This window comes from Diuraphis noxia, unplaced genomic scaffold, assembly GCF_037042655.1.
Source record: "Diuraphis noxia isolate RWA-SAM2 unplaced genomic scaffold, SU_Dnox_SAM2 contig0001, whole genome shotgun sequence".
In the NCBI taxonomy this organism is placed as follows: Eukaryota; Metazoa; Arthropoda; class Insecta; order Hemiptera; family Aphididae; genus Diuraphis; species Diuraphis noxia.
In genome coordinates, this window is record NW_028301711.1 from 62607564 (window position 1) to 62878854 (window position 271291).

General features: G+C 28.3%; 12 protein-coding genes, 3 long non-coding RNA genes and 11 pseudogenes across 17 annotated transcripts; 13 read left to right on the top strand and 13 right to left on the bottom strand.

Moving 5' to 3' along the window:
- Window positions 1-13124: 13124 nt before the first annotated feature.
- Window positions 13125-16129, bottom strand: LOC149061191 (uncharacterized). The gene is made up of 3 exons (XR_016189668.1): window positions 15472-16129; window positions 14461-14621; window positions 13125-13280 (listed from the first exon to the last, which is right to left on the bottom strand). It is a non-coding gene; the product is annotated as an uncharacterized LOC149061191 (long non-coding RNA).
- Window positions 16130-16253: 124 nt separating this feature from the next.
- On the top strand, window positions 16254-21057 carry LOC149061192 (dynein light chain roadblock-type 2-like). The gene is made up of 4 exons (XM_089217057.1): window positions 16254-16425; window positions 16571-16660; window positions 16764-16931; window positions 19832-21057. Exons 2-4 carry the CDS (start codon window positions 16579-16581, stop codon window positions 19882-19884), a joined length of 303 nt encoding a protein of 100 aa, XP_089073183.1. The 5' UTR covers window positions 16254-16425; window positions 16571-16578; the 3' UTR covers window positions 19885-21057.
- Window positions 21058-22638: 1581 nt separating this feature from the next.
- Window positions 22639-23327, bottom strand: LOC149061193 (uncharacterized). The gene is made up of 3 exons (XR_016192482.1): window positions 23313-23327; window positions 23026-23188; window positions 22639-22942 (listed from the first exon to the last, which is right to left on the bottom strand). It is a non-coding gene; the product is annotated as an uncharacterized LOC149061193 (long non-coding RNA).
- Window positions 23328-23796: 469 nt separating this feature from the next.
- Window positions 23797-26037, top strand: LOC107169309 (dynein light chain roadblock-type 2-like). Its single transcript, XM_015519022.2, has 3 exons — window positions 23797-23887; window positions 24314-24481; window positions 25961-26037. Exons 1-3 carry the CDS (start codon window positions 23797-23799, stop codon window positions 26035-26037), a joined length of 336 nt encoding a protein of 111 aa, XP_015374508.1.
- Window positions 26038-30967: 4930 nt separating this feature from the next.
- On the top strand, window positions 30968-97048 carry LOC107169312 (uncharacterized). The gene is made up of 5 exons (XM_015519025.2): window positions 30968-31584; window positions 66849-67059; window positions 88356-88980; window positions 89852-90474; window positions 94987-97048. Exons 1-5 carry the CDS (start codon window positions 31275-31277, stop codon window positions 95372-95374), a joined length of 2157 nt encoding a protein of 718 aa, XP_015374511.1. The 5' UTR covers window positions 30968-31274; the 3' UTR covers window positions 95375-97048.
- LOC149061194 (uncharacterized) lies at window positions 71235-85872 on the top strand (annotated as a pseudogene).
- LOC149061195 (uncharacterized) lies at window positions 82010-82674 on the bottom strand (annotated as a pseudogene).
- Window positions 96800-98890, top strand: LOC149061196 (zinc finger MYM-type protein 1-like). The gene is made up of 2 exons (XM_089230873.1): window positions 96800-96873; window positions 98272-98890. Exons 1-2 carry the CDS (start codon window positions 96800-96802, stop codon window positions 98888-98890), a joined length of 693 nt encoding a protein of 230 aa, XP_089086999.1.
- Window positions 98891-101903: 3013 nt separating this feature from the next.
- LOC149061197 (uncharacterized) lies at window positions 101904-103174 on the top strand. The gene is made up of 2 exons (XM_089219685.1): window positions 101904-102135; window positions 103056-103174. The coding sequence occupies exons 1-2, from the start codon at window positions 101904-101906 to the stop codon at window positions 103172-103174; spliced, it is 351 nt and encodes a 116-aa protein (XP_089075811.1).
- Window positions 103175-107060: 3886 nt separating this feature from the next.
- On the bottom strand, window positions 107061-135171 carry LOC107169310 (uncharacterized; annotated as a pseudogene).
- Window positions 111345-113647, top strand: LOC149061198 (uncharacterized; annotated as a pseudogene).
- Window positions 135172-141737: 6566 nt separating the features above from the next.
- LOC149061199 (uncharacterized) lies at window positions 141738-154748 on the top strand (annotated as a pseudogene). Its single transcript, XR_016189498.1, has 9 exons — window positions 141738-142120; window positions 152282-152475; window positions 152620-152775; window positions 152908-152979; window positions 153128-153320; window positions 153438-153610; window positions 153677-153936; window positions 154005-154164; window positions 154520-154748. The product of XR_016189498.1 is annotated as an uncharacterized LOC149061199 (transcript).
- LOC149061200 (uncharacterized) lies at window positions 143434-146311 on the bottom strand (annotated as a pseudogene).
- A 3223-nt stretch (window positions 154749-157971) lies between the features above and the next one.
- Window positions 157972-163919, bottom strand: LOC149061201 (putative inhibitor of apoptosis). Its single transcript, XM_089217417.1, has 7 exons — window positions 163694-163919; window positions 163032-163271; window positions 162261-162497; window positions 159692-159919; window positions 159425-159618; window positions 159280-159356; window positions 157972-158443 (listed from the first exon to the last, which is right to left on the bottom strand). The coding sequence occupies exons 1-7, from the start codon at window positions 163917-163919 to the stop codon at window positions 157972-157974; spliced, it is 1674 nt and encodes a 557-aa protein (XP_089073543.1).
- A 2682-nt stretch (window positions 163920-166601) lies between these two features.
- Window positions 166602-167112, bottom strand: LOC149061202 (uncharacterized; annotated as a pseudogene).
- An 11025-nt stretch (window positions 167113-178137) lies between these two features.
- Window positions 178138-181202, bottom strand: LOC149061203 (uncharacterized). The gene is made up of 6 exons (XM_089216204.1): window positions 180886-181202; window positions 180472-180814; window positions 180200-180400; window positions 179931-180127; window positions 179700-179839; window positions 178138-178693 (listed from the first exon to the last, which is right to left on the bottom strand). Exons 1-6 carry the CDS (start codon window positions 181050-181052, stop codon window positions 178200-178202), a joined length of 1542 nt encoding a protein of 513 aa, XP_089072330.1. The 5' UTR covers window positions 181053-181202; the 3' UTR covers window positions 178138-178199.
- Window positions 181203-185585: 4383 nt separating this feature from the next.
- LOC149061204 (zinc finger MYM-type protein 1-like) lies at window positions 185586-187701 on the top strand. Its single transcript, XM_089230874.1, has 2 exons — window positions 185586-186038; window positions 187687-187701. Exons 1-2 carry the CDS (start codon window positions 185586-185588, stop codon window positions 187699-187701), a joined length of 468 nt encoding a protein of 155 aa, XP_089087000.1.
- A 2857-nt stretch (window positions 187702-190558) lies between these two features.
- LOC149061205 (zinc finger MYM-type protein 1-like) lies at window positions 190559-195186 on the top strand. Its single transcript, XM_089230875.1, has 7 exons — window positions 190559-190718; window positions 191128-191267; window positions 191362-191449; window positions 191551-191652; window positions 192465-193835; window positions 193956-194674; window positions 195022-195186. Exons 1-7 carry the CDS (start codon window positions 190559-190561, stop codon window positions 195184-195186), a joined length of 2745 nt encoding a protein of 914 aa, XP_089087001.1.
- Window positions 195187-205491: 10305 nt separating this feature from the next.
- Window positions 205492-215123, bottom strand: LOC149061206 (uncharacterized; annotated as a pseudogene).
- On the top strand, window positions 208584-210771 carry LOC149061207 (uncharacterized; annotated as a pseudogene). The gene is made up of 7 exons (XR_016189751.1): window positions 208584-209380; window positions 209465-209626; window positions 209701-209772; window positions 209859-209900; window positions 209954-210025; window positions 210106-210180; window positions 210267-210771. The product of XR_016189751.1 is annotated as an uncharacterized LOC149061207 (transcript).
- On the bottom strand, window positions 213011-213497 carry LOC149061208 (uncharacterized). The gene is made up of 2 exons (XR_016189752.1): window positions 213385-213497; window positions 213011-213242 (listed from the first exon to the last, which is right to left on the bottom strand). It is a non-coding gene; the product is annotated as an uncharacterized LOC149061208 (long non-coding RNA).
- Window positions 215124-217351: 2228 nt separating the features above from the next.
- Window positions 217352-217807, bottom strand: LOC149061209 (uncharacterized; annotated as a pseudogene).
- An 18756-nt stretch (window positions 217808-236563) lies between these two features.
- LOC149061210 (zinc finger MYM-type protein 1-like) lies at window positions 236564-238737 on the bottom strand. Its single transcript, XM_089230876.1, has 4 exons — window positions 238335-238737; window positions 237086-238269; window positions 236809-236992; window positions 236564-236757 (listed from the first exon to the last, which is right to left on the bottom strand). The coding sequence occupies exons 1-4, from the start codon at window positions 238735-238737 to the stop codon at window positions 236564-236566; spliced, it is 1965 nt and encodes a 654-aa protein (XP_089087002.1).
- A 15857-nt stretch (window positions 238738-254594) lies between these two features.
- LOC149061211 (uncharacterized) lies at window positions 254595-256764 on the top strand. The gene is given in 7 exon segments (XM_089230877.1): window positions 254595-255048; window positions 255182-255352; window positions 255466-255507; window positions 255682-255782; window positions 255785-255964; window positions 256325-256484; window positions 256655-256764. Coding segments are annotated over 7 exon segments (1218 nt in total).
- A 2866-nt stretch (window positions 256765-259630) lies between these two features.
- Window positions 259631-263219, bottom strand: LOC107168138 (zinc finger MYM-type protein 1-like). The gene is made up of 5 exons (XM_089230878.1): window positions 263060-263219; window positions 262258-262389; window positions 262033-262164; window positions 261240-261887; window positions 259631-261120 (listed from the first exon to the last, which is right to left on the bottom strand). Exons 1-5 carry the CDS (start codon window positions 263217-263219, stop codon window positions 259631-259633), a joined length of 2562 nt encoding a protein of 853 aa, XP_089087004.1.
- Window positions 263220-268182: 4963 nt separating this feature from the next.
- LOC149061212 (uncharacterized) lies at window positions 268183-269821 on the top strand (annotated as a pseudogene).
- The last annotated feature ends 1470 nt before the right edge of the window (window positions 269822-271291 follow it).

Consider the following 271291-nt stretch of genomic DNA (forward strand, 5'->3'; position numbering starts at 1 on the left):
TCTATAAGATAACGAATAAAATATTCGCAGACTCTTTATATTGTAATTGTAGTTCATCGGGCTTATTGTTAAATGATTGTTCATTGGATTTTGTAATTCATTGAAGTCTGTTAAGGGTATAAATCTGAAAAAAATATAAACTAATAAGTATTTAGGAATGAAACATGAAAAAACAACAAAGAAAATAATATGTGATCATGCTATGACTTGCACACAACTAATTTTTCATGTTAATTAACAAAATGGAAAATACAATGCGTTTAATATAAATTGAAACTTAATTCATTATTTGTTTTTTGATATTATAGGATATTTATTAATGAACAGGAACATATTGTACATTCTATAGATTTTATGTTTTAATGTAATATTTGAAAGGTATAACATAGAACATAGTGTAATTTTAATGATCTATTATTGGCTCCGATATAATATAGAAATGTATTTACATGTAATATTTGTTGATTCCTACATAACGATTGAATGTATGCACGTATCATGAACATTTGTAAGCAATGCATACAAAAGAGAGAAATATACATAACAAATTTCATAAAGTCATCCCTTACAATTATGAAAAGATATGCAGACAATCAAAACCTTAAAATGTAAATCGACTCCTACAAATAAATCATTTAGGAAATACAGAGACAAATATGATTTAGAAATTTAAGTTTTTGAAAAATTTCTTGAGATAAACACATTTAGAATTAAAAAAAAATATTGTTTTAAACAACATGGAACTAAATTATACAACACGTTACAAGTATTAATGAAATAATTTATTACCTATATACCTTTCCAAATTGTATAATACCAAAAAGTCATCTATAAGATAACGAATAAAATATTCGCAGACTCTTTATATTCTAATTGAAGTTCATCGGGCTTAATGTTAAATGATTGTTCATTGGATTTTGTAATTCATTGAAGTCTGTTAAGGGTATAAATCTGAAAAAAATATAAACTAATAAGTATTTAGGAATGAAACATGAAAAAACAACAAAGAAAATAATATGTGATCATGCTATGACTTGCACACAACTAATTTTTCATGTTAATTAACAAAATGGAAAATACAATGCGTTTAATATAAATTGAAACTTAATTCATTATTTGTTTTTTGATATTATAGGATATTTATTAATGAACAGGAACATATTGTACATTCTATAGATTTTATGTTTTAATGTAATATTTGAAAGGTATAACATAGAACATAGTGTAATTTTAATGATCTATTATTGGCTCCGATATAATATAGAAATGTATTTACATGTAATATTTGTTGATTCCTACATAACGATTGAATGTATGCACGTATCATGAACATTTGTAAGCAATGCATACAAAAGAGAGAAATATACATAACAAATTTCATAAAGTCATCCCTTACAATTATGAAAAGATATGCAGACAATCAAAACCTTAAAATGTAAATCGACTCCTACAAATAAATCATTTAGGAAATACAGAGACAAATATGATTTAGAAATTTAAGTTTTTGAAAAATTTCTTGAGATAAACACATTTAGAATTAAAAAAAAATATTGTTTTAAACAACATGGAACTAAATTATACAACACGTTACAAGTATTAATGAATTAATTTATTACCTATATACCTTTCCAAATTGTATAATACCAAAAAGTCATCTATAAGATAACAAATAAAATATTCGCAGACTCTTTATATTCTAATTGAAGTTCATCGGGCTTAATGTTAAATGATTGTTCATTGGATTTTGTAATTCATTGAAGTCTGTTAAGGGTATAAATCTGAAAAAAATATAAACTAATAAGTATTTAGGAATGAAACATGAAAAAACAACAAAGAAAATAATATGTGATCATGCTATGACTTGCACACAACTAATTTTTCATGTTAATTAACAAAATGGAAAATACAATGCGTTTAATATAAATTGAAACCTAATTCATTATTTGTTTTTTGATATTATAGGATATTTATTAATGAACAGGAACATATTGTACATTCTATAGATTTTATGTTTTAATGTAATATTTGAAAGGTATAACATAGAACATAGTGTAATTTTAATGATCTATTATTGGCTCCGATATAATATAGAAATGTATTTACATGTAATATTTGTTGATTCCTACATAACGATTGAATGTATGCACGTATCATGAACATTTGTAAGCAATGCATACAAAAGAGAGAAATATACATAACAAATTTCATAAAGTCATCCCTTACAATTATGAAAAGATATGCAGACAATCAAAACCTTAAAATGTAAATCGACTCCTACAAATAAATCATTTAGGAAATACAGAGACAAATATGATTTAGAAATTTAAGTTTTTGAAAAATTTCTTGAGATAAACACATTTAGAATTAAAAAAAAATATTGTTTTAAACAACATGGAACTAAATTATACAACACGTTACAAGTATTAATGAAATAATTTATTACCTATATACCTTTCCAAATTGTATAATACCAAAAAGTCATCTATAAGATAACGAATAAAATATTCGCAGACTCTTTATATTCTAATTGAAGTTCATCGGGCTTAATGTTAAATGATTGTTCATTGGATTTTGTAATTCATTGAAGTCTGTTAAGGGTATAAATCTGAAAAAAATATAAACTAATAAGTATTTAGGAATGAAACATGAAAAAACAACAAAGAAAATAATATGTGATCATGCTATGACTTGCACACAACTAATTTTTCATGTTAATTAACAAAATGGAAAATACAATGCGTTTAATATAAATTGAAACTTAATTCATTATTTGTTTTTTGATATTATAGGATATTTATTAATGAACAGGAACATATTGTACATTCTATAGATTTTATGTTTTAATGTAATATTTGAAAGGTATAACATAGAACATAGTGTAATTTTAATGATCTATTATTGGCTCCGATATAATATAGAAATGTATTTACATGTAATATTTGTTGATTCCTACATAACGATTGAATGTATGCACGTATCATGAACATTTGTAAGCAATGCATACAAAAGAGAGAAATATACATAACAAATTTCATAAAGTCATCCCTTACAATTATGAAAAGATATGCAGACAATCAAAACCTTAAAATGTAAATCGACTCCTACAAATAAATCATTTAGGAAATACAGAGACAAATATGATTTAGAAATTTAAGTTTTTGAAAAATTTCTTGAGATAAACACATTTAGAATTAAAAAAAAATATTGTTTTAAACAACATGGAACTAAATTATACAACACGTTACAAGTATTAATGAAATAATTTATTACCTATATACCTTTCCAAATTGTATAATACCAAAAAGTCATCTATAAGATAACGAATAAAATATTCGCAGACTCTTTATATTGTAATTGTAGTTCATCGGGCTTATTGTTAAATGATTGTTCATTGGATTTTGTAATTCATTGAAGTCTGTTAAGGGTATAAATCTGAAAAAAATATAAACTAATAAGTATTTAGGAATGAAACATGAAAAAACAACAAAGAAAATAATATGTGATCATGCTATGACTTGCACACAACTAATTTTTCATGTTAATTAACAAAATGGAAAATACAATGCGTTTAATATAAATTGAAACTTAATTCATTATTTGTTTTTTGATATTATAGGATATTTATTAATGAACAGGAACATATTGTACATTCTATAGATTTTATGTTTTAATGTAATATTTGAAAGGTATAACATAGAACATAGTGTAATTTTAATGATCTATTATTGGCTCCGATATAATATAGAAATGTATTTACATGTAATATTTGTTGATTCCTACATAACGATTGAATGTATGCACGTATCATGAACATTTGTAAGCAATGCATACAAAAGAGAGAAATATACATAACAAATTTCATAAAGTCATCCCTTACAATTATGAAAAGATATGCAGACAATCAAAACCTTAAAATGTAAATCGACTCCTACAAATAAATCATTTAGGAAATACAGAGACAAATATGATTTAGAAATTTAAGTTTTTGAAAAATTTCTTGAGATAAACACATTTAGAATTAAAAAAAAATATTGTTTTAAACAACATGGAACTAAATTATACAACACGTTACAAGTATTAATGAAATAATTTATTACCTATATACCTTTCCAAATTGTATAATACCAAAAAGTCATCTATAAGATAACGAATAAAATATTCGCAGACTCTTTATATTGTAATTGTAGTTCATCGGGCTTATTGTTAAATGATTGTTCATTGGATTTTGTAATTCATTGAAGTCTGTTAAGGGTATAAATCTGAAAAAAATATAAACTAATAAGTATTTAGGAATGAAACATGAAAAAACAACAAAGAAAATAATATGTGATCATGCTATGACTTGCACACAACTAATTTTTCATGTTAATTAACAAAATGGAAAATACAATGCGTTTAATATAAATTGAAACTTAATTCATTATTTGTTTTTTGATATTATAGGATATTTATTAATGAACAGGAACATATTGTACATTCTATAGATTTTATGTTTTAATGTAATATTTGAAAGGTATAACATAGAACATAGTGTAATTTTAATGATCTATTATTGGCTCCGATATAATATAGAAATGTATTTACATGTAATATTTGTTGATTCCTACATAACGATTGAATGTATGCACGTATCATGAACATTTGTAAGCAATGCATACAAAAGAGAGAAATATACATAACAAATTTCATAAAGTCATCCCTTACAATTATGAAAAGATATGCAGACAATCAAAACCTTAAAATGTAAATCGACTCCTACAAATAAATCATTTAGGAAATACAGAGACAAATATGATTTAGAAATTTAAGTTTTTGAAAAATTTCTTGAGATAAACACATTTAGAATTAAAAAAAAATATTGTTTTAAACAACATGGAACTAAATTATACAACACGTTACAAGTATTAATGAAATAATTTATTACCTATATACCTTTCCAAATTGTATAATACCAAAAAGTCATCTATAAGATAACGAATGAAATATTCGCAGACTCTTTATATTCTAATTGAAGTTCATCGGGCTTAATGTTAAATGATTGTTCATTGGATTTTGTAATTCATTGAAGTCTGTTAAGGGTATAAATCTGAAAAAAATATAAACTAATAAGTATTTAGGAATGAAACATGAAAAAACAACAAAGAAAATAATATGTGATCATGCTATGACTTGCCCACAACTAATTTTTCATGTTAATTAACAAAATGGAAAATACAATGCGTTTAATATAAATTGAAACTTAATTCATTATTTGTTTTTTGATATTATAGGATATTTATTAATGAACAGGAACATATTGTACATTCTATAGATTTTATGTTTTAATGTAATATTTGAAAGGTATAACATAGAACATAGTGTAATTTTAATGATCTATTATTGGCTCCGATATAATATAGAAATGTATTTACATGTAATATTTGTTGATTCCTACATAACGATTGAATGTATGCACGTATCATGAACATTTGTAAGCAATGCATACAAAAGAGAGAAATATACATAACAAATTTCATAAAGTCATCCCTTACAATTATGAAAAGATATGCAGACAATCAAAACCTTAAAATGTAAATCGACTCCTACAAATAAATCATTTAGGAAATACAGAGACAAATATGATTTAGAAATTTAAGTTTTTGAAAAATTTCTTGAGATAAACACATTTAGAATTAAAAAAAAATATTGTTTTAAACAACATGGAACTAAATTATACAACACGTTACAAGTATTAATGAAATAATTTATTACCTATATACCTTTCCAAATTGTATAATACCAAAAAGTCATCTATAAGATAACGAATAAAATATTCGCAGACTCTTTATATTGTAATTGTAGTTCATCGGGCTTATTGTTAAATGATTGTTCATTGGATTTTGTAATTCATTGAAGTCTGTTAAGGGTATAAATCTGAAAAAAATATAAACTAATAAGTATTTAGGAATGAAACATGAAAAAACAACAAAGAAAATAATATGTGATCATGCTATGACTTGCACACAACTAATTTTTCATGTTAATTAACAAAATGGAAAATACAATGCGTTTAATATAAATTGAAACTTAATTCATTATTTGTTTTTTGATATTATAGGATATTTATTAATGAACAGGAACATATTGTACATTCTATAGATTTTATGTTTTAATGTAATATTTGAAAGGTATAACATAGAACATAGTGTAATTTTAATGATCTATTATTGGCTCCGATATAATATAGAAATGTATTTACATGTAATATTTGTTGATTCCTACATAACGATTGAATGTATGCACGTATCATGAACATTTGTAAGCAATGCATACAAAAGAGAGAAATATACATAACAAATTTCATAAAGTCATCCCTTACAATTATTAAAAGATATGCAGACAATCAAAACCTTAAAATGTAAATCGACTCCTACAAATAAATCATTTAGGAAATACAGAGACAAATATGATTTAGAAATTTAAGTTTTTGAAAAATTTCTTGAGATAAACACATTTAGAATTAAAAAAAAATATTGTTTTAAACAACATGGAACTAAATTATACAACACGTTACAAGTATTAATGAAATAATTTATTACCTATATACCTTTCCAAATTGTATAATACCAAAAAGTCATCTATAAGATAACGAATAAAATATTCGCAGACTCTTTATATTGTAATTGTAGTTCATCGGGCTTATTGTTAAATGATTGTTCATTGGATTTTGTAATTCATTGAAGTCTGTTAAGGGTATAAATCTGAAAAAAATATAAACTAATAAGTATTTAGGAATGAAACATGAAAAAACAACAAAGAAAATAATATGTGATCATGCTATGACTTGCACACAACTAATTTTTCATGTTAATTAACAAAATGGAAAATACAATGCGTTTAATATAAATTGAAACTTAATTCATTATTTGTTTTTTGATATTATAGGATATTTATTAATGAACAGGAACATATTGTACATTCTATAGATTTTATGTTTTAATGTAATATTTGAAAGGTATAACATAGAACATAGTGTAATTTTAATGATCTATTATTGGCTCCGATATAATATAGAAATGTATTTACATGTAATATTTGTTGATTCCTACATAACGATTGAATGTATGCACGTATCATGAACATTTGTAAGCAATGCATACAAAAGAGAGAAATATACATAACAAATTTCATAAAGTCATCCCTTACAATTATGAAAAGATATGCAGACAATCAAAACCTTAAAATGTAAATCGACTCCTACAAATAAATCATTTAGGAAATACAGAGACAAATATGATTTAGAAATTTAAGTTTTTGAAAAATTTCTTGAGATAAACACATTTAGAATTAAAAAAAAATATTGTTTTAAACAACATGGAACTAAATTATACAACACGTTACAAGTATTAATGAAATAATTTATTACCTATATACCTTTCCAAATTGTATAATACCAAAAAGTCATCTATAAGATAACGAATAAAATATTCGCAGACTCTTTATATTGTAATTGTAGTTCATCGGGCTTATTGTTAAATGATTGTTCATTGGATTTTGTAATTCATTGAAGTCTGTTAAGGGTATAAATCTGAAAAAAATATAAACTAATAAGTATTTAGGAATGAAACATGAAAAAACAACAAAGAAAATAATATGTGATCATGCTATGACTTGCACACAACTAATTTTTCATGTTAATTAACAAAATGGAAAATACAATGCGTTTAATATAAATTGAAACTTAATTCATTATTTGTTTTTTGATATTATAGGATATTTATTAATGAACAGGAACATATTGTACATTCTATAGATTTTATGTTTTAATGTAATATTTGAAAGGTATAACATAGAACATAGTGTAATTTTAATGATCTATTATTGGCTCCGATATAATATAGAAATGTATTTACATGTAATATTTGTTGATTCCTACATAACGATTGAATGTATGCACGTATCATGAACATTTGTAAGCAATGCATACAAAAGAGAGAAATATACATAACAAATTTCATAAAGTCATCCCTTACAATTATGAAAAGATATGCAGACAATCAAAACCTTAAAATGTAAATCGACTCCTACAAATAAATCATTTAGGAAATACAGAGACAAATATGATTTAGAAATTTAAGTTTTTGAAAAATTTCTTGAGATAAACACATTTAGAATTTAAAAAAAATATTGTTTTAAACAACATGGAACTAAATTATACAACACGTTACAAGTATTAATGAAATAATTTATTACCTATATACCTTTCCAAATTGTATAATACCAAAAAGTCATCTATAAGATAACGAATAAAATATTCGCAGACTCTTTATATTGTAATTGTAGTTCATCGGGCTTATTGTTAAATGATTGTTCATTGGATTTTGTAATTCATTGAAGTCTGTTAAGGGTATAAATCTGAAAAAAATATAAACTAATAAGTATTTAGGAATGAAACATGAAAAAACAACAAAGAAAATAATATGTGATCATGCTATGACTTGCACACAACTAATTTTTCATGTTAATTAACAAAATGGAAAATACAATGCGTTTAATATAAATTGAAACTTAATTCATTATTTGTTTTTTGATATTATAGGATATTTATTAATGAACAGGAACATATTGTACATTCTATAGATTTTATGTTTTAATGTAATATTTGAAAGGTATAACATAGAACATAGTGTAATTTTAATGATCTATTATTGGCTCCGATATAATATAGAAATGTATTTACATGTAATATTTGTTGATTCCTACATAACGATTGAATGTATGCACGTATCATGAACATTTGTAAGCAATGCATACAAAAGAGAGAAATATACATAACAAATTTCATAAAGTCATCCCTTACAATTATGAAAAGATATGCAGACAATCAAAACCTTAAAATGTAAATCGACTCCTACAAATAAATCATTTAGGAAATACAGAGACAAATATGATTTAGAAATTTAAGTTTTTGAAAAATTTCTTGAGATAAACACATTTAGAATTTAAAAAAAATATTGTTTTAAACAACATGGAACTAAATTATACAACACGTTACAAGTATTAATGAAATAATTTATTACCTATATACCTTTCCAAATTGTATAATACCAAAAAGTCATCTATAAGATAACAAATAAAATATTCGCAGACTCTTTATATTGTAATTGTAGTTCATCGGGCTTATTGTTAAATGATTGTTCATTGGATTTTGTAATTCATTGAAGTCTGTTAAGGGTATAAATCTGAAAAAAATATAAACTAATAAGTATTTAGGAATGAAACATGAAAAAACAACAAAGAAAATAATATGTGATCATGCTATGACTTGCACACAACTAATTTTTCATGTTAATTAACAAAATGGAAAATACAATGCGTTTAATATAAATTGAAACTTAATTCATTATTTGTTTTTTGATATTATAGGATATTTATTAATGAACAGGAACATATTGTACATTCTATAGATTTTATGTTTTAATGTAATATTTGAAAGGTATAACATAGAACATAGTGTAATTTTAATGATCTATTATTGGCTCCGATATAATATAGAAATGTATTTACATGTAATATTTGTTGATTCCTACATAACGATTGAATATATGCACGTATCATGAACATTTGTAAGCAATGCATACAAAAGAGAGAAATATACATAACAAATTTCATAAAGTCATCCCTTACAATTATGAAAAGATATGCAGACAATCAAAACCTTAAAATGTAAATCGACTCCTACAAATAAATCATTTAGGAAATACAGAGACAAATATGATTTAGAAATTTAAGTTTTTGAAAAATTTCTTGAGATAAACACATTTAGAATTAAAAAAAAATATTGTTTTAAACAACATGGAACTAAATTATACAACACGTTACAAGTATTAATGAAATAATTTATTACCTATATACCTTTCCAAATTGTATAATACCAAAAAGTCATCTATAAGATAACAAATAAAATATTCGCAGACTCTTTATATTCTAATTGAAGTTCATCGGGCTTAATGTTAAATGATTGTTCATTGGATTTTGTAATTCATTGAAGTCTGTTAAGGGTATAAATCTGAAAAAAATATAAACTAATAAGTATTTAGGAATGAAACATGAAAAAACAACAAAGAAAATAATATGTGATCATGCTATGACTTGCACACAACTAATTTTTCATGTTAATTAACAAAATGGAAAATACAATGCGTTTAATATAAATTGAAACCTAATTCATTATTTGTTTTTTGATATTATAGGATATTTATTAATGAACAGGAACATATTGTACATTCTATAGATTTTATGTTTTAATGTAATATTTGAAAGGTATAACATAGAACATAGTGTAATTTTAATGATCTATTATTGGCTCCGATATAATATAGAAATGTATTTACATGTAATATTTGTTGATTCCTACATAACGATTGAATGTATGCACGTATCATGAACATTTGTAAGCAATGCATACAAAAGAGAGAAATATACATAAAAAATTTCATAAAGTCATCCCTTACGACAATCAAAACCTTAAAATGTAAATTAACTCCTACAAATAAATCATTTAGGAAATACAGAGACAAATATGATTTAGAAATTTAAGTTTTTGAAAAATTTCTTGAGATAAACACATTTAGAATTAAAAAAAAATATTGTTTTAAACAACATGGAACTAAATTATACAACACGTTACAAGTATTAATGAAATAATTTATTACCTATATACCTTTCCAAATTGTATAATACCAAAAAGTCATCTATAAGATAACAAATAAAATATTCGCAGACTCTTTATATTCTAATTGAAGTTCATCGGGCTTAATGTTAAATGATTGTTCATTGGATTTTGTAATTCATTGAAGTCTGTTAAGGGTATAAATCTGAAAAAAATATAAACTAATAAGTATTTAGGAATGAAACATGAAAAAACAACAAAGAAAATAATATGTGATCATGCTATGACTTGCACACAACTAATTTTTCATGTTAATTAACAAAATGGAAAATACAATGCGTTTAATATAAATTGAAACCTAATTCATTATTTGTTTTTTGATATTATAGGATATTTATTAATGAACAGGAACATATTGTACATTCTATAGATTTTATGTTTTAATGTAATATTTGAAAGGTATAACATAGAACATAGTGTAATTTTAATGATCTATTATTGGCTCCGATATAATATAGAAATGTATTTACATGTAATATTTGTTGATTCCTACATAACGATTGAATGTATGCACGTATCATGAACATTTGTAAGCAATGCATACAAAAGAGAGAAATATACATAAAAAATTTCATAAAGTCATCCCTTACGACAATCAAAACCTTAAAATGTAAATTAACTCCTACAAATAAATCATTTAGGAAATACAGAGACAAATATGATTTAGAAATTTAAGTTTTTGAAAAATTTCTTGAGATAAACACATTTAGAATTAAAAAAAAATATTGTTTTAAACAACATGGAACTAAATTATACAACACGTTACAAGTATTAATGAAATAATTTATTACCTATATACCTTTCCAAATTGTATAATACCAAAAAGTCATCTATAAGATAACAAATAAAATATTCGCAGACTCTTTATATTCTAATTGAAGTTCATCGGGCTTAATGTTAAATGATTGTTCATTGGATTTTGTAATTCATTGAAGTCTGTTAAGGGTATAAATCTGAAAAAAATATAAACTAATAAGTATTTAGGAATGAAACATGAAAAAACAACAAAGAAAATAATATGTGATCATGCTATGACTTGCACACAACTAATTTTTCATGTTAATTAACAAAATGGAAAATACAATGTGTTTAATATAAATTGAAACTTAATTCATTATTTGTTTTTTGATATTATAGGATATTTATTAATGAACAGGAACATATTGTACATTCTATAGATTTTATGTTTTAATGTAATATTTGAAAGGTATAACATAGAACATAGTGTAATTTTAATGTTCTATTATTGGCTCCGATATAATATAGAAATGTATTTACATGTAATATTAGTTGATTCCTACATAACGATTGAATGTATGCACGTATCATGAACATTTGTAAGCAATGCATACAAAAGAGAGAAATATACATAAAAAATTTCATAAAGTCATCCCTTACGACAATCAAAACCTTAAAATGTAAATTAACTCCTACAAATAAATCATTTAGGAAATACAGAGACAAATATGATTTAGAAATTTAAGTTTTTGAAAAATTTCTTGAGATAAACACATTTAGAATTAAAAAAAAATATTGTTTTAAACAACATGGAACTAAATTATACAACACGTTACAAGTATTAATGAAATAATTTATTACCTATATACCTTTCCAAATTGTATAATACCAAAAAGTCATCTATAAGATAACAAATAAAATATTCGCAGACTCTTTATATTCTAATTGAAGTTCATCGGGCTTAATGTTAAATGATTGTTCATTGGATTTTGTAATTCATTGAAGTCTGTTAAGGGTATAAATCTGAAAAAAATATAAACTAATAAGTATTTAGGAATGAAACATGAAAAAACAACAAAGAAAATAATATGTGATCATGCTATGACTTGCACACAACTAATTTTTCATGTTAATTAACAAAATGGAAAATACAATGCGTTTAATATAAATTGAAACCTAATTCATTATTTGTTTTTTGATATTATAGGATATTTATTAATGAACAGGAACATATTGTACATTCTATAGATTTTATGTTTTAATGTAATATTTGAAAGGTATAACATAGAACATAGTGTAATTTTAATGATCTATTATTGGCTCCGATATAATATAGAAATGTATTTACATGTAATATTTGTTGATTCCTACATAACGATTGAATGTATGCACGTATCATGAACATTTGTAAGCAATGCATACAAAAGAGAGAAATATACATAAAAAATTTCATAAAGTCATCCCTTACGACAATCAAAACCTTAAAATGTAAATTAACTCCTACAAATAAATCATTTAGGAAATACAGAGACAAATATGATTTAGAAATTTAAGTTTTTGAAAAATTTCTTGAGATAAACACATTTAGAATTAAAAAAAAATATTGTTTTAAACAACATGGAACTAAATTATACAACACGTTACAAGTATTAATGAAATAATTTATTACCTATATACCTTTCCAAATTGTATAATACCAAAAAGTCATCTATAAGATAACAAATAAAATATTCGCAGACTCTTTATATTCTAATTGAAGTTCATCGGGCTTAATGTTAAATGATTGTTCATTGGATTTTGTAATTCATTGAAGTCTGTTAAGGGTATAAATCTGAAAAAAATATTAACTAATAAGTATTTAGGAATGAAACATGAAAAAACAACAAAGAAAATAATATGTGATCATGCTATGACTTGCACACAACTAATTTTTCATGTTAATTAACAAAATGGAAAATACAATGTGTTTAATATAAATTGAAACTTAATTCATTATTTGTTTTTTGATATTATAGGATATTTATTAATGAACAGGAACATATTGTACATTCTATAGATTTTATGTTTTAATGTAATATTTGAAAGGTATAACATAGAACATAGTGTAATTTTAATGTTCTATTATTGGCTCCGATATAATATAGAAATGTATTTACATGTAATATTAGTTGATTCCTACATAACGATTGAATGTATGCACGTATCATGAACATTTGTAAGCAATGCATACAAAAGAGAGAAATATACATAAAAAATTTCATAAAGTCATCCCTTACAATTATGAAAAGATATGCAGACAATCAAAACCTTAAAATGTAAATCAACTCCTACAAATAAATCATTTAGGAAATACAGAGACAAATATGATTTAGAAATTTATGTTTTTGAAAAATTTCTTGAGATAAACACATTTAGAATTAAAAAAAAATATTGTTTTAAACAACATGGAACTAAATTATACAACACGTTACAAGTATTAATGAAATAATTTATTAACTATATACCTTTCCAAATTGTATAATACCAAAAAGTCATCTATAAGATAACAAATAAAATATTCGCAGACTCTTTATATTCTAATTGAAGTTCATCGGGCTTAATGTTAAATGATTGTTCATTGGATTTTGTAATTCTTTGAAGTCTGTTAAGGGTATAAATCTGAAAAAAATATAAACTAATAAGTATTTAGGAATGAAACATGAAAAAACAACAAAGAAAATAATATGAGATCATGCTATGACTTGCACACAACTAATTTTTTCAGGTTAAATAACAAAATGGAAAACATAGAACATAATATACTTTTTATAATCTATTATTGGCTTCAATATAATATAGAAATGCATTTACATGTAATAATTATGTTGATTTAGAAATGTAAGTTATGAGCTTAAAAAAATTTCTCGAGTGAAAAAAATGTTGAATGTAAAAAAAATATTTTTTTAAAGCATATGGAACTAAATTTTATATTGTGTTACAAGTTTTAATTAAATAATTTACTAAATTTATACCTTTGTAAATTGTATGAATCCAAATAGTTATCCATAAGATAAAAATAAAGTATTTGCAGACTGTTTATGTTCTAATTGAAGGCCATGGGGCTTAAAGTTACATGATTGTTCATTGGACTTTCTAATTCTTCGAAGTCTATGAATGTATGAATGGTATAAATCTGAAAAATTAAAAACTAATAAGTATTTGGGAATGAAACATCAAAAAACAACAAATTTAATTTAGAAAGTTATGTTATGAGCTTATAAAAATTTCTTGAGTTAAACACTTTTAGCATGTAAATAAAATATTTTTTTAAAGAACATGGTTCTAACCGTAATGCGTTGTAGCATTACAAGTTGTAATAAAAATAATTTACCAACTTTTTACCTTTCCAAATTATATGAAATTAAATAGTCAGCTATTAAGTAAGATGTATATTTTACAGCTTTTAAGTTTTATGTTAATATTAGAAACAAATAACATAATATACTTATTAAGACTACAATTTTCATAAGTTTTTGATTAATATGGAATGCATTTATATGTTATTTTAATGTTTAATCCTGTATTTTGATTGATGGTATGCTAATGCCCTTTAAGCATAGTTTATAATGCTAACAAAAGAGATGAATATTCTTATGTATTATTTTAATTTGCATAATGATAAATGTTACTTTTTGCAATCAAAATCTAAATATCCATTTGTATATGATTGATAGAAAGTTTTATAAATATGAAAAATATTTCACGATCGGTCATTGATATGTTTATAAATGTTTGTACAGCTCTTAATTGAACATCATCAGATATTTGTCACAGTAAATGATACACTTTTATTGTTCTATTATCAGCATTAGGTAAAATGTTGTACTGCATTTACACTTTACATTAAGAATTAAATATATATTATTTTTGACAATGTGCATTGTATCAAATATTAGTTTTATTCTAAAAAGGTTGTAGGTACTGTTTTTTTGTTCAATACGTTAAACTCTTAAAATATTTCTTGTATTTCATACGTAACTAACCCATTTCTGTAATTTTTTTAGAAATAAAATATTGTTATCCTCATCACTTTCCTTTGGAAGGAAGAAAGTATGATATCTTGACTCTCTGTGTTGATGAGAAACTAGTAACTATGACTTGTGTCTTGCCTACAAAGTCTCGAGTATCCATTTTAACATTTAAAACTTATTTTAAAATTCTAAATAAAAAAGTTGCACTTTAACGATAATTACTAGATAGTGGTGATAACAATCAAATCACTTTTCTCTTGCAATCAATATTTGCATTTGTCTAGACAGGGTGTCTCCAAACTATGGGCAGCAAACAAATTTTAATTGGGATGCCAGCAGGCTGACTGTGAATTAAATAAAAATATGTAATTCCCAAAATCTTTATCGTTCACACTCACAATCTTCAGCTTTTTTCATTCATTTTGGCCCACTAAGAAATGTTCTTGGTTCAAATAGCCCTCGAATAAAAAAGTTTGGAGACTCCTGGTCTAGAAGATAAACTAGTGGCCTCAACGCTACTATAAAAACAAACGATCCTAAGTGTAAACAGAGTATAGATTAAAAGTAAAGAAAAAGTTTCTGGTGACGATTGCATCACTTGTATTATAGTTCAACTACAGCAGTTGTTTTTAAATTTTTAAAATTTAAACTTCACCAAAATTTCTGGTTATCTTTGTTATCAAATCATAAGCTAATATGAACCATAGACTGATAATCAAAGATATCCACCTTGATATCTTGATATCCACGTACATTCAGATTTGATAACGACGTATGGTTTATTATCCATATCATATCAGTATTCAGGTTTTTGTAAATTGTGTGACTGCCACTAATTATTTTGACATTATAAAAATTCCATTTATAAATAAAACATATTGTTATATTTCTTATACATTTTTACTTGGCGTTTTGGCGTTCCACCGTTTTATTACATAGTAGTATACACACTGGAATACCTATTTTGTACGTCCAGAGTACTACATTTTTATTAATTGTTTTAATGGATTATCTATTCGCAATTGTTAATATTATTTTAATCTAGACTTTTACTGTTAACTCTTTTACCGATTCTTTGTTATTTTATCAATCCAAAACAAATTTGTTTCAGAAATAAAAATGGCTAGTGAAGTTGAAGATACTTTAAAACGTATCCAATCTCACCGTGGTGTCATCGGTACAATTGTTGTAAATAACGAAGGTTTGTTTTCAGCTACGAATTATATGCCTATCATAAGATTATTATTGTAATATGTTATTTATATTTCTTTGGGTCATTTAATCAGTAGCATAATTTCTTCCAGGCATTCCTATTAAGTCGACTTTAGACAATTCAACTTCGGTTCAATATGCAGGATTGATCCAGCAATTAGCTGATAAAGCTAGAAGCGTTGTGAGAGATTTGGATCCGTCCAACGATTTGATGTTCTTGAGGATGCGTACTAAAAAACATGAGATAATGGTGGCACCAGGTAAATTTTATTAAATCAATAATTTAATATATCATATTTATTTTGTGTATCTTTAATTCAATGTTTTATTAAACAATCAAAGGCTTTAATATATTTATTTTAAAATATTATACAGTTCGCATTTTTTGTCTTATTAATGACTTTTCAATAGATTAACTATCATCAATAAAATAATGTTAGGCATAAAAATGAGAAGATCTCATATCTTAATATCTTAATTAATATCATAATATTTTTTATACCTGATATGATAAAGAAATTTCCTATGAATGGATTGTAAATATGTACATACTTTTAATCCTAACAGTATTTAGATTAGATACACTTACTATGGAATTTTATTATGTAATAAATTATCTTCTATATTATTTAAAGTATAATGTTCCTTAAACCTTAAGTAATTAATCTCATTATTGTTATGGTAATATAATAGGAAAAAGAGTTATGAAATGTTATACAATCATACACTTAAAAAAATTAATACTATTTTCAATGACTTAATATGTTGACTGCCATGAGTTCATTTAGTATTAGGATAAATATTTGCTATATTAATTTGCTAATATTAACTATGGACTATTGTTAATACCTGCATTTATTTATTAATGTAATATTTTCTGTGAATATAATGTGTTCTGATGTGGGGAATGGATAATTTTTTAAAATAAATTTCATGTTACACTTACTATGATTTTGTTTTATATAGAAATACATCACTATGCACAGTAAAATAATTTATTTTGAACATTTTGAAAACATTATTTAACAACACATTCTTTTAGTTTATATTATATATGCATATAAAAACCATATATCATACATAATACATAATATATATACTTGAAATTCTAAATTTAAACTGTTTATTTTTTGGTTTCATTATGAATTATTTATAAGAAACCTTGTTTTAAATTTTCAAATTGTAGCTATAAAAATTGAACATTTCATATATTTTTAACTAAGAATAACTTCCTACCTACAAAATAATTTTTAAATTTTCTAGATTTTGAATCATTTTGTTAAAGTTTTAATATAAAAGATTTATAAAAAAAATCTGTGCTAGTACATCTGTAATATATTTTAACTGCTCACATGACAACTTATAAGGAACCTTGTAATTAATTTCCTAGTTTTATTACCCAAAGAAAATATTTTTATCATTATTTATAGAGAAAAACTATGAAATATTAAAAATTTTGAATGTCTTTAATTAGCTTAAATATTTAAAAAAAACTATATCATGTAGGTATAATAATTAACAAAATACACTATTGATTAACATTTAAATTACGTGCGATTATTAGTTTATCGGTACCTACCTACATTTTTTTTTTTAAATAAAAGCAATATTATTAATATGGTATAAAAATATAAAATATCCTAGATTGACAAACCATCTCCTTTTGTTTACAATAATTTTATATCATTGAATTCAAATTTAATACCATCCATTACAATAACCCACTTGTAACACTACAGAAGTGACATCCACTTACCTTCTTTTTTAAATTTAAAACCTTTTTATAATTTATTCTTGTATAGTAGCATTGCTACTGAAGCTTAAATTGTAATAAAACATAATAATAAAAACTATTGGTTTCTTCCTTCAATTCATATTATATTTAACAAATATCTATTTCATATTTTATTCAATCCTTCATCTAATAAAAATTATTATTAAAAAAGGCTGTCTTGTTGTATGCGCTTACATTGTAATCAATATTTTTATGACGATATGCATTCTTTCTAGTATCAGTAAAAAAAATGTTCTATTCATTTTTATATTATATTTCTATTTTTAACTATTATTTTATTGCTTATGTTTAAAATACCTACATAATGATAAAATTACAACTAAAATATAAATTAAATTAAGAATAGTAATAATGTGTATAAATAATTGTTATAAATAAAAAAATTTAAACAAAGAGCTGTCTCCACTAAAAATAATTTTAGTTTTAAAAACTTGAAGTATCCCTTTATATTGGTATTGGAAAAATTGAATGTAATTATTATAGTATGAAGACAAGGATTATTAGAAATATTATTATAGAATAAGCTTATCTTATCTCAAATAAACAAAACTATCAATGGATTTAACAATATAGGGCCTTAGCCTGCTGGTAGATTGCAATCTGCGGTAAAGCACATACAACAAAACTTATATATTACTTAAAGAAGTCTTTGTTGAGTTATAGTGCAACAATAATTTTACATTAGTAATTAAGTATTTTAGTATGTATGTAAGTTAATAACATATATATTATTTATTTATACATATATGTATATTGAAAAAATATTTATATCATTTAACACAATTTAATAGTAACTGCTGTTATTTGTAATCCTCACTCATGACTCTCTTAAGCTTGAAAGGGTTCAGCTTAAATTTATGAGGTATGTTAGTTTTAGATTGAATATCCCTTGTGAATCCCATAACTATGGACCAGTTGCTTCTCAACTTGGGTTGGCGTTGACGGATTTTGGGTTATTTATTTACTGAATAGTTTGGTATAAGGTAATATTGACGATCCCGTCTTGCTTCCCTTAATTCATTTTAGAATTCTTCAATGTCATTCCCGATCTGTAGCTCATTTTTATATTTCTTTTGCCTCCACTATTTACTTTAAAAATTAACCTATTACACATATTATGTCAAATGTCAATGTTGACCCTTTGTTTCTTCTATGCCTATAATTTACTGTCTAGCTATTAATTTTATTATTATATCATAAATTGTATAATTAATGTGTAATTATATATGTATAATGTGTAAATATGTTCCAAAGATTTATCCCGTATATTTAATAAAATAAAATAGTGTCTTACTGTCTTAGATGTATAATTTATTATATTATTAGTTGAATTGATACTAAAAGATTTTTAACTATTTTTTTCAGATAAAGATTTCATAATGATTGTTATTCAAAATCCAACAGAAGCTCAGTCATAAGAAAACAATTTTTAAATAATATAGCAAATCATAAAATGCACTTAAATTCAATTCTAAATAACATCCAAAAATAAAAATGTGTAAATAATTATAAGTTAATTACAAACATTTTGTACATATGAAATATTGATTTTTATAATTCTATATAACTCATACTACAAACTTTAAATTTTATTTTTCTTCTACAACTGTTTTTTTTATATATATACATATATAAATCGAGATTTATAATTGTTTCTCTTCTTCTTGGTTCAACATTATCTATGCCTGCAGATAGTTTTTTTTACAATATTTTAATATTTAAACATGAAATTATAAGTATTGTAAATTATGGTAATTTAAAAATTTCTAAAAGTTCCTATCTCAGTTAAAGATTTAAATTTGAAACAGATAATATTCTTGCTCTAAAGTTTATTAGTTTAGGTTATCCTCACTGACAACACAAGATTGGTTCTACTAACCAAAAATGTTTTATATTTTTTGCAATATTATGCCCTCTTATCATTGGGCAGTAGGACACAATGACACTGTATGATGAAGTTTCTTTTTTTATTTTATGTATTATTAAGAGAATGTTATAACCGCATGTATTGTATATTTGTATCTGTCCTAGAAGTGTGTAACGTAACAAATTTTATGCTCAGCAGATCACGTTTAGCTCCATAAGTTTAAAAATTATAGTGAAATGATCTCTTATAAAATGTTAAGGTAAAAATATTATTTAGACAACCTCATGAGTTTTTTTTATTAATTTTTATTTATAAAGCAAATTATAAGTGTTTTAAGATGTACAAACAATTTACAATTTTAAAATATTTTTAACTTACTTTAAAATTAAAAAATAATTTAAGAACTTATGAAGTCATCTATATAATATTCTTAAATTAAATTTTTATAAGAGGTCCATTCACTCTAGTTTATAAACTAACAAAGCTAAACTAGATCTGCTGAATGTAAAATTTAATATTTTATCTACTTGTAAGACGGAGACCACTCATGCGGTTGTAATGTCTTCTAAAAAATGTTCTTTAATATTGTGGATATTTTATTAGTACTTAAGCTTAGCTATAGTTAGCAGTTGTTGCATTTATATAGATTCTAGACCATTAAATACATTAAATGAAATAATATGCAAAATATAATTACAATAAGAGCATTAAATAAAACCAAAAACTAAGTGTTATTTTATTTTGTCATTAAAACAGTCATTTTTGGGTTTTATGTAATAGTTAGTCCAGAGTGTAATACTTGGGGTCATGCTATTGCGTCAATTTTAATAAAAAGACTTAGTCTTGACAAAAACTAGTTTGTTTACAATGTCCAATTTTATTCTGAAAAAAAAAAAAATTGAATTTGACTCAATAGATCCTACAGAATACGTTGTAAAAATTAAATCTTATATCATTGTGAACTGTTATTGAAAACTTGAAAATATGAATTTTTTTAAAGTTACAGATGGAAACAGAAAATATTTCATACAGATCTACAGACATTTTTCTGCTGAATTCGAATATTTTTTCAGAACCAAAATCTAAAAACCTTAACTAACCTTAATTTTGTCAAAACAATAAGTAAATTGTTCCGAAATTTGTATAGTGAATTGTATACTAATATTGAGTTATTGATATGTGCATGCGCGTACTAGAGTGGTACTCGCATTGAATTTCACTCATTAATAATCATTTACAACTACTAACGCATAGATCCCGGGTGCTAAAACGAAATTAAAAATTAGATAAATAAAAGCTATAACTAGACCCCTCAATACACTAATTATTACTAGTAAGTATTTTACATACAAACAGTTTTTGTAACTACATATAACATATTGTAATTTGTAGTCCAACTCTTCAAGTAATAATAATAAATAACATACTACAACATGCATAAAAACAAGACTAAGAAGGATTTGCTTGTAAATTAATTTAGTATTTTTATTAAATTTCATCCTCTAGTTATAATCTATTTTAATCACGAATTAAGATATGGATGACTGTTAATTGATTTACCAATACAGTTTTGGGGTAACTTGGTGAATTTTCCCTCTATTTGCAGCTTTAGCATTCCTATTATAACGACATAACTCATTTAGATGTAGCTTTACATAGAGCTTGTGCTGTACAATTATTGAAAAACCACCTGTAACTTTGCCACAGTACTTTTAGGGAAACATTATCTATCTTCGTGTCTAGTCTATTATAGACTGTCTATAGGTATCTTAGTTCATGGTTTTAAGTAAAAATAAGATAAGACTAGCTGCCCAGTAAACATGTGAATGTCTATTAGATGTCTATTATATACAATTTTTTAGATCAAAATATCTATTTTTGATGTATAATAAATGTCCTTTTTATGTTCTAAAATAAGTCTAAATGAGACAAATATTTAAAGTCTAAGTGAATATTGTTAATAAACGTATTTAAGACTGTCTTTTATTGGTATACAAACTAGCACTTTAGATGTAAATAAACTTTCTATTATTTGTATAGGATATGAGATACATGACTAATTAATATAATTTAATTTAATATAGTCTTTAGTCTTAAACTATAATTTTTAAGTTAACCATTATTGACTAATAAGTCCACTTATTTATTATTATAAATTTAGAGGTAAATGTAAATATTTACAGTTGGATAGGCATTAAATGTATAAATAGATAATAATTAATAATTAGAAAAGTGCACACTTCCATAAAATACAATATATAATATGTAAATGATATTATAATAAAACATAACAATTAAACACGTTAAGTCAAAATTAAATTGTTGTAATGAAAGCTTCTAAGCTTTTTTTAATGATGTTTACAATAACATTTAATAAAATTGACATATATGGGTATACTTGGTCAAATTTAAAAAAAACCGTTATAAATTAAAATACACTATAATACTACATTATACTCTACCTACCAACCACAATGCCATTTAATATTATTATTTATTGTTTTTATATTTGTCCTGGGTTGGTGGCGTTGGTGCTAAGCGTAACTAGTTTTTTATTCTGCATCTAATCACATCTTCGGATCCTGTTGGATGTTTCATCATAGTTACATCTTAAAAGGTTAAAATAATAGTATAATTAATTTGATAACTTTAATTTGAGTAAGTAACACTTTTTAGTTTAAAATAGTCTTACCAAGTACAATACTAAACATTATCAAATAATTGAAAACATGTATTCCAGAGTTTCGACCTTCAAAGTTGTGGTTAGTTGCGCAATGGTCTGTTAATAATGTTCTTAGTATCAATGTAGTAGTGTCATTTTGCGATCTTCCCCCACATTGCTGTAATCTACTGATCTAAAATTAAAATTAAATTTGAATTACTGTTTTATTATGGTAGTTTTTAATAATTGGGTGAGTAAATTAATTAATACCATTAGTTGTTGTGAAGCAGACAATTGCAATTTAACATGTCAAATACCCTAACCAGGTACATCATCAAGGAGACTTGGTTCAAAAAGTCAGTGACTCCGATCTAACCCCCTTGATTTTATTTTAAAATATTTTAAATGTGGCGTTTAATGATCCTGACTCGTATATGTTATAAGTACTTTGTGTTACTAACAACGGTAAATTGTAGGTAATTAAATTCCAAGACTTTATTTTATAAATAATCGTCATCTGAAAATTTAAGGTGACAAAATAAAACGTCTAATAATAGATTGAAAATTTGAAAACACTACCTATTTAAAATGATGCTACACCCGCGTGTGTATAATTGTCTATTGATTTGTAATCAATGGTATATTATAGTATTATGTAATCATGGAAACGGCTTGTATAATTGCACTAATTTTTTCAATCTATTCAATTAGTATAGAATAGATTGAATAGATTACACGTCTCGTGTGACAATAATTATTTATTAAATTGCATTGTAGCCTCTTTTTAAAGTTCGATAGACAATGAATAATGTTCAACACGAATTCGAAGAAACTTTGAAACGGATCCAATCTCAAAACGGTGTTATTGGTGTTATTGTGGTAAACAATAATGGTGTGTATTCGAAGAGTATCTTATTATATAGTTGTTATAATAGGTAAGTAGACAGGTAGTATATAAGTACCTAATAGTTGTGATCACTGACTTATTAACTTCGTAGTTCTTATTCGTAATTCCTTGTTATAGCTAGCCAGTCAGGTAGTAATAATACTCAATCTTTCGTCCTTAACTCGTGCACTGTATTTATTACCTACATAGGCATAAATAGTGTTTGAAATCTGGGGGGGGGGCTAAAGCTGTAGCTCTGATCAGGACACTGAATACTCTTATGATGCTTTTAACTTAAATAACGTGTATCATGTAGTAAAATCATTTGTTGGGGGGGGGCAGAGCCCCCCCTAGCCCCTCTATTTGCGCCTATGGTTACCTACCTATCGTTTATCATATTATTATGTTTAATACAGGCAATAATTTTTATAGGTGATCTCATAACATCAACATTAGACAATAGATCGTCTGTTAATCATGCTGAAATGATAATGAAACTGGCTGACAACGCGAAGGGTTTTGTTAGAAATTTGGATCCGTCTAACGAGTTAACGGTTTTACGAATGGGTTCTAAAAGACGTGAGGTACTAGTGGCACCTGGTAAATTTAATTTTTAAATATTTTTCTAGCTAAATCATATTTTTAATTGCATACATGCGTATCTGCCTACTTATATCATATTTAAACTAAACATCAAATTTTTTCTATCTGTTACAAAATGTTATATTTTTTTTCTCATAAAACATTTTTTGTTTAGGAAAAAAATACATTGCGTTACACACTCAAGATATCTATCTTTTTAAAGCGCCAGCTTATATATTGAAGACATAATATACATACTATCAGGCGTTAATAAAGCAGTTATAGTTTTAAACTTTATGGCATTATTAGAAAGTCCTCCCCTGCAGTTCACAGATTAACAAACTGTATTTAACATATTATTGTAGGTACTTACCTACTTATATATTATTCTAGTGTTATCTTTATCATAAATCGTCACCATAACTTTAAAGATTATTTACATTTGATAAATAGAATACAATTTGTAATTTGATTATAACTCGTATCGTCGTATGGTTACATAATAGTTGTTTAAAAAATCGATTCTGGATGAGGTGAAATAATATTTTAATATCGTCTGATGTGTGTAGATTATTATTATTAAATTATGTCTGTACCTTTACTGTATAATATAATATATTATATCAATGTCAATGTCACCTTCTAAATGTTTATAAAGATATAACTCAAAAAATAATTACTAACCAACCTAAAGACCGGTCCGGACCAAGAAAAATTTGTCGGAAATGTGTGTTTTTGCCATTGTCGTCGACAATATTTCTGATTTCCTGTAAGAAGCGGTAACATTGATATTTTGTCGACGATGCATTTTTCTTTCGCTCATCCTTAATAATTATAAAACAAATTTGGATGTTGATAATTAATTAATATTCAAAATTGTATTTACTTATTAGGTAGTTATACTTATATAAACTCTATAGCAGTGGTTCTCAACGGATGTGCCGTGAAATATATCTGATATTTGTAATTATTATGCTGGTAAAAGATATTGAAAACAGTACTTTATTCGTTACATTTATGTTGAGTCTTTAGTGTGCCGTGAAAACTTGTGATGTATAATATAGTGTGAAAAAAGCTTGAGAACCACTGCTCCATAGTCTATACTATAGAGCAGGGATGGCAAACAAATGGTAGGTACACGTGCCAAATGTGGCACGTTTGTGAAATTGCAATGGCTGCACTTGAAAAATTATATGTTATCCTTAAAATTTTTCTTGTAAAAAATCCTAACAAATAAATAATAAACATTTTAAGTTATAATATTCCTGTACATAAAATTGATTATGTTGCTATATTATCACTATATTTATTATGTTCTATTTAGTGTTTACAAACTGTTGGTACATGAAAAATTACCAAACCCTTAATTGCAAAAATTTGGCACTAGAACCAAAAAAGATTTGCCACCCCTGGTACAGAGTGTAGACTATAGTAAAATAAAATGTATTAATTACCAATAAGATAAATTAAATTGTATGATAAAATAATTTTTTTCAGGTAAAGATTTCATAATTATCGTTCTTCAAAAACAAAATCATAAATCTATTATGAAAATTATAGCAAACTCTTTATAATTCATTTATATACCACTTCGAATAAAACAAAAATTACATTTAATACATCATATATTAGTTACTTATATTATATCTACTTGGCTATACTATACGGTCTATACGTAATAATATTATTAAGTATTATTTTTTTATGATACTATGCCAAATGTTTAAAGGTTGGCTAATAACTTATTTATTACATCGTTTTCTTTTCTATTTATCTTAGTGACAAATCTTTTTTTTCATTCTTTATTCTTATACCTAAAACTAGTTTATAATATATCATTTTCCCATTAGTACCAAACACTCTTCCACTTTTGAGTATGTATAATAGGTAGGTTATATATACCTTATAATCTGGCCTACTTAGTTACTTTGTTTATGCATATTTGCATTGCGTGTGTTTTGTGGCATGGCTTACTTATATAGGTACACACGAGATGCCGACAAAAATCTAAATACAAAATATTACTGCAGTCGAACTACATACTCGTCAATGGATAATATAGTAGATATGTGTATGCATATTATATTATATGTACTGCGATACTGCGTTGTGCCATTGCTTTTGGATGTTTATCATTATTTATTTTTGAATAGTAGGAACCTATATGACCCAAACAGTTATACAAATTGCAGTTTGATTTACAAATACACATCACCTTAGGTTATAATAATGACGTGCACGATAATATTATTTATATAGAGAACATAATACTATGGACCTACCGGCTACCTTAATCTAATAATGATATGTAGTTATAGAAAGTAACAGCACAGGCCACAGATTATAATATGAATAATAATAATTGCATTTAAATTAAGAACGAACATTTATTATAATACTTGTACCTATAGTGTATATAGTGTATTCATTTTCATTGCATAAATATAGTGTATAGTTTGTGTAAATATTTTAAAATACAAATTAATGTACTATTCATTTGAGACAAATATGATGTTACAGCAAAAAAGCACTTTTGAAGTATTTGTAGTCTTCAATGTTTCCATTTCCACCACTGTTTATTTTTCCACAAAAAAAAAAACGTAATAATGGTAATTAAGTGTAATATATTATGTAATATATAACAAAATTGTATTATTATTTATTGTTATGTTTATTTCATAGGCGTGTCTAGACCTTTGACGCAGAGGGTGCAACTTGGTGCGTACTCAAGGGCTAATGGGCCCTACCCCCCTTTTTTAAACTATTTTTCTTAATTCATGGTGTCACTTAAAATCGCAAAGGGTGCAGGTGCATACCCTGCACCCTCCCTAGACACGCCTATGGTTTATTTATAAATAAATCAAAACCAACATATTCGATAGTCGATCATCATGCTATTTTTTCGTAACTTAAACTATACTACGCATAATGGACATAGCAGAATGGAGATTAGCAGTACTCAGATCTCTTCGACATGCGCTTAAAGATAACAACTGACACAATAATGTCACAAATCGGACGAGTAACTGACAAAATTAGGAACAGATCTACGCACTAAATGTTATCTACACTATTATATAAAAAATCTTACTTCGTTTTAAACCAGAGCACTTCATAAATAAATGAGGATTTTCAATGAATGTTCTTAATTAAAGTTGAAAAGTATTTTTCATATTAATAAAAATTTTTTCGAACGTATTTGTTGTGTTTATGGAGCGTCACCGTTCTTCTTTAAGCTGCCTTCCTAGCAAATTAGTGGTACCACAGAGGCACAGACACATCTATTCGTTAAAAACCCGTGGGATCTAACTTTGTACTTTGTAGAGTGTAGATAAATATTATTACGATTATATAGATAACATATATCAGACGATAAATAATATTTTGTAGATAGCATACGACACTAGTATTTAGTGCGTAGATAGCATACGACACCGATACCCAGAAAAATAATTATAAACTTATTCGTCAACACAATTATTATTTCCGTCGTAACATGGCTTAAAAATAGATTTCTTCAATCGATTGAATCATTTTTTTTTTCTACCGAAAATGTTTAATGAAAGATAAATTAATGTTAATAATACATTATTTTGGCATGCTATATTTACATATTGCATTAGCTGATTGGTCTACGAGTAACATTCAGAAGTTGAACATGATAAATGTTAATTCACCAAGCATGATCATTTCCTTTTTCATTCAATAATGAAGTTATTCAAAATCTAATTTTTGGAATTTTTAAATGTACTTAAAGACCGTATCTTTAAATTCTTAAGAAATTTTTCAATTTCAATTTCTTAATTTCTTAATTATTTGTAAAAAATAGCCCAAATATAATAAGTAGTAGTTACAATTTTACGTTATTTTTGTAAAAACTACTCATTCGAATTTTGAACTAAGTACATCAAATTTTCAAAAAAAAAAAATTATCTATTAAATAATTTACAGTAAAATGGGGGTATTCATTTGATGACGTGAATAGCAAAACAAAAATTCAAGAATTTGAAAAATTTGGTGTTAGTATATATTAAAAATTTAATTATTGAAGGCAAAAAATGGGAGTTAGCATACTTGATAAATCACTTTGTGTATTGCCAGTATTAGATAGGACACAAGAAAAATTGAATAAACATCTTCTTAAGTCACATGTAATGTAGGTACCTATCATAATACAATTCTCAAAATTATTTTTGCTATACCATATTTCAAGTTTTTTTAGTCAGTGCTCTGAAACTTGCTAATTCAGTCTCGGCTGTTTTAAATTTTTTTATACAAACCATGAAACCATGATCTGTGTTACTTCTAGTTTTAAGTCAATCATATTTTTAAAAAATTATTTTTATTTTATTTAGTCTAATGACAGACCAATGTAAACCTATATTTCTGTATGGACTTTTAATCATTACTCAATCTGTATTATGAATATCAATTATTATTTTGTGTTAAGTATGTTTTTCTACATTAACTGTCATGCATACCACTGTAGACCCGTTGAGTTATGAATAAATAAATAACAATATAATAATATACATTTTAATGAATATTATAATATTTTATTTAAATATCAAATGTTAGTCTATGCCGCAGTGTTTCCTAACCTTTTTGGATTGTGGAATCCACAAATTTAATTTTCTTGGTAGGCACTAGGCGACCTTCTACCAAAAATCAAAAAAATAAAGTATAATATGCTATAATATAGTAATATTAATAATAATTTTTATTATAATCAATTTTATCATTTCGTTTTAATAATATAATGCAATAATATTGAAGAACTAATACTTAATTCTGTTGAATACAAAGATTATTTTAAAATTCAAATATTTTTTTTAGTTTACGACAGGTCGACAGCGACTCATCACAAATAATTTGTAACTCAATTTAGGGTCGCAATACATTGGTTGGAAAAAAAGTATCCTTGTTAATATGTTATTATGTTAATATGTTATGGTGTGCGGGAGTTCGGGGAGTTAATATTCCTGAGAGGTCATTGACGGGGTTCATGCCGATAAATGACGGCATTATTGGAGCTCCAAACTGAAGTAGTGACTGTGTCTTGGTGTTGCAATATATTTTCCAATATTTCAAAATTTAAATAGGAACACAATATAATAATATATACGTATAACGTTTCGGCCATTAATTTCTAACGAAAAGACGAAAAAGATACGGTTATGACGAATAAGCAAAAGCCATAATATACGTATTATCGTCCGTTATTTGTTGGTATATATTATTATAATAAGATAAATTATTATATTATAAAGCCCGGATTTATATGCATGTGCATGTTTGTACTATGTGTATGCACGTCTATCGGAGTTTAAAATGTCCATGGTTCATATCATACTGAATTCAAAAACCAAATTGTATATTGCATATATTGAGGGCTATTGCATATTTGTTCATAAATGCATATAACATGCATATTTAATGACTTTTAACTATTAACAAACTTACACTTGCGTCCCGGTATGATTTATATTTATCATTTTATAAATAATCACATCGTGTATTCACGTATCGTTATATTATAAAATTATAAATCTTATTTGAGTTATTGTTTTGAATCACCGGTGATAATAGCCACCATACCCGGCACGGTGGCAATTAATTAAATACGTCAAGCCCGTTTGAAAATTATATAAAGAACCTATTTTAATATTTTAATTTTAAGTGATGTTCCGACAAGTTTTAAAATTTATATTATTGATGTTTAAAACATTTATAGTTTCAAAAATGTTGTTTTAAAAGATTCGTATTTTTTTTTAAGTTTTCCATTAGTTTTAGTTTGATTTAAATGATTTGAATTATATAGCAGTGGATATTATCATTTTTTTTTTTTTGTTTTTATAAAATATTTAGATTTTTCTCTGGTGTAAAAGTGTGGTTTTAAAAACACATTTTATAAAGTGTATCATAATTCATAATGCATATACTTGCATATTTAGCCACTTTTTCTTTGCATATTTGCATCATATTTGACACTTTTTAAATGTATATAAATCCAGGCTCTAATTATAATATTGATGGGTACCTATACCTAATTTACCTGTATTATATAAGCGTACTATATTTGTACGTAAATATATATTTATGGCTAATGCGATAATAATCGAAATGAAATAATTTGTTTCCTATGATTTTCGATTCACAGCAACGGGGTTTTATTAGGTCATTCGCTCGCGTTTCCCGCGGTCCAGCGACGAGGTTTTGACGCAGTTGTTAAATTATTATTATTATTTTTTGTTTGTGCGAAGCTAATACGCGTCCATTATCATCGTCAACGATCATTGTAATAACTAGTGACAGTAGCAAATAAATATTTATAATATTGAACGTGAATAATAATAATAATCGTCGCAGAGAAAATACGGCGGCGGCGGTGGTGGCGGCGGCGGCGGCGGCCAGCGGTTCTTCTCTCCCGCTCTCGACTTTCGGAACCACGTGCCCGCGGACCGTAGTAGGCCGCACTCTTGACTCTTCCGACGCGTCAGTCTTATTCGGCTATCCGCGGCACCGACGTCGCGACCTCTACACCCCGCGCGCAAATCGCACCACGAATTGAGCCCATCGCGTCGCTTCGAAACATTCACGGGGCACCGCTCTACGTCTAGAATTTGAATTCCGCGCGTGAAAACTGTGTGCACTGTGCACAACATAATAATAATAATATTATCGTCGTGAAACAGATAATAATTAATAATAATATTTACGACTAGTGATTATTTAATATACAGACGCGAGTCTGCTCTTGTCGCATCTCGACACCCGCCACCGAGCTGCTGCCGCCACGGCTGTTATTGTCATGCACCCGCAACCGCGGCGACTCGCCCCTCTGTCGGTGGCGCTGTCGCTGGTCGCGGCGATGTTGGCCGGTCGCGCCAGCCCGGCCACGTCGCTCAAGTGCGACGGTGGCGGCGAAGTCAACTTCGAACTGCTCACCGGGTACGCGGCCAGTCCGGCGGCTAAGCACGCGATGCGCGAGCAGTTGGCCCTGTTCACATTGCCGCAGTGCATAGACGCCTGCAAGTCTGATGACCAATGCGCCGCCGTCACGTACGAGACCGGCGCCTGCGTGTCGTACGCCGACGTGCCACAGAAGAACGCCAACGCGGGTACGTGGGATACCTAATATTATTATTGTAGTTTTGTTGTAGTAGGTTATAGGTTTATAATATCCGGGTATGTACAATGTACCAGGTAAAAGATTAAGAATCAACACGTGTTTTTCATTTATTATTTGAAAAAATAATCATTGATTACAATGACACAAGAAGCATCACAATATTATGTGCACACAACTAAGTCACAATGTCTGAACATTTTTAAAATCACTCGCTTCTCGTATAATATACATTGATTGGTAAATATCAAATAGCTTTTACGCATTACCTAAGTAACGTATGTTTTTATCGGAAAAATTGTGGGTGAATAATTATTACTTGGAGGTAATAAAAGTAAGATAAAAAAATAATAAATTTTATAATAACTAGGTACCTGCAGTATTATTAGTTTATTACCTACATAGGTACATGGTATATTATACTACCATAGTAACACCGTGATGTACAGTGTATAGTTGTATACATAGCAATTGAATTATTTTCGATTGAAAATAGTTGATTATGAAAAACAATTCTGAGTGGAAGCTGAATCTATATTTCTAAGGACATTTTTTATATAGGTATTTGATATTTATACTTTTAGTTATGAGATTATATTATGCTATTAGATTATAGTTTATTTTTTTTTTTTTTTACAATAGTAACACGATATCAGGTTGAAATTTTTTTTAAGCATGTAGGTTATAATAAATAATAATAATAATAATAATAATAATTGCATCCCTATATCTTATAATAAGTATTATCATATTTTAATTTCATATTATATTACTAGCCAGGGGGATTTCAGGTGTTTAAACCAATTCCTATTTTGAGTATTTTGGTCATCTACTCGTATATTTTATTATATTTTTTCAATCATTCGATAATTCGATACTCTTGATAGGTAACTCGATTTCTTGGAAATTTTAGATCAATTTGAAGAAAAATACATTTTTTATATAAGATGTACATTAAGTAATTCGAAGTAAAATTTAGAATGAACCAGCTATCAAAACTTAGAAGTTCCTACACTTAACTCATGGAAATTAGATATCATTTCCTCCGATTGAGCAGTCGCAGTGTTCCTATTTTCTTATAGCTATAAATAATTAACTATTATAAACTTAGCTTCGTTTTTAAAACATACAGATTTTAAAAAAATTGATTGTTTTCCGTATTATAATATCATTTAGTATCACGTTATTATTATTACTATACATTTGACATACATGGGTGTTAAGGTGTAGGTAATTATGAATTTAAAATTTTTTATTTGTTTTTTTTTTTTATAACATATTAATATTTCGAAATTCTTCGAATTAAGAAAGAATTTAGAATAAGTAAATCGAAGATTTTATAAATCCGACCAACTTTGAATTATCGAGAGTCAGTATATTGTATTATTGTAACATAGTAAACCTATGGTATACTTATGAGTTATAATACTTATTTATTTATGTATTAGCAATGTCGATGCCATAATAATATGCTACGAAAAATAATGATCCTTCAAATATTTTTCTTCCAATTTTGTATTATCATTTAAAATTTAATAGATTTTATAAAATTAAGTATTTATTTGAACCGACAATATACTCAACACGTTTACAATTAAACAATACTTGACTTTTTTAAGCAAACATAACACTTATTACCTATGGCATTTTAATTTGAAAGTGCATTAAAAAAAAAAAACATTTCTTGTATTGTGGTATTATAAAATAATGTGAAAAAATAAATAAATTAAATAATCCAACTTTGATCTGCTCAGAATTGTTGTTTAAATAAAATATTTCAATTATTCATATTGAACAATCGCCAATTTTGTTTAAAAACAATCGGATATTTTATTGGAAAAAATTATAACGCTAAGGAGGTCAATTAAATACACAATATAACATAATAGGTAGGTACATATATAATTCAACTGTACCTACATTATACAGCAGTAACATTTATTTCTCAAAAAAAAAAAAAAAAACATATAGATTAACCTCTCGGAAAAAAAAGCTCAAAAATATACCTTAGGACCGGTAATTAGATCCTATATAGTCACGATTTTCCATCAGGCGAGGTTCAACTTGTTCACCCCGTTTAATGGATTTTATATAGTTATTATTAATTTCCAAGTCGTTAAGACTAGTTGTGCTCCCATATAAAACCTGCGAGAACTAATGATACAAATACTTTGTATTTTAATTGATAAGAATACCTGCTGCACGGTCGTACTAAGTGTTGGCTATCAGTAACAATATTCAGGAACAACCCAAGTAGAAAAAAACCTCACGTAACCCAACTTAATGGTAATAAATAAATGCATCCAAAAATGAATTTCATGTTAAAAATTGTTTTTAACTACATAAGTGTACATATAATATTGTGAATATTTGAAGTGAATACCTTCATTATAATAGTTATAATATTCCTTAAGAGGACGCTACACCCGCATATGTTGTCTCCGTCTTACAAGTGCGTAACATAGCAAATTTTATGCTCAGCAGATCACGTTTAGCTCCGTTAGTTTAAAATTTAGAGTAAATTGACCTCTTACAAAAATTAAAAGTGACATTATTATCGAGGGCATGACGTAGGCTTTTTATTATATTTTAATTTTAAAGTGAGTTATGTGTATTTTAAAATTTAAAATTGTTTGTATATCTTAAAATACACATAACTCACTTTAAAAGTAAAATATAATAAAAAGCCTACGGTCATGCCCTCGATAATAATGTTACCTTTAATTTTTGTAAGAGGTCAATTTACTCTAAATTTGGGGTAGTAGCGTCCTCTTAAATGATTAAAACTATGTCTGTACGACAGTTGTTTTAAATTTAATTTAATTTCTCGAGTATTTATTTAATGCTAGAAAAAGTTCATTTATTTGATATTTTATAGCAAGTTAATAATGATTAATAATTATAAATAAAATTTCGCGAATCGTCCACGATGATGAACCAATGTTATTTATTTATTAAATTTCAAAATAATTTCGGTCAAGAAACGGAATATTATTGCCCATTTATATTTGACCGTTTATCTTGACAATTGAAAATTATCACGATTTCAATTACCTAATCATTTACATTATATTATAATATAATATAAAGGTGTATAAGAATTAAATAGGTTGGTACTATGAAACACGTATTAAGAACATGTTTTTTGTTTTTAAGTATGATTATTATGTGTTTTCCTCGTTATATTATATTTGTGAATTTCATTTGGGATTAGGTTTTCTGACATTAATGTTACAAGAATTTACACGCTAGTAAATAAAAGGTTTTTTATTCTTTTATAGTCGTACAAATTATTATTTGAATTACTCATCGTGCGTATAGAATGTGACTGAGCCCAATTTCAGAAACTACGACACAATATAAACTTTTACACATCGCTTAGTCCTGTCTTTCTTGTTGCTAATGAGTCCTCTGTAGCAGTTAACCTTAACCGCACTGGTATAAAGTTTTCCGTAATAATAATTGCCGTCGAACCAGCTGCAGTCTACTCATACATTATTGCTATGATGGTAATATTATAATAGTATAATATACAAGACGCGATTTTGTATTATTTACTTAATCAATTTAATGTACCCGGATTTTATGCAAATTCGTTTAACGATTTCGAACTGCAAGTAAACCATCCTGCCATTAGTGTCATTATTAAGGTTAAAACAACATAATATATACCTACATGATTATTACTACGTATATTATACCTATGCGCTACTGCTGCAGTTGTGACATTGTCTCGTACACGTTTCTGACGGCTCCCTATTGAAACGACGACATACCTATAAAATAATTATAATATTATAATATATTATGTGGCTGTGGCGGCACCAATACCTATACGTAAACGTAATACAAACATTAATAACTGGACAGTGGACACCCGTTACGGTAAGTATATAACTGGGCGTAAATAATAAACTTAAGAGTATTGCCGACCTCCGTTATTATATACCTACTTAGAATTATTATTATTAATTATTTTATAGAATCTATCTATAAACCCGTTTTTCTGAAAAAAACGACATCCACGTCCGGGCGTTATGCATGTTAGTTTGGTACTTACGTATATATATATTATATATATACCTATATATATTAGTCATTCCGTTTTTGTTATTCGTCCCTAATTTCTTGTAATAATAATAAAAATAATATTAATATAACGGAACGTAAAAATAATAATCATTATGGACGCGACAATTGTCAGTGACCGAATTTCAGTGACCAGATCAACATCACACCGGAGACCGGACGCCGAAAATCTGCAACGATTATTTTAAACTAGCTGAACCCGTGCACTTCGTAGCCCGTTAAAAATCCTATCTCTTTTATGGTTACATAATGATAGATAGTGGTTAAAATATATTATAATCTTACAACGATATTCAATTTCGTATATCATTATGTAATTTTCTTCGTTTTTTCAATATAATGTTGACCATTTAAATATTCAATGATATTTAGGCATAACACTTTCTAACTTAGCATATCTTCTGCCCATATGTCTAATACAATTATGTACCAAATTTTGTCGCAATCGGTCCAGCTGTTTAAGAATGTATATAGGACTAACAGATAAATATATATAACCATCACTAATAACACAGAACAATAATTACCGTCACTAAAGCAACCATTTATAAATAAACAAAAATGTCCATCCTAAACATAAGTCCAGCTGCTCTCGAGAGCACTTGTTTGTTTAAATGGTTGCCTTTGATTACCAAAAAATATATTATTTATTTTATTTTTTATTGTGCAGATGGCGCCACTTTAATTTCATCACACCCTCATCATATTTCTCTAACCCGATATAACTTTCTCAAATTTTTCATCCGTAAGAACCTTCTCCTGGCAATTACGACCCAAACAAAAAAAGAGTGAGCGAATCGGTTCAGCTGTTCTCAATTGATGAATTGTTATACATTTTTTTCTCCATTTTTATATGTATAGATTTACAGTAGATGTTCAGGTTATACATAAGTTGTTTATTTTTATATAAGAAAACACAGCAGACCTTATGGTGCATAATTTATCATTTGAGCCGTATTTAGAAAGAATGGAGCAGCCAGGGTTAGCACATTATCTCCGCTATTCGCAAACTTAGTTAGGATTTTAAGAAATTTGATGTATATTTTTAAAATTTAAGAGACTAAATATGATAATAATTATTGACAAATATTTCAGTGGGTAAAAAAAAAAATGCTAAATTTATATTTAGATAGTTACGCTTAAAAGTATTTGATTTTTTATCTTAAAATAGTTTTTATTAATTGTTTCTTATTTTCTCCCCCAAAAAAGTCTACCACTTAAACATCATAGAACAATCAAAGTTTGTCCTGATTTAACTTCTGAACTTAATTTCATTTTGATGTAGTTGGGGTATTTGGTATTGTACTTACTACTTAAACACAATTAAAAATTATAGAAATGGACGATTCATATGAAATTACTTAATAAATATATAAATACTTTACACACCCGTAGGCTATATGCCTATATTCATAGTAAATAATAATAATAAAATAATATAGCATTAATTTAGTAATAAATAATAATGATAACATCAGTATTATACATTTTTAGTACTATTAAATATACAACGCTTTATGTCTGTATCAGTGTATCAATTTCATCTATATAAAATATTAAATAAAAATCATAAAAAGGTTCAATTAAGTTAGGCATTATCTAATCGTCAACCGGTCAACCTACTTTTAAAATTACCATCTTTCCAACATTTCCTCCTAATTATACCACTAAAATACTATAATAAATACTTACATTTATAGTATAGCTCGAAATACTAAATCAAACAGTATGGGAGGTATAATATATTCGATGATGACGTTTATAACGCTGCAGGTCGGTTTTAATGGAGAAAATAAAAACGTTTGACTCGAAATTTCTAACAAACGCTCGTTGGTACTACAAGACCTCATAAGCACAACTAGGATTGGCTAGAGGATAAGCCCCCCAAACACATTCAATGTACCCCGCCGTCCAAAAAAATAATATTCATGCATATTATATGTAAAATAATTATTTAATTCATATAAATTTAATAATAAAAAAAATTTTGACCTCGCTCAGCCATCTTATCACAACTATGTACTTAAAGGTGGTAGATATTTTTGTCATTTATGCTTTTTAATATAAGGAAAAAAATATTCCGTGACTATCTTAAAGCTCGATTTCTATAGTAAATCGTACCAGTCCTATTTTACCTTTTCTATGATACACTTTTTATTGTTCGCGTTATTCAAATATGCATTAATTATGTGTGTTCAGTTTGAAATATAATAGATTCACAGTTACAGCTATAGGTTTTATAAAAAATCGTAAACATATTTATTTTTTGTATTTTATATTCAAATCACGCATTCTAATTGAATTATTGTAAAAATATAAGATAAATGCGTATCACGGTTTTTTGTATTGGCTATCGAATATCGATGTAAAACAAAAGAACAATCTAAATCTGTATATTTATATCTATGTGACTATGTCTGCTCTAAACAGTAAAGACGAATGATCTTTCCGCTTCGTGTTATTGTCTAACAAAAATCGTGTGCACTATACGAAAACGGAAAAAGTACATACGTATTTTAACCTCTGACCACAACTACCACATTTTATACTAATATATATACCTATATATATTTATACTATTGTCTGTTGACACTTCTATAATAAATGATTTTGATGTTTTTAATAAACGTTTTACGTTGGAAAAATTAAATTTTATACAATTGATGTAATAATACCAAATCGCAGAAAAACTACCTCTTGTAAGTTTGTGAATTAATTTATTCATTTTTCGTTATTCAACTATAAATTATAATCTAATGTAAAGGTGGTTACTCTTTGTTCAAACCAGTCAACATGTCAAGGCGTAAATTAATAGTTCGGTAATAAAAAGTATATTCACTATGTTTAGGCTCTATTGGCATACATTTTGTTTATATAAGTAGGCATCCGACAATATAACAAAATATTATATCATAATTCAATTTATTATATATGCGGCACTTGCATCGAATTGTTTCCGTGATGGTCATTTTTCCGACTACTTGCAATAATATATATAAAATAAATAATGTACCGCTTGTCGCAGTGGTCACGTTATGGTCGGACTTAAATGGCTTGGCTGCTTCAGTAGGTACCCTGCATGGATCAGCGTCGAATATTACAAATCTTTAATATTATTAAATACGATGAGAAAATGACTTTCATTCATCACGCGTACGGCGTACATAAATGTTATAGTTAATAGTTATGCACCTAATATACCTACACAGGTATGTCTTTAATCAGGCCAATGACTACATTTTCTACAATCGTCTCACGTTTATAACTGTCGTCTTATGTTATTATTATCGCTGTACGTATTCATCCCCGAACAATAGAACGGACGGACATTCGTCTGTACATAGATATCATGAGTCACGAGGTCTGCATAGCTTCATGATTTCTTTATTAAATTATCATTTACGATTCCGTTGGACATAGCCCACCTGCATTCTATCTAACTACCTATATATAGGTAACTACAGGTTATGGATAAGGTCCAAAAACGGGTAATGTAAACATTTACAGTGATAATATGCTTGGTCCATACAGGACAAGAAAAGAAAAGAAAACGTAAACTCGAATTTTTACAATATAGGCGGGACAATATGTTTTAATAACAGAAACAAAACAGAAACGAAACTGTGTGGACCTGGCATAATGTAACTATAGGTACGCATTATACATTAGCCGATTACTTTATACATTATAAGTTGACGTGCAATGTGTGCTATGGATTGCTTGTTCATAATATCTTATTGCTATAATCGTAAATTCGTAAGCTGATAATATCGTTACAATACGATCATCGAACCAAACACTTAAAATGGTTCAATTATATACAGTGTAAAATAATTACAGTATAGCGAAAACCAAATCATACAAATTCGAAATGAGGATTATTTATCAGGATAATAATTTGAGTTTGGGTGATATCTAAAACATCAAAATATTTCCCCGGCTTTATACCTGTTTACACATTCACAATATCGCACAGATTTTTTGGGAGCTAAAATTTCGAAAATATATATACTGCTGTGATTCATCAAAAATAATTATCTACAATCGTTATTTTAACTTATAGGTGTTATGTAAAAACGTGAATAATGTATAAATTACTCAAAATCATCGACGTTGTATAAATAATATTTTTACTTTATCCAGGTATAGGTATATACGTATAGTGTTCATCTTACCGGAAGTCCGGAATAATGTATACATACTCGTCTTTCGTATTTTACCAGTTACATTGTAAACAATATAGGCAGTCCTTCTGTGATTTATACAAATTGTGTCATGAGTAGTTCAGTAGTCCAACTTATATGTAGTAGTCGCTACTGCGCTAGGAGGATTACATAAAAGCCACGTCAATATATTTTAGAAATTTTTATATTAAATTTTTGTTTTTAGTAACTAATGTCGAAACATATTTTTTTCCCTGAGGTAAAACTGATAAAGTGATAACCATAATTTTTCAATATTAGACAGATTTTCTTAAAAATACCTAAACGGCTAAACATTGTTGTTACTTGTTGCCCTGCATGCTAACAAAAATTGAAAGCCGCTTGGGTGATAGAGGTGATATTGAAAGATCGGTTTCAAGTATATTTTGGTTCATGGAAAAATTAGTTGTATAAATTAAAGCAATCAAATATATGCGCATGAGTGGGTGTATCATATACACCTAATATATTAATATGTTTAACTAATAAATACCTTATACCCAATAGGTAATATTATAACGCATATAACACATACAAATCAGTGTTTGATGAATAGTGTACCGTGACTACCGTCATAAAAATATAAGCTACATATTACTATTTTAGGACACCTTAATATAATTATTAGATAGCTACCCACCTACTACAAATTTAAATAGTAAAATAATGACTTTAAAAACTAATTACATCTAAATCAAATTCACCTTTATTGCAATAGATAATAATTAAGTGAACCCAGTGTAATGTATGTTAAAAAAAAAGCCTCATAAAGTATTTTTTCAATAGTATTTTAGTGCGTATTTCTTAGATACATTTAATACACTAACAACATGTACAATTTAATTATATTATTATAATTTCCATTGAATACACTATAAATAGATTGATTTGTATCATATTATTATGTTATTCGCCTAAAAGCATAAAAAAGAAACTGTAATCGTTATTCATTATTAGTATAATTATATTTTAGTTTTTATCTATAAATGTGGATAAAATATTTTCGCTCGGTCAAAAAGCTTGAAAATTGAATATGTGGTTCCTTGTAAGTCAGAGCACTTCGCTAACATTTTATACAAGAGAAATATAGGTATAGACGAGAGCATGAGACCAACTTTTCACTCTCAATACTTTTTATGAGTGTCTAATAAAGGATACATTATTAATGTATTAATTTTAATTTTTTAATTTTAATTTTAATTAATTATTAATTAATTTATTAATTAACGATACATTTTGAAAAAATTTGATATTCAAGCATAAAATGATGATTTCTTAATAAATGGTTTTAGTTTTTTTTTTATGTAATAGATACAACGAGTAGGTACTTATACAATTCGTGGAAACTCGAAATATTCTACTGTTACTTAAATCATAATTTCCTATAGGTAAGTTAATACTCAATTAAATTTTCGAATTACATGAACTAGTTTTAATTTTTGATATTTTAGTATTACGTGATTATAATATTATCTTTCCTTGAGTCATTAATCATATCTTGCGGAGTTTCATCAAAAAATTAACTAACTATTACCTACTTAAGTTTTATACTTCCACATTATACACTTCATTCGGTATGTTCTGTCTTATTCGAAACTAATTAATTCGAATCTTTGTATTGTTGTTCATCAATATAAATTTCATCACTTCATCAGTTTTTTTCCAGTTGCACAAAATTGTTTCAAAAGAATGATGGTTATGACTTGTGACACTTTTTAGGATGCCATTATATATTATACCTAGATAGGTACATGTTTTCCTCCTCACGGAAAACGCCACTGCATGTGTAATGCACTAATGCACCATAAACATAATTAAATTATGTTTCTGGATAATTTATAAACTACGTATCCCTTATTTGATTATATTGTGAAGTACAACACAATCCTATAGTGTGCAGTACGAATTTAAAAACTATAGATAGATAAGGATATAGTTGAAGACGAGTTCAAATTTCTTAAAAATAAGATGTTTTATAACTCGCCATAACACATTTTACTGATATATAATAATATAGAAAAAGTTGCAATACGGTCCTTGTTTAAGTTCAGGAATTTACCTGACTGTTATGTCTAGGCCTCTAGGGCAGGGCAGAGGACTTATAGCTCTAAAAAGCTTTAAATATGCGAACACTTATGCACTTAAATTTTTTTTTTAACATGAAGGTATATTCCACAGAACTGACTGATACTAAATACTAAAATATTGATTATTGTCATGTCTAGAAACGTTTTATAAATAAATCCTAATGGAATAAAAGCTCGCGTGGTGCGCACAAGCTGTGGTGGTGATGTCATAGGTATAGTGTATTAGCTTACGACGCGCGACGTTAGATCTTTATCGATTCTAAGAAAAATGTGTGCCCGTGGACAGTCAAAAACAATATTATACGACAAAAATTAAAAATAAATACATTTTTATCCAAACATTTTGACTGTATTGTTTGAAATAAAAATGTCACAGTGGAAAAAATCGATTTAAGTTAAATAATCTCAAAAAGTATAAAATATGGATTTATATGCACAATAAAATTTCAAAACTAGCTTTGTGAAAGCATGAAATGTATTTGTATCGTACTCTGCTATTTTTGTGACTGTGCAAAACAAGTATGCAAATGCTTCAAGTCCTCTGCCCTAGTTATGTCATAATGGCACTTAAAAAGTACGTAACATTTAGTCGTATTTTCATTTCACCATCTAATATGACTTTATTTTTTTGAAATCACAAAAAAAATATATTATTTATGTAGAAAACTAGTTAATTTGTTAAAAAATTAAAATTGTTGTTATACCAACATTGAAAAAATTTAAAATGATAGTGCACTGTCGACGTTCTCCTCTTTTCAAAACGAAATTTGATTATCGATTAAATATATATTGTATAAGTTATATAGACATAATATAGTTGCTTTTTGTTTTCCGTGTGAAACCTTTTTCTACATAATTATGTAATAGCTGAAAAACGACAAATTTATTTGCTGCAGACGATGATTTCGTGAGGTTTAAATAAATTTAAATAAATTTGGATTTTGTTGGCATTTTTCTTAAAAGCTAATAAAATTGCCTACATCAAACTCCTAAAATAAACGGGCGTGTCTTCACCAATGATAAATGATTGATATTATTATACCCACTTTTGAAGACTATACACAATATGTTACCATGACGCCATTTTACATACTTTTTTTTATCACTATACATTTTTATAGTGAGTATATTTAGGTATAGTGTTGGCATATCTAAATAAGCGCCTGTTCTCAATATAGTATACAGATCAAATATTTTCCTTTGCATTTCTTCTAAACTATTGTATTTAAAAATCATTGCACCGCAATAACTGATTGTTGATTGTTCACTGTTAATCAACTTGTAGAGATGTATAAAAACAAGCTTGCATGATAAAAATTAAGCGCATCAAACAAATAATCTAGCGTAGCCGCGTAGGTACCTAATATATTTTTTAATATACACACTTTAGACGGTTGGACCGGGGTAGGACTGGTAGGAGACATATACCTCTATTATAGAGGCTCTATATATTATTATAGTAAATTCGAACTGTAACTAATCACTAATCAATAAACATAATATTGTTTCACTTTTTCTGCGGCATGTACTTAATAAATGGAAACATACTAAATTTGCGGCGTGTAGACGAAAAAGCAAACGCGGTTCTTCCTCATCAACGAACGACGATGATGACGGAGTAGTGAAGTGCATTAATAATTTCATTCCGGACTACAGGTTTCTGGGTAAACATTCTATTATATTATTATTATTATAACAAAAGCGACGTGTGCACATGTGTCACGCACCGAACGACGGTAGTATACAATGAAAAAAAAAAAAATATGTAAATAATAAACGGTCGGTAAATGTCCACCAACAAATCGAAATATCACGTTATTCCGTTATTGGGCCAAATCATGCGCTGCATTTTTTCCTTCGAATTATCCTACATAGATCCATACTCTACAGGTACTATATATATATATATATATATACTAGCTTAACCCGTGCACTTCGTAGCCCGTTAAAAATCCTATCTCTTTTATGGTCCATAGTTCATATTGTGTGTTAAATTCATTTCACATAATTATAAATAGTGGTTAAAATATATTATAATCTTACAACGATATTCAATTTCGTATATCATTATGTAATTTTCTTCGTTTTTTCAATATAATGTTGACAATTTAAATATTCAATTCAATGATATTTATGCATAACACTTTCTAACTTAGCATATCTTCTGCCCATATGTCTAATAAAATTCTGTACAAAATTTTGTCGCAATCGGTCCAACTGTTTAAGAATGTATATATAGGACTAACAGATAAATATATATAACCATCACTAATAACGCAGAACAATAATAACCGCTAATAATAACCGTCACTAAAGCAACCATTTATTAATAAACAAAAATGTCCATCCTAAACATAAGTCCAGCTGCTCTCGAGAGCACTTGTTTGTTTAAATGGTTGCCTTTGACTACCAAAAAATATATTATTTATTTTATTTTTTATTGGGCAGATGGCGCCACTTTAATTTCATCACACCCTTATCATATTTCTCTAACCCGATATAACTTTCTCAAATTTTTCATCCGTAAGAACCTTCTCCTGGCAATTACGACCCAAACAAAAAAAAGAGTGAGCGAATCGGTTCAGCCGTTCTCAATTGATGAATTGTTATACATTTTTGTCTCATTTTTATATATATAGAAATTAACGTAGGTTGTTGGTGGTATTCGTATATACTATATAATATATAGTGTCAGGACTCACGATGCGCCCATAATACATAAAATGTACTTACTTCATTTAACACGGTGACCGTTCCGTACAAAATTGTAAATGTATCTCTCATTACTACCTATATGTGTGTAGCTATTTGCAATTATTTTTAAGTATAAAATTTACATTACCGCGACGGAATAACACACATACATAATATTATATATTTCTAAACGTTTTCACGCACTATTGATGCTATAACTATTGTTTATTATATATTTATATAGGAACCAAATATAAACACTTACTTATACAAAAACAACTATAGGTGCGTACTTTTCTCTTGAAATTTGGTCTACATTACTATGAATAATGACTTTATCGTCGTTTTAAAAATATCATAAACAATTCCCATCAATTGTTTAAAATTTTACCAGGATTCAAAAACAGGTTATCTTGTAAAAAAAATCCATACATATTATTATATATGGCTATTTTAAATTTTTTACTATTGGAATGGTAAAACACTAAAAACTTCATCATTGTTTTGGATGATTGAAACCGAAGCAAAAAGGTATTATCCATAATATTACAAGTTTTTCCCAAACTTTTTTATTCCCCCTTTGTAGATTTTTTGATTTTAATAAGTAAAATTAAAGTTGGCCCAGCGGAAAAGTGTTTAGAAATACGCATTAGCCTGCAGCCATTATCAATTGTTTGTTTTTCACCCGTTTATGTAACTAATTAAAAATGATTTTTATTCCATAATAACTGCAGCTCGTACCCCACTAAGAATATATTCAAGTCTCTTCATGGGGGCGTGCCCCCTGGGTTGGAAATCTGTGTAGGTCCTAAACAAATACTATAGTCGTGCGCAAAGAATAGTAGTCAAGTTATAGGCAGTTACTATATGTGAACTTTTGTATTGTTGGTGTACAAACATATAAGTGAAATTAATACTCAATAAATCGTTAAAGGTGAATTCGAAAAAAATATATGTCAGCTATAAATTAAAATATATCTTCGCAGGTAAATATAAATGAGAGTGTGACCAGTGATTATTACACATTTACTAGTTACGTAGTAGATACCTACCATAAAATTGTACACTTGTAAATTATATTGTTTTAAACATTTATTTAATTTTATAGGTATCGTATGTGATTGATAGTAAAGCTAATAAAATAGTTAGTTATGGTTAAACAGATGTTACCCTTTATCTTATTCCAAACAGTTTTTGGAACAGAACACAAGTATAATTCGAATACTTATTTGTTGCTCATGACTTATATCCCGCCAATAATGTATGCTTTTGCTAAAAGTAGCTCCTACAACTAATGATATATTGATAAGTTATTTTATTATAGGCATAGGTACCAATACATTTTATAGTGTTGATTACAGTTATTATTCTAACTTCCGGAATCTCGTAAATAGAATATTCAGTTTTTTACGAAATTCTGTACGTGATACTGATCAATTGATCTTCACTCGTTATTTTTATGCATCAATTATGAAAATAATCTTATAAATGGAGCGGAAAATCCATTTATTCGGTTCGATTAAAATTTAAAACAGCTTAGCGGACCTGAGCGATAAATAAACAATTCATATCCATCATGAAAAAAATATAAATATAAAAAATATATAATATTTACGTCGCGCTAATCGTATTTTTCTTCGTAATAATCCTTTTAAAATATTTATTTAGATGAATATACTTGTATATGTATATGTATATTGTATATACATATATATATATTATTTTTATTTAAATGAGATTTATGAATTATAATATTTGTCACACTTCGACAAATCTTATCGGAGTCTTCTTTTCTCGCATAATATTTTGATCTCGCTAAAGTTAATCGCTTACTTAAAAAACCCTACGTATAAATTTATTATTGTTATTACGGTTTGATTATCCAATAAGAGTGGAGTATTAATAGACCTCTGCGAATCGGGTCAATTAATCTCACTCGAACTCCATTAGCCGACTCGCGTATGCGTCATATAATAATAATATATTAATATCAAGATTAAAATCATAATTATAAATTATTATAATATAACAAATTAACCGTGGAAAAAAACCGTACTTCGAGTTTTCAACCATAGACCACTATTGAAAAAAATCTATGCATTTTATTTATTTACTACACGCTTTACGTTGATATTAATATGATGTTATGATATGTGGACTGTAGCTCTAGTCGGGTGTAAAATAGCTGCAAAACGATCGTTTTACAGTCGTAGGTATAGGTAAACCATAAACGTGTTATACAACAATAATATGCATTATTAATAAAAAGTGGGTTATGATTCAAACCTTTTTTGGACGGGAGCGTGATAAAATGACTAAAAATTAATTATTACTTAAATTGTTATGTTCTTATATATTGTTCCGCAGTATTTTTTAAACGATGTGATCTATACCAGTGTTTCTCAACCTGGGGGTCGTCAACTTATTATTAAGGGTCACAATCAAATGTTTTAAATTAATGCGAAAATTAAAAGCTTAAATTATAAAAAAATAAAATATTATTACCTATATTACATACTTACCTATTACGAGTATAGATTATTTATATTAAAATGGAAAACACACTATTATCATTTTTAAAGCGATATTACTCTATTACGTCTATTAAAGAATCTATAATAAACGTCGAATTAGATTATCAAGAATAACCTAAGATAAGGCCAACGCCGCAGTGCACATATTATATTATTATAATAAGTTGCATTTTTACATTGTTTTTAACATTTTTATACACTTAATCATTATTTGACTTTATTTATAATTATTAAATATTTCTAATATGAGTAAACAGTCGCTAAAGTAATAGTAAATGACGAACTTTTTCAAAAAGCCTCACAATTCATCAACTTCAGATAATCAAAACTCAAATATTACAAAAAAACATAATTTGGATACTACTCAAAATGTTGATGAACCACCATTCAAAAAGGTAAAAATATTAAAATATAAAGATAGTTACATTGAATATGGCTTTACATACTTAAACGAGAATTGAAAGGATGTTCCTCAATGTGTTATTTGTGGTATGACATTAGCAAATGCATCACTAAAACCAAATAAGCTCATTAGGCACATGGAAACTAGTCATGCTCAGTATAAAAATAATACAAGAGACTTTTTTTTAGAAAATTCAAAGAATTCAAAAAAATAATAAAAAAATAATGAATAATTATTTTTTTTTTTTTGAGATTTTCAGAAGCAACAAAAAATATAGGTAAATTTTGGATAAGGTTCAAAATGAATATCCTATAGTTTGGCTGAAGAAGCATTAACATTACTTATTCCATTTTCTACTACATATTTGTGTGAAAATAGATTTTTCACATTAACAACAATAAAAATAAAACTAGAAACCGTCTGGAAATTTCATCGGCCATAGGAATAAGCTTGACAAAGTCAATTAAACCAAGAATCGACGAAATAATATTACATCAACAGCAACAACAAAGTTATTAAAAACCTTAATTTAAAAATATATTTATGGAATAAAATGAAATGAAATTTTAAAAATATTCAATAGGTAATAAGAATAACCATTTCGTAGGGTTAGTACATCTATGTACAATATGATAGATTTGAAATCGGTTTAATTTCGGAGGAATGCAACTTATATTTTCAAGAATACAGCTAGCATAATAATATTGTTTAGTTTGAATGGTTTTCACGCTTTGATAATTAATGCTAATCCAATTATTAATACAAAGAACGCACCATTCGTTGAAATTGTATATTTTGTACTATTTTTTATTTGTTTTTATAATATTGTATTTACCATGTAATATGTCCACAGGTCAAATTATGTAGACTAATAATTGATAATATAGGTATTCAAGCGGTACACGAAAAAAAAAGTTTGAGAATCGCTGATCTAAATAGCCAATATATAGGTAGTACATTTGGATTAACAATAGTGTTAAAACCAAAAGTTCTATCTACATAATAAAATAAATTTGTGACAACCAAAAAGTACCACGTCATGTTCATTGTATCAACCACGATGGTACAATATTATAAATTATGATAAGTATATCTATAAATAATTTATAAATTATAAATTTAGTAGGCATGTCCGTAGATACTTAGAATACATTTTAAGGAAAGGAGTGGGGGATGAAAATAAAAACCATATAACTTTAATATTTAATTTTTTTTAGGGGTATCTGCCTTTAAGACCAGCCTTCCAAGTATATCAATCTCCATCTATTCCTATCCTCCGCTGCTTCTCTCCATTACAGGCCGGCTTCTATTCTTTCGAATTTTTTAATAATATAATCTTCCCATCTTAGGCGAGGTCTACCTAAGGGTCGTTTTCCTGCTGGGTTGTTTTCGATGTTATTCTGACTTATGAAGTCTTATTTATAATATTTTAATTAAGGACCATGTTTTCAAATACGTAGATTTTTTCATAACATTTGAGGAATCTCCTGCAGTCTAACATAATTCATTATTTCAAATAAGAATCGCCTTTTCCCCTGCGAAATTCAAATTAAACGAAAACCGTTTAAAAATGTTGATTCAATCAAACCGAAATTCAAAATAATACTCTTTGAGACATTCAAATTTTTGTACTAAGGATCATAATAATAAGTTTACGATAATAGCAAATAGGTGTAAGATTATACAATTTTAAAACTATATGGTAATATTACGTTATCCAACCATTAGCATTATAATTAATTATTTAAGAAAAATGGGAGTGAACATGCTCGGTCATGTTTTGATATAATGCGCATTGCATATATAATATCATGATATATATAGGTTATGCACGACATGTTAGAGCTGAGTCTACACCTATATCTTTGTGTTCGTTTATGACCGAACTGTACATTGATATGAGTATACGATATACAATATACACGAAAATGATCATCTGCAGACGTGCGGTGATTTTTGATATTTTTTGACGTGCTACGGCAAGCACATTATATTGTTGGTGCGTGTGTCATACATAGTTCATTGTCTGTGTGTAATATGAGTAGAAAATTCCATCAAAACTGTGTCGCCCGAAAATTGTTTTTTAAACCTTGTGCGGCCGCGATGACGATTCGAAATCACGTTTTGAATAGAAATATGATGCACATTCTTCTGTGGTGAACTGCGTGATTACTGATGAAGTGATGAGGTATATAGAAGTAAAGCAATACTATATATATAAAATTAATAGTTGGTAAAAGAAAAAAAAATGTTACGCCGTCACAATTGACGTATATTCGCAAGACAGTGTTGTAAAAACAATAAAGTGTGCCTAAGATGATTATGAGTAAAATATACATATAGGTACCTAACTAATAAACAGTCGGATCGAGACTAACAAACTTGTAGCAATAGCACTATTATCGTTATTTCTCAAGAAGACTCATTTTTTACATATATTACTGCACTGCAGGAAACTAATTATTAGCCAAGACCTAATTAAATGAGTTTTTTGACAAACAAAACGTGGACTGTTAACTGCATTATTAGATCGAAACATGATTTATCGATTCGAGAAAAATATTTGAACAAAACCAGACTGTTTTTGTTATATAGATAATAAAGATATACATAGGTATAGGGAACTATAGTAATACATTATTGTTATTATTATTATTATTTTTTTTTTTTTAATTAGAATCGTCACGTAAACTATAATTATTTTAATCATATCGAAATACTTGGCGTGTTTTTTTAAAATAATATTCCCACATCAAAAGGTGTATAACAGTAATTATTCAGGTCATATTCAAAACTCAATTTGAAAAAAATCTCCGGACATATATATATTTTATCGGTAATCTTTACTCACTGATTATACAGTACGTATATATAATAGACTCGGGAAAGTTAATAATATAAAATGATAGAGCTTAAACACTGGTGTATTAATATATATTATTACATTATACCTAATACGTTTAAACGGACGTTTAGCGTAATATCATGACCACAAGCTGCAGAACGGTTTAAGAGATCGTATTGTTAAATAAACGTGTGTGTACTATTTGGTCTGTTTGTGGGTGTGTGTTTGGATGAAATGAAGTTAATAATAATTATACTTCAACAATACTAGCTATTATATTATAGCTGGCACGTGTCTCGCAGCTCCTGTCAACGTCGGAATAGCGTGCGCGGTCGATTTTATCCTACAAGAATTTGCGTTTGCGTTTGCGTGTCGTGTACCGTTTGTGCAATAAAAGTATATTGTAAGGTATCAAGAAAGTCTTCGGATGCGTACCGCCTATATACAAGTAAGAATAATTATAATTTGTACAGCGTGTCCTGCTGCGGTTTTACTCATCTGTAAATTTTATTTGTAAATCTTATTCTTGAAAATTATAACAAATATAATAATATAATAAGTTGCAGTGTAGAGTGCATGGCATCACATTTATTTTATTTTTTCTTAAATTTTGAAATTTTAGATCACTTAAATATTATATGCTTAGGCCTAAAAATATTTTATATTGCTATCGTATAATGTTATTGTTAATGATTTTGAGTCAATACCTTACCGAAAAACAGTGTAAAAAGTTCACGCACGGTACACATATAAGTAATAGCTTCAAATTTAAAATTAATTAAAATTTTTAATAAATATTATTGTACAATGAAGTAAAATTTCTAATTTTATACATCCCCACAAATGTTTTGGAATGACAACGAAATAATACTAACATTGTTAAATTCCGTTTAAATATTTGATTTCATCTAAATTTCAACTTAAAATTTCTATAGCGAAAAACAGTTTTAATATATATTTTTTTTAGATTTTTTGGTTGCAATACGAACTACTTATTCTTTATATTTTTAACTACAATAATACTGCAAATATTTGTGATTTTGATAGATTTTTATCATAGTTTAAACTTTAACGCTAATAAAATATCATGCTTGCGTAGGTATACTCAATACTTTTAGACTACAATTAAAATAACTCACGACAACCTTTTATTACATGTTTAAGCAGTTTTGCACGGCAAAAACTTTGTATTGATATTCCAAAAAATTATAATATTTCCAATTTCTATAATTAGTTCAAAAAAAGTAAAAATATTTTTAAAATCATAGAAAAAAAACTTATATAAATATTTGGTGAAAATTTCAAGAATCTACGGTTATTCAATTTTAAACTTCGACAAAATAAGAAAATTGTGATGAATATAATATCTAGTGTTGAAAAAGCTCATAAAAATGTATTTGGCTTAATACTTTATTTAAAATTTTAGATATAATAATAAGAACATTTTTATAAAGTTAAACATTTAAAACAGGACATTTTTAATTTTGGCTTTTGGTTTTTAGAGATCCCCTAGAGCTAGCGATCTGAAATCTGAATACATACTGTAATAGTAACGACCGCATTTCTTTTGTTTACCTATTCATATCCCGTGCGTGCGTATATAGATTAAGTTAACCGAGTATTAAAGTAAGGTATATATTATAATATGTTTATCACTGCGTAGTGTATCTAATGCCTATAATATACTTATATATATATATACCTATATATAGGCTAACGAATAGGTACACGGTACACCACCTAATATGAAGAAAAACCAATGATAAAATATGTATAAAAGGAAGGAATAGTTCAGTTGACAGTTAAAAAACTGATGATAAAAAATATTTCTCCCAAATAATATATTTAGTTAAATTTCTAAGCTTTATTACTGAGCAAACAATTTTCATTGGTATATTTATTCCTTAACACTTCAGTTAATCAGTAGATATACCTTGAAATACAGAATGGTTCATCTTTTAGATCATTAACTTTCACTTTGTACGTGATTTTTTTACAATAACTCATTTTTAAGCGAGTTATGATCATTTTTAATTTATGATAAATTATAAACGCAAAACTTGATAAAAAAATTGAACTATTGTAAAAAAAAAACACCATAATAACATAGATAACGTTCTTACCATCATGTTTTATAAAATAGGTCGATTTAATCTAATTTTTAAGGTAACGAAGCTACACGTGATCAGCTGGGAGTAAATTTGCTATGTTTCGCACTCATAAGACGGAGACAACAAACGCCAGTGTTACATCCTCTTAAAACGGTTTTAAATCCACGTATATGGATCGTTATTTTACTGATTAATTAGGAATTTAAAGGTATAAATACAATTACCTGCTCGACAAACAAATTTATTATTTAAAATAATATGTAATTTAGTCTATCGTTATTTATCATTAATAAAAATTATATAAATTTATCGTCATGACTTAAAAATATTATTAGCAAAAGCTCAAATAAAGCTTTTCAACTTTTATACTAACTAATAAAACCTAGATTTACCTATATAATTATCGTGCTTTGTCAGTAGTACAGTTATATTATATAGATACACCTATAGGTACGTGATGGTGTATCTACATTTTCAATATTTTATCCTCATTATTATATCTGTATAGTATATTATAAAGTGATATAAATATATAATCGATCTGACTATATAAATCTTTATCATATCTATGTGCAGAATGCACATACAGAAATTTTTTTTAAGTAAAATTAATCAAATTACAATAATGGTGATAACGGTAAACCAATTATTCCGTTCTAGGATTACAGAAATAATATATTTTATATACCTAAATATAGGTACACACATATATATATATATATATAATGTGTTGCATATAACTTAGACGTTTCATGTTTGGTTGTGTGCTTTAAATTTCGAATATCTGATGAATTATTCATGCTAGCTTGTGAAAACTTGCACGTATTTTTCGTTAAGGTGTAGATACCTACCTATATTATGTGGGAAAAACATGTTATGTGTACTCTGCCAAACAGTGTTATTATGTTCAGAATATTAAAATCATTCATACGTATTATTATTTCCAGCGTGATTAGTTTGTTTTTATTTTATGTCCAGCAGTTGGTGCAATGTTATTCATAAGTATACATATGAGTATACGACATAATACGTGTGTATATTTTGTACGTGCAACTGTGTAAGTCCTGCAGGATTGCAATATGTCTCTCGCCGCGTTTGTCCTGCACCGTTCACGCTCGACCACCCATGCCTTCTAAAATATATTATTGTTACCAACTCATAATATATTATATGCCGATACCGCCTCCTGTCTAAACCTATCATATCACTATACTATTTTAATAAGCATTAATTACAAAATAGAAGTCAATAAATACAATTTATACAATATTTACATGAATTAGTATTGGTCACAGTTATCCACTATTACTCTATGTAAATAGGTAGCCGCGGTATTGATTTTTATAGATTTGAAAAAAAAAACTAAGATATTAAACATTTTGATCTTGTGTACCTACGGTTAAGCCGACAGCAAATACGGTAAATAATTTATTGTGTCTTGTTCAAATATCACATAAATCATAAATAATCCAAAATCGTATTAAGAAATATTAATAAAAAATGATATTGATGAGAATAAACAAACAAGACTGTGAGACGTGCCCGCGAACGTATAATTTCATTATTTTAATACTTCTAATCACTATAAATTATTTTCCGTTATTTTCTACTCTACAGCAAGCAATAAGTAGGTGTATAGGAAATGCAGATCTATATCTTTATTGTCTATAATTAGATTCCCTTGGATCAGATTGACGGAGTGACTTACAGAATTTCACAGTTTAATAGAAATAATGTCCAGTTCAGATCATAAGGATATTACAGGTGCGTGCAGAGAAATCCGACCGTGCATATAAATTATAAACAGCTATAGTGGTGTGGCGTGCTATTCGCATCCGTGTCCAAAAAACATATTATATAGTATAGGTACCTAATACCTATAGTATGTGTTACCGTAAATGCCCGATCAGTAGATAAACCTAGGTTTTACTAATTGATGCTAAGTTTTACTGTTTGTACTCAGTAAATGCTGAAATTTTTTATGTTATTCGGGCTTTTACTAAACACGTTGTGTAAATCCTAGGATATACAAATTGACTTAGTAAAAGTTGATCAATACACGATACGCAACATTTAAGCGATAAGGTGCGTAAAAATTATAATTACATATTATAAAACAAACTACTGGCAATTATTTAAATTTTTATACAAAATAAAAATGCATTTATAACATATACATATATGTGGAAATAATCCTATACATTTCAACAGCCGAGGTTAATTGTTTAAATCTTTAACATTAGGTAAGTATACTTTTATTAATAATGATAATAATATTAGTCCAATTATTTGCCAAATTTTTGAAAAGCTACTAACAATTTTGGAGAAAAAAAAATACCTCTCCAAAGTGCCAAGCTGATGCGATATTTAAATCTAAAGAAAGGTATATAGATGTATTTTTTGGTATATGTGTATTACCAGAAAATATGAACACAGAATAAAAAAAAAATATATATATAAAATATAAATATCACTGTAGCTTGTAGGTAAAACCAATAGATCCATCCAATCAGAATCTAATTAAAGTTTAATGTGTGAAATTTAAAATATGTATTTTTTTTTTTTGACGAGTGGCTTCGGTCTCAAAAATAAGTTTTTGAGGGACTAAGTTCCTGCAAGTCTCTTCTGATCATCACCCGCATGTATCTGTACATCCATTACGGCATGATAATAATTAGTTGCCTGGTCTAATGACGCGACGAAAACGTGCAGAGAATCGCGAGTTGACTCTAAGACAAACGCACGAGAAACCATTGACCATCGCGTTAACGGTGTTTAACGCGCGTGTCTTCTGAAATATATTCTTATGGTAGAAAGGGCGTTAACGTCCGTTCTATATATAATTATATACAATATATTTTTAAGACGTAAACGTCGCGCGGGGCCTGTTAAAATATATTATTATAAGTTATAACAATATAGTCCACTGCTGCTGCTGCAGGTACGGTCACTATATATAGGTAAACACGAATCTATATTATTATAAATAAAAAAACTCAAACAAATAGAGAGAGGCAAAAAAGAGAAGAAAAAACCATCATTGCATACGGTGTGTTATTCAAATAAGATCCGATTCAGTTAAAATGTTTAAAAAAACACAACAACGTGACAGATGTTACCGTCAAAAGTAGGTCACGATGATGGTCGATGGACATGGCGCGCGGCGGCGAGATTTGTTATATATATATATATACATACATTATTGAGACGGAATATTGTGTATAGGAACTGTGGAAAATCGTGATTGTATCATTACCGCAGCCGCGTGCAACCGTCAATGAATTCGTAATTTTTTTCCACGACGCGTAAACTGCAGTGGTGGTCCGCGCACTGCACCTGCAGCAGCATTTTATTATAGCAATAACAGCAGCAGCGTACAATATTATTAATATTAATATTATGCACATTTATACTTAAAGGGAATTTGTTTTAAATCCAAGCTCATTATTTCGTAAAACTTAAACTATTATTTAAACTTTATTTCTCACGTATAATATAAACTAATAAGTAATAAATGGTGAGCCCTATTTGTTTTTCAGTCTTTCAAGTAACTAGACAAGCCAATGAATATCAGTTTAAGACGTTAAGTACAACTAGATACTAGCCAATAGGTACTAAAGATGAGTGGAGTGCTCAAATTTTTTGAAAGGATATGAATTTTTGACAATTTACGCACTATTTTATATGTTATAGCTAATTAAAAAAATTAATACATATTATATCCTAGCGTTTACCTATAGATACTACTTGATACCAAATACTCTTTATCCACAGGTGAGTAGGTGTATATTTGAATTCTTTTTAAATAGCTATATCACATTAAATGATTTCAAAAAGAAATAATTTCATGGTAGTTAAGGGTGAAATAAAGGGTTAACCGTCACCAGCCGAAATAGCAAACACTCTAGCCACGGGGTCTGCTGGTTAAAAATATGAATAACTATATACCGATGACTCATTGCAGCTTTTCATGCATATCTCTCCAATATAACATAATATTTTTATTTTTCATTGAAAATTAAATATAAGTTATACCTTAATAAAACTACAATATACCTAATATTTAGTAACATTAATAAATTATACTTTTGTAATAATAATAATAAGGTATTAAGGTATACTACTTCAAGGAAATATAAACCGGGAGAGTGACAGTGGCGTACCTGTGGGAGGGGGGGGGGACAGGGGCATTTGCCTTCCCCCCAGAAGATTTTTGATGTCATAATGGCATAATGCAAATTCATTGTCCAGCTTAAATAATGTAAATAATAAAAAATTTTAATTTTCATTGCAGATTATAATCGTGTTTGATATCAAAAGTTTTTGATATCACTTATTATCAATGTAATATATGATTCATGTTTTAAGTATTTAACAATAATTTATAACACAGTTTCAGATTGTGCAATTAATTAATGCCCTCCCCCCCCCCAAAAAAAAAAAAATGTTTCACAGGTACGTCACTTGATAGGGATGACGAGAGTAAAAAATCTCTCTGACAATATACTGCAGCACATATACTATTTTTTACAAGTGATGAAGCAATTCATATTAACGCAAAAAAGTGAGGGGGTCGCGGTATCCCCCTGTGGGGGCGCCCATGAACCACATTGCATAATGCCTATAATGCCGAATTATCAACAAAAAATTAAATACATCGCAGCCTATCAATTTTCTATACGAGACTATCGTATACAACAATATATGCGCGGTATACATTACAAACCATACATAATAACGCGTTCTTGTGCATATGTGCCATGTTCGTAGACCACTAATTATGATTATGGCTGGTATTATATTGAGGCATAAACAATAATTTATATAATAATAATATTAATATAATAGTGAGTACCGGCGGGAACGGACATATAATATTGTCATCTCTCAGCTAAATGCGACGTCGCGGTCGTCGAAGTCGATGAGAATTTTCCATTATTCAGCACAAAAAAAAAGTGAAATTTATAACGTGCCAGTTTTCTATCATATACATATATATTATATTATATATAGGTACGTACACATCGCTTGTCATATAAATCGCAAGTTTAATAAATACATATACGATAAAGTCTAACATTTGAATATTACAGGTGCCTACGCACGGTCTCATATCATATAGTCACTATTATACTCGCTATCGGTTGTCAAGTGATGTTTTGTATGACTGGTTACAGGTACAGGTACCTATATACCATACATACTCTGTTAGCACGCGATCGAACACGTTTTCTATACCAATATAAATAATATAATTATATATTGATACGAGCATTAAAATGTATTATTGCGTTATACATACGCTGTATATATAGTCACTACCGGGTAGGTTCAATAAATTATCATAATCATGCGGTCGATAAATTATTACTATATGCGTACAATAAAATATGATAAATCGCGAAAATCTGAGAGGATGTAGATTTATGGGTTAGTAGCTATATACTGCGGGTAATTTTATAGAGTTAAATAAAAACCAATATCTGTATAAATAACAGACATATTATTGATAATTACCGCTCGACGATACCAGCGAATAAGGAACGCAATATGTTAATCTATTAAATCAATGCTTCTCAACCTTTTCTGTTATTTAATGTAAAATTGTCAAGGTTCCCCCGCCCTAACAATTTGATTATTATTTAATAACAACAGTAATCTAACATTGGACTTAATCGAAAATGATTAATCATAATATGGTCGGTTATAAATTATAATTTAACTAATTAACCGAAAATATTTTAAATTAAATAAATATTTCAAGAACCTTCAGTCATATAGTCACGTCCTCCGGGTTGAGAGCACTGTATTCTATGGTTACATTATATTTTGTGCAGCGAGCAATATCGCAGCTGGCTTCCGAGTGCAAATAACGGCGAATTTCGTCAGCTATCCTACTTTTATATGTGGCCATCCTTGGTTACTCTTTAACTTTATTAATTAATTAACAATAATAATAAAATATTATTAATTATTATATATTTATATCTAATCATGTAGGTACCTCAACAATAATGCAATAAAATCGTTTAACTGAAATGTAATAACAATTACCAACACAATAGTAATAATAATAATAATAATAGAATTATAGTAATAATAATTACCAGCACAATAGTTTTATATTTTATAATAATAAATATTACCCGTTGATTTATAACCGTTTATGAACTTTTTATTGAATCTCTCAGTTTTTATTTGAGTTGATTAAATTGGAATGTTGTTAAAAGTTTTAACTTAAAACTATATTAGTCTAATAAATACAGTAAATTGCAGATTATAAATATAAATCAATACCAGATACCTATATAACATTATCAATAATGTCTATGTCAATTCCAAAACAATTTATGAAATTATCTAAGTAGGTATGTAATTACAAATTATGCAAGTAAGTATTATTTTTATATTTCTCCATACTTTTCTGCTCCCTCTATAATATAGTTTAACATTTTTCGGTATGAAAAAAAGTATATCTAACTTGAGTTTCCTAAACTTAGGACTTTTAGTTGGCCAAATAAAGATGGGTTAATTACATAACTTCGTTCAGTTATTAGTGGCAGAATCGATGTACTTTTATCTCTAGTAAAAAAAATATTAAGACATTTTACACTCCGGACAAAACTAGTTTGACATCCAACCTCACTTAAATTTCATGGTTATCATTCAAATTAAGGATTGAAAGTCCTTCGAACTCAAAATTTCCTTTATATCCTCAAATAGTTTTTAAAATACGACGTTATTTTATATATAAGTATAGATAAATAATTTTAATCAAAAGTTTATGGAAACTTTACAACGATACAGAAGCACAAAAATATTTTATTATTAATTTGAGACGACCACCTTATACATTTACCGCCTCCGACAATTGGTTGTCCGTGGCGTTTGTTCTCGCTCTAAATGTGGCCATCACATCATGATGTGGCGCATAAATATCACGTGGATGAAAAAATGCTATAATTTAACGACTAATGAAATTCTATGGAAAAAATAAAAACAAGAAACTGTCCTTTTAATAGGTTCCAAGACCAATACGAAAGTCCGATTTAAATATAATGGTGGGTACACATATATTATAATAAACGATATTGATCTACGGTAATATATAAAGAAGAAAAAAATGCCGCACTTGTAGCATGTTTATACATGTACGTGATTACGGTGTATCCGTATGCAAATTACATGCGTCGGATTTCAGAGTAGCAGAAATTATTATCAAAATAACGCGGTATCTACTATCTACCATGCAGTTAACGAGGTTTCTATGGTAACCTGCAAACGTATTTATACATTTTAAGACGTTTTATGTTGCTCCGGTCTCTGCGGCAGTGGGTTTTATTGTAATAATAAAAATACCTAATAGTAAATAAAAAAATAAAATAATGTTAACATCCCGACGGAGTATGTTGAACGCATGTAATGTTATATAGGCATCGCATACAGATTATTATGGACACGGACGATAGTACAATATAGGTAGCAATAAATAGCTATTTGCATAACACATTCTGGCTTCTAAATGTAGAAAGTTTTTTTTTATTATTGTTCATTAATGGAAATATTGTGAAGAAAAATAATCAATTACTATTTATTACCAACTTCTTAGCTACCTATCTCATTAAAATATTTAATGAAAATACAGATAAATTATGATAGAGATATGTAATATTATTATGTATGCAGTAATATAATACTGAAGTAAATAGGTACCTGACATTGAGTTATATAATGCAATTTAGTATAAATACCTAGATGATACGATTTTACATTAAGTAGGTTAATGGAAATTTATATAAATAGGTATATAAGTTATACCTACATGTGATGATTATTGATCAGAATAGGTATGCGGATTTTTAATCTGTACATGATTTAAGTGAAAAAAAACACACATTCGATTACTTTATGAGCTGATTATGAATTATAGTAGCTATATGTAATTAAAAACATAAAATGTATACAACTATAATTTTACAGGGTGTAACAGTAGGTACTATTTGACAAATATAGTAATATTTGTGATGGAAATTTATCAAATAGTCCTGTTACACCTTATATATAGCAGCTCTTATAATAGTAAAAAAAAATTATAGATATGCCAAATTTACTTGAACAATAATATAGAATTTTTACTAAATGATACGAGAGTTCTACGCGTAGATATACTCTGTTTTACTTTTACGAGAGACCAGTTTATCATCCAAGTGACCAAAACTAGAGCTGAATTATTATTAATATTTATTATTTCATTAATACTTATTATTATTATTGTACAGTTGATGGTAGAAATATATTCTATAAAATATTCTTTAAATTATATAGATTACTGAATACTTTTGTATAAATAAATAAGAAAAAGTGTACACTGCTTACCTTTTTGTAAATAAATACACTATGTAAAAATGGTATTGCTTCTTTTAAAATATCATAGATTATATAATAAAAAAAAAAAAAAAAAATATGTGTCCAAAAAGTTTTTAGATGTTCATTACTTATGTAAATAATATACTTAATATAGACTACATTTTATATGTATATTTATATTTAAGTTATTTATTACTGTTGTGTAAAAACATATATATCGTAAACAATGTTTGAGTTGAATATTTAACATAGTTATGACGTATAAAAGTTGTATTTTAAAAGGTAAAAGATAAAAAGATGATGTTATTATTATATTGTTAAAAAAAAGTTCTCTTTCATCATGTTTTATTTTATAATTACCACTGTCTACAAACCCGAGACGTCTAAAAATTATTCGACTACACATATTAACATATTATCTGATTAAGAAATTGCTCCTCATTTTCAAAAACTCACGTATATCCATATGCACTAAGAACATAATATAATAATCACACTATTCGCGAGCTGTTGAAACAGGTACAAAACTAAAATGGTGAAATTAAAAAAGTGACGCGCATAAATGAACGTGTCCTGAATAAGTAATATAAGACGAGACAAGTTGATATGATGTAACGAAAGACCTGTGTAAAGATGGTATATCGTTTACGCCATTTACGAGTATATTTTATCGACACAAAAACGTATAATTCACCCTGTATATATGCTACCTACTCACCACCGTTAGGTATAATATATATAATATTGGCTTTGGAGTTTTGACACTATATCATATTATAATAATGTCAGTATAAATCTCGTACGAACTCTATATGCACTAATGAAATGACATGTTCGTACATTTGGAGAATAGATCACAAAAACAAAAATAGTGTAATAAAAGTCAGTAAATTGCAGTGCTTGACTACAACACATGTATTTAAACTTAACTATAACATTAGAACAAAATACATTATAAGTATTTACAATTAAGGAAGTATAATAATATTAAAATTAAATAAAAAGTCGTACGGACACCCACGCTTGAGTCGTTGTACATAATGTAGTTCATAGAGTATTTATTTATATATTATTCTATAATTTATTTATAATTAATAAACATTACACTAAAATCAGCTACAACAACTCAATTCTGTATGTAAACATTGAATACTATACTTTTATATACATGCACTATGCAGGTACCTATAATATCCAAAATAATACAAATAAAATTATTTGTATCGTGATTGCATAGATAACACAAATAAAACAGACTTATTCCAGTTATTTTGACAGGTATTAAATAAATAAATGTTTGAATGTTTAAAGAAAATAAATATTAGTCGTTAGTGTGGAAAAAGTGTGGGTGAACACAAATATCTGATATTGATGACAGGTATGAAATATCTTTTGTTCATCTCTTTGTTGACAGTTTTTTTTTTAAATTTAAAATTGGTTATTTAATATCTATTTTTAAAATTAGATTTTTCAGGAAAATGGTAGTGATTACGTTTTTATGAATAAAAAGTCGATAAAAATATTATAGTGGTAGGTATGGCAAATATAGCCGTATGCCTATTTAATATTTTTATGTATCTTAATAATTGTCTGCTTAATCAAAGTTACAATAGACTATCGAATGTTATAGTGCTATATTGATATAGCGCTTACAGGTACTGAATATTAAATTATCTATGTAACATTTAAGTTAATTTACAATTGAAAGACATGTTGATTTCAGCTATAATTGCTAATATATAAATGTAAAATGTCAGATATAATTTGATAAGCGCATACATATTATAATTTATAAAATTTAATAATGTATGATTTTAATATTCGTCGAAAAATAGTTATATTGTATATTTTAGTTGTTATAGTTTAAAGAAACGTGTGTAGAAAAATGTAAAACACCTTTTTTTTCATTTTTTCTGTTGACTAAAATAAATAGTGGTTGAAAACCGTATCTCGTTTTATTAGATAATGGTCCCACCCATTGGATCATGTATTTTGTTAATATGTTGTATTTTATTCCGAGATTGTTTCAATATTGTATATGTCAGAAAATTTTTAATTACAAAAATAATAATTAAAAAATAAGACCAATATTTTAATTTAAAAAAAAAATATATATATATAGCAAATATAGAAAATATACAATAGGAGTAGTGTACCTACCGTTTTTGATGTTTTTTTAATCAATTAACCATATACGGTATTTTTATGCGTATTATGCGTGTCCTATGTAGCTCTATATCTATTATATAGTATGTATAACACGCGTACAACGTTAGACCGTATTGTCATAATATACTATACATATTCATAATGTTACACAGTGACTTGACACTTGACAGGCGATAGGCAATAATATAAGTCATTTTTAACGTAATTTGGGTTATGCGCTTGTAGGTATCTCATCATAAATTGAGTTTTACACGTGTAGTATTACGATATTATATTCCACATATTATAGAAGTAAAAACGAATTAAAAAGTGATATAAGAAATATTTATAAAAATATAGAGCACGAAATTACAGCGTTTTAATTTCTTAACATAATTATTATTATATATATATATATGTGTATGTATATATCATTGAATTGTACCTATAAACAAACAGTTATTGGATCAATTTGCTACGGTTAACAGTTAAGTGGCATGAATTATAAGCACTTAAACTTCTTTTCAAGTGGTAGGTATATAATATAGTGCATCAGTGGTGACTGTCTAATTAATTAATGGATTCGGTATAGGTCGGTTCTATTAATTTGTCGTCTGTGATGCACACCGCGAAATGCATTATCCGTGTAAATGTAGAACAATAAAATACCGTAAAGCGTTGTTTTGTTTCCATCCAGTTCATTGTTTCAATACAGGATTTTAAAATTTGGCCAGACAATTTAACTGGTCAAACGTGTGGATCGTTTTCACATCGTAGCTGTTACCTATATAAATTATAAACATTTTTCGTAGGTATTTCAATTGTTTCACTAAGAATTATTTGTGGAACACATTGACCAATGTATGATATTTTCACAATTGATCCTTTATAAATGTTTTCATTTTTTTTCTTCGTATACTTTTGGTAATCAGCATAGCCACCCTTCACGTTCAGGGGTGCGAATATTTTTGTTCCCCTCTTTTCAAAAAAAAAAAAAAAAAAATAGAATAAAAAATGAATACTATACTTTATTACATTCATAATATTACATCACAATAATACTTATATACAATGCCAAATCTCAATATCATACGACGTTTGAACTCCATACTAAATTGTCTGTGCGTTTATAGGGTGTGCCACCGCATACCCTGCATGTCTGCACACCCCCTGGCTCCGCCTATGGTAATCAGTATAAGCATAAAAATACCATTTCTATCGAATTTATTTTACAAATTAGTTTATTTATTGAAGCTAATATATGTTAGATATATTTCTAGATTCTTATGCAATAAGTGCAGTAAAAACTTGAATGGAATTATTATCAAAATAATAATATAAGTTAATGAGAGAGAAAAGAATATTCAATCGATATAACGAGTGTATACATATATATTTTATCTAGCAATTGAGAATATTTTAACAATAGTGACAAAATATCCATTATGTATACAATTAGTATCGTATTATAATTTTACATAAGCCAATTTTTCGCATTATTTAATAACCTAACTTTTAATATCACTGTGATTGACTTTATGTCTAACTATATATACAAAAGAACTTGCCCTGATTGACTGATTCATGATCGCCTAGTCGGAACCGCCGAAACAATGCGTATGAAATTCGGCAAGTAGTTTTATTTTATGAATATCCACTAAGAAAAAATCGCCAAAAATTCACATTTTAAAGTGGCTTTCAAACAAAAGTTTTGAGATTCAAGGTTAAAATTGAAAATTTGTTTTTTGCTAAATGGTTGGCATTAATTACAAATTACAATAGTAAATATGAACTTAAATTTATAAATTAGTATATATTTATTTAGTATATAAATAAAAAATGGTTAGTTTATTATTGGTTACTCAGGCAGATCAGGTACAATCAAGTATTAAATGATCGCATTTATATGGCCTCTATTAAAAAACTATATCATAAAACCAAATGTATGTTTGTAGCTCAAAAACTAATTGATTGATTTTGACGAAGACATCAGAGATTATTTTTAGAGATATTGAAAAAGTTTAGAGAGCAAGTAGTTTAAAGCCACGTTAAAAATATTTATTAAGTGGTAAATCCAATCCATGACTTGCGGTTGCCCATCTAGGTTGAATTATTTCACAAAGCTAGACATATACTGAAGCCGATTTTTTCGTGAATTAAGGTACACTAAATTTGAGATACACTAAAACTGGGATACACCTATATAGGCCATATAGGATTTGTCGTAAAAAAAAAACCGGCACAAGTGCGAAACTTGGCTATTCAGCTATAATACTCGTACTTATCTATATATCTATTGATATTATATTTTATACTGTAGCTCGGTTTAATTGAATCAGTTAAATATAATATTTTAAAAAGTATTCAGAAAAAAAAATATATACAAGTAGTCATTTCATAGAAATATTGAAAATATTGTATTTATTTTATAAATTTAATTAGGATGTATATTTTACATTCTAAAACATTATCAATTTGCGGAAAATGATACGTTGATATTATGTAACATGAATATATTTAAGAACTATTGTCTAATGTGTATTTTATCAATAGGCGTAGTATATATTACCAAGACTTAGAGAATATTTTGAGACATACTATAAATTATAGTTATAAATAGTTATAATAAAGTAATGAAACGTAGACGATGTTATGCCATGGTTATTAGTTAGTATAGGTACTTATTGTAAATGAGAATCAAACGTTTGAGCGTGTTTAGATATAGGTAAGACTGTTGGTCACGTGAGCGCAATTATTATATATATTATATATCGAGTACGCTAGATTTTATTCAGGTAGATAAGTTCCACTGCTCGAATGAGCTCGATTATAAAATTTTCGGATGAGTTAATATTCAAAGCCTCTTATTTCCAGTAACTATGATGTTAATCGCTTATTACCATAGGTATCATTTATAAATTGCACAACGATGTGTGAACGTGCATTTAATTTGCTCATCTTAAATTGTCATCGTTGAAGTTTTTTTTGTTCGCGATGAAGGTGCATATTGCATAAAGTATAATAACTGACAAAGTGTTTAATTAATGATAAGTACCTACCTAAATGTATCGACTAGGTTAGAATTATTTAATAAATTAAAATAATAATACCTTTTTTTGACAACACTTTTATAATATATTAAAATTTATGTTGATAAAAACCTATTACCTATATATTATTATTTTCTTTACAAAAAATTCCTCATTTATATTATAATCATTTAAAACTCACGCTCATAAACATTATAAAAATCGAGTTCAAGTCATCATAGATAATATATTATATTATATAATAGTAGTTCTAAGGTAAAAAAGATACCCATACTGCAGGCCGTTTTCAAATGAGCTAAAAAAACATAACCAAGCTTAAACAGGTGTAAAATTCAAAAACCACACGCTTTAGTTAAAATATAGCACACAACCGCAAACTTTTTTATGAGGCTATCGTATCCAAAAACCAAAAAATTACCTACGATTGTATATACGTTTTAATGCAAATTATATAATTTAAATAAAAAAATTAAAATTAATTTACGTCAGTTAAATAGGTACTCATCACAATAATTAGGTATTATTAGAATTCTGTATGTTTTCAAATGATGTTCAAACAAAAACAAAAAACAGCAGGATATTTTTGACAAAAATCATTGTCTATCATTACTACAGACGTTGTCATTGTCTAACTATAACTTATGATGCAGAACATAAATTTGATTTTATTGACGAAAATGTAAAAAAAAACTGATTGAAAATCCTAATTTAATATTTACATTTCAGATTTTCCGTTGAAACGATCGCATTACCCAACGCACACTTCGACGGTTGCTCGTAAAATATGTGTCCGAACACCGAAGTCGTGTAACCAACGGTCGTGGAGTTTTGATACAATTCACGGGGAACTGAAAGTCACATCCAAACTACATTTCAAATCTATTTCACGGTCTGGTTGTATGGACAAGTGTTTGAATGAGAAGAGCTTTCAATGCAGGCAAGTCTAACTTATAATAATGTATGAGAATTTCTGTAACGTGCGTTCTCGTGATTTAATATTTAAATCTTATCCATATAATATTTTCTTTTCTATAAAATATCATAGAATATTATTAAAAATAAGCGTATGAGTTTTTTTTAAATAATGAAAAATGTACAATGCATACATAAAACATTTTTTATTTTAAGCCAATTAATATAATTTATTCAAATTAGAAATTGCTTTGTTCCTAAAACCACTAGTACAAGAATGAAAATGTAATACTAATAAACAATCGAGTATGAATATAATATAAAATAATATTAATAACGTAAAATTAATTTAAATTACGAGGTTAAACTTTTTTTTATTTTCATAATTTGAAATAATGCATAGTTTAGTACATAGACATTACCTACATTGAGAAATAAGGATTATCATATTTAAGTCTTAAATTCTTAGTTCTTACCAAAATAAATGTACAAATGTACTACTATAGTAGGTACAACTGTAGTAAGTAGGTACTTATATATCATATTATGTAGTTTATTTGCATATCCACGATTATATAATATATTATGGTCGTTTAAGAACATCGCGCTACAGTGCTGGTAGAGCAATTTCTTACATTTTATAAACCTACATTATGTATGTATGAATATGTATTATGACGTAAACCGTATAATAACATAAATCTACGGTACATTGTTCGGTTATGAATAAAATAAAAGAATATCTCGTGTGAACAAGGATCTGTGAAAAGATGAACGGTTTGATGGGAATAATCGATTTTTAGAAATAATGTATGAAACATATATTTTCGTCAATATATCAGACAGACGTCGCGGTCGGCACATCAAATATAATATAGGTATCTGTGTTATATACGGTCGTAAACGGTTTCATACCTACACTTATTTAGTTATATCTTATACCACTTATTCACTTACAACGTTATTTTTGTACAGTGAACCTCAGGAAATATTTATATTTTTTTCTTAGAAACTTTTAAGATGTTTAACTGCAATAGGTAGTGACTATGTTATTTATTTTGAGTGTCAGTAGCCAAAATTCAAAATTGAGAGCGAATATTTTTAAGCAATTTTTTGGTAATGTCATATACCTCAATTTATAAATATATATAACTGCAAAAACACGGATTTATTTATTTTCATTTATTTGATACAAAAACAATTTTTTTCAAAGTTTAGAATTCATAATTTTATGAAGTAAATAATTATATTGAAAAATACTGTTTTGAAATTAGTTGACTTAATTGAATTGAATGATAATAATTCATTGTTTAAAAATATATCAAAGTGACTATTGTTTTATAGTTTAGGGACACAGTTTTCGTGATAGATATAATAGTTGTCACTCGTCATATAGAAATATAGAATAAAGATTTTACCATTTTAGGTCGCTAATACAAATTCATTAACGAACAATAAACGCTAGGTACTCGTTTTGGTGTTTTTTTGTAATATTTTATATTTTATATTTTAAACTTAATTGTATTATTTATTAAATTAATAAAGTGAAATAAAACTATAAATTATTAAGTGATTTAAACACATTAACTTGCCTGCGTAGCCGCATTATGACGAATATAATCTTAAAACGATTATAGGTGAACAACAGACATTATATTAATAATCTATTGATACTAATTAATAATCTCACCAGAGTATAATCTGGTACATTTTTATTTTTTAAGTGTCTTAAGGCTAACTATAATTTAAACATGACTTAAGCTAGGTATCATATTTAAATATTTCTTCAAATAAAACATCGTTTGACTGATTCTCCAGTGTAATTTAAATATAGTTTTACAATTAATTTGGGTTCAAAACGGTGGTCATTTTGTGCAATTATAAAAAGAAATATAAAATATTACAAATAGTGTACTTATTATTGGATTTTCACTAGCCATCTAGCCATCTATTAAAAAGTATGAAAACTATAAAATCTTAAAATTGTCTGTACTTTTAAAATTTTGAATTGCTATCATTCATTCGAAATTCGACCGATTTTAAAACTGTAATACTTATATTCTGAACAGTGTGCTGAATGTATTTTTTTCGCAATGATATATGCATATGCCATGTAGCAAATGGAATTTAGATTGTTGTTATACTGGGGGTTGTTAATAGAAATTTCCCAGCAATTATTTAAAATAATAGGAAAAGAACAAAAGTTGTTTGAAGTAGGTAAAAGTAGCATCAACTACAAATTCGGTTTTAATATTTTATTGTATCTACTTCAAAACAGATATTCATATGAAGACTTGACATGTTTTCGAAATATTCATATTAGAATTTTCTAGATATTAATAAGATATTTAAAAATATTTTATCTCTCTTGACTATTGAGCGTCATAAGACATCTGAATTTTTTTCAGTTTTGAATTGACTTGTGCATGGATGTATGATCCAATTTTTATTTATAAATAAAAAAAGTGAATACATAGTTCTTCGCACAAGTTATTATTACAGCAATTAAAAAATATCGAAAATACGCTTCAAAAGAGTTCGAAAAAAATTGTAGTTGTTTCCTCGCTAATTATGAAAATAAATTAGTGCCGCACAATATTTGACGAAGAAATTATGTGCATTTTTTAGTATTATTTTTGAAGGTAATAGGTATGATAACTTAACTAATAAAGATATAAAATTAAGTTCGTGTATTACTAACATTGAATATACTTAGGTACTATATAATCCTATAGTTGGATATAATAATAATATATCCACTTAAGTTAAATATAGTCATAACTCATGAGTAGTGCTACAACTTTCTATACCGGTATACCGCGTGTATATAAAATAAAGGTTAGGTAGGTACGCTTTTTTACAAGCTAGTGGTACATAAATACACATTTTCAGATAGACTTCAAATTGTTAACCCTCTCGGTACCCTCATGTGCAACGCAACTTATTTATTTTTTTAATAGCAACTGGTATTTTTGATATCTGCAAATTCAGATAGACTGAATTTTTGACTGTCATTTTGATCAATTAATCATGTCTTTAAAACCAAAATTGACTGAATGAGAGCCATTAAAATGTTGATAAATAATACATTAATTTTTACTATTCATTATAAAATGCATAAAACCATTTATAATTATTTATTATTAGTTACTTTTTGAATATTTTTATGAATACAGTTGTAATCAATTTTAATTCAATAATTTTATGTCCATATTATGTTAATCTTATTTATAACACGTGTAAAAAAAAAATACGTAAAAATATTCAAAAAGTAACTAATAATAAATAATTATAGATGGTTTTAAGCATTTTATAATGAATTGTAAAAATGCATTATTTATTAAAATTTGAATGGCTCACATTCAGTAAATTTTGGTTTTAGAGGTATGGTTAATTGGCCAAAATGATTTACATCCATATTTCTAGATCATTTGGTATACATTTTAACAGAGCTCTAGCAGTCTGGCCTCCGGGCACCAATGTTCTGCAACTATGGAGACGACTATACAAATGTAAGTATTGGAAATCCCGTTTACGAATCGATATGGTTCAGTGAGCTAAATAAATAAGAAAACAAGGGGATAATGTAGTAAAAATAATTATGTTTATTTTATGTTCCGTGCTTATTATTGGTTAAGAATAGGTAGCGTTAAAACATGCAATTACATATTGTAGGTAATAGATAATATAGGAACAGTTAAGTGCGTCGAATACCTATCCTATGGGATAATCTCGGTTAAAATCAACATCATTCAGTGTTATAATATTATAATTATGTAACATACGTATACGACATACTTGCGTATATAATATCCCGATATCCGACACGAAACAATGTAAGCTTGACGGTCGATCGGTGTGATACGTATAACGGCAAGTAGTTATATGCCCGCCCGGTTACCTATACCTACACCTAATATATACAATGGTACCAGTTTAAAATCATTAGAGCACGGTCATTATAATATACATACGTACCATTTTGCATGTTTAGACAAGTATGCCTGTATATGCACGTGTGGCGTATATAGTTACTTTGTCAAAAGAACCTAAGGTCGTTCGCGGTCAACATTTGTGTCGTATAATATAGGTAATATAGACGTGCCTAGGTTGAATCACTATCGTTATAGAATTTTGGTGGAAAACTCCGTTTGAGGGCACGATCTTGAAGGGATAATAATTAGAAGTGGTCTAAAAAATATGGCTTTGGACAGAACTCGAACAGATATTTTCGTATGTCGAACTAAACTTTTACATTTTAACCGTATGTCGAACCGAACACCAACCTCACATTCAGTGTTGATATTGAACTCAAACCGAACATTTCATTTCACGTCGAATTTGGAAAGTCAAAATAGTCAAAAAGTCAGTACCTAAATCTATATGTTATAAAATATAAATAATCCAATAACATGCAAAATATTGCTATTGAACAGAAATTATTTAACTTTTATTAAAAATTAGATTAAACATTCAACTTTTCATCAAAAAATAACAAACAAGCAGCATATAAGGTGTACGTGTGTTTTTGTATTTTCGTTGATAAAGTAAACAATAAACAGAAAATAAATTAAAAAATATTAATGCAGGAAACATTTGTTGTTCGCAACGTGTGACACGTTCGATTTTTTTTGCACTGTTTTACTTATTTCTTTAGAACTTAAATTATTTCAGAGTTTGAATTAATTATTGCATTTGAACTTTTTGATCGAATTCGATTTGGTTGGATTTCGTTTGAAACTAGATTCGATTTTCAAACTTTGAACAGTTTGACCATTTTCTAATAATAATATTTTGGGAATGGATTCCTATATATAATATATGTATATACAAATGCTGCTTATAAAAAATCATTTGGTAAATAATAGGTTTGATATAGTTGTAACACGTAAATTGATTAATATTATGAGAGGTCGTAAAAACATATAATCGTCAAAAATCCTGTCTAAAATTTAATGTCATCACCTTCAGGATTTTTATAAAATATGCACAGGTTGACGTAGAACGCTTTAGATATTTCAATAATATTATAAGACCAAACTGAAGACACATCAAATTTGAGTATTTATAAAGTATAACTGTAATTTTCCACTGTTGCCAAGAATTAGATCTAAAATTAATAAAATTATTTTCCATGTATTTTGAGGTTTTTACCGCATATATGTATTTTATGAGTTCAACTTGAATATTAATATACACATTTTATATAAAATTCCGTTTTTATGGTATGTTACTATTACAAATTACTAACTAATGCTTCCGAAAAATATGTTTATCGCACGATAGCGCCATTGCGTCCCAATATAAAAATAGCTTTTATGATTTTATATTACATTTAAGATGCAGGTCAATAATCGTATAAAGTCGTCGTTAAAAAAGCTTAGCATTACTGCTAGCGAACTGAATCATTGCACTTAAAGTTCCCAAAAAGATTTTTTTTGTTAATTTTAATTCTTCTTAATTATAATTATGATTTAAATTTAACATATTTTATTTTATGTAGAAACAATTTATTTATTTTTTAGTTAGTTCTTTATGTTCCCATTAAAGTATATTATATATGTGTACGCATTTTTATCAAGTAACATTTCAGATTTGCCAACTTAATATTTGTTATATATTTTTTAGAATGCTATTTATTTTTTTTTATTTAATTTTAATTAATAAAAGCTTAAAATGTTTGAAATAAACAAACTTGGTAAAATTAAAAGTATAATATATAGGTAATAAGTATCAAGTAGTACAAAATACAAATAAAAAAAGAAAATTGTTTTATATTATTACTTTTAAATAGTAGATTTATAGATTCTAAGGAGTTTAAATTATAATACCATATATTATGCTCTAAAATAATTTTGAAATTTCATCCGGAAAAATATACTCAAAACATACGCATTTATATACATTTTTTTTTGGATCAATTCGTTCTTTTACGTAGTAATTATATAAATTAAATATATAGTTAGCTAGGTATGAGTTCTATGTATTATCCTTGGATTGAACTTGGTTTCAACATTAGGTTGTTGATGTGAATGATATAATTGAACTATTCCCATTATAGTTCTAAAAGACCAGAGTGATCAAGATTACCAAAGTAATAATTATCTACTGTATATACTGACTAGGTATTGTCAGATAAATGAACATTCATATAAAAACTGTGTGACGGAGAGAGGACTTGTAGGCGTTCCCTGCTGGCTTTAAAATGATCTACTGCAAGTAAATCATTTTAAATCTCAATATTAAAAAAAAAGTTATCGAATAATTTCATTATTTTTTTTCGTAACACAATTTTTTTTCTGTGCCAAAAAAATCTCGACTTGTGAATTTAATAATCATGATTTTTTTTTTGATAGTACTACAGTAATGTATCTAAAGTATGAAAAATAAGCGAATATTTACACCTAATCAATAATAAATATAATGTGTAAAAACCTAAATATCATCCACTAACTATCATCAAGATATATTATTATAATTGTATATGATACTAATTATTATTGTTAATATTAAAATAAATACAATATATGTAGGTACCTAGCTACCTACACTAATTAACTAATAGTAAATATTGTAATATTTTTTCGACCATAACCACCGGTGGTTTACAACAATACAATAATATAACTTCGTTCTTACACGATACTTATATAAATATATTATTATTGATATGCATATTTCCTATAACCCGGCCGGGTCGGGCGCACACGCCACCCAGTGCCCACACACTGCACGAACAATTTACTCAGAAATATATATTCCGTGGATGTAAACAAATCCGAAACCCAATGAGCTGTAATGGCTACGACGACGATGATAAAAAATAAATAAATAATAATAACTACCTATGCAGTTTATGCGGCCTTACACGGGACAGTCCGCGGCTACAGCATCCTGCCCGCCACAACCGAGCCCGACGATCCGTGACGTCTCGACTTCTCTTGGGTATACACTCTGATTGACATGTCAGTCAATAACCCGCCGTACTTATGATGTATATGTATATGTACACAATGCACACTTTGCGGTCTACGGTGAAGAATCGTAGGAAGCGCATTCAATGACAATTGACAGGCCAGACCGCCACTCGACGGACGAAATATTTGGGCGTTAAAGATTCTATTATGTGTACCTACCCTATGCGTATATATAGATATAGTAACGTTCAGGACGGATGTATACGACGAATGATTATGCGAGTATAATGATCACATTTATACAGACAGCTGAACCGGATAATTTGTCAAGTCATCGTTCTTATGGAGAACAATAATTGAACTATGTATATAATAATCTGTAAATAATACACTCCTTAGCAAACGCGCACCATCATAATATTATTATGAATTATGATATATATAGTAATTACAATTTATAGATTTACCTATCTGCAGATACCTATACTTATATTGTTTATATATTATTATATTAAAATAACTGTTATTATAGTAAATTTGCAATTAAAACTCATATTATTATATAGAAAATCGTATAGATAAGCGCACATATCTAGATAGCTAGTTCGAAAGCGCATTTGCTTGTAAGTAAATAAGATTTTAAATATTCGTCCATCAAATAAGTCAGAAAATACGTTTTTACTCGACAAGGTAGGAATTACCTATCGCATTACGTAAATATTGTTGTAGAATGATGTCTCTGAACAGCCAGCAAACAGCAACCGCCTCGTGTTGAAGTCACTAATCGTTGTATTCGCACGGCTGTGTATAATATTAATAAATAATAGGTATATAAAATGTTTCTAATATGTATAAGAACTAAGAAGCATCATAAATAATTCGTAATTGAGTGTAGGTTTATGGCACAGAAGTTCTAAATATCCTTTATTTTTGTTATATAAAGAATTATGAATTTTAATACGTATATATGTTGTTAGCATTAATGTATGAAATTCCGTAATTCTATATAGAATAACTAGTTATTTTATAGAATTACGGGTACTTCCAGTTAATGTATTGAATGAATCCATAAATATATACTTCAACTAGTTATTCTACATACCAACTAGATATTTTATAAACTAATAATAAGGGTTTAGTTAATGTATTTACAACTATTATTGAATAAAAGTTATAATTAAATTACAAATTACAAAAAAAATCAAATGTTATAGTATTAAGTCAAACAAGCCTTACAATGTTATATAAAATATTAATATTAATTTATTTCACATCAATTTATTAGAATAATTATTAAAATCTTAATCAATTTACAAATTAAAAAATCAAATGTTAGTTTAAGTGAAACACACCTTACATTATTGTATAAAATATTAATATTAATTTTTTTTCACGTCAATGTATTTGTAGAAATTTTTTTTTTAAATTTAGGTACAATTTATTTATTAGTACAGGAACTTTTTGGGTGGTATTTAGAATTTCAAAGTAAATTATTTTTTAAACATATGCACCGTTTTGTGGTGCACTTTAGTTGGCATGTATATTTAAAAAACCCTTGTCCATTACCAATTGATTGGGATTAGGATGCTTTTCGAAGGAAAATATCTACATCTGGAACGTCATTAAGCGTAATAAACTTTTCTGTGCATAAATTAAATTGCGGTACACTGTCACACGAATAAGTCTAGTCTATGCCAAATGGTGCGGTTCAATACTATCTTATCTTATTATTTTTATTAATAAAACAACAACGGTAACAAATTTTGTATGTTATCTAATCCAGTCCCGGTTAGGTTAGCTTACATAAATTTAATTTTGTGTATTTTTTGAAAAAAAAAACAAAAATGCATATCAGTCCGCGGACCCGCGGATAATCATCTACGGACCCCCTAGGGGTCCATGGACCACCGGTGAAGAACCCCTTCTATAGTACCATATACAAGTTCCTGTTCAAAGGATATTAAATTATATTCAAAATTCACAGCATTAGAACGTTTACATTATGAGTGTAGAACTATGGGCTTTACAATAAGTAAAAGTTATTAATAATCCAGTTTTGTATTTTAAACACTAAGGGCAACTGGACAAGATGATTTTGCAACAAATTTAGGAAAAGATAATTTTTGTATTTGGAAAGGTCAAAATCTGTGTTGATGAGACCCATGTTCTAAACAACAGTTACAGTTTAATAACAAAGTATAATATTAAAACTAATTATAAACAAAGTTGTCATATTTTAAACAACTTATTTAATCTTTAAACATATTTAAAAAAAAATGTCTTTAATCGAAGTGAATATTGTCTATAGTAATTGTCAGATTGTGTTATCGTTTTACCTAGAATTATATTATATTAGCTGCAGAAAAGGGGCCAAATATAGGCAGTATTATATACGTACACAACAATTTTTTCCAAGGAAGATTCATTCATAAAACATTTCTTATAATCACTTGTAATAACTACAGATAAGAGCCTGTTGTGAGTTTCGATTAGGGCTGAATTGGCGAGTTTTTCAGCCCGAAAATATATGGATTAAACCTGCCCATGCACTACAAATGTAACTCCCCCTTAAATAATACCATCATAGGTATATTTTTTATTTTATTTTATGCTTAATTTACAAAAATATTATTTTTTTAAAATTATATATAATAAGTTTAATGGCCTTCACAAGAATTGGCTCATCGGGAAGATTCCCGATTTCTCGATAGTCCAATCCTCTACCCTCTACCCCTCGCTTCGATACTGTAAATGCCAACGATTCATTAAGTACCTACTATACCTACGATGAACATTAAACGCCTTTTCGAATACTGATTTCGCCATATTATGTCTTACTTATATTCGCAATAATTCATGATACATATTATGCACGTCACATAGACACACTCACATCAGCCGAGAGCAACATAATTCCAGATAAAAATTATTCAAAAGCAACATGTGATTTAACTTCAATTGTTGGCCGAAGCTATCAAATTTGACGTGACATGATAATCGACTGTCACGCGATAATAATAGTAATCGCGATGTGAGTCGTCTCACCACACGTGCCAATACGCCATTTTCGATTTAACATAATATTATTGTAATTTTCTAATTTTATGTTTATCGTGACGTAAATTATACTTGACGTAATAATGATTGACTTGTTATACATATAGTAATAATTATGATTCGTGGCGTATTAACAGTACATGTTTCTGTGGTGCATTATCTACCGTTTTCTTAGGATTCATAACGTTGAAAAAATCTAAAGGAAATTGTTTATTTGTGTTTTCCGATACTTAACAGTTAACAATAATATTATGTGCATACATAAATTCGTGTTATTGTTACACATTTATACTATACATAAATGTATTATGAGTTGCTACTGATTGACTATTATACATAGAGTACCTACTCTGCGATACGATGAAAAAATATTACAGTTTATTGAATATTTTTCGGAATAAATGCTCAAATATACCTATTTACAGTATTAACATAATACGTACATAGGTAATGTAAGAATATTAAGCATTCTTGTAGAACTGTAATTGTCCGTTAATAATGCCAAATCTATATGATTCAAACTTTGTTTAATTCGGTATAATGGTGTTCAAAATTTAAAATTTTTATCGGGCATCTTGAATCTCAAAACACTTGTGCAAGCATTAAATTAAAATGCAAATTTCAGAAAATAATTTCTTTGTGCACACTTATATGGTGGTAAGAACGTTGACATAAATAAGGAGGTTGATTTGGGACCTTATCGCCCCCTAATTCAAAATTAGAACCCTAAGAATAAGCCATTAATCAAAAAAAACCTGAAGTTTTAACACTCACTTGTTCAAATTTCTAGTTGCACCGATAGGTAAAAAGGAACTACCTATCATTGTTTAGGTTCTACATTGATCAACGAGTCAGTCAGGACACGTGTCGATTATGGAATCTAGGAATTTTTTAACTTTTTAAATGTATACATACTTTTAAATCGTATAATAATAATATTTATCTATATGTAACTATGTAACACTTCTTTAACATATATTCGTATCTATAACCACAATTAATATTATATTATAAAATACTAGTTTAATATTTTGTATATACTTTTAGGTCATAATAATATTTTTAATAAACTGTTAAAACATTAATATTAACAATTGTTTTTCATTAATTTTTGTGTTATTATGTGTCATCTATGTTTGCGCCGCAAACAAGTGTAATGTACTAATGTGGTGTTGTTGGTATCATTTTCATGTGTATGTATCGGTGCGTTCCACAGTTGCAGCCTTGTCGGCGGAGCCTTATCAGGCTTCCGTGTGCGACCGGCCAGCTGTGGAATCATTATCAATGTTTTCTATAATATCGGTTATGTTCAAAAACTTATAGTTTTTTCATTTAGTCATGCTTTCAGTGTCTCAAAGTTCCTAGTTTCGATTGTTTAGTGTGGTGACACTGAAAGACCGTTAATTTTGAGTTTTTACGTAGGTTCCGTCCGTTACATGTAAAAGTCAAGTCATTACTTACTTTTTGTCCGCTGTGCAGTCAGCTTGTGTTTTACCATTTTTTCATGTTCTGGTTGCAGTCGTCCCAAAGCACGTTGTTGTGAATTTGTGAATTCATCGCCTGATAATTATCGTTCTCAGCAATTTTTATTGCTACCATTAATTGGGGACAAACACAGTTTTAGGGTGGCCAAAATTACCAGCGATTTGTATAGTGATTCAACGTGTTTTGGTGTATCTCGTTGCTCGTGGGGACAGTAGTCTGGACTTGAGATCCTGTCCCGGCTGCATCCAGTGTTTTATCGTTGTGAAGTCGTCGTGAACAGTTGTAGGCACACATTCGCACGTACGCAGGGTCAATTTGTTTTTATTGTAAACTATTTGATATACCTAGAGGCCCTGGTGTGGTAGCGTGGGTGTAAAACCAGGTGTGTGTCCCAACTGTTATGTGAGTATTGGTCGACCAAAAGTTTTGTGTTTGCATGAAAGACGGGTCGTGGATTATTATATAGTTATTGTTACATTTTTTATAAAGGTAGTCTGAGGAACTACATATCAATAATGCTATTATTATTACTATTATTGTTACATTTGTATAACACATATCTTTTTATATTAGGTATTTTGGTAGCCACATTGGGCATACTGTTGTACCTTATACTATTTTGATAGCCATATTAGGCGTATTATTTGTATTACATTTTTGTTGTTATCTGCCAAACAGGCACTGTATCAGTTAATTGCATTGTTTCATATTATTTTGTAATAAAATACCTGCCACAAACTATTATACTACACTGTATTATTATTATTATTTGAAAGCGCTGAGGTAGTGCTACATGCCTACATGTTATGTTGCCTACCTCACAGTCGTAAAGGCACAACTTAATATGTTGTTATGGTTATATTATTAAGCGCTGAATGCGGCAACAATCTAATTTATTATACTAAATATTTAATAAACTATAGATATAAATATACATTTGAAATATAAGAAATTAAAGTATATAAGTAATAAAAGTAATTTACATTTGACTTTATCTTAAAAATTGTGAAGGTTATTATATTTTATTGTAGACTCTACCTAACTGAAAACTGGTTTTGGTATCTTAGTATCTACAAAGCTCCATGTCCCCGGCCTATCCCCCCCCCACACTTTGGAATTTCGAAACAAAATTAACTCCATTTGCTTTTGCTGGTTTGTGCTTTTAATCCCGTCGTTTTTTGCTCATTCCTTCCAAAGTTATTCAACTTAAAAAGTCGGGGGCTGGAGACATGCTTAGCCCCCCACTTTGGAATTTCGAAAAAAATAATAAATCCATTCGTTTGTGTTGGTTTGTGTTTCTAACCCCATCGTTTGTGCTCAACCCCTTCCTTATTTGTCCAACTTTGAAAGTTGGGGCTGAAATGTAATCCCAGTTACTTTCATTTGTAAAACAAAAATTATTTTGTCATGTGAATCTTATCACAACTTAACCAAATCATTGTTACCTATATTGTCTTTAGTCGTAAAATATTTAGTTTGCCAGAAAAACCATACACTTGTGAATTAGAAAAACGTTTTTTAATATAAGTGCATGATTTTCGAACGTTAAAAAAAATTATTTCTATTCAATCTACGAAACTTAAGTATAATCAATATCTATATAATATTTTTATAATAATTATATTCTATACCCAGTTTAATACCAGATAAAGACATTTCTAGCTAATTGTTGTACCTGTTTTGTGTCAATTGCAGTGCACAGCAGAACGACATTCACTTACCCACTTTTTTAGTATTTTTTTTTGTTTTATAAACGAAATTTTTTTTTATAACCTTTTACAAACTGCTTGCAAATTTACAGTTATGTTTTGATGCACATTTTTGAAATTTGAGGAGAGGACTGGAGATATTTAGTCTGTTAGTTCTAAACAAGAAAATACTTTTTAAAAACATTAAATATTTTATTTATTCTTGATAAAATTTATTTTTTAGCATATTTACACACATATACACACACACACACACACACACACACACACACACACACACACACACACACACACACACACACACACACACACACACACACACACACACACACACACACACACACACACACACACACACACACACACACAAAGGTTGATTCAAAAGTCTGCATCTGATTACGAACTGATATAGTTCGGCAACAGTTTTTCATTGAAACTTTTCATTGAACATGATCACGTACACGAGGCAAATGAAAATATGCTTTCTGCAATAAAAATTCAAAAAATTATGAAGGCAAAAGCCAAAATAACCAACGATGCACCTAGTCAAATATTTCAAGTGCAATATTAAATGTTCCGGATTGTGTATTAGCCGAATTGTTAAGGGAAGATTATTTAAAAAGAACTATTCGAAATCATAGAGGATATAAAAATCCACCAAAACCATGATGTCTGTCAGAAATAAATTGTTGAAGGTAAATGAAAATTTTTAAAACTATTTTTTAAGCCATCGTATAATTTGGCTTAATTTTTAAGCAAGATATTATATGAGTATTTTTGAATTTCAATATCTTACATACCTACTCACATCTCGCTTAAAAATAGAAATATTATAAAAGTCAATGCAACTGGCAACTCTAATAGATTATTAAAATAAAGCTTGATTTTTAAAACATATAGGTACTTAATTTAATTTAAAATTTAATAAGTGAATATAAAGAATATGGTCCAGATAGATTTTTGCTATACAATAACGGCCCAACCACCTGCAGTTAAAGGATTGTTATGTTTGCCACTGATAAAGTAATGTCTTTACTAGCTGAGTCGGATACATGGTTTAACGATGGACACTTTGGTTTTGCTCCTGAATTTTTTAAACAATTATATGTCATACGTGTACAAAAAAAATCAGTATTTTTGTTACAGCTGTTTATTGTATTCTTGAGCGCAAACCTCAAGTTACATACGAGGAAATGTTTAATTTTATAATAAATGAATGTAAAACCCGCGATATGTACCCAGCTCCGAGATACTTACACTTGGATTTTGAATTAGCTGTAATAAATGCCGCTAAAAATATTTTAGGAAACCACATTACGATAAATGGGTGTTTTTATCATTTGTGACAGTCGACTCATAGAAAATTACAAAAACTTGGTTTGGCAACCATTTACAAAGAAGAAAATTACTTTAGAAAGTATTGTTAGTATGATCAATAGCTTAGCTTTTCTGCTTCTGGATAAAGTGATAGATGGAGTGTCGTGCTTGAAAGAAAATATACCACCCCATGCAGAAGACCTTTTGTTTTATTTTTATTTTTATTATGTAAATGGTACATATAGGCGAATAGGAAATGAACAGGAACAAATGGACGCGGCCATTTGGAAGCAGCCATTTGGACGCGAGGTCATTTAGACGCGGCCGTTTGAGCGCGGGTACATTTGGACGCGAAAAAAAACATAAATTATAATATATTTATTTTATTCGTAATTTTATATTAGGGTATACATATAATACAATTAAAAATCTAAAACAGATATTAAAAAATACAAATTACAATACAATTAAAAATGTGATAATTACTAAGTTACTGTACAGAAATATTTTGGGCTATCCCTCTCAAAAATGACAAAATTCCACTCTGTTCATAATTTTGAACGATTTTTAAAATCTTCCTATCAACATCAATATATTTTTTAAAATTTTTTAGGTGGACTATTTCCAGCTTCTAATTGACTATAATAAAAGTCTCTACATGACTGTACTTTTTGAAGACACGTTATAAAAGACCACAAACATGGATGGTTAACGCACATCTCCATGTTTAGTCTTCGATTAGCAGCTTCGGCGTGATTGTTGGTTCTGTTTTTTCCATTCAAAACTCTGTTATACATGTTCCAAATATTAGATGGAAATAAGGGTAATCGACGACCTCTTCGATTTCTATTAATTCGTCTTACATAATTGTCTTCAAACTAATCTAGTAAGGGTTGTAATTCGTCTGGTAAGTATCCTGCCAAAGATTCGATTGCCAAATCAATATCATTAATTGGAATAAATGTCAATGCTACAACCATTTTAACCAATATTGAAAAATCAGAATTATTTCGATAATTTGACACAATTCCTATGCCACACAACTTTTTATAAACATTTTTGGGAAAATTCATTTTTTATTGATTTTAGAATTGCTTGCTCAAAATCACAAGATATTGAAGTCGGGTTTAATCCAGGCTTTAATTGGTTTAACATTTTAAATAAATGAGTGTATGTTTTTTCTTGTTTGTTTGGCAATAAAGCGTATATTAGTGGGTGTACACCTCCCAAAGCTTCAGCAAGTATGACAAAAACTTGAGAAAAAATAACTGGAGCTATTTTAAACATTCCATCACAGTACCAAACTTTTGAATTGTATAAAATGTCTAAACTACGGTTTCTTCCAAAAATTAAAATACGATCGATACCCGGTCCACTATCGTCTAGTAAAAATGGTTCAGTCATACCTGCTGATGGTGAGTACACTTTAAAGGAGTCAGAAATATATCTTGTGGTGCATTTGGTGGGACTAGGACGGTAAGCCGACGGCCGTTAAACCGGCGTCCGTTGAGCCGACGGCTGTTGACCCGACGATAGGTATTATTATTATTAAGATTAAGATATTAATGATATTATATTATTATCCAAATAATAATAATAGCGATGTTTATCAAAGCAAATATTTGAGATACGAAAGATATTTCGTAAGATATTGAACCAATATTATACATTTGTGTTATGCTCTAATGTTATATTGAATCAGTGATGTTTGTGCCATCGTCGTATTTGTTTTATAATAATGGAGTGTGTTTTTTCGAACAACAAACTTTTTATAAATGGCTATGTTATGGTCAAAAATAAAGTGCGTGAAAATCGGTACAACTGGGAATGTGAAAAAAGAGTCCATAGGAAAAATGCCGAAACAACTGAAAATTGTAGTGCCAGGGCTACGACTGATTGTGTCAATGGTGTACATACACTTTGTGGAACGCCTACAGATCACAATCATGCACCCGAAGCACATAGGGCTACAGTTATAGATTTTCGAACTAATATAAAAAAACGAGCGCATTCGACACGTGATAAACCTTCGCAAATTTTGCAAGAAGTAATTAGTAATATACCTTTAAGTATTCAACCATATTTACCTCGTCCTGAAGCTGTACGGAAAATTATCAAACGTAAAAGAAGAAAATGTTTACCAGCTGAACTAACAAATTTAGAAGAAATTAATATTCCTATAAGCCTACGAAATACTTTTGCCGGAGAGTTATTTCTATTACGTGAGTCAAAAATAGAAAATGATAAAATATTGATTTTTTCAACTAAATTTGAAATTGAAAAACTTGTACGAGCTAAATTTTGGATTATGGATGGGACTTTCAAGACAGTCCCAAATATATTTTTACAAATGTATACTATTCACGCACCAATTGGAGGAATTAACTCGAGAATTCTTCCACTAGTTTATGTATTAATGTCAAGTAAAAATCAAAAATGTTATGAACAATTATTTCAAGATCTGATTGAGATAGGTAATAACTTCGGTTATGAACTTAATCCAGCATGTATAATAACCGATTTTGAGAAAGCAACAATAAATGCAATACACAGTTCATAATATTTATTTAATTTATAACTAATAATTAAATCTAGTATTTTAGGTCAAATTGAATTAATATTGTCGGGTGAACCAAAGCTTCGACAACATCCAAAATATGCTGCTCGTAAGAAAAGATTAAATAATATTATTGATGATAAATGTAATAGGACCATCATCGATTTTTTGAAAGGTATAGCTTATAATATAAAACTATAAATGCAATTATTATTACTTATTTTAATTTCAAATTATTAAAACGAATATTATTTTATTTTATTTTTTTAATTTTGTATTATTAAAACGAATATTTTTAGACGATTTATATTGATTATATGAAATATGAATAACAAATTGTAATTTAGTAATACATTTTTATTTTATATTAATATATAACCTAATTTAGATAATCTGTCGGCCTGATATCTTGTCGGCCAAAGGTCCGTCGGCCTAATATCTTGTCGGCCTACTGGTTGTCGGCTCAACGTCGTGATCCCGCATTTGGTGATGCTTTAATTTAATTTCGTTTCCGTCGTACTACTTTTTTCAATGCTAGTCTTGATGAAATTGCACCCTAAATTAAAATGAATGAAATTAATAACTACATTTTTTTTTACTACTTTATGTATATAATTAATAACAAAATAGTATTACCTTAGCTGCTTCTGATAATCCAGATGTACATTCGTTGATTACACTTCAAGTTGGTTCCATGGTTTCAGCCGCTCTATTTTTCAAACGATTAATGGAAACCACCATCCCGACTTTTGCAGCCCCCGAATCATGAGTGTGTTCATTGATACGTTTCAGTTCTTCTAAACTATAAATTCCCGTATGAACGCGTGCCTTACACTCACGTTTGTATTTACACCGCCAAATTTTTTTAAGCGAATCAGAAGTTAGTTTGTCAAATAAATATATAAAATCATTTTCAGTAAAATTGCATTCATTACGATTTGACTTCATTAATGCCATAGCTACTTCAAATATTATATATTGTGTTTAAATAAATCGCTGTTATATTATAAAAGTAACGTAAATCTAAACACTGCTTTCGGTCAACTAAAGTTTTCGTTGGTGTGCGAGTGGATTTTATCGACTACGTAATTTAGCGATAACGTTTTTCGATAACGTCGGATAATCCCTAATATCGTGATAAAAGTATAATGTGGTGAATAGATTTGGATGACACGATCTAATTATTTCATATTTTATTATTATTATTATTTTGTTTGTCGTGACATACTTTGCCGATAAAATATTTCTGAAAATAACTCTTAAATTTGAATAGGCGTTTGATATATACGAGTATAAAAAAAAAACACATAAAAGAATTCCATAACATCAATTATGTTATGGTATAGTTTCCCTATACCTGGAAAATAAATATTATTATAATTTATGTTTTTTTCGCGTCCAAATGTACCCGCGCACATACGGCCGCGTCCATTTGTCTTAGATCGAATAGGAACTGCTTCGTCCTTGCGATTGCGTGAAATAACTCCCATATTTCCACCGTTTACGTGGAATGTACATTAATTAACATTAAAAGGTTGTTGGAATAACCTCTTTTCAAAGCTCTGTGCTCATAAGCATCCTACAACTTGGAATTTAATAAAAAAAAATGAAAATGGAAGTTGCTGCAAACCAAGCAAAATTGGCGTTAAGTAATGTAAGAGAGTATACAGGTACAAAACAATTAATTGAAAACCGCTTAAAGAATGTATGTGTGCAAATTAAAAATAATGAGATAGGTTTCCATATTAGATTTTTTAATGGTTGTTAGCCACAAAATTAGAAAGCAAAGCTATTAAATTATTTTAAATTTGAACACAGTTACATTTTAAAATTATTTTGTAAATAAATTATGTAAAATGAAGATTGCAGCTATACTTGTATATTTTATAACAAAACGTGTTAAGGAATGTTATTTAACTATTTATTATATATATTTTATAACAATTGTTAGTAATAATGCTTTAACAGTTTATTAAATATTATTATGAAATAAAAGTATGTATAAATTTAAAAAGTTAAAAAATTAAAAAAAAAACGTTACATAATAATGTTGAAATATAGGTATATTGTTTAAAAATTTCAAATTATAAAATTTACACTATAATGAAAAACGTGTTATGTATTTAGTTGGTACGGGGCTTTTTTTCCGAATACCCGATTATGTTTAGCAATCCTGCACGGAGTTGCCCGTGAGTTTCGCTTATGATTATGGGAGAAGTATATTACCTACCAGGTAGGGAATCCACCTGCGGTTTTTGAATCAATGGCATTATACAAATTGCAGTGAAATATCTTACATCACAGATATTATTTAAATAATAGTTAGCATTATTTAAATGAATATAGCTTAAGAGACTTAGCACAATATTTTATTATAAATAATACTAATACTTAAAAAATGAATCATCTAGTCTTGTAAAGCTATAATTTAGTTACCCATATAAAATTAGTAATCACATATATAAAATATTAAGTAATAATGTTAAAACGGTTTAAAAACATGATAACTGATAAGCGATCAAAATAAATCAAATCTGAATTAAAATACTAAATAGCAAAATATCCAAATGTATAATAAATGCATATTTGCATTATATTATTTAAAGTCTGAGACTAAGACCCATATAAAATTTCCTAATTTGATAATAAACATTTTTATTAAAATATATTTAAGTTAATAACGCGTAGTATTTTGTCAAATCAGTAAAAAGTAAAAATCAATATTTCTTACACTTCATATTTTTACAGACCTATTATATGTATAACTTGGTATATAATAGTGGTGTTGCGAGTTTAAAAATAAAATCGAACATAATTTTCTGGTTTCCGGTTTGGGATACTTTGTACCTCGTGATTAGTTGATTATACCTAGTGTAAAATACTATACGCCGACACAACAAGAGTCAGATAAATGAAATAACCTAGATTCGGTATAATGTTTATGAGGTTACAATATTAAGTTTATTATAATTATTGTATTCTAAATTACTTCTTTTTATCACATTTTGATGTATCATTTGTACCACTTTGGTGGTTGTTTTGAGTGGCCATAAGAATAATGTATTTAAATATACATCTCTAAAAAATATTAACTATGAAAAATGTATATACTATTTGTTCAACAGTTATAATTTAAATTGCCGTGAAATATAAACAATTATGTGATGCTCTTAAAAAAGCAATTTGTAAATAATTATAGCTTATTAACTAGGTATATGATATCGTAAATATAATATTTCAAAGCCATATTATTATAAATAATTAAATGTTGATACTAAATAGTAGACTTGTAAAGGAATAATTTAGTTTTATGAAAAATATATACTTATGTAAAATTTGTATGTAGTATAGATTAAAGTAAGCATTGAGGTTAAAATATTTTAAAAATTCAGTGACAAATAAAATATAAATTAAGATACACAATTTCTAAATGTGTAATAAATTCATATTAATTACATTGTAGTGCATTCTGAACCAAAAATACATATCGACCCCACAAATGGAGGAGGGTCAAATCAATCAGAAAGTTTGTATTGCTTACTATATTTTAAATTGTACTACAAATTATTATCTGAGTACGATTTAAATGATAATAATTAAAATGGATTCAAATACTGAAAAACTATAAAGCTGCTAAACACAAAATTTGGATAAAAATAAACATAATTAGTTACTATGTTTATTTTTATCTACATTTTTTATTATAATAAAAATTATAAAAATATCTGGGGTGTGGGGGGGGGGCTGAACCCCTAAATCCCCCCCTTGGATATGGGCCTGGTTTATTTTGTACATCAATTTATATTTTTGTTTTAAATTAAATATTTTAAATTTTGTTTCAATCATTCCAATACCTTTTAAATATCTACTGTTTTATAAGTATTTTTACCTATACAAATAGCCAATAAGGTGTACTGTGAACCGTGCAAAACTTAAGTCTGTCGAACCGCGTTAGTTGTACCTACCTATATTTAAGTTTTCTTATAATTTAGGAGGACTAATTATTTACATTGAATCTAATTATTACGGTGTATTTTAAATATTTTCACTACGTACACAGAAAACGTTGAGAATGCGCTATTTCCATTTAAGTATTCAGTGTATGCCTAACTACCTAATAATTAAAATATCTTACTCTACAAATATACTGAATTAGAATAGTAAATAATGCCTATGTATATAATACAAATCTTATACAACCTATGTTATAATAAATACATATGTCATTGTATAAACGAACGTGGACTGACGTCTTATGTTTATTCGGACGTGCTCGCAGGTCTGTCAACTTCAACAAGGAGACTGGTGATTGCTACATGAACGACGTAGACCGATTCACCGTATCCGGGCGTCCTCCAATCAGCAATCGATCGGCTGACTTCGTGGACTACATGGAGTCGAACTGCGTGGTCGAGCAACCAAAGATGTGTGATTTCGTGGAAGTTGGAGGCAAGCTCCTGAGAACTGTGGACGCTATCTACGAGAACGTGGCCACCGCAGATCGGTGCAAGGAGATATGCTTGGCGTCCAAGGAATTCCAATGCCGTTCATTCGACTACAACGAGACGGGCGTTAACGTGTGCCGCGTCTCGCACCACAGCACGTCCAGCCTGTCGCAACAGCAGCTGGACCACCGCCCTTACATGACAGTGGCCGGTGCCACCACTTATCAAATGTCGTCATGCTTCAGCGTGAAGATAGATTGTCGCGGCGCAGACATGGTCGCATCCGTACATACTAACCGGCTGTTTGATGGCAAAGTGTACGCCAAGAATCGGCCGAGTTCTTGCGTTAATGACGTGAAGAGCACACTGGATTTTGACCTCCGGTTAGACTACCACAGCCCGAACTGCGACGTTCGTCAGGATCAACCAGGAAAGTTTTTCACTGAAATAATTATCCAGGTAAGGATATCATACTTATTATGTAGTAATGGTCGACTGTAGTCGGTTATTATACTGCAGGTTACTCTGAAACAACGAGGTAGAGTATTACCTACACTCGAAATCTACTAGACAGCAGATCAATTTCTCAATTTTGGTTTAATAGTTGTTTAACCAGTCCAATAAACCTGAAAACGTATAGGAACTTTTTTGTCAAAATTTTAAGAATTTCTGGTTTTGAGCTTTCTCAGAATTTGTTGAGCAATTCCTCAGTTATTGTTGATCGTAGATAAATTAAATTAAGCGTATTTGCTTGACATTTTTTATCTGATTTTAATTACCTATTATTATACGAAATGTGTCAATGCCATAAGTGCCTATATATTTGGATTTTTTGGATTTTCCATTATACATTTAAATCCTAGCCTTAATGCATTTTATTAGTTTTTTTTATAAACGCCGTTTACGATCATATAATACATTATCATTGAGTTGCTATTATTAATTATATTTGTAATGTACATTTGTATCGGCATCGTTCAAAATTGTCTCTAACTTATTACAGTAATTTGTATTAAGTTTTAAAGAATTCAATTTTTTTTTCATTAACTATGTCATCTTTAAAATTTCCCGTACATATTCCGCTTTAAAAATCACGCATGCACGTTCAGATTTGCAGTGGTTCATTTATAGAGAGAGGGGTTGATTAAAGTGAATTTTTGGGTGTCAATATTTCTTTCGGTGAGCCAACTTATTGATTTTGAATGTATCTCGTTATTGCGTTGTAAGTCACTGCAGTAAAACCTGTATGGATGTGTTATTGTGTTGAATTTAAATTTAACGATATTTTACTAGACTTGCATTACTAACTGTTACATTAATAATGTCGCAGCACCACGACCAGATCGTCACGGGTCAGGATATCGGACTTTCAGTGCGATGCTCGTATGACCTGCAGAATCGAAGCGTGGGCCAGGGCATCGAGCTGGCGATTGCACCGGCCACAGAACCTGGTGACGACGTGGTCGAATCGGACGCGCCCGATAAAAACGGTGGTGGTGGATTTGAGGGCAACGGTGTGGAGGAGACGGCGTTCGTAATTTCACCCACAGTGATGATGAGGATTACGAACAGGGCGGGCGGTGACATACACGCCGCGCAGGTGGGTGATCCGCTTAGTCTCCGATTCCATATACTCGACGACCGTTCGCCGTATGAGATATTCGTCCGAGAACTGATTGCCCTGGATGGTGTGGACACTAGCGAGATACTCCTTATCGATGGCGATGGTTGTCCCACGGACCCGACCATTATGGGACCAATATCGGCAGTGGACACAGGTGGCGGTGGCACCGTCAAAATTCTGGAGGCACCATTTGACGCGTTCAAGTTCCCCACCTCTGATATCGTACAGTTCAAAGCACTGGTTACGCCCTGTTTGCCAAAGTGTGAGCCCATCAATTGTAATGTGGTTGGCCACAATGGTGCGGTTCGTCGGGCCGACTCTTTTGGAAGGTATACCTATATATATAGATAAAAAAATGTAAATATTAAATGATAATGAAAATCTGCAGGATATTTAATATTAAATCACTAAAAAAAAAAAAATGTAATAATAATAAAATAAATGCTTAAATTAAATTATTTTTATGCTTTTAAAACGTAAAAAGCGGGTAAGTCGTAAATGTCGCTCTGTTGTACCTACCTACAGTAAGTTACTGTAATGGATGGAATTAAATTTGAATCCAATGATATTATATCATTGTATACGAAAAACGATTCTGAACTGAGATGATTTATCTGTCTAGGATATATTATAAATTAATAACAATTTTCAAATCTTAGATTTAAAAATACATTTTTTTATGAATTTCTAGTTTAAAATAATTTGCGAATTTCATAATTTTTACGTAGATGTGTTGTCGAAATTCAAACTTTGAATGCTTATAAAAAAATTTGTGACTAAATATTTTTTTTGATTTTTCAACTGCTTTGTAAAAATATGTTAGGAGCCGCTTGTATTAATTTCTCAAATCTTAGATTTAAAAAGAACATTTTTTATGAATTTCTAGCTTTTCGAATTTTCGTGATTTTTACGTTTTTTGTAATTCAAACTTTGAATGTTAAGAAAAAAAATTGTGACTATGAATTTATTTACTTTTGACCCCCCCCCCCCCACGTACCAACTAGATTCACTTTCTAATCGAACGAGGTACTGAAGTCGAAAATCGAAGCACTTTTACTGCCCCAAAACGTGATGACAGACACAAAATAAAAACACACATCATGTTGAAATCAATAAATTCATCGCTCCACTCAAAAACAAAAATATATGCACACTAACATTTTATTTAAAGTTTACCAACTATTATTTTTAATTTAATAACACCAATAATAATTATATCAATGTTACATTTTGTATAGTTTATAGTAAGTGTTTATACCTAATCTGACTTAGATATATAATATAGATAATTGGACATGAACAATTTTTAGCGGGGGGATTAGGTGGCCGAGCGGTCTAACGCGTCGGCTGTGGCTCAGCCGGACTGGGTTCAATCCTCGACCATCGGATGACATTTTTCTCCGGGCAAGTCACGATGTCCGGAGAACAAGTACCGCCATCCCCCCCTCCGGGACATGGCAGGAACCTACGGGTGTCCCAATAGAAATTCTGCCAAAACTCTCAGCCACGTGTAACCAACCTACCGTTCCATAAAACCTACAACTACCCCTTTTCCAATGGCCTCAGTTGCTGCGGGATAATTAGAAAAAAAAATTTTAAGCTAGAAAACTAACATAACTAACATATGTAAATATAAGATAGCTAGATATTAAATTTTTTAAAATGATTTTGACTCGTATATATCAATTTAAAACTTGGAAAATATGCAAATTAAGCATACAAATAGTAAAATATAACCAATTATATAAAAATGTTCCAGATAAATTTTCTGCTAGCACTTTCGATATACTTTGTACTTTTGGATGTGAAAAGGAGATATTTTTTAGTACTTTTAAAAATAACCTGGAAAAACTAAAAATAATAATGGGAATATTTAATATTTATGCAATACTGATTTCCAAAAAAATAGTTTTGTTTTATTGCTACAATTCAATAATGAATTAATACATTAACACTTTAGATACATACAATTATCAAAAAAATGTTTATAGTTTTATACTTATATGTAAATATTTTAGACACTTTTGAGTTGCCTATATATTTATGCATTTGAAAATTTTCAATTCTATTTTATTTGACTTGTGACAACATTTTTATTTGTGGATTAAAAGCTTAAAAATGTAATAAAAGTTTCTTCACAATGCTCGCACTGCAATTGAAAAATATTGAAAACATTATATAATTCTATATTCAAGATTTTCATAAGCAAATGTTTGAATTTTAAATATTAATTAAGGGTATCCGTCAAAATGACGAACTATTTTGTACTTGGTCATATATTTAGTATGCCTAGGCATAAAATTAACAGATCCTTTCCACTTAGAATCGCTTCTCATCGTTTAGGTACAATGATTTATCATTAAAATACTAAATTTGAAGATTTCTATTTTAGTGATATACTAAACAATGAGGCCTCTTCGCCTACTAAATACAGCAGAATGACAATAACTTATCTGGTTTTATACACTGTGATAAATGCTTATTAAATAAAGTGTTATTATATGAGCATTATTATGTATTACTGTTTTCCGGCCTATTCCGTGGCCCTATTAAGTTTATTTCACTGCCATTTCTCCGACGAATATTGTGAATATTCCTAGGTGTGGGGGGGGTCGGTTTTCCGGTACATCGTAGACACTAGACACAAGTAAAACAAAATGCAGTAGGTACAGTTATTGAATTTAAATAATGAAAATAAATAATCTCACGCTGATATTTGAAGACACCTTCGACCTATACTGTTATTTTATTGACATAATTATTAAACATAATAATATGATATTATTTTCTATGTTATAGTACTTGACAAACGATCTCTAATATTATGTACAATACAGTTGACAATTGTAAGTATTATTTACTACTTTAATAGTTAGATCAAATTACGTAGATTTTGTACTTATTTACCATAAAGGCGCTATTACCGTGTTCATCTACCGTCCACTTTTACCGTGTTATCGTAATTATTGTGTGAAACGATATTCTCAGATTGGCCAATTAATGCGTTATAGGCCAGCTGATACCACAGAACACAGGTTACCGATAACTTTAAAATATATTACAATTCGGCCGAAGTGTGTTTACTTCATCTTTATCGCTTCATGTAAAACAACCGAATCCAATATCAAACCCAAATAACCAAAATCAAGAAACACAATAGTTCTTATACGAACTTAGATCATATTATAATGTCCATCAAGTTGGCAGCGACACTAAAAGCTACAACTTCATACCAATATTTTGATTTGTCATTTTTAGAATTCGCTATTAGCTTGTTATAGAATATAGGTACTTGCCGGAAACAAACATAGTCCCAGTGATATCTTGACTTATAATATTCATATTTGGAATGTGCGACAAACGTCCTTATTGGCACGACGAAGTTGCAATAACATAATTTAAGTACATAGTGGGTAGGTACCACAGTGACCTAGGTACTACGATTATAACCGTATTTATTCGTAACGAATTTTTTTGGTTTTGAAAAATTTATAAATTTTAAATATTATAATATCTTAAATAAATAAATATTAAAAAAGGACTTAATTCTTTACTTCGAACTACAAATTTATTAAAATACGTGAATTCGTCTACATAAAAACAAAAACATTCTCATTATTCGATGAAATCACGGTTCACTTGTCAGATGCTTTTTTCTAAAATATCAGCTTTATACTTACATAGTTAGTTATAATCTGTTATGACTTAGGTATACCAAGCTCTAATAAAATATGACTGTATAGTAATGCTATAATAACAAGTTGAACAAGTATTAATAATAATAATATTATAATAATTAAATTCTTATAATATGTAATTTTTATAGCATTAACTATTAAGAGGACGTTATACTCACATGTCTTACAAGTGCGTAACATACCAAGTTTTACGTTCAGCAGATCATTTTTAGCTTCGTGAGTTAAATATTTAGGGTGAATTGACCTTGTTATGTACGTCTACACGACAAATTAAATAAAGTACGCTTGGCGAAATAACCGACTATATCTTTTATTAAACAATTTAAAACAATTTAATTAACACGAGTTCGAGAAGTTCGGACAGATATTCTGCTGGGATACGACTGATTCTCCTTGGGGATGACCGCAAACGACCGGCCCGCTGTGGCTACCAAAACTGTCCACGCAGCGGAATGTCATATTATGCTGCCGCCGTGCTCGTTTCCACGGGTACTTGGATACATATATATAATAATAATAATAACAAGAAATGCTTATTCAATCCTTAAAAAATAAATGGTTCATAACATACTCTTATAAAAATTTAAAGTAACATTATTATCGAGGGCTTCTCGTTAGGTTTTTTATTATATTCTTATTTCAAATCAAGTTATGAGCATTTTAAGATATACAAACAATTTACAATTTTCAAATACTACTCATAACTCGATTTAAAATTAAAATATAATAAAAATCCTATGAGAAGCCCTCCATACTAATGTTACCTTAAATTTTTATAAGAGATCAATTCATTCTAAATATTAAATATTACATTTTTTATTTAATCCCCGCATATAGTGTAGTATTGTTTTATACAACAGACATTTGTATTAGGTACATATATGATTTAATTATTTACCGTGAGTCTTTGATTTTAAATAATTATTATCAAATATGTAGACTTACTCACTATAGATGCAACCACGTAACTAGATGATGGCTATGAGGGTGATTTGCACCCAAAAATATAATTAAGTATATGACCTTTTTTTTTAGTCAACCACATAAAACAGTGGCAAAGGACTCACGTAATTTGCTGTACCCTGTTTCAAGTCCTTGTTTTTTCTCTGGATTTATAACTGAACACGCTCTTTCTTTTGACAGACGGCGCCGGAGACGTAGCGTTGGCGGTGGCAACCAAACCGACGAAGTGGTCTTCCAGGAGATCCGCATCGAGGATAAATTTAAATTCGAAGCCCAACGGGGTGAGCCTGGCCACGAGATCAACTTCTCGGGCAACAGCGGCGGCACATTCACATCAACCACTAGTACGGGCGACCAGAATACCTTATACTGGAACACGTACGCGTTTGCACTGGTGCTGGTCGCGTTTGTCGTGGTCCAGCTGTTCGTCATATTCGCATGTTGGCTGTGCGCCACGTACAGGTCGCGGAGCAACCGTGAGGCCGCCTCTATATACGAATCGGCCGTCAGCGAGTATGCTTCCACCATTCGTACACCAATATCTTGGGACAACAGTTATTATAAATGATTATCGGGAGATATCAATCACCGATTAAAGAATACTACAATGTATAATTTATTATAACCTAGATACCTATTGTGTACACATTGAGGCTGTCTGTGACCGAAAACCCATTCACATAATGTAGGTTACGTAATATTATTATAATATATCGATGTAAATTAAATTAAACTGAAATCGCAGAACAATAACGATGTAGTATTGGGTAGTATATAGTGTCGGTGATAGGGTCGTATGGAGGTTACGATCTATACCGCACGGAAATGGCTAAGTTTGTCGCCTTTATAAAATATTTGGCATATTACATATTATAATATATTATAAGAGGTTCCGTGGTTAAAATATTTAGGAATTTTATCGGTGGTTGATCTGATACCGATAGGTACTTAATTTATATTAAATTACTTATTAGGTAATACATTGTATGATATTTTTGAATTATTTTATGGGGGTGATTAATGTATTTATCCTACCTATTTAATTTTCTTGAATATACCAACAAGAACGCCACAAGTCCATTAATTGTTTGTTAAAAATATTTAGTTTAAAGTCCTACTTAAAAACTCATAAAAAGACTAGATTTTTGGCAGTGCAAACCTTATTTTTACGTTTTGAAACTTAAACAACCTTTTTATCGTTTATGTGAAAAAATAATAATCCAATTGCTCAGTCAAAGTTTTCCTCTTTAGGTTATTTTTATCTTACTATTTAGAACTATAATCTAAAATGACTATTTAATATTTAAAATATTACGTCATTGCAATATCTACAATAATGCTATAAATTCTAAGCATTTTCATGATAGGTACATTACATACTGTATTAAGCGTGCTTGATATTATAATTCATTATTAAAAAAAAGTTTAGATAAATATTTTTGTAATATCTACTACCAATAAAATCGAGTTCAAGAAAATCACATTAATATACTTTCATTAAACTTTAATATGCTTACTTAATATTTAGGTATTATTTTAACCCACCACTTTAAATGTTATGAAATAAAGCCACAATCAACAGTTATGTATAATCCCTAAACTACAACTGTTGGTAGGTTAAGGTTTAGTTTATATGTATATGTATATATATTATAATTACTTATACCTAAAATGTATTTAAACCTTAAATGTATTCGATCTCGAAACAGTATACCATTGAAGACAAAATTGTGTAATTTTAGATACTTAAATACGGAATTGTAATACTTTGTTTTAGAGATACTAAGACAATAATTGATAAATTGTTCATACAAATCTTTTAATAGATCTTATAAGATTTTTAATATATTTTTTTATTGTAATCAACTATTTTTTTTATTTTATAAATATATTTTTTTGAAATATCATTTACGTTTGATATTTAAATTTAATTTATTTCTCTTTTATAGTTTTACGAAACCTTATATTATAAAACTCCGGTTTTAACGGAGTAATGCCTTTGTCATTAAAATTACAACCTACTACTACAAAACTCAATTTTAAGGTGTATTACATGTATAATTTCCCGTGAGCCATACCACCTGAGATAATAAATATATCATAAATCTGTTTTTTTTTTTGTTAGATTCACATAGACAAGGGCTACATATATTTTATATTTTAATTTGATAAAATTTTTTGCTAAAAAGTTAAAGAAATAGTTTTTAATTTTTTAATTTAAAAAATAAAATAATAATACCTATTTTATAGAGTTTATTCCGTTGAAAATTTTAACCTTTCAACATTTTATTTTCATTAAGAGGATTCCACACAGCTGTGATTTTTACTAAAATATACCTTTATTTTGACAATCGTACAGACTGATAATCGGAAACATATTCTGGAGACATATTTGAATTCGTCATGAAGTTTACTTGAAAACGATTTTTCAACTTTTTTGAATTTGATCACTTGAACCTTTTAAATTTTGAATTTTAAGAATTTTAAATTAATAGTTATGTTGAGCTAAAAAAAAATGTATTTAAACATTTGAGAAAGTCGTTTTCAAGTAAACTTTATGACGAATTCAAATATGTTTTCATAATATGTGTCCTATTACTACAACAGTTTGTACGATTGGAAAAAGATTGATACTTTTAGAAAAAAAAAAAATAGTAACTAATGTTTGTCGAGCGTGCGACGGTGCGTATTTGACATGTGACTGCGTGTGCGAAAGTATCCCGTTTTTCTGATTGAACTTGTTTTAAGTCCATCGCCCCAGTAAACTTATTTAATAATAGCTCCTGCGCGGCGACATCACAGCGGCAATAAAAATAAAAATATGCAATAGATGTTATCGCAGTATCGCTGCACAGTAGTCGACAGTACACATAGTACTTATTAGCTGCTGGGTAGGTACGTATAATGTATATATAATATCTTCTACCGTAATTGTCAGCTGCCTACTATTTTGCCTTTTAAATTATAATAATACGTAAACGTTTTACGTTATTATATTGTGATAATGGAAAACGTTTTACAAATAAAAAAACGACGAAGAAAATAGGTATTTATCCAAAAAACAGAAAGGAAATGTTGATAAACTGAAAAGATGGCGAGAAAATCTTAAAACTTACAGTGACACTGTAAGCCAAAATAATTTATAGCTTACATAGGTATACAATTGTATTATTTGTATGTAATTTTAATTTTGAAAGTATGATTATAATATAGGAAGAAAATAAGAAATACATAATCAGTGGCGCACGCAGGGGGGGGGGGGTGGTTAAGGGGTTGTAACCCCCCTCCCGAAATTAGGTTAAAATTTACAAATTTTACAAGTTTTTAATATCGAGTTATGTGGTACATGTGCGCCGTGTCACCACAGTTATATAATAGTCTATTCTATTATCAATGCAGTAGATACATGAATAATAATTATGTCATTATCATTTATCTTCATTATTAATAATATGGCAATTTTAGACACTTATTGAGATTTAGAGTCGACGCTGGTGACAAAGATCTTGAAAATCATTTGATGACATGTGCTAAAGATGGTATGTACACAAGCTGGCGCATACAAAATGAAATATTAATGACTTGTAATATTCTTATTCTACAACACCTTGTAAAAAACATCAACGCTGCAAAATCATTCACAATATTAGCTGATGAAACAAGTGATATATCTAAGAAGGAACAATTAACTTTATGTATCAGATATGTTAATTCTGGTGAAAAAAAATTGAGGGAAGATTTTTTACAGTTTGTTGAAGTAAAAAATATGAGTGGGAAGGCATTAGCTGATACAATATTACAAAACCTTCAATCTTTAGGAATAGAAATAAAATATATAGCTGGACAAGGATATGATGGTGCAGTGGCCATGTCTGGAATGTTTAATGGTACCCAATCTCATATAAGAAAAAAATATCCAATGACGTTATATATTCACTGTAGTTCCCATTGCTTAAATTTAGCTGTGTATTTTGCTTGCCAAATTTATGAAATAAGAAATTGTATGGGTACTATGCAGACAATTTCTAATTTCTTTGGATATCCTAAAAGATTAAATATTCTCCAGTCTACTGCTATGTACTGACGTCCCGCTGAGACATCTAAACACGCATATACACGTAGATATGTATAAGTGACCCTGGGGCGTATGATTTCGCCAACCAATTATATTGTGTAGGACCTCAATAGTTATATCGAAGGCCAAACTTCTAGCCTTTCCAAAATATTACCATAATTGGAATTAAATATACGAAATATTAAATATGAAATCGTAGTCTTGGCAGGCGTATCTAGAGAATTAATGTCGTCGGGTTATGGAGATTACGTATCGCGAATAACCAGGATGTGGCCGACCGGTCGCATGGGCGTGGGAAGCTGCGATATTAAAATAATACACGCGTACGCTTTTGCACGACTCGGCCATGGACACATACGTGTCTTATCGATAGGAGAGGAAATGCAGAGATTAGGACTATCTGGACTATATAGGAGAGCCCCGATTAGACCCAATTCAGACGTGAGCCACCAGAGTCAGAACAAGCACCTTCACGCCAGACACCAGTCCAATTTAATTATTCGGACTTAGAATATTTTACAACCAAATCATTTTGTGCAGTAAAAGTGTTTTATTTACATAGTAATCAAATAAATATCTAATAAATTAATCACAAATTAAGTTGTTATACTTATTACACCCAATCCATCTACCTCAACACCAGTCGTTTGTCCTCCTGTATGCTGGGACGCTACACTACAATAACAAAGATATTTCCAGGTGAAAAATCACAAAAGTTAAAATCATTTTGCCCCACCAGATGGGTAGAGCGCCATAATGATGTCATGCTATTTTATGAATTACAGCCTGCAATTATATCTTCTCTAGAAGAAATTTCTTCTTGGACAGATGTTGATACATCATCAACAGCTAATCAACTTTTAGCTTCAATAACACAATCTAAGTTCCAAGTATCACTCATGATTTTAGTTAAACTATTTTCAATATCTGTGCCACTGAGTAGACTTCTACAAACTGAAAGTTTAGATTTAAAACAAGCTCTTTCTTTTGCTAATGTTACTCAAAACACATTAAAAGATATTCGTGTGAATGCTATTGAAGAGTTTAGTAAAATATTTAAGTCTGTTGAAACATATTGTAATAAAATTGGAATTGATATTTGCATTCCCAGAATATCAAGTCGTCAAGCACATAGAAGTAATATAGCCACAAACAATCCAGAAAGTTATTGTATTACAATATTTATCCCTTTCTTGGATAATTTTATAGATCAACTGCATGATAGATTTTTATCACACAAGAATATATTAAGCACCTTTACTTGTTTATTTCCTAATTCTGACTTTAAAATTAGCAATGATATCGAAGAAAGTTCTAAATTACTTTCAGAAATGTATAAAGATATAATATATGAAAATAATTTGAGTGATATAAGTGAATATTCGAGAAATGCTGAATTACAATTATGGCAAAATAGTTTTAAGTACCAGTCAGATATTATTCATACAAAAAAAAACTGTTACAGACCTGTACTTTCAGTGTGATCCTCAAATATACCCAATCATTTCAAAATTGCTGCAAATATTTATTACTTTACCAGTAACCACAGCTACTGGAGAACGATCCGTTTTCAACACTACGATGCCTTAAGACCTACTTAAGAAATACAATGGGACAAAATAGGCTTAATAGTCTAGCTTTATTAAATATTCATAGGGATATAGAAGTTAATACAAATGATATAATTAATGAGATGAGTAAATCATCAAATAAAAGATTAAAGTTAAATTTGTAAATTCTTAATTTTTTAATTAAATATATTTAATACTTAAGTAAATTATTAAGTAAATATTTTGTTATTTGTAAAATGTGTTATATTTTTACCTCGACCCCCCCCCCCCCCCCCCGGAAAAAAATCCTGTGTGCGCCACTGTACATAATGTTTGGAAATCGAAGAACCCTCCTCATACTAACGATGATACTATTAAGGTGGGTATCGATTACGCATGGCAAACCCTCGAACATTGGCTCGCGCGGCAGCCGCGACAAATGGGTACCACGTTGTCGCGCGAGCCAAATGTCGTTGGTATTTAGCACGTTAAGTGCCATGTGACCGCCGGCGGCCTTACTTAATGGTATTTTTAAAACGTTATTGGGGTTTTTATGTTGTCATTCGTGAAATGCTATCAGCATTATCTCGGGAAGTATTTGGTATAAAAATATGATTCCAACATAGGATTATTCAGTTTATCATGCATGTTATTAATAAAGTTTAAAATAAATAAGACCGCCGGCGGCCTATCGGTGCTATGGTAATATTCGTTATCGCCATACACCATTTTGCAGTCGGCTGCCGTAATAGAATGTTAATGTTTAGTACGACCGCGATTTGTGTCAGCCATAAATTACATTTTAATTTTAAAAAAAAAGGGTAACCACTCTTTGTACCCAGTGCGAAGTTTATACATGCTCTAATTGTTTTTTCAAATATCATTCCAAGTAAAAAGGAAGCGAAAGCTGAAGGTAAAAGTATACCGAGTACGAATGGTATGATAAAAACAATGTATATTGTAAAAGTATGATATTTTTTTTTATTTTTTATATGTTTGATAATCAAAATAATAATTTTAAGTAATTTTCATTTTCATTTTTATAAACATTTTTTGAAATTTTTAAAATATTTTGATTAAACAATAAGAATGTATTGTAAATAGGTAAGAAAAATAAATATTATGTTTAAATTATCGTTACAGTGTAAATAATATAACTAACCTATTGCAAATTTTGTCCTCTATGCCCTAGTGCTATTTTCAAAACCATTACTACAGCGCCAAACATATAAAACAGGTAGGCAAATACATTGGTTTTGAGGCAGCCCGCGGCCATATGGCCTCCTAGGAATGATGTGGTGCGGCAGCCGGCGGCCTAAAAATCACACAAACATCCATAATATGATTTTGAGGCAGCCGGCGGCCTCATGGCACTTAACGTGTTAGACACGCGGCAAAGGAATTGCTCACGAGCAGTTGGGACGGTTTTGTCATTTTGTCGTTTGACGGTTTTAAAATTCATTCGCGATATCATGGACAATGAAAAGTGTCTTGTTTTAATACGTCTGTACGGTGCTAAAGATTTTTTGTGGAATAGTAAATCTCCACATTACCACAATAAAACTTTAAAGGAAGATGCATGGAATGAAATAAGTTCACTAATGAACTTACTTGTAGCTGAATTAAAGAAGAAAATGACCACCCTTCAAGCATCCTACAGAAGAGAAAAATCCAAAGTAGCTAAAAGCCTCATTACTGGTTCTGGTAAGTATTGCATATTAATATACTTTAATTTATTTTAGAAAACAATAAACTTTAAAAATATTTACTTACTATAAAAATAGTCATACTACTATAGCTACTATACAATAGGTACTGATGTATTGTGTATACATAAATACAAATTTACAAGTTTTTACTAAATACCAAATAATATGATATTTTAAGAACTGTTGGTAGGAGCAATTTTGATACTGGTAGTGTGTGTGGTGGGGGGGTTTGACCTCCGAATGTCTGCAACTATTTGGCAATTTTCAGAATTCTAGTATCCTCTTGTATCCTTTAAAAATAGCAATCGGTAAATACAACTATATAAGTGATATAACCCTATATAGTTTACTCGTAATAAATACATGATTTTCGGCAGTCAGATAATCAATGATAAGTTACCCATATTAGTATACTGTGTTCATGTAAATTGTTTTCACATATATAAATGTCTAAAAATAGAAATGGAAAATACCGATGACATGGTCGGTATGCAACATTTCGTTGTTCGCAGCAGTTATTTCCAATATTCCAATATTCCCTAAAATGTTATATTTATATCATTATATGCATTTTATACAATATGTTCTTATGGGTTGAGATTTTGTTAAATTTTGTCAAAATTTAAACCTTAAATGCTTATAAAAAAAAATGTGCCTATTTATTTTTTCATATTTTTCAGCTACTATTGTAAAAATATATCAGGAGCTTTATATGAAATATTCACACTTTTTGACCCAACAAATAAAATATTATTGACATTTATAAAAAAACAAAATATACCAAATGAATAAGTAATTTATTTTAAGAAATGTTTGTAACAGTCAACACGTTAATAGTATTTTTAATTTTAACATAATTAATTAAACAACTTATTATAACTTTTCACACTTATATGAATTATTAATTATATTTAGGTACACATCAAGTTTACGTATCAAAGTGGTTTGCTTTTGACGACTTTAATTTTATGAAAGATATATACGTGCCTAATGAAACATCAGACACGATGCTGTACCTGGAAGATGTAAGTTAAAATTTTAATATAATAATATAATTAAAATAATAATTTAATAATATGATATAATATACTGGTGCGTTTTTGAGTCAGCCTGCCCAAAACTACTACCGTCATAGTAGTTTTTTCGATTTTTGATTTACAAGCGGCTGCCGTGCACTTCTTACCATCTAGTGTTAGTACGTAAGTTTATTTTAAATTTTATCGGCACAACGGTTACACCGACTGTGCTATCTCGTCGTCCTATTATCTTAATTACTTTGTCGATAAGGTCCGTGCTGCGTCGCACACGGTATACATCGCGGTTAAATTGATTGACACTTCCCGGTCTTATATACACTGTGTGCCAAGTAGTCATTTTTATTCAGTATGGGTCCTATTGAACTAAAAATAACTTATCGATTTGTACACTTAATCGGAATTTATTCCATGTCTCATATGTACATAAATATATTGCTCTGAATTCTGAAAGGTGCTTATAATAAATACTTTTTATTTTTTTTTATTGGGGGGGGGGTATAAGTAAAATGTTAAAATATTGTATCCCCCCCCCCCTCCACAAACATGGCTAAATTACGCCACTGGTCAACAACATGGGTATACAAAATTTCTGTGTTACATTTGTGAGTGGGATAGTCGAGCGCGTGACAAACATTGGACTCAAAGACAGTGGCCTTTAAGAAATAATCTTATTGTAGTTGATAAAAAAATATTACGAAGTAATTTAGTCGACCCCAAAAATATTTTATTACCACCGTTACACATAAAACTGGGTATAATGAAACAATTTGTAAAAGCATTAGATAAAAATTGAAATTGTTTTTAATATTTATGCAAAAAATTTCCACAACTTTCCGAAGCTAAGCTCAAAGAGGGTATTTTTGTAGACCCACAAATAAGAACATTATGCAAAGACAATGCATTTTTAAATTCGATGACAACTATTGAAATAATGATTGGATTTCATTTAAGGAAGTAATTAACAATTTTTTTGGAAATATTAAAAGTGAAAATTACAAAACCAAAGTAAATTCTATGTTAGAAAACTATGGTATCTTGGGCTGTAACATGAGTATCAAAATGCATTTTCTTTATTCATATTTGGACAAATTCCCGGAAAATTTGGGAAACGTTAGCGAGGAACAAGGCGAAAGATTTTACCAGGATATAAAAGAAATGGAGAGACGCTACCAAGGGTGTTGGAGTGTTACTTTGATGGTTGACTATTGTTGGATGTTGCAACGTGAAACTCACTATGTATGTATATAAAAGAAAATCGAATAAACGAAGTTTTTTTTCAAAGAGGCAAAGATATTCTTCAAATACGAAGTAATATTAATGTAAAAATTGTATTAGTTGTTTAAAATAGTTATGTAAATAGGTAATCTTTATTATTTTCAGTTAAAATTTTTTTTTGTTAATATGCTACATTTCATTCATAAATTGTAAAAAACTGTGACGTGGTATGACCAAATAGTTAATATATTTAAATTTGGTATACATATTTTAAATAAAACCAGTGATTAGAAACAGGCAGCTTTTGAAAATATTTTTTTGTAGACCTGTGTTATTCAATGCTAGAAATTCACTTAAAATTTTCCTTTTATATCTAAGAATTTAAAATTGTATATAAGGCTTCTAACATATTTTCAAAATAGCAGGTGAAACATAAAAGAAATATATTGGCACAATTTTTTTTTTTACAAGTATTGAAAGTTTGAATTTTGACAACATATGTAAAAATCACGAAAATCACGAAAATTCGCAAATTATTTTAAACTGGAAATTCATAAATTTTTTTTCTTTTTAAATCTAAGATTTGTATATATCCTAGACAGATAAACCGTCTTCGTTCAGAATCGTTTTTCTTATACAATGATATAATATCATTGGATTCAAATTTAATTCCATCCATTACAGTAACCCACTTGTAACCCACTGTACAGCAGAGCGACATCCACGACTTACCCGCCTTTATTTTTATTATTTATTATTTATTTTATTTATGTTATAAAATAAAATATAAATAATTATTTTATTAATATTAAATATCAATCGTTAAAATATACACATTATTATTTTATAACTTTACAACATATAATACAATTTATGTATGCTAACCTATCTATAAATGCTCTAGAACCAAAAACATTATTGTATAATGTAAAATTTAATAAAATGTATTAATATATTCATGTATTAAAAATGTATAGAAGTATGAAAGACGACCCAGATACAAATGTACAATTTGTACAAACCGTACAAATGTTTCCTTGTTTGTATGATCATACAACAAAGGAATATTCAAATAGAAATGCACAAGATAAGGCTTGGGGTGAAATTGGAAAGACATTTGACATTTTGTCCAACCTGGAAGCCCATCTATAACCATAAACCATCGCCTAAGTGTTCTTGGATGGGGCAAGACATTCGAAAACTATTTTCTTACATACATGTAAGCTTTTGATGAATAATATTGTAGGATTAATGTAAATTGTTTTATTTCAGGATTACATTTTTTATTTTTTTTCAATTCACCACTAACAATATTTTTCAGTATAACAGAATTTAATGCCTGAAAATAAATATTAAATATACATGATTTGACTAGCACTAGGTACTTCAACAAATAAAAAATGAATTGTCACGTGTTAAAAGGACAGATCACTTATATGTGTTATGATATTGATATTAGAATGAATTGATCTAGTATAAAACTTAAAGATAAGATGATATTCTCTATGGACTTTTTCATAGACTTTTATTTATATTATATTATTATATTTAAGTTATGGCCTTTTTGAAGTTGTATAGTGTATATTTTAAAATTATCATAGCTTACCTACTTAAAATAATAATTTCAAGAAAACCCTACATTGTGGCATTGTGCCCTAAATAATCTTATATTTTATAAAAACGTAAATTCACTCCAATATCAAAATTAACAGCAAACTATTGAAACCTTAGATAATTATTATCTAAGATTGAAACTAATAAATGAAAATGATATAAGTAATCTATGGATAGAACCCTGTTTTGATTATTTATGTATATGCTGTGTATAAACAGAGATCCTTTTATAATATACAAAAATAAAAACATGTTGTTTTGTAACAACTTGACATTATGTTAAAAGTATTTCAAAACTGTGAATTGTTTATAAAATAATGAGTGATTCATGATAAAAGCCTCACTCAGTATACCTAGATTGTTAGACACATATACTACATTTAATACACAAAATCTACAATTTCTTACTTTTAAATGTTTAACTGTATTTTCAGACACTAACATTTTTTTTCTAGATCATTTACAATATTTTCTAATGTACAAACTCTCTTTTCTAGTCTGGAATTTTTTCGTTTTAATATTTTATTTTTTCTTCTAAGTATTTTTACATATTTTTTTATTAGATTAATATTATCTCAAGTTCTTCTAGGGGTGGAAAATTTACTGGGACTCAAATCATCAATGTACCTCCCTTGTCTTAAAATGCTGATCTTTTTTGAAACCGTACCTAACATGGCATTACTATGAACAATAATAGTACATATTAATATGAAATTTAAAATTTAAAAGAATATATTAAGTTATACAACCAGTTTACAAATGTTGGAGTGACTTTAATATTTGTTGATAAATCAATTCTGGTGTATCACTTGTTGGAGTAACAGTAACAGCAGAAAGACAAGGAATATCATAATTCAACTAGGTTTCACTATGAATATAAAATATATAAATGTATTAGTTTTAAATATAACAATAGATAATGGCATAATGTTAAATTATACAACCATTTTAAAAATGTTGGAGTGACTTTAATATTATTTGATATCATTTAGTGTAGTAGGGTCCACTGTCCACTGTGTCTACAGTATTAGATGAGCAGGGAATATCATCACATTCAACATTTTTTGAATAACATTTGCCTAGGGCATAATGTTGGAGTGACCTGGACATCTAAATTTGATGGACAATCATCACGAACCAACTTCCTAAATAATGAAACAAAAATTATCTTATATAAATTTTTATAAAATAAAAAATAATAACAAAGTATAATACTTCCTTAATAGAATTGAAACTGCATTTTTGTTAAGGGTAGTATACTTATTTATTCGTTTTAAACTACTGGGATCAAAATTATCAGAACAAACTCTATGCCAATTAGCAATGTTTTCTAATTTCAAGAACTTCTGTAGATAAACGATTTCGGCTTTTAGTTTTATTTAAATTTATAGCACTGAATATACGTTCAGTTACTGCACTGCTGTGAGGTAATTTAATGAGGTTGGGAAACATTTCTTCATCATTACCCTTCTTCAGTAATTTTACTGCCCTCCAAAACTCAACGACATCATCACTTTTATTAATTTCTATACTGTGTGTCTAAGCGTTCTCCATTCAGGGTCTAAATCATTTAAATCAAGACCTATTAGACCTAATATAATTTGAAAGTCTGAAGCCGCAGGTGAAATGGATATTTATATCATCCATATTTTTTGGATCAAGAAAATCCAAATTTTTTAAGCTTGAAAGGGAAACGTTTATAAAATGTATGACAACATTCAACCAAAAAGTTCAACCTATTAGTTAAAAAAATGTCCTTGTCTGTTTTTGATAGAAAATTTTTTGATAATTCAGCCATAAGTGAGCTCCAAGATACAATTTATCAAGTGGTAAAAAATTTGATGGATTTCTATATTGAATAAGAGGTATGTCAGTATTTTTTACATAGTCATATTTCATGTAGCACTCTAAAATAGTTTTATATGTTCTTTCCATATTGGAATAGATACAATGGATGTTTGGTTTTTGGGATTGGAATTCAATGCTCAGATTTGTTAAAATTGGTAATATGAAGTTTAAAAAATGTAAATATAGTTCATTAATTGGATTAGAAAGTTTTTGATGGATAGTTGTTGCCTTATTATCAAGTAGATGATCAGCTTGGAAATATAATTTAATTGATTTATACAAGACAATCATTCTTTTAACACAAGCATGAAGTGCGAACCAACGGGTTTGTGATGGCTGTAATAACTTATATGGTTTCATATCTAAGAACTCCTGAAATTCTTGAAATTGTTTTAGCCGTTTGAAACTAAATTTCGTATAATTATACACTTAGTGTACAAGATTTTCAACATCGTTCGGCAGTTTTTTACACGCGTACGAATGGCATAGACATTTAATAACGAAGAAATAAGGAACATCTTGTTCTAATAAGGTCTTAACAGAATGTTTGTTACCAAACATAACGTTTGCCCCGTCGCGTCAGATGCAAAACCAGCCAAGTTATGTTTGTAAGGGATATCATGTGTAATAAAAAAATGTATTATAGAATAATATACGCCTATAGCACTTGCATCTGAAACTTCAATCAATTTTACAAATTCGTCTTTAACTTCAAAGTTTGAACTTTGAACCATACGGGATACTAAGCCAAATGTTTTGTACTGGATTTGTCAGTTGACTCATCGATCATTATTGAGAATGATTGTGTTTTCATTTGCTCTATAAGATTTTCAAATTCATACATACCAATGACATTATTTGTAATATCAGTTGCTTTAGAAAGGTTACATGTAAGATTTTTTACAACATTAGATTCGGGACAGATGGATTTAAAGAGGGATACAAGATGATCTGATGTTCGTAAAGCGATATTGTGCTCTGAAATGAACATGGCAAGGCGTATCGCGGATATTTTGGTGTCTTTATTTAAATTAGTAGCATTTTTATATGCGGCGATATTATTTATTTTAGTATTATTTTTAATGGACTTTTCAGTGATTTTATGTTTTTCAGAGAAAAAATGTTTCGGTACTGCGGATATCCCTCCCAAATAGACATTTTTGCATAATTTTCAATTGAAGTATTCATAACCTTTTTTACTAGAACTAAGCCAAGGAAAATAATCTGGATTTGATAACCATTCCGTTCGAAATTTGTGTACATATTTTTTTTTCGAAGACTTCAATTTTTTGTTGATCTAGCTTCTTCGGAGCTACTTAAGTCATCCGACATTATAAAAATTAAACGATTTAAACTTAAAACTCAAACCTCAAACTCCGACACTGGAGAGTTATTCGATTTTAAATCATATTCATCGAAAATCCATTTAGAAAAGTATTCTTATCTATGTCGATGTGGTGATATGCACGCTATCACCAGTCGATTCTAAACTCTGATACCATAGTCCGTGTTTATATCAGCAATTTACCAAGATTTTAGATAATAGATATTAGTGTAGATATCTGATATCTGCAATTGTGCTAAGTGTTGGTGAATATCATAAATCATGATTACGTAACTGATACTCTTAAAAATTAGAATTCTAGTCTTCATGCTGATACTATACAGCTATTACTAATAGATGGGCATCTACTGAGTTATTTCTCGGAACATTGTGAAAAGCGCTCCCGGTGACCGATGTAAAGAACTACGGCGACGCGCGTCGCGTCCGGGTCCAAAAAATATTCCATCGAGCGTTTTTTTATAATCGTATCGCTCTATTCCACATTATTTGATACGTATAATATATTATGTATTTGTAGTAGCAAGTACTAGATATTATGTTTACATTAGACTTTTATTTGTGATGGACGGTTCATGTTTGCAAAGCACTGTGCGTTGTACAATAATATACTCTATACTAGTGCTTCTCATTTTTTTTAGTACCGCAACCCAAATTTAATCCGACAAATTTTTCACGACCCACATTGTTTCACTTTTCAAAAAGTAAGTAATAAAAATAAAATTTGTATAAATATGTATTCATTTTTAAAGGGTATTTAGTATTTTATAGGTTTATAATTAATATATTTTTACAAATGTACTTTGAATAATGATGTGTATACGAAAAGTGTGAATGTTTTTTATCATGGTTAATAACACCATTGACATTGACGTCAATTTTAGTTATTTTCAAACGAAAGGAGTTCGATAACTTTAGCTTGTTTCGATGTTTGTTTTTGATGCCCACCATTGCCGAAATCCAACTTCGCACATGTGTGAATATGAGAATAGTAGTAGTAGTATTACAGCTTCAGCAGAAAGAACTGGAAATATTTGTTGAGACGACAGCCAAAACTGAATTACATTATTGCGGCTAAATTGAAGCTTTAAAGATGAATTTTTAGGATATCTATGAGTTTTTTGTCGGCTTTTATCGATATCCAAGTGGATATCTGAAACGAAATTCACAACCCAGCTATTTTGATCATATTTTTTAATTTCTTCAAGAAAGTTAAAATTAAAATTATCTTTGAACGAAATTAAATGCTAACAGACATGGCAAATTATGTCATCAGCTACTTTTATATCATTTTCAATTATAAAAATTTGAAATGTTTCAAAACAATCATAATTTTACTTTGCCATAAAGTAAGTTTTTTCATAAAACCTTTAATTTTGTCATGAACCGCAAATAGATCGGCTACTTGTGTGCTTTGTTATATACATTTTGTTCGTTATGTTTCGAAAATATATCAGCTAAATACGTGAGTTTCAGAATACATTTTTCATTGTACAAAGATTGTGCCAAATCAGTTTTTTCTTTTAGAAAAAATTCAACTTCTTTACGGAGTTCCTCAAGTTGTGTTAATACTTTACTTTTTGACAGCCAACGTACTTCAGTATGTAAAAAAAGTGATGTATGAGAATTTCCCATCTCTTCGCACAACTTTTCAAACAAGCGTGATTGCAATCGCTTTGTCTTAATGAAGTTGACTATTTTCACGAAAGTTTTCAAAACGTTTTTTAAGTAATCTGGCTTGTGTTTTGATACTAAAAACTTCTCTGTGAATATTGCAGTGAGTACTATTATTTTTACCACACATAGCTCTAGCACCGTCTGTGCATAATCCGACACATTCCACCCAATCAAGACCTTTTTTTATTGATATAAGAATCTAGGGTGTTGAAGATTTCTTCACTAGTACCTCGAATAATTGGTTCCCAAAAAACGAAGAATCTTCATGAGGTCCGTTGTTCCATTTTCCATATCCATATATAACGTATGAATACAAGCAGCTGGCATAAACCATGAACATCAGTAGATTTATCTAGTTGTAGTGAGAAAAATCTACTTTTACGAACTCTTTGAATTAACTCATCTTCTGTCCATTGAGACATTTCATTAATTCTACGTTCAACTGTATCATTTGATAGTGGTATCATTTTAATGTCTTTTGAACTCTTGTCACCAAACATTACTCCAACTGCATCTTTTATCACTGGTAGCACTAAATTCTCTTCGATTGGGTGCAGTTTACCAGCTTTTGCAATTCATAAACTTATCAGGTATGAAGCGTGCATAGCTTTTACATTGACTTTGGTAAACTACTTAATTTTTGTCTTGGACGTTTTTGGTTTTTTAGCTTTGTTTCAAAATAAGAGAGTGGCTGATCTGTTAGATCAGGATGCTTGGTCTCAATATTTCGACGTAATTTATTAGGACGCATACTATCGTTTGCAAGTATATGGTCATAATGGTTTGAGCTGTTTTTGAAAAGACATAGTGAAATAACCAAACGAAATACCGAAATTATATCGAAAGCTCGTGGCTGCAGTCACTGAAGAAAAGATAAGGGAATGGTTTTGTGAGGTCCAAAAGTTTATAACTGAACAAAATTGTACGGATATATTTGATGACCCTGCTAGAATTATCAATTGTGGCGAAACAGGCATGCAAACATGTCCTGTTAGTGGTAAACTTCTCTGTCCTAAAAAAATGCCAGATTTTTACGAAATATGTAGAGGTTCAGAAAAAGAATGTATAACAGTATTATGCACTTTTTCCGCAGATGGCTATAAATTTCCACCCATGATAATGTTCCCCTATAAAAGGATACCAAAATTAATTGCAAGTGCATTACCCGAAATGTATGTCATAGGTCGTTCTGATAGCGGTTGGATGGTTTCACCTGCATTTTTCGAATATATTGCTAATTCTCTCTATCATAATCTGGTTCAAAGACAAGTTAAATTTCCTGTGTTACTTTTTCTTGACGGGCATAAAAGTCACCTTAGTCTAGAACTATCTGAGTATTGTGTTAAAAAAAACACACATTTTTTGTCTACCACCAAATGCCACACACATTCTTCAACCATGTGATGTATCCAACCACTGTGACTCAAGCCATTAAAATCATTTTGGAAAAATGTTGTTCGTGAAAACAAAAAAGATAATGATGAAAAACGCTTTAATAGACACGCGAAAATTATAACTACATCTGATTTCGGAACACTATTTAAAAAAGCATTTGATAATATTACTATTGAATCTATTATAAATGATTTTCGTGTTTGTGGTCTATACCCATTCAATCCTGATGCCGTAAATTACAACAAATGCATTTCTAATCGTTTTAAAGAGGTCTGCAGTAATAATAGTGAACACGATAGCTTAAATAGCAATGAACAACCAGTAGCATCTTCATCTTGGGTACCAACAAAGTCCGATTTTATCACCACAAAAAAAACTTCACTCTATTTATTAGAAGCAAACATGGGTAAAAATAATTGTGAAAAAGAGCTAAATTATTTAGAACAACTTTTAAATATATGTGATGAAAGAATAGGAATGATTGAATGTAATACAGAGCCAGTGGAACAACTAATCGAGAATACGCTATCAAATTCCGATATTTCGTTATCAAACTTAAACATTTTAGACATTCCAATTGAAATTGATGGTATATTATACGACACTAGCAATATTGATCCATTGAATATAACCCCAGAAACACAAGTTACATATTCAACCGACAAAAATGTGACAAATGAACTAGATATACAGGAAACCGATGGAAATTGCTATACGGAGGTTAGTACTAGTTTAGATGACTTATGGCTAAAACATATGCCGTGGCCAACAAGTGCTGAAATGATCAATCCTAACAAAAAAAATAGTACACCTCCTGTACCTTATGCCATAACTTCTGAACAGTGGAGAAACATTCAAGAAGAAAAAGAAACCGAGAAAAAAGAAAAGGAAGAAGCAATTAAAAAAAAGACGAGAAACAAGAATACAAAAACAAAAACTTGTCGAAGCAAAACAAATTGCAGCAAATGAAAAGGAAAGTAATGATAACGATTCTACATCTGACTCTGAATCTGAACCTGTAGTTCCGCCAAAAAAATTTAAGAAAAATACAAACTATATTTTATGTGATTATAAAGTCGGAGACTATGTTATTATTGAGTATGAAAAAGAATATTTTCCCGGTATAATTAGAAAAGTAAAAAAAAAAAAAAATACAAATGTATGAAATAAGTGCAATGGTTATGGTTGAAGCAGAGTGGAAGTGGCCAGAAATCAAAGATGTGTTGTGGTACCCTACAAGTTCAATTATACAGAAAATCGATCAGCCTTCTTTAGTAAACGCGGAAGAAAAAATATTCTGTGTACCTGAAATAACAGAGTTGAGAAAAACAAAATAGTTACCAAAGCAGTTACCTAGTTACTAAAGATATAATCTAACTACCCAGGACAGTACCAGTTATTACCATAGTTATTTAATTTTAAGTTTGTGATACAACGTATTTTTAAGATTACGATTTCTTATTTGTTAATTACCTAATAGTTATTAACTGTTATAAATATATTCTGTTTTATAATTTTTAGTTCTGTTTTATAATTTTTAATTTTGTTTTAAATTTTTAAATTTTAAATAAGGCAGGTAACCTTTAGAAGAAATACAATTAAAATTAATAAATACACTTCATTTAATTTTGATTTAAGTGATTTATGCTGTTCTGATCATGCTAATATTTTTGAAGCAAACATTTTAAATTGTATAGTTAAAATGTTTATCAACTATTGGTGTGTTGAAGTTAATAGAATTTGATGTGGGAAACGTCAAATAAGAGCAGGTGAAAAAGATCCCATTAAAATTCTAGCTAATATAATATGGTATAAGTCATTCAAAAAAAAAATTACTAGTAAATACAATCGGGTGTAAATTTTAATATAATATTTATTTTTTATTAAACTGTGACTTAATGATTAATTGTTATTCATTAATATGTATTATTATTATTTGTTATATATTTTTGTTTATTAACATTTAATCTTGTTTAAATTATATTCATTAACTACTTATATTTTGTGAATACCTACTTATTTTATAATTTTTATACAATGAGGTATAAATTATAATATAATATTTATTTTCTATTAAACTGTATACTTAATAATATTAATGATTTGTTATTACCTAATTTATTAATATGTATTATGTATTATTATTATTTGTTATGTATTTATATTTATTAACATTTATTTGTGTTTAAATTATTTTCATTAATTACTTATATTGCATGATTATTTATTTTATATAATTTTTATGTTTTACAATAAACATTAAAATTGATCTCAATAGTTTTGTTTTTAATTATTTGTTATGACCAATACTCATCAATAGCCTATACCGCTATAATTAAAAAAAAAAAAAGGTACTTTGAAATGAACAGTATGAGAACCCCTGGATATTTGGTAGTTACACATACCAACCACCGAGAGCGCCGTAGCCCATGTCATTTTATTGGCTCAGTTGAAGATTGAGATAAAGTTTGAGAAGAAGTAATGTTGAGTTCTTCAATCAATTCAGAACTCACAAAATCAATTATATCACCTTTGGTTGCAATTCTATTTTCTGGGCTTACCCAAGTTAATTTAAATTTTGGAACAAATGCTGAAGAAACTTGAAGAGGTTTAGACTGCATGTAACTATTGAATCTGAAATAAAATTTTAATTCAATTTAACGTAAATATTTTCACAGATTTTTATTTTTTTTCAAATTATGTCGTCTTTAATGTACTGATTTTGATTATATTATTTAATTTGCATTTTTAAAATTGAGTACTGCTACCATAGGGGATTGACACTAATGCGATGATGTTTAGCAGTTTATAATTAAAACCAAAAATTTGTTTTATAATATCTTATATGTTTTTTTTAAATACATACACAATATCAAAAATAATATGAAATAACTGATTCAAAATCAGCTGTTTAACTAGATAAATAGGTAGTGAAATATATATATATTTAAGTGATTAACGAGTATAAAACTATAAAAGCACCTCGTCCATCATCACATGTAAAATATTCTTTTAAATTTATAATAATAGAAAACTCATTAAAATTTAGCCATGATTTATAATAATATTTAACATATTAATTTTACATTTTTTTTAATCCATTTTTGAGAGCATTAACTTATGGTTTACAGTAATTTAAATTGTTTAATTCATTTAATTCTTTTGTTACTGCTGTTATAGTTGGTAAGAGATACCCAATACACACATGCTTTTCCCCTTGTAACACATCTAATGCTATTGAAATAGGTTTCATTACCTAAAAAATAATTAACAGCACTAATATTTATGGATAAAAATTCAAAAACATACATAAAAATAATAACTGGTGTAGGTATCTAGAAGCTAGACACCAATCAATTATTGAACTGATAGTTTTAAACTAACAAATTACCTAAATATTAACAAACTTATAAAACAACATTTCATTATTTCAGAAATCACAAAAATACTTTTTGTTTTGAATTATAAACATAAATTATAATACCTTGCAATACTCAATTAAGAATGACATGTCTCTTTGAACTGAAAAAGGAGGTAGTTAACTTGTTGACTCGAGTTGAGCTTTCCTATGTAATAAAGGAATGTGCCTTCACGGTCTAAGAGTAGGATATTAATAAAATAAATTTGTGTTGGCATTGGCATTTTTTTGACATTTTTTCTTTTTTGTGTATACAATGGACAATGGTAATTTATGCCTAAGAATGTAATTATATTAAGTAGGCCCGTCGGCCTTAACACATTAACACGACTCACCTGTGGTACGTTAGATGGTGGATTTTATCACACGCGAACCGTGCCGGGGACGTAAGTAGGAACAAAATATTACAGCCCGCTCACGTGCGACCACCTAGCCGTACCACAACGTAGAACTCACAATATACACGAACACGATGGTTGCTACTGCGTACATAAACACAAAACCACGTTTTGTACAATAACTCTGGCTAGAGGTGAACACCCTAGAACGGGAAAAACAATTAATGATAGTCAACAAATGTTGAGCGAACGATGATTACCAGAGTTTTAATACACAATACAATATAGGACGGAAAAACGTGGTTTAGCAGCAGCAGACGAAGAAAACAGAAAAAGCATAGAATAGTACGAACACTACTCGGTGGCGAGCGGTAAAGAAAGAAACGACGAAAAGAAAACAAATTATAACCTAACCGAATTTTATGGTAACTCACTTAATCACAATGTCAGTGTCACTTGTACAACAACACGAAATACGAACAACTATAAAAATGCAGGTGACAATGAGCCCTTTTAGATACTTTTACACGAATTAATAGAGAACAAATTTTAAAAACAACAATAACAGATAACGTAACGGTCTCACACACGCACTGGGTGGTCAGCACACCACAGCTGATGCCAGGTCGACCGCGCAGCAGCGACGCGTGATAAGACCACTACGGAACATAACAACATAAAGACATGACAGATACAAATACTAGAAAAAGCCATTTTGGCGCGAACATACTCCCCCTTTGAAAGGGTAAAAATCTTTCAAAATTAGATACAATACATTTAACATAGAAACTATAAATTTGAACACATGCTGATAAAACTGGCATACATAGTCATAAAAAAATAATTATAAAAAATACAAATGAGCAATAGAATGCTTATACAGAGATACATTTCAGATAACGATGTATGAAGAGTGGTTAGGTAACATCTTCTTCATCCTTGTGATTGGGCTGCATCCTCTTCGTCCTCGTGATTGGGCAGCACTGCAATTTTAGATGTTGGACGTTGAAACTTCCTGCCAGCCGAGTTAATGATAGTAACCACACGAACAATTCCATCATCTCCAGGATGGACCTTTATGATTCTGACCATTTTCCATTTGAGGGATGGTGTATTGTCTTCCTTTAAAATAGTCAATGAACCTACTTTAACGTTATCATTTTTTGATAGCCAGCAACCTCTTTTGTGTAGTTGTGGATGATATTCTGCGCTCCACCATTTACAAAAGGTTTGAGCTTGCATCTTAACCAACTCCCATCTTTTCACTCTGTTGAGCGGTATTCCAAAGCTGTCAGGTTCAGCGGGTAGTGTCAAACTTCCTCCTATTAGAAAATGGCCTGGGGTCAGTGCATTGAGATCGGATGGATCATCAGACATTGGAGATATTGGGCGAGAGTTTAATACAGCCTCGATTCGGCAAAGCAAGGTGTCAAAACAAATGTCTTTTTGCAGACTTCACAGCTGCCTCCCATAGACCACCAAAATTGAGAGCAGAAGGGGGTATAAAGCATAGACCTTATACTCATAGACGGAACGTGGTTGTAATTCCGGCGTCCAAGCGTGAGGGCGCTGATCAAGGACGCACGCCCGCACTCCGCACATGCGCACAAGGCCTATCGTATTGTACAATAATTTTTAATTCTGTTGCGCCTGCGACTTATCAACACACCGCGTACTATCACAATAGTATATTACTGTTATATATTTTCTGGTTCTGATTTGAAATTTTCAATTCTTTCAACAAGTGTTTTTCTTGAGTTTTGCCGATTTTCCTTATTTGTATTGTTTAATTTAGTCTCAACTTTCAAATTTGTACTAAGATGCCTAGGAAGTGTATCATTTGCAATGTTTATGAAAGAAGTGGTGGCCAATCATTTTATTCGTAAGTAAAATAATCATATTTTAACATAATAGTCATAATAGTTTCCTTATATTTTTCATGTGTATCTTCGTGGTTTGTTCTATAAAAATATTTTTCTTTAAATATATGTTTTAATACTTTTTTTTTTTATTAGCTACCAATATTTAAAGAATTATAGCTCAACTATTACAACTAAATATACATAAATAGTTTTATTTTTTATTAATTTTATTTCAGCTTTCCTAAGGATGAAGGTCACAAGAAGTTGTGGTTAAAAGCTTGTGGAATTAGCCTATATCTACCGTCATATAGAGTTTGTGAGGCTCATTTTTCTAATGAAGACTTTTTACCAAATGGCTACTTAACAAGTATTGCTATTCCAGAAAATATAAAATCTAAACAGCCAGAATTATTAGAATCCACAAATACAGGTATCTACCGTTTATATTTTGTAAATAATAAATAATAGTTTACAGTTAAATCTTAACATTTCAGTCTTATTTTTAAATAATTTTGTTGTAATTCAAAATTGCAGTTTTTGAGTCAACTTCTCAAGAAACTCTGTTGCCCGAAAAAATCACAATCGTATCAACAAATAGTATTTGTGTTACTCCAAAAAGGCGATGTTCTAGTGTATTGCCTGATGTGAGGTACATTATTATTTACATATTTATTACATTATTACATTTTATTCTATATTTATTATTATAAAATGTTCAGTTAGATAATATCATATATACTATATAATATAGTCTGTCGTCCAAGAGCTGCTTTCTTCACCATTTTTATAAAAAGCATATATTAAACTTATTTTATACTAGGTACTACTTACAACTTACTAGTACCTACTTACAAATTACAATAGAACTATTATAGTAATATAGTCTAGCTGATTATAATTTATAAGTCTATTTGGCTTTGGTCTATGCAGTATACAATAATGAAGTTGTAATATTATAATATGGTATGTGTTAATAACAATGTTTTTGGTCGCAAGGAATGGCATCACTGCTGGCACGCTAGGAAAGACCGCACCACCCACCCGCATCCCGCCTGGATGTTCCGTCTATGAGTATAAGGTCTATGGTATAAAGTGCCATTGAATTTTGAGATCTGAGAGAGAGTCTTCAACTGTACGTTGTCCCTTGGCTGGTGAAAAGTATGAATGTAGGACCTTGTTGGCTCCCACGAAGTTTGTGCCGTTGTCAGTATAAATTTGGTTACAAGGGCCACAACGAGAGATAAACCTCATGAGAGATACTAGAAAGGCCTCAGTGGTAAGTCCGCTAACTAGTTCCAGGCGGATAGCACGAGTCACAAAACAAACGAATACTGCAATATAGCACTTAATGCTGACTACTCTACGTATGCCACTTCGAATTAGGATTGGTCCACAAAAATCAACACCAGTTCTGGCAAAGGGACGCTCAATATTAATTCGTTCCCGTGGAAGTGGTGCCATGAATGGCGTGGACAGAGACGGGCTGGACCGGAAACAAATTATGCAGCGTCTGACAGTCTGTCTAGCAATAACTCGACCACGAATCGGCCAGTAGTGAAGTTGAATGTTGGCCAGCAATCCTCTGGGGCCAATGTGAATCAAACGCTTATGTTCGTACTCAAAGATTAGCTGTGTGATTCTACCTTTAGCTGGTAATACAATTGGACATCTGCTAGTGTAAGCAATGTCAGAATTTATGAGTCGATCTCCTACTCGCAAAAGACCATCTTGATCGAGAAACGGATTTAAAGAGCGTAATGCACTACGACGTCCAACAGGTCTGATAGCTTTAAGCTCGGCAATTTCTGATGAAAATGACACGGAATGCATTTTTCGCAACAGTACTGTGGTAGCATTGGATAGTTCAGCTACACTTGAGCCTTTAATCGTCGTTCAGATACTATCTTGGTTTGAGCATTGTAGCAAAATCTCAGGACATATTGCAGCGATACGGGTCATTCTGGACCAGGAAGAATATCTTTCGGCAAATTGAAAATCTGGCGTTTGAGTCACTACAAGAACAGGCCGAATTACTCTGACCTCGGGTAATTCAGTATGAATGACACTGTTGGATGGCCAAAGCTCTTCATTTTGACTCAACCTCTTAGGACCGGTCCACCAAAGTTCATTCGATAACAATGATTCAGCTGAGCATCCACGTGAAATAACATCAGCAGGATTACTTGTTGTTGAAACATGGCGCCATTGAGAGGGTTTAGTTATATCCAATATTTGCGCTATTCTGTTGGAAACATACGATTTTAGTGGTTTGTCACTATTGATCCAGGATATCACAATGGATGAGTCAGACCATAAGGTGACATTACTGGGGTCACAGCGAATGTTGATGCGTTCCAGCTCTTTTCCAACCATACTGACTAACTCTGCCAAAAGAAGGGCGCCACATAATTCCAAACGTGGAATCGTGCTGGGCTTCAGTGGAGCTACTCTAGATTTGGAACAGTATAGTTGACATTGCGATGTGGTAGTTGATCGAAAGTAAATGCAGGCACCAAAAGCATTTTGTGATGCATCACAAAACCCATGGAGCTGCACCGATGTAGTACTGTCAAATGGTACACGACGTGGAATTGATAACCGCTCTAACACCTTTAGACCTTGATAAAAATTTACCCATTTTGTTTGTAGTTCAATAGACAGTGGTGTGTCCCAGTTTAACTTTGAAGACCATAACTGTTGCATAAACATTTTTCCTCGAATCAATGCAGGCGTTAGGAATCCCACTGGATCGTATACACTGTTTATATTGGAAAGTAGTGTTCTTTTTGTCATGTGGAGAGACCTGGATAAATCCTTGAAAATGAATTTGAAGCAGTCGTTACTTGGTTGCCAAGTAAGACCTAGGGTGCTGACAGTATCTTCTTCACTAATAGACAACAGATAAGTAGGATCACGTTCAGAAATTGACATTTTTGACATAACTAAATTCGAGTTTGAACACCACTTGAGAAGGGGTAGACCAGCCTTGTTAAGTTCCTCAGCTAGGTCTTGAAAAAGTTCATAACACTCCGCTTCATCTTGACCACCACTAAGCAGATCGTCAACATAAAAATCTTGTTGAATTACGCGCTGAGTTGCATGATTTCTGACATTGTAACTTAGTTCAAGTAAACAGCGAGTGGCGCTAAATGACGCAGCTCTGGTGCCATAAGTCACAGTAAGAAGTCGATAGTCTTTCAATGGTTCAGCAGAGCTCTCTCTGTAGCATATTCTTTGCATATCGCAATCTTCAGGTGAAACTCGTATCTGCCTGTACATTTTAGCTATGTCTGCAGTAAGAGCAATTTTATGAATTTGAAATCTTAAAATTATGGAAATTAGATCAGGTTGCACAGTTGGTCCACATAGTAGAATATCATTGAGACTGTGACCAGACTTAGTTGTAGCAGAACCATCGAAGACTACACGCATTTTTGAAGTTAAGCTGTTAGACTTGAACACTGTGTGATGCGGAAGGTAGTATGTGGGGCCATTAGTATTTTGAGCCACTTCCATGTGGCCTAACTCTAGGTACTCATTCATGAAGTCCTTGTAACTCAAAGCAAGTGCTGGGTTTCTTAACAATTTGCGATTGTTCATTAGATGGACCAGGAGGGTAGAATGGTGCATCACTGTGCAACTTAGTGTTGTGTCGTTTTCCACATCTGTTGCAATTACCACCACGACATTGACAAACTTGACCAGGAAACAAACAATTATAGCACAACCTGTTTTTGAATACTACATCCTGGCGTTCAGACAAAGGCATTTTACTGAAACTTTCACAAATTGAAAGCCGATGTTGCTCTGGACATACTATACATTGTCTTTCCTTAAAAGGAACGCTGTTGAGTTGATTAGTGAATAGTACTCTTTTTTGCAGTGGACGAACCCCAGTAGACTGTCTGAGCTGGAGTGACTGATTACCTACATCACCAACCTCATACGAAGACACACGGTTGGCCAAGAATTTTTCCAGATCAGTGAATTTAGGAAGATCCTTGGTCAATTGTAATAGTTGCCATTCTCCTACGGTGGTTGAATCCAGTCTGCAGCACAACAATGTCACTAGCCATGCATCCCAGTCTTTAACTTGGTTGCCCAAGTGCCTTCAGTGCGTTTACTTGAGATACAACATGGTGATGCAGTTGTCGTAATTCATTGGCAGTAGGCTTGTGTACTTGCGGTGATTGAAACAATGACCGAATATGAGATTGGATAATGAGTGACTTGTTTTCATATCTTTCTATAAGGACATCATAAGCTATACGGTAGTTGGCATCAGTTGTGGGAATGGTACGCACCACTTCTGCTGCAGGACCAATTAGACAGGACTTTAAAAACTGTAAGCGCTGTACATCAGACAATACTAGGTTGTTATGAAATCTGGCGTTAAACTCATCAAGAAATGATGTCCAGTTTTGCAAGTCCCCATCAAAACGTGCATCACCTCAGCCCCACCCATTTGGAAATTTTGAAAAATTTATTTACCAATATTTAGTATGTAATTTGTATGACAACTTTCAAAATTTGTGCGGCCTTGGTTTTCTCGTAATCAACCAAAAACAATGGATGGAGCTGGGGTGATGTGATTTCAGCCCCACCCAAGGTTAACATTAAATAATTCATACTCTAACCTACACCATAATTTAGTATGTAATTTGTATGTCTTTGTACAACCATTTTCAAAATTTGTACGAACGTCGTTTGCCGGCAATCGCAAATACTAAAAAACCGGCGTCACCCCAGCCCCACCCCGCGGACAAAATTTAGCGTTTTCGAATTTTTTCCAGTCCTATGTTTTAGTACGTAATTTGTATGAATTTGTACGACCGTTTTCAAAATTTGTACGATCTTCGTTCGCCGGCAATCGCAAGAACTTAAAAACCGACGTCACCCCAGCCCCACCCCGCGGACAAATTTTAGCGTTTTCGAATTTTTTCCAGTCCTATGTTTTAGTACGTAATTTGTATGAATTTGTACGACCGTTTTCAAAATTTGTACGATCTTCGTTCGCCGGCAATCGCAAGAACTTAAAAACTGCCTACCTGTTAATATACTAGATAATAGATTGCCTACCTGATAATATATACTACTCGCATAATCACAAAAACGTATTGCTGTGTCCAGCTAGTAAATTACATATTATTTTATAATAAAAATATTTTATATTATATTACTAACTAATATTGTAACTCCCACTAGATTGTACAATTTACATTGATATACGAATTTAATTGTATCATTATCCGTGACGGTTAAAATTAACAAGTATAGCAGTAACCAGTTTTATATTCTCTACATCGTGATTATTACGTATGTCTACATAATACGTAAGATGTATGGTAAAAACTATCTGTAGGTATTAGATTTTGAGAAAAGAACAAATTTAAGGATGAAGTTTTAAAACGTTTATTAGTTTATTACCTAATGTACAATATATGATCCATTACCTTTATATATTGTATAAAATAAATATCATATTGTGTAAATTAAAAATTCGCAAGGTACCTGTGTATTAGATTTGACTGGCATTGGTTTGGATTTCATGTCATCTAAATAAATATTAATTTAATTTAAAAGAATTTCATTAATCATTATGGTAATATTCCTATAATAGAATATTATACACTGATACAATAATTTTTATAATCATTTAATTCCTATTCCTATTAATATATTGAAAATTATTTTTCAATTTGTTTATAGTGTTTTTCTTTTTCAAATTACCTACTACATATATTAAAAGGTATCTACAACATAATATAATATAATATCATGGATTCGTGTACACAGTTTAACATTAATGTCTGTAGTTATTATTATGGTATATGTTACATTCTGTATACACGTATAGTTAGGTATTTTCCCAAATAAACCAACTAATTTTAATAACGTAGTATTGCAAATCAAGTTATATATGTATTATATTGACATTAATATTAATAGATCATTGAATACTTTTGATGTTGTACAGAAATAAATAATAATCACTTTTTCCAAATATATTTTTCATTTTAGTCTTGACTATCCTGACTATTACTACCGAGTGTCGTACTATAATCATAATATCTTATATTTGATTAATTTTCTATTACGCGCTTTCGATTAGTATTTTTTAGCGTATTTTCCGTATATATTTTTCATACCTAGTAATTGAGTTGTTTAAATCCATTGTACATTTAAAATGAGAGGCCGAAAACCAACGATCTGCCCTGGTGAAATTATAAGTATTATACTTAAATTTAAGGACAGAGTAATAACTGAAGTGAATGGAGAAAAAAGTAAGTAATAATATCATTATAAATACACACACATATAATTAAGGCAAGTTTATGTAGTAATATATTTAGTTTTAAGTCAATAATAATAATTTATATAAATTAATAAGTAATGTATAAAACTCGTAGTATAACTTAAAATTGCCTATAATTTAAGTAATTGTTTAATGATCCTTTTTTTATTTATGAATACCTAATAAAACTAAAACCAATTAAATGGAACATAATATTATTAATCGCATTTAATCAGTTCTACGATTCATAAAATTAACGATTTTTTAAACTAAATATTTAATACACCCTATTACAATATATATTTTAATATAATATATTTTCTATAAATGTAAATAAAATTTTTTTGTTGGGTAAAATAGCGTGAAAATGTTATACAATACTTCTGATATATTGTTACAATATAATTTGAAAAATTTGAAAAATACATATTATGCGCGTTTTGGTTTTATAATCATTTAAAGTTTAAATGTTGACACACATTAATAATAGTCTTAATAACAATATTTAACTTTTTTTTTGTTGTTACATTTGTTACAACATTTATTGTTGTATTTTTTATTAGAAGTAGTTGTAGCTACAAACCACGTATGGCAGGATATAAGTTTTGAATTAAATAATCGAATGTCCAACAATGCTCTGCATGTATTTCTTTACAAAGGATACCATGGAGTAAAAGAAAAACTCGGCTTGACGCCAATTAAAACACCAGATGTAGTATTACCCAAAAATGATATACTCAATAATTTAGACGATAATGATGGTTAGTTCAGTTTCAATTCAAATGTAATTTGTGTATTCCATGCATTTTTAGTTATATAAACTGACTCTATGTTATAGATTCCGAGTCTATTGACGAATTGGATAGTGACGAAGATTTTGCTGTTAAAAAATTTGTTATTACATTCTCATCTGACGAATGGAAGACAATTCAACCACAACAGGTTAAATATAATTTAATGGATAAAAAACGACCTCTTAAGCGTTTTAAAACCTATGAAGTTTTACCCAAAAACACATGGACACCATTAATTGCAGAACATTTTTGGATACACACACAATTACCATGCTGCCTTTCATTTCACCGAGCGAAAGTGTCACCAAATGGTGAAAATTATGTGTCTGTTGTTGGGCGGTGTTCTGATTGTGGATCCTATTTTAAAGGAATAGTATCTGAAAAACCACCAGAAAATTCTAGGTAATATTAACTTAAAGAATATGAAGAAAATATTTTATATAATATATTATTATAGAGTACTTATGCAATGTACATATGTTGGGAATTTCAATGAACTGCATAAAGCTACTAAAATACGACGTATGATAGGTCCTGTTATAGAAAAAGCGTTATCGTCTATAGTAGAACAAGGGATTTCGTGCGAGACATACAGAGAAAAGGAAGCTGTACGTCTAATGAAAACAGGTAAGTACCGAAAATTCAAATACAATTGCCTGGTGATTAAAAAAAAAATTATCAACTATGAAGTATATAATTATTTAAAAAATAAGGTTTACTTAGTTTCAACTTTAAATAAATGTTAAATACAGTTGATCAAAATCAGAATTTTTAAATTGTTTGCATATTATTTAGATTAGATAATATCAGATATATTTATATGCTTTTAACATATTTGTACCATATTAGGAATAATAAAACAGTCGTAATTTTTTGGTGAGTATTAAACTCCGTGCGGAGCCATGAATGTTTTATTTTGTGTTTGTCATCACTGTTTGGGTAACGCAGCATCAAGGTACATTCAGGAAGTCAAAATTTAAAACTCCAAGTTGTTTTTAAAAGCGCCGGGAAAAATAAAATTTATATTTAAAAAAAAACAGGAATTTTAACGCATAATTGGTTTTCGACAAAATCGAATTTTTATTTTGCTATAACTCAAAAACTAATCGATGTAAATACTTGAAATTCACCAAATGTTTATATTAGCGTTCTCCATACACAGTTAAATTTTCAAAGAATTTGACCATTTTTAAGCTACTTATAGACAATTTAAATTTTCGACTTTTCTAAGTTTTTTATCTTCAAATGCCGATAAAAATTTTTTGGGTGGCCAGAAAATCTTGAAAATTGAATACAAGGTTTCTTATAAGTTGTTCTTAAAGTGATAAAAAAAAAGTGTTTTTAACATGTAAAAATTGCGAAAATTTGCAAGTAAATTTGTGGTTAAAAAATCGTAAAAATTTTTTCTTTTATAACTAAGTTTTGAAAATTTGGTACAAGGTTCTCCATAAATTTTTCTTCAAATATCTGTAAAAAAAACTCTACCGGACTAAAAATTTTTAGGAGTGTTTGAAATTTAAATTTTTACAAAACCGCGTTAAATAATGGTTTAGCCTCAAACGATTTTTGATATTTGTTGTTATTCAAATACTATAAGTCGTAAATATTTGAAAAATTTACCAGTTATTTAGATCGCCATTTTCTTTACGTGATTTGATTTTCAAAATATTTTGACTTTTTTTGAGCTATTTATAGGCATTTGAAATAATCATTTTTTTTTATTTCTTTTTTATAAATGTTGATAACAAAAATTTAGCTGTGACAAATTACTTGAAAATTTAATAAGAGGGTCCACATAACTTTTTCTAACTCTCATTATTAAAAATAATTATAATTTTTAAGAGTAATTATTATTACTCTCAATTACAAAAATACATAGGCACAATTTTTTTTTATTAGTATTTGAAGTTCAAATATTGACAAAAATTCGTCAAAATCATGAATATTTTTCACTATTTGGTAGTTAAAAATTTATAAATATTTTACTTTCAAAAGCTAAGAATTGAAAATTTAATACTATGTTGTCCATAAGTTAAGCTTAGAATAATTATAAAAAAAGCGAGCAAGTGGGTACCGCTCTGCTGTACATTAGGTGCCGTGTGGATCATTATAATATATTGTAGGACGGTTAAATTTGAATCCAATGATAATTATCATTGTATACGAAAAACGATTCTGATCGAAGATGATTTGTCAGCCTAGGATATAATTTTCAGTGGTTGGTAAAAAAGGTGGTTTATGATTTAATGGCCTGAATACGTCAAAATTTAAGTTATTTTATAATAATTATTGTAAGCTAAACTTATGAAAAACCTTGTATTAAATTTTCAACTCTTAGATACTTATACAAAAATATTTTTATGAATTATACCTACAAAATAATTTGCAAATATTCATGATTTTGACGAATTTTTGTTAATATTTGAACTTCAAATGCTTATAAAAAAAAATTGTGTCCATGTATTCTTATAATTTTTTTTCTCGATTTTTTTGAAAACTGTTGGAAAATGTTAACTTTTGACCTCTATAATGCACCAAGGATATTCACTTTTACATCGGAAACCACCCCCATAGTTTGAAATTGTAGCATTATTTCGACTAGTTATGCTGTACACAGACACAAAAAAAAAACACACATCATTGTAAAATCAATACATTCTTCACTTCGTTCAGAATCTAAAAGTTTGAAGATTATTCAATTTAAACAATTTTACGAGTGTTTAAAGTTTTAATTTTAATTTGAAATCAAAAATACACGTGTAAAATAACGTTTTACTAATAAATAATTTTCGATTTTTGTTATTTTTAAAAAATTACTAAACGTAAGATCTTCAAACTTTTACTTAAATGTTTGAATTTGTTTCAAAATAGAATATATGACAATATTTAAGTATAATATATCCTAGACAGTAGACTGTCAAATCATCTCCGTTCAGAATCGTTTTTCGTATACAATAATACCCATCATTGCATTCAAATTTAACCTACCCTAGTCCGAAGTCCACCCCACCCCTTAATGTACAGCAGAGCGATACTCACTTACCCGATTTTTTTATTTATACTTAGGTGATCATGAACCAGCTATAATTCCAACTCGACATGTTTTGAGAAATTTAAAAAGACGCCAACGCTTAAATAATCAAAGACATTCAGAAAAATTGACCGCTATATGTATTATGAAAACTGAAATTGAATTTAAAACTGTAATTAATGACATAGGTCTCGATCCATTTTTCGTGCATTACCATACTGGAGAGCAGATTCACTTATACAGAAATTATGCACGTGAATCTAAGTATCCACAAATTATTTTAGATGCAACTGGTTCTGTAGTTTCGAATTTTAAAAAATATGATAATGAAAAAACAAAGTATATATTTCTTTATGAAGCTTTGGTTTATGATCAGAAAAATGAATTTAGTTTTACCATCAGTAATATGCTTAGTGAAAGACATAGTAATGTTGCAATTTTTAATTAGCTTGCTAATTGGAAAAAAAGTGATGTGCCGTTGCCAAAAACAACGGTATGCGATCAGTCATTGGCAATACTATCGGCAGTGGTACAATGTTTTACTCAGTACTCCTCTCTCCAAGATTATATTAATGCTTGTGCCGATTTAATTGTGAACAATCTTCCAGCTAACAAACACTGGATTCCTAGATGTTTCGTAAGGACAGATATTGCTCATTTTTTAAAATTAATTACCAAATGGCCACCACTCAAAACTGTAGCAAGAAGAGTTAGAGAGGTTATACTCCGGTCATTTTGTATGTTAATAAAGAGTCAATGTCTAGAATCGATGTGTTCTTTGTTGTTAAGTCTCTTCATTGTACTTACAAATGAAACAGATGGTACTGACAAAATAACCAGAGAAAATACTCCATGTGAAATTCACAAACAAAAAATTATCTTTGTTAGTGCAACTGGTTTAATGGATAATGAAAGTGTATTAGAAACAGTATTAGATCCGGAAAACGACGAAGACATATATATAGTACATTCACAGGAAAATTTGAATGAAGCTTTAGGAAGTTTAAATAATCCATTTCAAAAACTTGTTGAACAAATTTATGATAAGAGTAAATCTTTTTTACAAACCGGAGATAATATAAACCCTCTATATTTACCTGAACTAGTTCCATATATAATAAAATGTATGAAGCTAGTGCCTTTATGGTCGGCTATAATGGTACCCATTTTTGGTTATGGAGGTGAAACGGTGAGTTCTGCAGCCGTCGAATCAAGCTTTAAAAAATTAAAGAATGTTACGTTTAAAAATATTTCACTACCCACGGATATTGAATTGTTTTTAGAAAATCATATATCTTCGCTCCGTGGCATGTCCCTATTAAAGTCAAGTGGTTGTTTATTAAAAGACACAGAAATTCATCATAATAACCAAAGCCAATTCAACAAAGACGGTTCTGGACTTAATGTAGAAATTGACACTAATAAAGAAGGTTTACATTATGCAAAGTCCGGTGAACAAAAATCACCACCATATGCAGAAAGTCTAACGAAAATAAGTTCACCAAGATATTATTCTGATACTAATTCCAATAAAGAAATATCACTAAAATTTTACGAAGAGAGCCCCGCGATTACAATAAGTTCACCAACATATTTTACAGATAGTCATTCTGATGAGAACTCGCATCATTACGGAGAATATGATTCAAATACATCCACGATTAATACGGATAGTGATTCCATACTAAAATGTGTAGAAACTGATAGTTTAGAAAGTCCTAATTACAAAAAGAAGATACCGGTAAAAGATAATTATGAAAAGAAAGTTGATAATTATATTGAAAGTATATCTACCGACTTCAATGCAACAAACAAAACCAAAAAATGCCCGTTATGTTCAGTAGGTGACTTTCCAACAGATAAGTGTCAAAAATGTGCCGTCTGTGAAGATCCAGTTCATACATTGTCTACCTGCTCAGTTACTAGACCTGGACAGAGTGGTAGTGGAACATTCATTATATGCTTAAAATGCTCTAATGATGTCCTCTTTGTTGATGAATTGACAAAAGAAAATAAAAGTACTGAAAGTTGGAATAAAAAATCTACGAATAAAAAGAGAATACGGTCTTATCTAAACCCAAATCCTCATCTTAAATATCTGGAATTAAATAATTTAAAAAAAAATGAAAACTTTACCTATTTTAAAAAATGGTTCTCGGGCTGAGGAATTAAAAAGTTGTTCAATTAAGGATTATGGTAAGATAATACTAAGTAACACTTGTGCGTTTGATTCAGCTGCGTCGATATTAATGGTTGCATACTGTGATAGTATTAATTATAACACTGTGGTTGATAGCTCAAATAGTATGTTCCTTAAATTCATTGCTGAAATAGTCAAGAATGGGATTTCAGCTAAGACATATTTGAAGAGAGCAGAAATTATGGTAATTCTTTATTATATAATTAAATAATAAAACAATGACGAAAATTATAACTTACTAAAGTGTCTGACAAAAAATTAAAAAAAAAAATTGTTAGGTATGTAATTTTAATATTATTTAAACTTTAAAAAAGTTGTTTCCGAATAAGGGAAATTTAAACACTGCACGGGGGGAGTATAGTGATATATAATAATGAAATAACGAAAATGTTGTTGTTAAAATAATTATGCCATTTTACAATCACTAAAATTGAAAACAATAAATTAATTTTACTTATAATATTTTATTATTTAATATATAAATATGTATAAAATTGTATTAAAAATTACAAAATTATATTATTAATAAAATATAATATTATATATTATTATATTTATTAAGTTGATTTATATTTTATTTTATACCAATATAAAATTATTTTGTATAACAATATAAAAATGCCGTCTAAGCTCTAATTTAAGGAGGGGAACCACTGATTTACAAATATGTACACTTAGGTCTGACTTTTACATAATTTCCTAAATAAGTCAATTTTTTGAAAAAATCAATTTAATGTTATTTACAATTAATTGTTTATAAAAAAAATTACATTCAAACACATTAATAAAGTTAATATATTACATAATCAATCAATTAATAATTTTTTTATATAATACGTATACTGAAAATAAAATAATTATTAATTCACTCATATATTTATATTTATAGATAAAATACTTAAAACCTAGAATGGAATATTTGGAATATAATACAACATTGGCAGTATGTGACACAACAGTAGGAAATTTTTTCAAACAATTATTGATAGAGTTTCCTACAGTATTGGACAATATAAACTGCACTATATCCACTTGTAATAAAACAACTAAATGTCCAATACCTGTGCCATATATAACACTGAATATTACAAATGGTAATTTAAAGTCACTTGAGGAAGATATAGGAAACAGATTATTAAGCGAAAATTCCACATGTCATCATGTTGATATAAAAGGGGAAACATGTAAAGGATTAAAAACTATTCATCCAATTGCTTCACCGATCCATCTATTTATTGAACTCCTTAATTGGGAAGGTATGTTATAGTTACAATAAATTGTATATCTATTTATTACTTAGTTAATTATAAATGATTATTTAATTAAACTTCAGAAGATGCAGTCGACAAGGATTACAGTGCCGAAGTTGCACAACAGGTCAACGTATGTTTAGACGATGTACCTCCAGTGTTAACAATAAACAACATTAAGTATGAACTGAGGGGTATATGTTCACACAGACACGGGTTGAGTAGATTGAGAAATAGTGTTGGACATTATCAATCATACTGCAAGCGGAACCACATACAAAACTGGGAACTTTATGATGACATGAAATCCAAACCAATGCCAGTCAAATCTAATACACGAGTACCTTGCGAATTTTTAATTTACACAATATGATATTTATACAATATATAAAGGTAATGGATCATATATTGTACATTAGGTAATAAACTAATAAACGTTTTAAAACTTCATCCTTAAATTTGTTCTTTTCTCAAAATCTAATACCTACAGATAGTTTTTACCATACATCTTACGTATTATGTAGACATACGTAATAATCACGATGTAGAGAATATAAAACTGGTTACTGCTATACTTGTTAATTTTAACCGTCACGGATAGGTCAATTCTTGCGATTGCCGGCGAACGAAGATCGTACAAATTTTGAAAACGGTCGTACAAATTCATACAAATTACGTACTAAAACATAGGACTGGAAAAAATTCGAAAACGCTAAATTTTGTCCGCGGGGTGGGGCTGGGGTGACGTCGATTTTTAAGTTCTTGCGATTGCCGGCGAACGAAGATCGTACAAATTTTGAAAACGGTCGTACAAATTCATACAAATTACGTACTAAAACATAGGAATGGAAAAAATTCGAAAACGCTAAATTTTGTCCGCGGGGTGGGGCTGGGGTGACGCCGGTTTTTTAGTATTTGCGATTGCCGGCAAACGACGTTCGTACAAATTTTGAAAACGGTTGTACAAAGACATACAAATTACATACTAAATTATGGTGTAGGTTAGAGTATGAATTATTTAATGTTAACCTTGGGTGGGGCTGAAATCACATCACCCCAGCCCCACCCATTGTTTTTGGTTGATAACGAGAAAACCAAGGCCGCACAAATTTTGAAAGTTGTCATACAAATTCATACAAATTACATACTAAATATTGGTAAATACATTTTTCAAAAATTCCAAATGGGTGGGGCTGGGGTGATGCTCGTCCCATCAAATTTAGGAGCTGGAATGGATGGCAATTTCATAGAGTCACGAATGATTGGCTGCGATGGTGCACTTGAAGCATTGGATGGTGCCTTGGAGTAGCGCTCAACTAAGTCTAAAACGTCAGCCCTTAGTGAACAGAAGAAGTCATCAATACTGACTCTGTCATCTACCATTTGAGTGGTAACTGATTCATGATCTTCAATGGCATCTTGATAAGACTCATACTTGGACATGTATTGCATTAGGCTGTCTAATCTAGTTTGGAGTTGATTTAATGATTTGGTAGTAGGGTCATACTTATCGACAAATACTTTAATTAAATCCATTTACTTCTTTACTGAATCCCTCTTGTTGATTAACTTCAATAACTCGGGTGGAAGTGATTTGTCGCCGCTTCCCATTTTGATAGAAGAACTTGATAGTTGAGTGTTGAATTAATTTACAATAATACACCTGAGATAATAAATAACAATGACCAACACAAATAAAACTCTTAATATTATTTTATTGTATATATTATATATATTTTTTTAATAAACAATCACGTCGAGGTCACCAAATGTTGACTCGAGTTGAGCTTTCCTATGTAATAAAGGAATGTGCCTTCACGGTCTAAGAGTAGGATATTAATAAAATAAATTTGTGTTGGCATTGGCATTTTTTTGACATTTTTTCTTTTTTGTGTATACAATGGACAATGGTAATTTATGCCTAAGAATGTAATTATATTAAGTAGGCCCGTCGGCCTTAACACATTAACACGACTCACCTGTGGTACGTTAGATGGTGGATTTTATCACACGCGAACCGTGCCGGGGACGTAAGTAGGAACAAAATATTACAGCCCGCTCACGTGCGACCACCTAGCCGTACCACAACGTAGAACTCACAATATACACGAACACGATGGTTGCTACTGCGTACATAAACACAAAACCACGTTTTGTACAATAACTCTGGCTAGAGGTGAACACCCTAGAACGGGAAAAACAATTAATGATAGTCAACAAATGTTGAGCGAACGATGCTTACCAGAGTTTTAATACACAATACAATATAGGACGGAAAAACGTGGTTTAGCAGCAGCAGACGAAGAAAACAGAAAAAGTATAGAATAGTACGAACAGTACTCGGTGGCGAGCGGTAAAGAAAGAAACGACGAAAAGAAAACAAATTTTAACGTAACCGAATTTATGGAAACTCACTTAATCACAATGTCAGTGTCACCTGTACAACAACACGAAATACGAACAACTATAAAAATACAGGTGACAATAAGCCCTTTTAGATACTTTTACACGAATTAATAGAGAACAAATTTTAAAAACAACAATAACAGATAACGTAACGGTCTCACACACGCACTGGGTGGTCAGCACACCACAGCTGATGCCAGGTCGACCGCGCAGCAGCGACGTGTGATAAGACCACTACGGAACATAACAACATAAAGACATGACAAATACAAATACTAGAAAAAGCCATTTTGGCGCGAACAGAACTACTTCGAACACTTTATCCATTTTGTTTGCATTGCTCACAATACATTTAATTGCATCATAAAACGAATTCCATCTAAAAATTTAATTTAAAATAAATGTTTCAATATAAAACACAACTATATTTTTAAAATTATTAATTTATGAATAATAATAATATAACTTACCTTGTGGCATTTGGTGTTATGAGATATCGTCCAAGAATTTCTTTGATTTTATCAGCGCACTGTGAGGACTGATTTTGTTTGTTGAAATTTGCTTGACATTTACTAAATACGCGTCGACTGTTAACTTTATTTCATCTTTTTCAGCTTCTTGGATATCTACTGTAGCTATTAAATTTAATGTATGTGCTGCGCATCTTTGGTGTTTGGGTAATTTTATTTCTGATGAATCATCAAAATGATCACCATTATCAAGAATATCTGTTATGTTTATGGTTCTCAGTACTTCATCATCTTCAGGTTCTTCAATGACTATATTCCTTCCAGTACTACAGCCACTCAACCCACTTCTATCATTTTCTTTGGTGTTATATACTTTAAAATAATTTAAATATTTATTTTATTCTAAATAAATACATCTACAATAGATATTACGTACTTGAATGCTTTTACAAAATTTGCTGCATTGTCTGTTACAAGTAGTGTCGTTTTACTTTGTAAGTCAAATTCAATGTGTACTTTATCAATAAGTTCTGCAATTGCTTCATAGGTATGTCTTCCTATCATACGTCTGCAAGCAAGTGCTTTTGAGTTACGCTCTAGTGTAGTAGGATTCAGCCAATGCACAGTGAATCCCATAAAAAACCTGAAATAAAATAAAATATAATATAATTTCTATATTGGCAGGTGTAATTTATTAATGTATTGTATTACCTGTGAAAAATGCTCCAACAATCAGCAGTAATGCAAACATAATCTATTTTGGACAGTTCAGTTTTTAATTCTTGAATCATACCATAGTATAAACAATTTATATCTCTCATTAAATTTATTCTACACATTGGTACTTTATTAGAAGTTAATTTACAATAGTTGATGAACGCAGAATGTTCAATCATAGAAAACGGTGATACAGTATTTATAATAAGCTTTAAATTTTCACGGTCAAATTCTTTTTGAGTAAGTTTTTTAGAAATTTGTCCAACTTCAGATAACTTTAATTGTTTATATGGTTGCACAGAAATATTGTTATTTAAATTTCTTTTGCTATTTTCAATAAATTCATTTAATTCAGTTGGGTGTACAATGTGTACATGCTAAAAAAAAAAAAAAGCGGGTAAGTCGTGGATGTCGCTCTGCTGTACTGTAGGTTACTGTAATGGATGGAATTAAATTTGAATGCAATGATAGGTATCATTGTATACAAAAAACGATTCTAAACGGAGATGATTTGTCAGTCTAGGATATATTATATTTAAATATTGTCATATATTCTATTTTGAAACAAATATTTTATTTTTCAATTAAGACGCATTTTGCATATGGCTTGGTTAATCAATTAGTGTAGTTATCATGTATTTATCATAATTTATAATACCTTATATTATCATAGATATACGAATACCTGGTTTGAGGATAAATCGTTATCATTACGCGATTTCATAAAAATTTTAAACTAAAACGCTCAAAACATTTTTCCTATAATGACGCTTCAAATTTTCACTATAGCGCTATTTGAAGCAAAACTTATGGAAAACTTGGTGTTAAATTTTATAACCTTAGATATAAATACAAACAATATTATGAATTTTGAACTACAAAATAATTTGCAAATATTCATGGTTTTGATGAATTTTTGTCAATATTTGAAATTCAAATGCTAATAAAAATTTAATTTGAATTTCCGGTGGACATTTTTTTTGTAATAAAGATTGACAAATTTGTAAGGAATCTTGTATAAACCTTAGATTTAAAAATAAAATTTTTTATGAATTTCTAGCTTATAATAATTTGCGAATTTTCGTAATTTTTACGTATTAAGTCAATATTTGAATTTCAAATCCTAATAAAACTTATAGATGAAAGACGAAAATATAAAAACAATAACACGAGAGAAGGACAACAGAAATATCGTCAACTAAGGAACCAGGTTAACCGAGAAGTCAGAAAAGCAAAAGAAGAATGGCTGGAGCAGCAGTGTAGCGAAATTGACGAAATGTTCAAAGCTAACAAAATAGATTATGCGTATCACAAGATCCAACAATTTGTAGGAAAGAGAAAACGAAATGTCACTAATATCAGAGATAAAATGGGCCAATTATTAGTTGATGATGAGGACATAATAAAACGATGGAAATAGTATATTGAGGAGCTTTACGAGGGAGAAAAATTGGAGGAAATTACAACAAAAGAGGAAAAAATAAAATTACCCATTCTAAGATCAGAATTTGAGCTAGCGCTATATGACTTGAAACAAAATAAAGCTCCTGGAACTGATAACATAACAGCAGAACTATTACAATGTGCTAGTATGAAGATAAAGGATGCTTTATACCAACTAACGCAGGATATATATGAGAAAGGAGATGTGCCAGACGATTACCGTAAAAGCATAATTGTAACTATACCAAAGAAAAGTGGAGCAAACTCCTGTGAGCAGTTTAGAACACTGAGCTTATTGACACATGCCTCAAAAATCCTAACAAAAATAATAAATCGAAGAATAGAAGGAAAAGTGGACCAATACTTAAAAAATGATCAATATGGATTCAGAAGACAAAAAGGTACACGAGAAGCAATTTTAGGATTGCGAGTGCTAATTGAAAAACAGATTGATAGAAATAAAATCACATATTTGGCCTTCATAGACCTGGAAAAGGCCTTCGATAAAGTAAATTGGAACAAGATGCTGCATATACTAGGAGAAATAGGTATTGAGCAACAAGACCTACGAATCATTCACAGTCTGTACAAGAACCAGACAGCCTACATTAAAAAAGGAGAATTCACAACTAACGCTCAAATAAAAAAAGGAGTACGACAAGGGTGTACGTTATCACCACCACTTTTTAACTGCTACATCGAAAAAGTTATAAATATAGTGAAAGCAAAGCTAACAAGATTAAATATTGGGATCAAAATTGGTGGAGAATTCGTTTCAATGATACGATTTGCTGATGACATTGTGGTAGTAGCAGAAAGTGAAGGTGACATACAGCGTGCAGTTGAAGAAATGGATGAAATGCTCAGAACATCAGAAATGAAAATAAATAGTACAAAAACGAAGATCTTAGTCTGTGCCAGAGACCCGAAAGTAAAAGCTGATGTATACATTGATAATCAAAAACTGGAACAGGTAGAAGAAATGGTATATCTAGGGAGTAAAATCACATCTGATGGCAAGAGTGTCCACGAGATTAAACAACGCATAGCATTAGCAAAAATTGCCTTTATTAAAAAACATAAGTTGCTCAATTCAAAAAAGATACATCTTAATATCAAGAAGAGACTAATAAAAACATATGTATGGAGTGTTGCAACATATGGATGTGAAACTTGGGTAATAAATGATACCGAGAAGAAAAAATTAGAAGCGTTCGAAATGTGGTGCTGGAGGCGTATGGAAAGGATAAGTTGGATAGAGCGGAAAACAAATGAAGAAGTACTTAGAACAGTGGGAGAAAAACGTACACTCATAGATGCGATTAGAGGAAGACGTTGGAAAATGGTTGGACATGCCCTGAGACACCCGGAAGAATTGCATAATATAATATTGGAGGGTATGATAGAAGGAAAGAAAACTGCAGGACGTCCGCGGAACTCGTATATAGGACAAATTAAAATCGATGCAAAAGTCAAAACCTTTAAAGAACTCAAAGAAAAGGCAAGGAATCGGTTAGAATGGAGAATTGGAGTTGTAAACCAACCTTCGGGTTGAAAAAAAAAAAAAAAAAAAAATCAAAAAAAAATCGTGCTTATGTATTTTTATAATTCATTATAAGAATAACTTATGAGGAACTTTGTATTAAATTTTCAAGTATTTTGATAGGGCCAAAAAATTTTAATCGACATCAAAATATTTTGAAAATTAAATCATGTAAAGAAAATGCCAATCTAAATAACTGATAAAATTTTCAAGTATCTACGACTTATACTTTTTGAATAATAACAAATGTTTAAAATCGTTTGAGGATAAATCGTTATCGTTAAGCTATTTCGTAAAAATTTAAAATTCAAACGCACTTAAAATTTTTCCTTTAATGATGCTTCGAGTTTTCTCTATAGCTTCTTGAAGGAAAACTTATGGAAAACTTATTTTTGTATTTTTAATCCTTAGTTATAAACGAAAAAAATTTTTATGATTTTTCAGCTTCAAAATGACTTGCAAATTTTCGCGTTTTCGACACATTTCGTAAAATTTTGAACTGTAAACGCTTATCAAAAAAAAATTGTGACCTACGATATTTAATTTTTTTTAGCTACAATAAGAACAACACATAAGGAACCGTGTATTAAATTTTCAAGTTTTTTTGGTCGTCCAACATTTTTTTACCGACACTTCAAAAAAAATGTTCAAAAAAATCGGAAATTTCAGTGGTCTATAAATAACTCAAAAAAAGTCGAAAATTTTTGAAATTTAAACTGTATTTATATATCACTAACATTAAAATTTTGTCAAAATTTCAAGTATTCACAGTGATTAGTTTTTGAATTACAACAACCATATAAAAATATCGATTTGGTCGAAAACTGGTTTTGCCTAAAAATTCCCGTTTTTCTGTCATTTTTTTTGTTGTTTTTCTCGATTTTTTTTGAAAACTGTTGGAAAATGTTTACTTTTGACCTCTATATTGCACCAAGGATCTTCAATTTTACATCGGAAACCACCCCCAAAGTTTGAAATCGAAGCATTATTTCTACTAGTTATGCTGTACACAGACACAAAAAAAAAAACACACATCATTGTAAAATCAATACATTCATCACTTCGTTCAGATTCTAAAATGAATTCAACAAAAATAAATACTAAATTTATTATTAGGGCTAGGATAGTATAGGATTTTGCATTTTTTTTTAGGATTTACAGGACATAGCTTTTCAAGCACAAAATATGATTTGGTTATATATGAGTCCAAATATATAGTTTTTATTTGCATTTTTTGCACTTTTATGGATTTAGGGTTATTTTGTAGCATTTTTGAACTTGTAACAGAAATAATATCGTATTAAAAATTTTAATAAAATTATAGAGATAATATGTTAATACTCGCTATCGATAATAAAATCACGTATATTTTACAACAATAATCTTCGATACCGCGAGTTTTTTATGTGTTTAAACAATCCGGAGCACGGAGAAGAGATGACATTGAAGCTTTTTGAGGAATTTTAATTGTTAGAAGTCTTTCGAACATTGTCCAACTAGAGTTCCACCTTGTAGATACATCTTGCTTTACCTTTAATAAAGGTAGGTTCATTTGTGATTGTAAATCTCTTAAAATACCTGTAGCAAAACTATTATGCTTAGAATGTCCTACTATTGCCCTGCATTTTTTTTAAATTTGGTGAATATCAAAATTTCCATTTATTGCTTCATTTACACTTAGGTTAAGTGTATGTGACACACACGGATGATGGTATTTTAAAAGATGTTCGTTGATAGCATTTTTAATGTTAGATCCATCATCAGACACAACAGTAACTATTTTATTCGCAATAGACCATTCATTAAAAATATGCGTAAGAGCAGTAGCAATATTTAGACCAGTATGACTGTCTTTAACTTCTCTTGTAGCAAGTACCGGGGAATGTAAACGATTATTATGTATAAAATGACACGTCACAGTTAAATAAGATTTATTACAATCGGAGGTCCACATATCTGTGGTGATTGATAAATCATTCACATTTTCGAGTATTAATTTTAATTTCGATGATATAACATTATATTCTTGTGGTAGTAATTTTATTGTTAATAATTTTCTACTGGGGACAGAATACAGAGGTTGCATTTTTTTTGTATATTCTAAAAATCCTGCGTTTTCTACAATTGAAAGTGGTTGATAGTCGGAAACGATCATTTTAATCACACATTTGTCTATTTCCTTGATTTCAGTTTCAGTTAATTCATTTTTTGTTGAACCAAAAAGTTTTAGTTGACGAGGTCGTTTACGGCTCTGAATATTGTTTAGAAGTTACAGATTGAGATGGTGAAATAAAAGAATCTGAAGAAGTTGAAGGGCCAGATGAATTGTTGATAGTTTGTAATTGATCACTTGGATCATCTTCATTACCAGGGACTGTATTAAGTTTGAATAGGTGCATGCGTTTCAAATGCTCTATTAATAATTTAAAAATATAAACTTAATTACATTTACAGCTTATACTTCTTATAGTATACTAGCTAGAGTCTACAGCCAGGTATTTTTTTATTTTTCATTAATTATAAAGATTATCAATAAACAAAAAACAAAAAACATGTTTGTAACGTAAATAATTTAATAACGTTATTCAAATTTGTTTAGAATTTATCTGAATAACCTGGCTATCATATGTTATAAGTTTTGTAGTTCTTACATTACGGTGTGATTAATTATATCACAAATGACAATAGAATTTAAAAAACAAATTTATAATGTATTTATAAGTTATAACTATAGGGCCCAGAACTTGCACTAAAAACTATCAAAATATATGCACCAAAATCATTAAAATATTCACTAAATATGGACTTAATTATATTTTTTACGTAAAGTATTTTTCATTTTTAGTAAAAATAATAATTAAAAGACGGAAGAAAATATGCACACTGAAATTTAATTTTTGAACACGTTACATTGTGATTTAAATTCTTAGCTCATCTAGCAATTTTTTAAATGCATGAATTTCTGGACCCTATCCTATATCGTTAAAATAACTAAAAACCAAAAACCATATATTTTTTTTTAAATTTAAGCCCTGCCTACAGCTAAATATTGTAAAATAAATTACCTTTTAAATTAGTCGTGTTTCCAAAATATTTAAATTACTCTTTGCACACTTGACACGTTACAACTTTACCGTCAGAATTTTTTCTGAAACTTTCCCAAACAACAGAACGTTGTTTACAGCCTGGCCTCATTTTTTAATTAATTATTTAATAACTGTTTAACGTTTAACAAAACCAATTGTTTTCACGGTATACATAAAAAATATAGCCTATGCCTCTATAGAAATATGGTCTACTACTACGGGCTTACTTTAACTGTAGTTTTCAAATCAAAATCAAAGACAAAAGCATAAGATAAAATTACAATAGACCAATAGACGGATTTCTAATGTTATCTTTACATTATTCATACTTTGATAAATATCAACAACCTTACTATAGCTATGTCCTACCAAATAATCCTATTATGGTTATAAAAATATATAAATATATAAAGTATTTTGAATAATATTGATAAATTTAATAATAAATGTTCGAACATCGGAACAACAACACGTCGCCCCGATATTATCGGCGGGTGCTATCGTGCCGTCGGCGTCGAAGTTCACCGAGCACCCTACCACTCCTACATCGGTAGACAACTCGTCGCGAGCTAAGACAGAGTCGCCGCCCGGTGTTGTCTGTTTTCCGCGGTTGAGACTGACGGACCATCTCCTCAGCTCCCGCCTGTTACGCCAGCGTGCCGAGTTTTTTTTTTTTGGCCAACGTGCTTTTTTATTATATTTGCTACCACGTGCCACCTGGTGTTCTGGTCGCAGTATATTTTATATATATACAATATATTATACATATATACCAGAACGTTTTATTCTCTGCGGAGATTGTACGGTCGTGTACCGCGTGCGCTGTGCTGGAGCCACGGTCACTCCAACTCGTATTCCGTCATCAGCCCTGGAGCTTCCTGTCCCATGACCTGTCTTCCTGGGAAGTGTACTACCTGTGGCCGCCACCTATTGCCATTCAGTCCGGTTGTATAGATTATAGCTCGACAGAGTGGAGGCGTGTGCGAATGTCGCTGTCAGGTCGTAACATTGATTAGTATCCAATCTTAATTTATTAATTTATTATATTATTGTAACTATATATTTATATATTTTGTATGTTCGACCATATTGGTCTGAAATGGTATTATTATTATTTTGTATTATTCAGTATTCTTAAATCTATATATTGGGGCGCCCGCTATAGGTAGTTTTTTTTATGTATTATATATAATCACGCAACGACGTTGATATATTATTATTATTATATTTGTTTGAGTGTACACACACATACGTTGTTAAGTGTATTTATTATATATTGTGTATTCATTGGATTACCCGAATCCCTAACACCGCAAGTCGATATAGTCAACCGCCGAATTTGCAGGAGCTATATAATAACGACCGCTCACGAGTGGCGATTAAAACGATTCGAAAATACAAAGACTCGAAGTCAACAACAATTTAATAATAATTTTACTATAATAGTTTATTTTAAAAAATAGTTAAATTCCCTCGTTTCATGGACATCATTCATTCATTTCAAATAATTTATATTCGATTATAAACATTTTGACTATTCCAAATAAACGATATGGTATCATTAGAAAGAATCATTTGATTATAATAAATCATTCGAATATAATATAGGTAATCATTTGATTATAATATAATCGAGATTATTTTCATAATCGATATAATTTTAATAATCGAAATATTTCGATTACTTTCATAATCGAGATATCTCGATTATGCCCATCACTAAACTTTTCGTCCGACGTTGCAACGCTAACACGTCCGTCGACGAAACTCACACACACCGAACTCAAACTGGTCTATTCGCAAATCCGTTATTCGGTTCTTTTGTGCTATTTCTCTTATTCTACCTGTTTCTTTTCAAAATAAACGATACTGATACTGTGAACCAACTGAGTGTTTTACTTAAAAACAAAGATCCGGCTCACCACGAGTACCAACGATTCAACACTCGTCGTAGCTGCATCAAAGTTTTATTCTTTCGTGCCGTTTCATTTTTCGTGACGATTTTTTTCTCCATTCATTCCTCAAGAAAGAAGATTTAATTCAAAAATTACATTCATACAGATAAAATTCTATGTTAGATTGACAAAACTCTTGTTGATACAGAGCCGACAAGATACCTTGTTAGATTGATAGTGATTGACACAACCTTGTTGTTAAAATGATAATACTTATAAATTATAATTATAATGAACTATAATGTTTAAAATAATAAAACTTTTTTTATATAATTAAATTATTTATTAGTAGGTACATATTAGGTATTTGAATTATTAAAAAAAAAAAATTAATAACTACTCGTACCTATACAATAATTATTCTTTGTTTAAATCAGATAAAATCTGGCCTAATGTATATGTATGTGATAAGCTTGATCGTATTTTGTATTGAGCGCATATAAATACTTTTGTATTAAAAGCCATACAATTAATGAATGAGGTGGATATTCTAAATTAAAAATATGAAAAATTTTTAAGCATACATCAACTGTAGAATATATCGAAAAAAATTTAAATTTTATACAATCAAAGAAGACAATTATTTCTTTGGGTTTGCTTGGAGTACCACAAATGAATATGAAAGTAGATATATATTATTCAATTTCAGCTATTGAGGATTTTAAAATCATAAAACTGTCTTGACTATCCTTTATCGAATACTTGACCAGGTTTTTTTTTGCCATTATCATCTCTTATTATTTTTTTACTTGTTGGAACAAAAATAGTATGCAATAAATAAAATAGAACTGAATATTTTTCATCTAGAAAAATAAAATAATATTTTTATTAATATGATTAACGTTTAAAAACTTATCCCACCATTACTTTCACTAATAGTGGTCATATTCTCTTTAAGGTTCTGTAGTATTTTTTTACTAGCAAAGTCTTTAGTTTGTTCATTGAATAATTTAATTACTTTTTGAAACTTAATTTCTAACGCATATTTAAGATCAGGACAATCAGGATAAAGTGTATCAAGATTAATGTCAATCTGTTAAAATACATATTTTTAATTAGTAAAATGCATTTTTAAATTGTATGTTATTCTTACAAGTCTATAACCAAGAGGTTGAGTATAACTCTTCCATTTTTTAAGAATTTCAGCAGTAGAAGTTCTTTTTTGAATTTCACATAATCTATATTTGGTGGTTTGTTTCCACAAATTTTCAAGTTCAGGAAACGAGAAACTATCGTCATAGTATCATACATTATTTTATCTATGACATAATTTATGTCATCTTCAGGTTCTAGTAATAGCAAACAAATAACATTAATTATTTGAATAAATTACATACAATTGTATTTAATGCTTTGGGTTTAATAGGCAACTTGAAGTATAAACAAACTTGTCCCTACCAAATTCAATATTATGTCTACTGTGTGATATAGTTTTGACAGAAGCTTCTTTAATGGGCACCAAACCACTAATTTTAAGAGTTCGTATTGAATTAAAGCACTTAGCATATAGTTTTCCTTTTGGGTTTTTGTTCAAGCCATCTTTCATAAAATAAGTATCCTATACAACAGAAATAATTATATATACATGAAATTTCAATATACGAGGTCTGTTCAAAAAGTACCGGGATTTTATTTTTATTAATTACAAAAATGAAGTTACATATTATTTAAAGATATCGCCTTCAAAATACTCTCCTCCAGACGATATGTAGTGGTTCCAGCAATCTTGCCATTTTTCGAAAGTCCTTTTGAACTGTTCTAAAGTTATAGCTTTGAGTTCTGTTGCCGTATTCGCTTTAATTTCCTCTACATCTTGAAATCGTTGTCCTTTAAGCGCAGATTTTATTCTCGGGAAAAGAAAAAAAAATCGCATGGGGCTAGATCAGGAGAATAGGGAGGGTGCGGAACCACAGGTTTTTTTTTCAGCCAAAAATTCACGAATTGGCAACGCTGAATGTGCTGGCACATTGTCGTGATGAAGAAACCAGGTTCCATTTCGCCATTTTTCTGGGCGCTTTTTGCGGATTCTCTCTCGCAAACGTATTAATACATCTTAATAGAATACCTGATTGACTGTTTTTCCATGGGACACAAATTCATAATAAACAATACCTTCAATAAAAAAAAAAAAACAATCAGCATTGTCTAGACATACGATCTCACTTGGCGAGCTTTTTTGGTCGAGGGGAAAATTTTGTTTTCCACTGAGATGACTGTAACTTTGTTTCAGGATCGTACCCATAAGCCCATGTCTCATCCCCTGTGATGATGTTTTTTTATGAAATTAATATCAGCAGATCGATTTTTAAGGTCTTGACAAATCGTTAAACGATTATCCATTTGTTCCAATGTCAACAACCGCGGAACGAATTTAGCAGCTACCCTTCTCATTTGTAAATTTTCTGTTAAAATTTCATGACAAGATCCAATTGAGATTCCTGCCTTATTTGCTAACTCACGAACAGTTAATCTGTGGTCATTTCGCACTTTTTCGTAAATGTTCGCCACAACATCATCGTTTCTGGATGTCGACGGTCTTCCAGAACGTGAATCATCTTTAGTTGACTGTCGACCATCCTTGAAACGTTTAAACCACTCGAAAATAACGAAGTGACTTAAAGAATCGTCCCCAAAAGCAGTTTTAATAATTGTGTACGTTTCAGTTGCATTTTTACCAAGCTTCAAGCAAAACGTTGTTCGTTAATTTCGGACATGACGAAAACGGAGATCGAAACAAACTGACCAGATTTAACCTCGTATAATATAAAACTGAGATAAGATAACGACTTCGGGTTTTGTTCAAAATATTATCTAATACGTTGGGAATATATCTATTTATAATTTAAAACGTTATCATGTATAGATTAGCCGCAATAACATTTGTCCTGGTACTTTTTGAACAGACCTCGTGTACCAATTAACATACCTGCACTTCAGATTGAAATATTTTAACAATATTTGATCCAATACTGGAAGCCAAATTTACAGACATTGGAATTCGCTTCACAAATAAAACAAATCATTTTATTGCTTACCTGTTATATGTTACAAGTCCGGAAAACAGAGCAACAAACTCAAAAAACCGAAAACGATGATGACGTGTTGACGTTTGAACAACAAGCGACCGGGGAGGAAAACACGTGTAGCCGGTGCTAGTTAGGTTCGACAGTGAGCCGTACAGTTAATTGTCAAAATGACAAAACTTTTGTCCAACTGTAGAATCAACACTACTCATGTTTATTCTTATAAAAATTTTATCACACTGATAGTATAATTGTAGAATAAACTGTGGTAAATTATCAATATTATAATTTGTATTGTTAATAAAATAACAGTTTATTTTTCGAAATATTATAATTAACAATACACCATAATCATGTTAATAAAACTATATTATTATTCCAAATATTTATCTTGTAGAATAAACTAAATTCTTTCTTAGTGAAAAACATTATATTGTTAAGCATCAATAATTATGTATTGTCAAAATTATCAATCGTATTTCTTTGAGTGAACGCCATCCGGTTCCAGCCTATAGAGATCATTAGACTAACCGGAAGTGTCTCGGATTTGAGTCAGGCGCTCCATGCCGGACCACCCGAGACCTCAACGGACGACCAAACAGACACCCAACAGCCGCTAAACACCACCAATCCTCCACATTCCTCCAATTCAAATGGCCCGCGGCATACTTCTGGAGGCACGGCAATCGGCAGTGACGTCGCCGCATGCACACAGTTTTAAATCGCAACTGGCCATGCTCGAGGGCTGCATGACGCTTTGGTGACAACCAGCGTCGCATAGCGGAGACAATGGCGACGCCTAGAGATGGGTATGTTGTACCAGACACCGGAACTACAACCGTAGGTACCATCATCGTCCCGCCTCCAAAGCACTATGTTATCAGGACAACACTTGAATACACCGGAACAACCAACAACCGATAACACGCACCAACACTCGCACGTGTGGTAACCTAACCTAACCTAACGCGACGAACTACAGAACGAGTTGTCGTTGTTGTCCCACGGCACGCGAACCGCCAGCCGCGGCACACCAACACGCCGACCGATCAGTACGGTTTGATAACGCGTTGATTCAACACTATATCACCACTTCCCCACACCCATATGCACCTCAACAGTCGATACTGATACCAAATGACGACGCACAGTGGGAGGAATACGAGTTCTAGCTGGCCAAAAATTGAAAATTTAGGTATGATTATTAACGATTACAACCAGGAATATTTGCTCCTACTGATATGACGATGGTAAATATATCACATTTTGTGATAATTGTTAATTAATGAGCTGATAGGAGTAGGTAAAGTACTTAAAGATTATTGCATTCAGCGCAATCACTTGTTATTCGTGAATAGCATTCATTTTAGTTTGTCCGTTGTCGTTATTTCATGAGTAAAAATTTAATTGTTTTTTGCTAAATCGAAAATGGAACAACCAATAGACATAAGTAAGTTACATTTGTTCTAAGTACTGTTTATTAATTAATATATCGTAATAAAAATTCATAGGTATCACGAATCTAAAGAAATTCTTTTTTATTCAATTTGCATTGTGTATATATATTTTTTAGAGGCTCTTAGAGGTGTGAATTTTTTTTTAGTTTAAGCATATATATGTACACTTTAAATTATTATTTCATTTATAAGTTGCCCTAATTTGCCCCGTATTAAAATAAATATTTTTTTCTAGATGAAAGTAGCATCATAAAAAATCGCTGTTTATTTGAAGTTTTAAAAAATAATGGTTTTACTTTAATATCAAGTACTTATGAATCACGAAATGCAATGATTGCTTACATAACTCATTGGCTGGGAGAAAAATGGAATTTAGAAGGCAATGAGGAATTTGATAAACATATTCAGAAAAAAGTTGAAGGATTTAGTAGTACGTTAAAGAAGAAATGGTTAGAGTCAAATCGGTGTTTGACTAATTTTCTAAAAAAAAATGATAACTGGTTGGATTTAGAATTTAAAATTTCATTACCGGAAAAATGTGAAGAATTGTACGAACCTTCCACAAGTTCTGGTAGGCCACATAAATCTTTTTTAGAGTCAAGTTATCGTTCTAAGCGCAGGCAAATAAAAAACCTTAGAGAAGTAACTTCATCAGATGAATTAATCTGTGCAGCAAAATCGACATTGTATGTTGAAGGGAAACGTGCTGCATCCGATCTGGTTTCCCAGGCAACAGAGTATTCTCCCCAACGTGCTATAAATATTAGGAAATTGTATAAAAATGAAGCGAAAAATAAATATAGTTCTTACACAGATGACGAGGCTGTAGCATTTATCATCGATACTCGCATGACTAAAAATGCGTATCACAAAACTAGATTGGGTACTAAAAAACATGGAGCTGACATATACCCTTCGTATGATCGAGTTCGATTAGCTAAAGATAGATGTTACCCTGAAAATATTATTATAAGCGAAATAAGTGCGTCAGTTCCACTTCAAAATTTGTTGGACCATACAATTAAACGGTTATGGGAAACATTAGATTTTGATGATACAATTGATTATGCGGAAGAGTATTCCGAGCTAAAATGTATATGTAAGTGGGGGTTCGATGGTAGTTCGGGTCATAGCGAATACCACCAAAGTTTTCATAATATCGAAACTGATGATACTACCGAGTGCAGACAAAATGCTATAACTGACAGTAGCATTGTTTTATTCTGCATTGTACCATTGCGTCTTACAGGAGTTACTAAGGTTTCGAACACTCAAGTTATTTTATGGGAAAATCCGACACCCTCTTCTACCCGATACTGTAGACCTTTAAAATTTTTATATGCGAAAGAAACTAAAGAAACTACAAAAACTGAAGTCGGAAGAGTAGAGAAAGAAATTATGGAATTAAAATGTGTCGAGTTAAATATTAACAATAGTGTTTTATATATTAATTACACAATGCTTATGACAATGGTTGACCGAATCTTCGAGTCAACTTTGTTATATATGTAAATGTAACCCAACTAACATGAATGATTTGGATAACATAAAACGTTTTGTAGTTAATGAAGATAATGTTAAGTATGGAATGTCAAGTTTACACGCGTGGATAAAATTTTTAGAATTAGTATTGCACATTGCGTATAAATTAGAATCGGCTCCTACTACGAAACGAACAACTTCCGAACAAAAGAAAAAAATTGAGGAGAAAAAGAAGGAAATACAATTTCGTCTTTGGAATGAATTAGGTATTAAAGTTGATAAAGTTGTTCAGGGAAGAGGTACGTCTAATACAGGAAATGTCGCTAGACGGTTTTTTAGGAACGCAGAAAAAGTTGCTGAAATCACTGGAATCAATTTAAATTTATTAAACCGATTCTCAACTATTTTAACAGTTATTTCTTGTGGTTATGAAATAAATTCTGACAAATTCGAAAACTATGCAATAGAGATTGCAGAACTTTATGTCAAACATTATAACTGGTACAGAATGCCACCAAGTGTACACAAAATTTTAATTCATGGCTCATTAATTATAAAAAATGCTCTTGTACCGATTGGGCAGTTGTCGGAAGAGGCCCAAGAGGCAAGTAATAAAAACTATAATCGATTCAGAGAACATCACTCTCGAAAATCATCACGTATTCATACAAATAGAGATATTTTTAATTTCTTATTAGTGTCATCTGATCCATTAATTACAAGTTTAAGAACACAACCTAACAAATCACATACTAAATTACGTCCAGAAGCCATTCATTTACTTAACATTGAAAGCTCAGAACTGAAAGAAATAGAAACTAGTAATAGTGAAATAAGTAGTAGTTATTCTGAATAATTATTAATGTTTTTATATTTATTAATTTTTTTGTTATCCAATTAAGTATCAGATAAATTTAATTTTTAAATTTCATACTTAAATGTTTATTGTAAAAAATAAAACGATTTTGTTTGTAATATTATTATTCAACTTCATTATTTCAATGTATACTCGCCTCAACTGTTATCTATATTAACATAATTTCTACAATCGTTTAAATAAATAATAAAATATAAGTATTTAACTTTAGTTATAAAATGAACTAATGTTATTGTTATTTGGTGATGTTTTGTTTTGTTATTGATAGTAATAATTGATAAAGTAATAAATTCTGTTGTAATACAATTTAGTTTATGTGTAATATTAATTTACCTATCATTTATGTATCGATTTTTGACCTTATTAATTTTGGCCGGCTAGAACTCGTATTCCTCCCACTGTGCGACGTACGCACAGCGAGATACTCGTTGCCGGAGTTCCACGGAACCACACCCGAGGACTCGGTACGGTTTATACACAAAGCGGAATCAATATTGTACGAGTCACGAATAGATATATCGGGCTGGACAAACATCATCGAACCGCAGTTGAAGGGTGTAGCCAGTGCATGGTGGAACGCCTTCAGACTACTGGACCTCACCTGGGATGAGTTCCGCGCTGAATTTTTTGAAAAATTCGAGAACGCGGACATACAGTCGCGTCTGCGGGCCGAAATAGTATCGGTCAGGCAAACACCAACACAGTCGCTAACGGAGTTCGTGATACAAAAAAAATCAACTCGCGCGCCGTATCAACACCGGACTACTTGAACCACAGCTAATTAGTACGATAGTCGGAAACGAATAGTGCAAAGACCAGCGACTTTCGAAGACCTCCGCCGGATCGCTTGAATCCTGGATTACACACCGGAAGAACCACCACCGCCACCACTACCGCAACCGAAATCGGCATACAAACAAGCCGGACAAAACGCCCTCCCCACCAACCACGTGCATAGGATGGTACGGCTGGAAAACCGCGACCGTCTAACACGTGCAGGTACTGCGGACGGCCGCACTTAAACAATGACTGCCTCCGGCACATACCGGCTTCGTGAAATTATATGTAGGTGCTATAGTTACAAAACCAGTTATATCTGATGTTCATTGGATACATTTTCTCAATTTAAGTATTTCTATGATCATATTATTAAGCCCCGATTTCAGTGCATATATAAATTGTGCTAATAAATTATTAGAATCTTTTGTTGTAAACTTTCAAATTTTGTATGGTAATTATTTAATTTCACATAATATACATGGCTTAACACATATATGTGATGATTACATTAATTTTGGCCAACTAGATCAATGTACAACTTTTCCATTTGAAAACTATATGGGTACTTTGAAAAAAATATTGAGAAAACCAGATAAACCTCTGGAACAAATTATTAATAGATATAATGAAATTGCTTCAATTCCTTATAATACAGAAAAAAAGGACTTTTACTTTTCTGGCCCCATAATAAAGGTCCATTGTTGGATTGTGCGACTATAAATTCCCAATTCACCACTTACAAATGTGATAGGTTTACACTTAAAACGCATGTTCAAACGGATTCTTATGTATTAACCAAAAATAATGATATAGTTAAATTTTTTAATATTATATATTTTAATATTATTCAAGTTGGAAATACAAATGAAGCAATTATAATATGCAAACAATTTAGAAATCCTTGCCCCTTATTTAAAAAACCAATTGAGTCAACATGTTTAAATATTTATGTGGTAAATAAATTAGATGATAAATTTATTTCATTTAATATTAAAGATATAAAAAAAAGTTTGTGTTTTTCCCTCTGATGAAAATTTAATTGTTCTTCCATTATTACATTATTGTAATAAATAATTAGTATATTATGTAGTTCTTTGTTCTATAAAATCTAGATACTTTTAAACTATAAATTTAAAAGTAAAATGTAATTTGAATTGTATGAGTAGCATTATTATATTATATTCCTTATATAAATGTATACAATACACCTAGACTAGTTTAGCACATTTAATTATATGCAATTATATAAGTAGCTTGCATCTTTATTATTATTTTTTTGTAATTCATTTGAATTTTATTCTTTGTTAAATAAATTTTTAGAAATTAAAAAAGCGTTGAAATCTATTGAAGTTTTGAATGAATTAATAAAGATTACCCATTTTATGTTAATACTAAAAATAGATAACAGATATTCTAAATATTTCTGTTTACAGTTATTATACATACCTAAATTAGGGCCTTGTTAATAATTAAATACAGACTAAATAATCCAACAATTCCTTTCCCTAATCAAGTTCAAATTATCAAGACTACTAAAATTGAGTTAGGTAACTACAGGCCCATATTTATATTCATTTTTATAATAGGTACAATTTCATGATGTGGTCTTTAATAATTTTCGAAAATGATAATTCCATCGAAGCAGTGCCATCAATTTGGTATCGAAAAAATACATGCGCGTGGCCAAAAAAAAATCCAAAAAAGTTTATTGAAATACAAGTTGTACCGAACAAAACAGATTTTTATTTTTTAAGAGCTCGTAAAATTGTAAAAGATGTTGGTAAGTACTTTGTAATTTATTTGAAATATTAATGTAATTAGTATGAAACCAACATATAATATAATATTATATTATAATTTAATTAATATACAGACTATCACTATTTTGTAGATATTATAAGTTACAATTTTGAATTTTTTCTAAAAAATTATCTTGATGCTAGAAGTAGAGCAAAAAAAGGAGAAAACACGTAAAACTTATCAGACAATGTTGATGAAACTGTGACAAAACGAAGAAAAATGAAAAAAATATTTTCAAATAAAAAAGATGCTTGCATGTGGAGTCCTGCTTCTTGCTCTCGTAAGTATCACTGTTACATAATAATGTATTACAAATTAAAATTTTTGGTTTTATTTTAAACATTTATTTTCATTAATTTCTCATGTAATTGTATACTAGCTATATGTAGTATTAAAATTATTTTGTTTTCAGATTCATCATCTGATGATACTGATATCGAAAAAATACATTATAATGTGCCAGATGTATCATCAGTTCCTTCAGGTAAAAATACATTGTAGTATAATTTTTATTAAATAATGCATAATATGTAAACATTAATATAGTCATTAATTTTTAAATAATATGACTTTAAAATAGTTGGATTATATTCAAATTGTGTTAAAATAAATTTTTTTAAATGATTTACTAGATTTCATGTATGATAAAGGAATCGAAAAGACAATTTTAGGTGAATCATCCAAGAGAAAACTTAATTTTGATGAATCACCGCCACTTATTATTGATAATTACCAATCAAATAGTCAAACAAACTATAATATAACATCAGAGCCTATTGGGTTTCATCAAACTGCCTCTATGGACAATATAGTAGTAATTGCTGTTAAAGTTTTATTTTAATACCATTTACCTATTAAATTTTGCATACTGATACGTTTACACAGAAAAAATATTTTTTGTGAACTTGTGTATTTTGATTAAACTGAATTTTTCATTTTTAAAAATAACGCGTATGACAGCCACAACATTGAAAGCACTGTTGATAATATTATTAGGACGACAGCTTCGCCTTTTAAAGTGACAAATATTAATGAAACATTGACAAAAAAAAAAACTGAACCATATATTCCACTGCCATTGACACCAAATAGTTTCTCAAGTGATTCACTTATTGGTAAGTATCCATTTGTTGAATTTATAGAACCTATAATTAGAAAATGTGTATACAAAAATTTTCCAGACAAAGTAAACAAAATCCATCTTACAATATTAAACACATGGTATGAAATAAAATCAATGAATGGAAAAATTGAAAAATTTGAGACTAATTTGTTTATGATAAGTAATAATCGTATGCAAATACATATTGATGACAACAATTCTTTTGATTCTATGAATACATTTGAAGTTATGATATCTGTTTTACCAATAACAAATGAAGAAAGTCTAACAACATTTGAACAAAATCTTTTTGATAATAATTTTAAAAAAAAGTTGTAAGTTTTAAAGTTATAAAATGTATCACTATTATACAACTATAATTAAAATTAATAAAATGCTTTCTTTAGGTGTCTGAGTTATCGCGTTTAGTAAAGAGTACTATTCAAAGTACTACTCGTTCTATATTAAGATATTTATTTGATGATTCATTTTTACAAAATTATAGTTACAAAGGGCAAAAACAAAAAAAAGTATTTTCAACTTCAGCCATTTGTTCAGTGATTTTTGGTATGTATGTTTGTTATAATTGCAAGGTAAACCTTTAATATAATTTCTGTATAACAGAATACATATTTCTAAGTAATTTTACTATGGATAATAGTCACGTAAGCAACTACAGTTGTTTACCCCAATATTGTTGTACGAGTTTAGAAACTTTGGGGATATTAACTTAAGAACTTTTAACTATTATTATAGTAGCTTTATTTTTCTTAAAGTTAAATTTCCTTTAATTGTCAGTGGTTAGTTATAATTTAAATTTTTATAAATATGAACAAGTTAAATATTTTGCATAGTGAGATTTAAACTTTAAAGACAGACAATGTAGTTATATATAAAAATATGTTTAATTAATTTGTTTCAGAATCTATTAAAAATATAAGAAAATTTCAGAATTACAATACAATAGATGTTGAACAATCAATAAAAAATTTTATTGCAGGTGCAAAATTTCGGGAACAAAGCAAATTAAAAAACCAACAGACACACAGTCATGCAAAAGACGATCAAATAATATAAATATATTTATCATACTTACTTTTTAAAATTATATTAAGTAATAAGTATAGGAAATAAAAAAGAATACATTTTAAGTTTGTTGTATTATTATTTCTATTTTTCATTAAAATTACATAACTATATCCATATAATGTCAATAGTAATGAGTTGTTTGAGAATTGTTTTATCATAGATAGACACAAAGCTAAAATGATGTGATTCTTAGTGAAAATTAAGTAGGAATGAGAAATTAATATATACAATTTTCAATATGTGAAGAAGTATATATAGTAAACCTTTCTTATAAAGAATAATACTACACTGATCAGGTACTCATGATGGCAATTTAAATTAAATTCATTTATTAAAGTATTTAATGAAATTATGGATATTTTATTTTTTTTTTAACTAATTTGAATTTTGAAAAAATTTAAAATTTTCATCATGGTATATCTATAATTAGTATATTAAATTATTATTATTATATTATTACTTTAATAATATTTTTTTATGATACTAATAAAACAATAATAAATTGTCCATAAAATAATATTCAATTTAAATCAAAAAAAGTACGTTTTATTATTACTAATTAAATAATATTTATTTATCATAAAATTGAAAATATTTCAATAATGTAATTCTGGCGGCCAAATAGCATTTTATTAATGTATTTAAAACATTTTTTTGATCAAAAATTGATGAAAAAAAAATATTTTTTTGGAGATAATAAAAAAAATATATATTATAAAAATGTTAAAATAACGTTTTTATGCTATCTGGGATAATATATAATATCTGATGAATGACCTATTAAACAATAAAAAAAAAATAACAAATAATTAATTGCATATATCTGATTACATTGTTATTAAGTTAAAGTTGAGTGTATTAATGTTAAATGTAAACCGTCCTTGTTTCATTATTTTGTGTGGTACGAGTTTACGTATCACTAGTAATCTCGTTACATTGCTTTTATCTGCATTTTGAGTGAAAATGAAGTATGCCGATCCATCCAAATTATTTTTCATTCTTAAAAAGTTGACTTTGACTAACGCGTTATCTTCTTTTTCTACTTGTGAAATATAAATAATATCTTTTGGACATTTCATACTTCACATCGATGAAATCTCCTTTCTTTAATTTTGTAAGTTCCGACAAACTTTCGTCCTCACAAATTTTTTCCAATCTAATTTTTTTATTTTTTTCCTGGTTTTCGTTAGATGTATCAGAATCATCAGGGTCACTATTATATGATAAAACACAGTCTTGTTTGTCATTACTGGTTGAAGCAATATAAATAGAGTTTTCCTGGATCTCGTTAGGGATATCGGGATCATCAGGATCAATGCTTTTATCGATATCTTCAATCCTTATTCTTTTACCCGCCGGTACATTCAGTTTTTTCCCTATTGTTTTCGTTACTTTATGTTTCGGATTTCTTAAGTCAGATAAGATTTCTATGAAAGCTTCAGTCCATTTTGATTTTTCGAGATCTTCTCTTAATTCATCTTCTTCGGGCAGACTTGGGAGTTTATCTATAACTTTGTAGTTTGTTTTTATCCAAAGGAAAAATACCGGTTGCTATAGCCAGACTTAATATTATCACTCATGCTATTTTTGAACTATATATGTATTTTTTTAATAGTTTAGGAAATTCACATTTTGGAATGAGCCCAGAATTTGTGTTTTTCCAATCATCTAAAGTCTTTCTCCAGCTCCAAATATAAATATTAGTTCAAATATTGTCAATGCCTAGATTATTAAAAAAAATGTATACTCTTTAACAGTTTTGAAATTAAGTAAATTAATTTTCAATTTTTACATTAATATGCTCCTACAATTAATGTACCTTTTGAACCAAAAGTTATATTAGGTACTACTAAAAACAATATTTATATTGCATTTATATCTGGTATTGTAAAATTGATTCACATTCGTCAAAAGATATTTATGTTTATATAAAATTAATAATACATTAGTAATAAATATTTATTAAAGTATTGTACATCAAGTTCATTAAAAAAATAAAAACAGAACATACAAATTTTTATAAAACTGAATTATTTAAAGAAAATGGTAATTCACATATTATTAACAGTTTTATTTAATCAAATTTATATCTATAATTAAATCAACTGGTCCAAACAAATTCTAAATTTAACTTAAAAGCAATATAAAATTGATATGAAAGTCTCATGGGACCCAAGTGTTTTCGACCATTGTTCTACAGATTGAAATTCATAATATTAATTTATAAGTACTTCCACCTTTTTTAAATTTTGATAAAGTTTGTCTACATTAAAAATTCAAACTCATATAAAAAATGAGTATGGGTTACATTTTATTTGTATAAATGAAAACATATAAGATATCTCAAATTACATTTTAAAAAAAACTTAAGTGTAACAATTAAATATCTTATATCAATTTTATAAACAAAACGGGAGTTAATTTTGACAAATTTCATCAACATTTGAGATATACAAAACATATATAAAAATAATTGTGAATATGTTTTTTGATATTTTTAACTACTATATGACTAACTTGAGAGGAAAATCCTACTAAATTATTTTAATTGTAGAAAAATGTATAATTATAAGTTCATAAGTTCAATAAAAACTAAAAAAAAGTAATATACAATGATTGATTATGCATTATATATGACTATATGAGCATTTTTCTAAAAACACAATTAAGATGGTTGAAGTCATTAATATTATAAGGATAGTTGTATAAGAAATTTATTATGTGTATTGCGATCGGAATTAATAGTGTGTATGATACAGACCGTACTGGCAACTTGTATCAGGTCTAGCACAGTACCAATAATTTAAAACAAATAATTTCACCACATAAGCATAATGAAAAGAATACGGCTGGATACCATCTGACTCTTTGGACAAAAATAGACTTTTTTTTATTGATCTAAAATACATTGACAACTAGGCCATTAGCAAAATAATTTTTTTTTGTTTCATTTTTAGTATTTTAAAATAGACTTCTGTTGTGGCAAAACTCATTAGTATTTTGCAGATTTAAATTTGTCATAACAACTTAAACTATGAATTCCTGTCCTAGACATATAAATATTAAAAATGTTTAAAATTTTTAAATTGTATTTTACCCATGAAGTGTTAAAGAATTGAAATTGGATCAGCCAGCTCCATAATTTTATCAAAACGGAAGGTATAAAAATAATATTTTTTCAATCGACTAGAACCATCTCAAGAGGTTAAGATTTAATGCATTTTTATAAATAATATATTTGTAATTAATTGTAAGAGAAAATATTATAAGTGTACTATATATAGCCTAAATGTGTAATTGAATAAAGGAACAGACATTTTCTTTACAAACAGGACACTCATCTATTTCTTCCGCACATTGGACACAGGTATATACATGTCTACAAGGTATAAATACCGCTACCATTTCTTTTTCATAACAAAGTTTGCAAAGCATTGAATCCAATTTGTTGTCAGGACATTTTGATGTACTATGCAGTGGCGGTTTGGGATCTTTCTCCGGGGATAAGTATACTCTAATTGCCTTGTTAAATGGGTGTCTACATATAGCACACTGTACAATTGTTAACGTACATTGAATGCAAGCCATGGCGTGACCACAAGAGACAAAAGCCACCATGATTTCTTCCTTAAAGCAAATCTTGCATAACATGAAATCTGGTATTGTATTAAGATTTCGAGTTACAGAAAAATGTTGATTTTCATAAGATGATATTTTAATTTCACTTAAGCCAGTATTTTGTAACAAATCAAGTATTCTATATAACAAACAAAAAAATAGTGTTAAATAAAAATTAAAAAAAAAAATAATGAAACATTATTCATTTGCTAATTGAATTATTCAAATTTAAAATTAATTAGGAACATTATAAAGTAGTGCCATTTAGTATAACCTGTATGACTATAACAAAATTATCATAAGTGTGCAGGGAAATAGCCTTTAAGACATAACTGAATACAATGTACTAGTGGATAGGTTTTAAAGAAGAAAATATACAGTTTAAATTATACAAAACTATCAACTAACTATGATGTTCAAAAACACAATAATAAATTCCTTAACTATGTAATAACTAATAAATTAAATAGTTGTGTAGTGTCGACTCTAATCTACCCATTTAAAACGTTTCAATTATAAGTGAACTGAAATCTAGTAGTCCAACAATGGATATTTTCTTTAGCATTATTTATAAATATTCAATAAGTTTAAGTTTAGATAAATGTTAGCAATTACTTTATAATTACTTATACTTAGAAGTGTATCTTCCATAGACATTTTATTATATATAGTTCCCCATACTATCCTATAAACATTAGTATTTAATTTTTAATTTATTAACTACCGAAGTGCAAGACTTATGAATTTCAAAGTATAATACCTCAATTGATATCCAATCAACATTAAGAATCCTGATTTTATCATAGAAATAAAAACTTTATACTGTACCAAGAAATTAAATATAACCATCTTTATCAATGACTTAAAATAAATTATAATTTCTATTTGTCAGATAATAAAATAATGAAAAATAATCAATTGAAATTAAAAGATAGTTTCCTAATTAAATAGTTATACTGATTAATAGAAACATACTTTTTTGTTGACCTTATTTTCATACTAGTTCCAATAATGTAAGTATCTCCATGTTTAGCGATCAACTTGACTAACTTCTACAAATAAATTAAAAGGTAAATTTTCATCTTTGTTTCTAATGGAATTGAGATAATTATTTAATTACCATCAAATTGGATTTTGTCATATCACTATCCACACCATGTACTTTATCAACAAAGATCTTGCCTATTTTTAAACTTAAATAACTGCAATTCCTTGAATATCTGGCATGTTCTGTCCATGGATCATCATCATTATCCCAGTTATGCAGCACTAGATTACAGCAGAAACATCCCATTTTATCATTCGTACCATTACCTAAAAACATGATAATACAAAAATAGGTTGATTCTTTTTTCTATATTAATATTTCTAACCTATATTACTTTACCTTTATAAAAAAATCCAGCTTCGCATAGGGTATCAATATCTTGTATCAATGTTATAAAACATTTATCAAATGATTTCAAGCGTGCATTGAAGGAGGCAAATTCTGGATGTGTAAGAGATTCTATTTTTTGTATAATACCCACAGAATCTAAACAGTCTTGGATCTTTAATGCCTCTATATATTCCCCAGATGGTTCATTAACATAAGGACCACACACGTCATTAACAACTAAAATAATACAATTAAAATATTTAATAATAATTTGAAACAATTTGCAAAAGTATGGTATATCATTTTTTTTTTATACTAGACCTATTTTAATCTTTAAAAAACAATTGGAAAGTTCTTAAGGTTGTACATTAAATAAAAATATATGATACAAATCTATATTACATTTAATTCTGAAATTTATGGTAACCGTATTATTATGTTATACCTAATTTTCTTTAAATTAGCATCATAATAGCTATTGTGTCATTATAATTAATCATTAGAAATACAAATTTAATAGTAGTTTATAATTTATTTAATCCATGTAGGAAACTATTTAAAAAAAATTAAATTTATTGTTATATACAATATTCGTTAATTAACATAGACATTAAGAATTACAGTATCTACAAATATATATTTAAGTGCTATTTGACTTGATAAATGTAAAACAAGAAGACGTTCTGAAAAATAAAAATTAATATTTACAAAAGTATCTCATTACTTAAAATAACTAATGACTAATGACTCAATGTTGCATCTAAATTACTTAATTTTAATAAATACAACACATGAACGCCAACTAAATTTAAACATATACAACATAAATATGATGTTTATATAATTTCATATAAAGGAATAAAATGGCATGAATTAAAATCTTAGAAAACATATTTTCACTATACTATAAAATTTAATAATTCAAATGCTATATTATAACACAAATCGTAAAGTTTTATACGTATTAAATATTTTATTAAATATAAAAATATTAAAAGTTAGAACAGATCCTGAAAAAAGTACAAACAATTTAACTCTAATCTGAAAGTTATCAAGAATATAGATGACAAAATGTTAATAGACCTAAAGGAGACAGAGTAACAAGATTAAAGATTACCCTGAAGAACTACTTAATAGTGAAGTACCAATGAGGCTAGTGCCACTATAGATAGATCATAAGGCAGAACAGAAGGTAAATAAAATTATCAACCTGAAGAATTGGAATGGAACAAGACCATAATCATTTCACTATACAAGGCAATTAACTTATTTGTAATAACTACACTGGATTATCACTGCTGAACAAAATATACAAAATATTCTCAAACATTTTATTAGGAAATTCTTAGCAGATGAATATATTAAAGAGAAGTACCAAAGTATATTTCAAAAATGGAAATTAACAGTAGATCATCTGACGGTGATTGGGCAGATTATTGAAAGAAGTTTGAATACATAAAAATGCGTGGAAAATATTTGACAACTTTAAAAAGGCCTATGATAGCATTTGAAAGCCTTTTTAATATAATGTGCCAATTAAAACAAGATCAATGGTAGAAAACTAGAAAATATCAAGAGTTTACAATGTACTATCAGAAGAATTACAAGTTATGACAGGCTTAAAGCAAAGTCTTTTACCATCTCAGAAAAATTTAGAAAATAACTTATTAAAGCAAAATACTAAAAATCATCTATGGTCCAGTAAGTGATAACGAATGAGGGTGCTAGCGTAGGAGAAAAAACTAAGAGATCTAAGAATTGGCAGGAATTTTGTGAAAGCCCAAACAAATGATTTGGACAAGGCATGACATTTTTAGATTAAAAGCAGCACTTGAGTAGAAACCAATAAGGAAGAGGACAAGAGAACATCCAACAAAGTGATGGAGAGATGGAATAAAGTAGGAGAAATGAAGAATACCACATTAAAAGTAAAAGTAAAAAATTGAGAAGAGTGGAAGATGTTGGTGGCAGAAAAACTCATGAAAAGTCGTGATGCCAGAGAGAGAGAGAGAGAGAGAGAGAGAGAGAATGAAAGTGAAACTTGATTTTAATATTTGCTTATAGTAATATTGAAAATCTTGCAATTAATTAATATCTTAGTTGTTTTTATGCGATAATTGTTCTATTATAGTTATGTTATCAAGAGGACGCCATACCCGTCTTATAAATACATAACACAGTAAATTGAAAATTCTGAGTAACTCATTTAACTCTTTTATGTTTAATTTTTAGAATAAATTGACCAAATACAAAATTTAGAATTTAGAACTATTTGAAAATGTTAAAAACTCCCTTTAAAATTAAAATATAGAAAAAAAACAGTATTATTGGCTAAATAAAATTATTACTTCTAATCTTTGTAATAGATCAATTCACACTAAAATTAATCATACACGATTTAAATAAATGAATTATTCAGAAAGTACAATTTTCTGTGTTATGTGTTTATAAGATGGACAAAACACATCTGGGTATACATACAATATGCATCCCATAAAACACATAAACATTCAACTCAAAATCTGTTATTTAAATTCCATATAAGATCATAAAAATATTTAATTAAATTGATATTTACTTTTAGGTTCACAAACAAATGGGCATTGTGGAGATTGATATATATGTTTAACTAATGGATCATCACCCTGTTGCCAATTATAAATGTTTTCCGAGCATGACAAACATTTCACATGATCTTGAATGCCTAAGTAAATAAATCCTGCTTTGGCCATATCAACTGGTCTTAAAAATTGAACACTCCAACCATCATTAAATGTTTTTAAACGATCTTTAAGCATAGTCTTCTGTAAGTCATCTAAAGTAATAAAATTAGTATTTTTAATTATTGAAAGAAATCTGAAAAATATGATATAGTTAATTTTTATTAACAGACCTAACTAAATAAACTATGAAAAAAAAATTGAATATAATTTCTAATACAAGCATAACATGAAATTTTATTTTTTATTAGTTCTGAAAGTTGCACTATCAAACATAAACTAAAATAAGTAGGTATAATATTTAAGCATTATATTATTTCACCAAATTTAAAAAAGTTTCCAACAAAATTTTAAGTTCGATTAATTTTAAATATTTCCATAAAACCAAATGAAATAACAAAATAATAAAATTTGAAAGTTAAACTTGATTCTAATATCTAGTTTACGATAAAATTGAAAAGTTTTACAATTCATTTTAAATGATTATTCAACTAATGAATTAGTTCTCTTTATAGTATGATAATTGTTCTGTTATGGTTAAGTTGATTAACACACAAATATTTATCTTAAAATCAATTATCTAAATATAATATCTGATTACAAAAACCTTATATTTATTTGATATTTACTTGTGGGTTCAAGCACAAACGGACATTGTGGAGATTGAAATACATGTTTAGCTAATGGATCATCACCCTGTTGCCAATCTTCAAAGTCATTCCAGCATGAAAAACATTTTACACGATCTGGAATACCTAAGTAAGTAAATCCAGCTTTGGCCATTTCAATAGGTCTTAAGAACTCTAACGACCACTTATCATCAAAAGTTCTCAAACGATTCTTAAGCGTAATTACTTGTATGTGATCGCCTAAAATACAACAATTGAAACATGTGGTCATTTTCTGCAAAAATATAGTACAATCATTTTGCATTATAGTATAAGTGAATTTAAGTATATTTTAATCATGAAACAAAATTATTATAAATTCTAACTAAAATGTAACAAATTTAAATTAAAAAATAAATGTTTATTGTAAAAATATTAAATTATGACAAAAATTCTAAGACTTGAGTAATAAAATATTAATATTAGGAGCGATTTTAATATCTGGTTTACAATATTTAAATTTGTTACGATTCATTACAAATAATAATTTCATTATGAATAAGTTATCTTAATATGATGATTGTTTAGTTATGGTCATGTTTTTTAAGCACACTAATATTTACCTCAAAATTAATTATTTAAGTTCTGTTTCTACAAAAATATTAAATTAATTTGATATTTACTTTTGATAGCACGAATGAACGGACATTCTGGAGAGTGTAACCTATGTTCGGCTAATGGATCATCGTCCTGTTGCCAACTCTCAATGACTATTGAGCAAAAAAAACATTTCACTTGATCTTGAAGGCCCAAGTATGAAAATCCAGCTTTGGCCATTTCGATAGGTCTTAAAAATGGGACACACCATCCATCATCATATGTTTTTAATCGATCTAACAGCGTAGCCATCTGTAAATAAATATTTAAATATATAAAAATAATAAATCATATATATTATGCATGAATCTAAGTCTTACATTACAAAAATTAAAACATGTTACATTCAGTATGGTTGTTGTGTCTTGCATTTCAAAAAGCATTTCAAAAAGTAGGATTAACTAGAAAATTTATATATTTTAAAATTGCTAACCTTTATTAAAATAATTGTAATGCTAAGAATCTCTATATTTTTTTGTAATAATAATCCACTTTTTTACTTAATTCTATTTTAATTCGTTTCTTTGGACACACTAAATAAACATGTTTCTACTTAAATAATAGATTAGAAGTAATTGTAATATGATAAAAGTAATAGTTCTCAACAACTTCAAATATGTGTACACTTTTTCCATTACATAAAGAGACGAAAAAATACTAAATATTGACGATAGATATCATGCAAGAAGTAGACTTAAAACAGAGGAAAAAACTATCTTAAACAAACAAAATAAAAGGAAAACTCATACCTCGTGTCCAAAGATTTACAGGTGTGTATAGACGTGCGTTATGGCTTCGCCAGTGGACAAATAAAATATTGTTGAATTGCAGTTCGTGCATAGGAGTGCGAACGATGTGTTATAGTGATGGGTCGACGGGTCGTTACTGCTGTAATCGGTACTTTGTACCGATTACATTGGTGGAACGAGTAGGAACGAGTACTTTGATCGTTTCACGGTCGTTCCATCGCTACTTCGGTACAAAGTCTCTAACTACAAAATGGTCCCCATCAGTAGCAGTAACTAACTAACGAGTTCCAACGCATATGAATCTTAGATCATTTACTATGGATGTAGTCATGCGTATAATTGCTCTAGCACCGAATTGTGTCCAACATCATCCCCACCATCTTCAGAATTTCCCGGTACACGACACTAATGCGCATGCCCGAAAGCCAGAAATCGGTATCAACATTCAACAATGCCGACTGATAAGTAATAACACGTTTATAATTTTTAATTTTTATTGTTTAAAATTCAACGTTATTGCTTATCACTTTATCAGTATCATAGTATCATTCGCTTAGATTTCTGGGCATGCGCATTTCGTTCGTGTACCGTGAAATTTTGAAGGTGGTGGGGATGATGGTGGACACAATTCGGTATACGCATAACTACATCCATAGTATATGATCTAATATATGAATATTATAAATCTACCACGGCTGATCGGTTTGTGTACCTACTGTGTAGTACCGGGGAATGCGCGTGAATAAACGATTTTAATTTTATACCCGTCCCACTTTGGTTTCTCAATGGCGGGCCGTTTAGGTGCCTATAATTAATAATAGACTAGTGCGTAGTGCGTAGGGCTGTTCGATTATTTCGATTATTTCGATTAATCGATTATAACGATTATTATTTTTTCCCATCGATTATTTTACGGTTTTTATAAAATTCGATTAATCCCAAATAATCGAAATAATCGAAATTCCGATTAATCAAATAATCGAATTTCCTATTAATCTAATAATCGAATTTCCTATTATAATCACGATTAAAGATTATCTTTAATCGTGTTTTGACGGTTCGTATTAATTTCTATTTTTAGCACTTTTTACATGTGTTTATTTTTATATGGCTGCTATGCGTCATACTCATACGTCAGTCTATACTCTATCTTATCTTACGTCTGCATTCCGCTAACTGATTCGGAATGTATTGAGGATAATATTATAAAAGTAAGTGGACAAAAAATTGATTAATCGATTAATCGGTTAATCAGACATTAAAAAAATCGATTAATCGGTTAATGAGTCATTCAAAAAATAGATTAATCTGTCGTTAAAAATCGATTTTTGGAATGACAATTAATTTTCGATTAACCGAAATAATCGATTAAAACGTGAAATTAATAATCGAGTGGTAAAAAAAATAATCGAACAGCCCTAGACTAGTGCGTACTGAGTTTATCTTTCTAGTTTCTTTTGGTATTCGGTATCGGTATATTATATGTATAGAACTATAAACGTAAAATCTTAACCAACAGATTAAAAGTATCTACAAAACTACGCATAAACAATAAAAGGTCAACTTACCTCAGTGAACAGACAATTATATTATTATATGTACTATTACTAGTTATTTTATAAGTATTTTCTATTATACTTTTATTATGCTACATCTAAACTAATCGTTCTAATGGTTACTTTTTGAAATTGGTATTATTAATTATCATAAAACCGTTTAATTTAAAAATACTGAAATAAGTTGTAACACACTATATTATATTATACATGGATTACTATAACACATTTTAATAATTGTTACAAGATATTTATTATTTTTATTTGAATATCAATTACAAAATATAATATAATAATAATAATAGTGAACAATTTTGAAAAGTTTCAGTAATTGTAATAATTACAATTTAAAAATATCAACATTTCAATGTTTTTTATGGATAACCTACTACGTCTTAAAGAAATAGTATATCCTGCTTTTGAAAACGTCCATTCTCACGGTATTCTACCTAAAAGTCCGGTAAAAAAAGACCCACGAAAAAAAGTCCGATGTAATAAAAGTCCGTCGAACAAAAGTCCGGTTTATTTATTAAACATATTAATTTACAAGTATACATTTTTCAACTCAAATGAATATTAAATATACAATTTTAATACAATTTTTTGATTCTTATAAATACTTTTAATTTTTAAATACACCTTGGCCGTGTCCTAATGTTATGTCCCACTTGAGTTAAAAACTCTTCAACAGTTAGCTCGGAGTTATGAATTCGCTTGCATAATGTTTCAAGCCTGATGTTTTTTTGATTATTTTATGGTTTCTCCTGTACTAATTAGTGCTATTTTCGCTCTATCGGCTCCAATCTCTAACTTGATTTTTTTAATTAGCATCCATATTGTTGGATGACTATGACCTACCAAGTGTGTGAAGCGGTTGTTCCATGCTTCACATATATTGTTAGTTCTGTGTTCACTATTTAATGTGGCTTCAAAGACATTCCACGTTTTTGGTAGGAATAAGGGATTAGTTTTTCTTAATTTTATATTCATACCAGCACCAACTCTCCTATATGAACCATTAACATATGTGGTGTCAAAGTAACTCAACAATTCATGCGCTTCAGAAATGCTTGTTTATTTTAAAAAATCCATTCCTTCGTGCACCCGTTCAAGAGGTAAGAATTCCAAACTATCAATCATCGAACAAAAATTACTAAATTTGTCATCATTCATATAAATGTTTTGTAAACCTAAATCCTGGATTTTGCGAAATGTACTCTGGCATAGATGATAAAAGCATCCTCTAATTTCTAATTCCAAACCAAAAATATTACTAGCCGCTGTAATTACTGCTTTTTCGAAATCGACATGCAGAAACCTGGGGTCAGGAAACAAATTTTTCTCTTCACATTTTTCAATAATTATTTTAAACATTGTTTCATAAATTGAAGTTGTCTTACGCTCTAACAAACAATATACAGCAGTAATAAAAAAATCATTTTTTGGGACTCTTATAACGTAAAATTGCATAAAATGCTCGGGACTAAGATTAAAATTTCCGTCACAATACCAAGTTCATGTCTCTGTTAAAATACGGAGTCCTTCATCCACATCGCAATATCGCTGCGTTGATATGTTTATACTGATTTATAGAAATGTCTTTCGATTGAGTAACGTCTTTTCCACACCCGGCCAATAGGTACCGTAGCTCTCCAATTTAGAGTGATTGGTGTTTAATATAATAATGACAAATCAACAAGAATTGGAGGTTTACGATTTACCTATAGGCTATAGGTAAAACTGTAAAAGTTTGAGCTGGGGTTAGGTTAGGTTAGGTTTTTTTTACATTGTCGAAATACTCAAAATTTAAATTTTTATGCCTAGGGTCTAACAAACAAGATATTTGAGCAATATATAATTACTTCTTCCGGAGAATTTTCTTCAATATCGAAATGAACTGAGAGCTCTTGTTAAACAGTAGTTTTAAAATTTATCATTAAACTATTTTTATTTTATTTAATTTTGAGATGTTTAAAAATTAAATGAAAATAAATTAATAATTGGCCGAATTAATGAAATAGTAACTTTCTTAGCGACACACAGAACAGTATTTTTGGTATTTGGTGAAGAAAATTACTAAACTTTGCTTTGACCCATATTTTATTCACTTTGAAAGTGAAAAATTTCGAAAATAAAAGTTATAATTTTGAGTGAAGATATTATATAAAGAAAGACAATTTACCAACTAGAAAAACTCAACGTATAATACAGTATAAACTATAAATCACTATAGCGAGCATCGCTTAGAATGAGATACGGCTTACAACAAGCAAAACGTTAGGCCCCGGCACGCACATTATGATTGTATGTTAAAATATACGTCTACAACGAGTATGGTTATTACGAGTTATCGGCTATAACAAGTAAAATAAAGCTAACTACGAATAGGTACCTGCAACTTGCAAGATAAGAACTATTTTCGTATTTAGGTAGATTAATCATTGACATACATTAACTGTAGTTATGTAGATATGGATTACTTATTAATAATAAATAGTATAAAAAGCTTGTCATGGTAAAACGGATAAAACAAAATAGGTACTGTAATAGCATCGAATACTGATATTCAAATGTTCGAATATACATTACATTACTAATTGGTTCCTTTACTTTTGATAATACTAATTAGTATCTATTTACAAGTGCTAAATGTTAGCATAGTTAAAAGTTTTAGATTTATTCAAAAATGGAATTTACGTCAATATATAGCCAGAATGTCAAACAAGAGTTAAACAATTTTAAATTCAAATTTAAATATGAAATGGTAAAAAGCGTGGGAATGTGGTAATAAGACATGCAAGGCCAAATTAAATTACTATTTTATTTTAGATTGATTTAAATACTTAAATGCTATATTGCCAATAATTAATTATCTATAAATTTATATGATATTTGTTTCCAAAGGTTCTTATTAAAGGTCCATCCATGGTCATTAAAAGAAATGTCTAATTTCTGCTCGTTAAAATTAATCTTCCTTCTTTATCCTCGTGGCATGAGTGAAACAAAAATACTTAGAACATGGACATATAAACTTTCATTTTTATCGAGTTTGATAACCTGATTAACATCCATCGGTACTCTATTTACACCATATATTGACTCAATTTTTAAAAATGTTTTCTCATTAAAAAAAATTGTTCATGTATATTGTTTTAACTTCCGAGAACAACTTGTATCTATATGAAACAATACTAATATCATAAGAGAGCGTACCTAAATGCACTGATATTATATAGTATTACAAGTTTCGATAAGTATATTATTGTGGCGGAAAAAATATTTAAATTTAAATGTATTTACCGAGAACCAAGGTTTTTTAGAAAATAAGAATCTATGTGGATCCTTCATTATATTATTGTACATAGTATAACATTGTACACATTATTGATAAATCGAGCGACCACTGAATTATGTTTCGTCTTGTACAAATTATGGTACATGGCATAACCGCGACGATTTATGTTGTGGAGGGGGGCTGATAATTTGTAATATAAGGAAGGCCTATTCTGGGAATGACTATTTTAGTTTCATAATGCCTTATATAACATTTTAGATAATTTTAATGCCTAACCTGCAATTTACAAAATAGCCTATGTAGATAATTAATTTACGATTTGTATTGAGATACAAATTTAATTGTAATTGTAATGTAATATAATTGTTGGGAAGTGGTTTATTTTCAATTTTATTTCGGGTCGATCAACATTTTGTACCACTCTCAAAAACTAAAATGACGCCACAGTCTACATGACTAAATACTTCACGAACCTATATTTTAACCATATCGATTTTAGGCGACAGCAATTAAGAAACTGAAATTAGGGAGATTTCTTACAGAAAAATAGTTTTATAATAGCAATAGAAACGCAAGAAAAAAAAGTTTATTTAAAACCAAACAATTTTCACTTTTTCGAATTTTAAATATCATCGTCTTTATACTTCAAATACTTACGCTATAATTTTATCAATTATATTATGGGCTGGTAATGATTTTAAAATGGCGTTCAAACATTATGACGCTATTATTAAGAAACTGAAATGGCGAGACTGTGTTAATAGCTTTATAATAGCAATTCATTCACAAAATTCAAAAAAAAAATCGATTTTATTTTCATTTCATCGATTAAGAACTAATATAAATATGATAATTCTAGTTGTATAGGTTTCTTGGAACCTACTTAGTATAATAGTGTGTATGTTTTACATGCCATTTTACTATACCCTTTGAAAAATAAATTACCCTCGACCCTCGTTTCTCGGTATATGTATACTCGGACCTTACACAACAAATACCTAACACAAGTGTTATTTATTATCATTTATCATGTACCACGACCATTATGTGTACAAAAATATATTATAGTTGCTTTCCTTAATTATCCTGGATATTTATACGGTATAATGAATTATATTTGATATGGATGTGTATTGTGTACTACAATATCTAGTAACAAAACTAAAACTAATAATAAATACAAATTCACCCGTTCAACATTATATATTGTGTTGGCTGTGAAAGATAAAATCGATTCTAACAATACGGTTGACATATTGTATTATATTTTTGATAAACCCGAGAATAATACTATTTGTTACAAAAAATAAAGGAGAAAAAAGTGGTAGATATAAAAATATTTTTGTTCTAAAACGAAATAATATTATTATTATTATAATATGCAGGTAGGTAGGTAGGTAGGTAGGTCTCCGAAATAGGTCTAATGCGGACAAGATATACACAACGCCGTTGTAATTATATTTCATGAAGCTAACAAAGAATGTGGCGTCAGCATAACAATTTATTATACAACTAGGTACCTTCCTGGCTTCCTATATATGTCACCATAAACATATGTGTATAATTTTATATATATTACAAGATATGCATAAACATTAAGCATATTAAGACATAATAAACATAATATGTTACGGGCAAAGTACAAAAATCGGGTAGTGTTCATATTAGGTACCCTAATAATGTGACATTTCCCATTCCTATTGTATAAAATAAAAACATTATTCGTCACGGAGTTGCCCGATTGCGGCCCGAATTCAGGTAGTCATATTTTATCCCAAGTATAAATATCCCGATAGTGTCCCAAGCCTCACTGATTCACAAAATAGTAAATACCTTATAATTATTAATATATATATATATATTATAATATGTTTAATCACAAAATAATAAAGTATTTCAAAACTATTATAAAACAAGTATAAAGTCTGAATGGATATATTCATATACAATTTTAAAAGTATATATACATACAAATAGTCAAATGTTAAAATAATAAATTCTTTAAAATAAAAAAAAGATATGAAATACAATTAATTTGTCAATAAATAGATACTTAGTCGAATATTAAAATAATACATTGTTTACAATAAAAAAGATTAAAATACAATTAACATGTCGATGAGTAGTAAAATAATTATAGTATTAGAGGTAGATTTTTATAACTTATTGTTTTTACAAAATTAAAATTAAATATTTCCAAGTTTTTAGTTTTGTAATTTGGGTTAGTTTAGCAGGTAAATTTACTTTGGCTTGTTAAAATTATTTTATTATATCGTTTGACAAAAATTTTACAACTTTTATTTGTACAACACCATTTTTCTATTTCATTTGCTAATAACTTATGAAATGGAAATTTATATTTAAATATTACTAATATTGGTTTATCCTTTTCACTAAGCATTTCGTAAATTTCTATCATTTAAACTTTATAAAACGAAGAATCAAACGACACTAACAGCACAATATACGAGTACAACTGTGTTCCACTAGCAACCATGCAATCATACAATTTATCTGCTTTTTTCTATCTTTAATGGACTGGAAATTACCACGCAATATTGGTCATCGTATGAATTGTGAATACGATAATTATATTTATGTCAAAATACGTATCGGACGCAATCAGGATATTTATTTATTTTGATAACCACTTAAATAGTATTCCTTACCTACTATGGACGAGCAGCAATCAGGATAGATAAAAAAGTAAAAAGTTTACTTTGGGCCGCAATCGGGCGACGCCCATTCGTCAAACGTTTATTTAAATCATTAACGGGGTAATTTGTACATTATCTACGTTTAAGTGGATAAAGTGTTTTGATAAATAAAATATCAATAATTTAAATCAATTATTGCACTTTGTAGATGTAAATAATATTATATATATTTAAGTAAATTATGATAAAACTAAACGATATGGTATATTATGTTACCGTTAAAGTGTTTATATTCAAATTATATAAATACATTATCTTGAAAATGCATAGAATAACTAGTTATATAATAGAGTTACAGAATCGTTAAAGTGTTTAAATAAATAACTATTTAAAGTGGATAAACGATTATTATGTATTATTATAAAAAAATTCTAATAAATCATAAAAATGAATAATCATTTAAAAAATAATTGTATACAAGTTTGGTTTTAGATTCATCTTAGTTATGTTTACAATTTTTTTTTACATTATATTACAACTATAATATTATCCACACTATTTGTCAAAATTAGTACACGATTGATTTTGATGACATTTTGAATTGCCCAAGACACAATTTTTGTGGTGCATTTAAAAAATGATATAAGTGCATTTAAAAAAACCTTGGCCATTTCCAATTGATTGTTTTGTAGATGCTGATCGTAGAGTGATTTGTTTTTCTTAAGGAATATGAACGAATCTGAGCCCTTCACTCCATTTGTTGGTGTTATTATCTATTGCATCCAAGTTGTCGATATATTTTCAATATCTTGGTTGACTCGTTCAACACTGTCCTGCGACTGACTATGCTGTGGTTTCCCGCGAACGATATTTAAATCAGACCACATCTCAGGCAATGATTTAATTAGTTCATAACGAAATTCCCTGCAATTGTCAGATTAAGAGAAGCAGGCGCACCAAATAAACAAAAAATATCTAATAAAACTTATGTGACTTGTTCGGCTCGTTTTGTTAATAGGGTTTAAAATACAAAATTTTGTTAAATGATCTTGATAGACACATAAAACCTGTCAGGTTGTGATTGAAAATCTATTAGATCAATTTTACAGACTAATAAAATCGTAAAAAAAAAATAGGTTTGACTACAATTTGTCCAAATGACTTATGAACATTTTTTAAAATGTTAAAAATATCGTCTATATCAATTTATATTTTGAAATTAGGATTGTTTTTATTAAATGAGTATATTAATGTTTCGACGCCATTTGTTGTTAATAAATCGTAATGTTTTGCAAGCTAACAATCACTACGGGTTTGAGTTTTTCTAATTTTCATATTTTTGACGTCAGATACCATATTCAAATATTTATCACGAGATAAAATTTCACTTTTATTTTCGTACTCACGTATTTCAATTTATTCGTAAAATTTTTGTTTCATCCATATTGAATACAATAAAAAAATTAAAACACGTGTAGGTACTGCAGCTATGTAATGCGTTAAATGTGTAACTATGGTGTACTGTAAACAACTGGACGAGAAACAAACATATTATATAGCTGGAGTTCTACCACAGCGAAATAATAAATTGATCAGAACGTTAGATTTGATCGTTTCTTATTATTGAATTAATCTCGTCTTATCTTGACGAAATCCAATATACAAACTGTAACTGAGCAATTGGGGGGGAATTCATAAACTACCTAGTTAAATTTTATATTACAAGCTTTATCGAATTGATTTGGTTAATGTATGTAATAGCTAGGTACCTATTTCATGAAATATCCCCATTTAATACTTTAACATTAACATAAATATCTAATTTTAAACTCTAGTACGGAACTATCGGTTTTTGTTAACATGTTCGTTCGGCTTGTTATAGTTTTATTACTTAGTTAAATAAAATTTGTTCTAAAAAAGAAACATTTTTCGAGAGTTTCAATAAGTTAATTAAATTAAAAAATGAGAATTCGATGTATTTAACGGAATCAAAATATAACGTATTATCAAAAATTAAAAAAAAGTGAAGTTAACCGGGAAAAAACAAAATAAATCAAACACATTTTCAAAGAGATATGACGTTACTAATATTGACGGACAACATAAATTAATATTTCCAATGTCAGAAGGCAGTACAAATATTTTATAAAAATAAATATAACATTATATAGGAAAAATCTATCTTTAATATACCCTAAATCTTTTTATTTTAAGGAAAAAAATATAACATTCTGCATGATATACATTTATGTATTAGTTACGGTATAAAACTCCACATAAATGAAGCAGTTGAAAAAAGGATAAGAATATAACACAAGAAGCGGTCAATTTATTTAAAATTGAGCGTGTTGTGTAAATTAAAACAAAAATCAAAAACCAAAGAGCTAATGATTAAATCAATGGTATTTGTAGGAATTAACAGAAGGTGCCCAGTTTATCTGATCGACGCAATGTTCAATGGCAGGGGGGATTTTTCCCTGTGTGCAATGTAGTGACGGTAACTATTAGAAGATGTTTTGTTAAGATTACAAAATAAGCGTCACAATACTTAGTGATATAGAAGTTATATAGAAGTAAGAATATTAGGTTTACATACTTAATATTATAATTGCTACGTATATATATTATATTGAACATGCATGCGAAAAAACATTTCAACTCAGCAAATACCGAAAAATTTGAAATCATTAACTAAAATGTTTAATAGATATTATTTTGCAATTTCATAAGAATGTTACAGTGCGACATCTAATTAGGTGCGCAAAGTGAATGAAGTTAACATATTTAACATTATAACATCGCTTTGTATATTTATTTTTATAATGCATGTGAAAAAAAACATTTTAACGTGGCGAATATATTACAATAATTGAAATCTGTGACATTTCAATATCTCATCTCTAAAACGTTTAATAGATATTATTTATGGAAATCTTAATAAAGTCACAGTTCAACATATTTCCCGCAGTGACTGCACACACTTAGCAGACGAGTGCAGAGTAAGTATAGACATCTACATTATACGGACATAGAGGCTATGGTTACGCTATAATATGATTATCAACTATTAAGATCATACACCAATAAACTAATGGATAGCGCTTAGAGAGAGAAGCCAATTCAAAAATATAGTAAATACAGAAGATTATTAATATGTCAAACATCGCTATCTCAAATTGTTGTTCTTAAAAACAATATGTAATGATACGGATAGAACATTCGGGGTACATGAAACCTTATGTTAAATTTATTCAATGAATAATTTTACTGAACCGTTAAATATTTTTACAAAGGTAGTTAGGTTAGGTTAGGTTGACCATCCAAAAATAATATATTGGTGAAAAATGATACCGACTTTTACAAGAAGTTTAAAATTGATTACAGAGAAAGTGAATAGTGACCTAAATACCATGTCAGAGGTAAAAATTTCGATGAAGGAGAAAAATATTTATTATTTGACTTAGTATTTTTGTTAAAGTTAATTATTGAAAATATAAATGTATATGTAAAGTGTTCTTTATAACATCCCCTTAAATATACATTTTAATCTATCGTTGTTAAGCTTGACCTAATCACAGTGGAAACTCACCAAGATCTTTAACTTGTTTAATATTAATTGTTCTAGTTCAACAAAAATATAATTACCTACAAAATGTACAATAATAATATTAATCATGTTGTAATAATATATATTATTCGTAATTATTTGATATTTTATACTTCATAATAAGTTCATCCTATCTTAATTATTTATTCTATGTTAGACTGATGCAATTTGGAACCACAAAAAAGGTGAGACGTGGTCTGAAATAACCAGTCTCTACAACCTACAACAAACATTAAGTATCCAAATTGATAGTAAAGTTAAAAATATGTATGACACTCTTAAAAGAGATGCTCAAAAGGATAAAAGTAATGATAATGTAAAACAAACCTATATTTATTTGCATTTATTGTTATTTCATTTATCATAGTATCCGATTTTTGTTTATAATACAGGGTGTCCCGTGTGGATTTACTCATTGCGATATCTCCTGAAATAATGGAGATATCGTAATTCTGATTTTTTATTAAGACTCACAATGGTAAGCACTACAAGTAATTACAAGTAATTAATTTTTTAATTTTTTTTAATGTTTTGGTAAAAAAGTTAAAAAATATATTTTTTAAATTAGTTATTTAAAAAAAATATTGAAGATAGCCATTTTGTAGAGTTCATTTTTCTGAAAATATTGACGTTTCAACATTTTAATTTCATTAATCTCCTGATTTTTAATAATTTTTCTAGTTTTTAGAAAAACTGTGAATTATTAATTGATACCTGTCCTACCATAGTAGTGTGATTAAGGGTCAGAGTCCATAAAATAAATATTGTAGTGAACCATCATTTTAAAGTTTTGATATTATAATCTTGTATCGTTTTCTGATAATATTTGATTAATATTATTGATCAACAAATTATCGTCTGATAACAATATTCAATATACCAGGAGTCAGGAATTACAATTATAAAATATTATGTCTATCATTTCATTTTAATAATTAAATTATTATTTTTGCTATTTACTATTTAGTTGTATTATAAATTTTAAATCATAAATTTATTTGTTAAGTACCATTAACATTATTATACTTAATATACTTATAAAAAAGTTAAAAAATTATTATTTTTAATCAAGTACCAAAGATCAACATGTGCTTTGAATGTTAATTATTCTCTACAGATAAATGTACCTATTATAGTGTTTAATAAAGTTTCAATGTTGTTTTATGGACTAAACTAATTTTCCAGTGTTTGGTACATTAAACATTGTATTGACTGTATGAGTAATATTTTCATGGGCTTAATAGATTGAACACAATTTTTTTGAAAATATTCTTGGAAATATGTTTGAACAATTATGTACTTACTTGCCTATCATTAGTTGGTAAGTTATAATTATTTTATTACCTTATGATGCCATTCTTTATAAACATTTGGTCAGTAGTTTGATGCCTACAGAAAATCAAAAAATAAAACATCAATTAACATTTTCAATTTCTCAAAACTTCAAATTGCTTACCAAGAAAAATTTGGAAAATAAAATATAATAAAGATTTAAATTTTATAGCAAAATAACATTTTTACAATGTGAGTATTATTTGTTTTAAATGAATTTATACTCAACCCAATTTATTGTATTATATTGTTATTGTTATTGAAGGATAATCTATGCTAACTGGTTGTCAACATTGACATATTTTTGGTGAGGTTGGAATTGTTTTCAACATTTCTAGTTTGTTGTATAATCAATAAGCATAATATTACCATTGCTTGGTACCTTGCCGATTTGATAGTACTAATATTCACTAGTTATACGTATCATATCTAGAGTAAGTACATAGGTACAACAGCAATATTTCCATGGGCTTCCCACATTGAAAACATTCTTGGAAATATGTATGAACAATTGTCAATTATATACCTACCTATCATTAGCTGGTTAGTTATAATTATTTTATTAGGTATCTATTTAACTTTATTCTATTATTATATCATTCTTTATAAAAATTTGGTAGGTAATTAGATACTTACAGGAAATCAAAAAATAAAACATCAAAAAACATTTTCAATTCCTCAAAACTTCAAATCGCTTAACAAGAAAAATTTGCGAAGTAAAATATACTGAAGATTTTAATTTAATTGCAAAATAACATTTTTGTTACACTGTGAGTACCTATTATTTGTTTTTAATGATTTATACTCAACCTAATTGTATTATTTTCTTATTGTTATTTTAAGATAATCATAGCTAAGCGGTTGTCGGGAGGCCGTATTAATCCGGAAAATAAATGGGCGGAACGTATAAATTCCGGACCGTATAAATCCGGAACGTATATCGCCGGAATCCAAAAGTGAAAAACCGTATTTGGTCGGAACGTATACCTCCGGAATTAAAAAAATATTAAACCGTATTTTCCCGGAACGTATTTATCCGGACTGTATAATTCCGGAACGTATATCGCCGGAATCCAAAAGTTAAAAACCGTATTTGGCCGGAACGTATACCTCCGGAATTAAAAAAAATACTAAACCGTATTTGCCCGGACCGTATATTTACGGAAAGTATTGTAAATTGCCTATTTGAAACCCCTGAAAAAGAAAGTTAATAATAAAATAAATAATGCTAACATAATAAATTGCATTTATTGATTTTTATTTTACACGGCAAAAAATATGTACTAAAATATTTTAGTTGAAAAATATTTAGTTAACTTGACTAAGCTTATAAAATTTACAAAAACAATCTCTGGAAAGACACATTGGCCATCCTACAACGTGGACATGTAGTTGGTGTTGGCAGATTTTGAATGCATGTGTTACATATCCAAGCATGACCACAAGGTAAAATAATGAATTGTTGACTATTTGATGCAGTGTTAAACATACAGACCATACAAACAGACTCTTGAGGCTCAATTGTTGCAGGTTGTGGTGGTGGTTCTTCTGGTACATGTTCTTCTTGAGTAGTTTCTATGTCTGGTTCTGGATCTAATTCTACTTCATTTGCCCAATTTATTTGTCGATTCAAGTATCTTGAAGTAGAATAAGATACCATTTGCATAAATTGCCATATACTTATAACACCAGCATTATACTGGTTTGTAGCATTTTTTATTCTTTTTGACTGTAATAGATATTTCATTTTTAAATTTCTGGTGGGTTGAAGATTATTACTGAGCTGGTTAAAAATTATATGGTAATTTTTAAACAAATTACTCAAATTACCTAATAAAAAACAAAAAAATTTATATATATATATATAAATAAATAAATTGTGGAATAATTTTATAGCTTAGAACTTAAGATACTGTTTATAGTAGGAAATTGCATGTAGTTGGTATTCAGGTGGGTCAAAAGTAAAAAAAATTTATTGATTTTCAAAATACCTAACATAATAATAAGGTAAATACTAAATTAAAGAAAAATAAAAACAATAATATTAGTAATTACAATATAAAAAAAAATGTAATACATTTTTACATTAAAATTAAAATCGAACTATACCAAAAATAATTAATATATTAATCTATTTAAAATGCATAAAAAATATAATATTATACTACACAAATTTATTAATTTAACCATAATCTTTGTAGTATGGACTGTGTAATATTTAAATTAATACTAATTAATATTTAAATTATTTAATAAAATGTTTTTCATTTATGTTTAACTAAGTGTTATTTATTTTTGATTCCAAGTTTTTAGAGCTGTTAATTTTACATATTAGTCAGAAACAATTGCAAATAAGACAATTATTATGCATTGTACTTTAATATTAATTACATTGTTAAAAACATAATTAAAGTAAACAATTGTCAATTATACATGAATAGGTGATACAGTATATTCATAAGTATACTTTAACTTCCCTGTTAGTATAGATATTAAATAATGCTTGGCTAAACAAAGACAAATGTATATGTTTTTGTTTTGACTATGGTCAATTCACTAACTACCTACCTACTTATAAATTATATTAATACAATTATTGTTATTATTTATTATTTATGTATAGTTATTAGGTATGCTTAATTTGAACTTATATTCACTTAATATGAATAATGTTATAATAAATACTCATACTATTTCAAAATTGGGAAAATGTTAAAGCTATGTTCCCTATCGCTCTGTTGTCTTATAACTTATTATTTACTATTTTCACTCCCTCTCTCTTAAATGTCAGTTATAACTTCTATTGACCTTAATGAATAAATATTTGTATATTTACTTAAGAATATCCATAGGTTAGGATGTGTCACAGAGAATTTCAATCTTAATTGATTATGAAAACTCTCCAGATTATTATTGGTTCTTCTTGGAAGCCCATTTACCGACATAATTGGAGCACCTACACGACGCAACCAATACCTATATAGATAAAATATTAATAAATAAATTCTGTATGATTTATATATTTTTTTTAAATATAAATTTATATTTATTTGTTTAGTAAAGTTACCTTTCATAATAGCTGAACAAATTATCCATTGCAACTCCATGGTTAATAGCAAACATTTTAATTAATTGAAAACCTCTTTCAATATCTTGAGGTGGTAGTAATGGTAATCCGAATAAAAGTTTTAGACTTTTCAACGCATTTTCATTGGTTTTTACAAGTCTATAGTATCCCCTACTCTTCATATTTTTGAAAACAGCCTGTATCAAAAAAAAGTATGCATCAAATAAATCATTTTATAAAGCACATATCTAATAATTATATTAACCAACCTGATTATGATGGAACCAACAACCTGCAGTCCGTGTTCCTGGAAAATATGATTGCAGTACATCTCTTAATGCTGTTTCATAGTCAGTAATTATAATAGTGGGTGATACATTTGTTAGGATATTATTTTTTATATAATGGAAAACTGTGTCGTATGCATTTCTGGTTTTTGATTCCATTAATACAAATATTAATGGTATTGACTGCAAATAAATTTTTACAATAAAAAGTTTAAAAAATTGAGTATATTTTATTTTAAGGAAAAAAAACTTACATAATTTTGTATCATAACATGAATAGTCAACATTTGATATCCCATTCTAGCCGGAATGACTTTAAATGTTCCATCAACATGGAGTTCTTCTATGTCCATATTACTTATATTTTGGGTTAATACTGGACATGCAAATATCATATTACTTTTCCCATCTATATCTTGCACACAGCTCCTAAATATGGTAATATCACAGCAGTTATATCTTGGTAACTGTCCATTTTCAAAAATGATTGCCAGTTGTTGTAAATTTTCGGGTAAAGGAGGCATAGATGATCTACGAGCCAAGCGCATTAACGATTCGGCAGTAGACCACGGATATAAGTTTGCTGACAATGGATGTCTACAATACATATAACTATTATTAATAAATTGTAGTTTTACTTTTTAAAAAACAAAATATATATAATTTACCTTCGACATTCTTCATCATAAATTAATTTTAATTGTGTACTTTCTGAGGCCGCTCTTCTTTTTAAAATATTTTTAAGATTATCTACTAATTGTATGTCATTGTTTTCACGCTCATGATTGGTATGTAGTTTCATAACAACCAATGAGCCATCTGGCATCTTTTTCATTGAACCCAGGCAAAAATGTAGGGTACGTTTACTACATTTGTAATAACTATTAAATCAATAACAAATTCATTAGTTTCCAACCCCTTTTCCTTATATTCATTTCAAAATTTTCATTGGATTTTTTTAATTCAATTAATTGTAATACCTATTACTTATTGGGATTAATATAATGATTCAATTTTTCAATGTTAATCGAATTCTTAAATGTTACCTTTTAAATATCTATCTATCTACTAAATATCTAAATTAATGTATTTAATACTAAAATACATTATATGATAAATAAATTGTCATATCATCGTATTGTTTTTTAAAACAATAATATTTTTTTTTATATGTTAATTTTCGTAGATGTTGAAAGGTTTAACACTACTAATTTTAGATTCTGAACGGAGTGAAGAATGTATTGATTTTACAATGATGTATGTTTTTTTTTTTTTTTTGTTTTTTTTTTTTTGTGTCTGTGTACAGCATAACTAGTCGAAATAATGCTCCAATTTCAAACAATGGGGGTGGTTTCCGATGTAAAAGTGAATATCCTTGGTGCATTATAGAGGTAAAAAATTAACATTTTCCAACAGTTTTCAAAAAAATCGAGAATAACAAAAAAAAAATGACGGGAAAACGGCAATTTTTACGCAAAACCAGTTTTTGACCAAATCGATTTTTTTTTATGGTTGTAATTCAAAAACTAATCACTGAAAATACTTGAAATTTTCACCAAATGTTAATGTCAATGGTATCCGTATATAGTTAAATTTTCAAAAAATTTTGACTTTTTTTGAGTTATTTATAGACCACTGAAATTTTCGATTTTTTTGAGAAATTTTTTTTAAAGTGTCGATAAAAAATTTTTGGCCCTATCAAAATAATTGTAAATTTTATACAAAGTTCCTCATATGTTATTGTTATAGTGATTAAAAAATTATAAGAATACATAGGCACAATTTTTTTTTATTAGCATTTGAAGTTCAAATTTTGACAAAAATTCGTCAAAATCATGAATATTTGCAAATTATTTTGTAGTTCAAAATTCATAAAATTGTTTGTATTTATATCTAACGTTAAAAAATTCAACACTAAGTTTTCCATAAGTTTTGCTTCAAAAAGCTATAGAGAAAATTTTAAGTGTCATTATAGGAAAAATGTTTTAAGCGTTTGAGTTTTAAATTTTTATGAAATCGGAATATTTGTTTCAAAATAGAATATATGACAATATTTAATTATAATATATTCTAGACTGACAAATCATCTCCGTTCAGAATCGTTTTTCGTATACAATGATACCTATCATTGCATTCAAATTTAATCTACCCTAATCCGAGGTCCACCCCACCCCCTAATGTACAGCAGAGCGGTACACACTTGCCGACTTTTTTATATTTTATTTGTTTCATTTGTTTTCATGATAGCAGTTGTTTAATGTAGTATACATTTATGATGCATATTTGATCATATTTTGCAATTATTCGTGCATACTGCATATAATAACTAATAATATAATTTTAGAATACTTACGTAATTCCATTTTTTTTCCCATTATTATCGTATCTGTATCCGTCGTGTTCCATAATTGAATAAAGTACGTAATTAAAATTATATACAATATATTAAAAAATATAATATAATATATTGTTTAATCTTTAATAGGTAAGTGTTAATTTGTAATAATATTCGAGCACAAAACTTCAGAAAACACATGCATTTGCATTGAAATCACGAAAGAGAATGACAAACAATTACACTCAAATCATTTTATTTATATTATTTATAATTTTATAATTAAATTCTGTAATTCGTATATTATACTTATTGAATGCGCGTCTAAAATAAAAATAGAAACATTATTTCAAAAATGCATAATATATAGGTATTCTATTGTAAAATCCAGATATCTATAATAGATTTTATTCAATGCTTTGTTTAAAAATAAAACAAAATAGAAGGGAAAAATAAATGTTTCCCGTATAATTATTATACATAAGTTAAGATATTATTTTAAAATTTAAAATTGAATTACAAGAATAATAATCATACAGAATATAGTCCTAAATAATATACCTATATATAATATTATATTAGTATAAAATACCGATCCCTATTTTGCCATTTTTAAAAATCTTAACATGAGTATACTGCTGGTACCTATATAGGAATATCATCCATGTTACCATTCATTACTTACGTAAATTTTTGAATAATTTATGGTACAAGATAAAGTCAAGTAACCGGTAATAATTGAAGATTATAAAACTTTAATAGCTGTAAAACGATGATTGAATTAGTATTAGGTAGTTCAATCTTTAGGTTTTTTTCAATCCATAGATTGGTTTACAACTGTTTTTCTTCATTCTTCACGATTAATCGCCAATTCTCATATTTTGGACAATATAGTATCATACATCATACATCTTTAAACTTTTTAATATTTCTTGAATTATTCAATAAATGTATGTTGAGGTCGCTCAGGTTCTTCTGGATGTTTTAGTGTGTGTCCCACTATCCCACAATTTTCTCATACGTACATTACATTTTCACATACGTTTCCAACATATCAAATGCCTCTAAAGATTTTATTTCAGACTCATTTATAACTCACGTTTCATATCCGTATAGTGCTATGCTATAGTGGTATACTTAAAATACATGTTTTATTGAGTCTTTTCTTTATTTTTAAAGTTCACTTTTTAGACATAAATATAGTTTAGATTTTTCACTAAACGCTGCATTTGCAATTGTATGCATCTTTTGATTTATCTTGAGTCATTCCCATCTTATGTAATCATACCACATTAGTACATTACCACCTAAGTATGATGATTACTTAGTCAAGTTTATAATTATTTAGATTTACATCAGCTACTATATTTTGGCATAGGCGCCCGCAGAAATTTTTCTAAGATGTTAGATGTTTTCTAATGTTAGGATTTGAGGAGAAATATTATAGTTTTACTATTTAAAAAAAACAACCTTTTTTATTATATACTCGTTTATATATTTTATTATGTTACAACTTACAAGTATAGCCAGTATAGGTACATAGTATGTAAAGTTAACTTTATTAATTCTCAAAAGGAATAAATTATAATCGTCATGCATTTCTTCCAAAACTATCAACAATTTCACCATAAAAATTGTTATTTCTAATTAAGTCACTCACTGACCACTGTAGATTTATTTTCCCAATATCATAAAAATCAATGTTTGCAAAATCCTAAACAAAATGAATTATTCAGTTTAAACCAGGGATGGAAAATGTTTATAAAAAAAAAAAATTTAAAACGAAAATAACAAAATAAAAAAACGAAAAAAAATAAATTCTACATATGATGAACATTAAGTTATAATTTATCACAACAAAAACCCTTTGTAAACTACGTGTAAAAATGGCAAAGTAAAAAAAAAAATATTAAATTTTTAAGCACGATAAAGATATGACATATTCAGTGCCGTATTTACCAGTAAACACTATAAGCTAGTGCTTAGGGCGGCAATTTCTCAAGTTCGGCAAATCATTTTTAATATTACATTTTTATTAAAATAAATGCAACTTATTATAAAATGTTTTTAGACCAACGGGATTGTGGTAATATTTATATTTTATGTTTTTCAATATCATAACCGTAGAGTTTATCGCCCTATTATAATAAATAGCATTGCTGCATTATTTGTAAATTGTTCGTTATCGTGTTGTAAATCTACGACTTGACAATAGACAAGACAAGTGGATACGACGACAGTAAAAAAAGTTATTAATATAACATGGGTTGACGATTGTGTGTTTATCTGTACCTAATCACAATAAAAAAAAAACCCAATTATTAGTCAATGCAATCGCGAACGAGCGATTATTATATTGTGACATGTTTTGTAGTATTATAGTAACAAACGTGTTCGGTGTTATTTTTTTTTAGTGCAGATGAAGTTCACACTTTTCTTATTTGTATGAATATTTGATTTCTTTAATTTTTATTTGTAACTTTTTCAATTAAACTATAGTAAAATGAGTGACGGTCGATTACGTTTAAGTGGCTATAAGTATAAAAAAATCGCGGAAGAAAAAAAAATCAATTAAATAACTTAGTGCAAAAAATCCCAAAAATTGATTCTTTTTTTAAACCAACAAATATTTTAAATGAAGTTGAAAATTATGAGACTACACAGAAAATGCTCGCTAGTTGTTCAAATTCGGGTACTAGTACTACGGACATCACTTATATTCAAAACTTCACATCCTCAGAAAGTTGTTCAAATAATACTACTGAAAAAGATGATGTACCAAAAGTCGATTTAATCAGCGAGGATCCTGCAGAATGGATAATTAATGATTTGACAATTGATCGCTTATTAATAAAAGAAATAAAACAAAATATTGACTATGATTTATTATCAAAAAAATTAGAGTTTGGGAATAAAACGCGATACTTAAAAAAAAGTGTATTTTATCGGAAACTTTTAAATGGAGAACAACAGCTTAGAAAATTTTTAATTTATTCTCGTAGTAAAAATGCATTATTTTGTATCCCCTGTCGAATGTTTGGAGGTTCTACTAAACTTGCTACAGAAGGTTTAATGGACTGGAGAAATGTTATTAAAATTGTAAAACAACATGAAGTCTCTAAGGGACATACTAACTGCCAAATAGTATTTTTACGTAGGAGCAATAATATTGGGAGAATAGATAGTGATCTCTGTATTCAAATAAATAATGAAATAGATTATTGGAAAAATGTGTTGAAACGGGATATTGCTGTCATAAAAACATTGGGAAGTCGTGGTCTTCCATTTAGAGGTTCCGTAGAAAAATTTGGAAGTCAAAATAATGGTAATTTTATGATGTGTTTAGAATTAATATCTGAATTTGACCCTTTTCTAAGCAATCATATAGTTCAACATGGAAACCCGGGTAGTGGTCATACATCTTACCTTTCTTCTACAACATATTGTGATGAAATAATTACATTAATGACAACACAAGTTACTAATGTAATTATAAAAGAAATTAAAAGTGCAAAATATTTTTCGATTGTGATAGACTCAACTTCTGATATCAACCACACAGACCAGTTAGCATACGTTATTCGTTACGTTAGAGATGACGGTTTTCCTGTCGAACGTTTTATGTATTTTTTACCAAATATTGGGTATTAGGGAAAAATCCATACCAATTACCATTTAAATTGAACGCAGGTGGATACATTGAATTACAATTAATTTGTGTTCCATATTTTTGCAAGGTCGAATTTCGGGTATCAGAACGGCCTCTTAATATAGGCAATTTACAACACTTTCCGGACAAATGCGTTCCGGGCAAATACGGTCCGGATGAATACGGTTTTTACCTTTTAAGAGTCCGGGCAAATATGTTCCGGAAGAATACAGTTTATACTTTTTGGATTCCGTCGAAATACGGTCCGGATAAATACGTTCCGGAATTATACGGTCCGGACATATACTTTCCGGAACTATATGTTCCGTTAAAATACGGTTTATATTTTTTGGATTCCGTCGAAATACGGTCCGGATAAATACATTCCGGAATTATACGGTCCGGACATATACTTTCCGGATTATTATAGCCCCCCCGGTTGTCAACATTGAAGTATTTTTGGTGAGGTTGGAAATGTATTCAAGTTTGTTGTATAATCAATAAGCGTATTACTATTGCTTGGTACCTTGTCGTTTTAATAGTTCTAGTACCTATTCACTAGTTATACCTATCATAGGTTCCTACAGTATACATATCATGTATGTCGTATGTATACATACAACCATCAGAAGACTAGTAATAGTATCCAGTTCATCTCAAATATAAAAGAAAATAAATCAAATGTTTGATTTTATCAAAAAATAAAACATGTAAATGGTTAAGTTATAGCTCATAAAAAAAATATTGTTAGCTGTAATTAACCTGGTACCTACAACTTACTTGATATTAGTAATTTAGTAAATTAGGAGTATTATTGAGTGTTAAGGATTTTCATAGATCTCTAATAATATAGGAACTTAAATACTTGATCAATTCCTACCTATTGCAATTAACTTAACAGGAAAATAATGGCATCCTGTAATTTTTATTGTGTCTTGAACAGTTGAATGTGTGTAGATTCAAAACCCTGGGTAGTGAGTAAACATGTTGTATTTCTTTGAATATTTCATTTTCATAGCATATTAGTATGTTCACTTAATTCCTAATAATTAAAAATAATCCATTAAATAATCAAGTTAATGATTTGAAATTGTTGGAATAATTAATGTCACATTTCTCATGTACCTTTTAAGACTGGGGTCTTCAACCTAAAAGAGAATTTCAGAAAAAAAGATAAAAACCATAATAATTTTCCTTTATTGTTTATTAATTAATAAATAAAAATATTTTCATATTATAAAATAGGTAATAGCTTTATTGAGTTTTTTTATAGTTGACCAAAATTAGTTATTCTTAAGAGTATCAGTCAATCTAATTTTTGTTTTGGATTAATTAGGTTTTCATAAGGTATAGTGTTCCGATGTTTAAATACTACCAAACAGAGGCATAAGATTAAAGAAAATTTATTAGGGTATCCAATTGGAGAAAAATAGTAAAATACAATTATAAATTAAAACTTATTGTGAGCCTTCCCCATGATTTTAGGTTGAAGACCCTTAATGTATTTTTGTGTAAGAAGAGCATGTCAAACACGTACCCAATGATTAATTTTTTGATGGCCCACCACTATCAATATTAATAGATTGTAAAAATTTGAAAAAAAAATGAATAAAAAATAATCTGTATTGTATAATAAGTATTATAAGTGATGAATAAAATTATTGTTGCAGATATTGTATTTGAAAATAATTACAAAGTATAATTGAAATCCCTTTTATGATTTACATATTGCCAGAGACCAGAGTTCAAGTAAATAATCAAATCAATGATTCTTCTAAAATTAGACATTGCGCACATTGATATTACACATAGCCTAATCCACATTCCCCTATGTATATTATATTTAATTAATTAATATATTTTTAATTTTCTGCATGACATATGTGACATCAATTTCTCTTATGATGATGGTTAATTGTTTGAAACACTTAAGAGTTTATTGTATTATACATGAATCCTCTGCTAGTTGCAAACCGTTACGTTATATTATAATAACACTTTTATTTGTTTTGAACCTTTAGCCAACAAATTGTTAACTTATATTATTAAGTGTTGATTTTTTTTTATTCATCAGCTTGCAGCATTAGTGAAAAAAACCTAGGTTTATAGCGCCAATTATAACACAATGTTATTGAATTAAAATTAGAAAATAGCAAAAAGTAAGCTGCTTACTTAAATTAAGATATAAAGGTACAAATTAAAAAATAACTTAACATTCTTCTACAATTTTTTATTAAACAAATTCTTATTTTATTTGGTGTCGTCTTCATCGTCAGAAATCACGAAAGACATTGATTCACTCCCCAGGTTTGTCAGATGATCCTTATTATTATGGTTGACCTTTTTTTGGTATTGCACCCAGCAATCAGGGGGGACTGAATGTTTATCTATTCCCATCTTACGGTCATACACACAACATTTGATCTAAAAAGATATAAGTTAATAGCTTGACACATAAAGATTATAGCGATATCAAATGTTCTTAATTACTTCATTGTTTCTACGCCAGTAATTTTGGCGTTTTAGCGCCAAATCTATTTCATTTTTATCCTCCAAAGTTTTTATATCCATCTTCTTATGGATCTCAGCTAAATTTGAGTGCTTAGCACACCACCATGATTCAGTGGCGTGGTGAGCGATGTTTACCTAATGCAATTGCTTAGCCCTAGACATTTTTCAGGTGGGTGGGTACCCCTTGGCACTTTGAAATTGTACCTGTATTTAGGTCCGTACTCACTGCAGACTGCAGTGGTGGCTAGTTATAGAGTACTATAACTACATAGTGCCATGGTTGTAGGTACCTATACGCCAACAGTTAGCGGCTAACTCATTCTCATCGCAGTATTGATTTTTCAATATTATATATGATTAGTCATACTGTAGACTGTAGTCTTAAGTTATTGTTATAGACATGATTTCACAGTTCGTAAGGATGTGTGACTTAATGCCTTAATGGGTACCCAAATATTTTTTTTGGCACACAAAATATAATAATACCTATTTATTTATAATTTATGAATTTATTATATTATTTAAATAATTAAATTTATAACTTAATTGTAATATTTGTAATTTGATTGAAAAGAAAGATAATATTGGGATATGGTAGATAGTTAAAAGGAAAATCCTATAGTACAATAGAATTTATGGCAACGCGATTTTTGAAAAATACCTATTGCAACAAGCCAGTGGAATGCAGTGGCGCGTGAACAATTTTGTAGGGTAGACAACAAGTCAATTAAAGATATGGTGTTATATAAAATTTATTTAAAAATTAGATAGATAAGAAAAGTAAAATACTTAAAAAACTATATTTGAAATTTGAATAAAAACAAACTAAATCGATTAAAGAGCGATTAAAAACATTTTTTAACGATTTATTAAAAATAATAGACATTATACATGTCACATGTGCCATAAACCACAGTCGGAAATTCGGAATGCAATTAAATTATTAAAATATTACGTTGAGACATGTCTCTTCCATCCATGATAAAAATAATTAGGAATATTTCTATCATGCTTTCATCCATATAATTTTGGTAATACCCGACTACGTCCCCCGTTTACTACGCCATACGCCCGTCATTAATAGTGAGACACACACACAAGACACAATTCAATATGTCTATTAATATTTCTCGACCGATTCCACGGCGACGACGGAACCATAGAAAACAAATACTGAACAGCGATTACGGTCTAGATAAGATATAAATAAAATTATACATATTTGTAATATATATTTATTATTTAGTCACACTCGTTACTCACACAGACACTGTAAAGACGAATCAGTGGAAATAATATTTTATTTATAAAATTATGAAAAAATAAAATACTTATGTATAGTATATTAGCATATAATAAACAACTAATTTTTAAAATTAAATTATTTTATATTTTTGGATAGACAATGAATTGTCGCCACCGGTGGAATGTGAAATTGTGAACTAAGGAAATAAATAATAATACTATAATAGTTCATGCGGGTATATGGCGGACGTTTATTGAGTAAAGACTAATGATATAAAAATAATAATAAAATATCATAAATAATATAGACCTTCGGTGACACATCGACACATCGTTGAATATTCAATAGTTCAATACCTACCACGGTTATCTACGTTAGATAACCGTGATACCTACCTATTTAGATATATTATTTATAGAATAGTTCAAAATACATGACAAGATTATTATAGTATACGAAACAGTATCAATTGTTTTGTTTATCACATTATTTTTCTACGACCATTGACCATTTGTGAGGTCTGTTATTTGTGCCAGAAGACGCGACTGAATTAACACGTTCATCCGTAATCGGCGGTGGCAGTGAACGAGTTAAATAAATATGGATGATACATCTATAAAATGTAGTTGTGGCAAAAGAAAACACAATATAAATGATGTCAACTGGCAGCGACATTTAGATTCTTGTTGGAAAAGTCACCAAAAAAAACGATGTGCTGATATTAAATCATTTTTTGTACAAAAAAAAATGTGCCAAAAAGGTAAGTGCTGGTATTAATTAATTTGATCATTATTAATTATTAAGAGTTGCCTATTATATACTATAGTATTGGTATTTTGTATTTATTAGTTATTACTATACTGCAATGCAATTTTTTAATGAAATAAAATTAAGACAATTTTGTAGTTCATAATTTAGAGGCTAATTTACTGCTTTCCTTTGCTCAGAATCGTTTTCTCTAAAACAATTATTTATCATTGCATTTAAAATTAATATTATTTGCTATATTCTGCCCTAAGCCGAGCAAAAAGAGTTAGGTTAGCACTGCCCAACAAATGGACAACGGTCCCTGGATTCTGTATTCCTATTGAATGATTTTTTTAAATTTAGTTATGATATTTTATATTATAAATTTCAGTCATCAATGACTTTTTTTAAATTTTATTTAGAAGAAAATGAAAATGTAATGGACCAGGATACTGCTTCAAGTGTCACTAGTGTAACTATACCTGAAATCAGTGGTGTTGAGAATAATATTCAGCTTGGAATCACTCATCAAAATTTAGTAGATTCCCATATAAATATTAATGTAAGTATGGATGGTGTGATATGGCTAAACTATTTTATTTTATTTTTTTTAATAAAACAATGGTTATTTTGATATTCATAATTATGAAACACAGGAATTGGATTTGAGTAATACTCAAACCAACAATACTGGAGAACATGATACATATGACAGTGACACTCCTATTGTAAATATTACTGAAGGTATATAAGTATTAAAGAATATAATTAGAGATACCTGTTCTTTTTTTAAACAATTGCAATCATTTATTGTATTTATATCAATAACAATTTATTTAATTTAGGATTATTAGACAATGTAGAGGAAGAAGCTGATTTGAGCTGTATAAAACCCAATATCAATGAAGATACCACTATAACAGTATTAAAGTGCACTAATGAAGAAGGTATGAATGTTTGATATACATATGTTTTTATATTAAAATTGTTAAATATATTTAATTACATATTATTTAAATTTATATTTGTAATTATATTTTTTTAAATTTATGTTTTATGTTTATTAGTAACAATATTAATCGCTAATAATAATATAAATTATAGATTAATAAATTAATAAATGTAATAACAGTATTAAGTATACCTTTAACGATGGCTTAGTTAAGTGCACATTAATTATTATAATTCCACATTTTTCTAAAATACTCTCTTATACTCTACTATCAAGGTAGGTATATATTTTCATCATCCCTCCCCGAAATAAAACTTTAATTAAGTGTTTGACTCATATAGTCATACTTGATAGACTTTTTAAAATATTGTTTTTACATTTTTTATTTTCTAAACGGAAACTGTCTTATTTAACTATAATAAAAATTTACTTTTATTTTATATTAAACCTAATATATTAAAGATTCAAAATATTTATGTTTTGAAATGACAATTTTTTCAAAAGAAGTTATTGTTATAAGTCCACAGATTTATTACAAGTCCATTACTATCCAATTTTATTTTATCACTTTAAAATAAGTCCAAAAATGTAAAGTTAAATTAAAGTTTTAAGAATTAAAAAATGTGAAAACTTAAATTTGCTTCCCTGATCAATTTTAACTTTGTAACTTACAATAAGTGCACTAATAAATTGTAAATATAGTACCCACATATACACTCAGACTCAAATATAGCATAAAATAATAGTTGGTAATTACATTAATTATTCCTATTAAGTAATAAATTACTATATTTTTATATGTTCTAGGGTCTTCTGAAACAACAATATCAAACGATCCAGCAGTGCTTGCAAAACTGACAAACATTTCAGAAGAATACAGACGAGTACTTGCAACAATGGGCCCTTGCCAACCAAAGCCTCTAGAATTGCCAGGGAAAAAATTTCCTTATACTAATAATCGATCATTTCATGAACATTATTATTATAAAGTTATAAACCATATAAAAGTAAAGCGCTTCTGGTTATCATATTCTCCAATAAATGATAAAATATACTGTACTAGTTGTAAACTTTTTGGGACTCCTGAAGCACAAAAGCAACCATTGGCAACAGAAGGTTCAAACAATTGGAGCATGATTTGTGAAAAAATAAAATTGCATGAAAATAAGCCATATCACTTAACTTCTCAAATTAACAGAGGTATGTACACTAGTTGTCAAAGAGTAGATATGGAGCTTCAAACTCATAAAAACCAACTTGTGGCTGAAAATCGAGAAATAGTACTTACTATTTTTAGAGCAGTTTTATTCTTAGCTAGACAAAATTTAAGTTTAAGAGGACACAACGAAACGTTAACATCTGATAATCAAGGAAATTTTTTGGAGCTTGTTCATTTATTGGGGATATATAATCCTTACCTTTCATGTCACTTGCGCAAAGTTAGTGAAAATGCACAAAAGAATCGCCTAACGTTTCTCTCCAATGATTCCCAAAATAAAATGTTAGAGATTTTAAGTGATATGGTTCGGGAACAAATTCTTTCTGAAATAAAAAAAAGTGGAATGTTTGCTGTAATTATAGACACTACAACTGACTTGTCTAAGCTAGAGCAATTGGCATTTGTTGTTAGATTTGTAACGTATAATGGAACTATTCAAGAGCGTTTAGTTGCATTAAAAGTAGCTAGAAATGCTTCAGGCGGAGGTTTATTTAATTTATTTTCTGATATTTGTGCAAAATACCAATTAGAATGGAAAAAAGAACTCATCGCTCAAGCATATGATGGTGCAAGTACGATGCAAGGGGAATACCAAGGTTTAAGATCTCATATCCAATCACAGAATCCACGGGCTGTATATATTTGGTGTTTTGCGCATATATTAAATTTAGTTGTTGTGGATGTTTGTGAATCTAACGTAGATATTAATATTTTTATTTCTAATATCCAAGCTTTGACTACATTCATGTCAGCTAGGAAACGAACAGCAGACTTTGTTGAAGCTCAGCTATCTTTGTACCCAAATATGAGAGTACAAAGAATGAAAAATTTGTCCACTACTCGTTGGACCTCACATGATTGTGCAGTTAATGTAGTTTTTCTTAAATACTTAGCTGTTATAGAAACTTTAGAAAACCATACTAAGTCACCTGATACTAGCACAGCATGCCAAGCAAAGGGTCTTTATCCAAACATAGCTTCATTCAAATTTATTACTATAATGATACTTATGAAAAAAATATTTGATATAACCACCCCACTCTCAAATTACCTTCAATCATCAACTTTGGACTTTGTAGAAGCATTACATTTAGTTGATAGCGCACAAGATCGATTGAAAAAATTAAGAACTGAAGAATTATTTAATAACTTAATGGACGAAGCCAAATCATTTGCTACATTGCATAAGTTAGAAGAAACTAGTCTAAAAGAAGAACGAATAAGGAGGAAAACAAAAATGCCTGGTGAAAATTGCAGAGATGAAGCTCCCACTAACGTTATTAACAAATTTAAGATAAATGTATATTTTTATACTCTGGATAAAATAATTGGTACACTAGACAGTCGTTTTCAATCCAATCGCGGTATATTAACAGATCTCAGTAGACTATCATATGCTCGTATTAAAGATGCCGCGAAAGACTCATTTCTTCCTCCAAATACATTTTTAGAACTTCAGAAATGGCTTCCTGAGATAAATATAAGCAATTTACAATCTGAATATTTGGCTTTTGCAACAAGTTTTGAATCTTTGGAAGTTGGTGTTACTAATCCGGAAATATCTAAAATCTCTACTCAACAATCACACAATATTAATGAAAATGATGAGATTGATAGTGAAAGTGAAGATGTAGAAGTTTCTCATACAAATGATAAACAATTTGGTTTTGCTTCTCGAATGGTCCAAATGATGAGTAGTTACGGTTTAATGGCTTCGTTTCCTAATTTATATTTAGCTTTTAAAGCCATGTGTACCATCCCTGCATCTTCTGCTTCTGTAGAACGAGTATTTTCTAAGGTAAGATAGAACTACATTTTATATATTCAATTATTGTGTGTATCTTTTAAAATTAATGTTAACTGATTGTTAACATTATAACTTTTATGTTATTTTAATTATTGATTCTATATGAATCATAATTATACACTTTAGCCTTTAGGACACAATATTATAGTATTATACCATTATTATTATTATATTGGTATTTACTAGTTATAAATCATTATACCCAAATTAATTAATCATAATTATATATATGTTATAATACATATATATTATTACTGAGGTACGAGGTACCTAATAGTTAATTATTTAAAAAGTAATATTTATACTCTTAAAATACTTGTTTTTTTTTATTTACTCAGGTAAAGATAATAAAAAATAGATTAAGAACAACCATCGGCCAAAACAGATTGGAATCATTGATGCTTTTATCTTGCGAAAAAGATATTTCACCTAATTTAGAAGAAGCATTAGATAGAATGGGTAAATCTTCTCAACTGCTAGAAAGAGCTCTTTTATTTAAATAAATTTATATTTATGTGACATTGTAAATAAATAATGATTTACTATACCTATATTAGTTTTTTAGTACTGAATTTTAATTTTAATTATTATCAATGTATTATAAAATCTATTTTCTAATAATACATTTACATATAAGCAAGGCTTATGTTTAATGCATAAAAGACTGCTTCAACAGTCATCCTTGTTAATTGATAATTTTAATTATATTATTACTATTTTATGTATAATTAATTATTATTTATTATAGTATTATTTATACTAAATTATTGATGACGTCTTATAACAAAAATTCAAAATTAGCATACAGAAAATTATATATAGTATGAGGGGGGGGGGGTAGTGGGTGGGTCATTGTATAAATAATTTGCTTAGGGTTTGAAAGATGTTCGCCACGCCACTGCCATGATTCACACTAGAAGTATTAGTTGTAAATAACTTATATTTTATTTAAAGAAAAATTATATAATTATAGGTTTATGTCTAGGGACTTACTTTTTTATCAACTGCAACTGTATGGTTAATCATCTCACTTAACATCTTCTCATTAGTTTTTTTACTCAGTTGAAGTTCTTGCTATAATAATATAATTATAAACAATTTAATAATTACATCTTTGTTAGTAAACACTTTAGTAATTTGTTATTCATATAAGTTTTATAAAATAAAATATTATGTACATTTTATTATCATAAATACATTGTACCCTTCAATCGATTCTTTAGATTTAAAATTGTTTGTGTTTTTTTTTTAATTAGATACACCACTTATTATAATATGTATGGGTATTTACATTATTTATTGGTTTTATTTTATTTTAGCATATTAAATTAACATTATTAGGTAAATGTACTGTGTTATTCATTATAATCGCAAAATAAATTGTACAAACAAAATTGTAATATTAACATATATTGTAAAAAAAAAAAATTTAAAAATCCCCCTCAAAATGTATTTAGCTATGACCTAGTAAAATATTTATTGTGTATAATATTGATACATTACCGTTTTCAATGTTAAGGCCATTATCTCTTTTCCTAAGGATGTGTTCAGTTCTTCTGACAAGGTCAGCTCTTTTTTCATTTCCTGACTTTTTTCATGCTCTTCATCTATTATAGCTTGACGAGCTTTTATATTTATTTCAAAATCTTTTTTTTGATTTTCCTTTAATTTTGTTTAAAGTTTGCGAATATAATGATCATATGTATACAGGTATAAAGAAGTAAAAAAATGAAGTATAATTTATGTGTAAAATTGTGGTTTTATTATTTCAATTAATTTAGTTACCAGAGCAGTTTTCAATGTTGCTACATCCTCCAACAACTGACAATTAATCGCCTCTAAATCAGAGACTTTGAAACACTCCAGCTGATATTTCCTTTCTAAATTTAATTTTGCCTAAAAGTAAAACCACACTTTTTTAAAGATTGGAACTTTGAAATAAATATACATTAATTGTAATTTTAAATTGTTAAAAACTTATTCAAAAGAAATGTTATGATTATTGTTTTTTTTTTTTAATAAACTAGTAAGAAAATTGTTTATTTGCACATGCATTACCTGTTTTAATTCTTCATTGTCAGAAAACAATTCCTTACTCATTTCTTTATATTTTTTCATGAGATCTGTAGACTCATTTACTGAGCTCGTAGAACCTAAATCTGAACGAGATAAACGATACAGGCTCATGATCAAATTTTTTATTTTAACTCAAACTCAAACTGTAATTGTCACTGAACCTAACTCTTACAAAGTGTGAACCTTGAATGATCATTAATAATATTATATGATTGGGAAATTACCTTTTATAGGTGGATTTCATTAGGTAAATGTTCCAAATATAAACCATTTATACAACTTTATTTCATATTTGCATAATCTTATTGTAATTGACATCTGTAGATGATAACCAAACAGGTTTATTTATTAATTAAGTTTTATCCAATGCTTAAGCTATACTATCTGTATAAAAATACTCGACTATTCAATTAAATTTAAAACCCTTCATAATTATATTATTAACATAGGTATAATATTTTTTAATATTGTTTTTCAACAGCACATGAACAAATTACAATTTCTTTCCTATTTCTATTTAATTTAATTTCAATTCTGTTCTAAAAATGCCTTATATTTATAGCAACTCTGATTATATTGATATGTTATTGATTTATGGTGAAGCAGGTAAAAGTTATAGGCAGGCTGCTGCTTTGTATAAACAAAGGTTTCCCCATAGAAAATCACCAGCTCCAAAAACTTTTCAAAACGTTGAAAATTGTATTCGTAGAACAGGTATTTCACAACCCATGGTATTACATTAAGAATTAAGTCAACATGAATGATTTTTTTTTTTAATTTATTAATTCAGGTAGATTACCTAATGGAAATCTTATTGGTACTGTAAGACAAAAAGTAGTTAATGAACAACTAGAGGTTTTTACTTTGGCATCTATTAGTATAAATCCACATGTTTCTACGAGAATGTTGGCACAGGAAGTTGGTGTGTCAAAAACCACTGTACATAGGATCTTAAAAAAACACAAGTTATATCCATATAAAGTGGCGTTGGTTCAAGGATTAAGACCAACAGATTATGAAAAAAGACTTGCATTTATTTCAAACATATGTGTTTTGTATGAATTGGATAAAAGTATCTTTTCAAAAATCTTATGGACTAATGAAAGCAAATTTTGTAATAATGGTGTAATGAATCGTCGAAATTCTCATTATTGGTCAGAGGAAAATCCAGAATGGATGCATGAAACACAGCATCAAGTCAGGTGGAAAATCAATGTTTGGTGTGGAATTGTAAATGGAAAAATAATTGGTCCATATTTTTATGATGGAAATTTAACAGGTAAATTAGGTACCATAAGTAAAATATTGGGGCATAAGTTATGAGTTAAAGTTTACAAAAATACACAAACATCTAAAATATGCAATACATTTTATTAAACATCAAAAACAATAAAATGTATTATTGATTTCTTATTAAGTATTAAAATTAAGTACTAGGTTATTTAACGGTATATTATAAGATATTTAATGAATTGTGATGAAAGGCAAAAATGACATTTATTAGATCTTAAAAACACAATGTATTATACTATTATACATATGTATATTCTGTATGATAAATATTATATTTTTAAAGTATATTTTTAACAGGTGTGAAATATTTGAATTTTTTGTCAAACGAATTGCCCATCTTATTGGAACGGGTACCTCTAAATATACGCAAAGAAATGTGGCTACAACAAGACGGTGCTCCTCCTCACAACAGTTGCATAGTCAGAGAATGGTTGCATAGTCAGTTCCCTGAAAAATGGATTGGTACAAATGGACCATTATTATGGCCTCCTCGTTCGCCAGATTTGACTCCTCTTGATTTTTTTTTGTGGGGGTACCTTAAAGATAAAGTGTACGCCACCCAACCAACTTCTTTAGATGATTTGATACAGCGCATTAAAAATGCATGTGACAGTATATCATCAGGTATGCTAAATAGTGTTTATGAGTCTATTCCACAAAGGTTTGAATATTGCATCAACAACGGTGGAAAACAATTTGAACATATGCTGAAAAAAAATTGTTATTAATTAAATGTTACATAAAGTCAAAATTATGCTTGGTACTTACATTTTAATTTAGTAAATTTCCTGTTCCTTTTTCTGAAAAGTAAAGTTCGTATTCGTACTAGGTATGTATACACGTAGTATCACAAGTATCATACATTTTAGTATTTTACTACTTTAAATTAGTATAATAGACCATTATAGAGTATAAACATGAGTACATTCGAACGTCCTTAAAATAAAATGGTATGATATTGCAACGTTAAATGTTGATTATAATTATTATAATACATACATATACCTATCCGTATTACTAGTATCACAAAGATGTACATAATGATTTTTCATAAGATAGCTATTAATTTTATTTAAAATTCAAAGCACATGTTGATCTTTGGTACTTGATTAAAAATAATAATTTTTTAACTTTTTTATAAGTATATTAAGTATAATAATGTTAATGGTACTTAACAAATAAATTTATGATTTAGAATTTATAATACAACTAAATAGTAAATAGCAAAAATAATAATTTAATTATTAAAATGAAATGATAGACATAATATTTTATAATTGTAATTCCTGACTCCTGGTATATTGAATATTGTTATCAGACGATAATTTGTTGATCAATAATATTAATCAAATATTATCAGAAAACGATACAAGATTATAATATCAAAACTTTAAAATGATGGTTCACTACAATATTTATTTTATGGACTCTGACCCTTAATCACACTACTATGGTAGGACAGGTATCAATTAATAATTCACAGTTTTTCTAAAAACTAGAAAAATTGTTAAAAATCAGGAGATTAATGAAATTAAAATGTTGAAACGTCAATATTTTCAGAAAAATGAACTCTACAAAATGGCTATCTTCAATATTTTTTTTAAATAACTAATTTAAAAAATATATTTTTTAACTTTTTTACCAAAACATTAAAAAAAATTAAAAAATTAATTACTTGTAGTGCTTACCATTGTGAGTCTTAATAAAAAATCAGAATTACGATATCTCCATTATTTCAGGAGATATCGCAATGAGTAAATCCACACGGGACACCCTGTATATTAAAAAGTAAATCGAATTAAATTAATGCATGTCCCTTAATATTAACATGACTACCAATATAAATATAATATTTAATAACATTTTACAAAATGTATTAGAAATTAAACAAATCAAATTATTCAGTAGGTACCAAGTACATAATTAAGTTTGCTCTTCAAGTATGTAATCTAACTTATACTTCATTAAATATGTAATGGTTATCTTAAAATTAAAAATTAATTTTTTAAATTGTAATATATTATTTAATATTACAATAAATTATGCTTAACTTAATTAAAGAAAATTGTTAGTACTTAGTAGATATAAGACATTAATATAATTTATAAAAAATATAAATGGGTTAAAAAAACAATATATTATTATTATAAAATAAATAAATCTTAAAATGTATCTATTATAAATTTCTTTATTAAATATTTCATAAAAATATTTTTATTTTTTTTGTTGGTATTTTAAATGTTAGACAGCAGGACAATTGTTTATATGCCTTTCCCACTTTATGAAGGCCTTAATAAGTGTAAATTTTAACTCATTCAAAATATAATTTGTATATCTATACAACCTATTAAATTATATTAAAATTAACTTCCTACAATGTTTATTATAATTTATAAGACTTCAGTATCAGTATTATATATTTACAATTTATAGGTTTAAATATTATACAAAACAGGCGGTGGATTAAATAATAACCCTAAGGTTTCGAAAACCATCGGAAAAATGATTGGGTTACTAGGCGACCAAATGGATCCATTATTTAATTCAGTAGACTCCGATGATAATTATATTAATGGTATCTACATTAATTTATTAAACATTTTTAAGAGGATCGAGTTATTGAGATTTATCCGTATGTAGTCCACAGTGGAAAAAAGAGGAAACAATCAAAGTGTACCTAATTTTCAAAATATTTATTAAGCTATTGCATAGCTTTTATCGTAGGTCTGGTGTAGTGACTGAAAAAAAATTTTTCGTAACGAAAAAGCGTGACCACTACCTGCGGGATCCCGTAATCCCCCTCTCTGTCTACCGTGCGGCGAACCGTATTGTCATACCGTGCTATCTGCGGTCGAAGGTCCGCTGTCAGCGGCTATTGTTTGCAGATATATTTCCAAGGAATAATAATGTACCTATAATTAATAATTATACGGTTTATATTATATAATATACATTTATATATTTATATCTGGATAGTGGATATGATAAAATTACAGTGTATGAGACATGCTGAGTTATCGTTTTTTATTTTTTTTTTTTTATTATTATTTTTATTATTATTCACTTATCTACCAACAAAACAAACTCATTTTGTCAAATTTTGAGATATGCGGTGTTGCAGTTTCAGCGACGATATATAGTTGCTATATACAACGCGTGCAGTGTGCACGCCAGGGTAGTGTTATAATATAATATAATATAAAAAAAAATGGAAAGTGAAGGAAGTGTATCTGGTGAAGAAATATTGCAAGAAAATGTGTAAGTATTTTATAAAAATACATATATACCTAACTTACACATCATATAATATATTATACAGGGTGTCCCACAGAGATCTGACATTCTGACAAATGAAATAACTTTTGTTCTAATCAATATTTTTAAAAAATTTCTTTTGAATATAATTCATAGACACTTGCGCTACATTTTTAGAATACATTTTTTATTTTTTAATACTGAAAATAAAAAACTTAAAATTGATAAAAAAATTTTTTCGAAATATTCAATATAGCCAATTTGTATATCTGATTTTTAGAAAAATTTATATGGTAAAAACACTTATTTAAGTAAAATGGCTGATTTTTTACAATTGTTTTAAATATCAATATTTTAGTTAAGTAAATTACGATCTAGTTTATGTTAGAAATCTTGTAATTTCAAATAATAATAATTTTTTAAAAATATTTTATAAGAACATTTTTAAATAGATAAGTGCATGTTAAAATCTAATAATTTTTTTATTGTATTTATTTTAATAATATGTGATGTATAAACTATAAATTACTATAATTTACCTAACGAAAATATTGTTTCATTCTTATCGCAGTCCAGAAGAAAGAAAAAAAAGAAAACGTGAGAATCAAAATGCATATCGTCAGCGTCAAAAAGTTTTGAAGGAAAATGAAAATGAAAAAAAATATCCAAAATCAAATGCTGATCGTCAAAGAGAATTCCTTCGTTATAAATAATGATCCACAAGAATCTACTACAAAATATGGGACCACCCTCGACGCCGTATTTTCCAGATATTTGGAGAATATTAAATCTCAAACTTATGTTTCATATTTTAGTTATCATAGGCCTATAGTTTCTATGATACCAACTTCTGTATAACTAGAATAATAATAAAAAAAATTAAAATTATATCAACTTCTTATTTATTTAATATGCAATAGCTTTATCGCGGCAATCCCCGAATGCCACTTTTTTTTTACATTTTTATTATGTTAAATAAGATGTTCATTAATGAGTCATAATAATAATAATAATAATAATAGTAATAATAATTTTTCAAAATAATGAGTAGATACTTAAGATGATGTCAACGCACCATTTGTTTTCTCTTTCTGACCAATGCACAACATAGCAAATTTATGTCAAACAAAACCAACCCAGTGTTATTAATTTTAATATTAAGTGAATTCACCTACTATTGATCCTCACATTGGCTTTTTTAATCAATGTATGGACACATAATGTTCTAAACTTAATATAGGTATCCAACAGAACTAAATATACCTTACTCCTCTCTAAATGTTATAATAATTTTGTACCTGAGTCCAAACGAAGTTCTTCTAAAATGTATAGTATATGATGGTTTAACAGCATTAAATCATAAAATATTAACAAAAGAATAAAATGGCTCTAAGTTTGAGGAAGAAGTACATTGTTTTAAAATAAAAAAGCAAAATTGATCTTGAAATAAGTGAACTTGAGCAAACATTTATAATACAAAAAATTAAAGTACAAAGCAAAATTTAAATCAGAAGTGCATCAAAATAAAATTTGTGAAGAAATATTTTTAAAATAGAATTAATTTACAAGAAAAAAATGTTAAGAATCGAATAATATATTTATTAATATTTATTTAGAATTTATATTCTACTGTGAATATAATAATAACACTAACAAGTAATTTTAATTTAAATGTTTATAACTAATGAATTAAGATAATATGTATATTAAATTATAATAATTTAAATTAAATTATAATATTAAATATTATTATAAATTTGTTTGTAGTTTTTCATTCGCGGATAGTAAAAATTTACCATTTCATAGGTAGGATTATAATTACTTGCAATTTAAAATGTTAATTGTTCGTAACAGATAAGTCATAAATTAGTGGGCACCAAAATCAGGAGTGCGACAAATTGGTAATTGGCATTATGCTTGCAAAATAACTTAACTAGTGATAGTTATATGTTTGGTAAAACTAGAAAAATTTTGAAGTCTAATGCTACTATAGTATTTTAATGCCGGGTAGCATGAAAAATGTATTAATTTAATGGACCAATAAAATTTAATGGGACAATCATGAGCCACTAAATTATGTTTAAGGGACCATTAGCTCACTATTGATTCATTAAATGTTAAGTGATTGTTAATGCAACCTAGAATCAGAATACTATATTTTATTTATTAATGAAAATTAATGTATAAAATATAGTTTAAAAAAAAACTTTCTAATTAATATAATTGTTATTTATATATATATATATATCATGAAGGATAAAGATAAGGAGCTCGCACTCCCGTTGACAAGCGTAAATAAAACAGTCAACAGACCCGTTTTCGTCCGCACGAAATAAGGTTAACGATATCGCCACTAGGTCGCAGGTCGATCGATGGTTATACTACATGATAAATGTGATATTATCACGAATTCACGATTATAAAATGTTATTTTAAATTATTAAATTACAAATACTAATATTTATAAGCAGTGAGAAGTAAATAATATTTAAAAATGAGTTGTTTTGTACCGGGATGTGTCTCTGGTTATCCAAAAACAAAAAAAAAAGGAGTGAAAAATGTGTCTGTTTTTAAACCAAAGGTAATTATTCATTTTTATTAAATATATATTTTGAACTTCCTTTGTAATACACATGTGTCTATATTAATTATTGAAACCGAAATTGTTTATAGAACGAAGAAGAAAGAATTATATGGAATAAATCAATACCTAGGGTAGATAGAACATTGAAAATGTCTAACTATGTTTGTGAGTTACACTTTCAACCTGGGTGTGTGGATAAAACTTATACAACTGTATTATCAGATGGTTCATTATTCACTATGGATAGAGGTATACCATTATTAAAATCTGGTTCAGTTCCAACTATTTTTCCAAATTTGCCAAAATACCTATCACATACAATTAAAAAAAGAAAATCTCCAAAGAAAAGATTTTTAAGTGCTCAAAAACAACAAAAACCAATTCAATTTGAACTTAACAGTACTATTCAAAATAACTTTGAGAATGTAACTATAATATTGCCAGTGAGCCATTTTCAACAGATGAGACACCTTTGATTTCTTTAACATTTGATGATCTTAGAAATGGATTAAAATGTTTGAACCTGCCAAATAGTTCATGGGCATATTGCTGTACTTCTTTACACATAATATTTTCACGTTGGAAAGAAATAAAAAATGATATAATTGTAGCTGTTGGAATTAAATTAAATCTTAAGGTAACAAATTATATTTATCTTATTTTTTATTGTATATCTACTGATATAGTGGCGGCTTAAACTCTAGTATTCTTTTATAAGATGCCCCTGTCTACTGATGCTTTTAAATTATGTAATATAATAAAATAGAAATTAATATATTTAATTAAAAATATAATTTTTTGTTTACAGATTATCATAAATAATACTGAGCACTGTTTCCCTGAATTCCCTGAACTTTCTAGTTTTAAAAATTTAGAATTAATTGTCCATAAAATAAATGAAATTTCTAATGTATGTGAGGGAGTATGCATTGCCAGGTTAATAAAAGTGGTTAAACTTTAACACGTTAATCAGCTAAGTTACAAAATTAAGTAAATTGAACTTTTAATTACATTTAACTAAAATAAACCAAGTTTTTTAATTTGGCTAAAATTAAATTGCTGGTACAGATTGTGTAAGTTATAATATGTATTAAGGGGATCGGTGGTGGTGTATATTTAAGGAGTTAGGTATAGGCAATATTTAGTGTGCGTGCATGAGTTATTTGTGACTGTGTGCGTAGTAAATGATTATTAGTATGTGTACGGGTCTCTGCCCTACACCAGGTACTACCATAGACATTATGAGTATAAGGTCTATGGGTACTACCCACTCTACATCTTATCTGCTAATTGACAAATAACTATAACAACGCTGTATAGTAATACACGGTAATAATAATTACGTAAATACCCGCATACGCTGTCTTCTACGTCATTCTATATTATTATCGTTTGACGTCCATACTACACACGTCTTCTTAGCTTTACTGCAAAAACCTTCACAATTTAAATTTTAATAACTTAAAAATGTATTTATTATAAAAACAAGAGTTTTCTATTTATTTTAGGTAGGTATAAAGGATCATATATTACAATAATTTACAATACACGTTGTATGTATTAATTTAGAGAGTATATTAAAAATATATACATACAAATATTATGGTTCCGGTAAACCAGATCTTATAGGTAATCCTCGATCAAATCTCGAATCTATAATTTCTGGGATTAAAGATTCCATATAAAATTTTGGCAATTGTGGTTCAATATTATTTTTCCAAAATTCTTCGTCTCTTAATATTTTATCAACTACAAAACCTATAAAAAAATATAAAATGTTAGATTATGTTGATTTGAAATAAAAAAATGAAGTAAAATGTATAAGTTACCTTTGGGCGTCCACACTACAAAATAGCACCATTTTCGTTTTGTAATATTAAGTTGTCCTTGTACTTGGAAATAGTAACAATTTTTTTTTTTTTATATTCGTTTTTCATCATCATAAATCATAAATTTTAATTTTTTGTTATTTACAGCTTCTTCCGGTGTATAATTCTTTATACTTTGAGGACACTTAATTTCAACTATTGCGTCTTTGCCTATTAGTCCATCGGGACTTGCGGCTAAATAATTAAGTTTTGTGTGTATAAATAACCCTGCTGGTTCAATTTTAACATCAAATTTTTTTTTCAAAATCTCTTTTGGCCATTGGTTCATTTTCATTGCCGTACCTATAGTATGAATAAAATAACATTTAACTATATAATTTTTAGAGTAATGATGCAATATGCTTGATTACTATAATACAAACCGAGTGGCAGAGTTTCCTTGAAAAATATCATAGAGTATGTTTTTGACGGTGTTTGCCCGAGAAGTGCTTGCTCTAAGTTTACACACTTTGCCAAAATTGGAAGCTGTGAGACGTGAATTCCTATACTTTTGCCATTCATTATTATTTTGCTGTCCTACAGTTCTTCTTTCCACTTCTTCTATTTCTTTTATAGTTAGCTTTAAATTATTTAAAAATATTTTTTCCTCTTTTAAATATTTGTCATGTGGCATATCAGTTATTGTACACTCTAATTCATTTACAGCTCCATAATTCTCATCTGGTCCGTCAATAATTTTTGTTCTCTTTGGAAAGGTTCTTATAATTTATAAGTAAAAAAAAAAATCAGTTGAATATATTATATATTATATTATTTGTTTTTAGGCAATAAAATGGTTAGAATTATTTTTTTTAAATGAGAATACGATATTATTCACTGCATTATTAAATAGAAATTTAAAAAAAAAAATACTATTATATTATATTAGGTATTAAGTACTTATACAGAATGTCTCACAGAGATCTGACATTCTGACTAATGATATAACTTTTGTTCTAATCAATATTTTTTAAAAATTTCTTTTAAATATAATTCATAGACACTTGCTCTACAGTTTTTGTTTTTATTTTTTAATACTGAAAATAAAAAACTTAAAAATTGATAAAATTTGTAAATCTGATTTTCAGAAAAATGTATATGGTAAAAACACTTATTTAAGTCAAAAGGCTAATTTTTTACAATTTTTTTAAATATCAATATTTTCGTTAAGTGAATTATAGTAATTTATAGTTTATACATCACAAATTATTAAAATAAATACAATAAAAAAAATAATTAGATTTTAACATGCACCTATTTAAAAATGTTATTACAAAATATTTTTAAAAAACTGTAATATTTGAAATTAAAATGTTTCTAACATTAACTAGATTATAATTTACTTAGTGAAAATATTGATATTTAAAAAAATTGTATAACGGTTTACAAATTTAAGAGTACCTATATATAAACTGTATAATTATTATAATATAATACCTTTCAAAATTTAAACGTCTACATTTTAATTTTAATTTTGATCTTTCTACTCTTTTTATATATTGTTTTGTAAATAATCCAGGGCTAGTATTCGTAATTTGTTTATGTAAATTACTAATATATTTTGGTCCAAAATTATACGATGTTATCGCTGTATTACACCGTGCACTATATGAGCCTATAAAATGCCAGTTATACATAATATGTCAAACATATAATACGAAAATATAATTTTTAGTTTTATAAGTATTTGTTATTATTTACCTCTAGAAGAAAAATTAACTCTTTTTCCACCTACATACTTGGCAACCACACTATTAAAGCCTTCAACTGCATTATTGTTTACGTTGTATATTAGGCTTTGAGCATGATGAGCGACAATATTTCTAGCTCCTAAAATATCTTTGAACAGTCCACAATTTTCCATTTGAGGAACTAAATTTACTTCACTTTCTTTAGGACCATCACAAAAGTAACTAGGTACATAAAATATAAATACATAATTATAAACGATTGCAGATAAAAAAAAATGTATCATTTAATTTATATTAAATTTTTATACTTGGCAAAATTAGAATGATCTCCAAATACATGGTATGGGCTATTCAATATATCTTGTTTTAAAAGTTCAACTTTTTCATTATGATGCAACGTCATATTTTTTCGAAAAACTATTGCCTTGGTAATTGCACACCTATTTTAAAATATATACATTTATTATTTTTTCTAATAATTTTTAACAGACCAATCTAAATTGCAGGCTTACAGTATTAATATTATATAATTTACATATAAATTATGCATATACACATACCGTAATTTTAGTCGTTTATCTTTTAAAACTTTCCTAAGAACTCCGGGTACAACTGTTCCAGAAGAACTTTTACGATGAACGGACAAATCAACGATTCGATTCAGATAATTTCTGAGAATGTGATTCATACATTCAATTTTTGTAACAAAAACATCGCGTCCATATGGTTTAGCTATAAATAATTTTTTAGTTACACTTGAGTTACCATCTCCTATAAGCTTATTATATATAATATTATGCATTGGAATGCTTTGCCGAAATCCTTGGCTATATGACAGAAGCGCCAAAGGCACAAAAATGACCTATCATTTGCGCCAAAATGTGTAGGACATAAGCGCCAATATAATATTGTATACCTAACATGTGAAATAGGCGCCAAAGGTGCAAAAATTACAAATAATTTGGGCCGAAATTAAAATTTTATGTAAGTAGATATTTAAAAAGTGCTCTTTTAAATAATTATATTATGTTAAAAAAAATGTCAATAATAAATTATAATATAAATGCAAATATGTTATAAACTAATAACACAAAACTGCTCATACACTGTCTATGTGACAATCTATTGTAATCAGATATAAAATCTAATTGTCGACATTTGTCGATTAAGATTAAACGTTGGAGTTTTTGAACGATATAATTCTAAATTTAATATCTGTTATTTAACATCTATTAACTGTGGCACACAGGTACCTAGGATTTTGGCGCTTTCGTACGATACGATTTTGGCGCTTTTGTACGATACGACTTTATTTTTTCTTATCTAATTTTGGCGCTTATGTCTTTCACCGAAATCCTTCCACAATAATATCAGCTTCCATTGCTGTAGAAGTACCATCCCTGCAATTTTTGAAGCATACGTGAGCTGAAGCGGCATTTCCATTTAATTTTGCTTTATCACAGATCGAACAATATTTATTACGCACCCTCATATACAGTCATAGATATTAAAGAATGGATAGGCCATTGCTATATTAATCGAATAGAGGGAAGTGTGCCGGAATGGGGAAGAGAGAAAGACAGATTTTTATCATTACCTCTCTTTCTGGCAGAGGTCTTATCATAAATTATATTTTGTGATTATTATCATTGCTGGACGCATAGATAATACTGATAATAGATATTTGAATTTATAAATTATAATAAAATAATAATTATTATAAATGTAATATGTATATTTTATTATAATATAAATTTAATTGTATTAATTGAACCTGTTGGATGTTACCTAGTTATTGCATAATTTGACTAATTTACTCCATTTAAGTCCAAAATCCAAACTGAATATTTATATTAGAACTTACTATGGTTCATATTTGCAAAGTGTGTAATGTTTCATCTAAAGACAACAAAGATTTACCATTTCATATGTAGGATCATAGTCCCTTATGGGTTATTTTAAATTAGTAATATCAGATATTTAATGTTAATTAATTAATAATTATGATGGTTAGATTTCCTAAGAATTTGGAAAAAAGGAAAAAATGGGCATCAGCATTAGGGTTCGGGTTGCAAGAAATTGGTGATTGGCAATATGTTTGTGGAAATCACTTCACAAATGATTGTTATATTTTTAGTACTGCAAGAAAAATATTAAAGCCTAATGTTACACCATTGTAAGAATACTGTATTTTATTTATTTATGAAAATTTAAGTATAAAATGTAGTTAAACAAAAACTTTCATTTTAGTGTTGTTCATAATTCTGATGATAAATCTTGTTCACCAGTTCCAAGTACTTCGACAACTGTTAATTATTCATAGTATGTATTTTTTTGTTAAAAGTTAAAACTAATTTTAACCATTACTGACATTATTATACAAAATATGAATTATGTCTGTTTTCTAGTGCCAATGCTGTACATTCGTCTCCAAAAATGTTAAATAATATGTACGTATTATATTTATTGTTGCAAATTAAAATTAAATAAACTTTCTTTTTAGTGTTGTTCATAATACAGATGGTGAATCTTTTTCACCAATCCCTAGTACTTCTGGAACTGATAACTATTCACAGTATGTATTTTATTTGTTAAAAGTTAAAATTATGTATTACAATTTCTGTACCAAATACATTAATAATGTCTGTTTTCTAGTGTAAGTTATAGAACACCTTCAACACCTAAACGGAAGAAGGTAGAATTAACTTGTGAAGTGACTACTCCCAAAATGTATGTAATATGTTTCATATTTTTTAAAACTATTTACCTGTACTAAATCACTCAAGCTTAATTTAAATGGTATTTCTTAACACTAGATGTCCTAAAAAAAAACTTATTTGGAATAGTAATCGATTTGGTGATTTGAGTTTAAGAGATTTTGAAACACCTAATCGTGCTGCAAGAAATTTTAAAGTTATAAAAACAACTGTTTCACACTTGAGGAGAAATAACAAAAATCTGAAATAAAAGTGTAAACGTTTAGAGAAAAAAGTCGAAACATTAAATGACTTATTGGAGATTCTTAAGAAGAAATCATTAATGACAGATTTTGCTGCTGATAATTTAAAGGTACCCATCATTATTCTAATTTTTATTGTTTACTAATTAATTGTTTACTAATAAATTGTTTACTAATAAATTTGTTTACATGTTCATGGGAGAACTTAACCAGACTTTGTTATTGTCAACACATAGGTACTAACATCAAATAAAACAATGAAATGTCATTAACAACAAAATTTGAAAATTAACAATGTAATTTTTGTTGTATTATGTTTAGATATTAATTTAATAAAGTAACTTTTGATATTTTATGTTATATATCTAGTATTTAGTACATTGCAGTGTTTCCTAATTTTTTTGCAATACCGAACCATAAATAATTTAATATTTATGGGGTGCGCTACTAAAAAAAAAAAAAAAAATATCAAGTATGCCATAAATAATTAATATTTTTATTGTAATCAATTTCATCATTGAATTTTTATAAAATACAATACTGAATAAAAAATACAAATAATAAATAAATAAAATGAATAATAAAAAAATTAGTAAAATATGAAAGTTGTAATCAAAACCGCAAAGTTTGACCCATGGTTTGGGAAACGCTGGTATATTGTATCCTTGAATGTTACTCTACAGAGTATAGTAGTATAGTAGTAGTATAGACTCTATAGAGGATCTTTTGGTAGTGTAGCTGTAACTAATATTGTACTTATTGTAGTATAATATAACTTTGAGTTTGAATTTTACTATTCTTTTTTTTAAATTGGCTCTCACAATATATCATAATATTTTAAAGTTAATTTTTTTATCAGGCACTGGGTTCAGATGTACTAGAAAAACTCATTAAAAATGGTCTGTCTGGAAAAAAGCAGCCTTATACTGAAGAAATTAAACAATTTTCTGTAACCCTCCAGTATTATTCTCCTAAAGCGTATAATTATATAAGAAAAACTTTTGGGAAATTACTTCCTCATCCTAGGACTCTACGTAGGTGGTATATGGTTGTAGATGGGAACCCAGGTTTCACTAAGGAATCCTTTGAAGCAATTGCTAATGAGGCGAAAAATCGTCCACTTTACTGCAATTTAGTCATTGACGAAATGTGCATAAGACGTTATGTTGAAATGGACAGTCAAAAAAAGATACATGGCTATATTAATATGGGTGCAGAATACTCATATGAAAATGACGATATACCATTGGCTAAAAATGCATTACTATTTTTAGTAGTAGGAATTAATGGATATTGGAAAATGCCAATCGCATATTTTTTAATAGATGGATTAAACAGCGGTGAGAGAGCCAATTTATTAACTAAAGCTATTGACCTTTTATATGATACAGGTATACATTTATGTTCTGTAACATTTGATGGTGCATCAGTTAACAGTAAAATGTGTACAGAACTTGGTGCAAATTTTAATGTAGATAATGGAAAGCCATATATAATAAATAATCATGGACAAAAACTTTATATATACTATGATCCTGCCCATATGCTTAAACTGATACGTAATGCACGGGAATTCAAATCAGTAATAATAAATTCAAAAGGAGAAAACATATGCTGGAAATATATAAAAATGTTATACGGAATTGAACAGCAAGAAGGATTAAGGGCAGGGACTAAACTAACCAAACGACACATTGAATTCCATAACGAAAAAATGAATGTTCGTCTGGCTGCCCAGACACTTAGTGACAATGTAGCAGATGCGCTAAGTTACTTAAAAATCAAAATGATCTCTTTAGTGATGTAGAACCAACAGCAGAATTCATCAGGTACATAAATAATGCTTTTGATATTTTAAATAGTAGGTCAAAGTTTTCAAAAAATCCATACAATAAGGCTATTTCATGTGATACTATTGAACAGTACACAAAATTTATGCAAGATTTTATACCATATATCAAGAGTTTAGAATTTCCTGACGGTGTTAAAGTTATAAACTCTGGTAGAAAAACAGGTTTTGTAGGGTTTATTTTAGGTCTACAAAATGCAATATCTATGTTCCATGACCTATTGGCAAACACAGAACTATATTTTTTTCCAACATATAAGATCAGTCAAGACCATATTGAGACAACGTTTTCAGCAATCAGAAGTCGATTGGGATATAATAATAATCCTACTTGTAGGGAATTTAAAGCTGCATACAAGAGAATTATAATTCACAATGAAGTTGTTGGTTCTGTATTTGGAAATTGCTCAATGCTAGAAAATACAAAACATTTATCAGTAAATTCAAGTAAATGTGAGAAAAATTTAATGTTCAATCTAAATAGTCATTGGTTGCCAGAAAGACATCTAGATGACCATGATTACTTTGAAACTTACATAAATATGACAAAATATATGGAAGACACATGTCATTATATAGCTGGATTTGTAGTTAAAAAGTTATTGAAAAAAGTTGATTGCCAATCTTGCCAAAATTCTTTAATAAAACCTGGATATGATAATGAAAATAATTTAACAAGTTTGAAGAATCGAGGAGGGTTGATAATTCCTAGTAAAAGTGTTAAAATTATATGTGAAGAAGTGGAAAGAATATTCAGGGCACATGAACCAATTTATTTTAGTAATACTAGAAATAAATTGTATTTATTAAATAAATTGAAATCCAGTTTATATAAAACAAATAATACCTGCCTATTTAATTGCCAAAGTCAAACTTCTGCTTTGGATACTCATCAAAATAAACTTATTAATTCAATTGCTGTTACATATGTAGACATTAGAGTTTTCCACGAACTACGTAAAATAAATGATATAAATATTAAATCTGGAAAAACAAGGTCAAAATTGACGAAATTAGTACATTTTAGACATGAATGATTTATGTTATTATTATTATATTATATAAAATATGGTTTAATATTAATGTATTAATTGTATTATTATTATTTATTAATTTATAAACTTACATATTAGTATATTACACTAATTTATAATATTGAGTATTAAATATTGACAACTAATTGAATAAAATGAAATAAATAAAATAAATAATTATTATGTGTGATTAAACCAAATTCTGTTATCTATTTGTGTTAAGACCTCTATAACCTCAAAATAATTTCATATTCATTCCCGTATGATAAGCTCAAATGGCCTATCCATTCTTTAATATCTATGTATACAGTACTTTTTTTGTATTATAACCTATAATTGACGCCTGTTGTGATAAAAATTACAATAGTGATACCGAAAATATCAAATAATCTATAAATATATAAAATAAAATACTTACTACACCAGACAGTGCATTATAACCACTTTTGTATGATCTTTTCGACCAAGCACCGTCGGCAATCACAGTTATAAATGGTATTCCATTTTCATTTACATTACCTTCTTTTTTAGCAATTTCAGCTTCCTCATTTCCCGCTAGTATCATTGCTTCTATAGCCGTGTCATTGGTGTGATTTGATATATCTAAGTGAAGTTTTTGGTAAGTCATGTTTGACATACTTGGCATATTTAAAAAAGCTGCCATGGTATATAATTGAGCAAATCCTTGTCCTGAGTTTATGGTTGCCATTACAATAGCGGTGTTAATAGATAACGAAATGTCAGTTGTCTTAGGCTCGTTAGATATAATGTCAATTTTATTGCATAAATCACATTTGAAAATAAATTCCGAAAAAAAACCATTTTTTCTTTCATTTATTAAATTTAAATTTTGAAATGTACAACTAAAAGGATCGTGTTTAATATTTTTTAAAGAATTGAAGAAGTGTTTTATGTCCACAAATCTTTGACCTTCACAATTGTACCTTGGAAAAACAAAACACAAAAAAAAAGCGGGTAAGTGGATGTCGCTCTGCTGTACATTAGGCGGTGGGGTGGATCTCTGACTAGGGTAGGTTAGATTTGAATGCAATGATAGGTATCATTGTATACGAAAAACGATTCTGAACGGAGATGAATTGTCAGTCTAGGATATATTATATTTAAATATTGTCATATTATATTCTATTTTGAAACGATATTTAATTTTTTTTAGCTACAATACGAACAACTCATAAAGAACCTAGTATTAAATTTTCAAGTTTTTTTGGTCATCCAACATTTTTTTACCGATACTTCAAAAAAAAATTCTCATAAAAATCGAAAATTTCAGTGGTCTATAAATAACTCAAAAAAATTCAAAATTTTTTGAAAATTAAACAGTATATAGATAACGATTATATAAACATTTGGTGAAAACTGCAAGTATTTACAGTGATTGCAGTTTTTGAATAAACAACCATACAAAAAAATCGATTTGGTCGAAAACTGGTTTTGCGTAAAAATTTTTCTGTTTTTCTGTCACTTTTTTTTTCATTTTTCTCGATTTTTTTGAAAACTATTTAAAAATGTTTACTTTTGACCTCTATAATGCACCAAGGATATTCACTTTTGCATCAAAAAATCTAATTAAAATAATTAAAATAATTTGTCTAACATACAATATTGCACTGGGACAAATTTTATCTTCTGTATAAATAGATTATTTACTTAGGGCCGGTTCTACCAACTATAGATAAAGTATGAGTTAACTATCTATTAGATACCGTTATCCAAGACATTTATCTTATTGATAATCAATGTGTGTTCTACAAATCATATTTGTGTTATGAATTACTATCTATTGGATTGTTAACCTGTAGTTAAAATACATTTTTAATTTGTTATTCTTTCCATGATATTGTTGTATTATCAGTAATAAATATAGTTGATTATTGATAATAATTAAAATATCATAATCTTAATTCTTAATATCGTAGTATCGTACTAACGTCTTTTAAAAAATTAAAACTGAACTGGTTACCTACTCAATTAAGATTTTTATATTTTTAATATATTTTATTATTAAAGTTACAAATTAAAATGTCGGCAATTAAAAATAAAGATAAATCTCGGTCAAAAAACTTTACTAGTGATGAAGTAAACAGGTTGATAAGTTTGGTGGAGAAGTATAAGAATGTCATTGAAAACAAAGAAACTGATTCAGAAACGTGGAAACAAAAGGATAGTTGCTGGCAAACGATACAAAATGAGTTTAATGTTAATGTGACTAGTGATTTTAGATCGGTTAAAACATTAAAAGATAAATACAATGGGTTGAAAAAGTGTGCAAGGAAAGAGTATGCTGAAGAACGCAAAGAGTTGTTTAAAACTGGTGGTGGTGAAAAAAGAGTTGTGAAAATTAGTGATATATCACAAAGGATTCACAAATTGATATCAATTTCAATTACTGGGAATCCTAGTGAATTCGATAACGATCAAGGTAACATTTATTTTCATTTATTTCACTGATTAATTCACATAATTGACATTTAACAATGGTAAAGTAACAATGTAAAATTATTATTAATTTAAAATGGATAGTTAAATAATAATTATAATTAAAAACATATTTGAAAATTTATAGATCTTACTACCAGTAATGAAAATAATGCTCCTGAATTTGGCTTGGTTGATACCATGAATAATTCAGAAACTTCACATCATGAATAACCTAACCTAACCTAACCTAACCTATAATTCTTGGAAATCGTGCTATATTGTAAAATTTCAATCTAGTTTCCTGAATACTACAATGATGGTCTGGCATTTTAATATACAACGGTCTTAAAGAAGCTATAGCTTCAGTAACTGTTCGAACAATATTACAGGCTGAAGTTTTACTCACACCTACAAAGTCTCCAGCAGCAAGCAAAATTGTCCCTAATGCGTAAAACCTAAGTGTCAATAACAATTTCGTTATAGGCAATATGGCACGGTTTCTGAAAAGTAAATTAAAACAGAATTTTAATTTATATTTTTAATATAGAAACATATGAATACCCCCCCCTCAAACGTTTAGCCACTCTAGAGCTTTAACCACCCTAACACGTTGACGGACACTTGGAAGTACCATTTTGTTCAATAGGAATGCTTTAAAGTTTAAATTGACACATGGAATTACCATGTGATTATGTGAACCTATATATAAAACGGAAATAATTATCAATAATAATCAATAGTGCCAAAATGCGCAATAATATGCTTAATATGGGCAACTCAACTTTTTATTTCATAAGTAACCATTGGAAATATTACTGACACATCAGTAATGCCACTTTTTGGAAGGTATTTAGAATTCTGCTATAGCAGTAATAATATTTTAAATTGTCAATATAGATACAAATAGACGATTACTATTTAATATGCAGTAAAATTAATCGATTGTCCGTCAACGTGCTAAGTGCTAACGTAATGTGAAAAATTCCCAATTTTATAATTATAATACTGCCTAATCTGCTCTTGCTGATGGCTAATTTACTTTAGAAATAGTTAGATATAAATATACCTATAACAATAACTTCATATAAATATATACAATAAATTACTTACCTGTTCGTTTTTGACATTAAATGAAATTCAATTTTAGATAAAAGTTCAATAACTGTGGTTTTTTTTAGTCTAAATCTCATAAAAAATTCATCATCATCCCACATTTCTAAATCGTCCATTCGATTTCGAAATACTTTTTTTTTTCGTGGTTTCGGCAAATCTTCAATATTGTATTCATCTTCATCAGATATAATATCAAAATTGCAAAACATTTTTTTAGTTAAAAATTATTATAAGCTTATATAAGACTCGAATTTAAACTAAATCAATTGTATAGTAAAAGTATTAGGTACAGTTTTTATAACATCTTTTCACAATATGATAATAATCCGATATAACCATAGATTATCCTCCAGATAAAATACTTATTCAGTAGTAAAACTGTTTGACAAGTTACCAATAACTTTACCAACAGCTTCAGGGATAACTAGACATTGTAAAACGGTATAAGTCAAATTATCCGATGGATAAGTTTAACTATGAGTTATCTAAAGGTGGTAGAACCGGCCCTTACTGTACTTGTTTATTTTCGTTTGTATTTGTCACAAGCAATTTATATTTCGAATCAAGTATATTGTGATTAATATTTGATGTCGACGGAGATAATATATTGCAACCCATTTCTACATCATCGGTATTTATTCTAAATAACGAAAAAAAAATTGCATCAGTAGCCCAAAACGTGTAAATGTACAAAAAAAATAAAATATATTACGAAAAATTCAATACTACTTTGTTCTATATGTATATACTCGTTATTTTGATCTTCAATTGGAATAGTCAAACTTTCGGTGTTATCCTACGAAATAATTAAAGCAAAAATCAAAAATGAAATTGGTAATGAAACAAACATTTAAGTAAGTTCACTTACTGTTTTTTGTAGGCGATGAGTTTGCCAATTTAAAAGTGATGAAATATTTCCTCTATTTTTTTCACTTTGGATAGTTTTTGTTTTTTATTTCCCATTTTACCAAATTATTTTAAATAAAACAAATCACGTTTTATAAAAACAAAATATAATTAAATAAAAAAGTGCGTAAAAATCTTACTATTTTACACTAGCGAAAAAATACATATACTGATATACCAAGTCCAAGTGTAGTAACGAACTGACGACGTGAGGCGAAGTTCAAATGAACAATATTTCATATTTTCATGTTATATTATTATATTATATTTCATTCATACCAAATTATCAATATACGCAACATATTAAATATCTTATTATAAATTGTACCGTTGTAATACCTAGAACAGTATATAATTACGATTTATAATCTATCTATCGCAGACCGCGGCATGCGATATTGGTGAAGCAACGGTAGTGGCGGAGGAACTCTTCCGCACGTGGCACGTGCGGTACAAGTCACTGCCGAACTGTCACGCGCATGAACGATCCAGAACGTGTGTTTTTTTTTTTTTTACTAAAACTATGTATTTTTATTCCATCATATTGATCGATGTAGTAATGCGATAATACTTTTTATAACTGATTTGAATTCGTTATAATGTCTACTTGAGATCGGTCAGTTCACATTTTATGATTTCTGATTTATATTCCGAATAATCAACGTTTGAAAATGCCGAAATTTCTAAATATTCAAACCAAATTTTTAGCTGTTAGGGGGCTGAAATTGGGGAAAATAAACTGACCGATCTCAAATAGACATAATAACAAATTCAAATCAGTTTAAAACATTATTATCGCATTACTACATCGATCAGTATGATGGAATAAAAATTGGATGTTTTGGCTAAAATAACTGTCCGCCACCGATCCCCTTAATAATATCAATAAAATGTGTACTATTACCTTTTGGTAACATACAATTTTAGATACCTATTATTTTAAATTTACCTAGTTATGTAGTTATGTTAAATAAAAAAATTATTGTAAAAATGTAATTTTAATTGTTAGTTATATTTTAACTTAGTTCAATTGATAGTCAATTTTGAAATAACATACACAATATATTGTGTAGTATATTGAAATTAATAAAGTATTAGTTTAAATCTAAATTATTAATAGTTTTGTTTATATATTTTCCTTATAGAAGTTCTGACGAATGTTGTAGGTTATTTACCAAACAAAAAAAAATGGTACTAAAGGAATGAAAAGTAGTAGGTGTTTTCAGTGTCGGTTAGTTAGAAAAAAGGTTATTATTTTTATTATTATTTTGTCAATTGATTTCTTATGTTATAAGTTATAACTTGTAAGTCTTAATTTTATATACCTAGTTGTTTCAACTGTGTATAAAGAGCAGAAAAAAATAAATCATTAATATTTTTTTGATAATTATTACCTATTGTACAAATGTACATTACTGCTAAATAATAATTATTAAACATCAGTTTACCGTTAATTATTATTTTATTTTGGAAATAAATGACAAAAACTTACATAATATTACTGTACGTCTGTATCATGAAGAATAAAGATCTTTTTTCTTCATAGTCTGTAGTCTGTATGCAATTCAGAGTTGAGATGTTTTAAACATTTTGTTTTAAACACTTGTTTAAAGCATGTTTAAAATATCTAAATTAATCAAACATGGTTTTATTTAAAACCTTTAAAACAAATGATTTAAACATCATAAAAAAACAATTGTTTAAAACAGAAAAATATAATTGATAATTAATGATAATTTATATAATTTAAATTGGAAATAAATAAACAATTTAAACAAAATAAAGATAAATAAAATTGACAATTATGTCTTATATATTGTATTATTATTTATTAATTTAACTTGAAATAACATTTCATAACAAATCTTCTAATTAATATAAAATGACATAGGTAAGAATAAATAACATAATAATTAATAATTAGTTATCCTCCAACAACAATAAAAATAAAAATTATAGCTGTACTAATTCTAATGGTATCCAATGTAAGTAGACATCAGAATGTCGCATTGTGTTAGGTTATATTATTGGTAACTGACATATTTTAAGTGGACAAATACCAATAAATGAATAAAGTATACAATTTTCTAATTGTTACTTATACAGGGTGTTTCATGATGAACTGACAATTGCAATAACATTAATAACATTTGATCTATTTAACATTTTTTACTTTTTTTTTAAATATAAATTGTCATCTGCGCTACATTTAAAATATTTTTCGATTTTTTTTTTTAAATATTTTGTATGTAAAATTAAAAATTAAAAAATTTGCAATTTTATAGTTAAAAAAATCACGATATCTATTTTGTAAATCCGATTTTTAGAAAAAATATAGTGTTCAAAAATTTTACTAAGGTTGAATCAATACTTTTTAAACAATTTTTAAAGTTTGTTTAAATTCAAATTTATTTCTTATTTATCAGTATTACAACGATTATCGATTTTGAATTATTTTTTTCTAAGAAATTTGGTATCACGAAGAATAAAAAAATATGATACTAAACAGTAATACAATATTAGTTACAATTGGTACAAATGTACAATGTACAATCAACACGTACGTATGCGAACACTATGCATTCGTCATATTATTTAAGTATTTCTAGTATAACCATTGAACGACTCGCGACCCGTGGTTATTCCGCTCAACTTTTATTATACGAGCAAAAAATCGGCCAGCTTTTATCAGCGAGTGCAAGCTCCTTATCTTTATTCTTCAGGATATATATATATATATATATATATATTTATATCAGTAGCGTATCTAGGAATTTTTCACGGGGGGGGGGGGGATATAACAATTTTAAGACATATTTAGTATAATATACACATTTATTCATATTAATATATAGCGTATAGGTACATGTTGTAATGTGTAAAAAAATTTGTTTTTTAGTTATAAAACAAAGTCCAATTTTCTTGAGGACAATGCAAATACATTGAGTACCTCATCAGGTGTACCTAACAGTTATATTTTTGTGCACTGAGAGCATACAAAGTCCATTAAGTCGATTCTAAAGACAAATTTTAGCACATTATAACCAACAGTAAGTGTAAAATTTATTTTAAAATTTACCTGAGCCGTAGTGTTTCTTAAATAAGTTTTAACTCGTTTGAGTGTAGAAAACGTTCTCTCAGGGGTCGCTGTCGAAACGGGTAATGTACATAAAATTTTTAATAATTTATTAATGTTTGGAAATATTTTTGAATCACACAGAAAAAATGCTTCAAGACTTGTTTTCGGAACAATATTGAGCATGGAGAGTTTAACTTTCCACGACATTAATTCTGCTGTTGAATTATTGGAATCTATTAAAGGCGTATAAAACTCTAATAAATTGTTGAATGATTCTAATTCTTCTTTATAGGATTGATTAGAAAATAAACATTCAAATCCTGCAAAATAATGAAGCATTAGTTTACATAAAACAAATGCTTTGAAAAAAAAAACAATTTACTAAACGTCATAACTTACCTTTGAAAATTTTTTTATGATCCACAAATCTTAACTCTAATTGAGAAATAAAATTATCTATATATGGTATAAATATTGAAATTCTGAAAAAATCAACTAATTCCATGTTTTCATCATTTTCAGTCTTGTAATTAGCTCGGTGTTTCTGCTTATTTGTAATTCTTTTTGTTTTTATTTCTACATCAATAATGTTTGCCATTTCCTGAGGAAAAAATAAGAGTTTATTTTATTCAGAAATATATGGTTTAATTTTAAATGAAGTATTTACTTTCACTGAGTTATATATAATTTGAAATTCTTGTTCTATATTTTATCTAATATTTTTTAAAGAAGTTATTGTATCTTCTGCAAGTTGCACAGCATCCTTGAGGTCAATTCTTTTTAACTGTAATTGTCTACATAGTGGAAGTCCAAATGAAAATAATTTCTATAAAAAATAAAAAATCCAAAAAAAAAAGTAATTTTAGAAAAGTACAAAAACAAAAAATTTTATATAAGTGTTTTAAATACGTATTTTTTTGATCCTATACTTTTTTAGTTGATTTAGGTAATTAATATCACAAATTAAATTATTAGTTTTATTGAAATAAAATTTTAAGGGCTTCCCCCTAATCGTTGTAATACTGATAAATAAGAAATAAATTTGAATTTAAACAAACTTTAAAAATTGTTTAAAAAGTATTGATTCAACCTAAGTAAAATTTTTGAACACTATATTTTTTCTAAAAATCGGATTTACAAAATAGCTATCTTGACTTTTTTAACTATAAAATTGCAAATTTTTTAATTTTTAATTTTACATACAAAATGTTTAAAAAAAAAATCGAAAAATATTTTAAATGTAGCGCAGACGACAATTTATATTTAAAAAAAATGTTAAATAGATCAAATGTTATTAATGTTATTGCAATTGTCAGTTCATCGTGAAACACCCTGTATAAGTTAAGGGGGAAGATCAGGTCCAACAATTTTAATCAAAAAGTGGTCCCGGTCGCAGTCTAATTACGGTGTAAGTTATGGATCAATTTTTTTGAAAATAGTGTTATAATTTAAAGAAATATCTCTTTTACGCTTCTTGTACATTTGATTTTAACAAAAATGTTTTTTTAAATACGTAATTATTTTTTCTAGTTATAAAAATCCAAAAGTGTATAATAATATCTTCAAACCTCACTTCACAAATCTAGTGTACAAGAAGCATAGTACATGATGTGAAAATTTCAAAAAAGTTTATTTGAAAATAATCGGATGAAATTAAGTTCATCAAAATGGTTTTTACCTTTTTTAATTCTCTGGCCGTAAGCTAGCGCTGTTAGTGGAATATTTTGTAACCAGTCGCTATCGGCGGCCGGCCGGCTATAATTAACTCAGTTGCAGAGCATATTTAAAGTAATTTTCACTGGGTGGCACTTCAATAAAATTGTCTACCAGAGGAATATAGAAAGAAAATCAACTCTCCTATCTCAACAATTTTGATATAGGTTTATTAACTGTACTCTACTGAAAAATACATCTACAAGTTGTATATAGGTTTATTTATTGAGAATTTGAGATATTATTATTATATCAAAATAACCGATTTTTCAATAATAAAACTTTGATAAAATAAGTAGAACAGAGTATATACATTTCTATTAGTATCTGGGGGCCTATTCTCAAAGGCATCGAAAGCAGTGTTCGAATAAAACTGTTCCATTGTGAATATTCAATCAATAATATTTATTCGACACATTATATTCGATCAATCGTATTCTGAAACAACTATCGAATATTGAATGTCGAATATTATTTTATTCGATATACTTTTCGATTATCGAATAAAACCATTGTTTTGTCCATGAAATTTTCAGTTGTTATCACAAATTGATTGCTGATAAAAAATTTAATTTAAAATTTGTTTGACACTGTGACGTGCTTACTAGTTACTTAGTGTTTACTATTACTATTTAGATTTTTATTTGTCTACTGCAAGTATATTAAGTATAACCATAATATAACTATGAGTACTGAGAAAAAAGTTATAGGCTAGTCCGTCACTCTGGTGCAGAAGGAATGTCTTGTGGATTTTATGGAGATGCATCGAGAGTTAACAAAAGGGAAGTTTAGCACAAATTTCACCCACAAGAATGCCCAACATCTTTGGCAAAAAATAACGTTAGATTTAAATTCAATGATAGGTGCAACAAAAACTCTAGAAAAATGGAGAAAAGTAACTTTCATTTCAATTGTGACAAATTTTTAGATATACTAATTACTAATACTAAATACTTTTTTTAACATCCATTAGACTTGGACTGATATGAAATGTAATGCCAAGACTAAAAGTGTTGGACTTAAAAAAAGTATTTCTAAAACTGGTGGAGGTAGTTATGAGCAAGAAAACACACTAGCACCGATAGAGGAAAAGATTACTGAAATAATAGGAGAAGTACCCATTTTTGGACAACCACATACAATTGAACCGACTGTTGAGTTTTGAGTCGGTTCCGTCCTTGAACATTAAATATAAAGGATTAACTAATATTGAACCACAACCTTTAAGAAAAGATGAAGGAACACCATGGGGACCTGTAGCGGAGTTAGTATCTAATGAATTCAAATACTCATAAATTTCACTTTTGTTAATATACCATGAACTAAGATTTAGTATATTATTTGAAAAGTCTCCAGAAGGTTGATTATGTACAAATGATTTTGACAAGTCAGAGTCAACACTAGAAAAAAAATCAGCAAAAAGCTGAGCATTTTCCTGAATATTTGAAGACGATGAATTTTTGAATTTTACTGATTCGGGAATATTACAAACATTTTTCTTTAAAGTATTAATATATTTCCAAAAAGGTTTAATATTTGTTTGAATACTATTTTCAATATGACGTAAATTATCAGAATAATTTTTAGAAGTTAAGATTTTGCATTCTTTACGAAGGCGAGAAAATTTTAAATAGTTTCCAGGCGAAGGGCACAATTTAAATTTTTTGTGAGTTAATTTTTTTCAACAATAAGATTTATAAGGTTAGCATCAGCCCATACTGGAGAATAGTTTTTGAAAATTTTGGTTTTGGGGACAACTAAATTGAAAGTGTGATGAATAATTTCGTAAAATTTTGTTACAATTTCATCCATAGAAAAAATTGTATTATTTAAATTAGATTCAAAATCAATATTTGAGAGGAAATTAGAAATGTCATTAAAGTCACATTTGTTAGAGTTGTATATAATAGGATATTCAGAAGTAGGATTGAAATTTGAATTTACAAACTTTAGAAAAATGTCTAAGGGTGGATGATGGTAATCAATTTTAGGGATAAGGGACTCTGATGAGTGATTTAAAGAAATAATTTCAACGTTGTCATTAATCATAATACAATCAAGAGTTCTGCTATTCTGGTTTTTTATGTGATTTTTTTATTTTAAATTTAAAAAGTGTACATAACTATTAAATATTATACTCGCCGAACTATGACCTTGGTAGGTCGGGTCAATAGACCAGTCGAAATTGCTCAAATTAAAATCACCTAGGATAATGAAATAGAAATCAGGAAAATTAGTGTAGAGTGTCTCAACTACCTCACAGTGACTAGAATATGTCTCATTATTAGCATCAGGTGGTATGTAAATACAACCTAAAATTATATTTATATTATTTATCCTAACTTTTAAAAAAATTTGCTCTATGCCTACAATTATTGGAACACGTAACTGTTCACACTTAATTCTATTATGAATGGCAACTAAGACTCCTCCACCACGTTTTTTCCCTAAAGACAAATCACGATCATTCCTATAAACAGTATAATTACAAAAACCAAGTTCCGCATCAAATATATCATTATTTAACTAAGTTTCACTTAAACAAAAAACATCACAATTAACATCAAGTAAAGATGTGCGTAAGAAAGGTAATTTCGTTAAAAGGCCTCGGACATTTTGGTAAAAAATATTTAAGATAAAAAATCTTCTGAATTGTTATTAGAATGATTAAACTTTGAAATTATAGTTGGTATACCTTTAAGATATTTAATAATCAATTCAGGTTCGCCTTTTGATCTACGAAATTCGAGTTCTTCACGTAACGATTTCATGTAATTCCTTTGTTGAATAGTACGATCGGAGCTGATACCAATTGTGGAAGGCGGCTGTAGAGTTGATAATTTTTTCTTTGACTTTAAAATATCAAAAAGCTCAGCAGGAGAACCAAATACGGCTTTAATTGGGCGAGAATAGTTTTGTCCGAATTCACCAAGACGTATTAATTTAATAGGCTTGACCACATTATCGCTGCTCATAATAGAGTTGATAACGTCATTAACCTGATTAAAGTCGTGCGTAATTTTATCAGAGATAACACTTGATGTAGATTCCGGAACATTATACAACATTAAATTAGAAGCCCTTATATTTCGTTCGTTGATTTCATTTATTATGAACTCCTCAGTACGAGATGGATTTTTGCCTGACGAGTTTTTAAGTTCACTAACCTCGGCTAATAGACGGTTTATCAACAGCTTCAGTTCTGGGATTTCATGTAGACCATTACTGCAAGCGTCACAGAAATTATATACTCTATATATCATTGATTTCCAACCATTTTTATTCTGAGCCCCCTTGTAGGTTAACCTAACTTAACCTTAATTTTTTTCCCAATTTATCTTTTAAAATAATTTAATAAATACAAATTTTACTCTGTGGTGACTGCTTGCGCCTCCCTAGCATTGTGCTCAAGCCTCCCAAGGTTGGGAAATACTGCTATGTATATATATATATATATATATACCGCCCATAGGAATTAAGTAAACAGAAGTAATATATATACTAAACTTACATTTATTTTTTACTAGTCATACATTTTTAGATGACGGATCTGAGTGTAAAATAGGTGATGCCATAAATGCAATTTCATCCATAGGAAAAAGCATCATTTTTTTTTCTTAAAGTGCAATAACTTTTAATGAGTCTGATAACTGTTCAACCCTATATATGTCTAATTTTGATGATTTAATAGGCTTTTCATACATATTTTGTGCAACCAAAAATGGTTTGCCAATAATTATATTATCTTTACTACATTGTAAGTGGGCAATATTTAATACTTTAATGATTGTATTGTCATTAGTTAGTATATATCAATCAGCATCATTGTTGATTTTAACTGAAAAATTGTCTAAGGTTAAAACTTTATATTGAGGATCTGTAGTGTTAGATGTCAATGGACCCAAAAAATTTTGATTTTAAAAAAAATCTTTAGTCTTAATAATAGAATTTGATTTATTTATACATATTTCATATTATATTGCAACAAACATCTGTGGAGGATTTTCAAGCTTATCATGTACAAGTTTTAGAGGATTTATTAAATGATAGTGATACTAAATTATTTGGGGAATACTTTAAACGACATTATTCAAATCGACCCGAGAGTTGGGCTTATAGTTACCGTTTACGCTTTGGTATTAACACAAATATGTATTTAGAGTCCTTCCATTAAACACTTAAGCACATTTATTTAGAAGGCAAGAAAGTTAAGCGTCTGGACAAAACTATTAATGCCGTTATGAAATTTACCAGAGACAGTATTTTTCAACGCTTGATAAAACTATCTAAAAATGTCCCTTGTGAAAAAGTGCAAAAAATCCGTCAGAGTCATACAGTTAGCATGGCCTTCAAATTAGACCAAATTCAAATTTTAAAAAATGAAGAAGGATATTTAATACAATCACAATCGAACCCTTCCTTACAACACCATATTGTTAAAGTCGGCGAAACATGCAATCATCCATCATGCTTGAAGTGTAACATACTCTATTCAGTTTAAGTTGACCCACTCTCGCGCATGCATACTGAGCCGCCGAAACGGTCAGACCCCTCTGGTCGGTGAATGGTGATCCGTGATTGGTCGCCGATCGTCGTTAACTATCGGAGACCGGAGTCGACCGGTGTCATAGTCAATAGGTGGTAAGGCGACATCGGACACTAGCGCTGCAAGACATGCGCAATAGGGTGGAATGAAACAATTAAAAAAAAAATAAAAAATTTTTTTTTAGTTTTTAATAGACATTTTTTTATGTATTTCAAGAGTATTAAAAAGTACAAAAAATTTGGAGGTCATGGGATAACTTTTTGAGGTGCCGCCACGTATTTATTTATTGTAACCATAAATACATAATGTAAATTTGTTTTATTTTAATTTTACATTATTGTTAACCAAAATAATAATTAAAATTATAAAGTTACTTATTATTAGAATTTTACTTATCATATAATTTTATAATTAAAACAATTTATATTCTTTTTTTGTATTAAATGATGGCATTATAGCCCTCGACTCAATTCTAGCTCGTATAAATCCATCTCTTGCTGATTCACCACAAACCGCAGTAGATGCATCGGTTACTAACTTAATGGCTCTCTCAACAGCTTGAGTATGACATGGAAATATATTAATATACTCAGCAACTTGTCCGGACATAACAATCTGAAAGAAACAAAAAATTAAGTATTTAAATTTAATAAACAGTTACGTAAAATATATATATATTACTCGATTCAAAACTTCCTTTTCAATCATTGATAATATTGGTGGCTCAGTTATTTCACATTTGTTCCAGTCTACTAATTCAGTATAATCAGAAGCATCGAAATTGAGTAAAGGTACTTTAAAGATACGAACTCCTGTTGCTTTGCTAAGTCTTGATTTAAAATTTTTTTGTATGGCAAGTTCTCTTATACACATTCGATCATCAACTAGCATACCTAAAAGAATATTTTCAGGTGCTCCAAAATATGCATTTCTTTGAATAACTGGATCAATAATTTTTTGGTAATTTTTTGGTAAGTACTCGTATCTTGAAAATTTAATGGTTTGCCAGACATGTTTCGAACCTAATGAACAAAATGATTTCATTTTTATGTGAAATCACATAGGTGCATAAACTTTTAAAATAAATTCAGTTAAAGTTATTAGGTTTTCTTCCGGTGTTTCAGTGCTTATGTATAACCGCAAAATTCTATTTGCAGTAGTCAGCCACCTTGAATGTGCTTGTTTACCTGGATTTGTACGTGCTAAATCTATGGAACATTCACCATTTATTAAGCTTACACAAATGTTGAATAAATATTTCTGGTCAGTACTTAAATCAATTGCGGTTTCTAAAAACGGCATATTACCTTTAATAGGTTTAAATTTTTTAACTCGTAATTTATGACAATTCTCTAATTGTTTTCCCAGTGCTCCAGAAAATCCACGCGGTCTTGAAGTTTTTCCATCTAGATGTTGGAATAAATGACGCAAAGGTAGTTCGTTAGCGTGTAACTGACAAATTACCCATTGTAGTGGTTTATTTAGCTGTTCCTCTATTAGCCTAATAACACCCCCTTTACTACCATTATTTACGACGGTCCCATCACAACCAATCACCAACAATTTTGAAGTACATATGTCGTTCGTTTTTAAATAACTTATAATACTGTTTTTAATACTTATAGAAGTTCCATTTAGACCATTTACAGGAGTACAATGTCCCATAAACCGAGACCCTGGCTCTCTTATAAGTGTAATGTGTTCTTCTGTTATTTTATTACGATAATATTTGTCATCTGTTTTTTGATTTATAAAAGTCTGGTCTTTACGTCCGTCAAAATATAGACTTTTCGGTTGCATATCAGTTTGTATTTTTAGATCTTGGCGTTTCTTATGTCTCTCTCTCCTTATTTTCATTCTGCCAATCACATGTTGTGTATCATCAGTTTTAATTATTCCAACATCTTGTAGTATTGCACTAGCAATAGTAGCAGCAGTTCGATCAGATATTCCCGTTCTATCATACGCTAATGCTAGAGCTGGTAACTCGAGTCTCATTTGTGACTGTTTATTAGCACTATACGTTGAAGACAATGAGGACATTGAATTTGGTGAATAATTGGAATCTTCGTCTGTATTGTCGCCAGTGTCAGTATAATATGTTTCATCCGTTTCTATTGTTTCCAAAGTATTATTTACACACACCTCTTTTTTATTTTGTTTGTCAATTCGATTTGCTTCTATTTCTTTTCTGTGCATGTTTTTATTAAGTTTTTTTGTTGTTAAAACATCAATCGATGACATAGCCATTTTTCTCATTGATCTTTGGTCTTTAAGAAACATTTGTTCGATAATGGGAACTTTACGAGATTTTTCACAAGAGCAAAGATAGAATGCAATACATTTGCAAGCAGCTTAATCAAATAGTGTATCTTTTGCATTATTCTGAAATTTTTCTAGATTTGATTTAAAAGTTAATGTATTTTTCCTGTTTTTAATAGATTTAATTATTTTTTTGTACTTATCGTGATAATTTATTAACAATTGTACTGCACGAATGTGCGATACTATTGGAATAGAGGCTTTCTGCCATATTTTTTCTACATCTGTCACTACTATTTCAGAAATTATTTTAACAGTTGGATCTTTACCATTATTATTTTGTTTTAATTGGTTTCTTACTTGTAAATAGAACTTCATTACATCTTCATAGGTAGGTAAAACTAAATTACTAAGATCACGAGTGTCACCAAAAATTGGACATTTTGACTTAATTCTGGTACAAACAGCCATTTCAGAAATTAATTGAAAATTAAACGAATAAACGCGTTAATAACTTTATATTAGTACTGTAAAACGTCGTTTACGTCCACACTCGATGATAAATAGTGCGATACTAATCGTAAGTCAAATGATATTAATGCTGATTGCCTTATTTAATCTATTAAACTATTAACTATGGTCAAAATAAATTTGGTGATATTGTAAAGTAATAAAAATGATGATACTTGGTTTTTCGTTTCCTATTTCTATATATAGATTTTAAAATGCTCGGCGGCACCTCAAAACAACACTCTATGTTGACAATTTTTTTTTTACATATTATACATACTATAAGAGGGCAAAGGATCCAGTGGTTAGGACACGCGATGCGAAGAAGTGAAGAGGATATAAGTAGAACAATCCTAAACTGGAAACCAATGGGAAAAAGACCGCGAGGAAGACCCAGGAAAAGGTGGTTGGATGTTGTGGAAGAAGACCTTGAAAGATTGGGAGTACAAGAGTGGAGGGAAATAGTACAGGACCGTGAAAAATGGAGAGATATTGTGATGGCGGCCAAAACTCTTAGAGAGTACTAAGTGCCAGAGGAAGAAGAAGAAGAAGAAGAAGAAGAAGAAGATATATACATACTACAACACAAGTTTTCCTTACTATTATAAAATTAAATTACAAAATAAATATTTTCGTTTCACCCTAATGCGCAATCATGACCGGTTTTCGTTTGACGAGTGGGTCAACTTAAACTGAATAGAGTATAAGTGTAATATTTGTGTACATGCTTTTCATTGTTCTTGTATGGACAATTTAATAAAACTGAATATTTGCAAACATATTCATGCTTGTGCGAGATTAATTTTCAATTCTTTCGATGATAAAGAAAACAATGTGGTAACAAATCTTGCCGAACAAGAAAATGCAATTAAAATGGCCCAAACATTTGTTCAATTTAAAGCCATACCTGAAAATAATGAGGACATAACAAGTCAAGCAAAGCTTATCTTGGGTTTAAGTACTACTTGTTCATATAGTGATTCGCAAAAAGAATTAATAAAAAAGCAGCTTGCCAAAGTTATCTCTCTTATGAACGAAGGAAAAATAAAGTGACCTTCAACCTGTTGAAAACATTAACATTCAGAAGAAAATTGAGCCACAAGTTAGGTTTTACTCTACCAAAAAAAAAACAACAACCAAAAATAATATTCAAAAACCTTCAATAAATGAAGTTAATACCATTATGGAAGGGCTTGAGAGTCAAAATAGAGAGAGCATTAATATTCACAATACATTTGACCACACATACAATGACTAAATTTCTTTAATTTATATTTTTGACTATTCCTTTATTTGTTTATATAAATATTGAATTTTTTATGTTATAAGCCATCCGAATAACTGTTTTTTTTTTTTTTTTTTTTTTTATAGTGTTTTAGTCATATTTTTCTTATTATTGTTAAGCATGTATTATAACTTATAAGTAACAATATACAAATATAATAAAATTATGAACAAAATAAAATACTTAAGTGTTTGTCCAAAGGCTTATAAAATTTTACTTAAAAAGAACTTCCCCTCTCCAGGTTACTAGAAATAAGGTATAGTAGTTCAAACATAATAATTTCATTTCAGTGGCCCTTAGTTTTACACTAATACTATCATTTGAATCTCGTTTCGTTGCATAATCTATGTTAAAATCACGTTCTATATTATATAAATCTTGACGTTCCAAGAGGCTTGAACGATTAAAAGTATCTGGAGATATTTCAGCCTCACGAATAGCATCTAACACACGATTAAAAGTAACTCTCTCCTTTAGTTTTCCTAAGTACATTTATATTATTTTATAATAAAATATTAAATAAATATTACACTATTTTTGGGTATTTATGTTATCTTCAAAAACAGAGTTTAAAAAATAACATAGCCATAAAATACCATAAACATACCTATAAAATTAAATATAAAACACCAAAGACTGATTAAAAATATGCAGGTAGAATCAATTAAAATAATAATTGAATTAAATGGTATCAAATGGTCCCAAATATTATATTTAACTCATTGTTGATTAATATTTAAAATTTACAGGCAATAATTGTTCTTGTATCATCATCCAACCGAATTCGACCAATTTCAGGTTCATGCCCACAGTGAGTTTTCCAAAATGATGTGGATACTTTTCCATCAAATTTGGAAATAGTAACTTTTAGCAACGATGGACAGGCTCGTTCAATTTTATTACTACCCATAGATTTGATTTCTTTAACATTGTTACCGATGGCAATAATAAAATTGCCTTGTATTTCCATCACTTAATTCTGATGCAGCTCTATCAAGTATATACATTGTTGATGTCCGTTGTTCCATTTTTCGTTTCCAAGAATCAAATTCTGTAATTAAAAACCAAAGGGGCAAATTATTCTCGTTTGATTTTTTTTGATTTTCTTCGTATCAATTTTATCATGGTATTTTTTGATATGTACAGTTAATAGAACTCAGGGGTGGAAAAACTTTTTTGGCATATTTCACATTACAGATCTTTCACGGTTGTACATCTGTGTCGTAAAATTTCCGACAATGTACGTACAGCATTTTACGCTGAAAAAATGTGATGAAAACTCTGCTGTTTTAAATGTCTCTTGTAATTTAAGACCGTACTTCTCTCTCTCTCTCTCTCTCTCTTGCTACTACTGGACCAATCTTGATGAAATTTTTTACAGCGTGTGTAATTTGGTCCAACTTAAAAGATAGGATAGTTTTTATCTCAATTAAGGTCCTCAATATTTTTGCATTGAAATAATTGTGAAAAAGAAAGTTATAGAATTTTCTAGAAAGATCCACAATGTTAATAGGGAGTGATGTCGTTTAAAATGTTCCCTAGGTAAGGTAATAATTTATTATTATAATACAAAAAGTACTTGTTTTGTAATTTTATTTCAGGTTGGTCCTATTATACAAAAGCAAAATACAACCATGATAGCACCTATTCCTGCAGTAATAAAGTTGCAAGTAGTTCTTCGGTACTTAGCATCTGGTGATTCAATATCATCTCTTCAATATTTATTTAGAGTTCCAAAGAATACCATAAGCTGTTTCTTGGAAGAAGTTTTAGATGCTATATTTTCTCAGTTAAAAGAATTCATACAAGTAATTAGCACAGAACTATAATCACTTCCTAACCAATTGGTTAAACAAATTAAAATATATGGGTGGTAAACCATTAATCAATTTATTGTACACCAAACTTACATGTAATATCATTAATATCAAACATAGTAACTTTTAGTAAACATTTGAATATAAAAATAAGTATTAAGTTTCCTCACTTTGGTAAATTAATACATGAAATTAACAATTAAATAGTAAATAAATATCAAGCATGGTAACTTTAGTAAACATTTGAATATAAAAATAAGTATTAAGTTTCCTCACTTTGGTAAATTAATACATGAAATTAACAATTAAATAGTAAATAAATATCAAACATAGTAACTTTTAGTTATCAATTAAATAGTAAATAAATATCAAACATAGTAACTTTTAGTTATCAATTAAATAGTAAATAAATATCAAACATAGTAACTTTTAGTAAACATTTGAATATAAAAATAACTATTAAGTTTCCTCACTTTGGTAAATTAATACATGAAATTAAAAATTAAATAGTAAATAAATATCAAGTATGGTAACTTTAGTTAACATTTGAATATAAAAACAAGTATTAAGTTTCTTCACTTTGGTAAATTAATACATGAAAATTATTAAAAATCATCATTCCAACTTGAAAAATATGTAGTTAGTACTTCTTCTGTGTTGTGAGATTCTTGCATGTCATCATCACAATAATCAATTTTGTTTTGATCATGTAAATTATGATCATAATTTTCATCAAAACTTGTATCTCTATGTAGATCACGAGGTTTTGAAACAAAATTGTCACACCTTGACCTTAATGTTGATAAATTTATTGTGGGAATTGGTGTACCACATTGGCGATGATTGGTGATAATTCAAGTTGTCTAGTCTAGCTTGAGACAGTAAGTTTTGGATTGTCTGTTGCATTTCAAGTGATTTCCTCAATGGTAGGTTATTAAGTTGTACACCAACTTGTTGGCCAAACAGGGTGAACTCATTGTGACATGATGTCTTATATCTTTCAATGTATCCAAGGCTTCCCTCAATGTTTCATTTTGTTTTAATTTCTTTGATTTATTTTGGTTGACTAATTGACTAGTTTTTGGAGTTGACATCATTGTTTGTTGAGAATTTGAAGGAGAAATCTCAGAACTCATGGGCCTTCCACTTATAATCGGCCTTTTTTTTTGATTTGATATCATTGTCTGATGGCTGCTAGTTGGATAAATCTCAGAGGTCATGGGGCTTTCACTTCTAATCAGTTCTTCTTCTGACATTTCTTCATTGTTCAGGTTCTGAAAAAAACAATAGTTTCATGCGAGAGGTATAAGCCAATGAAAAAACAGATTTTTTTTTAGTATTTTAATAAACCTATATATTGTATAACTGTTTCATTGGTTTTATTTTTTATTTTAATAGGTACCAAAAAAAAAAAAGCTGATTGGGAAATAATAATTAATGGATTCAACACCAAATGGAATTTTCCACAATGTGTAGGGGCAATTGACGGAAAGCACATAGTTATAAAGGCTCCTAAACATTCTGGTTCATTATATTTCAATTATAAGAATCAATTCAGCATAGTTCTTCTTGCCTTGGTTGACGACAATTATAATTTTACATGTATAGATATAGGTAGCTATGGTAGTGCTTCGGATGGAGGAATTTTTGGAAAATCAGCTTTAAACACTGCAATAATACAGAATCAGTTAGATTTGCCAGAAAATTGTGTAATTCTAGGGGATGACGCTTTCCCACTAAAAGAGTACCTCATGAAACCATTTCCCAGACGGCCTAACCAGAGTATCAAGGAACGTATATACAACTATAGACACTGTAGAGCACAAAGAATAAGTGAAAATGCTTTTGGTATTTTGACGAATCGTTTTCGAATATTTTCAAGAACAATTGATCTTGAGCCAAATAAAGTAGTAAAAATTGTAAAAGCATGCTGTACTTTGCATAATTGGATAAGGAAAAAAACAAATCCAATTATGGTATAACTACTGACATTGAAGATGTTGTGAATAATACAGTAAACTTAGGATCATGGCGAGAAGATCCAGCTCCAGGTGGTATAATAAATTTTGTTTCAACAAGAGATAGAAATTTTAATGCTTATGTCCGTCTAAAACGAACACAGTTTGCTAATTACTTCATGGGTGAAGGTGAAGTTGAATGGCAGTATAGAATGGTAAATTTGCAAGTTGTGTAAATGTGAACATGTATGAAAAATAATAAACAAACATATTTAAAAAAAAATTACATGGGTAATTTTGTTATAAATTACTACCTTATAGGTAAAAATTTAAATTTGATGATTAATATTGTCATTGAAGAATTATTTAAGAATTTATTTCCAATAAATTGTACTAGATTATTAATATTGTTTATCACTTATTATTACCTATTTTATATTTATGTTATATGTTACTAATTATTCATTAAATTATGTATAATAAACTATTATGACGTAATTTATTTATTTACCAAATTTGTTTCGGATTCAGGCTCATGATCCGTATTTTTTCGGAGAAAGGTGTTAGCATAGTTGTACCACTGCAACTTTGGATTGTACAATTATTGGTCCAATCCAGATCCATTAATCATTGATTTTTTACTTTTCGCAGTTCATTATTATATGCTCCGCGTATTGATCTCACTTTCGACCGTAATGCTTTAATATTTTCTAGGCCAGTGATTTTCAATAATTCGTCTTCCGCTTGGTCCCTTCTTGACCTGTCCTTATATTCTGGTAGGGATTTGTCCCACAGACAAGGATGCTGTTGATAGCTTTCTAAGAATTTAATAACATCAAAAGATGACATCTTCACGTTCACGAAAAACAAACTAATATTTAATAAGACTTAAATATGTAATTGAAATATTCAAAGTTGTTAATTTAACATCAAAATTGAAATTGAAATAATATTGTTTTTTCGGAATTGGATTGTTGCGCTGTATAATAATGTTAGTATATAACAATAATAATGATAACAATATCGACACTATACCAGTGTCACGGTGTCGCATATCAAAAATTTTTGATGCGCGGTACGAGTGTCGCGATACCGTGGCATCTAGGCACTACGTTGTTCACACGGCGACACTGATGGGACACTAAATGTCACGCTGTAGTGTCATCGTGTGAACGAGGCTTAAAGCTAAGTTCTAGGAATTTCAATCTTCAAAGGTATAAAATGTACCTACATCATTTATAAAATTATATTTGTTTATGTTATGAAATAAAGAACTTTGTAATTTACTCATTCATTGCAGACTATGTTCTATCCTTAATCCCGTGGGTTATTATTAGTGACATTGTATGAATATTAATTTGACATACTCAATAGTTTACTATACGCTATGATCTTTAAAATCACTAATAAACCAAGTACCAAAATTTTATATACATAAAGTCAGTGGCGGCTCGTGGTGTTCAAAGTAGGTGGTGTGCAATTATTGCAAAAGTTTGTTTTAAAAAAAATTAATCTGTTTTAAGTATAAATGTAATAAGTTAAATATTTATTAGCGTTAATAATAATAATAACAATTAGTATATTTTATAATTTATTTATTGTCACAACTAATAATATTAAAATAATAAAAAAACTAAAAAAATTTAAATGTGAAGTCCAGCCTTCTCCTTGGAAGACGCAAATAGTTCTATTACTTTATTGTTAAAATCAGCTATATTCATGACAAAGTTTTTTTCAATAGATAGCATCGCTAATGCGGATAATCTTTCTTGGTGCATTGTATTACGTAAAAATGTTTTGATTTTTTTTAATGTAGAAAAACACCTTTCCGATTCAGCTGTGGACATAGGTATTGTAATTATAATTTTTAATAGCTTCATGCTCTCACCGAATTTACTAGTAAGGTTTTCAGATTGTATAAATGATAATAATGAAACAGCTCCACTCATGGTTCTAAACTCAGTTCTACTGTAGATTATTTGTAATTCTGTTTTTAATTTTTTACTGTCAAAATATGGGTATACGTTTATTGTTTCATTGAAATAACCTTCTGGAAAATTATCATCATATTTCTTAAAATTATCGGCTAAAAATAAATTAGAAGCAACTAGATGACCAGTGAAATCAAACCTTTGTTTTATTTGAGATATAATATTATCACATACTTCTATTGCTTCTCGTTTCAATTCATCGCCCCTGTGTTTTCTTTTATTATTACTTTGTACAATATTACCTTCACATAATGTTCCCATTTGGTTTCTAATTTTGGAAATCTCTTTGATAAAACTATCAATATTATTTTTCACAGTTGTTAAATCAGTTTCTCTTTTTTGTAGTTGATTATATAAGATATCTACATGAGGCATGATACTGTGAAAAACTGTAAGCCAAGAAATAAATACGTCATCAAGCAAAGTTCTTTTTAATCCCGATGCCTGTTCAATAGTCTGTGTATATTTAATGGATTCATCACTAATTATTTTATCCATATAAATAATTAATTCTTCTCTATATTCGAATACAGTATTAACTGTTCTAGAATGAAAATTCCACCTCGTAGGAGCTGCTCTAGGTAAACGCTTTTGAACAACTTCATCCAGTATAGCAGTTCTTTGAAAAGACGTTGAAAAAAATGAACAAAAACCTCCAAGGCATACAAAAAAGATTCGAACATTCCTATTTATTGAAGCAGCATTAGCCATAACTAAATGAAGTTGATGTGCGTAACAGTGTACATAATTAGCATTTGGATAATGAAGTTTAATTTTAGCAATTTTAGCCTGAACTCCATTAATATTTCCACTCATGACTGAAGCGCCGTCATATGTCTGAGCAATTAATTTATCCGTTTCATTGCCTATAATATGTTGGTCAAGTTGTTCTTTAATGCATTCGGCTAATTCTTCAGAATTGTGTGCTTTGGGTTTTAAAAATCCCCAAAACCTCTCTACAGCTTTATCCTTAACAATGTACCGATAAACAATAACCATTTGAAAAATGGCACAAACATCAGTAGTCTCATCGGCCGTTATTGACAAATAATCAGCCTTTTTTATTCCTAGAGATATTTCTTGCTGACAAATATTTAACATGCACTTTAATAACTCATTCTGTATAGTTTTTGACGTACCTTTGAATACGGTTGCTTTTTCTAAATGAACTTTTAATGTAATATCTAATTCCGCACTAAAGCTTATTAAACCACGAAAAATTCCTGGATTCAAAGATGTATCCTTTTCATCGTGTCCCCTCAACGCTAATTCGAAAGCACCACAAAATCGAATGCAATTAATAATGAGGTTCAAAATATATCGATTGTTGGAAACCTTTTCGTTATGTAACTCAATGCCTAAATAAGAAAGACAAAATTAATGACGATAGTTTTAAATTATATAAAAATAATAAAATAAATACCTCTTCTGTAACCGCTATCTAACATTGAAAGAATATTTGTTTTACCCAATGTAGCTAAATTTAAGGTGTTATTCATATGTTTAACTGTTAAATCATGTTTTTTCATTCGATCATTTAAATGATTTAAGTCTCTCATTCCTGTTTTGGTCCATACCAATTCTCCGCCAAATAATAAACACGGAAAACAAAAAACTGCATTTCTTTTATCACAACCACATAGCCAATTATTATATTTTGTGTAAATATCATTTGTAAATGTACGAGTAAATTGGCGTGTTTTTTTTTTAATAACTTGTGTTAATTTTAAATCAGGCCTAGGCCTTCCTAAGGTTTTTATATTATTATTTTCATCTAGAGTATGTAAGGAAAACTTTTTTTCCAAAAGATATTCAACCGAATTCATGTTTAAAATATAATAAAAATAAAATAATGGCCTGGGTAAAGCAAAAGAAAACTGCGGTACACAATATAATCACTGTCACTGGTGAACAACAACTGACAACTAACATAATTTAATTTTGTAAAATGAAATAATATTAGTAATACATTAATCGGGATAATTTTAACGATAAAAATAGAAAAACGGTGGAGTTTACAAATTACAGCCAGTACAGAGTTGATACTTGATATCTTTCTCCGTGTGTGTGTTTATCGCGTGCGACCGCCTGACGAGTGTGCAGCTGTAGCTGCACATCAAGGTCACATATAATTGCCAATTCCCCCACTCGACAACCAAACGTATTTTACACGGACAGACGGTGTTCAGACTGAGCTGCACACCAGTTGATGAGTATTTGTTGCATAACTCGATTACATTTTAGGAGTATAATAATAATTAATATAGTCGTTTGTTTGTTTTTAAAATTTAATTTTTTTATATAATAAATACAGTTTAACAGAATATATTGCATTAAAATTTATTTATTATTAGGTATACATTTTTATTATACATTTTCACTATTATATCTAATTAATCTATGTGGTGTGCGCACACCTGCACACCTAGGCACGAGCCGCCACTGCATAAGGTTATTTAAGCATACATCATAAGCTGCTCCTAGTCCATTACCTAAGTCAAAACCTATTTTCACTCATCTGATGTAGACTTAAGCATTTGACCCAAACATTAATGCCAAATAAAAATAATTAATAATTCCCCAGGTAACGGCATCAAGACGTACGTGAAGTTGGCCCACCCACTTTGGAGTAGTGACTTAAAATCTTCACCAATATTTTGCGAGAATTTGCGAGTTCACTTTTAGAATTTGCGAGTTAGCCGTTTATGAGCAGCAAGCAAAATAAAAATGGGTGGGCCAAGTTCACGTAGCCCACCAATGTTGTCCTAAAACTTTGAAATTTGTATCAAACGATAACCTCTAATTTGTGAGAATTTGCGAGTCCACTCTCAAAATTTGCGAGTAAGCCGTTTGTGAAATATTGATGGGTTAGATTACAAAAATATAATTTGTTTAAAAAATATTAATTGAATTAAAAAAACTGAGTATAAAAAATATAATATCAAATGATAGCCTCTAATTTGCGAGAATTTGCGAGTCCACTTTCAGAATTTGCGAGTCGACCATTTACCCACAAAACCCACTTTTTGACCGTGAAGTTGGCCCACCCATGTTGTCCTAAAACTTTGAAATTGGTATCAAACGAAAGCCTCTAATTTGCGAGAATTTGCGAGTCCACTCTCAGAATTTGCGAGTAAGCCGTTTGTGAAATATTGATGGGTTAAATTACAAAAACATAATTTGTTTAAAAAATATTAATTGAATTAAAAAAACTGAGTATAAAAAATATAATCTAACTAAAAAACATGTTGTATTGAATAAATATATCTCAGTTGATAAAAAAATATAATTTAATTAAAAATTTATAACTAAACTAAAAAATATTGGTTGATATAAAAAAACTGAGGGTAACAAAACATAATCTAATGAAAGAAAATAATTAAGTATAAAAAAATTTCAGTAATATAAAAATATAATGTGGTTTAAAAAATTAGTTGAATAAAAAAAATATCGGTTGATATAAAAAATACAATTTAATTAAAAATTAATAATTAAATTAAAAATTTTGATTGATACAAAAAATATAATTTAAATAAAAAATAATAATTTATTTAAAAAAACCGAGTATAAAAAAAATATATCTACCTCAGTTAGTAAAAAATATTAATTGAATAAAAATAATATTGGTTGATGTATTAAAGGGAATTTAATTAGGTAATATTAATAGAATTAAAAAATCAAGTTAGTTTATTTGATTAATTTAGTTGTTTTTTATGTTATTTTATATTCAAAATTGCTTTTTTTTATTTTGTGTATTTTGCGTAAAGTATATTTTGACTTCTATGTTTCATATTTTTTTTACGTTTAAAATGTTATTTATGTGTTGAGCTTATACCTTAGTATAGATAATTATTTAAATGATTTTTTCGCGTATCTACTTACAGCTCCACATATTTTTGATTAGCTTAGCACATATTTTTCATTAGTTTTTTCGATTTAAAGTGGAATTGTTATTGATAAATGTTGGACTGACCCGACGGACGACCGAAGATTTCTCGATGGCCAGGCCTGATAGTTATATTATTGGTTGACTGGCTATAAAAAAATAAACCTTTTTTTCTTTAGATCTTCATAAACGGAAGAAATATTTTCTCAGTTCTCCATGGTTAGAGATTCAGTTTTTTTCAACTTTCCAAAATAGCCAATCATGGAGTTATATTTCATTTTTGAAGTGGGACTACCTACCTGTATGAAAACTAACAGATATTTTATTCAGAGATATAAAAATTTCAACCAATAGGTATTGTATTCTTTTTAAATAAGTTTTCATTCCAAATAATTTTTTTTCACTTTAATTTTTTTATTTACATTGTAGTTAAACATAATTTATTTTTATATTTTTATATAAATAAGTAAATGAGGTTTTAATACAACATTTTCGTTTTTAAAAACTCTTATTTTTTTTATCAAGGTCGTTATGAAGCTTCCATGTATGGTTTCTTGTTCTGTTCACATACGTTATATAGTGACCTCCAGATACAAAATCAACAATGCTTGCTAGAAAGAAGGTGAAATTATAAAAACACAGTATTTAAAAAAATATATTTATTCGTAATAGGTAGAATGGTGTATTTTAGTTACTTTTTATTTAATGTTTTTGGAATATGTTGGAATTGTATTGGTGAAATAAAAAAATCTGTCTCCATAAATATATGTTCACCTAATATTCTTGATGAGATTTTATTACCTCCACATTTTAAACATTTAGTATTCCTGTTTTCTATATATCCATTTAATAAAGTTTGCAGTTGTGAAATATCGCTGTTTAATGGTAAAATTATAGTTGGCGATGGTCTTGTGATATCTCCACATTTGTTACAAGAAACATATTCTATGGCACTTGGTTCATCATTTAAATAACTTTGAATAATTTTTGTCACATTACATTCTGAATTTATAGTTATAACTTTTGGGTAGATTTCTGATTTGTCAAAGTGCATTAGTAACAAGTCTACTCTCCTTCTATAAATAATTTTGTTTGGTCCTTGCATTGCCAAGTCTTTAGAAAATTTCAATAATAAGTTTTCACTCTCGCTGATATAATGCTTATATGAGTTATTATCATTATATGCTACTGCTATTGCGACTGCAATGGTGTCAAATGCACATGTATTTGTAACCATATAAATATCTTTTTTAATTTTGCAATGGCTTGAGATGTTTCCATTGAGCAACAATATTTTTTTATGGGACCTCATTCTTGAACTATTCAAAATTCGGTCGATATCTTGGCATGGTTTAATATACTTAGTTGGTGTCATAACTTTTTTTTTTTGGTGAAAATGGTCCGTTTGGTTTGTTTTTTAAACCCATCCAGCTTTCTTGTTCTTTTAATGTGTCAACGCTTTCAAAGGAACATGTCGATGATCTACTGTTGTGGCTCATTGTATCACATACTGAATTCAGATCTTGAGTATTGTCATCTGATTTATATTTTTCTGACGTTACGATTTGATCATCACAAAAATCCATCCAACTATCAGGTTGTATTGTGTTATTAGTGCTGTCTGACGAACAAGACGAAGATCTACTTCTTTGACTGATTTTTATACCTTTTGAGTACTTTTTCTGAGGTTTTAGAAAATAATTGTTCACTTCTTGCTATTGTCATTGAACTTTTTAAGCTATTTAAATGTGTAATTACAAAACGATCCACTGTCATTGGTTTAAAATCATACCTTAAAATTTTGTTTTTAAGTTCAGAAAAACCACCTTCCACCGATGCGGAAGTTACTGTAGAGTAAGGAGATTTAAAATATTCTGACATCACATTTGACCATAAAGGAAACTGTTTTGAAATACGTAATACATTTTTACAAAATTCAGGATTATAATATGCATTTAAATCATCACTTCGTACTGATGATCTCGCGGAGCTTTTCAAAGCAATATCTGTTAATAAATCATTTATATACGAACTTGAATCCTGGTCAATATCTTCTTCTTGGTAAATATAATCTTCAGTTTCAGAAATATCTTGATCTGAAGTATTCAATCTTGGAATTTCAAAAACCCCTGATTAAAATGAATAAATAAACACGGGTTAGGTTAGGTTAGGTAAAACTATAACTTTAATTAATATTCAATTTCATAAAAGTTTAAATTTCAAATTTCAATGAAATATTTATACTTATTTATTATAATATAAAAGTTAGATTTTGGGTCTTAGTAATAATTACTCTCGTAGAAAATGTATTAACATTTTAATTGTATACATTTTATACTATGAAATACATTGAAAAAATGACTATATCTTTAATGAATTTTGTAAAAATTTTAACTTCCGACTATATCTAATTTAATACAAGAGAAGCTTCGAAGTCTTTTTACTATAAAACGTATAGAGGTATATAAACAAAAATCTTAATAAAAAACTTACAACATCGTAAAACCCATACGTTTATTACTGTGTTCAGAATCTAAAATACACATTTCACACATCATTGTAAAATACGATACATTAATATTCTAAGTTTAAAATTTATAATTAGGAATAAAGAATGTTTTATAGTTTCAAAAATATTATACCTCTTATTTTACTCAGTAATTCCTTTTTTGCAACTTCCGATGGACAATCAGTTTCAATTGATTCTATTAGTTTACCACAATATCGACTCATAGCCAATGTTAAAGTATCCATTAAAACTGTTTTAAAACTATCTAAAGTTTTAGTATTTATCAATAAAATTATACACCTGCAATTATTAATGATTAAAAACGATGTTGACAAAATACTATTTAACATTCAGTTACCTGACATAAAATTCCTTTAAATGAGTATTTCCAATTCCCTTCCAACATTTCCATCTAGTTACTAATTTTACTAGATGAGCAATATCGATTCGAATGTAGCATAATGTGAGCTTGGTCTGAATTTTTCCCTCCAATATTTGTAAACATAAATCGACATTTTGACGTAATGTAAGGCCACTACAAAAAGCTCTTGATATGGCACCCAACAATGCCATAGAATAATCGGTTACTGTCTCTTGTGGTGCGGTAACTCCATCATTTAGCCACATCATTAACCAAGAGTAAATGGTAAATGTGTCTTGTATTTCACTTATCATTTGAGTCACAGATACTTGATGATCTCCATTAGATATTACTGCTTTGTATAAAAAAATATTTTTAATAAATGTTAGCAGGCATTTTTTCTCCAAACTGTAGGGGAGCAACTTCGTCTCTAACCCAATTACTGGCACAGTCGTGTAATAACTTCTGGCCTACTTCGGTTCTTTTTTGTGCATTTAATGGCCGTTTTGACACATGGTTACATTTCAGATCAACTCCTGTCAAACAAATATTTGTAACCAATGGCATAGCTTCATCTGGTTTTTTATCAACCCATCCTGTAGCAATCGCACCACAATCTTTGCATTTTCCAGAAAATGTAATAAAATTTTTAGATCTCGAAGTATCATTTGCTATTCGGCAACGCTTATATATAATATTAAAAGGAGCTTTACAACATTTTATTAACCAATCGTTGATAACATTAGTCCATACACCTTGTTTTAAGGTAAAGTACGATTTTTGACTTTTCTTTCTTCCGTATTTTACTTGTATCGGGCTCATTTTGATATAATCTCTGTATGGTATATCGAATTTGTAAACATGAGTACCCTCTGATGCATCAGTATCATCATCTGAAATACTGTTTGAGTTTTGATCGATTTCCGATTCTACTGGAGTACAATTGTCAATAGAAGGCTTAGATATAAGTAATCTTAAATTGTTTTTCCAGGAATAACGGTTTTGAGATACATTGTTATATAAAGTATGAGGAGAAACTTTCCTATCAAGACTTTCACTCAATTGAACCCACAATTTATTAGAATAAGGAATTAAATTTCCAGCCGAATCAAACAAGTGCTCTGCTACAGATTTTAATTCATTATATACTTTATCCTGGGGAACGGTTGGTTTTCTCCCACGTGTTACCTTAAAAACATCGGAAAATAAATTATTTTTTTATTTGTTGCAACCAACACTACTGCGTAAAATAAGTCCATATAGAATAATTTTTTTTTTAATAAATAAAAATAAATGTAAAATATCGAATTTTTTGTCAATAAATATTAGTAGTAAGTGGATTCCCACATAAATATTATATATTTGTGAACTAAAAAATAAATTTAAAACTATATTAGTGGTAAGTGGCCACATCTAGTACACATTATATAAAAAGTTCACAAAAATAATTAAACCAAAAAAAAATCAAAAAGCACTACTTTATCATAATTTAACACAAAATATCAGTAAATTGTTTTTAACATAATAAGTGTGACGCATCTTTTGGTATATATATCGAAATTTTAGAGTGACATGGGGGGGGGCTCCGTGAATTTGGACCACATATCAGTATTTCGCAAATATATTACTCGAAAATTCTGAAAGTGGACTCGCAAATTCTTGCAAATAACTCTACTAAGATATTAGCTCAACACATAAATAACATTTTAAACGTAAAAAAAGCGGGTAAGTCGCGGATGTCACTCTGCTGTACAGTAGGTTACTGTAATTGATGGGATTAAATTTGAATGCAATGATAGGTATCATTGTATACGAAAAACGATTCTGAACGGAGATGATTTGTCAGTCTAGGATATATTATATTTAAATATTGTCATATATTCTATTTTGAAACAAATATTTTATTTTTCAATTAAGACGCATTTTGCATATGGCATGGTTAATCAATTAGTGTAGTTATCATGTAGTTATCATAATTCATAATACCTTATATTATCATAGATTTACGAATACCTGGTTTGAGGATAAATCGTTATCATTACGTGATTTCATAAAAATTTAAAACTCAAACGCTCAAAACATATTTCCTATAATGACGCTTCAAATTTTCTCTATAGCTATTTGAAGCAAAACTTATGGAAAACTTGGTGTTAAATTTTATAACCTTAGAGATAAATACAAACAATATTATGAATTTTGAACTACAAAATAATTTGCGAATATTCATTGTTTTGACGAATTTTTGTCAATATTTGAAATTCAAATGCTAATAAAAATTTAATTTGAATTTCCGGTGGACATTTTTTTTGTGACAAAGATTGACAAACTTGAAAGGAATCTTGAATTAAATTTTCAAATCTTAGATTTAAAAAGAAATTTTTTTATGAATTTCTAGCTTATAATAATTTGCGAATTTTCGTGATTTTTACGTATGTTGTCAAAATTAAAATTAAAATGATTGTAAAAAAAAATGTGGCTATATATTTCTTTTATTTTTCAACTGCTATTGCAAAACTATATTATGAGCCTTGTATTAAATTCTTAAATCTTAGAATTAAAAAGAAAAAATTTATGAATTTCGATGTAAGATAATTTGAACATTGCCGTAATTTTTATGTATTCAGTCAAAATTTGAACTGTAAATGCTTATAAAAAAAATGTGTGACTATATATTTCTTTTATTTTTCAAATGCTATTGTAAAAATATTTTAGGAGCCTTGTATTAAATTTTCAAATCTTAGGTATAAAAAGAAAATCTTTTATGAATTTCGATCTAAGATAATTTGAACATTGCCGTAATTTTTATGTATTTAGTCAAAATTTGAACTGTAAATGCTTATAAAAAAAATTTGTGACTATATATTTCTTTTATTTTTCAAATGCTATTGTAAAAATATTTTAGGAGCCTTGTATTAAATTTTCAAATCTTAGGTATAAAAGGAAATTTTTTTATGAATTTCTAGGATAAAATAATTTACGAATTTTTGTGATTTTTACGTATGTTGTCAAAATTAAAATTTGAATACATGTAAAAAAAAATTGTGGCTATACATTTATTTTATTTTTCAACTGCTATTGTAAAAATATATTATGAGCCTTGTATTAAATTCTCAAATCTTAGAATTAAAAAGAAAAACTTTTATGAATTTCGATCTAAAATAATTTGAAAATTGCCGTAATTGTTACGTATTAAGTCAATATTTGAACTTCAAATGCTAATTAAAAAAAATCGTGCCTATGTATTTTTATAATTTTTTAATCACTATAAGAATAACTTTGTATTAAATTTTCAAGTATTTTGATAGGGCCATAAAAATGTTATCGACACTTCAAAAAAAAATTTTCAGAAGAATTGAAAATTTCAGTCGTCTATAAATATCTCAAAGTCAAAATATTTTGAAAATTAAATCATATAAATAAAATGCCAATCTAAATAACTGATAAAATTTTCAAGTGTCTACGATTTATACTTTTTGAATAATAACAAATATTTAAAATCGTTTCAGGATAAATCGTTATCGTTACAATATTTCGTAAAAAATTAAAATTCAAACGCACTCAAAGTTTTTCCAATAATGATGCTTCGAGTTTTCTCTATAGCTACTTGAAGGAAAACTTATGGAAAACTTAGTGTTGTATTTTTAATCTTTAGTTATAAACGCAAAAATTTTTATAATTTTTCAACTTCAAAATTACTTGCAAATTTTCGCGTTTTCGACAGATTTTGTAAAATTTTGAATAGTAAACGCTTATAAAAAAAAATTGTGACTTACGAGTTTTAATTTTTTTTTAGCTACAATAAGAACACTTCATAAGGAACCGTGTATTAATTTTTAAAAGTTTTTTGGTCGTCCAACATTTTTTTACCGACACTTCGAAAAAACATTCTCAAAAAAATCTAAAATTTCAGTGGTCTATAAATAACTCAAAAAAAGTCGAACATTTTTGAAAATTAAACTGTATATAGATATCACTAACATTAACATTTGGTGAAAATTTCAAGTATTTACAGTGATTAGTTTTTGAATTATAACCATTTAAAAATATCGATTTGGTCGAAAACTGGTTTTGCGTAAAAATTCCCGTTTTTCTGTCATTTTTTTTTTTGTATTTCTCGATTTTTTTGAAAACTGTTGGAAAATGTTTAATTTTGACCTCTATAATGCACCACAGTGGCGCCGAACTTCTAAAAATGTACTCAGGCCAAATGAAAATACAACGGCCCCAAGCCACCCAGCGGCCACAAGCCTACTCCGTCCCCTGCGTTCTTCCATCAATTCGAGCACAGGTTAACTCCTTATCCGGAATCTCCCAATATGTTTGCTTATATTGTTAATATATAATGCAATTTGTTAATAACTTTTACATTCCATAAATATCATATTTTAATATAATATCTAATTAGTTACTAAATGTATAAATTAATAAATATTACAACTGTTAAAATGAACTACAGAATTTGCCGGTATGTATTGGTAATAGATATATTTGCAATAGGATATATAATATTAATAACAATAAAATACATTTTAGTGATTTTATTATGAAATAAGTTTCATATAATCATAAGTTATTACTTGTTAAGTATGTGAAATTGTTGTTTGACTATATCATATATAAATATATATATACACTATATAATATATTATATACATGTCTTAGATGAATTAGCTTCAAAAAGTTAATAATTCATCATTTCATCCTATTAAAAAGTTAGCAATTTGACAAGAATAGAACTTTTTGAAGCAAAAATATCAATGACCTGAAACATAAATAAATATTATTTAATTAATAGAGTATACGCATAATGTAAGAATAAATTATGATTATTCAAGATAAATTTATAATAATTACCTTAGAAATATCAATTGATACATCATGTTCACATGATATGACCATAAGATTTTGTAATCGTTTTTGATCCATTGTTGACCTCAACCGAAATTTAATTATCTTTAATTTTGAAAACGAGCGTTCAACTGAACAACTTGATGTAGGGAGTGTTAAACATAGTTTTATGATAGAATATAAATTTTCAAACTCTGGTTTCAAATTAGTTTTATTGATTATTTGAAAAATATTAATTAAGCTTCCCATATTTATAACACTAACTAATTCAACTTCCTCATCGCTCTCATCTGAATTACTGTTTTCATCATCTGTTGTAGTGTGTAGACATTTTGGTAAATTTTTTAGTAATTTGTGATCCAAATCATTGAGAATTTGTTTGAACATCATGTATTCACTTCTTACTTTTTCTTGACTAAATCCATACATTTTACATAATTTCTCAAAAGCATCTTGTGGAACTACTGTTTCATCTTGCATTCTTCTTAAAGAGAGAAGGCCGATATCTTTCAATATAGATATTGATTGACTCTGAAATTTGTCATGAAATTGTTGAAGGATAATGTCAATTATCTTAAAAAATACAGTTACTTTGACCCTCTGTACAGGATCTTGAACTGTTTCATCAGCAGCTAGTTCACCTGGTCTCTTAGGAACTTTCTTTTTCCGAATTCCACTTGACCTAGCATTGTTAACCTCAAAGTCCCCAAAGTGTTCTTCTGAGTATAACTTAGCATCTTGGAAAATGGCAGAAAAAGCATCATCAGTACGAAGTTTTTTTATCCTGGTTTCTTTTTTTGTTAAAAGACTTACAGCAGCTAGTATATCCAAGTCACAGGATTGTAAAACTTTACTGAGTGGTTCAAAAATATCAAATATACTCTTAAATATGAATGCAGGTATTATAAAACGCGAAGACTGAAAATAATCGAGCAAACCACTGCACTCAGAACCAGTTTTATAATCGGCGGTACCTTCATGTGTCTTTACTTCACTCAACATGTCCAAAATTGCTTCCAATGTCTCTAATACTGTGGTTAAAGCGAATGATGTTGACATCCATCTAGTTGTACCAACCCGTTTGACAGCTCGTATTTGTTTATGGGGATATATTTGAGATTGTTTTTGTCTGTATAAATCTGCTCTTTTCTTACTACAATTTATGAATGTGTATAGTTTTTCCAAATTGCCAAATAAATCAATCGCTTCTGTACATGAACCAACAGCAGACAATATGATTAAATTTAATCTATGCGCATAACACCAGATGTATAAAGCTTTAGGATTAATTTCCAGGATTCGAGCTTGCAATCCGTTATATGTTCCTCGCATGTTAGCCGCACCATCATATGATTGGCCTACAAGGTTATTTTTCCAGTCCAAATTATTTCTTTCCATCAATGATTTAAACTGTTGAAAAAGTGCTTCACCTGTAGTATTTGATGACTCGATTAACGCTAACAATCTTTCATGGATTTTTCCATCAAAAATGTATCTAACAATGAATGAAAGTTGCTCTTTATGCGACACATCAAATGTTGAGTCTATGCATATACTAAAAAGTTCAGCAGAATTAATTTGTGATTTAATTACTGATAATACATATTCAGCAACAGATTCAATGAGTAAATTTTGTCTTTCCCATGAAATAAAAGAATATTCTTTTCTTGCATTGCTCTTTAAATTACTTATGTGTACTGATAATGTAGGAGAATGTTGTGCTAATAAAACTACCATATCTTTGAAATTTCCTTTCAACTCATTTTTCCAACATTCATCATGTCCTCTAAAAGATGGATTGTGTTTTGCTAAAAATATAGTTATCTCTATTAATTGTTTTACAACATCTCTGTTGAAAGAGACTTGACGATTATGTTCTTCAGTTAATGATGGTAAAATAGGTAAACAATGTGTACTTAATTTAATTTTTAGTGAAGCCATAATATGAGTTTCACATACTTCATGATTGATTATACACATTAAACCATTTTTCCAGTAGTTGAAGCCATTCTTTATCCAAGCATCATTTGATTTGGCACTATAAAGAATGCAATACAAACAAAATATTTTGTCAAGCTTTGGTGAGTATGACAGCCATTCCCTATTCACATAGGTATTGTCAATTAATTTTCTTGAGTACCAAGAGCAATGAAAACTTCTGTTTGAAGTATTTTTAGTAAAACATTTGTTTTCCAATTCATATATATACTTGGCTGACATGGTCCTAACCTTAGAACCATATTTCGTAACTCTGGGGTCCATGATTTAATTTTAATAAACCTAGCAGGATCATTTTCAAATACAGTATTTTCCTCAAACAACTTGTTTTGAACTGTTGAAGTTACAATCTGAAAAAAGTAAAAACAATTGTAATTTGAATTGTTTTTATGGCATATATTTTAAAAGCAATGCTTATGAGTTATAAAATATTAAGTAGGTACCTAGATACCTGGTACCAGTAGTACCTACCTTTATTCAGGCTTTAGATAAATTTAGTTTATTATTCTCATTTCTCTGAATGCATTGATATCGTGTGTATCATTTGATTTGACATATTATAAAAATGTATTATTAAACAATGACTACGGTGTTATTAAATAATAATTTTACATTTTAATTAATTAGCGTTTTTTTAATAATAATAATAATAACTTTATTTCAGAAACACAAGATACAATTTAAATTTTAAATAAAACATTTTTTCTGACCCAACCTATAAGTAAACTTGTTTTAGGTATGGTGAGTCTTAGTAACAATAGAATGTAATAATAAAAAGAGATACAATGAATAACAGGTTAACTAAATATTATGAACTAACACATTTTAAATTTAATAAAAGTTTGGAACGAGTCGAAATTAATATTTTTACTACGGAGTAAATTTATACCAGTATTTAAAGGTGACAATATAATACCAAACATCTTTTAGAATTGCTTAGCTTAATAAATATAATATAATCTAATAAATAAGATAAGATTTAATCCTATATCTTTTTCTTCTAAAAACAAAGTTTTGCTAAGTATAATAATACTAAATATATTTTGAATTGTTTTTAATATTCCTACCAAATTATCAAAATTTGCAATTTTTGTTTTTTAAATTAAACAAATTATTGCCATGCAATGTTTGAATAATTATTTACCTCACTATAATCTGGTTGAATTACTTGATCATTATCATTCTCAAAAGATGGACCATTTATTGCTGCTTTAACCACTTGATCTACAGAAATTTCCTAAACAAAATGAATAAATATTTAGAAAAAATATATTATGTTGAATGAAATAATATGTGTATTCTAATATATTACACATTACCACCTTATGGCTTATAACTTATAAGTTATTAAATACCTACATTTTTTAGATTGAAAATTTAAATAATTCTCAGACATATTTTTAAAATTAAATAAATTATTGCCATGCAATGTTTGAATAATTATTTACCTCACTATAATCTGGTTGAATTACTTGATCATTATTATTCTCAAAAGATGGATCATTTATTGCTGCTTTAACCACTTGATCTACAGAAATTTCCTAAACAAAATGAATAAATATTTAGAAAAAATATATTATGTTGAATGAAATAATATGTGTATACTAATATATTACACATTACCACCTTATGGCTTATAACTTATAAGTTATTAAATACTTACATTTTTTAGATTGAAAATTTAAATAATTCTCAGACATATTTTTAAAATTGAATAAATTATTGCCATGCAATGTTTGAATAATTATTTACCTCACTATAATCTGGTTGAATTACTTGATCATTATCATTCTCAAAAGATGGATCATTTATTGCTGCTTTAACCACTTGATCTACAGAAATTTCCTACACAAAATGAATAAATATTTAGAAAATAATAATATGCTGTTTTTACAGTTATGCATATTATACTAATATATTTTCAGATTAAAATTTAAATTCAGATTTAAATATTGATCATTAATTTCCTACAAAATAAAATACTTACTCTAGAACAACTAGATTTGTGATAAAACATATCAGAAATGTTTTTACACTTCCCAGCTTCCTTCTTGAGTAATTTTCGTTGTTTCTCTCTATTTTTGTCAGCCCCTCCGCGGTATTTTCTTTTGCCTTCCATTTTTAATAAGATGTAATCCTTATACGATATAAGTAAAAACAAATTTACTAAATAAAGTTCTTTTATCTTAATGTCTTAAACCAATTTTGCATAATCACTCATATAAATATGTTATTATAAATTGTAATGATATTAAAATAAAAAAAGACTTAATTATTTTTTTAGACATTTATATCTTTAAAAATAATTTTATTTCTTAACAACATTCAAATATTTAATTATTTGCTACTTACCTAAAACACTGTAAATAAAACTAAAGACTACAGTAATCACGCCGATTCCGATATCTTATGTATATGGTGGACTGGTGAAGTCACAAACAAAGTTAAGTTTTTTAAATATTCGTCAAAACAATTAAATAAATATTAATTAATAATAATAATACACTAGAAAGTAAATACGTCCCAACATTCTGTTGTATCAAAAATAATTAAGGAATAACAGGCAATAACAGCTGTATCTAATGTTAAATGACAATGGGAAATTCTATTTTTGTCTCAATTAATCACGACGTTGAAAATTATGTTCGAAAAACCCATAATCCATATAATAATATGGTTTCGAAGAAACATCGATGATGACGATAACGTAATGCACCGTCATGTACTCATTTGTTCAACGTACTTAATGGCTAATTTGATTCATTATTTTTATATTTAATTTCTGTGGCTATTAGTATTTAACTGAGATAGAGAAGTCTCTGAACTACGAACTAGGTACCTAAATAAATAAGTATTAGTTTTAATATATATCCCTTATTTTCATCAAGTAACTAAGTGTAGTTTATTATGTTGATTAAAATATTGCAGACGTCCAGCCCCCCTCTGATCGCCGGCCCCCTTTTAAACATGTGGTCAGGCCACGGCCTGACCTAAACATAGGACTCGGCGCCACTGATGCACCAAGGATCTTCAATTTTACATTGGAAACCACCCCCAAAGTTTGAAATCAATGCATTATTTCGACTAGTTATGCTGTACACAGACACAAAAAAAAAAAAACACTCATTGTAAAATCAATACATTCATCACTTCGTTCAAAATCTAACCTTACATTTGGCCATATCTATTTTAATATCAAATAAAGCATTTGAGTTTCAATATGTTGACTATGCTGAAAAGTTATTAAATTACTTTGTGAAAAGTTGTGGTTTTATTTATAGTAAAGAGTTTATGGTTCATAATATTCATAATCTTTTACATTTATGCAATGATGTGAGAAAATTTGGCCCATTGGATAATTTTAGTAATTTTCCTTTTGAAAACTACCTTGGTCAATAAAAAAATTATTGAGAAAGCCTTCTGATATTTTACCTCAAAATATTCGTAGATTATCAGAATCTCAAAACTTCTATAAAACATTCAATTATAACAACCAACAAAGTTTAAATACCTTAGAATATAAATTTTCAAAAATTAAACAAAATGAAATTATAACACAAGATTGTGTTGGGCCACAATATGAGGAGCTAACATTACCGTTGTATAAATTGACACTATCAAAACAAAACCGTTGTTGTAAATTAAAATGTGACACAATAATAGAAATTTTTAGTTTTTCCTATCAATCTGAATCCAAAAAACCTATTGCTATTGGGAAGAAATACTTAAATGTAACTAATTTTTATAAGAACCGGACCGTTCTTCCTTAATTGGAGTTCATTTTGTTTCTAATTTGTGTGCAGAGTATGGCTATTGGAATATTGATAATATATCAACAAAATTGGTCAGATTACCATTTGGTCATGGATTTGTTGTATTTCCTTTGTTACACTCTTCATGACTAGATATAATAGATATTATGCTAAAATATAGCATATTATTACAATATATATTATATATTGTGTTTAATGTGTATATTATATGTAATTATTTAAATAATATGAATATTAAAACTGTATTAACTGCAGATCAGATATTAAAAGTTATTAGGTCTTTAGTTTTACAGTGTTTATTAAATCTAATGCAAATATGCTTGTCAATAGTTGTAATTGTGTTAACAATGGAGCTGGAAATTGGGAACAATACTGCTTGGTACATAGTCAAGTTCCTAGAAGAAAATTCTGTCGAGGCTGTGCCTGTCAAATGGTTCAAGGACCTAAATCATTGCTATTGGCCTCCATATAAAGATACTGTAGTAGCTGAAGCAATATGTCTAAATGAGGTGCCATCCAAGTCATGGAAACTTTATAACTGCAAATTATTGTCAAAATCAAAAATATTTGACTACCCAACAGCCATGAAAAAAGCTTGTAGAGCACAATATGAATCAGAACTTTCCGAAGCTGAATCTGCCACAAATAATTCTATTAAACGAATTAAAAAAAAGAATAAAAAATATGATGATACAATGTCTGATGAAGAATACAGTACTCCTAATAAACGAACAAAGTTGATACCATCCCCACCAACATTTGGTAAGATTTATCATATAAATATATTACCTATAATGTTAATATATATATATTTTTTTTTATGTTATGAAGTACCTATTGTTATATAGTTTATATAATAGTTATTATTATTTTTCAATTTGTTATATTATTTTAGAAAATTTTATGAATAATAGTACCAATGAGGATGATATTTTGCTTGTACCTGAAGATGTAACATCAAATGATTTTTTTATGAGCCCAACAGTTGTTATTCCTGAAGTGTTAGCTAATAATTCAAGCTGTACAATTGACACGATGGAAGAACTACAAAAGTATATTGATACAAGTAATAAATGTTTTTATTTAATTAGTAAAATAATAAAATGTTGTGGGTGATCAACTTGATTTGTTTTAATTTAGAACTAAAAAAACTAATATTATGTTATATTGTTTTTGCAGAATTTGAAGATCTCCGTAATGATCAAACTAAACTACATACAAGTAAGTAAATATAATAAAAATTGATTAAAAAAGAGATCTATTTATTATTCCACATATTTTATACCAAGTTTCTATAACAAAAAAAGTATTAATTTGTTGCACATTCATTGGATATTTATTATTACTTTTCATTTGAGTTTCTTTATGTTTATAAAACTATTTATGCAATTTTAGTTGTTGAGAAATGGCAGTCAGACACTTCTAGATTATTAATAACTATGGGAATTCATCAAAAAGAGCAATTACGATATTTGGATAATATTCAAACAATAGTCAATAGTTACTATTGAATAGTACCAATGCAATTGGTAATGTTGATATTATTCATAAGGAAAAAACAAAAGAAGAAGAAATCATATATAGACAGTTTCCAATCACTTGTTTGGAACATTTTAACGAATTAGACGATGAATTGAAGCAAATAAAATTATCCAAATTTGATGTTTATGACGCACTGGTGAGTTTTAAATTTATATGATGTTATAATCATAATTGTTAAAAATGTAATAGATTATAAATTCGTTGGTGATATAACATTTCCACATTTTTCCCCTTATTGTTAATAATTTTTTGATTCAAATATAAAGAAATTAATAATCATAAATTCATATTTAACAAACTTCTAACTAACAATTTCCAAATTACGGTTATGAGAAGTCAAAAACTCTCATTACTATTTCTGAGCTTATTGATATGCATATTTTCACTACTTAATTAGGACATAATTGATGGTATGGTCGTGTTTATAATTGTGCTTGCTTTAAATATTATATTTTTTAGTTAAATTTATCTAATAATACTATTAATTTTTGTTTAGGTAAAAAATCTGTCTCTTATTGGTGGATCATCATTTAGTGAACTTCTAAGACGGATTCTTAAAACAATTTTAACTAATCAAGTCGCTGAGCAATTCAGCTGGTTTGGAAGGCAAAAAAAATTAAGTTTTGCAACAACAGCCCTGGCTGATTTAGTAAAAAGTAATAGTGCTTTTTTAATATTTTTAATATAAATATAGTCATTTTGTTGTTTTATCTTTGAAAACTGTTCTGCTAAAGTAGATCTTGTTATTCCATGTTGTTCATATTGTACATGCATGGTTGTAAATAATGATGCAAAGTTATTAAAAAAATACTTTTTTGGTTGAAAGGTGCTGTAAAAATTAAATATAAAGAGGAAACAGACAAACATATAGAATGTGTTGCAGGTACTTGGCTAGCTAAAGCTAAGGAAAGAATGAAAAATCCTACAATTAATTAATTACTTACCTACATAATAACAAATATTATTTTATGTTAATGTCACATGACTTTTCATTATTTTTTAAACAAAGGACTGACTTTTTTTCAATTATATTATATTATTAATATGATACATTTTACATTATATTATATTTATTTTTATTAGATGTTATTATAATGATACATGCATTTTTATTAATTTTTCAACAAACGAGTGACTTTTTGTTTTATTTTATATAATATGTATGTTATATTATTATATTAAATAATGTTAAATCTGTTTTTTTTTTATTATATGATACATTTTATAATATGTTACTTATGTTCATTTTTATTAAATTATAACTATATGTTATTATTATGCTAAATGACATTTTATTAGTATGTTCATTTTTATTTATTTTTTATTATAAAGGCTTAAAGTACAATGTTACATGCAACATTGTTACATACATGATGATGTTCATTTTTATTATATTATAATGATACATGACTTTTTTATTTTCTCAATGAAAAGGTCTGATTTTTTCTTATATTGTATAATACATGACACATGTTATGTTATATTTAAATAATGTTAAATCATTTTTTTTTATTTTCTCTACTAAAGTGTGCATTTTATTTATCATATAATACATTTTATAATATACCTTGTTCATTTTTATTATCATTTCAATAAAGAATTGACTTTTTTTAAATTTGTATTTACATTTTATTGACCAATCAAAAATAAATAATACATATTAAATACCAGATTGTATATTCCTTTATTATATTTCATGTGTTCTCTGGATATACATTAGATATATTTAAGGATCTCGGTGGAATATACTGGGAAGATTTTTTGGATACTATCTGCAGATATCTAATGAAGATGTCTGCAGATATATATGGTATAATCTAAGTAAATCTGAGGTGAGACATAGTAAGTTGCTAGTAATATTCCTTGAATATCTGAGGCTTATTGGTAGATATTCTGCGTATATACGACTATTCTAAAAGGTATATTCATATATTATGATAAGCATATTTAATGCTATGTGGGATTAGACCAAGGAAAAAAGATAAAACATATTTTAAAAAAAAAAAAGTATTTGAAAGTATCTGTAAATACTTTTTAAAACTATTTGTATTTGTACTTAAATACTTTTTTTTCAAGTATTCAAATGCGTATTTTAAATACTTTTGAAAAAAAGTATCTGTATCTGTACTTGAATACTTTTTAAAAGTATCAAGACTGACTAGAGACGTAGGTGTTCAAGTAGACAACAACAAGGGGCTGTAGTAGTCCAAACAAATACAAATATCGTTAAAACAGAACAAACATTAATTAATTTAGATATACCAGAAGAGTATAAATATTCACAAAATTGTGATAGGGAAAAAAATATAAGAGCAGTTACAGATAAAGAATAAAAAAACGTACAGATAGACACATATATTAAAATGAGAAGCTCAGAAATAATGAAAAAAGAAACTGTAAATAAAAATTTATAAAAGACAAAAATTTTAATGAAATTTAATGAATGAAAAAAATGCAGGAATAATTAACAGATTTGATTTTGTAAAATTAATGTCTTATACATTTTTACCAACACACGTGTGATTTTTTTAAACAATATTTTATTTTTATTTATTTTATACAATACCTATGTATTTTTTATATTTGATTAATCATTTTTAATACCTATTATTTCTTTGCTTAGTACCTGCATGTAATTGCCATTTATTATTAAAAAATTCTAATAATTTATATTTTTAATGGCAAAAAAAAATAAAAAAATTAACTGTAAAAAATATTTTTAACCATACCTTTGGTCTAAATAGATCATAGATAGTCCTAAGTCTGTTAAAATGGGAAGGAAAATGATATTATGTAGAACTCACAAAAAAAAAAAAATTAAGGACCCAACTAGTGTTGTACTTGTGAAAATCACGGACCCAACTAGTGTAGTACCTATAAAAATCCCGTAGCCAACTAGTATAGCAATTTTAAATTCGGGACCCAACTCATCGGATGCAGCCCAACCATAATATACAATAATCACCAGGGTTCGGGACTTATAGCATTTGCATATCCATCATAGGTGACATAGGCGTGCGCAGAGTTTCAAGCCGGGGGCAGCGAATATTTTTACCGGCCCATCCATGAGTATTAAGTTTACATTTTTAAGCTCAAAAGCAAAATTTAACCTTTGACCTTTGTTGACATCTTGTATTCTTGTATACAATATTTTAAGTTTACATCTTTCTCTCAAATATAATAATACTTTAATGGCACTTAATACATGTCCTAAATAACATATTATTTATCTATATTATTTTATACACAATACACAATACATAATATATCTGATTATATCATGTACATATAATTCTTTATAAATAAATTACAACAAATTATTACGATTGATAATATATTACAGAATATTTAAATTATATATAAATATTTAATTAATTATATAAATTGGATAGTATGTTAGTAGCTTGTAACCATAGTGTTGGGTAAAAAAATTCTATGATTAATCGATTATTATAATTTATAAGAGTTTTGTCAATAATTCATAAGTTATGAATTGCATTAAATATACATTTATTGGTTTTGTTAATACTTAAAAATAATGTAATATTTATGATTTATGTTAAAACATACCTATAAAATTTAATTATAAAAATATATATATATTTTAACATAAATATAATGTTTTCCTAATCATATTATTGACAAAACCAATAAATTTGTGTTTAATGAAATTTTTTGAATTATAGATAAAACCTTTTTAAACGACAATGTCGATAATCATTGATTGTTTTTGATCAATACCGGTACGACGGTACACCATATCAAAATTAATAATACATCAATAACACATTATTCTTTATAATTATAATACAAGCCGACGTTTAATTGGGAATGAGTGTTTAAATTCATCAATCACACTATTTACATCAACATTATTAGTTAGTTCTTGTTCAACAAATAAAAAAAGTAAAGCATTCAGCCTTTCTTGGCCGATAGTGTTCCTTAACTTGTTCTTGACAATAGTTAATTTAGAAAACGTACGCTCACAAGTACAGCTCGTAACAGGAATGATTGTAAACATCTTAAGACAACAAAAAAATTGCTTGAAAATGGAAGCTCTATCATACTGACTTAACCAATCAAGCCAATTAAACACTGAAACAGAATTTGTTCCCTTTGGTGTATTAGTTTTAATAGCACCTAAAATTTTAACTTCAGCGTGCAATTCTTCAGTTAAAATACCAAAATATTTAGACAATAACTCATAACTTGTAGTTTCTATCTCAGTACTTAGATTTGTCAACATTCCAACACAATGTATTAAGTCTAATCTATCTTGTTTAAATCTAGAGTCTAATCCTTGACATAGTGTGTCCAAAGTATAATAAAATACCAACACTCTGAGTTCATCATATTTGGTTTCAAATAAATGTTGAGTTTTATTATCATCCAATTTTCTTGGTATATTTTTTTTTTTCACTGCTGGAATTTCTATATTTAATTCTTTGCACATTTTTTCTGTATTTTCAAAAATAAGTTGATAATCAATAGGAGAGTTTCTTAATGAATTTAAAGACACTTTCAAAGATTTTATAGATTCAATTGCAGTTAATAATTCCAAGTTTGGCGTTTGTAAAAAAGAGCTTACTTTTAATACAATTTGCAAAATGGGGTGCATCATATTTAAACAAAATATAAAGTTAAAACTTTTTAGTTGATATAAGAGGCCTTGACCTTTGGCTCTCATTTCAGGTGCTGAACAATTAGAAATTATTTCTTTTAAAGTTCTAAGTAATACCAAATAATTATTTTTAATAGCACTTACGGCTTCTGCTCGACATGCCCATCTGGTCGTTGAACATGATTTTAACGTTTGTACAGATCCACCATTTTCTTTTGATATTTTTTCAAACACAGCATGTCGCATTGGACTACCTTCAATAAACGAGTAAACAAACTGTACAGTGCCCAAAAAGTTAAATACAGTTCTATCTTTCTTAACTTCTCCTTTACTTGTAGAACTAGCGCATATAGAATCAATTAATGATAAGTTTAAACAGTGTGCATAACAATGCACATATAAAATATTACTATTCTTTTCTTTGCATTTTGCTTGAACTCCTCCAATATTCCCTGCCATTGTTGATGCACCATCAAAACATACTGAAAGTACTGAAGCCCATTGTAACCCTAATTCAATAGTTACAACGTCATTTATAGTTTGAAAAATTGAATTAGCAGTAACAGAAATCATCTTTTTTAATGTTATAAAACTTTCAACTGGTCGATTAGTCGCAGGATCAAAATAACGAATAACTATTGACAATTTATTGTGCTTCATGTCCAATGTCACTTGTTTCGTCAGCAATAATTGAAACATAAGAATTTTGTAAATTACTCTTTTTTTTCAATTATTTTTTTCAATAAAACTTTATGAATTGAAAATGTTATGTCATTTTGAATTCTGTTGCTAATATATTGAGCATTTTTAGCTCCAAAATTTATATGGTTTTTCAAAACATCATCATATTTAACTAATAAGTTGACTAATTCTCTGAAGAGACCTTGCTGGTGACTATCATTTTTTTCATTATGGCCACGAAATGGTCGTCCTCCTTTAGCAAGACATATTGTAATATTTATTAATCGTTCCATAATTTTACGATTATTAGACTGTTCAATCTCACGTTTTTGCATAACTAATTTCACGTTAGAATCTATTATCTCATCAATAGATTTAGAATTTAAAAATTCAGATAATGATTTAGCGCTGTTAATATGAGCTTTTGATTGTTGATGTTTTTTGAACCTATCTATAGCTCTATACCAATTTTTAAAACCAATTTTAGAAAAAACATTTTCTAATTGACTAGAGTTTCCCTCATTACCAGAAAAACAGCGACAAGGAAAACAAAATACTGCGTCAGCTACAATACTATATTCAAGCCATTTGAATTCTTTATACCAACATTCTTGAAATGACCGGAAATATTGTCCTTGTTTAGTTCTTGGGAATAATGACAAAACTGGACGATAAGGCCCTTTGAGTATTCTTTCTTTTAGTTCAAGTCTGTTGGTAGGTAGAGAATGAATTGGATCGTTTATGTTAGAAGTTTGACCTTAAACATAACATTCTTACTTAATTTAATACATTCATTTTTTAATATTTCATTCTGTATTAAATACAGATAAAATTATATTTATATTAAATTTTAATATTTTATTATTTTTTCCAATAATAATTTAAAAATTATTTATATTTACCTGTAGTTTCTGTTTCTAATTGTTTCACAAAAGAATTCGTTAATGATAAATTGTCATTTTCTACAGTAACCTGATCAGATTTTAAACTATGTTCAGTGATTTCAGCACTGGTATGTATAAACAACTCTCCAACTATATAAAAAATATTATGATATATTAAGTACTTGTATTAATTTAACATTTTAATATTTTTTCCAATAATAATTTAAAATTATTTATATTTACCTGTAGTTTCTGTTTCTAATTGTTTCACAAAAGAATTTGTTAATGATAAATTGTCATTTTCTACAGTAACCTGATCAGATTTTAAACTATGTTCAGTGATTTCAGCACTGGTATGTATAAACAACTCTCCAACTATATAAAAAATATTATGATATATTAAGTACTTGTATTAATTTAACATTTTAATATTTTTTCCAATAATAATTTAAAATTATTTATATTTACCTGTAGTTTATGTTTCTAATTGTTTCACAAAAGAATTTGTTAATGATAAATTGTCATTTTCTACAGTAACCTGATCAGATTTTAAACTATGTTCAGCGACTTCAGCACTTGTTTCTTTAAAATAGTTAATAAAATATAAACCAAAATTAGATTGTAAAAAAAAAACCAAACCGAATCACTTGTTTTATTATAATACTTAGGTATACATAGGTACATTGTGCATATTTTAATAAAATGCAATGCTAAATTTGTTTACATAGGTAGTAGGTACCTATTAATTATAATTTATAAAAGATATTCAAATACAAACAATTTAAACAAAAATTTAATTTGTATGTTAACAAATAAATGTTCTTTATAAATATATAATCTATCATGATTTATGATTATTTGTAAAATGTAAATAATGTAAATTGTATGTATACAAATTCGAGATTAAGTAAAAAGTTTATGATGATATTTATCATCAAATAGTAGGTATAAATTAATAAATACCTACTACCTACCTATACACTTATTGTTAATTATTAGATTGTTATTATTTTTATTTAATTTTATAAATTATATTAATAATTACCAGTAGATTCTGTAAGCTCCTTATTACTTGATGAGTATGTTTCATTTTTTACTTTGAAAAAATCATACATTTTGGTACATTTTTTTCCTACTGATGCCAACAGTTTCATTTTTTTTTCTCGGATTTTCTCTGCACCACCTTTACGTTTATTTGAATTCATTTTGATTATGTTTTTAACTAATATTTTTCAAGTATAAAAAGATTCAAAATAATTAAAATTGCACAGCACCAATCCTTGTATAGTTGACAGTTGTATAATTAATATAATACACTAATTTCTAATACAGAATACTTATATACTATTGTCTATTATAAGAAAAAAAATAAAACTGTTAAATGTACGTTAACAACAAGACAATGTTGCATAAATGCGAAATATTATACGCGACTACGCGAGTATGCATCATCAACAGCAAACATGACAATAATAAATCGAATGTAATAATAATAAAGTATTAACTGCAATAGAATGAGCCAATGAGGGACAGTGGTAAATTGATAATGAAATTATTAATAGTATCTGTGTACTGCATCGTTATGGCGGAAAACGGAATCCCGTTTATTTTTAGTTTCCATTTTTCAATCAATTATACTATTGTCTATTACTGTAAAAGTCTGTTATCGCTGTTTTTTTATAACCCATAATATTTAAAGTTTAAACACAGAAAAGATTAGCTTTTTACCAACTTATTTTTTATTGAGCATTACCGGTGTGGTGGCCCAGCTTGGACCAGTTCGGCCCTTACAAATATGTTCAAACCGTCCAGGGGCAGCAAGAGCACACCTTGCTGCCCCTGTGCGCACGCCTATGATAGGTGATGTAAAACATAGCAGAGTGATCTGCAAATACGTTTTGTAGTACAGAGAATTAAAATATGAAATTTTATTTTGCATATTTTTGCATATTTTAAAGGTTTTTGCATATTTTTTGCTTATTCGACGATTTGTAATGATTGGTGGTTAATATAATTGTTCAAAATGTATTAATTAAAATGTTGAACGATTAATTGCGAAAATTTGTTTTGTAGTAATACTATTTGTGTAGCTATCTGTCACAAAAATGTAGTACGTGCACTTGATTTATAAATACCTACTCAACAAATCGAAAACCATGTAGTTATCTGAGTTATGGTTAATTGAAAAACGTCTGATATGTGTACTTATCTTCAGGCTACATTCGTATCGCTCGGCAAGTGATTAAAATAATCTAATTTATTGAGAGATCGATAAACTGCACCGGTACACCAGTACAATTACCTATTAGTTCGTTGTTTGTCATCGTGAATTCGAGTTCGATTTATTGTGTGTCTGTGCGTTTCATAGCTTTAGTAAAATAATGCCAAAAGAAAATCAATCAGTATGTGGTCGTTTAAGAAGCTATGTAACAGAATTTGGTTCTGATACTTTTTCGATAGTCGCGAACAGTTTATTTTGTAAAGTGTGTGAAATTTGAATAAGTTCAGAGAAAAAAATTAATGTTAGCCAACATATTAGTACTGTTAAACACCAAAAAGCTCTCAACTTTTAACTGTAGCTATAAAACAACTACAGACACATGTTCCATTAACAGATTCGCTAAAACTTATAGAGGATATTGAATCGAAATTATGTAATTTACACGGACCATATGGAATTGTGGTGTCAAAAAAACTTGATCAAGTATTAATAAAAAACAAGGGTTTAAATAGTTTAAAACAAATATGTAAAATTATCACCGGAAGAGAGTCTATGGATCTTCGTTCAATAGCAGAAGATCTAACATGTAATGATCTGTCATTTTTCAAGTATGCTCCCATTACTTCCGTCGACGTGGAACGTTCATTTTCGGCATATAAGTGTATTCTAGCCGATAATAGAAAAGCCTTCCAGTTCGAAAATGTTCGAAAACATCTAATAGTTCAATGCAATCACAAAGGCACTAAGATTTAAATTACAAATTTTTTATTTTTTTAATTTTTTTAAATATAAAAAAATTAATATATTATATATACCTATTTATTAATACATATTATATCAAATAAATCTTTTTTGTTAATGGTTTTTAAATTTTTTTAAAATTTTTTAGTGCATATTTTTAAGTTTATTGGGTCATATATAAGCGCATATTTTAGTGCTTTTTAGAGCTATAAGTCCCGAACCCTGATAATCACATAACAATAGAATCACCTAATTTTAGTACAAAAACAATTAAGTTATTATTAGACACAGGTAGCGATAATATTGTTAAAATAAATTAATTAATAGGCAAAACGGTAATAGACGAAAATCAAAAAATATATTTAAAAGGGATAAATGAAAAAATAGTACCGACTATAGGAAAAACTAAAATAAAATTAATAATTGATAAAAAAGAATTTATAACAGAATTTCAAGTAGTGAATAAGCAATTTCCGGTTGAAGGCGATGGCATTTTAGGACATACATTTTTAGTAGACAATAATGTTGTTATAGTGCAACACACCTCCTTCGTCTATCAAAACTAAGTGGTTGTCGATATTTATACCAAATCCTATCCAGTTAAGGAGTAGTTGGTTAGCTATTCCTACTACACGAACCAGTCTTGAGAACCGGGTTGTTGGATCGATAAAAATAAAGTTTCCTAAGTTATATTTTACAGGTCCTAGGAACTTATGACCTGCGTTCAAAGACTAACACAATGGAACACGATATAGTAACGCAAAACAAGATATATTAAATAATTGAATAATATCTATAGTATATAGTAAACTATCACCTGAGTAACCCTGTTCTTGAGGGTAGTATATTGAAGATCACAGGAATAGCGGAGCACGAGCTGAACAATTATTAAATTATTTTTACAAGGTAGGCTTCAATGTGTGTTTGGACACGACCGTGGTTTAGACTCGACTGTCTGGCTATATTTTATAATATACATATATGCTCGTACTCTACGTTCCTGTGTTCTGTTAACCTAGGCTAAATCGGCGAGCGCGACATAAATGATGAGTCAGTAATCTGTAAATCGTTACAATAGATATTGCAAATAATATTTTAACAATAAATAATAATAATGAAATAAATGATGATAAAATATATTTAGAACCTAGAACGGAAACAATAACATCGATTGACATTGTAGATAAAAACATGAATAATAAAAATATTTTAATAAATAAGCTACAGTTATCAGCAGATGTATATTGTGCTAATATATATATAATACAGTCAGGGACGGAAAAATTATAATAAGTGTGTTAAACATATCGGAAGCGAAACAGGATATCAAAGTAGGTGAAGTTAATAGAATATCATATGAATGCGACATTGACATTGATGTCATTGAAATAAATAATGTACAAAATAATAATTAACGCGTAAATAAAATAAGGAGTTTGATTAGGAGCGATCATTTAAATTCGGAAGAACGAGAATCGATAATAAAAATTTATGAACAATATTTCATTTAGAAAATGATTATTTAACAATAACAACAGCAGCGGAACACGTAATCAAAATACCTAAAGACACTCCACCTATTCACAAACGACCGTATCGTATCCCCTTTTAACAACAAAAAATAATCTAAGAACAAATGGAACGGGATGATATTATAGAAAAATCTATGAGTCCTTTTAATGCACCATTATTATTAGTAAAGAAAAAAGCTGATTTGTCAGGAAAAGAAAAATTTAGAATAGTTATAGATTTTAGAGCACTCAATGATTTAACTAAAAATGAATTTCACCCTTTACCAAATATTACGGAAATATTAGATCAATTCTAGGGTACTTACAGCTTTTTTGACAAGTCAAGGACACTATCATTATAAACGTATGAGTATGGGACTCGCGTCCGCACCAAGTACATTTGCTAAGGCTATGGCTAATGTAATGGCAGGTTTAATAGGTATAAAATGTCTCGTATATTTAGATGATATAATTATATATGGAAAAAATTTGAATGATCATAATCAAAAATTAATCGATGTATTCGAACGATTACGTATTCATAATTTAAAAATAGAACCAGATAAATGCGAATTTCTTAAAAAGGAATGTTTATTTTAAGAACATATAATTTCAGAACATGGAATTACACCAGATCCAAATAAAATTACTTCAGTTATGAATTTTCCGACACCGAAAAACGTTAAACAAATTAAAAGTTTTTTAGGACTTAGCGGTTAATACCGAAAATTTATAAGTAATTATAGTTCTATAGCTAATCCGATGACAAATCTTTTAAAGAAAGACGTAAAATTTAATTGGGATGATAAATGCCAACAAGCTTTTGATAAATTAAAAACAATACTTTGTTCAGAACCAATTTTGAAATACCCAGATTTTACGAAAGAATTCATACTTACAATCGATGCTAATGGTAAAGCACTAGGGCCAATTTTATCACAAGGCAAAATAGGGAGTGACTTACCAATTGCTTATGCATCACGAACATTAAACAAATCGGAATTAAATAATTCAACAACAGAACTAGAATGTTTAGCAGTAATATTCGGAGTAAAACAATTTAGACCTTATCTATAGAGCAGAAAATTTACAATATTTACTGATCATAGACCATTATCATGGGGTATTTAATTTAAAAGATCCATTGTCCAAATTAGCGAGATCGCGTATTGAACTTGAACAATATAATTATGAAATTAGATATAAACCGGGAGTACAAAATGTTATGCTGTCTTGCTATAATTTAGTGTGGTATTGTCATTCAACGCACCTAGTTATATATTTTTATTTTAAATAATATTTTAAGCAATTTTTTTTTTAAATGTAAAACATGCACGAATTATTTTATAAAAAATTTCAGGATTAAATATCTAAAAAAAGAAATAATAAATTTTTTTTCTATCAGCTGAAAAGTATACATTTTTAATTAGTTAAGTGAAAATTTCAAAAGATAAATCTAATAAACAACGTTTATTAATTTAATATCAATCACTGATGTACAAAGAGATCAACAAATGCTGTAATAAGTAATATTTTTAAATAATCATAATTTAAATACCTAATAATAATACAAATATAATATAGTATAATAATAATAATGATTTTTTTGATTTAATTAATATACTAAACCTATGTCAACATTAACCAAAATCTTGTTGTTTATGTCAATACCTATTGACCAAAATCCTAACGTAAATGTCAACATCCACTAGTAAATGTCTGTATTATTTTATTACTTTATTACAAACAATTGTTACAGGGACTAATGAACTTATTTCTAATGGAATTATATGCCATTTAAAAAGTAAAATTGAACCTATTTTAAACAAGTGTACTCCGAAACAAATCCAAGAAATAGATAAACTATTTAAAGTGTTAGTTAATCCATTTGCCAAACTTGATACTAAATTCCTTAGAATGAAATATCTTGAAGAAAATAATTTATATGTTAAACCAAAATCTGTAGTCGTAGGCTATACTAAAGAAAAGAAAATTGAAACTGGTATAGAGCGTTTGTTAATGGTACCAATAGAAGGAAATTTAATATCTTTAAAAATAAATCTTAAATCTTTTTTTGAACTACCTGGTGTATTGGATATAGCACTAAATTATTTAAAAAATTCAATGAAATCAAATTTACTTTCATCATACTTCAATGGTTCTTCATGGAAATATATATATTCCATGTTTCCAGATAAAATAGTGTTTCCCCTTTTTTTATACTATGATGATGCAGAAATGGGTAATCCTCTAGGATCCCATTCAGGAGTTCACAAAATGGGTTGTGTTTATTATTCTGTTGCTGCTCTTCCTCCTGAATATCTTTCATCTTTAAATAATATTTTTGTAGCGTTTTTATTTCATTCTGCTGATCGAGGATAATCAAAAATTAATAATAAAAAAAATGTTTGCAGCTCTAATAAAATAACTAATTGATGTTCAAGAAAATGGTATTCTACTTTCTACTAATGTTACAATTTATTTTACTTTGGGGCTTGTTTTAGGAGATAATCTAGGTCTCAATTCTATTTTGGGGTTTGTTGAAAGTTTTTCAGCAAATTTTTATTGCCGAATATGTTATTTACCAAAATCTGACCTTCAAAGTTTGTTGAAAGAATCAACATTAATCAGAAACAAAATTAATTATGAAGATCATATTAATCAGGCTAATGTTTCAATGACTGGTATAAAAGAACGTTGTATTTTTAATGAAGTACCTAATTATCATGTAGTTGAAAATATAGTTTGTGACTTCATGCATGATATTCCGGAAGGAGTAGCTCGCTATGATATGGCAGTCATCATTAATAGTTTAATTCAAGCAAAATATTTCACTTTAGATGAACTTAATAGTCGCATACAACTTTTTGCATATGGAGTGACAGAACAAAAAAATTCCCCACCTAGCATTAATCAGCGCAATTTAAACAATGGAAGTATAATAATGTCAGCATCAGAGGTGCTATGTTTCATTAGATATTTTGGTCTTATTATTGGAGAATTAGTTCCTTCAAAAACTGAAGTTTGGTATTTATATATTTCATTGCGAAAAATAGTTGATTTGTGCTGTGCTAGAACTATTCAACCAGAATGTTCAGTTCAGTTAGATGCTCTAGTTGCTGAACATAATAGATTATACCTTAAATTTTCCAATAGCAAATTAAAACCTAAACATCATATCTTAACACATTATGGTAGACTTTTGTTAAAAAATGGCCCAATTATTTTAACTTCTTCAATACGTTTTGAAGCTAAACATAAGGTTTTGAAATCAATTGCTAATTCTATCCCATGTATAATAAATCTTAGTTATACTGTAGCCCATAAATTGTAAATGCAAAATGTTAGTCATTTACTTACACAAACTGGTTTAGTGGCAGATTTAAATGTAGGAAAAGCGAAAAGGTCAAGACATTTCATTTCATAAGGAATTGTTTAAATCATTTGATGGTGTAATACCACAATAAATAATTAATTTTTCTTATGTAGTACCTTGGTGTAAATATAAATATATATTATAAACCAGGAGTGATTTTAACTCTGGGTGTTAATCTAGATGACTGTGTTTTTGGAGAAGTAAAAAGAATAATTATTGGTCACTCTAAAATTCCATATTTTTTAGTTACAGCCATACAGTCTGTAGGATTTGACTGTCATCTCCATGCTTATGAAGTATTACCTTATAATAATAATAACCAAATTATGGGATATTATATTAATCAATTACCTGATGTCATTCCTTCGGTAACTCGAGTTTTAGGCAATGGTAAATTGTATGTTACTTTAAGATATAAATTGTAGTGTTTTATATTTTTTTAACTTTTTTTTTTTAAGTAATAAAAGCCTCTTAAATAAAATACTTTTAAGTTGTTTTCAATATTTGTTTTATTTGAATCTAATCGATAAAAAAGTTTGCAATGAAGATATTATATTAAGCTTGTTATTTGTATTTATTAATTAATTTGTAACATTAAACTAAATTAATTGTTTTATCTGCATTTATTTATTCATAATTTAGATAAGTTTTATCACACGTTCGTTTCATTTCCTGTATATCTTTATTATTCGTGTTGCTAACGATACAATTTAAGGTACCTATTATATATTGAGAGGCAATTCGTATTTGTTTTATTTTATCTCATTAGCATGGGCGAATATTGAGGAACTCAAGTCCTCTCAAAACGTAATCAAGCCACATCAGACGGTTGAAAAGTCTAAAAATATATGTTAACATGGATCAGACAAACAAGCCCCCTAAAATGTGATCAAATAATTATCTACCAATGTTCATTACTCATTATTGAATTACCTGCATCAATTTTTTTTATAATATCTTATAATTTACACGGGTAAATTGTTGATATTTTTCTATTTAGATAACAGTGTTTTTACTAACATCATCAAGTTAGGTAGTGGCTCAGTAGGTTAGGCGTTAGGTGAGGAAACAGTAGATAATTCCCGAATGAAGTTCAAATCCTTCACTGGTACTAATATTTTTTGCATTTTAAATGTGTAAAACAAAATTGATTATAACTCCTTAAAATAGTTGAGATAACATTAATGATGTAGTTATACTGATAATTATTAGGAAGTAAATTAGAACTGAAACTCGAGTTGTATTAACTAACCAGATAGTTGAATTAACATATAATTATGTAGTTGTAACGATATTTTTATGAAATTAATTTAAACTATAACTTTAAGTTGTATTAATTAACATAGATAAGTTAAACCAAGTGGTTATTATTAACTACATAGTGTAGTCAAATCCATACTTTTTCATCCTTAAGCGAAATCTAACGCT

Excerpts from the sequence above, each read along its gene's own strand:
- LOC149061192 (XM_089217057.1), top strand. The coding sequence starts at position 16,579 with ATGGCTAGTGAAGTTGAAGATACTTTAAAACGTATCCAATCTCACCGT. Across the intron at positions 16,661-16,763 it reads AATTGTTGTAAATAACGAAG|GCATTCCTATTAAGTCGACT; the intron begins GTTTGTTTTCAG and ends AATTTCTTCCAG. Across the intron at positions 16,932-19,831 it reads TGAGATAATGGTGGCACCAG|ATAAAGATTTCATAATGATT; the intron begins GTAAATTTTATT and ends TATTTTTTTCAG.
- LOC107169309 (XM_015519022.2), top strand. The coding sequence starts at position 23,797 with ATGAATAATGTTCAACACGAATTCGAAGAAACTTTGAAACGGATCCAA. Across the intron at positions 23,888-24,313 it reads TATTGTGGTAAACAATAATG|GTGATCTCATAACATCAACA; the intron begins GTGTGTATTCGA and ends TAATTTTTATAG. Across the intron at positions 24,482-25,960 it reads TGAGGTACTAGTGGCACCTG|GTAAAGATTTCATAATTATC; the intron begins GTAAATTTAATT and ends AATTTTTTTCAG.
- LOC107169312 (XM_015519025.2), top strand. The coding sequence starts at position 31,275 with ATGCACCCGCAACCGCGGCGACTCGCCCCTCTGTCGGTGGCGCTGTCG. Across the intron at positions 31,585-66,848 it reads ACAGAAGAACGCCAACGCGG|ATTTTCCGTTGAAACGATCG; the intron begins GTACGTGGGATA and ends TTTACATTTCAG. Across the intron at positions 67,060-88,355 it reads GAGAAGAGCTTTCAATGCAG|GTCTGTCAACTTCAACAAGG; the intron begins GCAAGTCTAACT and ends ACGTGCTCGCAG.
- LOC149061196 (XM_089230873.1), top strand. The coding sequence starts at position 96,800 with ATGCCTTTGTCATTAAAATTACAACCTACTACTACAAAACTCAATTTT. Across the intron at positions 96,874-98,271 it reads TATTACATGTATAATTTCCC|ACACTTATTGAGATTTAGAG; the intron begins GTGAGCCATACC and ends TGGCAATTTTAG.
- LOC149061197 (XM_089219685.1), top strand. The coding sequence starts at position 101,904 with ATGGACAATGAAAAGTGTCTTGTTTTAATACGTCTGTACGGTGCTAAA. Across the intron at positions 102,136-103,055 it reads AAGCCTCATTACTGGTTCTG|GTACACATCAAGTTTACGTA; the intron begins GTAAGTATTGCA and ends AATTATATTTAG.
- LOC149061201 (XM_089217417.1), bottom strand. The coding sequence starts at position 163,919 with ATGGCTACGCTGTTAGATCGATTAAAAACATATGATGATGGATGGTGT. Across the intron at positions 159,619-159,691 it reads AGCTGGATTTTTTTATAAAG|GTAATGGTACGAATGATAAA; the intron begins GTAAAGTAATAT and ends TCATGTTTTTAG. Across the intron at positions 159,357-159,424 it reads TGACAAAATCCAATTTGATG|AAGTTAGTCAAGTTGATCGC; the intron begins GTAATTAAATAA and ends ATTTATTTGTAG.
- LOC149061203 (XM_089216204.1), bottom strand. The coding sequence starts at position 181,052 with ATGAAAAAGATGCCAGATGGCTCATTGGTTGTTATGAAACTACATACC. Across the intron at positions 180,815-180,885 it reads TATGATGAAGAATGTCGAAG|ACATCCATTGTCAGCAAACT; the intron begins GTAAATTATATA and ends TATGTATTGTAG. Across the intron at positions 180,401-180,471 it reads ATGTTATGATACAAAATTAT|TCAATACCATTAATATTTGT; the intron begins GTAAGTTTTTTT and ends ATTTATTTGCAG.
- LOC149061204 (XM_089230874.1), top strand. The coding sequence starts at position 185,586 with ATGTTTGGAGGTTCTACTAAACTTGCTACAGAAGGTTTAATGGACTGG.
- LOC149061205 (XM_089230875.1), top strand. The coding sequence starts at position 190,559 with ATGGATGATACATCTATAAAATGTAGTTGTGGCAAAAGAAAACACAAT. Across the intron at positions 191,450-191,550 it reads TATTGTAAATATTACTGAAG|GATTATTAGACAATGTAGAG; the intron begins GTATATAAGTAT and ends TATTTAATTTAG. Across the intron at positions 193,836-193,955 it reads CACAGCATGCCAAGCAAAGG|AAGCATTACATTTAGTTGAT; the intron begins GTCTTTATCCAA and ends TGGACTTTGTAG.
- LOC149061210 (XM_089230876.1), bottom strand. The coding sequence starts at position 238,737 with ATGAATTCGGTTGAATATCTTTTGGAAAAAAAGTTTTCCTTACATACT. Across the intron at positions 238,270-238,334 it reads AGATAGCGGTTACAGAAGAG|GCATTGAGTTACATAACGAA; the intron begins GTATTTATTTTA and ends TTTCTTATTTAG. Across the intron at positions 236,993-237,085 it reads TGAAACGAGAAGCAATAGAA|AAATATGATGATAATTTTCC; the intron begins GTATGTGATAAT and ends GATAATTTTAAG.
- LOC107168138 (XM_089230878.1), bottom strand. The coding sequence starts at position 263,219 with ATGAATTCAAATAAACGTAAAGGTGGTGCAGAGAAAATCCGAGAAAAA. Across the intron at positions 262,390-263,059 it reads GGAGCTTACAGAATCTACTG|TTGGAGAGTTGTTTATACAT; the intron begins GTAATTATTAAT and ends TTTTTTATATAG. Across the intron at positions 261,121-261,239 it reads TAAAAATGCTCAATATATTA|TGACATTGGACATGAAGCAC; the intron begins GCAACAGAATTC and ends TGACGAAACAAG.